At 43.4% G+C, this 288,358-nt stretch overlaps 1 gene segment (V, D, J or C); it reads right to left on the bottom strand.

Annotated features, from left to right (window-relative positions):
- Positions 1-92,035: 92,035 nt before the first annotated feature.
- On the bottom strand, positions 92,036-269,941 carry LOC140483457 (Ig heavy chain C region, membrane-bound form-like). The segment is given in 6 exon segments: positions 92,036-92,044; positions 93,630-93,757; positions 96,927-97,256; positions 97,765-98,001; positions 99,930-100,058; positions 269,860-269,941. Coding segments are annotated over 6 exon segments (915 nt in total).
- Between the last annotated feature and the right edge of the window lie 18,417 nt (positions 269,942-288,358).

The following is a 288,358-nucleotide window of genomic DNA, read 5'->3' as shown; positions in this document are numbered from 1 at the left end:
AAGATGCGAGCTATAAAGGAAAACTACAGCTGCTTATGATGGAAGTGACAGCAATAGAAGGATTCAAATTCACACATGCGCAATGTAAGAGCAGCCTGTCTCCTTAATCTCTGGGCCACTTCAGCCCATGGCAAAGGCGCTCACATGTGACCACATCAAGATTACATATGGTGCACCTTGGGGATAAGAAATTCCCTGAGCGGAATTGAATCCACACCATTATGTTTCTGCTTTCAGCTGAATAATCATATCAGCAAAATCAAAGGGATTGACCTCGTCCTTGGAAGGAATACCTTGTCCTTGATTTATTCAGAGTCGGAACTGTCTCAGAATGAACCAGCAAACATGAAATTCCCGTCACATTCGCACGCACATTTAGTCTTGACGTATAATTTCTTCATACAGTTTCTCTCTCACGTGAAGAAGTATATACGGAGAGAGAAGTGAAGGTGATGTTTTAGCTCGATGGTCTTTCTCATATGGCTGAACCTGAAGTGGATACAATTCCTGGAAATGCAGTGTTGTTCGTTTCATTTTATTAATTTTGCTGCAACTTCACGCTGTTCATTGCAATGATTGGAAGTGAATTGGATTTGTTTGATTGGAACGTTAAATGTTGCATTCAATTTTGTTCCGAATTTATTTCAACTTTAAGAAAATACTGATGAGAAAAACAGAAGGTTAAACTACAAAACAAGATGCCAGTTATTTGGCAGATTTCAGTGAGTATCAAATGAACCCAACATCATGGCGATTGTCCTCCCACCTTTAAGCCATGGGATGAAAGCAGGAAATCGATCTCTAAGAGACGGGTCACTTCCTATTCATTATGGAATAGCTTTCCTTGACAATATACAAATTCGGCTCAGTTCCATTTATAATGCTTCATGTGGAATATTAATACAAATCTTTCAAAACTCTGAGGTTTTTTTTTGCTTAATCTTACTCAGCTGCAGACATTTCCGATATTTCTTTGCATCTGAAGTCGTCCAAATTAGATATTGTTTCCTCCCACATTCTACCCCCTACACCCCACTTTTACACTTTTACCTGGACACAGGCTGTCTCTCTCCTGGTGAAACTCACTACTTCTGTGTCTCTCAATGTGCCTTTCGAAGTATTTTGGAAACCGATTCTCTGAGTGACGGAATTCTGCTCCCATCATTTCTTTGTCCTACATCGATGGTTTTGAAAGCCTGACGTTCAGAAATATACGAACTTGAAAGAGTGAATTTGCCACCTATTTACTCTCTCCAAACCTCAAATACTCTGGAAAACTTCCATTCGGTTTTCCTTGGTTCAGTGTCAAATTTTCCAACACACAAAAAAATAAAATCCCATCCCCACTAAACGCTGTCAGCATCGTCTCTAGTGTCTTAGCAGCCCAGTAAACGCTGGCAGTGTCCTCTCTGATAGAATCACCGATTCCCTCCAATGCAAAAGTACAATTCAGCCAATCGAGTCTGTAGGAACACTCTGAACTGCATCTCAAACAGACCTAGCTCCCGTCTCTATCACTGCAGGCCTCTGGCTTGTGATTTCAAATAAACCTGCTGGAATAAAACCTGGCATCGTGTGACTGCTACTGACCTTATCACTGCGTTACCCATGGCTAACTCACTAAACTTACTGAATTCACTCTCTGGACACATCAGCGCAACTTAACATTGCCAATCCACTTAACCTATAGACTTAACAGCAGTTCGAACCACTGAGCAAATGTACCATCACATTGAACACTATCTTTATCATTTACGCACTGGTAACTCAACCGAATGAAAGCAAGCTGCGCCTACCAACCGGAACTCAATGCACTCAAACGCAGTTCTGCGCTGTAAAACCTCAGTATTTCTGCTGGAAATGTTTCTGCACTCAGATCTGAATGGGATTACTCTGTTTTCTTCCTCAGATTCCTGCTTTAAGTAAACACATCAGTCAGGAACAACTCTATATAATGGTTTTCATTTCAACACAAACACAATCTGCAGTTTGCAGAAGTTATGTGTTTGCACTTTCACTGACATTCTCTCTCCCCAGGAACTGCAGTCCTTCCCCAGCTTATTCAGACAGCACTGTCTTTCCTGTGACATATCCAATCGAGAATGGAAGGCCAAGCATGAATAACCTTCACTGGGGAACAGAGCCACAGGTTTAAAACCTTTAAGATGCCCCCAGAGGAGAATTGAGCCCTGTGACAGGAGGGGGCACTAAACATGATACTGTGGAGGCGGACAACATCGAAGGAAGTCCTTAAGCCTGTTGTGGCCGCACTTGTCCAACACAATTGCCTAACGACCTGAATCAAGTTTTCCATTGTTTAGCCCATAGTCTTATATGTTTTGGCATCGCAAATTAACATTTCAATTTTTTTCAGGGTGGAAGGGTTTACACCTCTCTGACCCTTTCCACAAATCTACTCTAAACTTTCTGCCTTTTCCTGAAATCTCTTGGCCCCAGTGTTCGATCCCTCCATCAATAACAAAAGCTTCTTTCAGTCTAGCCTATTCATATCCCTCATTATTTTGTCCATCTCAGTCATGTCTTCTCCAATCTCCACTGCTCGGCGACAAACAACCCCAGTCTGTCCCATCTCTCCATATAACTGAAACTCTTCAGCCCAGACAATATCCCATTGAAACTCTCCTGCAACATTCCCAGTGCGATCACATCATTGCTATACTGTGAATTGCATTTCCACACAGTAATCCAGCTAGAGCCGAATTAACCATTTTTTTCTATTCTGTTAGAGTATGAGGGCGTCGCTGGCTCGGCAGGTTTGATTGCGATCCCTAAACGCATAGCGGGAAGTTGAGACTCAACCGTATTGCAGTAAGTCTGGAGTCACATCGAGGCCTGACTAGGTAAGAATAGCAGGTTCCTTCCTTAAAGGACGTCAGTGAACCCGATAGTTTTGTTTTTTCAACAATTTACCATGGATTTATAGGTGTTATTAGATTCGTAATTCCAGATATTCATTGAATCTCAATTCTAACACCTGCATGGTTGGAGTCAAACCCGGGTCCCTGGTTCATTTGCTTGGTGTCTGAATTAACAGTCCAGTGGTAATAGCGCTCGGCCATTGCAGAAAACCCGTGAAACTAATCTTTCCCAATGAAGTCGCTTTTGCTCGATATTGTCCTGTGTCATTTTTCTGAGCTTGACCCCCAATAATCGCAAGTCCATATCAGTAAAAGCAGCTACCTGAGGATTGGCCTCCCAACAGCAGTAACCAAGTGGAGGGTCCCGATGGTGGGGTTGGTGTACGTTCACCCAGCATCAGTGATCGCAGCAGCACAGAGTGAACAGTATCAATGTGAGAGTCAGTGTTAGATTCTGCAGTGCCTTATGAAATAGGAAATGACTCCACAACCACATGATGAAAGAGCAGCGCTACCAAAACTAGTGCTCAGTTAAATCTGATAGACTCTAACCTGATGTTGTGTGATTTTTAACTCTGTATGCCATAGTCCAACACCGGTATCTCTAAATTAATGAAATGGGGGTGTGGGACCGAAAGTTCAGTTAGAGATCGAAGGAGGGATATAAAACTCTGAGAACGGGTGGATTTGAATTCTGACATGAAACACAGAGATGTGAGCGAGCAGAAGTTTAAGAGAAAAGGTCATCACCTTGGAGAATATTACCATGTTAAAACAACTGATTGCTTTGTGTTTCACAAAACTGGGGCAGATAGAGCAATTACTGCCGTGACTCAGATTCGAGCGGAGGCTGCTGCGGCCACAATGCAGAATACTAACCACTATACGGTCACGGCATTCCACAGACGAGCACACGAACTGCGTGCAATAAGTACAGTATCAGAGGAAATGTTAGGCAGCGCAACAAATGCACAATATCAGTGCAAAGCGAACAGTGGCAGATAGTTGCTGACCGTTAATATCGGTTCCCCCAGTGGCTGTGGTGATTCCACCATTAATATGCTGAATACTGAGGTAAATAGATTTCTCCAAAACATCAAAAATTCCGGGGACAGTGCAGGTGTTGTTGAAATGTATGCTTCAAGAGTAATGCAGTTTAACATCAGCTATTTCACCAGCTTCTCTCCCACACCCCCCCCCCCACCCCGCCCCAGGCAGTAACCACTGCTGCCACATAGTCCCAATTCCCAGCCACAGAATCAGAGGAACTGAGTGACGCAGTCTCGAAGATCCAACTGGAAGTCAGGATGGGAATGAGGTCGCAGAGATACTCGAGGGCTCCAGTGTCACAACTGTAGAATGCACGGTATTTCTATGACGGTTTAGATGTGCAAGCAATTCCGAGTTTGGGAGTGCTCCTGGTCAAAGGCGGGGCAGAAGGGAAATTTTTTTCCCCTTTACTGCAATCTACCGAGCATCTTGCTGAGACAGCTGAGTGCCACAACTGGAGCGTGGGCGTCTGGTTTGAAGTTTGAACTTGCTTCACTATCACCAACTTGCCTGCAATGAATTGCTTTTACCATTTTCATTTCCAATTGTTTGATATCTCCCTGCAGTCTGCGGCTTTCTTCCTCATGGTTAATTGCATGACTAACTGTTGTATGATCTGCACACTGCTAAATCACGGCCACTACAAGTAAATCAGAATCATTGATCGATATGAGAAAACAGTGGAACTCACTGCAGGCATGCCTCGTAGGTTTGCAGGCGACACCAGAATTGTAGACAGTGGGGAAGATTATCTAAGTTTCAAAAGTATCTTATTCTAATGAAGCGTTGGACTGAAAAATGTAACACGGAGTTCAATCTGGATAAATGGAAGGTATTGCATTTTGGTACAACAATAAGAGTAGGGCTTTGCATAGTGATCGAGAACACGAAGCTAGGGATGCAGGTACATAATTCTTTGTAGTTTGCATCACCTACAGACAACATGGTTCAAAGGCATTTAACATACTTCCCTTCATTGCTCAGTCCTTTGTGTATAATAGTTGGGACGTTATGTTGAAGCTTTGCAGGACATTGATGAGGCCTCTTCTGGAATATTATGTCCAGTTCTGGCCGCCCAGTTGTAGGACTGATATTATTCAGCTGGAGCAGGTTCAGAAAAGGATGCACGCATGTTGCTGTGTGAGGAAGTTTTGAGTTATAATGAAAGGCTGGATAGATTGAGATTATTTTCAGATTCGAGATTGGGGTGCTGGAAAACCACAACAGGTAAGGCAGTATCCGAGGAGCAGCAGAATATCTTTTTTGCACAAGTGTCCTTCATCAGGCTCTTGCCCGAAACGTCGATTCTCCTGCTCCTCAAATGTTGCCTGACCAGCTGTACTTTCCCAGCACAACACTCCCGACTCTGAACTCTCATCTGCAGTTCTCACTGTCTCCTAGTTGAGTCTGTTTTCACTCGAGTTTAGGGGTTTGAGCGGCGACCTGACAGAAGTTCATGAATTATTGAGAGGCAAGTTAGAGTTAACGATAGCTGCCTTTTCCCAGGATGGGGATTTCAAGGCGAGAGGGCATATGTTTAAGATGAAAAGAGAGAGTTTTTTTTTAAATATCATGTGAGACTTTTTTTTAAGGAAGGTGTTTTACCTGTGCAATTAACTTGCTGAGGAAGTGATGGATGAGGGTATTTTTGCAACTTTTAATGGACAATTGATTCCAAACATGAATGGGAAAGTGGGATTTTTAAAATAAGTTTATTCATGCCTAGTATATCAGTTACTTCCCAGAGGACATTTAAGAGTCAACCACGGTATTATCCATCTGGAGTCTCCTGTGGGACAGAGCAGGTGAATATGACAGTTTTCTTCCCGAACTGGCATGAATGAATCAGATGGGATTTTCCACGCAACTAATTCAGGTCATCACGAGACTCTTCAGTCCCAGGTGCATATTGAATTCAAACTCAACTATCTGTATTGCTAGGACCTGAACCCCAAAATATTACCGTTTTTTTTTGGATTAGCAACTCGATATTAAAGCTACAAGGGCATTATAAACACTTAACGGGTACAGGAGGAGGCAGATGTGACTAGATTAGTTTGGCAGTATGTTCAGCATGGATTGGTTGGACTGACGGACCTGTTTTCATGCTGTATGACTCTATGATTGACGCTATGGAACAAAAAGCTGGTTGGGATTAATAGCAGCATTGACAGCATAATCGAACACCTGATGGGATATGTAATCCTGCTGGAGTGTCCGGAGGTTGTTTTGATCAGTGACCCCTTCCCACACACGGGACTGGTGAACGGTCTCCAGCCAGTGTTACTAATAAAATGAGTTTCCATTTCTGTGGTTAATTGAATCCCTTCCAGCAGTTCCCACATTGCCCTGCTTTCTCTGTGGTATCATCGTCTTTTTTTCTACCCAGGGTGAACGATCCTTTCAAATTGTGTCCACACACATACAAATCCCGTTTTCCATGTTGTGAATGTGTTTTCATTGTTTCTCACTCACCCACAGAGTGTGAGTATGACAGGTCAGGTCAACATTTATTATCCGCCCCTCGTTCGTTGCCGTCTGGCTGCATCACACAGCCGGGTGCGATCGGGTGTCATCTGTGGGCAGTCTGCACATTCTGTGTGTGTTTGTGTTTTTATTTCTTCCTCTGACTTAAGATGTGCCAGTTACAGGGATTAACAATGGTAACTGTAGGCTTATGGGACAGGGAATACCGTGGGGTCTGGTGTGATGCGCTTCGGATGGATGTGTGGACTGGATGGGCCGACTAGACTGCTTCCCACATAGTGGGGATTCTTGGATTAAGAATCAGCTAATGTTTTATTCTAGTTCTGGAGTCTCTCGTAGGCAGGACTGGGTGAAGATGGTAGAATCCCCTGCATAAAGGACATGGATGAATGAGATTGCAGGAAATTAAAGTCGTGATCTCTGTTCCTGAGGTCAGGCTTGCATTTCAGGTTTTATTCGTCGAGCTTAAACATCACCCTTTCCGTGTTCCAACCCCCAAGGATGACTAGTTTAAAATATCACCCCAACACCACCCTCTCCAGGTTCAAATCTTGACTGTGTGGAAGAAACTGATACTGAGCTGATGCGAGCAAATGTAGCTGCCACCACCAGTGTCAGAAATACAGATCCAAATAGCAAAATCATCTTTTAAACTCACCACTGCAAAGTTCACAGCTTAACACGCTCCAATTGTGCCACTCAGCTGTCTTAGAAAGATGCACCGGAAATCGCTATAGTAGTATAAACGGGGAAAACCATTCCCTTGAGCAGGACCACACTCAACCGAGGAATTTCTTGCGCCTCTATACCATCGTAGAAGGACAGCACGCTCACCTATTGCATCACTGGAGCCAGAGAGTAACTCTGCGCACTCATTCCCATCCCCATTTCCGGTTGGATCTGGGTGGCTGTGCCGATGTTAAGCTAAAATGCTATTGAAGCATAAATTTCAACAATATCCTGTACTGTCCCCGAGTCTTTGATGTTTTGTCGAAATCGATCAATCTCAGATTTCGACATTCTCATTCAAGGGATCTCCACAGCCTCTGAGGCCATCGAACTTAAAGAATCCGCTCATTCTCAGTTCCCACATATCTGTCACTGTTCGCTGAGTACTGATATTGTACATTTGCTGTTCTTCCGAACATTTCCTCTGCTAGTACACTTATTGCTGCTTGCAAGTATCCTGTTCTGTGGTTACTGTGATCTCAGTTGTCGGTATTTTGCATTGTGACCATAGCAACCTCGATTTGAAACCAAATCACGGCACTAAGTGTTCTTTTCGTTGTCCTGTTTGTGACACATGCTAAGAAATTAATTGTTTTACCTTCAAATTCTGCTGTCTCACATCTCTGCGTTTCATATATCAGGATTCAAACACTCCTGTTGTCGGAGATTTCTCTCCTTCCCACGATCATTAACCCTCCTTTCCGTCCCTCCCCCCATTTCTCTGAGGAAATGCACAATCTTTCACTCTCTTTCACATTCATACTGTTCTGTCTGTGCTGCTGCTGCGGTCACTGTTGCTGGGCGAACGTGCCCCAATACCACCATCAGGACCTTCAAACAAATCTATCCATTTGGATACCGCAGTTGTGAAATCAATCCCCATGTAGCAGCTTTTACTGACAATGGCCAGAGACAACTGGAGCGTCAGACTCATGGAAAATACCCAGGGCAGTTTTGGTGAAAAGACATTTTATTGGAAAAGATCAGCTTTTATGGCTTTCTGCGTTGGTCTTGTGATAATTTCATAGGACTGATAATCCAGAGACCCAGTTAATAGTCTTGGTACTCGGGCTTGAGTCCCTCCATGCCAGATTGTAAAATTTGGATTCAGCAAATATCTGCAATGAAGAATCTAATGACTACTCTCGATCCATTGACAATTGTTTACTGATGTCATTTCAGGATGGAATCTGCTATCCTTACTTGGTCTGGCCTGCATGTGACTTCAGACTGATAGCAATACGGTTCAGTCTCAACTGCCATCTGGGCAATTCGGAATGGGTAATAAATTCTGCTTAACTAGAATCGCCCTCATACTAATACAGAAATTTTAAAACAAATGCTCATTAGGTTCAAGTAAGAGTTTTGTGTGCAGTTTTGCAAGTCACATTATATTAGGGATGTCATCACACTGACAACATGCAGGAGATACTTACCAGGATGTTGGTTGGGATGAAGAGTTTCAGTTGTGAAGAAAGGCAGGACAGAGTGGACTGTTTGTCGCATTGCAAAGGAGATGTAGATAAGTCATGAATGAGTTAAGGTATGGATAGATTTGACTGAACGAGTTTCCCATTGATGGAGGGATCGATCAGCAGGGGCCAGAGATTTAAGGAGAAAGGCAAAAAGGTTTGAGAAGATGTGCAAAAAACTTTATCAGCCAGTGGGTGGTTGGAATTTAGAATACACTGCCTGCATTGTTCAGAGCGGTAAAAACCCTTATAACCTGAATAAATATTTAGATGTGAGCATGTGATGCCAAGACATATAAGGCTGTTGGATAAGCATTGAGAAATGCGATTAAGTTCATTAGGCAGTTGTTTTTGACAAGTGTGGCCACAATTGACTGAAGGTCCTTTTTTAACACTCATGTCCTCGGTAGTATAATGGGGAGTTTCCCCGCCTGTCACCGGGCTCAATTCTCCGCTGGGGACAGTGTAAATGTTTTAAAACTGTCACTCATTCCCAAGTTCGGGCATTGATACCTGTCCTTCCATTCTCGATGGGGCATGTCACAGGAAGGACAGTGCTGCCTGAGTCAGTGTGGGGAAGGGCGACAGCTCTCAGGGAGGCAGAGTGTCAGTGAACATGCAACACGTGACTTCATCAAACTGGACATTGTATCTGTGTTGGAATGAAAAGCATTTGACAGATTTGTACTGGATTGAAGTGTTTACTGGAAGCAGGAAGGTGAGGAAGAAACAGCGAAAAAGCATTCCAATATGATTGCAGAAACATTTCCCTCAGCACGAATGAAATTGTAATGGACAGAGTAGTGTTTCGATACATTGAATTTAGGTTGATTTGCTCTGATGAGGCTGTGTTACCAGGGTATAAAGCCATTTAAAAATGATATAGCAATTGCTCACTGTGATGGAACATTGTGTTAGTAATTCGCACTGCTGTTCGGTCGGAGGGTTAGGTTGATTGGCCAAGTTAAATTGCACTCTCATGTGCAGGCAGTGAATTAAGTAAGTTAGGTGAATTAGCCATGAGTAACGCGTGGACAATGTCAGAAGTCACAGGATGACAGGTTATCGTCCAACAGGTTTATTTAAAATCATAAGCGGGAGGGCTCACTCTTCCTCAGGTAAAAGATATGGGAATAGGGAGGGGAGCTTGGTCTGGGTGAGATGACCTTCAGAGAGTGGACACCGCCTCGATTGACTGAAATGCTAAATTCTACACTGTAGGATTCTGTGATTCTATCGGGGAGGATAATGACGGTGTTTACTGGGGTGTAAAGCCATTAGACACGATGCTGATGGGGTGTAGTGAGGATGAGATTTTATTCACTTGTCTTCTTGGAAAATTGAGAACAGTTATCCCTGAATCATGAAAGACTTAATTGGGGTTTTTCCGGTTATGAAATGTGTGGACAGAGTAAATGCGTGGAAAATTCCCTCTTTCGAATGAGTAAACTTCTAGATGTCAGGTATTCAAATCCTTTGAATAAAACCTTTGAAGGACAAAGAAATGATGAGAACAGAATCGCTGTCACTCCGAGAATCTGTTTTCAAAATATTTGAAAAGGCACATTTGGTGACATACAAGGAATAAATTTCACAAGGAGAGAGACAGCGTGTGGCGAGGTAATGGAGTAGGGTTGGGTGTAGTCGGTCGGAAGTTGCGGGGAAACAATGTCTAATTTGGTTGACTTTAAATGTAAAGACATTTCGTGAAGATGTGCAGCTGAATAAGATTCGATTCCAAAACTCTAAGTTTAGAAAGATTTGGCATTATATTCCACTTAAAGCATAGTAAATGGAACTGAGAGGATTTTTTTTATTGCGATGGGGAGATATTACATAATGAATAGGAAGTGACCAGTTGCTTGGAGATTGACTTCATGCTTTAGTCACATGCGTTAAAGATGTGAGGACAATCGCCATGATGTTTGGTCCATTTAATACTCTGTGAAATCTGCCAATGCAACGAGCAACAAAACTGCACTTTAACCCTCTGCATTTTTAAGAAGTATTCTCATTAAGCTGAAACAAAGTTGGACCAAATTTGAATACAACTTTAATCTTCTAATGAGATAAATCTAATTGACTTGCGATATTACAATGAACATTGTCAGGTTACAGCAAAATTAAAATGAAACGGACAAACAGCGTTTCTTGCGGTTCAATCCAAGTCTGGTTCAGCCATATCAGAAAGGCCATTGAGCCAGAACATCGTCTTTATCTCCCTCTCCATGGATGCTTCTTCACGTGAGAGAGAAAGTGACTGAAGAAATCATGAGTCAAATGAAGGTGAGAATATGACGGAAAAGTCTTGTTCTCTGTTTGATTCTGACACAGTTCTGACTCAGAATGTATCAATGACAGCAATTCATTCTGACCAGCATGGATATTTATTGGTATTTGCTGTCATTTTAATTCTGGTGAATGCAGAAACACATTGGCATGGATTCGATTCGTCTCTGGAAATTTCTCATCCATTACTTTCACCACATGTAACATGATGAGGTCACATGTCACCGCTCTACAAAATGTGCTGAGGAGACCGAGCGATTATGGTGGTGGGTTATTATACTGTTGTGCTCCACATTCACGGAGTCGACTCACACTCTGGTTGCTAACTTCACAAACCGCTCCAGCAGTTTTTCCTTGCAACTCACACTCTGGTATACACTGGGTCGAGAATCTTGTTCTTGCCCTTCACTGCACGAGAGATTGACGAGCAATCGACACCACATTAAAGTCAAATTGAAGAGCGAGAGCAGTCATTCTATTCAATTGTACATTAATTTGTAGTAATAAGAAAGAATGCATTTTTCTTTTTGCCCCACATTCCATCTTGTCTTTCTGTGAAGTTACATCGAAAGAAAGAGAAACACATAACAGGAGATCGGGAGCACAAGTTTATCCAGTGGGGTTGTTCATGAGTATTTTAACCAAACACTTCACACAATGATTTGAATTCAAGTATTTCAAACAGTCATTCGGAATCGGAACCGCAGAAAGCTTCTCCAATGAAACGAACCTTTCATTCTTCCACAAATTTCTGCTGTATGTGAATCATACAACGATCCATCATCCAGCGTGATCACTGACTTGCCAACTGTATAACGTCTACCAACTTTCTTCAGTAATCACAGCTTCTGTACAGAGCCACCTGTGCTGTGCCCAGTGTCATTTGTTGCACCCAGGCCACAACACATTACTTGATCCGAATTTATGAGCCTTGCTCCTGATCTATCTGATCTGTTTAATAAACGTTTCCTATCACTTCAGCCCATCCCCTCACAATTCTGAACTTATGAATAAAATAAGGCGTTGGACCAAACGTTAAACAAAGTGGAAGTATGCCACTCAGCCCACCGAGTCTGCCCCACCATTCAACAAACTCATGGTTGATCTGATAATCTTCAATTCGATTCTGCTTACTTACCTCGACAAAATTTCATCATCTTTCTGATTAACTATCTGGCACAGTTTGAAAATACCCAACAACTCAACCTCAGCAGTGGGTGCCACAAAAATGCCACAGACCTTTTGGCCCCTGAGCAAAGAATTTACTCATCATTTCTGAATTAAATAGGCAATATCTAATTCTGTGTTCATGCCGATTGGTGCTCTCTTCACAGCATAGGGCAAGCCACCTGCCTGTATCTACACTGTCAAGATCCAGTGAATATTGAACGTTTATAAATGTTATTATATGATTATAGAGCTCCCCTCTACCTCCTTTGTTTCAAGGAGAATAATCCCAGCCTAACCAATCATTCCACGAAGCTCCATTTTATACAGAGTTAGCAACATTTTTATAAATCTCTGCTGGCACTTACAGTGTCCTTACAAAGTTATAAGACGGGTCGAGAAAATTTGGCGAAGAAGCGGGTTTGAATTTCAGGCGTAGATGGGAATTGGAACTTGAAATCAGAAAGCGATTGAAATCGGATTGATCCACAGAAGGACCAAATGCAGCAATGATAACTCTGAAAAATGAGAATCTAATTATATTCGATTGCCATTCAATGGCTTCATTGTAACTGAATTCCTCCGTGTAATCGTCCTGGGAGTAAGTATTTAGGAGAAATGGAACCTGGCCGCCCATATAAAGAAGTTGACTACAATAACATGTCAGTTGGTCGACGTTGTTTGATCATTACTCAATTCTTGTCTCCGTGAAGCCTACGTTGTCCGAAATGCACAAATTACATTTTTAACACAACTCTCTCCATTTGCCGAGGTGGATGCAGCTTCATTACCACTGAAGGAACTGGACACCCTCCACGACAATGCAGTCACTTAACTGCACATTCTTCAACACCTGAATATTTATTCCCTTAATTGCTAAGGCACAATTGCAACAGAGTGCACCACAAAAAAAGATTCACTGGAGTACATCGTCCAGGTTTTGTTGACAGAACCTTCAATGTTCAAAAGCTTTACCGACTATAATACAAGGTTGAAGATGCACTAAAACGTCACCGTTTGCAAATTACCCCTCCAAGGAACATATCCGCATGACCTGGAGAGGAATCAGTGGTAAATTCATTTACTGATGAAGCAGTCTTGATGGTCAAAGAGTTATACTTCAGCCCTCCGCCTTTTATCATAGAATTTTTAAAAAATTGACTATTGCATTGACCAGACTTGTGCACATTCCTTTGCTTGTTTCCGAAACTGGCGCTTGCTAAAGATCGAGTATCATCCTCAGCCTGTGGTCAACAATAGAAAATATCCAAAAACTCTCTCGAACAACTGATCTCCTATCCAACAATCTTCAGAGATCTGTGAATGTCCACTCCAAGATCTCTTTGTTCCTGTACACCACTCAGAATCCCCACTGTTATTGTTTCAACTCCCCAAATTCATTACCATTTATTTGTCTGGATTCAGTTCATTCACCATTTTTCCTTTCTACCTGATTGCTACATCCCTGCGGTCCCTGGAATTATTAATCATAGTCAACTATTCCACCAATTGTTGTATCTCCTGTAAACTTCTAAACCATGACTCCTACAAATAAATTTGAATTATCGATCTACATCAGGAAACAGTGGTACTCCACTGGAAACAGGCATCCAAACATGGTTCATTTTTGGATGGGATGAATACTTGAAATAACAGCAAAATCGGGCCCTTGCTGTCATTTGTAAACCTCATGGTGACTCTGCAGGTTGGTCTCCTGACTGATTCCTTCTCACGTGTGGTATTGGAGAATGACCTGCCCAAGTTGTGACTGAGCAATTGACTTTACACTTCAGCAGGTAATTGAATCCCTTCCTTCCTTGCGGCGTGGGTATCCTTGTGTCTGTTTAGTTTGGATAAGTAGTTGAATTTGAGTCCAGGCTGAGACGACTCCCAATTAGAACATAGAACATAGAACATAGAACAATACAGCACAGAACAGGCCCTTCGGCCCACGACGTTGTGCCGAACTTCTATCCTAGATTAAGCACCCATCCATGTACCTATCCAAATGCCGCTTAAAGGTCGCCAATGAATCTGACTCTACCACTCCCTCGGGCAGCGCATTCCATGCCCCCACCACTCGCTGGGTAAAGAACCCACCCCTGACATCACCCCTATACCTTCCACCCTTCACCTTAAATTTATGTCCCCTTGTAACACTCTGTTGTACCCGGGGAAAAAGTTTCAGACTGTCTACTCTATCTATTCCGCTGATCATCTTATAAACCTCTATCAAGTCACCCCTCATCCTTCGCCGTTCCAACGAGAAAAGGCCGAGAACTCTCAACCTATCCTCGTACGACCTACTCTCCATTCCAGGCAACATCCTGGTAAATCTTTTCTGCACCCTCTCCAAAGCTTCCACATCTTTCCTAAAGTGAGGCGACCAGAACTGCACACAGTACTCCAAATGTGGCCTAACCAAAGTCCTGTACAGCTGCAACATCACCTCACGACTCTTGAATTCAATCCCTCTGCTAATGAACGATAATACTCCATAGGCCTTCTTACAAACTCTATCCACCTGAGTGGCAACCTTCAAAGATCTATGTACATAGACCCCAAGATCCCTCTGTTCCTCCACCTGACCAAGAACCCTACCATTAACCCTGTATTCCGCATTCTTATTTGTTCTTCCAAAATGGACAACCTCACACTTGGCAGGGTTGAACTCCATCTGCCACTCCTCAGCCCAGCTCTGCATCCTATCTAAGTCCCTCTGCAGCCGACAACAGCCCTCCTCACTGTCCACAACTCCACCTATCTTTGTCATCCCCGTCATCCATGTATCTTTTTTATCCTTCCTTATTCTTCCACGGAGTGTGGCCATCATAGTCTTAACAGCACTTGTTGTTCATCCTTAACTCTCCTTGACCTGAGTTACAGGGAATTTATGGGTGAACCGTACTATTGTGCGGCTGGAATCATATAATGTGTGGTCTCGTAAAGGACGGTAAATTTCCCTTTTGAAGGTAAATGAAGGAATGGGTTTTCAGCAAATTAAAACGTTTTTGCACTCTTCATCTGAGCGGGTTTATATTCCAGGTTTTATTCATCGAATCTAATTACCAGCAGCTGCCATGCTCCATTCTCCAAGGGTTGCTGGCCCAAGTATCGCCATTACATTTGCAGATGACACGAAGATTGGTGAAGTAGCAGAAAGCAGAGGGGACTGTCAAAGAATGAAGGAGAATATAGATAGACAGGAGAGTTGAGCGGAGAATTGCCAGACGGAGTTGAATCCAGGCAAATGTGAGGTAATGCATTTTGGGAAGTCTAATTCTCGAGCCAAGTATACTGTAAACGGAACAGCCTTGGGTAAAGTTAATGAGCAGAGCGATCTGGGAGTTCAGATCCTTTGTACCCTGAATGTAGCTGCACAGGTGGACCGATGGACAAGAAGGCATATGGCATGATTGCGTTCACCGGACGGGGCATTAAGTATAAGAGCTGGCATGCTAAAATTGTGCAGGATTTTGGTTCAACCGCATTTAGAATGCTGTGTACTGTTCTGGTCGCCAAATTGCCAAAACGATGTGCACGTTTATGAAAAAGTGCAGAGAAAGTTTATGAGGATGTTGCCTGGTATGGAAGGTGCTAGCTCTGAAGAGAGGTTGAGTAGGTAACGTTTGTTTTCATTAAAGAAAACGAGATTGAAGGGGACCTGACTGACGTCTACAACAGAGATAAGATTTTTCCAAGGTGAGGGATTCAATAATGAGATGTCACGCGTTCAAGGCGAGAGGAGAAAAATTTAAGAGAGTCCGACAGTGGAATCATTTTACACAGAGGGTGGTAGGTACTTGGATAGTGTTGCCAGCAGAGGTAGTCGAGACATGCACGGTAGATTCATTTCAGGTGCGTCTGGACAGATGCATGAGTAGATGGGGTGCAGAAGGATACAGTTGGTTTGGAATTTGTTGATAGGTTTAGACAGTGGATCAGCTCAGGCTTCGACGTCCAAAGGGTCTGTTCTTCGCCTGTAAATTTTCTGTGTTCTCTGTTCTTCTGTGTTCACTACACCATCAACTTCATGATACATTGCTACATCTCAGAGAATGACATTGTCAATTCCATTTAACGCAGAGGGAATTGGAATATGACATGCGGCTGTGTTGGAATGAAAGTGATGTACGCTGGATTGGAATGTTTACTGGGAGCAAAAGGCTGATTTGACGACGATGTGATCAAAAACAGCTCTTACTGTCAAAGTAACAAAACAGCGCATTGTTAAGGAAAATTTCAGAGAATGCTTTCAATGAATCGACCTCTCGCTGAAGGCTCCAGCACGCTTCAGCTGAGCCAATCTGCAGTGCGGGTTAATGCTGCTGTTGTAGCTTAATAATCTAATAAACGGAGACAAATATGCCCTTCCTACCCGCCATTAACCAGGAACACTCCCAGCTTTGGCATTTCATGCACCTCTGTGCCATCATATAAGAACCACGTCCTAACTTTCAAACCAATCATTCCATTACGATACCGTGGTTGAGAGATCATTTCTAATGTAGCAGCTTTTACAACATGGACCATAGATCATTGGAACATCAATCTCAGGAAAAGTACACAGGGTAGCAGTGAGGAAAAGAAAAATTATTTGAAAGTACCTCTTTCTGTGGGCTTCTACATTATTTATTTCACTTGCTCATTTGGCTCTATCTCGTGTATTGTGTGCACTTCTGCAATCCCCATGATAGCACGGATATGATAGCACTGGAAATGATGCAGGGCAGATTTACAAGGATGTTGTCTGGGTAGAAGAGTTTCAATTATGAAGAGAAATTGGATAGTCTGGAGGTGTTTTTCTTACAGCAGGAGAAATTGAGAGGAGACATGATTGAGATGTACAAAATAATCAGGAATATGGATGGTGTAGACTAAAATAAACGTTTCCCTTTGATGAGGAGATCGATCAACGGGGGAGCGGAGGGTGGCATAGACTTAAGGATCGAAGAGGAATGATTTGAGTGAATACGCAGACAAATGATTTGAAACAGCGGTTGGTTGAAATGTGGAACTCAGTGCGTGCAAATGTTGGAAAGGCAGAAATCCTCATAACTTTCAGAAGTTTTCAGATGTGAATTTTGTGATGCCAAGACAGACGAGGCTATCGGCCAAGTGATTTTAAAAAGTGTTTGGATAGTTTAGCGAAAGTTAATTTCCAGTAATACCAAATAGGCTTCTTTTTGCATTAACTTCCTGGATAGTACCATCGCCTGTAGGACATATGCTTGCATATAGGGAGGGCTCAGTGGGTAGAACTGAACCTTTCCGCTCCAGAAACCCGCCTTCGATTACAGACTTGTGTGACTGACATGTGTGGAATTTGCACACTCATGCTCTCTGTCTCCCTTGTGAGTTTCCTCTGGCTGCTCCGATTCCTTCCCACAATGCAAAGGTGGGAAATCTAAATGAACTGTAAGTGTTGTAAATCAGAGACAAAAGTCAGAATTGCAGCTCGGGGAAAACAGAATGACCATTTCGGGTCAACAGACTCTTCATCTGAACTGTTTTTAATTTACAATGTTAACTCTGATTTCTCTCCTGCTGCCTGACTCGCTGAGCTTTTGGAACAATTTCTATTTTTATAGGTAGATCATAAACGTGGATTTAGAAAGGTAGAGTGGGGGACTGTGAATCTCTTGCACGGCCCAGTATAGACTCAACTGGCCAAATGGTTTCTTTATGCACTGTGTCTAATTCCATTAACTCTGTATCTATAAGTCTTTGTGCTTTTGTTAGCCTTTGGTTTTCACATCTCCCGTCATGTGAATTGCAGAACAGGACAGTCGACGTTTCAGGCATAAGCCACCACCAAACCGTTACCACCTGACACCTGGAAGATGAACGCCTCATATTCTACCTTGGGACCATGCAACCACACGGGATAAATGTGGATTTCAATTGCTTCATCATTTACCGTCCCCCACATTTTCACAGTCTGAAGAATCTAACTCAGCACCACCCTCCGGACCCATACATCCCTCCCCCTTTAACATATCTCCTCCTCCCCTGCCTTGATCCACCATGCGCTTTCCCAGCTACCTTGCACCCAACTCCAACCCCCTCCCATTTATCTCCCAGCCCTCACCCACAAGACTCATTCCTGATGAAAGACTTATGCCAGAAACGTTGATTCATCCGCTCCTCAGATGCTCCTGACCTGCTGCAGTTTTCCAGCACGACACTATCACCATGTCTGCAATGGAGAGTAGGTCGTACGAGGATAGGTTGAGAGTTCTCGGCCTTTTCTCGTTGGAACGGCGAAGGATGAGGGGTGACTTCATAGAGGTTTAAGCGGCATTTGGATAGGTACATGGATGGGTGCTTAATCTAGGTTAGAATTTCGGCACAACATCGTGGGCCGAAGGGCCTGTTGTGTGCTGTATTGTTCTATGTTCTATGTTCTATGTCGAAGAAAGACTATCTCAGCTCAGGCTCGTTATCTGAGAGTGGAGAAGGCTGAGTGAGGAAGTGATTAAGGTGCACATTAAAGGGATAGATATGTGTGATAGGAATAAACTTCTTATGGGAAGAGTTAACAACCAGGGATCTCCATCAAACGCAAGTGACAGGATGATCAGAGGAGATATAGGAAGAACGTGTTCACTCTGAGAGTGTTGTTTATTTGGAATTCACTGTTTGGACGTGTGGTAAACCTATGCGACAGGAGTATTTAGGCGAATATTTGAGAAGTTAGAGCACACATATATAAGGATCAGGTACTAGAAAGTGGGGTGAAGTTAAACAGATGTCTGATGAAAGAACTGAATACCGTAAAGAAAATACAAAGCATGAAAGCATGGGAAAGTTAAAGACATGGAAACTACTGGCGATCTGTCACAAGGGGTCTGCGGAATGCTACATTCGTCAAAAGGTCACTGGGGCAGGATGGGGTCAGTGTGGCACGATAGGATAAAAATAGTGGAATGCTCCAACACCAATTAGCAGAGTCAGACCGGGCTGAAATGTTAAAATGGCAGGCTGAGATAAAAACAATTAGTAAAGTATGCCTCGTCTACCCAATATCACCATGGCAATTTGGGGCAAGTCGTGACAGTACAGTACATACTAAGGACATAACTTTAAATAATTAATTGATAGTGCCGTCAGCCTGCTTGAGACGCTTGTAGATGGAACGATATGACATTAAATATCTAATCAGTAATTAGTAGAGTCACCTTGGGACAGGAAAACATTGTGATAGTTGGGTTAGCTAAATATCTAATCATGACAGGTTTTTCTAAGATGGAAGTTCATTGTAGCATAGGTGGCAGTAGAATACCTAATGGTGACAGTAGAATAATATTAAGTAGAATTATGAAAAACCATAGTGGCAGAAGTAGAACGATAATGGGAATGAGCACTATTGGTTTATTGTATAGCTGGAGTGAGGTAATTTTGACTACCACAGTTGGGCATTCTGATAAGCTAAAAAATCATGATTAGAGGAAAGGTAAGAAGTGATGGAGTTTAATTCAGATACATGCGAGATGCTGCACTTGGGAAAGCAAATCTTAGCAGGACTTATACACTTAATGGTAAAGTAAGAGGGAGTGTTGCTGAACAAAGAGACCTTGGAGTGCAGGTTCATAGCTCCTTGAAAGTGGAGTCGATAGAGACAAAGGCGTTTTGTATGCTTTCCTTTTTTGGTCAGAGTGTTGAGTACAGGAGTTGGGAGGTCATGTTGCGGCTGTACAGGACATTGGTTAGGCCACTATTGGAATATTGCGTGCAATTCTGGTCTCCTTCCTACCGGAAAGATGTGAAACTTGAATGGGTTCAGAAAGATTTACAAGAATGTTTCCAGGGTTGGAGGATTTGAGCTATAGGAAGAGGCTGAACAGGCTGGTTCTGTTTTCCTTGGACCGTCGATGGTTGAGGGGTGACCTTATAGGGATTTACAAAATTATGAGGAGCATGGACATTTTATATAGACAAAGTATTTTCCCTGGGTAGGGGCGTTCAGAACTAGAGGGCATAGGTTTAGTTTGAGAGGGGAAAGATAAAGAGACCGTAGGGCAACTTTTTCACACAGAGGGTAGTACGTGAATGGAATGAGTTGCCAGATGATGTGGTGGAGGCTGGTACAACTGTAACATTTTCAAGGCATGTGAATAGGAAGGGTTTGGAGGAATATGGGGCAGTTACTGGCAGTTGGACGAGATTGGGTTGGGATATCTGGTCGGCATGGACAAGTTGGACAGCAGGTTCTGTTTCCATGCTGCATATCTCAATGACTCTAAGACTTTATGCCATGAAACTTAATTTTCGGTGGATTCAAGAATTTGTTTTCTGAATGTCACGGTTTTTTTTGCAAATACAAGATCTACTCCTTGAAAAACTCTCCGCATCTCCTGGTGATTGTTGACGTTTTCTCCACGACAACTGCAACTTTGGGTGCAGTAACATTGTGGCGAGTGCAGCTTTATGGCGCAATGAAAAGTGTGTTAGATTTCTACAAATTTGGCAACTTTGCTATTCAAAGTTTGTGAGTTTGAACCGCACCAGAATTGGAGTTTAGTTCAGTTTTCAGCTGCATCATTGATTGTTGTGCTGACTCATCGCCAATTCCTGTCGTCTGGAGTTCTCGTCCCTGCTACTGACCAGAGGTTCCTTACCTTCTTGGTTGTGATTTTTTACGGAATCATGATTAGACCAGAATCAGATGCTCACCCACAAAACCTGCAAGGTTCATGCCGACACCCACTGTCTCAAAACACATTTCCCTCCCAAATTTGCACAGAAATGTTCGATTGTTTAAATATCATTATCCCGTTGTGTGACAGGTTGTTGTGGGTGAGCTGTGGAAAGACATTGACGTGTTTGGTCAGTCATGATGATATCAAAGGGCGGGTAGTACAGGTGTTTGGAATAGCTTCCTCCTGTTCATCTCTTTCTGTGCTGTTTCTTACAGAGGATTTTCAAAATTAACATGATGAAGGAAATGTGAATCTACACTATGGAATATCAAAGTCCTCCCCTTTGCCCCACTGCTCTCACATGCAGAACAGACAGCTCCTATTGCTGCTTTAGATCAGACAGTGAACGATTCTCTCTGGTGCTCTGTCAGACTGCATGCTCCCTCACACAGGTTTCCAACTCAGTACATGGAGCAAGCAAACGTGTGGATATTGGGATTCAGGGACAGGTTTTCAATCTGCTTGGCTGCAGTTCTGGTCACATGAATTTCTGACATGCCGAGACTTTCTGTGCATTCTACCTACTTTACGATTTAAACTGGAATGGAATTTTGGTTGCAACAGAATCGGATCAAATCCCACTCACATACTTGACTGTTGTTCTTATAGTCATTTGTTCTCTAAGTGTGCTGAAGTAACACAGTGAGGGATCAATTACTATTGCCAGACATACATAAGGGGTTAGGTATGAAATGCTGAAGTTGTGAGATCAGAGCAGTTTTTATTGACATACCATTCACTGTTCGAATATCAGTCTTAGGAATTAGACAGAGAGCGATTTTGAACGAAATTTGAGCAGGGAAGTTTACCGCATGATGTAACACCAAATTGTGTGGTTACTTTGCTGTTTACCTCATTTGTGTGTTTTGCCTCTTTGGGGATTTTGAAATCATCCCCTCTATACAAAAGTTCCGTGCTTTTGCAACATTATCCAAAAGATGCAGTACAATAACACCCAACGCTGCTTGCACAGATATTGACCCCTGGAAACAGCACTGTGCACTCTCCTCGAGACTGGAAAATGATTTGCCACATTCCCATTCTTATGGCTCTTTTCATGACATCGGCTTCTCTTCTTCACGCAATCCGATTCAGCAGATCTTGTCACTGAGTCATTTCTTTGTATGTGTTCAGATCATGTGAGAAGAATATCACATTCCATAACCCAGAAGTCAGACCATACTCAGGGAACCATACTCTGCTCTTGATCATTTCATGAACAACAGGGAGAAATATCTATGCTCTTCAAAATTTACTAACCTGTTATTCAGAAGCAAGATAAACAGTTCCAGGTTTCTGCTTTTGTTGTCACACGGAAATTGTAAATGCTGGAACCAGTTGAGACTGTCCGCTCTGCCACATCCATTTTCTCCCCAGGAAATGTTAACTTGATGGTCTAAATTGGATTCTTCTAAAAAGAAGAATATTTTTATCCATTGATTTCTGGTTTATGGGCCACTGGGCTCCCGCTGGGCCTCTGTATATCGCACTGACGACAGCAGTTTCCAGCCATCTTCAGCTTTTTTTGTAGCAAGTACCTTCGAGGATGACATCAAAAGATGTTCGCTGTGACTGTGTGATACGCTACCAATGGAAACAGCTCTATCAATGGAGGCAGCTCAGTCCGCTGGGATGGGATAATTTCTGCAGTGTGTTCTGCGGATCAAATACAGTGCACTTTATCATTCAGATCATACAGAGTGAAAGTGCTCGAAAAGGCCAATTGGTCACTCGTACCTATGTCAGCTCGGGAGTTACAAAATATGGGTTAAAGAGGAAACTGGGGATTTGATCAGGTTTCAAGTGTTTACGTGAGGCAGGAAGCTGAAAAAGATACACTGTGAAGAGATTGGGATCTGACTACAGGAGCAGCAAATAAGTTGTACAGCGCAGAGGAGAGCTTTGAAATATTGAATTCTGATTGATGGGCCGATCATGCTTTCACTTGGCCACGCTGATGCAGAATATAATATGTCAATGTCTCTTGGAATTGTGATGTCACAGGCAAATATCACCGTTACACTGCAGGAAATTCCTTTTTCCAATGTGACGACAGTCTGCATGTAAAATAGCTTAAATATTTAATCCTTTCTCATAAACATTTCCATTCCATCTCATTGTGTTGTATTGTCTTCTTTCCACTTTACCTGTTATTGTGCCTGCACTGAAGTTGGTTTGCTCCTTCTGGGTGTCGTTTAAAATCTGGGTGATATGATGCATTTGTACTGAACCACCTTCTGATAGAATTTTCCACTTCACTTCAGACCACCTGAACTTCGGTATCTGATACCACTCCCGTTGTCTGGGGGTTAAGCGCTCCTCTCAAATCCAGACTTCCTCACCCAAAATAAACGCCAAACTCAATCACACTGTGATCACTGCAATCAGGGACATCTTCACTCCGAGGTCATTGAGTATTCCTAGGAGAAAGTTAGGACTGCAGATGCTGGAGATCAGAGTCAGGACTGTGTTGCTGGAAAAGCACAGCAGGTCAGTCAGCATCCGAGGAGCAGGAGAATCCACGTTTCTGGTATAGCCCTTCAACAGGAATAAGGCTTGTGAGTTGGGACTGAGAGATAAATGGTAGGGGTGCGGGGTTGGGCGGAGATAGTTGGGAAAGCGGTAGTTGGATGAAGGTGAGGGAGAAGATGATAGTTCAGAAGGAGCAGTGATGGAATGGGTCCAGAGGGCGGTGCCAAGTTTGAGGCTTGGGACTTGGGGCAAGGGAAATGAGGAATCTGTTCAAATCCACACTTATCCCGTGAGGTGGCAGAGTCCCAAGGCGGAATATATGGCGTTCGTCCTCCAGGTATTGGGTGGTTATCGTTTGGTGCTGAAGGAGGCCCAGGAACTGCACGTCTTTAACGGAGTGGGAGGGGGGATTGAAGTGTTCAGTTACGGGATGGTGAAGTTGGTGGGTGCGGTGTTCCAAAGATGTTCTCTGAAATGATCTGCAAGAAGGTGTCCTGTCTCCCTGATGTAGAGAAGACCACACTGGGTTCAACGGATGCAATAGATTAGGCTGGAGTTTACCTCGAATTATGGTGGAAACACAGCAAAATAAGTTGCAATTTCCTCGATCAGCATTGACCTCATTGATTGGCTGATCAGATTGTGAATGGTAGTTTTATTTGAGGACAATTTGAAGTGAATCAATGATGGTGATTATCTTTGTTTTCTGTTCACCTTGTGACTGTTACTGTTATTGCTCCTGACGTGAACACCACAGCTCGGCAGAGTGTAAAATCTCAGCTGTGCATCAGGCCAGTGTTACAAGCATTTGTATCGCTGGCTACGGATCAGATGGTTGGAGGTTCGAAATTTACTTGGCGCAAGTGCATTGTGGAGATTCACAACACATCCAAGCTAATTTCTTTGGTTACACTGAGGTGGATAATATTTGGAATTTTCATCTCTACAAACGAAAATTCTTTCACTCTCTTCGATCAGTTAAACATTACCAAGAATAATCAGAGTTGCAAATCACACAGCACCAGGTTGCATCAAACAGGCGTATTTGGAAGCAACAGCTTCGTCATCAGATGGTTGACAACTGTTGGGACTCTCATCTGACTTTGCATGATTTCCAGATTTGTCCACATCAGTCCAACACGAACACCTCCAAGTCATGGGTACCCTCGACACCACGAACGATCGGTTAAAGTCCAGATTATCTTCCAAAAGATCACGCATGTTGACACATACATCAAGTTTCTGCAGAAGGACCCCCACCTGATGAAGGAGTGGCTCTCTGGAAGCTAGTGTTTCCAAATAAACCTGCTGGACTATGGCCTGATGTTGTGTAATTTTTAACTTTGTCTACCCAACTCAAACACTGGCACTTCCATATCACTTCCATGTCTCAGCGCTGTCAGAGAAAACAATCCTGAAATAGCAACGCACATTGTTCATAGGTACGTTTCATTTTCAGAAACCAACCCACCCAATCGCTGCAGCTCCTGTGTATGAAAAGCACAGAAAAGAAATAGCTGAGACCCAGTTTTTACAATATTTTGAAACTCTTTGGGAAGTGAAATCAGAGGAGAATGAAGGATGAACTGTCCGAATGTGCAGAGAGAAGGAACACATTTTTCACTTCTTTCAAGGGCTAGGGTATTGACTGATCTAAGGCATTAAACAGATTCCTGGTAGAGCTGTTCTCTCTGCCTCAGGAACAAGAAGTCCTGATTTCCTGAACGGTAATGAAACTCAGGCCACTCAGTGAAAGCGCCGAATACTAACCACTAGACCACCAGGGATGAGAGCAGAAACAGTTGCACAGTTTCTTCATAACACAGTTTTTGGAATTATGTCACTGTAGATATGTTTCCCCTCAAAAATGATTGAATTATCGAGTGTTTACAGCACAGAAATGGGTCCCATCATCTCATTTCCCAGCACTTGGTCTGTACCCTTGTAAACTCTGACGCTTCACGTGTTCATCTCAATGCTACTAGCCCTGGAACGTTTTAATCTTTTAAGACACAATAAATGGGATTGAGGTTTGAGATGGGAAAAATGTGTTCACACCCAGTCGGGGAACTGAACCCCATTTTTACGCACAGATTGAAGCATGCAGACACATTTCCACAAGAGTGAAACATGCCGAGGGACAGAACAAGCAGAAAAGTAAGATGTCACCCTCTTGGATGATATTATCCCATTTCAGACTCAACACCAGTGTCTGGTTACAGAAAAGAAAGGAACCATTCAGCCCGTCACGTCCCAGTGTTCCTTGCCCATTGCTTCCACATTACTCTGTAGTTTATATTGCCTCACCTCGTTCTTGCTGCAAAACTGGATTGTTGCTCACGCCCGCTATTCCCTCTCCTGCCGAATGGTTTTCCTCAATTTCTTGGACTGAAATGGGTTATTTCAAACACTTTTCTAGTTTACAAGGCCAGTGTTATCACCACTGAGCCAGCACATTGCCAGCTCAGAGGTAAGGTCTTATACATTAGAAACTTCAATGCAACAGATGATTGTTTACCCTCAGTGTTGTAAGCCAAACAACAAGACTGGAATAGAGCCAAGGGCATCATGCACAGAAGGATGAGAGAATAGAATGATGAATCTCATGGTGTCCATGGTGGTGTTAACAGAAATCTTCCCTGGTAGTATATTGATGAGGATTCAATGTTTTCACTGTCATGGCTTATTAAATGTTAACGTTTACAGTAAATCATTATGAAATACTGCCTGGTCCTTTGAAGCAGAATGATGTTGTGCAGAAATCAGAATCGCGTCCCTGTATGTTACAGCTCCGCATCAGCAATGTCAGCTGCAATTGCCTGACGTTCAATCATTTTAAATCAAGAACGGAGTGGGCGTCAGGAAAATGGAAGGGGCCTGCTGGTTTGTGAGAGTTAACTACATGCCTAGTGGAGCCAGGTTCAATGTCGATACTGAATATCAGTTTTCCTGTTTCCCTTGGTATACAGATCACTCCGGATCAATTACCCATATTATCTGCCATTTGTTCATTCTTTGTTCATTTCACTTCGGTTCAGTGTTCTGGGGGGACACGCATTTTTAATTTGGCACATTTTACACAGGTCGGTTTTGCAGCTTCATATTAAGGCCAACAATTTTAGGAACAGAAAGACACCATTCAGTCCATCAAGTCTGATCCGCTATTGAATGGTTTCATGTCTGGTCTGATAACCTTGAACTGCACTTTCTTTCATTTCCCCATAACGCTTGATGTCTTTGCTGTTTGAAGATTACACCTGATACCTTTCCTCAACAGCCTTCTGCTACAAGAAATTCCACAGATCTAGAACTGTCTGAGAGAATAACTGCTTCCTCATTTCTGTGTTAATTGTGAGATCCACATTTTAAAACGAAGTTAAAAAGTATACAACACCAGGTCACAGTCCAACAGGTTTAATTGGAAGCATTAGTTTTTGGAGAGCTGCTCCTTCATCAGGTGTTTGTGGAGTACACAGTTGTAAGATACAGAACTTATAGCAAAAGTTTACAGTGTGATGTAACTGAAATTATACATGGAAAAATATCTTGATTGTTTGTTAAGTCTTCTATCTGTTAGAATGGCCATGTTAGCTTTACTTCTTTCTACTGTAAATTGCAAAACTTTCTTTGAAATTTACATTCTCAGGTGAACTTTAACAAATAGTGTCAGACTAACATATTTTGAAGATGTTAGTCCCTGTGTGCTGTGTGCGTGCCATAACGTTTAGACTGATGCTAATCTCGGCATAATGGTTAGCACTGCTGCCTCACAGCGCCAGAGACCCAGGTTCAATTCCCGCCTCAGGCGACTGACTGTGTGGAGTTTGAGCATCTGTATGGGTTGACTCTGGATGCTCCAGTTTCCTCCCACAGTCCAAAAATGTGCAAGTTAGGTGAAGTGGCCATGTTAAATTGTCCGTAGTGTTCGGTGTAGGAGAATGGGTCTGGGTGGGTTGCATTTCGGCGGGTTGGTGTGGACTTGTTTGGCCGAAGGGCCTGTTTCCACTCTGTCAGTAATCTAATCTAAAAAAAACCACACTGCAGGCAAGGATGCTTTGAGGCATGGAACATTTGTGAAACCGAGCAGAGGCTACAGCAACAGATGAATGGAACTGCACATCAATCACAGACAGGTGTGTCCCTTGCCAGCTGGAGAGCACTTCATTGTCCAGGACATTCGACCTCGGACCTTCCGGTGACAATACTCCAAGGCAGACTTCGGAACAGGCAGCACCGAAAAGTGCCCAAGCAGAAGCTGGTACCTAAGTTCGATACAAATGGGGATGGCCTCAACTGGGACCTTGGGTTCATGTCACAGTACAGGTGATCCCATTGCCCTAGCTACACACAGAGACCCTCCTACACACACACACACACACACACACACACACACACATACGCATATATACGTTTGTGGGGTGAATTTGTACTTGCAAAGTTGCATTGTACCTTGTTCAAAAACTGCATGAATCCATGTAAGTCTCAGTTAACTCATTTTTAAAAAAAATAGAATCATTCAAAACATTATGGAAAAGACAGCAGCACACGGGATCTGACACCAATTGTCTAAAGTTCACCTGAGAATATAACTATAAAATAAAAGGTTTTGCGCTTTACATATGAAAGAAGTGAAGCTAACATGGTCATTCTAACAGATGGGAGACTTAGCAAACAATCAAGGTATTTTTCAATTTACAATTTCCCTGTAAAATTGTGCTATAAATTCCGTGTCTTACAACTGTGTACTCCACAAACACCTGATGAAAGAGCAGTGGTCCAAAAGCTAATACTTCCAATTAAACCTGTTGGATTATAACCTGGTGTGTAATTTTCAAATTTGCACACCCCAGTCCAAAATCGTCATCTCCAAGTCATTCGATACGAGGCGCTTTGGTCACAGAACCAAACTTTCTGCATCCCACTTATTAAACCCTTGAAAAAACCTATATATTTCAATAATTAACATTTTTGTTGTACTGAGTCTAAGCAGGCAAAGGCAACTGATTTCAGCATTTCTTCCCATTTGATTTCATCTCCAATATGAAATTCTCACTGACTCTGACAGAACTGCTATCTTTGCTGTTTTGTAATGTCAGGAATTCAGATTCAATTTAAGATTTTCGTAAGGAACAAGAAATCTTTTTCCCTGACTGGAAATCAACATTGGGAAATAGCGGTGAGATAGCTAAATTTAAATGCTTTCTTCTTCAGCTTCCTTCTTCTTCTATTAAATGGTTTAGATTCCAATACAGACAAAAGGTGCAGGTTGCAGAAGGCACGTGTTTGTACATTCACTGACACTCTGTCTCGCTGGGAGCTGCAGACCTTCCCCAAGCTGATTCAGACAGCAGTGTCCTTCCTGTGACATGTCTCATGGAGAATGGAAGGACAGGCATTAATAACCCACAGTTGGGAACGGAGCGACAGTTTAAAAATGTTTACACTGCTCCAGCGAGGAATCGAGCTCCTATCTCCCGCATAACATGCGACGACACGAACCACTATACTAACGAGGACAACCGTTTCAAAGGAGACCCTTCAGCCCGTTGTGGCTTCATTTCTCAAGAACAACTGCTGAACAACCAGAATCGATTAGCCCATAGCCTTATAGGTAGTGGCAGAACATATTCACATTTGAATATTTCTTCAGGTTATAAGGGTTCCTACCTCTCTGACCCTTAAGAATAGTGTTTTTGAAATTCCAACACCCGCCGGCTTATAACACTATTGCACACATCTACTTAAACCTTTCTTTCTTTCTCGTTAAATTTCTGGCCCCATGTGATCGATCTCTCAATCGATGGGAAACGCTTCTTTCAGTCTACCTTATCCCTTATTTTGTACATCTAAACCATGCCTTCTCACAAACTCCTCTGCATGGTGACAAACAACCCTGTCTCTCTTCATGTCGGAAACTCTTCAACCCAGACACTATCCGAGTGAATCTATCCTGCACCTTTCCCAGTGCAATCACATCCCTGGAGAAATGTGAATTGCAGACAATAGTTTAGGTAGAGCCGAATGACCCCTTCAAAATTCTGCAGTATTTATTGCCTTGTGGTCTGGAGTCTCATGGAGGCCAGACCAGATAAGGACTGCAGTTTACTTCCCTCAAAGACGTCAGTAAAACAGGTCGGTTTTTCAGACAACGGATTTAGCATGTTTTAATTCTAAGTATTTATTGCATTCACATTCTATCATCGTGGTGGTGGGGTTGGGATCGACCCCTTCTCCCCAGACTATCACTGAGTTTTCTATATTAACAATCCTGCAATAAGACCACTAGGCTATCGCAGAATGCTGGTGAAGTGGAACATTTCTAATAGTCTCTTTTCCTCTATGCCCTTTTATTGAGCCTCACGCTCCAATAATCTCTGGTCTATGTCAGTAAAAGCTTCTAAAAGAGGATTGATCTCACTGCCACGATATCCAAACGGATCAAAAGATTTGATGGTGCCAATGAAGGGATTGGGATAAGGTCACCCAGCAACAGTGAGTGCAATGGCACAGACTGGACGGTATTAAAGCGTACGTTAGATTGTGCTGTGCCTGAGTCAAATGGAACGAGGGACGGAAAAGTGAGTGAGGGAGAGTGGAAGGGAGAGACATCTTCAAGATCTTTTGGGTTTAAATCCTGATACATGAAACGCAGAAATGTCAGAGAACGAAATTCGATGGAAAACAAATCATCACTTCGGAGAATATTAGCAGGTAAAAACAATTAATTTCTTACCGTGTTTAAAGAAAGTCAAACGTTGAGAGAACTGCCCGCCATGATGTGGATTCGAGGCGAGGTCGCTGCAATCATAACGCAGAATACGAACTACTAAACGGTTACAGAACTCCACAGACCACGCTTGCAAACTGCAACCAGTATTGCAGCAGAGAATAGCAGTGAGAATGTCCAATATCAGGACTTAGCGACAGGCATGTGGAAACGCAGAATGGGCTGAATCTTTAACTTTTACGTCCTCAGAGACTGAAGATTCCATGACTGAGAGTATTGGAGAATAGGATAAATGAAACTCTCCAAAAACATGGGACAGTGCAGGATATTGTTCAAATGTATCCTTCAATAGCCTGATAGTTGAACGTCGGCTACTTCATCACTTTGCCCACACAAGGCAGTACCAACTGCTGCAGGCAATCACACATAATTCCAGTTCCAGACCTGGAATCAGAGAAACTGTGTGAAGCAACCACCAAGATCTAATTGGAAAATGGGATGGAATAACAGGAGAGAGACGCGTGTGTTTCCGAGGTTGAGACTGCTCCTGGTCAAAAGCAGGGCGGAAGGGAAGGGAATTATATTATAGCCATAAGCAGTACGTGTTGCTGAGACAGCCAACTGGCGTATCCAAAGCGTGTTGAGCCTTTACCTTTGGGGTGTCAATGTTCGAAATTTCATTTTCCTGTTTTGATCAGTGTTTTTGACATTGGCAGTAGCAGCTGCTTTTGCTCGCATCAGCTCAGAATCAGTTTCTTGTTCCCAGTAAATGCTGGAACCGGGAGAAGGTGGTGTTGTGGACTCAGACACGGAACTGGTAATGTTAAAGTTTGACGAATAAAACCTGGAATGAAATCCTGACATCAGGAACAGGTAACATGCCTTTAATTTCCTGCAATCCCATTCATGCATGTCCCCTATGCAGTGGATTCTAACATCTTTACCTGATCCTGCCTACTTCTGTCTCCAGGACAGGACCATCATAGCTGACCCTTAATTCGAGAATGGCAACCGTGTCGGGAAGCAGGCCATTCAGCCCTTCTAGTCGACACCATCCCTCCGAAGAATATCCTATCAGACCCACACTCCATACCTATTCCATTCCCCTTCTTTTCCCATGGCTGATCTCAGTAAACCGCACACCTTTAGTCTGTGGGAGGAAACTCACACAAAAAGTGCGAATGTGCAAACTGCACACAGTCACACGAGACCGGGATCGAATCCATGTCTCTCGTGCAGTGAGGCATCAGCGAACCAGGATGAACAACAAATGCTGTCCTGACCAGCGACATCCACACCCTGTGGTGTATCAGGAAGAAAAAAAACACATTCACAACATGGACAACGGAATTGGCATCTGCGTGGACATGATTTGAACGCATCGTTCACCCTGGGTAGATACAAGGACACAGATATCACAGAGAAACCAGGGCAATGCGGGATTCAATTACCAGCTGAAGTGTAACTCATTTACTCAGTCAACTTGGGGACAGAGGATTAAACAGTCCCTTGCGTGGGAAGTGCTCAATGAGCAAAAGAACCTCCAGAGTAACCAACAAGATTATATATCCCAGAAGGAGATCAATTAAACTGTCACTGCTGCTGTTAATCCCAACCAACTGCCAGTTCCATAGCGTCAAAGTCATAGACTCAAACTGTATGAAAACAGGCATTTCACTCCAACCAGCTCATGCTCAACATAATGCCAAACTAAGCGAGCTGCATCTGACAGCTCCTGTAACTGTTGAGGGTTAATAGTGCCATTGTGATATTATTACTGCATTGTTAATATGAAAGTCCAGATATAACTCTGTGGATTTGGGTTCAAGTCCTGCCATGGCAGATGCTGGAATTTTATTTCAATAAATACCTAGACTTGAAGAGTCTAATGATGATGTTGAATCAGTTGTTGTAGATCTGATCCACTAATGCCTGAAAGGGAAGGAAACTGCCATACTTATCTGGTCTGGCTGGCATATGACTTCAGATCCAAAATATCATGGTTGATTCTGAACTTTCCCCTGGGCAATAAATAATGGACTAGGCATGATGAATAGCTTTTTTAATCCCACTGAAACTTTCCAATTTATTTATTGATCCAAATATCCGGTAAATATTGTAAATGTACTTTCTTTCATCACTTACTCAGGAAGTGAATTGCACACATGATCCATCCTCTGTTAAAAAAAATTCTCTCTTGTCATATTTTAAATCTCCCTCTTTTCACCTCAAACATTTGCCTTCTCTTCTTGTAGTTCCTCCTCCTTGGTGAAAAGACAGTTACAGTTATGTCTATTCGAACTCTCAATAATTTATAAATTTCTATCAGGTAGCCGATCAACGTCCAGTGCTCGATTGAAAATATTCTCAGCCTATCCAGCCTTTCGTTATAACTCAAACATTCCTCACTAGCAATACGCTGGTATATCTCTTCTAAACCTACTCCAGCTGAATAATTTCTTTGCTATTACTGGGCGACAAGAACTCGACGCAGTATTCCAGAAGAGGCCTCAGCCAAACTCCTATTCAATTTCAACATAACGTACCAACTCCTATGCTCAAGGCACTGCGCAACAAAGGCAAGATGACAACTTTTTTTAACCATTCTATCTATATTTGGAGCAAACTAAAAAGAATTATGTACCTGCATCCCTGGCCTCCATGTTCCACAACACTACGCAATGTCCAATCACGAATTGTATAAGCCCTACTCATATTTGATGTAGCAAAATGCAATACCCTCCATTTATCCAGATTGAACTCCATGTGACATTTTTCAGCACAAAGGCACATTGGATTAAGATCCTTCTGAAATCTTGGATCACATTCTTTACCGTCTCCAAGTCTCTTGTCCTCTGAAAGCTTATGAACCATGGCTTCTATGAGTTGCATTGTTTTCTCATATAGGTCCATGAGTTAAACTTATTTGTCATGGCCATCGTTTAGCGGTTTGCTAATCATGTAACAATTAGTCATGTAGCTAACCATGAGGAAGAAAGCCATAGACTGCAGGGAGATTGGAAACAAATAGTAAGAAAACGTGCTGAAAGGAATTGAATCCAATGAAGTGGGTGATAATGAATTTGGGGAGGAACAATGATAAAAGTTTGAATACTGACTGGTTTACAGTAATAAAAGAGAAATTGGACTAGGCATTCACGAATGTTTGAAGGTGATTGGACAAGGGATCAAGTGATCTCGAGGCGCTGGAGATACTTTCTGTTCTTCACCGCAGGTGGGAAGATAGAGCAGGGAAATAATGTGGAACTTTAGCAAATGCCTGTTCAGAGAAGAGTCAGATGACCGGCCACTAGTCTGTTCATTGCGTTAATCATTTTTTTCGGAAGAATGATAAAATAGAAGAAGGAGGGCGGAAATAGACCATTTGGCCCACCAACTCTGAATCAGCACTCAATCAGATCTTCGCTGATAATGCTGCACATCAGACTGGCACGTTCCTTGGAGCGGAAGTTTCAGATGGAGGTCATTCGATGCATAAGTCCGTAAGACAATAGAACAGAAATTAAACAATTCAGCGCAATGTGTCTGCTCTGCCATTAAATCATGGCAGATATCTTTCCAAACTCAATTCTCCTGCTTTCACCCCGTAAACATTGATCCTCTTGACAACCACGCTGCTACATATCTCAGTCTTACATACAATCAAAGACCTGGCTTTCACAGCCTTATCTAGCAATGAATTCCATACATTCACCACTCTCTGTCTGAATAAGTGTATCTTATGACTGCTCTCAAATGTCTTCCCTTTTCTCAAAGGCTTTGACTTGAGGTTGTTTTCTCTACTAAAAATGGAAACACCTTCCCAGCATCCACTCTGTCCAGACCATGCATGATTCTATAAGTATCATTTAGATTTCATCTTATCCTTCTAAACCTTGTCTAATATAGACCAAGGGTCGTCAAACGTTCCTCATGTGTCAAGCTTTTCATTCCTGGGAATCACCTCTGAACACACCCCAGGACCAGTGCATCCTTCCTGAAATTTGAGCACCAAACATACGCACAGTAATCGAGATGTGGTCTGACCAGACCCTTATAGATTCACGGAAGTGCATCCCTGCTTTTATATTCAAGTTTTCCAAAAATAAATGTCATCATTGCAATTGTCTTCCTAACTACAGATTCGACCTGCAAGTTCATCTTGAGAGAATCCTGGACAAAACTCTCAAGTATCTTTGCACTACAGACATGTGAAATTTCGCCCCATTTCGACAATAGTCCGCATATTTATTCTTCCTACAAAATTGCATCAACTCACACTTTTCCACACGATGCTCCATCTGCCATTGTTTCCTGACGCTCCCTACATGTCCATATCCTTCTGCAACATCCCCGCCTCTTCAATGCTACCTGTCCTTCTGCATTTGCATTGTCTGCAAGTGGACACACATTGCCCTTGGGTACTTTATCTCCTTTAATAATGGAGAAAATGAAAGGTTGTGCTCCCAACACAGCCTTGAGGAACGCCACATGTCACCAGCTGCCATCCTGAGAAGGATCCTTTTGCTCCCAAACACTGGTTTCTGTCCTGCGAGCGCACCTTGCCTCTGACACCATGGGCCCTTATCATATTCAGTAGCCTCCTGTGCGACAAATATCAAAGGCCTTCATGAAGTCCAGGCACATAATATCCATTTGCTCTCCTTAGTCTACCTTCCTCGTTACTTCCTCAAAGAGGAATTCTTGCAGATTTGTAAAGCATTGTAAGATTTGTAAAGATTTGTAAACCATACTGATTTTACCTTATTTTGACATACACTTATAAGTATTCAGAAATTTCTTCCAACGCAATGGATTCCAGGACTTTATCCGCAACCAAGATTCGGCTGATTGGTTTGCAATTTGCCAGCTATTGTGTTGTTTCGTTTTTAAATTGGGTATCACAATTGTGATTTTTCAGTCCTGTAGTACCGTTCCTGATTCTATCGATTCTTGAAAGTTCTCTACCGTAGAACTCTGGAGGGTACTCCATCTGATCCAGATGATTTATCCACTTTCAGGCCATTCAATGTTCTGCTATTCTTTGTATATTTGGGTATAACTCATGTCTTCCACCGTGAAGACTGGCACAAAATAATTTTTCAGTTGTCTCATTATTTCCTTGTTCCATGCTACTATCTGTCAAGTGTATTTTCCAGTGGCCCATTGTCCACTTCTACCTCTTTTTTGCATTTATATCAATAAAGAAACAACTGCAGTCTTCCTTTATATTAGTAGTTACTTTAGATTTAATCTTCTCCCTCCTCATTGGTTTTATTGTTGCCCTTTGTGGGTCTTTGTGAGCTTCCAAATCTTCTGATTACCCACTGCCCTTCGCCACATTATATATTTTCTCTTTTGCTTTTATGCTATCGATGACTTCCTCAGTCAGCCATGGTTGCCTCATCCTCCCTGCACCATGCCTCATTTTCCACAGGATGTGTCTCTGATGTGTCTGCCAAATTACGCTCGGACACTTCTGCCATTACATTTCCACTTTCCTGCATTCTTGCTAGGCTCCTCTCCTCACCAATTTCATCCAGCTCCTCCCTCATGCCTCTGTAATTGTCTGTATTCAACTTTAAAACCGTTACCTCTGATTGTATATTCTCCCTCTCAAATTACAGGTTAAATATAATCATGTTATCATCACCGCCTCCTAAGGGTTCCTTCATTTTCAACTCCCTTGTCACGTCTGCTTCATTGCACAACTCTAAATCCAGTATTGCCTGCTCCACCACAAGCTGCTCCAAAAATCCATCTCGTCGACATTTCACAATTGAATTGAATTTAATTTATTGTCACGTGTTCTGAGGCACAGTGAAAAGCTTTGTCTTGTGATCAATACAAGCAGATCGCAGTGTTAAGTAGCATCGATGTATTAATAACATGTAAACATATAATAGGTTGGCCTTTGTGATTGTCGGGGCCTAGTTCACCACTCACTGTGTCTCCGACCTTGAATGGTACAGATGCCATACCAGGTCGTGATACATCCAGATAGCTTGCTCTCAATGGCGCACCTATAAATGTTGGCAAATGTATTCACAGTGGTGCTTCAAGTGATCATCATTTCTAAAAAAAATTTCCACGACCTCTCGCAAGATGTAATCATCACACATATATCCCTCTCCTGTCGCTGTCCAACAACCACAGGGACCATTCCCTAGCGGAAACCTTGTCACTCCCAACACCTCCCACAATCGCCCCACGGAGTCTTCCAACTGCATCGCGGCTTTTGTGACACATAAATACATAAAACCTAAAAACCCGAGCAGGAGTAGGGTGTCAGGTCCTTCAAGCCTGCTACGCCGTTCAATGACATCATTGCTGATCTTTCTAAAGACTCGAAACCGCTTACTCGCCCTCTCACTCTATCCCTTATTTCATTTATTGTTCAAAAGAAGTATCGCACTTAGCTATAAAAACTTTTATTTAACTAGCGTCAACTTCTTCACTGGGCAAGGTTTTCCATATATTAACATCTGTCTGGGTGAAGAAGGTCCTTCTGAACTCAGTCCGAAATCTGCTCCCTCTAATCCTGAGGCTATGCCCGCCTCTCTGAATTTCACCCGCAAGTGGAAGCATCCTTTCTAATTCTACCTAATCTATTCCGTTCAAAATAAGATTCCCTGCTCATTCTTTTAAATTCCAAAGAAAGTAATTCCTAATCTACGGAGGAATTATAGGTGAACCCCCTCAACTCTGGAATCAATCTAGTAAACGTTCTCTCCACCACCAACCCCCACCCCGCCCAGTGCCAGTATATCTGTTCTCAAGTAAGGGGATCAAAAGTGCATGCAATACAATAAGGATAGCCTCACCAGCACCTTTTACAACTGCAACGTAACATCTCTGCTTGAACCTTCATGAACCTACGTCGCACCTGTCCAATTTGAATTGAGAAGCCCCGCTATTTCTTCCTTGATTATAGACTCAAGCATCTTCCCCACTGCAGACATTAAGCTAACTTATCAATAATTCCCAATCTTTTATCCACCTCCATTTTTAAACAGTGGTGTCACACTAACTGTTTTCCAGTCTGCTGCGACTGCCACGCAGTCTAGTGACTTTGAAAATTGCCACGAGTGCACTTGCTGTTTCTCCTGCCATCTCCTTTCATACCCCGAGATTCATTCCCTCACGGCCAGGAGACTTGTCCATCCTCAGCTCCATTAGATTTCTTAAGACTACCTCTTCTGTAATAATGTTTGTTTCCAGGTTCTAACCTGCATTTGTCTCTTTGCCACTTACTGGCATGTTATTAGTATCCTCCACTGTGATGACTGACACAAAATACCTGTTCAATGCCTCGGTCATTTCATCACATCGGATAACTAAATGTCCCTTCTCATCCTCGAAACGACCAACCTTTACTTTAGCCACTCTTTTTTTCGTTTTATATTTTTACAGAAACTTTGTATTCTGTACTAATTTGTTTTTCCCCTCATGTTTATCTTTAAAGTTTTCTCAATATTCCAGTTTCATGCTGTTCTTGGCCACTTGGTATGCCTTCTCTTTCACTTTGATAGCCTCCCTTATTTCCTAAGACACACAGGGCAGATTATCCCTTTTCTTACAGACCTTCCTTTTCAGTTGAATATACTTTTGATGAGCACTTCTACAAAAACATCGTTTTTGGAAGTCCTCCACTGCTCGATATCTGTCCCACCATATAACCTTTGCTTCCAGTCTACTTTAGCCAGGTGCACTCTCGTTCAATTGTTGTGCCCCCCTGAACATGCAGAGGACCCTGGTATTGGATCTTCGTTTCACACTCCCCATCTGAATTCTAAGTTCTGCCATACTGCCATACTCATTCCAAGAGGATCCTGAACTATGAGATCATTAAATATTCTTGTTCCTTTACACATTACCAGATCGAGGGTTGCTTTCTCCCGCGACGGTTCCATTGCATATTTTTCAACAAACTATCACGGTTAGTCTCAACGAACTCCTCCTCAAAGGTAGTGTGACTGAGCTGGTTTGACCTACCGACATGTCGATTAATATCCCTAAAAATAAAAGCGCACCACTTTTACAGGCATTGCTTATTTATTTGTTTATTGCATTCACCAGTGTGATGTTATTATTTGTTGGCCTATAGACTGAACTTATCAGTAACTTTTTCTTCTTAGAATTTCTACTTCCCACGCAAATTAATTCAAACCCATTCTCCGTAGAACATACATTGTCTCTCTACACTGCCCTGATGTCGGCCTTGAATAACAGAGAGACGCCACATTCTTTAAACTGCTGTCTGACCTTCTAAATAGTTTCGTACTCCTGGATATTTTACTCACATTCGTGGACATCCTTCAACCGTATCTGTCTAATGGCTTTTAAATCATTTTCATTCGTGTTGATTTGTGCCATTAACTCTTCAACCATGTTATAAATGTGACTTGCATTCAGGTGAAGTGTTTTTTTTTTGTTAGGTTTCTTGTCCTCATGATTTCTCTAATAATATCACCTTTTGGTTCTTGCCTTTCCTCACCTGTCCATTGAGGTCTTCCATCCTTTGATTCCATTGGCTCAAACAGACCTTCCAGTCGAAGCAACACATGAACTGCACTTCACAAAATCCTCTCTCCTACAATCATTGCTCGCAATGTGGCTTCCACTATCTTTGGAAACGAAGTTTGGACTGGGTGACTCCCCTGAAGAACATCCAAGGTCTGTCTTCAAGAAGTGTTCCAGCGAATCTCAGGGCATGCTGGAAGAACACTACCTCAGTTTCTATATGGGAGTCTGCAGCCCTCCAGACCACATATCAATTTCAAGTTCTTTAGGGCCTGAACTCTCCCATGTCCTATTCCCCTATCCCACATGCCAGGCCTTGTTGTCACATAGCCTGCCATAACATATCACATATGGTTCGCTACTAGCAGACTCCATTTGCAACTATTCACCCGGCTAGCCAGATCGTCATCCACTCCTTTGTCCAACTGTTCTTCTCTCTTTTGGATACTATTCCGACCCCTGTGGTTTATTGCTTATCCTCCCCCCAACCCCCACTATATCTTCTGCAGATAGACCAACATTTTCCAAGCGATCGTCAGTTCTGAGGAATGGTCACTGGACTCGAAATATTAACTCTGATTTCTTTTTTCTGATGCTACTAGACCTGCTGATTTTTTCCAGCATTATCTGGTTTTGCTCTCGTTAGAGTCGGATACTGTGAATGTTCGAGGAAGAATGGCTGAGCCTGGCCTGGTTGAAGCCTGATACTCCGCTTGTGCAATGATTCCCTGCACAGAAGACAGGACTGTGTTCCTGTTCAAAGGTTCTCTTGTGAATACCTCCCATTACAAGGTGAGCCTTTGGCATCAACTACTTGGTCAATGAAGAAAGTAGTCATTTCTGCCACAGTTCAATCCTGGATGTGATGAACAGCAGAGGGAAAAACATCCCTCATGTCAGATGTGAACGGATTGGAGTCCACGCAGGAGGTGTCATCAAGTGACTGGTCTTTTTTTCAGATAGAATACACTCAAACGCTTTCTCAGTGTAACAATATTCCATTGGGTATCAAAGCTAAATGGTCTCTTGGCGCAAAGGCTGAAAATAGCGTTTTCCAGTTAAAATACGTGGATGTGTTCCCTCCAGTGTGACAGTACAGTTGTGTATTAGTGTAAATAGGATAACTGGATGAATCACTTTACACATTCAGCTGGCGAACAGTCCTTTTGAGGGAAGACATCTGTATAGAATGCAGGAAGATGCACTGAGAGGTTCTTGGTCAGTTTCATATAGGGGCTGAAACAATACTGGAGGTTTTGAGAGTCTCAGTCGTGGACAAATCCCTAGCTCAGAGTCCAGTTGTATCGCACGTTGCTCTGTGAGACAAATGAGCAATTTAAGGGGTTCTAACCAATGTTTCACATTCCTCTTTGGTCACAGGGGAGTTGGTCGTGGCCTGCAGGACTACTAATGGGCTTTCCACTTTTTAACAAGGTAGATAGAAACAAACCAGCGAAATACACCCAAGTGAGTCTAACAGGAGTGGTCGGGAAACGTTTGGGGAAACTCCTGAAGGAGAGAATTCATTGCAACTTGTCCAGGCAAGGTTTGATTAAGGAGTCAGCACTATTTTGTCAACGGAGGTGATGCTCAACAGATCTTTTGCCGCAGACAAAATAAGTGCCATTGTATGTTCTTAGGTGGTGGGTTTGGGTTCCTGTCTAAATATTATTGAAAATGGAATTGAAGGCAGACATATTGTGGCCAAGTAAATGATTTGACGAAGTAATCAGAGGGGGGTGAAAATGATGTCATGTATATGGGTTTCACTGAGATCCCACATGGGAGACTGATAACAGGGTAAAAAACATAAGCAATCCATGATCACGTGGTGTCAGAGAAATTCAGCTCAATGGGTCAGAGACCAGAAACGATTAAACAAATTGACATCGCGGAAAAGACATTGACTCGGCTGACACAGAACTGATTCTCCGCACAGATGGTCAGAAAATTGTCCCACAAACAGAGGGTGCAGGCAGGTTTCATAGGGGTACAACACAAAGGTGATAATTGTAAAGCAGTAACAGGACAGTGGTGAAAATTGAAAAGTGATTAAAACAAGAATAAACTGAATGGAGTTTAAACAAGCAGCTGGCAGTAACAATTCAATTGTAATTGACACTGGAGATGCCAGCCATCTCCTTGAATAGGTGAGAATGTCGTCTCAAGGATTCTTAACGGTATTTCCTGTCTGCACGAGTATGTGCAAATGTTCCTTCTCCTGGCATTCAGTTCTGTCCATTGTCCTCCTGGGAGTAAAGTCTTCCGGGATCTCTCAGTCTGCCTCTGTGTTTGTGTGCCATCGGGTTATATGGGAAATGAGCCTGTGCTTAGTGTATTAGGACTGAAGTGATGATCGAGGCTAGGAGCTTACTGTGAAGGCTGTTTGAGAAGTGTCTTATCTGGGCTGGGAGCAGCTTAGATTATCTGGATTCTATATTCGCCTGTTTGGCCAAGGCTGAGGCATTGTGGGTCTGTTCTATGTGTGTTAGCAGGCATGATTTCTGTGTTACACAGACATGCTTCAGTTTTTCTTATGTGTTTATGCTGTGTGTGTATAGTGTAGCAGATCTTCTCCCACAGTTCTCCCTTTTTTTGTTACGAGCATTTTGAAAAAGGGCAATGTAGCCCGGACCAGGGAGGCTATCAGGTAGTGGAAGTTCGGTGTCAGACAGGCAGTAGTCAGTGTCTGAATCTGCCCAAACGTTATTTGTGTCTGGGAGGGGATCTCGCTCCTGTGAACTTGTACAAGCTAGTTTATGAGGAGAGCACGGGTCAAAATGCCGTACAAAACCGGCAGCAGCACATACAGAGGCCCATGACCAGAATAATGATACCCACAACCACAATACGAGATATTAGTTCCTCCAGCAGTTCAGTGCCCCGTGAGCTAAGCCAGGAGATTGCCCAGGTCCACAAGTCCAAGTGGCGCTCCGATTCATTTGGGACAGCAGCAGCCTGTAGAAAGTGGTGTGTCAGGTCCGTTGTATTTTCGCTGGGGTCAGGGATGGAGGTACAGCAGTCTGTGCCAATGAAGGTGCAAGTGCCCCAGTTTTTGCCAGCCAGTTATGCAGGGCCATTCTGTTTTATAGGGCAACAGTGTGAATGGGGACAGCCTCTGCATTCAGCTGGGCAAGCACTTCAGCTGTGGCATGTTATCTACTCTAGCGTGGTGGCCAGCTGATGTGCCTCTATGTCGACGTGGAGAGTTTCGTAAGTGGACACAAAAACGGGGGTGGGGCGTGTTTTCTGTGGGGAATAAACTTCTGGAAGGAAGACGACTGGGAGTGGTAAAGGAGTGGTACCATTCACCACGTGCCAACCCATGACAATGCCAGCCGGGGTATGCCTTGTGGCCGCAGACAAAATAAGTGTCATTGTGTGTTCTTAGGTGGTGGGTTTGGGTTCCTGCCCAAATATTATTGAAATTGGAATTGCGGGCAGACATGTTGTGGCCAAGTAAATCTAGGATGCGACACTCTGCTACAGACCAGAATGCTGCAGGGGCCAAGAGCAGTGAGTTAGTGCACCACCTCCACCCAACCACACATGTGGATGGCTGGCTTCTCGTTAGCCAGATGGTTCCTCTGCGTGTCCCCCGTGCGGTGGTGTCAGTGATGGTCAAGGTTTGATGTTCATATGAGAGGTTCTGGGCTACATATTACCATCCTGTGAATTTGTCGAGCTGGTATCCTGCGGATTTCCAGCAGTCTGAGTTATTATGCACATGGCTGGCCCGTCTGGTTAGCAGACTAAGCATTGTGCCCCCGTGGACCTGTCCAGTTTCAGCCACAATTCCCTGCGGTGTTAAAAGGGACTGTGCCGTGGGGAATACGCCAGTGGGAACGTTCAGGTACACGGGCACAGACCCAGCAGCGGGTCTGGTTTACCCTCTGGGCATACCTGTCGGTCATGTCAAGGAAAATGTTCACCCACAGCTCAAGGTGGATTAAGTGCCCTGTGTTACCCCTGTTACTGATCAGTAGAGAAGTGCAGGTCAGACCAAGATTGATGATCTCGACGGCTGCAGGGAGCAGCTGGATCTCTCTGTGGTGTCTGGAGCTGTATCCTGTTCTGCTTGGTTGTCCTTCTGTGGAGGCGGAGCCCTCTTCACCGGGTCACATTCTGGTCTCCCTTGGACCGTGACACCGGTCATTGTCGTGAGACAGACCAAGAGTGGTCCTTTCCATCTAGTGTAAAGAAAATCTTTCGGCAGGGACTGTCACGTTACATAGTGCCCAGTTTAAACAGGTGAAGTGGTTCCTGCAGTGGTGTGGACACCGCAGCTTTCCATTTGTTTGTTTTTTTTTGTTTTACACCACACTATCGCCTAACTTCTGTCGTGCTTATTTTTTCCCCAGCACCCATGTTGTGTGTGTACAAGTTTCAGACACAGTGAAGGACACAAGATGCACGAATCTTTATCCAGTTTCCACCAGCAGGAAGAAAAGAAACACCCAAGTGGCCAGTATACCGCAGCATTTAACAAATCATGCTTTAAAGTGAACCTTCTACTAAGGGCTTGAGCGTAATCCAAGAAAGTTTCCTGTGTTAAGAGCAGCACTGTGTCATTGGTTACTTTTGTGGGTCCGGCTGCTTTGGGAATGGGTCGTTCCATTAGCACTTCAAAGGGTGTGATTTCCATCGTTAGGTTTCCCTGTCCTCTTACTGTGTAAAACACCAGTGGCCGGCCATCTGGCCAAGCCAGTCCTGTGTCCTGAGTGATTTTGGGGACGGTGGTTTTGAGGGTGCCGTTCATTCTCTCCACCATTCCTGATGACTGGGGGGTGGTACGGAATGTGGTATCTCCAGCGTATCCCGAGGGTGGAACAGTCAGCAGTAATGAACTTTGCGGTGAAATGGGCCCCATCCTCTGTATGTTTCTATGCGCCATGGGATATACAACTCTTGTAATAACGTCCTGCAGGATACATTTTAGCACTGTTTTGGTATTTATTTTTGTTGATGGGGAATGACTCTAACCCATTTTGAAAACATGTCGACAAAAATTAGGCCATGTTTGTATTCCTCTTTCTGAGGCATATGGGCAAGGTCAGTTAGAAGGTGGGTGAATGGACCGTCAAGAACTGGTAGGTAATCATGTTTGGCCATTGGCTTCCCTGCATTTTACTGTAGACAGCTGAGGCACTGTGATAGGAGGGCTTGGGCAGCTGCAGCGAATCCGGCTGCATACCAGAAATGACTGGCAGCATCTTGCCTGTGTGTCCGATTCCGTGTGCCGCCAGGGCCAGTAAGTGCAGGTGGGCTTTCAGGTAGATGATGCAGCCATCGAGGTGGGTAAGAACCTGTAAGGAAGGTGATTGTACAGCACCATTGTGGGCCCATGCGGCCCTCTCTTCTGGTGTGGCGGCTTGCTGAGCTGCTCGGACTGCATTGAGAGGGTCAGGGGACTCTGGAGGTTTCACCACCCTGGGGGTCTGCAGGGTAGTACGGATTCCCAGGTTGCTGCATCAGCAGAGGCATTTGCTAAGGTGACGGGGTCACTGGCAGAGTTGTGGGTGTCAGATATTATAATAGCGACAGCGGCGGTTAGCAGGAATGCTTCTCGGAAGTTGGCAATGTGTGCAGCATGTTTGATTCGTCTCCCTGCTGAGCTGATAAACCCCCCTGTTTCCATATTATGCCAAAGTCCTGAACGACTCCAAAGGCATATGTGGTGTCTGTGTAGATATTGGCTGTGCAACCCTGTGCCAGGTTGCAGGCTCTGGTGAGAGCAAAGAGCTCTGCTGCCTATGTGGATACCCCGTCTGGTAATGCAGCTCATTTGAGAGTGCTGAAGGGTGTGCAGATGGCATGTCCTGCTAATGTATATTGGTCTGATGGCCAGATGGAAGAGCTGCTGATGAAACGAATCTGGTCAGGGTTTTCTCAGACCGGTCAGGACACCTGCTCGACCAGGCGAAAGTGAGGATTGCAGATGCTGGAGATTCGTGTCAAGATGAGAGTAGTGCTTGAAAAGCACAGCAGGTTAGAAAGCATCCTTGAAGAAGGAAATTCAATGTTTCTGACAGGACCACCTTTTTAGGAATGCAGAACCAAGTCCAAGCAGTTGTGTTGTCTGCAGAATCATGTTAGGTGTGCGGAATTAGTGTGGTTGGGTTCAAGGCTTGGGCACGGTGTAGGGAAATGCTTGCCGAGATCATAAAGTGACATCATGACCAGTTCTCTGAGTTGCAGTAAAATGTTGGATTGCTGCTGAAATAAGCAGCACGGAGAGCGACAGTAGGACCAAAACAGTACACGAGTGATCTAGCACAATGAGGGTGGCCTTATCCACTGTTAATGTGGCTACTGCCACAGTGCACAAACGTGCTGGCTTTCCGCTCATAGCAGGTAGTAACTAAACATTATAAAATGCAGCAGGGTGACGGAAATCCCCATGAAGCTGTGTGAAAATGTCAGATGCAAAGCCTTCTGACTTGGTTACATAGTGGTAGAAGGGATGTGAGTAGTCTGGGACTCCCAGAGCAGTAGTGGAGATTAGTTGTTTCTTCAGTTCAGTGAACGCCCGTTGCATTTCGGGTGTCTACTTTACTCTGGCTGGCTGTTCAGGGGAAGTTGCCTCCCACAGAGTTGCATCAATATCACAATGGACAGGCCCAAGAAACACTTGCAGCTGCCTGTTTGTGACAGTCAGGGGAAGCAGGGTGATGACAGCTAATTGCTCCATGGACAGTGATCTGAGGCCATAGGAAAGGTCGCACCCCAGATATTAGACATTTTGCTGACAAAGCTGCAATTTCTGGATGGACACCCTATACCCATCCTGTGCCAGACTGCAGAGCAAGGCCACCGGAAACTGCTTGCATGCAGTAGCAGAAGTGGAAGCCAATAGCAGGCTATCCGCATACTGGAGGAAGGTGCTGTGGCATGGTAGGTAAAGGGTGGACAGGGTGAGGTATGCTGCAGCAGCATAAACTGAATACCCTTGAGAAAGCCGGCCCATTTTGACAGCCGCCATATGTATAAGCATAAAGTTTCAGGGGTTAACGTAATGGAGAATAAGGCTGAACAAAGGTCGATTACAAGAATATCAGGTGGAGGAGGCGGGGATACTGATCAGGATAGCATTTGTGTCCGGGACTACTGGGAAGCAGAGAACAACAATGGCATTGACAGCCCTAAGGTCTTGCACAAAGTGCCATTTTCATGGTCTTCCAAGCTTCAGGATAGGTAAGAAGGGAGTGTTGCATGGACTGGTTGTGGGCACGAGGATTCCCTGTTGCAAAAGTGATTCAATAACTGGTTTGATTCCCAATACTGCTGCGGGTGATACTATTGATGGCATTGGTATTGATGGCAGGATTGCTCCCTGTCTGAGTGCAACTCTGTATGATTGGGCGGACAATAGCTGGCCTGCATGGGTCTATTGTTGTGCCCACAGTGATGATGGGAGACCAGCTAATAAGAGTGGGCTGTCATAGGAGGAGGCAGCGCCTGGGCCTGGTTTTGTAAAAGTCACTTGTAGTAATACGGGAGCACAGCACACACAAAACTCGCCCTGTCCAAGCAGTGAAAGCTCTTCAGGGGTCTGTGTCTTGTCCAAAGGGTATAAAATGTTGGTTGTACAACATGTCGTATCATGGTAGGGAGATCTTTGGGGAGCCACATGTTCTTAATTATAAAGGAATTGTATGGGGCTGCCGTTGGGTTTTTGCAGGCCAGTGCAGCCTGCTCTGCGCTGAGTTGCACTTCTGCTGCAACACCTTGTGCTCTGGCAAAGTACCTGCCAGTGATCGTTAGTAGGAAAGAGAAATCTAGATGTGAGTCCGTGAGTGGAGGATATGTTGATGCTGGTTCCCGTGGGGGTGGGGGGGGGGGGTGGGGGCAGAAGCTGGACAATCAAATTGACAGACAAAACGGCCTGTCAACAGCACCCACCAGAGAATGGGTGGAGGATGAAGGGGAAGTTGATATCCGGGTGCAGAGAGGGTCAGGAAGGGCGAGGGTGGGTTCTGGCGTGCACAACCAAAAGCATGAGTCATGTACGAATCTCACAACTAACAGCACGGCAATTCCAGACTACTCTTTCAAACATCCTGGAGCCTTCGTGCACTGCCACTTCCCAGAATGTGCTGAAAAGTGGGAAAGAAAGAACACAATAAGAATGGACCATAAAAAGTGAATTTCACTAATCACATTCGTGATTAAATTACGTTTTCCTTCCGACGTCTCCAGGAAAGAAATGACGGAAATGGGAGAAATTTAAGAACATATGGTATCGCAATTCATTGGAATTATTTTCCCATTTGCCAGAAAACCAAGTAACGACGAGTCGAGTCACCGCAGGACTTTGTTTCACAACAGCGATGAAACAACAGTCTCTCTTCGGTTCCAGTGAAAATTCAACTTACATGCAACGAAACAGCAGCAGTAGAGATGCTTCAGCCCGTGATTGATCGTGTGGGAGGCGAACACCTCATGACAGCACGGACACTGACCCCTTTGAGTAAGGCTGCGCTCTCCCACACTGCAGTTAACTCTCCAACAAGCAGACCTGCAGACCTGCTTTGACCGTGGCACTTTAACACGCTGCAGCGGATGCGATGAAATTGCAGCAGTGGGATTCAAACTTACGCTGCCTGCCAAAACGGGACCAGAATCCTGCGGCTTAGGCTGCTTGGCCACGCTATAGAGCCCTGGTCTTGTCTGAATAGTAAAGGGTGATGTGTCAAATCCGCAGGACATCCTGCAGGATTTTCAGGCAGCGCCATCCTCCCTGTGACATGTACATGTTGGATAATATTCTGTTGTGTAGATGTGTCCCAGCTATGGTAATATCACCATGGTCTATCTCCCTACATTCTGTTGGTCTAACTGTGATTCCACTCAGAATTACAAACGTGCCACAAACCACCTTAGCTGTACTGGGGGTCCGCAGAGATAAATGTGTTTCTCTTTTGGTATCATTCTCTTTCCTTCTCCCTGTAACTCTGCGCACTTTCACTTTCAACATAAACATTGAATTAGTTTTTAAATAACTCGATTGAAACTGCGTCTTTGTCAATGTCAGGCAGTGGTTTACAGACCCTAACCACTCCCTATGTGAAACCATTCCTCCTCATGTACATTTTTCTTCTTTTACTCATGACTTTAAAACTCTGCCGAATCGTTCTCGATCCTTTCAGGCGTGGGGAGCATTCTCCCTTCCTTATTTCCTCTGTCTAACCCACTCATGTCTTGGAAAGGTTTTACAAGGCCAGCTGTCGGCCTTCTGTTCTCCAAGGAAAACTGTCCCAACTTTCCAAATGACCTTTATTGTTGACATTCCACAGATACCACACCATTCCCATCAACCTGTTCAGCGCTGTTGCCAATCATTTCACGTCCCCATTTCCTCAAGTTTCAAACCCAGAACTGTGCAAACATTGAGATGGTGGATTTATTCATAGAGGAATTGTGTGGGTCAGCATCCTGCAACACTTGTTTCAGTTTCACCACATGTCGTACTGTGCCATGCCCACGACCATGATACTTATTAGCCCAGAACTCAACGTTATTTGAAGGGATGCAACTTCATAATTTACACCTTTTTTTTATCAAACAGTTGTTAGGGAGATCGGGCAAAGTGAAATCAAACAACCAAGGCGCGATGGCGACAAGTAAGACATTATCACATGCCAGTATTACCTCAAGCTACTCAGTGAAGATCATGCATGCAGACGAGTGACATTCTTACGTTTCCAACACCAAGCCATCTGAAAGTCGCTCAGATCCAACATGACACTTTGCTCTCGGGTTTCTAAGCACCAAAGAGTTTCAAGAAAATCGCCTTCTCATTCTTTCTCCTTGTTGACGGGACAGTGCTGATTATCCTTCCGCTTGGACTCCACCAGCAGAGTATTCAGCCATTTGTCTCCACCTGAAAGCAGTGTGAGGGGAGGCAAGCGTTGATATGCTCCGAAACTCGCTCTCATCGGCGCACAGTTCCATCAAGTGCTGGAAATTAGCAAGTTTGATTGGGAACTTCCTCCAAATATCATTTATCTGAGAGAGCAATAAAGATGTTGAGCTGTTGGGAAAGACAGAAATGTAGTCCGGATTCCCTACCATCAGGTAAATTCATGTGAGGGCATTTTTTGTGTAGTCTGTTTGCTTTTCAGAATCCATCTTCACACAGCAAACCTGCAGAAAGGCTTTTGTAGCAGTAACATCGGCTTCTTTGCTGCAATCGACAGCAGTTAACAGCTGAGTCCCAAATGCCCCAGATGAAGAAAATGCGAATGAAACCCTCAGTCACTGAGAGTCACCGCCACAGCCCTGAGCTGCGGGGCTGCAGACAGTCTAACGCGGAAGGGAGGGTTAAAATTAGACATTGCTTCACCATCAGCCAGAGACAGGACGAGGGACAGCATCAACGTGTGGCATCACTCACGCGCCGACAGAAGCTGTTCAGTGTATTGAGTGCACGGTGGCTCTCTGTCGCTGTATATCTCTGTGGTTATACATAATTGGCGATCTATTTCCTAATAATGCAGAAATGTGTCTGTGTCATAATGCTGTCTCCAACAAATTGATCGAATTGTAATTCACAGCTTTTCATTTCACGGGGAGGACACTGCTGTGTGAAACAGCGTGGGGAGTAACTGCAGGGCGTCATGAGCATAGAGAACTCTACAACTGATATGTGTCACCATCACCAGTTTATTCCCAGCTCTGGCAAATGATTTAGCGAGTCAGATCAGAGCCACCGACAGAGAACAGGGAAAGAGCTTCCAGACCTTCATAATTGTGTTTCCCCAGCGGTGTAAATTTGCCAGGTGTTTCACTAGAGACATTTATTTCAGATACATTGAGTGAAAGGAAGTGGAAAGTGAAACAATATGAAATATATTAAATGGACCTGTTTTATAGAGAAACACTGGCGGGGGCAATACACACACTGAAACGTGGAATTGTCAACGAACAGAGGATGTTTTCAATCCCTTAATTTCCGGGTTATGAGCCCAATAGGCTCCCACTGGGCCACTCTGTTAGCGCTGACCACATCAGTTTCCCACAGTTTTCAGCTTATCGTCTGGCGTGTGGCATGTACCTCAGAGGATGATATTGAAAGGTCTTCACTTTTATTGTGTGGTACTCTGTTGTGCAGATGTGTCCCGGCTGTGTCAATGTAACCTGTGAGCAACTTCCCACACTCTGTTGGTTTATCTGTGATTTCACTTAAAATCACAAAATATCTCACAGTGCAAAGTGAGGCCATGCAGTCCTCCTTCGCTGTGCTGGCACCAAACAATAAGGAAATGTCCGTGTGTTCGATTTATTGACTTCATTTGATTTATTGATTGTCACAATGTACCTGAGTACAGTGAAGACCTTTTTTTGAGATTGGTAAAGGAAGATCATACTGATCAAGGGCATGCAGATCACAGCATGATACAAACAAGATTTTGGACAGATTAAGGCTTTCAGGTTACTCCGCAAAGGATGTGTGCTCGGCAAGAGTCACATAAACAGGATCAGCATCATTTGAAGTTAGTAAATCCAATTCTCAGTCGAGTAACCGCCTACAAGAAGCAGATACTGTGTGTCTTAAAGCTTCAGTATCTTGATCTGACCTGGATCTCACCGAAATCTTACCTTTTGAGTCAAAAATAGAACCAAATACAAAACTCCAGGGCTGAAGTGTGACTTCTCGCACGGACATCACCCTCCCGAGGCGATATTTCACCCAAGACCAACAAGCCAGAAGCGCACCTTTAGCGTGATCTATAAATCAGGCGATTCTCTTTGTTTTAAAAAAAAGGCTTTTTCTATTGTTTCAGAGTGAAGGCAGCACTGAGTTTTAATAACAGTTCCTTGACAGTCTGACTTCCGGATCCCCGGAAGCTGTGCTCGCCACGTCCCCCGCGAGCAGGCTCCCACCATGGGAGCTGGACGAACTCATTTTCTATTGGCAATCAGTGTCATGGGAGAGCAATGTGAGTCTGGTCTTCAGCTCCATATCAAACACGTGTTTGTGGAGTATGGGAGGGGGAAAGAGGGAGTGGGTTATGGATGTTCTGGAAAGCTGAACAAAAGGGAGATCGCTAATGCACAGGAACTCATATTCTTTCGGGAACATTGTGCAAATAACGCCACCTCAGACAGATAGAAAACTGCAGGACTGCAGGGAAAGAGAGAATCTCTCCCAGTCATCGGGAACTGTGTCTGTGTCCTTCTCGAAATCAGAGCGAGGGCTCTGCTCCCTGAATCAGCATGGGATGTTTCTGCAGCGAGTTCTGTCGCTCAGGCACACCGCACCTGATGTGTATAAGATTAACCCCAGCTCAGAGAGTAGATTTCACAGCTCACATCATCCCAGAGTGACAGGGAGCAGAAGACAGCATTTCAAACCATCATCGTAATACCCCTGGGAAGAAAAGGAATGTGGGAGGGCAGACAGTCTGGACAAATGCATGTTTCCAGCATTTACAATCTTGATCTGTGTGACAACAAAAGCAGGAACCAGGAAATGTTTATGTCGCTTCTTAAAACAGGCGGGAACATTTTGCAGAGCATAGATACATCTACCTGCTGTTAGTCAAATAATGAACTTCAGACTACAGTCCACAGAGTATGGTCAGCCCTCTGGGCTATGCGCTCAGCACGGTCCAACTGTGATGCTTTGCTCACAGGATTTGAACACAAACAAAGGAATGACTCAGTGACAAAATCTGTTGAAACGGATTCTGTGAGTAATTGAAAGCAATGGAATGAAAATCCCCATGAGAGCGAGATGTAACATTATCTGTGAAGGGATTGTTTTCCAGACTGGAGGAGAGTGCGCAGTGCTGTTTAATATCTGGATATCTGGATTAATATCTGGATAGAGAGTTTGAAACATTGTCGAATGTTATTGTAGTGAGCCCTGTCGCTGAGACACACCGTACATTTTGAAGAATAGTGCAAACGCACGGACCTTTTGTGCAGAGGGGACAACTTCAAAATCGTTACTGAGGCAAAATGCACAAATGAGCGAAACAACAAACCAACCACAGAAACTGGTTTTACGTGACGGGGTAAACCCCCTCTGCTAATGTAAACCAGCAAAGCAGAAAGGATTAACCCTTGCTGTCTTCTGTGAAAATTCAAGAGGAAAAGAGTTCTCAAAAATCACGATTTAAAGATAAAAATAACATTTTCTTGACATTTAAAACAGAACAAGCAACATATAATTACTTGCAACTCCTTTCTCTAAACCGGTATTTAACTTTTTGCACTACAATACCTTCCTGAAACCCGATTCCATTAACATTTACAAACAAATTCAAACTTAAAACCAGCCAGTGGTCAGTCTTCTCTTTGTATCTTCCTCTGTAGAGTTTTTCTCCCGGTCGGTGTTGATGCTTTTTCTCTATGCAATCTATTTCTCCAGATAGGCACCTCTTGGAGACTTTACTAACATCCTCCATCTGTTGGTCTTTTAGCTGCTTTATTTGCTGTTCTTTGCCGCTCTGGGTAACTGTTCAAAATGTCCGATATTTGTCCCACAAAACGATGGACCGTTTCATTGGTTTTAACATTATTAAAATGCCAAATTCTAACTTGATTGGGGCATAATTTAAACTGATTGGCCGAATTCGAATTTGTTTTTTTTGTATCCATGTAACACAGCTCTTAGTTGTTTCGACCAAATGTTATGTTGTTACCTTGTTCTGGTCTGCTTGTGCTAGCCAGACATTTCAGTACCACTAAAGGTACATTACTCCCACAACGTCATAACACTGGCATTTGCCAAGAATGTCTATTTCACTCAACATCGCTCTCTGTCAATCTCATGTGCCGGAGATTTGAACAATCTCTGGTATATGTAAATCAAAACTGCCCTATTCGCATAACCTCAGATTGAATACGCCCTGATGTATGCCTTACAATATTAATTGATTCCTCACTGTGTTACTTCAGCACAGGTTCAGAAGAAATAAAAATGAGAACAGCAGTCACCTATGTGACTGCGATTTGACCCAATGTTGCTGCAGCCAATCGATTCAGCTGTAAATGAAATAGCCCGCATCTTTCCTGTACCGGTAATGAGATTGCATAGCATAGTGGTTAGTTTTCATGAGTTGATTTGGACCCAGCATCATTTCTGAGGACGAAATTTACTGGAAATTTACATGATGAAATACACGGGGGTTGGGAGTGGAAGACAGTTAGGAAGGATAGAACATAGAACATAGAACATAGAACAATACAGCACAGAACAGGCCCTTCGGCCCACGATGTTGTGCCGAACTTCTAACCTAGATTAAGCTCCCATCCATGTACCTATCCAAATGCCGCTTAAAGGTCGCCAATGATTCTGACTCTACCACTCCCACGGGCTTCGCATTCCATGCCCCCACCACTCTCTGGGGAAAGAACCCACCCCTGACATCTCCCCTATACCTTCCACCCTTCACCTTAAATTTATGTCCCTTTGTAACACTCTGTTGTACCCGGGGAAAAAGTTTCTGACTGTCGACTCTATCTATTCCTCAGATCATCTTATAAACCTCTATCAAGTCACCCCTCATCCTTCTCCGTTCCAACGAGAAAAGGCCGAGAACTCTCAACCCATCCTCGTACGACCTAGTCCATTCCAGGCAACATCCTGGTAAATCTTCTCTGCACCCTCTCCAAAGCTTCCACATCTTTCCTAAAGTGAGGCCACCAGAACTGCACGCAGTACTCCAACTGTTACCTAACCAAAGTCCTGTACAGCTGCAACATCACTTCACGACTCTTGAATTCAATCCCTCTGCTAATGAACGATAATACTCCATAGGCCTTCTTACAAACTCTATCCACCTGAGTGGCAACCTTCAAAGATCTATGTACATAGACCCCAAGATCCCTCTGTTCCTCCACCTGACTAAGAACCCTACCATTAACCCTGTATTCCGCATTCTTATTTGTTCTTCCAAGATGGACAACCTCACACTTGGCAGGGTTGCACTCCATCTGCCACTCCTCAGCCCAGCTCTGCATCATATCTAAGGCCCTTTGCAAACGACAAATGCCCTCCTCACTGTCCACAACTCCACCTATCTTCGTATCATCTGCAAATTTACTGACCCACCCTTCGACTCCCTCATCTAAGTCATTAATAAAAATTACAAACAGCGGAGGACCCAGAACTGAACCCTGCGGAACTCCACTAGTAACTGGGCTCCAGGCTGAATATTTACATTCTACCACCACTCTGCCTTCGACCGGTTAGCCAGTTTTCTATCCAATTGGCCAAATTTCCCTCTATCCTATGCCTCCTGACATTCCGCATAAGCCTACCATGGGGAACCTTATCAAATGCCTTACTAAAATCCATGTACACTACATCCACTGCTCTACCTTCATCCACATGCTTGGTCACCTCCTCGAAGAATTCAATAAGACTTGTAAGGCAAGACCTACCCTTCACAAATCCGTGCTGGCTGTCCCTAATCAAGCAGTGTCTTTCCAGATACTCGTAAATCCTATCCCTCAGTACCCTTTCCATTACTTTGCCTACTACAGAAGTAAGACTAACTGGCCTGTAATTCCCGGGGTTATCCTTATTCACTTTTTTGAACAGGGGCACAACATCGACTACTCTTCAGGCCCCTGGTACCACCCCCGTTGCCAGTGAAGACGAGAAGATCATTGCCAACGGTACTGCAATTTCCTCTCTTGCTTCCCACATAATCCTAGGATATATCCCGTCAGGCCTGGGGGACTTGTCTATCCTCAAGTTGTTCAAAATGTCCAACACATCTTCCTTCCTGACAGGTATCTCTTCTAGCTTAACAGTCCGTTTCACACTCTCCTCTTCAACAATACGGTCCCTCTCGTTCGTAAATACTGAAGAGAAGTACTTGTTCAAGACCTCTCCTATCTCTTCCGACTCAATACACAGTGTCCCACTCTTGTCCTTGATCGGACCTACCCTCGTTCTCGTCATTCTCAGGTTTCTCACATACGCATAAAATGCCTTGGGGTTATCCTTGATCCTATCCACCAAGGATTTTTCATGCCCTCTCTTAGCTCTCCTAATCCCTTTCTTCAGGTCCCTTCTGGCTATCCTGTATCCCTCCACTGCTCTGTCTGAACCCTGTTTCCTCTACCTTGTGTAAGCCTCCTTCTTCCTCTTTACTAGACATTCAACCTCCCTCGTCAACCAAGGCTCCCTCACACGACCATTTCTTTCCTGCCTGATAGGTACATACATATCAAGGACACGTCGTATCTGCTCCTTGAAAAAGTTCCACATTTTCACCACGAAGATAGGTGGAGTTGTGGACAGTGAGGAGGGCTGTTGTCGGCTGCAGAGGGACTTAGATATGATGCAGAGCTGGGCTGAGGAGTGGCAGATGGAGTTCAACCCTGCCAAGTGTGAGGTTGTCCATTTTGGAAGAACAAATAAGAATGCGGAATACAGGGTTAATGGTAGGGTTCTTGGTCAGGTGGAGGAACAGAGGGATCTTGGGGTCTATGTACATAGATCTTTGAAGGTTGCCACTCAGGTGGATAGAGTTTGTAAGAAGGCCTATGGAGTATTATCGTTCATTAGCAGAGGGTTTGAATTCAAGAGTCGTGAAGTGATGTTGCAGCTGTACAGGACATTGGTTAGGCCACAGTTGGAGTACTGTGTGCAGTTTTGGTCGCCTCACTTTAGGAAAGATGTGGAAGCTTTGGAGAGGGTTCAGAGAAGATTTACCAGGATGTTGCCTGGAATGGAGAGTAGGTCGTACGAGGATAGGTTGAGAGTTCTCGGCCTTTTCTCGTTGGAACGGAGAAGGATGAGGGGTGACTTGATAGAGGTTTATAAGATGATCAGAGGAATAGATAGAGTAGACAGTCAGAAACGTTTTCTCCGGGTGCAACACAGTGTTACAAGGGGACATAAATTTAAGGTGAAGGGTGGAAGGTACAGGGGAGATGTCAGGGGTGGGTTCTTTACCCAGAGAGTGGTGGGGGCATGGAATGCGCTGCCCGTGGGAGTGGTAGAGTCAGAATCATTGGCGACCTTTAAGCGGCATTTGGATAGGTACATGGATGGGTGCTTAATCTAGGTTAGAAGTTCGGCACAACATCGTGGGCCGAAGGGCCTGTTCTGTGCTGTATTGTTCTATGTTCTATGTTCTATCCTTCCCTGACAGCCGATGGTCCCAACATATGCTCCTCAAATCCTGTCTTACAGCATCGTAATTTCCCTTCCCCCAGTTGTAAAATCTACCTTGTTGTGCGCACCTATCTCTCTCCATAACCAAGGTGAAAGTCACAGAATTGTGGTCACCATTACCAAAATGTTCATCCACTACCAAGCCCACCACTTGTCCCGGTTCGTTACCGAGTACCAAATCCAATATGGCCTCCCCTCTGGTTGGACACTCTACATACTGCGTTAGAAAAGCTTCCTGGACACACTGCACAAACACCGCCCCATCCAATCTACTTGATCTAAAGAGCTTCCAATCAATATTTTGGAAGTTGCAGTCGCCCATGACTATGACGCTGTGGCTTCTGCACCTTTCCGAAATCTGTTTCCCAATCTGTTTCTCCACATCTCTGCTGCTATTGGGGGGCCTATAATAAACACCCAACAAGGTGACTGCAGCTTTCCTATTTCTGACTTCAGCCCATACTACCTCCAGAGGCAGATCCCCCTCAAACTTCCTTTCTGCAGCCGTTATACCATTTCTAATTAGCAATGCCACCCCCCTCCTTTTTTACCACCCTCCCTAATCTTACTGAAACATCTGTAACCAGGAAACTCCATCAGCCATTCCTGTCCCTCATCTATCCATGTTTCCGTGATGGCCACAACATCGTAGTCCCAGGTACCGATCCACGCCTTAAGTTCACCCACCTTATTTCTGATACTCCTTGCTGTGAAGTATACGCACTTGAGCCCATCTCTGTGTCCGCAAGTAGTCCCTGTCAGTGCTACCTTCTCCACAGCCTCCCTACAATCTTGGGCATCCTGACACAGCTAGCTTACTTGCTGGACTACAAGTCCGGATCCCATCCCCCTGCCAAATTAGTTTAAACCCCCCCCCCCCCCCCCGAAGTGTGCTAGCAAACCTACCCCCCAGGATATTGGTGCCCTTCTGGTTCAGGTGCAACCCGTCCTGTTTATACAGGTCCCACCTTCCCCAGAATGCAGTCCAATTGTCCAAATATCTGAAGCCCTCCCTCCTACACCATCCTGGCAGCCACGTGTTCAACTGCACTCTCTCCCTATTCTTTGCCTCACTGTCACGTGGCACCGGCAACAACCCAGAGATTACGACTCTGTCTGTCCTAGCTTTTAGCTTCCAGCCTAACTCCTTGAGCTCTTGAATGACCTCCCCACCCCTCTTCCTACCTATGTCGTTGGTGCCAATGTGTACCACGACTTCTGGCTGCACACCCTCCCCCTTAAGGATTCTGAAGACACGGTCCGAGACGTCTCGGACCCGAGCACCCGGGAGGCAACAAACCATCCGAGAGTCTCGCCCATGTCCACAGAACCGCCTGTCCGTTCCTCTAACTAGAGAGTCCCCTATAACTAGCGCTCTCCTCCTCTCCCCCTTTCCCTTCTGAGTCTCAGAGCCACAGACCCCTTCACTGCAGCTTACACCTGCAAGGCTGTCCCCACCGACAGTTTCCAATGCTGTATAGTTATTTTTTAGGGGAACGACCACAGGGGAACCCTGCACTGCCTGCTTCTTCCCCTTCCCACCTCTAACTGTTACCCAGCTACCTCTGTTCTCCGGCGTAACTATGTCCCTGTAGCTTCTATCAATCACCCTCTCAGCCTCTCGAATAATCCTCAGTTCATCCAGCTCCAGTTCCAGTTCCCTAACTCGTTCGGTGAGGATCAGGATCTGACTGCATTTCCTGCAGACGAAGTGGGCAGGAGTATCGGTGGTCACCCCTACCTCAAACATCCTGCAGGAGGAACATTCCACCGCCTGCGCTGCCATGACTGTACACTTTGTCCCAAAAACAAGAACACTGAGTCAATAACACCGAGTCACTTACCTGGGGTCTGGAACACACCCACTCAAATACTAATCACTTACCTTCCCGCCCAGCTATGCGCTCCAACCTCACTTCCGCTGCCCGCTACAGGTAAGTAATTTTGAAACAATCTGTCTTACCTTAGCTGTAGTCTCCCGGGTTCGCTTTTCCTCGGCCGCTGCTCCCACTCAAATGACCGTTGGTGATTAAAGGGTGAGAATTTATACTCACGGTTCTCCTTCCCGGCTGCCCCTCTGTTTGCCGTCACTTCCTCTGCTGCTCCCGCTCTTTTTGTGAAGAGAGAGAGAAAAAAACACCACTGCCCGCTACAGGTAAGTAATTTTGAAACAAACTGTCTTACCTTAGCTGTAGTCTCCCGGGTTCGCTTTTCCTCGGCCGCTGCTCCCACTCAAATGATCGTTCAATCACAAAGACTCAGTCCGCTGGCTAACTGGTTTATGGTATAGAGTGAGATTAACAACGTGGGATTAATTGTCACACTGTCTCAGGTTGCCATAAGGATCATCATCTCCTCCGTTCACGTGATCTGTAATACAATGGTGATTCCAGTGAGTAGGAATGGATTTGTCGATGTCAAGCATCATTATCATTGCCATCTATTGCCTTGAACATTTGGTCACAAAGACCAGGAACGGGGACTGAGTCCTTTTAATATTCACTGATCTCCGTCCAAAAAATCCAGAGACAAGAATCAACCTTATTCCTGTTTGAACATCTGTTCCGCACAGCAGCAAAACGACTTGTCGTGACTTTACCAGATTCACTGACAACATGCAATCTACCCAAAGAGATAAATCTAATTCCTTTTGAACGGTTTAATGAGCTGTGTGAGTTTTTGCAGAAAACAGGATTATATGAAACGATTTTAACAGCCTTTCCAATAATGTAATCCAGTATAGTGTCAGAGATTTGAAAAAGGTCATCAAGCTAAAATATCACCTCTGTTTCTTGATCCACAGATGGATAATCACTTGGGGAATGCGTGTAGTTTTACGGTTAATAATTGACAACTTTCCTAAAGACAGAACGATCCCACAAATCAGAAACTGGAGTTTTAGTGTCGATGCTGCTTTATTCGACATTATTCTTCAACTATGGTTCAGTCTGATGCTGCAATAATTACTGTGTAACGTCAGTAAAAGCAGCTTTAGAAAAGGATTGGAAATACAAGTGCGGCATTTTTACATGCTGTTAAGTACCAAGCTCTGATCAATTGCTCCACTGGAGCCGCCGGCAACAAGCCTACAACGTGCCCTACTGGTACGTTTGGGATCTTCGAACCACCTGCTCTACTTTTGCGGTGGTTCTGAAATTAAGCTAAGGCAGAGGAGGAGGAACTGATATGGACCTTTGACTATTCAAGCATCAGGTTCAGGAAATAGGGCACAGAAAAATGTTGTGCAAAACAGACTTGTTTGAAAAAGGGTTTTCCGTGGGTCGCTGCGTTGTTTACAGACAATGTTATATTACCGCTGTCACAGGGCTTCTCATTCGGTCGGCTTCAATTTGGCACAAAGTTCGATTTAACGGCACTTCACTAACTTCCTTCTGCAAGTTCCTACACACAACATGAAACACACTCTACATCCAAGGCCTTGTTGCACAGTTTTCATGAATATTGAAGATATAAAAATGTCATGCAAGAGTAAATTGAATTTCAGTTTTAATTGTAAAGTGATAAGAATCCCGAAAAAGACGCAGAATGCCCAAAGTTCATGCTTATTACCGTGGTCAGAACTCTAGCAAGGCAAAGGGGAAATCTGTCCCTGAATCCCCAATATCTACACGGCCGTTTGCTCCATGTGACTAGTTGGAAACCTGTGTGAAGAAGCATGCAGTCTGATAGAGCGCCTGGGAGAATTCTCCACGGTCTGATCTAAAGCTGCAACAGGAGCTGTGTATTCCTGCTGTGAGAGCAGTGGGATAAGGAGGAGGACCTTGGTATTCCTTAGTGTGGATTCACATTGTCCTCATCATGTGATTGCTTAAATCATATGGACTTCCAGAAATCTTTTGATAAAGTCCCTCATAGGAGGTTAGTGAGCAAAATTAGGACGCATGGTATTGGGGGCAAAGTACTAACTTGGATTGAAGGTTGGTTGGCTGATAGGAAACAAAGACGAGTGATAAACCACTTTTGGAATGGCAGGCAGTGACCAGTGGGCTACCACAGGGATTAGTAATGGGACCGCAGCTTTTACAATATATGTTAATGATTTAGAAGATGGTATTAGTAACAACATTAGCAAATTTGCTAATGAGACTAAGCTGGGTGGCAGGGTGAAATGTGAGGAGGATGTTAAGCGATTACAGGGTGACCTGGACAAGTTCGGTGAGTTGTCAGATACATGACAGATGCAGTTTAATATGGATAAATGTATGGTTATCCACTTTGGTGGCAAGAACAGGAAGGCAGATTACTACCTAAATGGAATCAAATTAGGTAAAGGGGCAGTACAGAGATCTGGGTGTTCTTCTACACCAGTCAATGAAGGCAAGCAGGCAGGTACAGCAGGTAGTGAAGGGGGCTAATAGCATGCTGGCCTTCATAACAAGAAGAATTGAGTATAGAAGCAAAGAGGTTCTTCTGCAGCTGTACAGAGCCCTGGTGAGACCACTCCTGGAGTACTGTGTGCAGTTCTGGTCTCCAAATTTCAGGAAAGACATTCTGGCTATTGATGGAGTGCAGCGTATGTTCAAGAGGACAATTCTTGGAATGAAGGATTACCTTACACTGAAAGACTGGAGCGACTGGGCTTTTATACCCTTGAGTTTAGAAGACTGAGAGGGGATCTGATTGAGTCATATAAGATTATTAAAGAATTGGACACTCTGGAGGCATGAAACATGTTTCTGCTGATGGGTGAGTGCCGAATTAGAGGGCACAGCTTAAAAATACGGGGTAGACCATTTAGGACAGAGATGGGGATAAACTTCTTCACCCAGAGATTGGTAGCTGTTTGGAATGCCCAGACGGCAGTGAAGGCCCAATCTCTGGATTCATTGAAGAAAGAGTTGGATAGAGTTCTCAAGGATTGTGGAATCAAGGGTTATGGAGATAGGCAGGAACAGGATACTGATTAAGGATGATCAGCCATGATCATAATGAAGGGTGGTGCAGGCTCGAAGGGCAGAATGGCCTACTCCTGCTCCTATTATCTATTGTCTAAAACCCTCTGTCAGGAACGGCACAGACAGAGAGGAAGAGGAGGGGGCAATTTCACCCGCCAGAGCTCCCCCACCATTTGACATCATTACGGTTGACAGAACACGTCAATGTATTTTCCCATCCCACCCACGTCAACATGTCGTCTAAAGGGAAAAAGACACTGAATAAATCGAAACACTCAGTGCAACTGTAGGAGATAAATGTGTTTAGAGACTGTAGGCATCTGCTTTGGGTTTTGTGAATGCGCAGCTGATTCCTGGCAGATCATTCTTAAAATGATATGATTTTCTCAAAACTCACCACTAAAAAAGTGAGGAAACTTCTCTGGTCAGTAGCAGGAATGAGAACTCCAGACGATGGGAACAGATGATGAATCAACAGGACAATCATTGATTCAGCTGAAGTCTGAACTAAACTCCGATTCTGGTGGGACTCACCCCACAAACTTTGAATCGCAATCTTAACAATGCAGTAGAGGTCCAACACTTCTTTCATTGCGCCACAGAGCTGCGCTAGCCTCCATGATACTGCATTCAAAGTTACGATTTTCAAGTATTTCAATAAATATCTGTTTATCCTCGCCCCACTTTCCAGTACCTGCTCCTTATCTGTGCATGCTCTAGCTCCTCAAACGTTCGGCTAAATACTCCTGAAGTGTTTCTATGACTCTTAGCTTGACCACACGTTCAAACAGTGAGTTCAAGACAAACTCTCAGGATGCAATTATTCTTCCTAAATCTCCCCTGAACATCCTCTCTCTAGCGTTTCATCTATACCCCTGGTTATTTACCCTTCCCATAAGAAGTTTCTTCCTGTCACACATATCTAGCCCATTCCTGTGCACGTTAATCAATTCCTTTCTCAGCTTTCTCCGCTCTCAGATAAAGAGCCCCAGTCGAACTCATCTATCTTTGAATGGCGAGACTGTAGTGCTTTAAAAGCACAGAATGTTATGCAGCAACCGAGGAGCAGGAGAATCGAGGTGTAGGTCATAATCCCTTCATCTGGAATGAGACTTTTGAGTCGGGGTTGAGGGAGGTGAAAGGAGTAGGTGGTTAGGTAGCTAGGGAAGTGATAGGTGGATGAGGGTGACGGAGAATGTGATCGTTCAGATGGACGGATTAATCGACGGATCCAGAGAGCAGTGCCTAGTTGGAGGCTTGGTACTGGGATAATGTGGGGGGTGGGGGGTGAGTGGGGGGTGGGGTGGGGGTGGTGAAACGAGGAAACTGTTGAAATACACATTTATCCCGTGTGGTTGCAGGATCCTAAGGTGAAATATGAGACGTTCTTCCTTCAGGCATCGGCTGATAATGCAATGGCGGTGGCTTGTGCCCATAACATCGATTCTCCTGCTCCTCAGATACTGTTTGACGTGCTGTGCTTTTCCAGCTCTACACTCTCGACTCTGAGCCCAGCATCCGCACATTTCACTTTCGTTATCTTCGCAGGGGGAATGGTCGAACTCGGGTAGCACCTTGGTAAATCTCCTCTGACCACGCTCCCGTGCAAACACATGCTTCCTGAAGGCTGGCCATCAGAACAGAACAACATTATCCAAAGAAAATCAGAAATACCTGAACCAAACCAGCATCTGGGGAGAGATTTTCGAGCCAAATGATCCGCCTTTGGAACTAATGGTATGTATAGGTGGAGCAGGAGCGTGACAGAAGGTGCACAGGGTCTAAAATGATTGAACTCGAAGTTGGTACTGAAGATTGCAGGGGTCTCTCAGTAGGAAATGATGTGCCACTCTTCCAACTCGCGCTGTGTTACGTGGGAGCACTGCAGCAGACCAAACTGAAGTGGAGGCATGGGAACACAGTGGGACGTTGCAGTGACAGAAACTTGAAAGCTCAGGGTTTTTTCATGCTTGTAAACAGAACGTAGGTGTACTCATGTTCGACACCCGCTCTGTTTTGCTGTACCCAGTCTAGATGAGATCACGTTGTGAGCAGGAAATGCAGTTTGCTAAATTGAGTGATGGGCAGATAAATCACAGGAACCTTAAACAGTGAGGAGAGACATCATAAACAAGCAGCATTACACCTTCTGGGATTTCGTGGAATTGCACCATATGGGGAAGTGCTGAGGGTCAAGGAGGATTGGACGATGGTATTCAGAGAGAATTGTCCTGCATAGTACAACTATTCAGCGGTATGGGCAAGTGGGGAATGGGCAGTAGAATGTATATCTTCCTGAGCTACTTGCTAGAAGTAAACACCCCACTACGGAGAAAATGTATCTAATGATTTTCATTCCAACAACGACACTAGTTACAGCTTGCAGAAGTCACGTGTTTGCACTGTCAAAGTCACTCTGTCTCCCTGATTCAGACAGCACACTTCTTCCTGCGACATGTCCCTTCGAGAATAGAAGGACAGGTATTAATAACCCATACTTGGAACGGAGTATCTGTATTGCAAAATAATAATCGCTTAATTGCCCTTATTCCTTTTTAAATTACTTGACCCATAGCCTTGTATGTCTTGGCATCACAAATTCACATCTGAATACTTCGGAAAGTAATGTAGATTTTTGCCTCTTCGATCCTTGCATACACTGTGTTCCAGATTTCAACCACCCAATGTTTGAAAACGTTTTTCCACCGATTCACTCTAACCTTTCCGCCTCTGACCTTAACTCCATGGCCTCCCGTGATCGACATCTCCATCAAAGTGAAACATGTATTTCAGTCTATGCTATCCATATCCATCAGTACGTTTTTCATCTTTATCATGCCCCCTCAATCTCCTCTGTGCTAAGAAAAACAACTCCAGTTTGTCCAATCTCTCTTCTACAGTCCAGACAATATCCTGGTAAATCTCCCCTGCATCGTTTCCAGTTCTGTCACATCCCTACTTTAATGTGAATCGCATAACTACACGCAATTGTCTCGCTAGAGCCGAATGAACAAGTGAAATAAATGACGCAGTAGTCCACAGAAACTGGCACTTTTTGAATAAAGTTTCTTTTCCTCAATGCTGCCCTGTGCCTTTTTCCTGAGCCTGATGTTTCAATAATCGCTGGTCCATGTCAGTAAAAGCTGCGACATGAGGATTGATCTCACAATCGTGGTATCGAAATGGATCAACTGGTTTGAAGGTCCCGATGGTGAGACTTGGGCACGGTCACCCAGCAACAATGAGCACAGCAACACAGACTGAAGGAGGTCAATGTGAAAGTGATTGTAAGTGAAATGGCAGGGGGGATCTTAAAGGAGGTGAGTGATTGCGGGAGGGAAGGAATTCTCCGAGAATGGGTGAGTCTGAATACTGATATATGACTCGCAGAGATGTGTGAGAGAGAGGGGTTTGATGGGAAAAAAATCATAATCTCTGAGAATGCTTTCATGTAAAATCAACTAATGCCTTTCTGTCCTTCTTCAGCATGAGTCACAAGGAGTAAAATGCAGTGACTCGGATTCGAACGAGCTTACTGTGGCCACAATGCAGAATATTTTAACAATCAAACCATCACTGGGTCATGCAGAGACACACGTTTAAAAACAGCAATAATTACAGTAACAGAGGATATGTTAGGAAGAGTAGCAGATGTATAACAGGAATATTAGACGAGTAATAGCAGACATGTGGGAATTCAGAATTAGCTGAATCTTTAAATTCGATATCCCCAGACGCTGTGGTGGTTCCATCGAGTAGTGTAAGTTGAAGACTGAGTTTGATAGATTTTTAGAAACAAAAAGGTTCAGGGGATAGTGTGGGATATTGTGAAATGTATGTTCCAATAACAATGAGTTTTAAAACGGTTGCTTCACCAACTTCCCAACACAAGGAAGTACCCATTGCTGCAGTCAGTCACATAACCCGAGATCCGAGAACTGGAATCAGACAAACTTCGTGGCGCAGCCGCAAATACCAAACCGGAAGTGGGGGTGGAAATGAGCACGTGAAACTATTCTGTGGCACTCGTGACATGATTGGTAAAGGCCCAGGCATAGAGTAATAGAGTTATAGAGATGTATGGCACGGAAACAGACTTTTCAGTCCAACCCGTTCATGCCGACCAGATATCCCAAATCAATCTAGTTACACCTGCCAGCAACTGGCCCATATCCCTCCAAACCCATGCTATACATATAACCAACCAAATGCATTTGAAATATTGCAGTTGTACCAGCCTCCACCACTTCCTCTGGCAGCTTATTCCATACCCGCACCACCGTCTGTATGCAAAAGTTACCCCTTAGTTCTCTTTTATATCTTTCCCTTCTCAAACTAAATCTATGCCCTCTAGTTCTGGACTCCCCGACCCTCGGGAAAACACTTTGTCTATTTATCCATGCACGTGAAATGCTGCGGCTGGGAGTGCTTCTGGTCAAATGCGAGATGGAAGCGCATATTGGTCTCAATTTATTATGTTGTTAAGATTCAGCAGCAGCATGAACCCGCACTGAGGATTGGCTCAGATGAAGTGTGCTGGAGCCTTAAGAGAGAGGTCAATGTATTGAAAGCATTCTAAGAGACTTTCCTCATCAAAGCGGTATTTTGTTACTTTGTCAGTAAGAACTGCCTTTGCTCACATCGTCTCCACATCAGTCTCTTGCTCCAGTAAACACTCCAATCCAGCGTACATTGCTTCCATTCCAACACAGAAATGCGTCCTATTCTCTCTCCATTTGGGATAATCTGATTTGACAATGTCATTGTTTGAATGGAGAAATGCAGCAGGGAGTTGTTAGTGCAGCGGTGATCTATTGGGCTAGTAATCTTTGGAGACTGGAACGTGGCAGCTGCTGTTATTTAAATTCGATGAATAAAATCTGGAACATACACGCAATCTCAGGAACAGAGACAATAACTTTCTATTGCTGCAAACTCATTTATTCATGTCCCTTCGAAAGGGAAATCTGCCGACCATAACGAGTCCTGTTAACATGTGACTCCAAACCAACAACAATGTAGTACACCCATGAATGCTCTCTGACTCAGTTCAAGGTGAATTAGAATGAACAACGACAAATGTTCTTCAGACCAATGATAGCCATTCCGTGGGAGAATAAGGAAAAATAAAAATACATGGAGAACAGGCGAAATGGGAATCGTGTCTGTGTGGACTCGAATTCAACTGATTGTCAAACTAAATAGACACAAGGATACCCGCAACTCCAAGAAGTCAGGGCCGTTGGGTGACTGCAGGAAGGGATTCAATTATCCTCTGAGGTGTAAACTCACTTGTTCAGTCACAATGCGCACAGGTCATTCACCACTCCCATATGTGAGAAGTGATCCCTAAGACGACCAACTGACAGAGTCAACAGTAAGTTTACAAATGACTGTTATTGCAGCTGTTAATCCCAACCAGCAATGAACCCTGTTTGGATGCGTGTTTCCAGTGGAATTCCACTGTTTTCTGATGTAGACCAATGATTCAGACTTAGTAGTAGAAGCCACAATTCAGAAGTTTGCTGATGCAACAATTGGTCGTGTAGTTGACTATGACGAAGAATGTCAGAGACTTCAGGGATGTATCAATCAGATCGAAAGGAAAAATGGCGAATAGAATTGAATCCAGATCAATGAGTGTTAAAGAAATTGGGGAGAAGAAAAAATAACAGTGACTTTTCTGTGTGGTGTAGACAGACAAAGGGATCTTGGAGTGGACATTAATGATAGCTGAAGATCAATGGACAGGGGAATTCATTGGACGGACGTACGGACTGTAGATGCTGGAGATCAGAGTCAAGATTAGAGTGGTGCTGAAGAAGCACAGACAGTAGGACAGTGCCAAGCTGGAGGGTTGGAACTAGCGTAAGGTGGGGGGGGGGGAACACAAGGAAACTGGTGAAATCCACATGGATGCCATGGGGTAGAAGTGTCATGAGGCAGAAGATGAGGGTTTTTTCCTCCAGGCATCGTGTGGTGAGGGAGTGGCGGTGGAGGCGGCCCAGGACCTGCATGTCCTCTGGAGAGTGGCGGGGGTGGGGGAGTTGAAGTGCTCAGTCACGGGGCATTGGGGTTGATTGTTGCTGGTGTCCTGGAGATGTGCTCTAAAGCGCGCTGCGAGAAAGTGTCCGGTGGCCCCACTAGAGAGGAGACTGCATCGGGAGCAATGGATGCAATAAATGACATGTGTGGAAGTGCAGTGAAGCGTTGATGGATGTGAACGACTTCTTTGGGGCATTGGGCGGAAGTGGGGTGTTGTTGGTGCAGGTTATACAATTCCTGTGGTGGCAGAGGAAAGTGCCGGGAGGGGAGGTTGGGTAATTGGAGGGCGTGGACTTGACTAGATATTCGTGGAGGGAAGTTCTTTGTGGAAAATGGATAGGAGTGGGAGGCAAAATATCCCTGTCGATCAGTGTTACTGATATTTTTTACAAACCCATTGTCACCCACAGATGTGTGAATTACATCTTCTCCTACCCCACCTCATGCACAAATGCTATCCTCTGCCTTAGCTAGATCTGCTCCCAGAGGACGAGTTCCACCATAGAACACGCCAGAAGGCCTCCATCTTTAAACACCCGAACTTACTCTCCCATGTGTTTAAAGATGCCCTCTAACGCATCTCATCCATGTCGCGCATCTCCATCCATGAACCCCACATCTCCAAACACAACAAAAACGGAACAAGGACAGAGGAATGTCCTCACATTGCATTCCACCAACCTCTACATAAATGATATCATCTGCTGACATTTTCGCCACCTCTAAATTGACCCCACCATCAGGGATATATTTCCCTCCCCAAACCTATCCGATTTCCTCAAACACCTTTCACTCCGTGACTACCTCTTCAAGTTCAAGCCCTGCAATGACCCCTATTCGCTCCCAGCACCTTTCTCTGCCACCGCAGGAATTGCAAAACTTGCAAACACATCTTCCCCCTCACCTCTCACCAAGGCTCCAATGGAGGCATTCCACATGCATCAAAGGTTCACCTGCACTTCCACGCATGTCATTTGCTGTGTCTGCTGCTCCAGATGTGGTCGCCTCTAAATTAGGGACACCAGATGTCTTCTGACAGAACACTTCAGAGAACACTTCCAGGACACCTACAAGAATCACCTCCACTGACCCATGGCCAAATAATTCAACTCCCCCTCCCACTCTGCCGAGGACATGCAGGCCCTGGGCTACCTCAATCGCCACTCCCTCACCACCCGACGCCTGGAGGAAGAACGCCTCATCTTCTTTCTCAATGTGGACTTCATCAGTTTCCTCATTCCTACTCCTCTATCTTACTACAGTTCTAAACTTTCAGTTTGGCACCATCCTCCGGACCTGTCCGACCTCTGTATTTTCATTCCCAACATTCCCTCCACCCTCCTCCCTGACACATTGCCTTCACCCACTCCTCCATCCACCTACTGCACTCTCAGATATCTTCTCCTCAGATCCACCTCCTCCCATTTATCATTCCACCCCATCGGCTCCCAGTCTCATTCATGCTGATGGGTATTTGCCCGAAATGTTGATTTTTCCTCAGATACTGCCGGACCTGCTGTGCTTCTCCAACACTGCTTTCATCTTGAGGGGGATCAGTTGATTGAGAGGGTTTTTGGATATGTGCTGTTATTGACCGCAGGCTGTGGATGATAGTAGAACTTTAGCAACCACCTGTTTAGGGAATAGCTAAAAGACTGAGAACAAGTCTGGTCTCTATTAATCAACATGTTTTAAATGTGAAGATAAAAGATGTAGGGCTGAAGTATGCAACTTTGCCCATCAAGTCTGCTTCACCACTCAATGAGTTTATCACTGATTCATTTCCAATTAACCTACTATGGGCCTTGGAAGGTAACTTGCAAATGGTGGCGTTTCGTTGCATCTTCTCAGCTTGTCCTTATAGTTAGTACAGCTGTTGAACTTTGAAGGTTCTGTTAAAAATCCCGGATGATTTACTCTAGTGCATCGTGTAGTTGGTGCACTCTGCTGCAATTGTGCCTTAGCAGTGAAGGAAATAAATATTCTGGTATTGCAGAGGGTACTCCACCTAATCCACCTAAGCTACAGACTTAGCAGCAATGCGAACCACTGAGCAAATGTACCATCACATTGAACACTATCTGTATCATGTGTTATGGCTTTACACATTGGTAACTCCACCTAGTGAAAGCAAGCCGCGCCCACCAACCCGAATTCAATGCATCCAAGCGCGGTTCTATGCTGTACAACATCATTGTACACAAAGCTGCTGGAAATGTTTCTGCACTCAGATCTGAATGGGTTTACTTTGTTTTCTTCCTCAGATTCCTGCTTGAAATAAACACATCGGTCAGGAATAACGCTATATAATGGGTTTCATTGCAACGCAAACACAAAGTGCAGTTTGCAGAAGTTACGTGTTTGCACTTTCACTTACTCTCTCTCCAGGAGCTGCAGTCCTTCCCCAGCTGATTCAGACAGCACTGTCCTTCCTGTGACATATCCAAACGAGAATGGAAGGCCAGGCATTAATAACCTCAGTGGGGAACAGAGCGACAGATTTAAAACATTTACCATGCCCTCAGCGGAGAATTGAGCCCTGTGACAGGAGGGGACACTAACCACGATACTGTGGAGGAGGACAACATCGAAGGAAGCCCTTCAGCCTGTTGTGGCCGCACTTGTCCAACGCAACTGCTTAACAACCTGAAACAAGTTTTCCATCGTTTAGCCCATAGTCTGATATGTTTTGGCATTACAAATTCACATCTCAATTTTTTTTCAGATTAGAACAATTCCCGCCTCTCTGACCCTTTCCGCAAATCTACTCAAACCTTTTTGCCTTTTTCTGAAATCTCTTGGCCCCAGTGTTCGATCTCTCCATCAATAAGAAACGCTTCTTTCAGTCTATCCTAACCATATCCCTCATTATTTTGTACATCTCAGTCATGTCTACTCCAATCTCCTCTGCTCGGTTACAAACTACCCCAGTCTGTCCAATCTCTCCTCATAACTGAAACTCTTCAGCCCAGACAATATCCCAGTGAATCTCTACTGCAACGTTCCCAGTGCGATCACATCCATGCTGTACTGTGAATTGCAGAACTGCACACAGTAATCCAGCAAGAGCCGAATGAACGTTTTTTTCCTATTCTGTTACAGTATGAAGGCGTTGCTGGTACGGCAGCATTTGTTGCTATCCCTAATTGCACAGCAGGCAGCTGAGACTCAACCATACTGTAGTGAGTCTGGAGTCACATGGAGGCCCGAGCAGGTAAGAATGGCAGTTCCATTCCTTAAAGGACGTCAAATGGTTTTGTTTATTTCAACAATTTCAACAATGTTCTCATGCTTACTTTGTTCCTACAGATTGAAGCTTTTATTTATCTAGATCAACAGAATCCATCCAAATAAAACCCGAAAGAACTGTGAATGTTGTAAAACAGAAAGAAAAACAGAGTTGCTGGAAAAGCCGTTGCTTTAAAATATCCAAATACCTTCAGTGAAATGTTTCCCCTTCATCAGCCCGGTCCTGAACGCCTTACCTCCCAGTGAACTCTCTGATCTATACTGCAAGGAAAAATCCCTTCTCCCCGACATTCTCTGCCTCTTCCCATATCTGTGCTCTGCTTTCTTGCAAACTAGTTATGTAAATTTGACAAAAGAAATCACCAAACCATGCAGTCATCTTTCTGCAGTGTGAACATTTTTAAAAATGCAGCTGAATAAGAGATGCAATACTGAATCCAGATTTTTCAGCCATTCCAGCAGCTGGCACACACTTGTAGATGGAGGAAAATGCTGATTTCAGTGACTAAACGTGTCTGTTCAGTTGCAAGCCTGGTAAACGTGATAGCCTAAACTACGATGGAGATGGAAAGCCATGCCTTCCAAATCGAAAGTGGTCATGAAAAAGTATGTTTGATGCAATATGTGACCATGATTTTGCTTCATTCAGAGTACAAGAAAATGAAAGTAAATTGCTGGTGGACTGACAGTTACAGTAAGATAACGCACAGACTCCTCATGAAAACAGCACACAGTAATGCAGAGAATACCATTCCCGACCATAGCAATCACATACTGACTCTCCATTATCGACATTATTCTTCGGGTCGGAGAGTTTATTTTTACAAAACAGACAGTTTTAGGAGAGGACATCAAGGAAGCTTGAATTCAAAATTACTTGCAAATTTGAGTTACTTATCCCTGATCATTTTAGTCTCGAAAAAGGAATATATTCAAGAAATACGTATCCCATCACTCTCTGACCCTTATCACCGGCTATAATGTTCATCAAACATATGAAAGGGGTTGAAGAATAAAATCAGTATTGATTGCAGTATCCGTCTGGATTGTGAGCAGTTTAACAAAAGCAGCTGAACTCAAGCTGCACGACTGAATCCAGAGTCTTCAGCCATTCAAGCAGCTGGCACTCAATAGTAGCTGGAGGCAAATGCTAACTTAAGGATTTAATTTATCTTGTCTGTCCAGTTACAGGCATCGTAAAGTTGACAATCCAGACTGCATGGGATATGTAAAATATAATTCTCCAAGATTGTTTGCAATAACTGGAAAATTTGTTTGAAATTTTGTGTAATTCGTACTTCATTTGATATTATATTTTCCAAGGCAAACGCTGGAGAAGAAGCAGTTCATGTGAAGTTATGTAGATATTTCCTTCTTCATCCAAGAATCATGTCGCAGGCCCTAGTTACTACAGTCAGCTTAACCCCCAAAAGATGTATTACATCCAGAAGTTTGAAGATAGTGTTCTTTCTTACAGGAGACTTTTGCAGTCATCATTTTATGAATTCTGGTGAAGACCTGCTGGTTGAACTGAGAGCTGGAGTCAAACGTGATGGTTGGCAGTGCGAAGGGTGGCATGATACTGACAGTAGGTAGGACAGAAGTTGCTGCCTCGTCACAAGCCATTATTGAAATGACATGATCCCAGGAGCTAACAGCAACAACAGAATGAAGACAGAGCAGTTACCTGTCCTTTGCTGCCAGTAGTGGTGGATATTGCTGAACCTGTACTCAAGAGATTTGCAGGCCACGGCCCACTGGGGGAGTTGAGGAGCTCTCCTATTCACTACACAGACAGACACGAGTGGCTCTCAATTGGTGACTTTATTTGCCCCCCCACGGACAGGGTAATATAATGGGGCAGAAGGTAGTTGAGCTTAGCTCCTGAACTTCCCTCCGCTTGGCCTGACTCATGAGAATCTTGACAAATGCCAGTTGACATGGAAAATGCAGCCCTGCATGTGAAGATAGTACCTAAGGTCTTCATTGGAGATATTGGAAAATTGGCTGCCTAGTTTCCATTTGCTGGAGCTTTTTAGTTGAGATATTTTGAGACGCTGCAACAAGTATAAAGTTTTGAAGAAATTAATTTGTTGCATCGTATCTCCCTTTCTTTGCTTTCACATTCCAGCCTCATTAGCTTGTCATTAGCTTGTATTGCCAACAGGCAATGAGGGTTTTGAGCAAATAAATCTTGAACCAGTTTTATAAAACTAGCTGTCAATCGCTTGAAATATTTACTCAATTCTTCAGGTTAATAATGATGATTTTGTTGGATGTAGATGTACGCTTAGAATGACTGCGTAGGATTTTTCTGACTATTTGCAGATCACCTGCAGTCAAACGTACAAGGTAGATGAAAAACTGTGCACTCCAAAATCTATCATGAAAAAAGTAAGTTTGAAAACCATATGAGAGTACACAAAATAGAAAGTAAATCACTTTCTCTGGACTTTTCAGGAAACATCACACAGCAGCGCAGGCAAGAGCATTTGCATTACTGTCTCTCTGTTACCTGCATGAGAATTAGTGATTCAGAATTTTGTTTCAAAAATATTGTACCAGGAGAGAACATCGAAGACACTTCTTTGTAAGTTTGCTTGCATTTTGTTATTGAAGTTTCTAAACTCTGAATATGAATACATTCAAGAACTTGATATCCCATTTCTGTCTCTAATCGTTATCAACAGCAACAAAGGCTTTGAAGAACAAATTCACCATTTATTGCTCAACATCACACAATACCAGGTTATAGTCCAACAGGTTTAATTGGAAGCACGCTAGCTTTCGCAGTTTCGGTCCTTCATCAGGCGATAGTGGAGGGCTCAATCCTAACACACAGAATTTCTAGCAAAAATTTGCAATGTGATGTAACTGAATCATAAACATTTATTGCAGTCACCCATCTGGAGTGTGGCCAGTTTCACTCAAACAGCTGAATGCAAGCTGCAGTCCTGTATCCCGAATCTTCAGTCTTTCAAACAGCTGGCACAAAATTGTGGGATGGAGACAAATGCTCATTTAACTAACTTCATTTATCTTTTATCATCAATTGCAGGCATAGTAATTATAACAATCCAAACTGCAATGGAAATGAAACCGATAGTTGTCAGGAACAACTGAAGAAACTAAAGTGTCAGTTTGATCCAAAGTGCAATTTAACTCCTGAATAATATTGTATTTGGAATGAAGGCTATCGCTGGAGAACTAGCAATTCTTGTGAGGTTATGTAGGTATTTCCTTCTACATGCATGCAAGAACAATGTCAAATACGCTATTCCAGGCCACAGTTAGCACATTGTGGAAACTGCTGGGCTCTGCCTCCCAAGTGTGTATTTTTCCGAGAAGTTAGATTGTGATTTTTTTTAAAACAAGTCCTTTGGAGTAATAATTTTGTGAATTGTGGTGGAGTCCTGCTGCTTGGACTGAGAGCTGGAGCCAGCGTTGCTGTGGTGGATGGCACCACCAAGGGCAGCATGCTGCTGATGTTGCCTGACCAAGAAGATATTGCTGGGACACTATCCCAAGAATGAAATGGCCCAATCTAAAGAGCTGATGGTGAAATCGGAATGATAGCAGAGTGGCAAACCTTTCTGTGCCACCATTAATGTTTGCAATTGCTGAGCCAATACCCATTGATGAGGAAAAGTCAATCCTGTATTAGAACCAGTATCCAAAGCTCTTCACTGGAGAAATTGGACAGTTATTTGCCCTTCTATAATTGCCCTAAGCTCTTTATTTGAGACTTTTCTAGACTATGCAATGCATGTAAAGTATTGAAGGAACAGGTTTGTCATATCCTTCATTTCCATGTTCCAGCCTGACTGTCAGTGGCTTGAGATCCTGATCTCCTATTCAAGTTTCAAAAAATGTTTTTTTTCTGAACGTAAATGTTTGCTTAAATTGACTTAATGGCACTTGATGACCATTTGCAGCTCCGAAAACACCACCTGCTGAAAGTTCAAGGGAACTGGTGATTCTGGTTCTCCAGAAACTAAGAAGGTCATTGAAAAATAAGCTGAATACAATGTGTGACTGTCTACTAACAGCTAGCAGATCTGGCAGCATCTGTGGAGTGAAAATAGAGTGAATGTTTTTAGTTGATTGACTCCTGTTCAGAACTTCAGAGCTCTCTGAAGAAGGGTCACTTGACTCAACGTGAACTCTGCTTTCTGTCCACAGATGCTGCAAAATATGTTGAGTTTCTCCAGCAACTTCTGTATTTCTTTCAGATTGTCAACTTCCACAGTTTGTTCTTTTACATTAAAGAAATTATTGACTGGCATGTAATCTTTGCTGTATCGTAAGTCTTGTAAAAAGACATTTTAGGTGGAAGCTTGCAGTTAATGCTGCAGACCTAATGCAGGGACTGAAACCTGGAGGCTTTGGCGTATGCCAAGGATGGTATGTTGCCAGCAGTGACTAATGAAGAGATTCTTCATTGATAAAGGGCTTTTGCTCAAAACGTCGATTTTCCTGCTCCTCAGATACTGCCTGACCTGATGTGCTTTTCCAGCACCACTCTAATCTAAAATGAAGAGGGTTACTCATCAGTTGACGGTGCTGCTTAATTTCAAGAGCTGCTACTCCAGTAAGAGGGAGGACAGAACAGCACATTTCTGAGCACTACTATTCATACTGATCATCACTGAGCCTGCAAAGCTGGGCACAATCAGGGAAATGAGGGAGGCAGGCTTGAGAGCTCATGGAGCGTGAAGATGTCAAAGAGAACTGGTCTATATCAGCATGGCTTAGCAATGGGAAGGTGGCAAACTCCCTCCCTGACACTTTCTGAATCCTACCAACTCCCAGTTAAAAGCCAGTGAATAATTGAGCATGCATTAAACACAAAGTCTTTCAATAATCATTTCTAGCCCTTCAATGTTCAGGCCTTCAGTTGTTCACTTCCAAGCACTGGACTGTTCAATGAGGCTAAACATATTGAAAACACATTGACTACCTAACTCTCTGCTTCCCAATACTAAGACATCAGCTGCCTCCCCTCACCCCATCTCTTCAAAAAGAACTGACCATGGTGTCCTGCAAACCTCCGCAAAAGTTGAAAAAAAGCCAACATATATTGCAGTCATAGCTTTTGAAAGTGGACTTTTTTAACGGAATGTAATGTGAAAAGGAATTTCTGGAGAGCACGAATTTCTGTAAGATTTCTGGAAGAACTTCCTCTTGACAACATCTCTCGGTGCTATTGCAAACACCACCATTCCAGACCACAGTCCCTCCCAATATTTGCATTATTCCTGGTGATTAGAGTGATTCCTCTTTATTAAAAAAAATGCTGTATCAGCTCAATAGAGCCTTTTGATCTTCAGGGTTTACTTTCAAATGTTTGCGAGTCATTTATAGGTGTAAGCCCTTTGTTTAATGTGTGCTTCAAGATGGTTTGTGGCTGGAGACATTTTGACAGACGAGATTGTCAGGAGGATGGGAATCAAAGTTTGCCAGACATAAGGAAGCAAGTTTTATTTGATCTGATTTTGATGTGGTTTAATTATGCTTCATTTGGAATACAACAATGTGAAAAGGGAATGTTGGAGAACCATTGATTCCTTCAAAATGTTTTGTGCAATGCGACAGATGCTAGTTCAGACAACAGCAGCTACATTAAATAGGCTGCTAGACTGCCTCCCGAGTAATATAATATTTGAGACAGAATTGTCTTAAACAGTAGTACCACCATCCTAAATGCTGAGATAGAAAATTGCTTGCTGATCAATACTGAGGTTCTATTTCTGGACATTGGAGCCATAGTGAAAATACTGCAGAAATGGGTTCCTCTCCTTCACCCCACCTCATCGCCTCGCTTTATTTCTCTTTCCTGCTCGTCCTCACTCCCCCAAACCTCCCCTATTCTACACTCCCTCCAAAATCATTGCCATGGTCTCCAGAGTTTGGTGACATTTGGTGAAATATGGCTACATATTTGAAGAAATATGGCTACGGATTGGGACCAGCTCCTGGTCTCCTCACCTTGGTCTATTGAATGCTTCGCACTTTTAATAACTTAAGTTAGCCAGAGGCCATGTGTATCCACGGAGTCAGGCACTTTCCCTAGTAATAGTTATTTGTTTGAATCAAGCTTTCATGGTGAATTCAATACAGGCAGCATCACATTCATACCATTTCACTGATATCATCAATTCATAGAAATCTAAATCCTGAGGTCATTGCACTGCTCTGGGTCAGAGACCTGCAATTATTCCTGGGTTTATTATGGTCAAATCTTTCAGTAAACTCCGAATGGATGAAGGAGCAGGAAAGGAAAAGGAATAAAATGCTCTTTTCAACAAAACAGCCATGACTGACTAATATGACATGGACATTCTGTAAATTTGAATAAGGAATAATTACAATATTCAGATTCTGAATCAAACATTGAGTTACTAATTGTGCTTCTAAGGGTTTAATTAGCAATAGTGTATAAAGAGCTCGAGTTTCTTTTTCCGAGTTAAGCAAGTTAAACTTAGATCATTGCATTTGGGATGTTTTCCCTCCGAACCAGTGCAGGCAAGTCTTTATTTGACCTCTTTACTCCCCACCCACCAGCTCCTGCCCTCACAGCCAAAACTCTCGATGTTGATAAGAAGTGCCAAATATTAACTTTGTGATCATGCACATATTTAAAATGATTTAACTGTTACTTTATGACTAGTTGCAGCTGTGAAAGTGTTGACACCTCACACTGTGAATTAGGTGGAAACCTAAGTTTGTCAGAAACTAAACGAAACAAATTGGCAAATAAGTTTGGTCTGATGTCAGATTAAGTCTGCTATATTAGGGGTCCACTAATTTGAAAGGGAAGTGCTGGCAGTTGTTGGAAGATTATGTCAGGATTGCCTCACGAAGGCATCCCATGGCAGGGTGGTGAACAGTAACAGAGATGAGAACAATCACAGAAAACAACTGCTTGACTGTTTCAGAAATGCTTGGCTTATTTTAAGCGACCAATCTTGAATCAGCATAAAACATCCAACGTTTTTCAATGGTCGGTTGAATGTTGCTTGTCTTTCAGTATGAAGGTCTTGCATAGCCCTGAAATGGCTTTAAACAAGGGTGACATACTGAATAAATCGTTTTCTCTTCTTTTACTCTGTACTGTCTCTTCCACACCCCAATCCCAGCATTCCCTCATTGTGGTGTACTGCAGACATCCTGTGGAAGTTAAAAGAGGCCCATACCAACATGACCAAGATGGTTCATGATGCATCTTGAAAACAAATTAAGTCCCACCAACATTTTCCAGATCATAGGACAGCATTGTCAATACACTCCAGGGGGATGGGCAGTGATGGCATCAATAACTAGTAACATTAGCAAGATTACAAGACTGGTATTGAAGGTATACTGCTCTGTCATTACACCCTCATTAACTTCACCATTACAAGGCTAAAATCTGGAGCATTGGAATCTTCACTGCTCACCTGGTAATTGCAACAATAGTCAAGAAGCTCAATATGATCAAAGAGAGAGCAGTTTGATTGACTGGCAAAAGAACGAAAGTACCTAGTTGCCTCTCGCTTCACCATCACTGAGCTGCGATGTTGGGCTACCTAGCACTTACACTCTCCGGAATGAACTACAACAACTCATTAGACTTACACTGAAAGGACCTTTAAAGCCTATAATCACAATTTCAAAAGAGAACAACGATCAGCTAAAGGTCTGTTACAGCTGATTCTGAATTTACATGGATATCTCTGTTCTTTTATTATCACTATGGCAAATAATGCGATTTATTAAAATTGCAAAGTCATTGACTAAATTAAGAAAACTAGTCCAACAGGCTTGGAATATTGAATCTCAAGTCTGCGATTATTATTATTTTGTTGTTAAATTGCATCGGACTTAATTCTGGATAAGTTTACTAATGTTAAATGACTTAATTTGTGTTCTTTGATGAATTGCAGTTCTGGAAACATTGTCAGTGGAAAATGGGAATACAGGTTCTCCTGGATCAAGTGAAGAAATTGCAAAGTAAGTTTTGTTGCAGGCACGACTAAGTTAGTCATTATATCAGAATATGACAAACCATTAGGAAATAACTGTTGAGCTGGTAGTTTGTGCAATGTTATACAATGATCAATGGTAACAACTTGGAGTCAATGATTTGATCAGCTCTCAAAGAGGAACTTGCCTATGTTCACTCCAAGTCCTTTTACTATGTGATACTGCAAAACCTCTCCTTATGAAAATTGTAGATTCCTTTTGAAGACCTCAGTTGAAGCTGCCTCCATCACTACACTATTAGGCAGAACATTCCAGTTTAAAAAAAAAAGTTTTCCTTGTAACCGTTGTTTTCTCTTTCTTTTTGCTGATCATCTTAAATCAGTGTCCTTTTCTTCTCAAGCCTTTTTCAAATTATAATCCGCACAGTATGGAAATATGCCACTTGGCCCAACAAATCCACACCAACTCTCCAAAGAGTAACCAATCCAAATGCATTCTCCTACCCTTTTACTCTACTCTATCCAAATCCCTCATGATTTGAACACTTTTAAAATGAATTATTCAACTTTGTTTTCCATAAAGAACAGTCCGAGCTTCTTCAAACTATCCACATAGTTCTCTAGTTGCTCATTTCTGGTACCATTTTTGCATTCCTTTTGTGCACCTTCTTAAATCCCTTCCTGAAGCGTGCTGCATAAATACTAGACATGAGGGAAAAGCAGGACTGTTTATAACCATTTGTCATACGTTCCTTATTTTTCATGCCACGGTCCAATTTATAATGTTCAGAATCCTATTGATATCTTCAATCTGCACTGCCAACTTCATAATTTGTGTGCATACACACAATATATATATATATAATGCATTAAATATTAGACTGGGATCATTTAAGGAAGCATTGATCATTGTATCGAAAGATTTCAGCTTGTGTATGAAATGAACAAGGAACAATCCAGAATAGTTCTGAGTTGGAGAAGGGCTGAGTTCAATGGGGAAAGAGGGCATTTGAGCAAGGACATTTGAGCACAAATCTGGGCAACGTTCAGCTTCAGCTGTACAGTACAGCTTAACATTTCCACAAGCAGGAAATGGTGGTAAAAACAAAACTCTAATTCCCTGCATGATGTTGCAAAGGATATGGATTATTGTTAACCCGAGTGAGAACCGTGCTAAATATAGATTAGGGAGGGAGGTAAAAAAAAGGTGGGGGGGGGGGTGCGTTGCTAATTAGAAATGGTATAACGGCTGCAGAAAGGCAGTTCGAGTGGGATCTGCCTTTGGAGGTAGTATAGGCTGAAGTCAGAAATAGGAAAGGAGCAGTCACCTTGTTGGGTGTTTACTATAGGCCCCCCAATAGCCGCAGAGATGTGGAGAAACAGATTGGGAAACAGATTTTGGAAAGGTGCAGAAGCCACAGGGTCGTAGTCATGGGCGATTTCAACTTCCCAAATATTGATTGGAAGCTCTATAGATCAAGTAGATTGGACAGGGCGGTGTTTGTGCAGTGTATCCAGGAATCCTTTCTAACACAGTATGTAGATTGTCCGACCAGAGGGGAGGCCATATTGGATTTGGTACTTGGTAACGAACCGGGACAAGTGATGGGCTTGTTAGTGGGTGAGCATTTTGGTGATGGTGACCACAATTCTGTTACTTTCACCTTGGTTATGGAGAGAGATAGGTGCGTGCAACAGGGTAGGTTTTACAATTGGGGGAAGGGTAACTACGATACTGCAAGACAGGATCTGAGGAGCATAAGTTGGGAGCATAGGCTGTCAGGGAAGGATGTCGTTGAAATGTGGAACTTTTTAAAGGAACAGATAAGACGTGTCCTTGATATGTATGTACCTATCAGGCAGGAAAGAAATGGTCGTGTGAGGGAACCTTGGTTGATGAGGGAGGTTGCATGTGTTGTAAAGAGGAAGAAGGAGGCTTACATAAGGTTGAGGAAAGAAGTTTCAGACAGAGCGTTGGACAGGATAGCCAGGAGGGAGCTGAAGAAAGGGATTAGGAGAGCTAAGAGAGGGCATGAAAAATCTTTGGCGGGTACGATCAAGGATAACCCCAAGGCCTTTTATGCGTATGGGAGAAACATTAGAATGACGAGAACAAGGGTAGGTCCGATCAAGGACAGTAGTGGGAGACTGTGTATTGAGTCGGAAGAGATAGGAGAGGTCTTGAATGAGTACTTTTCTTCAGTATTTACAAATGAGAGGGACCGTAATGTTGAAGAGGAGAGTATGAAACAGTCTGGTAAGGTAGAGGAGATACTTGTTAGGAAGGAAGATGAGTTGGGCGTTTTGAAAAAACTTAAGGATAGACAAGTCCCCCGGGCCTGACCGGATATATCCTAGGATTATGTGGGAAGCAAGAGAGGAAATTGCAGAGCCGTTGGCAATTATCTTTTCGTCTTCACTGTCAACGGGGGTGGAACCAGGGGACTGGAGAGTGGCGAATGTTGTGCCCCTGTTCAAAAAAGGAATAGGGATAACCCCGGGAATTACAGGCCAGTTAGTCTTACTTCGGTGGTAGGCAAAGTAATGGAAAGGGTACTGAGGGATCAGATTTATGAGTATCTGGAAAGACACTGCTTGATTAGGGACAGCCAGCACGGATTTGTGAAGGGTAGGTCTTGCCTTACAAGTCTTATTGAATTTTTTTAAGGAGGTGACCAAGCATGTGGATGTGGATAGAGCAGTGGATGTAGTGTACATGGATTTTAGTAAGGTATTTGATCAGGTTCTCCATGGTAGGCTTATGTGGAAAGTCAGGAGGCATGGGATAGTGGGAAATTTGGCCAGTTGGATAGAGAACTGGCTAACCAGTCGAAATCACAGAGTGGTGGTAGATGGGAAATATTCAGCATGGAGCATACTTGCAAGTGGAGTTACGCAGGGATCAGTTCTGGGTCGTCTGCTGTTTGTAATGTTTATTAATGACTTGGAAGAGGGAGTTGAAGGGTGGGTCAGTAAATTAGCAGACGATACGAAGACTGATGGAGTTGTGGATAGTGAGGAGGGCTGTTGTCAGCTGCAAAAGGACTTAGATATGATGCAGAGCTGGGCTGAGGAGTGGCAGATGGAGTTCAACCCTGTCAAGTGTGAGGTTGTCCATTTTGGAAGGACAAATAAGAATGTGGAATACAGGGTTAACGGTAGGGTTCTTAGTAAGGTGGAGGAGCAGAGGGATCTTGGGGTCTATGTTCATAGCTCTTTGAAAGTTGCCACTCAGATGGATAGGAGAAAGTGAGGACTGCAGATGCTGGAGATCAGAGCTGAAAATGCATTGCTGGCAAAGCGCAGCAGGTCAGGCAGCATCCAAGGAACAGGAGAATTGACGTTTCGGGCATAAGCCCTTCTTCAGGAATCCTGAAGAAGGATTTATGCCTGAAACGTCGATTCTCCTGTTCCTTGGATGCTGCCTGACCTGCTGCGCTTTTCCAGCAATACATTTTCAACTCAGGTGGATAGAGCTTGTAAGAAGGCATATGGTGTATTTGCGTTCATTTGCAGAGGGATTGAATTCAAGAGTCGTGTGGTGATGTTGCAGCTGTACTGGACCTTGGTAAGGCCACATTTGGAGTACTGTGTGCAGTTCTGGTCGCCTCACTTTAGGAAAGATGTCGAAGCTTTGGAGAGGGTGCAGAGAAGATTTACCAGGATGTTGCCTGGAATGGAGAATAGGTCGTATGAGGATAGGTTGAGAGTGCTCGGCCTTTTCTCATTGGAACAGCGAAGGATGAGGTGAAAGCCTGAAGTTGACAATATAAGTTCATGAGAAAAGAAAATGGTAGTCAAAAAGTAAGTTTGATCAAATGTATGACCATGTTATGCTTCAGCATGTGTTCAGTCTCTTTCTGAACCTGTGCCAACCTTTAAAGGTTAGGTCTATAGGATGTTGCTTGAATGGAATAGCATTTCCTCAAACAATCTTTTGTAGTGAGATTAGTAATTCCCAGGTTCTTCTTACATATCTCCCCATGTGATTATACCAACTCTTTCTGGTCATTTCGATTTTCATCTGGAAGGTAACTCAGCAGTTTATCCCAGTTTTCCAGAACTTCCTCATTGTTCAATTTAATTTGAGAATTGTCCAATTCACAATAATCTGAAATTGTTTCGTCACTCTGTGTTGTAACCAGTAACACATTCTCTTTTGTTTTCCTATCAAAATAGCTTTTGAACAAAACACATCTCATCAAGCCACAGAATGGTCACAGAATAGGTGAGCAGTAAGCCATTCAGCCCCTTAAGCATGCCTTGCTGTTCAAAACGATTTTGGCTGATTATCTAACTCAGTACCCTGCTTCATCATTCTTTCTATCAGCTTTGATCCCTTTAGCAAGGAAAAAAAATCTATTAAGTTTTGGACTCAATCAATTTCTATGACAGTGAATTCTAAAGAGTCACCACTGTCAGGGTGAAGAAATGTTTCCTCATCTCAGTCCAACATGCCCACGCCAGTATCCTTAGACCGTGAGCTCTGGTTCTGGACTCCCCAGCCGTGGAGAACATCCTTCCTGGTTATCTAATTCTGGACATAAACACTGACTTGTTCTGCATCTTGTCATCTTAGCCTGTGTCAATATGGGGAGTGTTGTTCTCAGTATTGCCACACTTTGACAGTGCAAGTTAATCTCTTGCTGATAGCAGGCTGGAAGCAAGGTAACCATTTGTTGCTAAAAAAATATATAGGACTGAGTGCTCACTGCCCATATTCAAAAGGGAAGAATGACCCATTGAGGAGAGATATTAGAGGACTTTTTGTACCTGTAACGGTGGACACTGATAGAAATTACTGACTCCCGTAGAACACACAGGGAATCAGCAAAGTTGACCCAAATTGCTGGTTCCTAATTACACATGTTGCACTTTCCAAATGACAACAGCCCATTGGTTGAAGCGGTTTTCCTTTTTTTTTGAAATTAAAATGTTCAGCGATGTATGACACACCTCTGGAGCAGTTGGATCAGGAATTTAAGCCTACTAAGTCTAACCTAGGAACTAAAGCCTTCTGATCTAGGGGTAGGGAGACGATCATTCTACCATAAGAGGCCTGTTTTGCATCTCATATAGAATTGATGCGATTTCCCTTAATTATTTCATTAATCCCTGGGGATGTAAATAATAAGCCACTCGTCAGAATGCTGTGTGCTGCTCAGATATCACTGAGTAGTATGCTGATCTTTGAGTCGGAGAGGTCGAGATCTACCATCGGGCTTAGAATAGACTAATTGGTACTGCCACAGCAGTGCAGTCCTGAGATAGTCCTGCACGTCAGATGTATATGATGCATTAAACCAAAGCCACTCTGCCCTCTAAAGGGACCCTTATTATTTTGAATTAAAGTGAGGAGATTATACCTGATGTCCCGGCCAGTGATGATCTGGTCATCATCTCCTTCCTGCTTTTCAAATTCGATATCACATTTCTGACATGTGACTACATGATCAAAAGAACTTCAGTTGTTGTATACAACATCTCTGATTGAAAATTGACTTTGTCAGAACCTGCATGTCTTATTACTCAACTTGGTTGTTCATGTTGCACTCTCTGCTGTAAGAAAACACTCCTTTCCAACTTCCATCAAATGAGAATGAGACAGAGATCAGTGCTGTAATATTTCACTTTGTACTAACATCTGGATCACATTAAAATACCATTCAATGCAAATATAAAATAAATTGAACCACTTTTAAAGGATTAATGCAAATGATATTTTTCACCAAAGGAGTGTATTGAAATATTTCAATACTTCATATTGTGTCAAGTACCAGCAAATAGTGGAGTCTGTTCCAATCTATTTTATCTTGTCTAAAGAATAGGCTGAGGAAAAGAACAGTGCATGAGGAGAGCAGTACAGTGTGGATTAGTGATTAACCGCAGAAGAATTATTCTCCAGATTAGAATAGATATGTAGTGGAATATACTAAAATGATAGAATAAGAGAAGCTAAAATGGGATATTGTCAGCTGAATGTTTTATAAGCTTGTTAAAATTGGGTCAGTCAGGATCTTATTGAATGGTGAAGCAGGCTCGAAGGCCAAGTGACCTATTCTCATTTATTGATCATACTGCGAGACACTTTTGCTAGTTATTCGAGGGGAGGTATTAAACGCACATTTTAAACTGTTATATGGGCACATGCTGATATTTCCGTCTATGATTCCCTGCGTTTGATAGCATGTAGTTGACAGTGGCCCCAGGGGTTCTGCACTTGTTTCAGAGATCTGGAAAGAGATGTTCAGGATACTCTGAGATTGCATTAAGATGTTATATAAATGCGCAACTTTTCTACTTGCCTTCCTGCTAGGCTAGAGGGGGTTTTGCTCTTCATCAAACCTGTGCATCATTTGACTTCAATCTGCTTTTCTTTGTTGCCTTATTGTATGGAGTTTATTCTATTAAGACAATAGCCTGGGTTTTGCCCAAAGTTTAAGAGGTTTTTACTCACATTAGTGTGTTTCTGTATCCCATAAGGTAGATTCATTGCAGCCAGTAATGGAAAATTTAGCAGATCAAATATAATGTTGTTAATTGTTATTAGGTCAATTAACAGAGATTACTATGTGCTGTTCTATGAGCCCCAGGATTTAAAAACCTTTTCAGTGGAGCCACTGCTGATTTACCCAACACGCTATACTTTTGAACTCACTGATACCGAAACCTCTATAATCTGGGACATTGATGAAATACACAGTGACTGTAACCGCAATTTATCAGAAAAACTAGGGAACAGCAAGAGATTGGGGCTGAAGCTCAGAACACAGAGGCACTGTAAACCCAAGCACCCATTGACACAGCTTCTCAAGATGAGTTATTATGTGGTTCTGCACTATTTGGTTCTGATCTGTGATCGGAAGCAATGCTTCTCTGTCAAACCTATGTGGTTTGTGGATAAAAATATTGTCTGCTTGAAGGCAACTACAAAGCTCTCTTGTGATAATGTGACACAGAATTAAGTGAAATTTGGAGTATCTCCTTTTGGGGCTTCTTGCATCCTTTCAAGTGGCAGCTGAATTTGGTGATCAGGTATCCATTACGATCGAATTGGATGAAATCTTGTTAGTGTTTCATTTATTTATATTTCCCTATCTCTGAGGTTTGTCCCATTTCTTTATTCAAGAGCCAATGTATGTGAAATCTCTTTAGTGCTGTCCATAGGAGAGCCGTGCTCCTGCCACTGTGCAACTGCATATTGATATCTGCCTTTAAAAACAATCTGAATCAATGGTCACATACTGTTGTCGGAACTGAGCTGGGCCCATAACAGAATGAGCAACTCTTCAACTGCTGCAAACCAACGTGAGCTAGATTTTCCAACTGTCATTATCACAAGGGTGCTTTTGGTGCCATATTCACTATTCAGAATAACAATTAGTTTTTCTGCTCGTGCAGAATTTCTCTCTATTACTTTAAATAATAGTGCGCTGTGTATAGTTTGTTTCTATTTATTTCTGTTCCTCAATTGCTTTGAAATTGCTGCTGTATAGGATCAAAGGCAAAGTAATGTCTCCACAAGGACATTGTTGCTGGGTTTCCTCTGAGACCAGTGCAGAACTTTACCAGTTCATTGTAGGCCTGTTAAGTTTCATCTCTGCTAGCTGATACAACATGGAAATTTGAGTATTGATGAAAATACAGTATTTTTTAATTTAAGTCTTTAGTATTTTACTTATCAGGACACTCTCAAGAATACCAATGGAAAGGGAGAAAGCATTTAATCTGTCTGGGTAATGTGTGCTGAGTGGTAAAGTCATGGATAATGGACCAGGTGATGGGTTGGCAGTTAAGTGCCAATGCTTGTTGTGATTCGACTAAATTGGTGATGGCCATTCTCTGATTCATTTGGCAGGGCAATACCTTGACCACTCAGGCAACCTGTCAATTGAGAACTTAACATAGTTTAGCTGTTAACTGTCCATCACCATCTGACCAGTCCATTTCCATTGGGGACATCTCGATCTATCATTGTGCACTTTCCAAAGCATCAGAACTCTTTTCTTGTCCAGTGTAAAATGTTGTTTCCCTCAATCTCAAGATCCTTGCAGCTATCCTGATGTATGCAAGACAAAAAAAAGAGCATGTCCTATTTTATAGCAATATCCAATTTCTGTATTTGCAAACAACCATTTGAATACGGGAACCTTTTGTTAATGGAGTATCCAGCATCCAGCTGATATGATTAAAATAGAATCTAGGTTTCGAATTTGAAATGATTTACGCCCTGACAAGCCCACTTTGTTCATGCGGATCCTCTTTGAACATTGTATCAGTCTGGCTGTTGAAAAATAGCTTTGGAAAGTTGTTTATTTCTGTTAACTTCTATTTAATGAATTGCTGAAACGGTGGAAAATGTATTCTATTGCATTTACGAAACTAAGTTATCTTGTGATATCAGGATGTATGCACAGTGCAAATGAAAATCACATTTAATGCTGGCCTGGACAAGACTGGTAACCTTAAACTGATGCTTATAGAGAAAGGACTGAGATCAGTCAGAATCATTGGTGACCTTTAAGCGGCTATTGGATAGGTACATGGATAGGTGCTTCAGCTAGGACAAATGTTCGGCACAATATCGTGGGCCAAAGGGCCTGTTCTGTGCTGTATTGTTCCATGTTCTATCTTAACTGGCTCATTATCATCTAACGTATTGAGTTTAAACTTGTGTCTATCTCAAAATTCTTCAAGGCCTTGATCCACGCTGTCTCTTGTACCCTTCATATACACACTCTGTTCTTTTGTTCTCTGATTGCTTTATATCTTTTTGTCCATGGGTATGGTCAAGTCCCCTGAATTAGATGTACTTTATTGATAAACTTCCTTAGATGCCCTCTGGTACTCATTCTCACTTTGAAAGCTTGCTTAAAAGACGGTTTCATGTTTCTGGTCATTTGTCCTAACTCTTCTGATACATGCCAACAACCTTCTACTGTTTGGCATTCGGTGCATCCTTTTCCAGTTTGGAATTTCGAACTCGAATCCTGAATATAGGGTTAAAGGCAGGAATCTTGGCCGTGTGCAGGAACAGAGGGATCTGGGTGTGCAAGTAATTAGATCCCTCAAAGTTGCCAACCAAGTGGATAGGGTTGTTAAGAAAGCATATGATGTTTAGGTTTTCATTTACAGGGGAATCGAGTTTTAGAGCAGCGAGGTTTTGCTACAGCTCTACAAGTCCCTGGTGAGACCACACCAGGAATATTGTGTCCAGTTCTGGTCGCCCTGCTATAAGAAATATATAGACGCTTTGGAGAGGGTGCAAAGAAGGTTTACCAGGATGTTGCCTGGACTGGAGGGCTTGCCTTATGAAGAAAGGTTGAATAAGCTCAGACTTTTCTCTCTGAAGAGAAGGAGGAAGAGAGGAGACCTGATTGAGGTATATAAAGAAAGAAAGGAATAGATAAAGTCAATAGCTAGAGAATTTTCCCCAGGGCATGATTGACTGGTAATAGGGGGTCATAGTTTTAAGATGTTAGGAGAAAGGTATAGAGGAGACGTTAGAGCTAGGTTCTTTACACAGAGAGTTGTGAATGCATGGAATGCATTGCCAGAGGTATTGGTGGAAGCAGAGTCATTAGGGACATTTAAGTGACTGCTGGACATGCAAATGCTTAGCAGTGAGTTGACAGGTGTATAGGTTGTTATTATATTTTACATTAGGATTAAACCTCGGCACACTGTCGTGGGCCAAAGGGCCTGTTCTGTGCTTCATTTTTCTATGTTTGATGTTAAAGCATCTCATAAATGTGAGTATTAATATCCACTTTGGCAGATTTAATTGATTCTAATTGGAATGTATCTGCCAAACCTTTAGCAAAACTGAATCAGCAAACTGCTTCAAATTGTGCACATATCCATCATATAACATTGCTGTTCATCATTAACTTTTCAAATGCACTGCTCCATTCCAAATAGCGGACCAACCGTTCCCAATCATAGAAATTTGTTTCTGATGGATGGAAGTGGTTGTTTCTGTACTTCTGCCACTTTTATTGAACTCATCTCAAGTTGCACTTTAGAATTTGACAGTCAGGCCAAGACTGTTTGTGTTAAGCTTTATCAATGCTGACCAGTTTGCCAGCTCTTCATGTTCTTGAATATTGGAATGGGACTGGGTTCTGTCAGCCCCAGGGACAGGCAGCAAGGTCATTAGGTGGATAATAGGGTGGATGATGATAAGGAAAGGAAGGAGTTTCAGTGGCTCTCATATTTCCACCTCTGTAGTATTTTCCCGATCCCAAATTCGGGAACGGATGGCCACTTAGGTGGTCAATATAGAGTCTGTTCCCGCTAATGCTGGCAGTTTATTAGCAGTAGGTGGGTCCCCAATGTGTGGGAGACCTCCTCCTGCATCCTAGAGACAGCCTGCAGGATGTCCCTCCTAATGAAGTACCTTATGACTCACAACAGGGTATCCCATCTGCATACTGGAACAGTCCCCTGTTCATGGTGGCGATCATTACGGGAACTGGAAATCAGTGTAAGTGAGTGAAAGAAGCCGTGAGGGCTAGAGTGTTCACAACATTCCCAGGACCAGGTTGTCAGGTCCTACTGAGACCATTAATAAGTAATTAAGATCCCCCAATTGGAGCATGGACACTGTGTTACTCCTACTCCTAGTAAGAGTGCTGTGATTGCTGCTGTTTCAGTGCTATCAAGCAAATAGTGAAGTGTGGCCATGTGATAAAAGCATTTAATACTTGAGACTTTTTTGTGAGAAATTTTATAATTCTTCTAGATGTTCTTAATACACGTTTTGTTTCATACAGTGGTAATTTTCTACATAGGATTACAGAGGAAAACAGACAATTTGGCACAATCAGTCCATGCCAGTGCTTATGTTCCACTCAAGGTTTTTCACATCATTCCTCATCTAAATCGCCCATTGTAATTCTCTATTCCCATCCCTTCCAAGTGCTCACCTAGTTTCCTTGAAATACATCGAAACTATTGATTTCAACTATTCTGACTGGTCACATATTCCCCATTCTCATCATTCTTTCATTGAAGAGGTTTCTTCTGAATTCCCTTTTGGATTTCTTGAGATACCGTCTTATATTGACAGCCTCTAGTTATGTTCTATCCCAAAGTGAAATGTTTTTTTCTGTACCTTCTCCTTTCAAAACCTTTCATCATTTTAGAACTGTCAGCCTTCTTTTCAAGAGAGAAGTGAACAGCACAACAATTATTCCTTGATATGCACAGCCAGAAACTTGTGTAGCATTTTTATAAATCTTCTCTTCACTCTCTCTCATACATTCTATAATATGTCAACTCGAAATGCAGACAATACTCTTAATTATAGTCAACCAAATTTTTATAGGGACCCTACTTTCAAATCTATCCATTTCGAGATAAAGCTTAGAGCTTTGTTTGCATTTTTATGGCCTTTGGTTCCTGTGGTGAAATTGTTGATGACTGATGTAATTGTCTGAGATCCCTTTGTTTGTCTCCCTCACTTAGACGTGCATCTTTGAATAAATGACCTGCACATTATTCCTACTAAGATGTAACACCTTACGTTTATCTGTGTGGATCTTCATTTGCTAATTATTTGAACATACAGTAAATTAATTAATGATCTCTTGCAACTTCTTGTAGTCCTCAGAATTGGCTACATTTCAACATTCCTTTCCAATTTGGTGACATTGAATTGCTAATTTGTTTGTCGTAATTAGATACAATATTTAATTTGCAGTTTTACTTTATTTTGTTTTGAATTTTTACAGAGGTGCAGTAATCCACACGTTAACTATAATAACTAAATGTAGAATGACAGATAGATGAAAATTATTACAAACACAGGACTAATTAATAGACTCTATTAACTGCAACGTCAGAACAGGGAATTATTTTTTACATGAATGATATGGTGAGATTATCCGTAGTGCAATAACTTTTTCTCAATTTTTGCTTTGCAATTTATTTCCCCAGGTCTTTCTGTGCTACTGGTATGAAATTGAAAAGGCACTGTCCTCCATTTTAAACTAAATAATAATAAAAAAAAGCATTTATATAAAATGTAACATGATTTATGAAGCCATCCCTCTAGGCTTATACATATTCACAGCCATGTAGAGTTATACAGGGAGAGGCTGAATAGGCTGGAGCTGATTTCTCTGGAGCGTTGGAGGCTCAGGTGTGACTTTATAAAGGTTTATAAAATCATCAGAGGCATGGATATGGTGAATAGACAAGGTCTTTTCCCTGAGGTGGGTGGTGTCTCATCTAAACCTTTACTCCTGAGTATAGGTTTAGAGTGAGAGGGGAAAAATTTGAAAGTACCTCAGGAATAACTTTTGCAGAGTATGGTGTGTATGGAATGAACTGCTAGAGGAAGCGGTGGAGGCTGGTGCAATTTCAATATTTAAAAGGCATCTGAGTGTGTATACGAATAGGAAGGGTTTAGAGTGATATGGGCCAAGTACTGGCAAATGGAACTAGACTAGTTTAGGATATCTGGTCAGCATGGGCAAGTGAGACTGAAAGATCTGTTTCCAAGTTGTACATCTCTATGACTCTATGATTTACCCTTTTGCTCTTAATATACTAGTCGAATCTCTTTGGATTATCTTTAACATTATCTCCCAAGGCTACCTCATTTTCCTTTCTTGCCCTCCTCATTTCCCTCTTTAGAATGTCCCTGCACCTCTTGTACTCTTCGAGATTCACTTGATCTCATTTATCTATATCTCATATATGATTCATTGTTAATCTGAACCAGAGCCTCAATATCTTTATTCCTCCAGTGTTCCCCCCTCTTACCAGCCTTATCTTCATACTAACAGGAACGTCACGCCTCCGAACTCTCGTTATCTCACTTCTGAAAGCCTTACTCTTGCCGGCCGTCCCTTGAGCTGCAAACAATCTACTCCAATTAACCCTTGAAAGTTTTTGTCTCATACTATCAAAATTTGCCCGAGTCCAATTAAGAACTTTAACACATGTAATGCCAATCCTGTCCATAGATATTGTACAACTAATCGAATTATGACCCCGGCCCCAAAAAGCTCCCCCACTAACAATTCAGTCACTTGCCCTGCCTTATATCACGAGTAGGTCAGGTTTGCTACTTCTGTGATAGTTACATCTGCATATTAATGAAGAAAATTGACATTAGCACTTACTAAATTCCTTACCATCCAAGCTCTTAAGACCATGGCTGTCCCACTTTATGTTTGGAAGTTTAAAATTTTCTTTTATTACAATCCTATTGTTCTTATGTATAAACAAGATCTCTCCAAATATTTGTTACTCAATTTCACTCTGACTACTGTGGGGACTATTACAATTGCATCAAAGTAATCATGCCATTCTTATTTATGAGTTCCATCCACATAGCTTCACTGGACCTTGTGTTAGAACAGCAGTAATGTTTCACCACAAGAAAAATGGACTTCAATCTCCTTCTGGCTCTTCCTACTTCTGCCATACCTTTGATGGTGGGAGGGGCTTTCAACATAAATTATCCAATTTACTGGTGATGGTTAGGAGCTGAAAATAAAGATACTATGGGTGACTTGGGTGATGGGAAATAAAAGGTTACATTGTGTGGAAGGAAATTTCTGGATATAAACAAGAATTTTAAAAAACGAACTCCATTTTGTCTGCCCAGGTCTTGCCTACACCGCTGTACCTCCAGAGGACTTTCCTTTTATTTTGATGAGTTCAAGTTAATCTTACCCACTGTTTTGTACTTGTCAACCATTTGTTAACGGGGATTTGCCGTTTCAAAATATAGGTTGCCTTATTGTGTACTTTCTCAGAGTTCAGTGTTTGGAGTCCTTGTTGTTTCACCCTGTGCTTTGGTCTATAATGCAAAATTACAGAACAATATTAATAGCAATTTAAGGTAAAATGTTAGGATACTGGAAGAACAGCATCAAGTTTGACACAGGGGTTGTGGGACAGGACATGGAAAGCAGCAGGGTTTCCAAAACTTCGGGTATCTGCCTTCCCTGATCGAAATCAACCTGTGATTTATAATTTTTGAGGATTGCTATTCATCAATATCAGTGTGTCAGGTAGTCAGGTAGATCTCAGTCTCAGGGAGGTGTGACGTGCTTCTTTGTTTAGTGATGAGCTCAGGGGAACATACAATAGTAAAGGTGTAAACCCAAAGGGGCACAGGAGCAGAGGATCCTCCGTGTGTATGTGCACAAATCAGGGAATGTACCATGACACATGGACAGAAGAGCAAATAATCCCGACTTCATCAATAACGCTGTAGAGAACAAACACAAAGCAATTATGTTCAACTGAAATAAAACAGTCTCTTGTCTCACCTGTAATATTGCATCTAGTTTCAGGTGCCACGTTTTTGAAAAAAATTCGAAGTTATGAGATTGGGTGCGTGACTGATTCACAACACTATTCCCGGGATGATTTACCTCACCGACTCTGAGAAATTGAGAATGTTCTCCTCTGCTGATAGTTTCCAGACTCAGTGAACAGTTGCTATGATTGGTTCTCAATTCCGTCTTGTGTCACACAGATCTCAATGGCTGAATGTTTCAAGTACTCATGAGCTCTGCCTTGCCGGATCAACATCGACCTCTGATTTATTATTTGTGAGGGTTGCTGTTCAGTAATATCCCTGAATCAGATAGATCTCAGTCTCATTCCCTGGGATTCAACAGGTGTGGTGTGTCAAATAGATCCCAGGAATTGTGCTCCATGAGATTTATGTATGAGAAAAACTCCAGTTCTGAGAATCCGCCCTTGGATTGTGCACGTGTTGTGTCTGAATATCTGACTGAACGGTGACATTTTTGGCTGATGAACTTTTCATTGGGCACTTTAGGTGGCGATTTATGCATTACTGACCCAGGCTGTCTTCGCATTGGGAGTACTTTTAGTTTAGACAGTGTAGAGTAAATTTTCAAACTCCTTTGCATGCCTTTTATAGTCTTCTGGTGGAGCAAAGCTCCTAATTTGTATCATTAGGTGACACGAGGCCGTGACCCTTTGTGCAGAAGAGGAAATGTTCTCTCATCATTCTGCCTCTGGAGTGTTCCATCAGGCATATCGAGTGATAGATGTATTTACATTAGTGGGCTGCATGGTAGCGCAGCATTAAACTAAATGACTGGATGAAACACAGCCAAACAGAACAATTGAAAGTATTTGGCTGGGAAAGGAGTAGGATGTGGGAAAATGTATTATTACTGACTGGGCCTTGAAGAGAGAATTAAGCAATCTCAAGGTTAGTACATATTCATTCGAGATTTATTAACCATTTCAGAAAGCATTTGTATCCAAAAAGTTGATGTAAAAGCTAACATAAATGAATATAATGGCTGGATGCAACATTGAGATGAGAACACATGCACTGTGAGGTGGGAAGTTTCTGTACATCAGTAACAGTCACAAGAAAGGGAATACAAAGGCTCATCAGAAAGGGGAGGCAACCATTCTGAGTAAGGAACTAATAAAAGCAAAACAAATGGGCTTCAAACAACTGGGAAGCTACAAGTTCTTCCAACCACAACCATCTCAAAGATATCAAAGTAAAAATGAAAATCCATCAATAATTGTCTCAGTTACACGCTGAAAAACTGAAGTAATCTCACTGTTAGAGTCAGCAACAGGACAGATTGTAGATTGGTAATTCAGAGACCTTGATAAGCAGATCAGGAAAATCAAGGGGGTCCACAATTCATTCACTTAAGCTGGAAAAGAGAGATAAAGCAATGACGCAGTTATTTATGATCAGGGACTTTCAGATTTAATGTTTATTCAATGGCACACTTAGAATTTCACAAAACATTTTGGGCTGCTTGGCGTGAGAAAGATGTCATTATCCTCACCTTCACCAGAGTGATGGCAGCGCTGTAGAAAATACTCAGGAAGAACAAGGTGATGAACGTGGAAGCAGTTGTCCAGATGTTGCTGTTATCATCGTCATAGTCTTCAATCCAAGTGCGATCTATTGAATCTATGAATATAAAGCAAGAGAACGCATTTAGATTGTTTATTGATCCAGATCGATCTATATGCATCCAAGTAATGTAATTAGAGACCATTACATCTTCATAAAACAGTCAGGTATTTCTCAAGTGTGACTCTTATCAGTATCTATTAGTGCATTATTGAATCTCAGCAAGAAATTACAAATACTACCTGCACATGTTCGTTCTTCATTGTCCATATCAGAACGTTTTAAATTATTTTTATTTTAATCTAATATTTAAGGATATTATTATTTGAGGAATGCTTATTATGAATGATTATTTTAATTATATCATTATATTTTAAATATAGGCTGTGACAGCACTTTAGTTGAAAATTGTGGTCATCACTGAATAAAAGTTCAAATGTGATTCTCAGCTTTATGTATTGATGACCAATTGCTTGGCAAATCGTGAATATAAGTGACATCACAGTCAGGACATTGCTTCATATTTTTGTTTGTAGGATCTGTAAATTTAGGAATAAGTTTTTGTACATGTGTCCCATAATTTATTTGATCTACTGCTTGGTGTGTTTGGTTTTCCTTTAATGTTTGTGTATGTGGTTATGAGAGTCTCTTACTTCACTCTTGCCCATGTTCGAGTCTGTGCATGAATAAACATATTCCTGTTCCTTTACTGCTGGTGAGCTCATGTGTTTGTGCAGCTAAATTTTGGTCTTTTCACATTATGTAAGCATCATCATGCTAATATGCCACTTCGTTGCTCCCTATGCTTATCTTGTAATGTCTTTGTGAGTGTTCACTTTTCATTAGTGCTATCTAAAATGTGTGCCTATGTGTCTGTTTCAGATCCTACCTAAACTAGGTTATTTTCATGTTTATGCTTAATAAATGTTAGCATGCAATGTTATGTTTTGATGGATGTTTATATTTATATGATGATGTCTGCTTGTGTGGCAATCTTTCCTAAACCATCTCCTGATAAGTTTGTTTGTGTTATTGTTTGTGGATGCTTGCTGACGCTGGTACCCATTATCCTTATTTAATAAACGTCCCTCTATTTGTTGATCTATGCACTTGTGTGTCTGCATGTGAGACTCTGAATTTGTGTGTATGTGTGACATTGTATACATGCTGACCAATGTCGTTTAAAAAAACTAATTAAGCTACTTCTGTTATCGTATGTCTGTGATTCTGAAAATGGGAAAATAATGATATTAATGTTTATCTCTGTGCACTTACGTGCCTGTGTGAGTTGACATATGGGAGGACATTTTTCGGAATTTGTACCTGTGTGTTCATGCGTGCATGTCTGTATGCATTGTGCTGGATGAATATATATGTATTCATGCCCATTTGTGTGTTACCGTGTGTCTATGTTTCTCATGGTTATGTGTGAGTATCCCTGTTCATTTTAGATTAGATTAGATTACTTACAGTGTGGAAACAGGCCCTTCGGCCCAACAAGTCCACACCGCGCCGCCGATGCGTACCCACCCATACCCCTACATCTACATCTACCCCTTACCTAACACTATGGGCAATTTAGCTTGGCCAATTCACCTAACCTGCACATCTTTGGACTGTGGGAGGAAACCGGAGCACCCGGAGGAAACCCACGCAGACACGGGGAGAACGTGCAAACTCCACACAGTCAGTCGCCTGAGGCGGGAATTGAACCCGGGTCTCCGGCGCTGTGAGGCAGCAGTGCTAACCACTGTGCCACCGTGCCGCCCACAAATGATTTTCATTTGTGCAAATGATTTTCATTCGGTGTATGTGAGTTTTTGTATGAGCATAGGTGAGTGTTCAAGTACCACTTGCATGTGTGGCTCTGTGCGAGTATGCGTGTGTGACATCTTATCTATATGCACATTTGAGTGTGCACATAAATATGTGTCTTTAGGTGAGAGCCAGTATATATGTCATTACGTGTATATTTGTGATCATCTCTTTGTATCTGTTCTTATATCAGACTGTAATTTTTATTATTCTAAATTATTGTTCTAATTTTAATGGATTGCCCATAATTAGATTTGACCTTTTTGTTGTAGGAAACATTTCCCATCATCGTGGAGAGATAAGCGTTTTATGAGCAACTCTTCTGTTGCAGTGATAGAATTTCTGTCTCTGAGAGAAAAGGCATGAGTTCAAATCTCCACTGCCCCAGAGATAACATTTCTGAATATGTTTATTAGAAAATGTCTACTTGTGTTCTGTATGTGAAAGAAAATGATATCAGGTATTCGAATAACAGAATTGATCTGATGTGCTCCAGAAAACTGAGACAAAACTATGGAATTCAAACCGGGACGATGCAAACGCCAGTTTTGGATTATGGGAATCAATGTTAATCATTTGTTAACAGAGCCAAGCGTGTCCAACATGCTTCAAAGGTATTATTTTGCATGGAAATGTTAAATCTTTGGACAGTAAGCAAGAAGCTGACAGTTCCTGTTCGTAACTGGGTTACATTAAAGAGGACATCTACCATGAAAACTCTGCACAGGGAGCAAGAGGACAGACCATTCATCGTTCCCCTCCCCTCTCCTCTACGACAACTTATCTGTCGATTCTCTTTGGTGTGAAAGTGAAGATACATTCTGTCAACTCATATGGTTGCAAAAGATCCCTGGCAGCTACCCAGAAAGAAAGGTTACATTCAAACTCCTGTGCACTCTTTACGATTGGTATGTTCCAATCAAATTTAATTTTAAATTGTCTTAAATTTACATTTCCAATTGGTGCAATGTGGCAGTTTAAAACTGACATGAATTTTGTAAGAATGTCCAATCGGGAGAATCAAGAACACCAAGTTCAAAACTCGTGCTCTTCCCTTGATATAAAATGGACATTGTCAGATTTTGTCACAGAGGGATTTAGGATGGAAAAGGTACTTGGCGGAATCCTGCAATGAGTGATCTTTACTCTGTCTCTGACCCAGAGTGTATCTGAGCTGGGAACATTAACTGCACAAGGCACTCGTCCTAGACCTGTGAATAATCGACTTTAACTACACAGATGCAATGTAAGTCAGAGTGGGAAACAACCAATTCAGTATTTGACTCACAACTGGAGGAAAATAAAACTTTATTACTTTTGTTGAGTTATTAAATGCAACTTTGAGATTTTTATTGACATGAATTAACAGTGTCCATCAATGCAAGTGAAATGTTTACAAAACTCGGTTTACCGCTGGATTTATCGACTGTTCTGTTGATGATCTTCAATGGAATCGCGTCATGTCCCACCACACAGCAGTAAGAAGCACCGCTGGCCCACTCCTCTGCTGTAATGGATAACAGGCTGTACATGAAGAAGGAGATGGTGTCACTCTCCGCCATCACCTCGGTGTTCTTGTAGTTACTGGGCTTCACCGGCTTGTCATTGTTTGTCCACTTGACGAAGATCTCTCGGGGGGAGAAACCTCTCCCTAAACAGGTGAGGGAGAGAAAACTCTGAGCGGAGATTTCTTCTGTTGGTGGCAGGAGGACCGACACTGATGGCTCCTGCGAATTAATCACTGCAGAATATTTGAGTCAAATATAAATCAACCAAAAAAATACAGAACCAATCTCACAATTTCACTAAATATTAAAATACGCCATTTTTAATTTGGGATTTATTCACTTCCGTTTTCTAAAGGAGCAGAATGGGACACATTCTGTTCAGTTAAAAAAATGTAAAGTTTAATATGAAAGTTGTCTCCGTGTTTCCAGCCCACAACAAGGGCATTCTGTCCAATTGTCATTGCTGATGGTGACATCACAACCCAGGTTTCTTCACACCTTATCTGGCTTAATCAGAATACAATATCCTTTGGTCCATCTTCTTAATCAGCTACTTAGCTGTCCTGCCATTAATGCTCCCAACGATGTTTGTTCATTACCAATCAAAGCCTGTCATTGATGTAACTGGATCTGGATTACACATGGGATCCTTTGTGCTTTAATCTCACCGCTCATCCTTGTGGATGGAGTATCTCAGCGGAGTCGGTAGATTCTGATGGTACACCACACATTCAAAAGTACAGCCACTCAGCCAGGCTTCAGTAGAAATGTCTAATTTGCTGATCACGCTGTTGGGATTCTGTCCAGGCTGGTCAGCAATCTCTGATTTCAGACGCTTCTTTTCTTGTGTCCAGGTAACATTGACTCCAGAAGGAAGATTGGACACAACGCAGGTTAACGTCACTGTCGCCTCCAGTGAGACCTGTTCTCCTGGCGGTGGGAGGATTTTAACGGTATTGGCGTGGCACTCGGCATCTTCTATGAAACAAAAATCAAAGTCAATGAAAACTTCCTCTTTATGATACAAACACCCAATCTTGAGATTACTTCTTCACAGGGTGAGGACACCACTTTCGAAATGGCAACTCCAACTATTGCTGAAACAATGCTTACTATTGTTGATGTATTTTGATTTGTGAAAGCATTTGTGATTACCTATGACAAATTCTGTGTAATTATTCCTGGAGAACACTGACTTTGTAACAATTGAAACCTGTGAAAAAGTAAAATCATCGAAGATACCATCATATAACCCACGGAATTACCTTTCTTTCAGAGTTTGTCTCTCACTTAACATCATCTATTAATACTTGTGACAAGAGTAATCTGATTATAATGAGTTCATTTCCATATAGATAACCCATAGGTGCAAATGCTACTGGTCACGCTGACTGCCAAATCACATCCCAAATTTTGGACAAATTATAATAAATAATAATTATTCTCTTTGCAGAGTTCTAAAGTGTTGCAGGAGTGGTGAACAACGATGGAAATTCTGTTCATTATATTTAAAGTGATTGAAAATCCTTTGTGTTATTGGTGTGATATCTTTCTCTAATTTATGCCATTGTTCCTCGTGGGCTGAGTTTGGAGTAGATCTGAAAACAAGACACTGAGTACAGAATTGGATATTGAGAAGGACACCCATCTCCTTAAGTCTTTCTCTCCATTCAGTTAGTTCATAACTGGTCTGTACTTTCACTTTATTTACCAAGCTGCATTTTTAAAATTTCTTCATAGAACAGGGAAGAAAAAAAACCAAGCAAAAGCATCTTAAACTAATCTACAAATGCGATGGAAATGTGCACTAGTTTTATAGACATCCACGACCCCCTGTGTAAACATCGACACCCCATACCAGGCTAAATCAGCCTGTCTCGAGTTCCTCGTTAATTCATCCCAGCATTCTTACTAGAATTGATTCTCCTGCCACAACCATTAATTACAGAGAGCATCTTAAAGAAGCTCAGTGAGATCACGTTTAGCCCAGTTAATCAAATGTGATACCCACTTGGTCTGTGGTCTGATCCCATAAATGAAGTTAAAGAGCTCAGTACCAGATAAAAATCGATGTCACACAATGTCCAAGGCCAACATTCCGGAGCAGGGAGTAAAGCACTGAATGCATTTTCACTTATTTTCAAGTAAGGGTCACTGCATATTTTAACCACGTGATTTTGAGACCACAACATCATAAGATAGAGGATCAGAATAAGGCTGTTCAACCAATCCAGAGTTTAGATCAGAATGATGCTGTAAAAGCACAGGTCAGGCAGCATTCGATGAGCAGGAAAATCAACATTTCGGGTTAAAGCCGTTCTACTGTCTTCCTCCCAACCTAAACAAGAGCCGATCTATCTCTGGCTTGAATACACACAATGGCCTGGCCTCCACAGCCCTCTGCAGCAACAAGTTCCACAGATTCGTCGCCTGCTGGCTGAAGAAATTCCTCCCAATCTCAGTTCTAAATGGTGCCACTTTGACCCTGAGAGTGTGGCCTTGGGTCCTAGCCTCGCCTATCATTAAAAACATCTATTCCACATGCACTCGACCTCAGTCTCTCAGTATTTTCTATGTTTCAACCAGATATCTATCCAATATCCCCCCTCCACCCCCAAACCTATCCTTGAAGCGGCTACGAGGCAAGGAATCAGCACTCTGAATGCCTCTCCCAGCATGGTCAGATAACGAACTATTTATCAAACCTCACTGTCTATATATCTATCTATCTTCAACATGTTGAATTATGAGCAATGCTAATGTAACACTCAAACTGAAATGAGATACGTGGCATGTTGAGAAATGAGAAGCTGTACTGTGCTGTTTACTACGCATGATAAATTAGTGTGTTTGATTCACATCAGAGATTAGAATGATTTCCAGGTCCCTTAGTATGTGTCTCTTACCCTGGAGTGCGGTGACGTTTTTACTTCGAATGTTCCCTCCATGAGTGACCTGGCAGGTATAGACCGCGCTGTTGAACCATTCACCATAAGGGACCAGCAGCCGACTCGTCACCGAGAAGTTCCCGTTTGCTTCACACACGGGAGACGTGAAGAAGCCAGAATCCAAGTATTGGCCATTTTCCAATCAAGTCAAGGAGATTGACTTCGGATGGAAATCGATGATTGAACAGACGATGGTTGCTGCTTGCGATTTCTTCACTGGAAGTCACAGTTAGGAGAAGGGTTGGTTGAAGAATATCTGGACCTTTAGGAAACACATGGCATAAATTATCTGACCAATTTCATAACAAATACAATCAGTTCTCATATATCAAGGTTTCTTGTGCTGAATGGATACAAGAATCCTCATTGTGCAGAGTGCTGGAGAAGCTGGGATCCACACAGAAAGATCAGCAGGACAATGTGAAAGGCTAAAATTAGAGGACACAGCAAGAGAGTCAAGGAGGCATAGAAACTATAGGCCGGTTAAATCAGAAGGGAGATAGCAATGTTGTATGGTATTTGTTTTAATGACAGAGTCTGATGAACAAGGCAGATGAATTACTGGCATAATTGAGGAAATGGTGCGGTTGCTATCACGGAGACATATTGAGAGCGGGGCAGGAGTGGCTATTCAATATTCCAGGATTTAGTGCTGTCAGGTGAGACGGGGAATGATGGAAAAGGATGGGGGTGGGGGTGTGCGGTATAGAATGTTGCTTTTGTCGCAATTCTGACAAGGGTATATTGGGCTATTGAGAAATGAAATCATGGATACCTCCTCGAGCGATGGCAAGTGGACAGTACTTCAAAACCAAAATACAGCAAACATAACTACTGGGAGAGCACGATAGACCTTACTATAGGTCCTAAAGACCAAGTGCAGATACATGGGAAAATTTCAGAAGAAAGAAAATTAAATAGGGGAATTAGAAAAGTGGTTTTTAACTTCCTCAGCATAGACTTGGATATTCATTTTTGACAAAAGTTTAGAGGGAGCAGAATTCTGAAAATGCCCCCAGGAGAATATTTTAACAAAGTATGTGTTTAATACAGAGAATTTTAATCTAGACATTTCAAGAGAGGGGTGAACCTGGACTTAACTTTAGGGAATGAAGTCAACCCAATGGGTAAAACATCAATGGTGGAGCACTTTGCAGACAGTGATCGCTGGATTCCAGATTGTTTTGGAAAGGGATAGAAATTGGCCCAAAGTTCTGAAGGGGGGAAGGACAATTTTAATAAGATCAGGTGATGATTTGACCAGAGTGGACTGGAAGCTGGCACTTAGTGGGTGGCACGGTGGCACAGTGGTTAGCACTGCTGCCTCACAGCGCCTGAGACCCGGGTTCAATTCCCGCCTGTGTGGAGTTTGCACGTTCTCCCCGTGTCTGCGTGGGTTTCCTCCGGGTGCTCCGGTTTCCTCCCACAGTCCAAAGATGTGCAGGCCAGGTGAATTGGCCATGCTAAATTGCCCATAGTGTTAGGTAAGGGGTAAATGTAGATGTAGGGGTATGGGTGGGTTACGCTTCGGCGGGGCGGTGTGGACTTGTTGGGCCGAAGGGCCTGTTTCCACACTGTAAGTAATCTAATCTAATCTAATCTAAATCAGAGCCGTGTGACACATTTAAGAAAGAAATAAGAAAAGCGCAAGAAGGATATTTTAGAGGAAGCCACTGCATGGGACCAAGAATGGAGCGGGCTCTGGATGCCAAAGGGCATGGAGGGGGAGATAATGAGAAACTAAGGAGGCTTCTGGTCTGTACTGAAATCTGAAAACAATAGAAACTCGTATAAAGTACAGAACGTGCAAGGGGGAGTTTGAAAGAAAGAGGAATTAGAAGAGCAAATGGGACCATGAGAAACTAAAGAGGCTTCTGGTCTGTACTGAAATCTGAAAACAATAAAAACTAGAATAAAGTGCAGAACGTGCAAGGGGGAGTTTGAAAGAAAGAGGAATTAGAAGAGCAAATGGGACCATGAGAAAATAATAACAGTCAAAATAGAGGAAAATATTTTTAAAAGTTACAGGCTCATTCATAAAAGAATAATTTGGGAAACAGTAATGCCCAATAAGTGTTATTATTGGAGTGGAGACAGAGGATTAGGTTGCGGTCGAAATGAATGTTTTGTGTAAGTGTTCACTAGTAAGAGTGACAATGTGGGGACAGAAATCATAGAAAAGTGTTGTGATGTACTTTCAGAAATTAGGACACATGATGTGATGTCCTGTGTTGTCTTGCTGGTTGAAAAGTGGTTATATTTCCAGGGCAGATGAAATGTATACCAAGCTGTTGAGCGATGCAAAGGATGAAATGGTTGGGTCACTGACAGTAATTTAGAATTCCTGTCTGTCCACAGCAGTTGTGCCAAGTGAGTGTAGATCAGCCAATGTTGCACTGTTATGCAGGACAAAAGAAGGGATAAACAATGAAGCCACTAGCTAGTCTCAGTGGTAGGGTAACGATTGAACAGTGGAATTAGTCTTCATTTGGAAGATCAGTCAACAATTTTCAGCACGGTTTTACTGAGAGGAAGTCATGTCTAACAATTTGATGGTAGTTTTCAGACAGATAACTCGATGTCCAGATGATAGCAATAATCAGAGCCAATGGGATCCGAGTTTATTTGACACATTGGATTCAGAACTGGCTGAGTTGTGGGAGCAGGGGATAATGGTCATCATGGTGGTCTGTAGGGATTGGTGTTGATTTCCTTGCTGTTTCTCTTATATACAAATGATTGAGACTCAAATTTCGGAGGGTTAACCAGTTAAATTCACAGATGAAAGAAAAATTGTCATATTGGTAAGTCATGAGTATAATTGCTTTAGAATGCAGGAGGATATACAAGGGTTGGTTATATGTGAAGAGAAGTTGCAAATGGAAATTATTCTGGATAAATGAAAGGTGATGTAATTCAGTAGAAGAAACTGCAAGGTATTAGGTTTTGAATGGTGGAATCCTGGAAAGGACTGAGGATCTTTGGTGCACGTACCCACCGATCCCCTATAGTACTGTGTCATCTGGATAAAGACGCTGAGAAGGTGGGGAGGATATTTGCTTTTATTAGCCGAGACACTGACAATGAAGAGTAGGGAGATGATACTGGAACTTAATAAAACACTGGTTACGCCATACCGAAGCGTTGTATGCATGTTATTGAAGGAATGTGATTACACTGAAGGCAGTATTGATGAAATTTGCCAGAATCTTGCCTGGGTTGGACGGTTTTAGTGATGAAACTAGATTAGATATACAGGGGTTTTCCTTGGAGCAGAGGAGAATTAGGGAGAAGATGATTGTGATATCTATGCCCAAATTAATTCCAGACATGGTCAACTGGATGACACCTTTCCCTTTGATGGAGAGATCAATGCCTCAGGGGCACAGGGTGAAGGTGAGGCCAGGAGGTTTAGAGTGGATCTCAGGGGAAAACAAAATCAAATAGATGGTGGTGTGAGTCTGGATCTCAGTGCCTATAAGTCATGTAGAGACTGAGCCCCTCATAATAAGTACGAAGTAATTAGATGCATCCTTGCAAAGGCAAGGCAAGGCAATGGATCAAGTGCTGGCACATGAGATTGGAGTAGTTAGGTGGCTGTTATTGATATGTGTGGATTGGATGGACCAAAGGGCCTTTCTCCCGTGCTGTATAAGATGATTCAGTGAAAACGGTTATAAATAATGCCTTATTCATGTTAATCCCAGATGTTCTGTTTATCTCAGTTCCCACAGCACTTACGTGGACATGGCATTTCTTTGATGTTGTGTGACCTGCTGTGTTGAACCTCACAGTAGATTTTGCTGGGACAATCTACCGCTGACTCGGGCAGTGTTAATTGGCTCCTCAGGGTGTAGATTCCCTTCTTGTTTCTCATTGATGGGTAAGTCTTCAATCCAGCTGAAAATGTTTTGCTGGAAAAGCGCAGCAGGTCAGGCAGCATCCAAGGAACAATAGAATCAAAGTTTCGGGCATAAGCCCTTCTTCAGGAATGAGGAAAGTGTGTCCAGCAGGCTAAGATAAAAGGTAGGGAGGAGGGACTTGGGGGAGGGGCGTTGGGAATGCAATAGGTGGAGGCAGGTCAAGGTAAGGGTGATAGGCCGGAGTGGGGTGGGGGTGGAGTCTTCAATCCAGTTGTGATTAGCTCCCCACCTTTCTTCCAGGTTACCTTGGTGACGTCAGGGGAATAGACCATCGCCAAAAAACCAAAGATCACAGAACCGGTATTGTGCTTCTGACAGGTGGAGACCAGGCCATAAAGCGTGGGGGGAGACGGTGTCTCTACAATAGAATGGCAAATTGTTTTCACTGAACGAACAGAGCTATTTCTTAATCATATAATGGGAATGAAGCTTACCTCATTTTTAGCAAGGCAATCACACATTATATTTCTTTATTCCAGGGAAGTATAGTGTTAAATTAATGGAATATAATGGTTGGGATGTTTCAATTGGAAATTGTCAGAGATTTAAAGCTTACTTTCATGAGCAATTAATTCCAGCCTCATTGTGTAACGTTAAATACTCAGAGAAATGTCTTTCAGAAATGGTATCTCCCTTTGTTATGATGAGTCGAATCATTAAATCTGGGATAGTTTTTGCTTGTTAATCAAAGGTGTTAAAGAGTTTTAGCCAAAGGGCGGCCTGTGGATTTAACTCACTAGATGCACCATGACCTAAGTAAGTTGTGGAACAGCTCGAGGGGCTGAGTGCCCCCCTCTTGCTCCAACCTTCCTATCATTCATTAAGCTAGCACTGGCGGTGAATACATTTTATTAAAACATTTCAACAAATTAACTGTTTCACACATGATTTAAAAAAAAAACTTCTGTTGATTATTTGGAACGGGATCATTGACATCCTCTATTTGAGTGATCAAAATAACTTCCACCCAATTACAGCAGCCACTGCACTCTGGAGTGTGTTGTTACTTCATAATAGTTTCTTGAGAGACAACACCTTGAGATCAGGGCGGTCAAATTCAATGATTTCTGATATTTAATATCCCTGAACATCCGCAATTTGTTCAAATGCATCTTTTCTCTGAAGGACGTGTTTCATCGAACAGAACGTTTTTCAATGAAACAACAAACTTTAAATGCTAAAAAACCAAAATAAGGACAGAAATTTCTGAAGAAACTCAGCAGGTATGGCAGCCCTGTGGAGAGAAAGCAAGGCTAGCCTTTCACATCCAGAGACCCCCCTCTTCAGCAAATCATTTTCAGGCTTTTGGCACAAGAGCTCACACCTGTTCAGTTAGACAGTGATTACATTTGCTTGACTCCTGTTGGAAAAAGGATTCTTAGCAGAGGTACTGGATGGTCTAAGATAGCATATGAAGACCAACTGAAAAGCTATCGCCATCTGCTGCAAGTGTTGGATTCAGCGGAACCCCCACCGTACTGAACAATCAAATTCAGCTACAGCACTGGTTTAATATAAAGTAAAACAGCCTAAGCATAATCTCATCAAATATGCTTCGAAAATGATTCATTCTGGGTTAATTATAAATGATATTGTTAGAACAGCAAGTCAAAAGCTGGGATTTCTTTGAGCACTTACTACATTAACCCCATCTAGCGATGCCCAAAAGCTTGTGAACAAATATTGATCTGGAAAAAGCTGCTAACCACCAAAATTCTGTTTAATACCCAGGAGACACAAGTCAGGACAGCGACTGAATAGATTTCACTGGCCTCTGTGAGTGGAATTCCAACACACACCCAAACATCTCAATCTGCTTTCTTACATTGAAGTAACCTGATAAGAGATGGTGTTACATACCTCTCTAACAGGTTGTAAGTGAACACAGGCCACCTGGCACAGAATCAGGGACCCTACTAAAACATCTCAACAGACCTGAACACAATGAGCTCGACACTATCACGGATAACACAGCCCACCTGTTTGACAGTACATAAACCATGTTAGTGATTAACACCTTCCAACAACCAGGGATTGTTCCAGAATGTTTGTACAATGAAGGTAAAATTTCAACATTTATCCAAGAACACTTTGACAGCAGCTCCGAATTGTTCAAACTCTATGGGAACTACAGAGGAATAAAACTAGGAATTGCATTGCCATCAATCACTGTCACTGGATTTCACCCTAGAACTCCCTTCCTCTTTCCCCCGTGAATGTTGGTGCACCAGATGTTTTACTTAGTTTTAAAAGGATTAAAATGTTTTGAAGTGTAATATGACTGTTGCCAGTGACATTAAAAGCTGATGATAAGTTTTCAAATAATAAGATGCAAAAAAATTCTGATTCCGCAATGTGCCACTAAACATGTCCTGCACAACTGAGGCACAAAGAAAATATGCAGCATATTTCCCTCTGCCTCACTCAATCAAATATCTATTGTTGCCAACAATCAATTTCAAAACTCTTGGTATCTGCCTTTTGCTCCTGAAATGTTCATTCTGATTGGAACAACTTAGTCAGAGCTCTCAGTTCTGAGGCACCTAATCGATTATTGTATTTCTGGCAGATAAAAGTGGTTTTGAATCGCGAGATGAAATTAAACTGTCTGAGAGTCAGGTATCTGAACTAGACAATTTACAAATGGTCAGGACCGTTAACAAGTTAGTCGGAGATAGCACTGAAACAAACTGCACAACAGATTTAATCCTAGCAGATACGTTGCTCAATTCCTCACGTCAAGTATATTCACTGTAATTGAACATTCATCATAGGAACTAACCAGAGGATTAATGTGAACAAGAATGTGTTCACAATGAACATAAATAACCACTGAGTTAATAAACTTAATAAGTCATTGTACTTAACAAAATTATTGAGGTCGGAAATATCGCCAATTAAAGCACAGATCCGGAGGCAATGGATTATTCTCTAAATTATTTTTAAATATTCTTAAAACATTTCTTGAACTGTGGAGATTTTGCATTTACTGCATAAAGTCAATACTGCATTCCATGTGAAAAGCATTTCTGTTGAAGAAACTAGGGCAAGTTTATTTTCTTGTTAACTGCTTTTAATGTACAAAAATGTTTAAAAAGGTATGAATTGAAAACTTGCTTCTGTCTGGAGTTGCCCACTTTAACGGATGTCTACGTAAATGTGGGCACTTCTGCCTCACAGATCCAGGTACCCAGGCTTGGTTCCAGCCTCGGGTGACTGTGTGGAGTTCACACATTCTCCCCTGTGTCTGTGTGGATTTCCTCCCACAATCCAAAGATGTGCATGTCAAGTGAACTGGCCATGCTATATTGTCCATAGTGTTAGGTGTATTAGTCAGGGGTAAATATAGGGTAGAGCAATGGGTCTGAGTGGGTTATTCTTCACAGGGTCGGTGTGGACTTGTTGGGCAAAATGGCTCGATACATACTGCAGGAAATCTAATCTAAATGATTGTCACACTTAACTAATGTGATCAGATTCTTTCCCATTGCTACATTGCAATAAATCGGCGAAATATATTAATTAAAATAAATATTACTCTAATTTCAGTGTTTGACTAAACAATGTGCTCTGTTATCCTCTAGTTCATGTCTTCTGCAAATTTGTGAACTCTGCATCCGTCCGAACACATCGATGTAAAATGAATTCTCTGCGTTTGCAGCAAGTACTCCCATAGTTTTAAGAGTAGAGTTCCTACAGTATGGAAACAGGCCATTTGGCCCAAAAATTCCACACTGACCCTCTGAACAGTAAGTAGCCCATCCAGACCCATTCCACCTAACTTACATTTACCGCTGAATAATGTACTCTAAACTAGACATCCCTGGACACTATGGCTGTGCTAAATTGCAAAATCACCTGACCTGCACATCTTTGGATTATGAGATTAAACCGGAGGACCAGGAAGAAACCCATGCAGACAAAGGGAGAATGTGCAAATTCCACGCAGACAGTCACCCGCATGTGGAATCGAACCTCGGACCCGGTCACTGTGAGGCAGCAGTGCCAACCACTGAGCCACCATGATGCCCTGTGAGTTCATGAGTGGATTATTTTAATTAATTCTAAATTTGGCCTTGGTCACATAATTCACTATGGCAGTTGTTTCTGAAAGAATGACTCTTCAGTTGATATTTTGTTGCAAAATGTAACTATTTATTTAAAATGGACAAATTGCGAAAACCTAAAGCAGTGTGCAGATTAAATAATTCAATTAATGTTTTATTTCTTTCCTGCGAATCCAGTTTAATCGGGGACATAATAATTAATTAACTCAAGTTCCTTATTGAAAACGATCACAAAAATGAAACTGATCTGTTCCTCATCAAATCGAGCAGAATTTCCAAATGGTCTTTGACAATGATCTTTTCCAGCCAGAGAAATTATATGCAGTGTACAGCAGAATTTAAAGGTGTTTCTTGATGAATGATAATACAGTCATGGCGTTTTTGCTCAAGAGCAAGAACGATTAGAATATTATACTTTTGAAATTCTATTTATATTTCTCTATGACTTGTAAACTGTTTAAAGACAGACCTTGTAAATGAACTAGATAGTTGAATTCTGAATGTGGATTGTAAAGCATGGATTAGATTAATCCTTAATTATTACTTCTAAGTAAAGATTGCACCCGAAGGTATCTGTTTTCCCTTCATTTCGAAAATCTTTGTGATTTGCATTTTACTTCATAAAGTAGGCTTTATAAAATTTCAACTCGCATGCTGATTGCATTGAATGAGGAACCTGCAGCGGTTCACTGTCACCAACCATGTTGACAGTGCACAAACAATGTAGAAACCAGAAACTGCTTCCCAAATATAACAAATTTAATGCTACCGAAGCACAGTACCTTCTCAACAGAGCAAAGATCACCAAATCATAACACGATGTGTTTGCAGCAGAACGAGCTCTGCAAGCATTTTCAGCAGAACCAAGAACATGATGTAACTTCACAAAAACAAATCCAAATTGAAGTCTAACAAAACTGCTCAGAATAAAGCAAACTAATGATTAAATTGAATAGAAATAACAAGTCACAACCACAGCCTTCTGTGTGAGGGGACGTAACACTAAAAAGCTGTAACATTTCCGGCAACAGTTCAACTTATTTCCAATCTGTAAAACCTTCCTGATCATGACAATCTTGTGCAGCGTAGAGTAGAACGGTTGAAGGCATATATTGATTAATCACTTCAAGATCAAAACAAAATTACTTGAATGGACAAATATTACCACATTAAAATTTTAAGTTAGTGTCAATTACGCAATCTGATCAATTCTGCAGTTTCAGATCTTAGTCCCAAACTTTATTTTGAATAAGGCTACTCAAAACAAAATTCAGTTACATTATAATTAGAACAGAGATTTTTTTAAAAAGTCAATGCATTAAAAACTCGTTTTATTTCCATTTCTCACGCTTCCGGGTTTCTACCTTAAGTTGGTTTTCAGAAAGTTACAAAAGGATGTAATTTCTTTCAATCAAGCAGAGACAAAATGTCATATGAGTTTAACAAATGCAGACTGATTCACGAAAAACAAAGAACTTCACAAATATTGGTAATGAAAAGTAATCCAGAGAGACGATCTCCTTACCAGAAATAAAACACCAGTTACAGAAAGCATGTAAACGCAGATCAATTCTATAAACTGAATAAGAATCTAATCAACTCAATTCAACAGAATCAAGAAAAATAAAATCAGAATCCAATTAACTCAAAACAACAGATTTAAATGAAACATAATCAGAATCCAACCAAGTCAATTCAACAGAATCAAATAAAACAATTTCAAAAGCCAATCAACGCAATTCAACAAAACCAAGTAAAAACAAAGTCAGAATCCAAACAATTCAGTTCAAACCGAATCAACTAAAACAAAGTCAAAATCCAATCAACGCAGTTCAACCGAGTCAAGTAAAACAAACTCAGAATCTAATCAACAGAATGAAATATAGCACCGCAAGAAAATTTTATGACAGTTTCTAACCTGCTTGTCATCAACAAAATTAACAAAATAAATGTGAAAATATAATTATGGTAAGAGCATTATGAATACGGGAATATATTCAAGAAATGAATAATGCTATTTTAGCATATTTTAATCATGGTTGGTAATATTTCGAACATCGTTGAATTCTTAGCATAATTGCGCTAGTGAATTCTGATCATTTTTGATAAATTTTTATCTTGTTTTATACTTCACAGAGTAACACGTGAGCTGATTCTCAAAATCCCCAACTGGTGTATCAATAATTATCACCACTTTTACAAATTAAATAGTGATACTAGCATAAGACCCCATAGAACTAATACTGCACTGCAAGTTAAGACGGTTTGTTGATAACAAAAGTCACAGTCAGGGTGTCACTGGCATTAAACATTATTTTTACCTGACTGATTAAGAGACATTAGGTGTTTCAAGTAACCCAGCTACAGAGAATGCCCATCTGATAAAAAGAAAATACACCGAGCAACTGACTCCATCATCACCATGTTAACTATTTGCTGGGCCTTAACTGAAGTCTATAATCAGTCTGAACAAAAATCAATCCGAACCAAACCAAACTCAGCACAGAATCTGAGTTTCATTTAATTCAGAAATTAGTCACATGAATAGAAAGTTTTTAAAAAAGTCATAAAGAAAGTTCAAGGGTCTTACCCTGAAGTCACAGTCACCATGGTCCCTTGGCCCCAGTAGCCAAGATCGTCACAGTGTTATGTTCTCTGGACTGGGTCACACAATAACTAGCTCTGTATAAAACAAATCAATAATCTACCATTATTTTAAATTTTCAGAAATACAGGCAAAATAAAGTCACGATAAATCTTCAGCACATAATTGCGCTAGTGAATTCTGATCATTCTTGATAATTTTTTATATTGTTTTATACTTCACAGACTAACACGTGAGCTGATTCTCAAAATTCCCAACTGGTGTATCAATAATTATCACCACTTTTACAAATTAAATAGTGATACTAGCATAAGACCCCACAGAACTAAAACTGCACTGCAAGTTAAGACGGTTTGTAGAACTAATCACTGACCACTTTCAAACAATGGAGGCTTATAGCTTTATGTATTGCTCCTAATTGCAGTGTCACTCCAGTTATATTACTGTGAGACACATTGTGTCAAATACTATGACAGACTGTAAACTGAAAAATGCAGATAATTCCATCACTTCCTGAAAAGCAGTGATTCAGACTCCTCTAAAAATGATTCAGTGCATTATTTCAGGTTTTAATATTCATTGTATTTTGAAAGCTTGGAATACTTTTACAGGTTTGGTCTGCATTTAACTTGACAATCAATACGAAGAAGGTAGAAAAAAATTATACATTTGTACAAACTAGCTCCATGAATTGCATTTAAATTGCATCTCACATTATTTCTCGCCACTGCCACGGTAGAAATCACCAACTTGAGATAAATCGTCGTCAGTGGTTTTTGTATGAGGATGTCGCTATGCACAACATTGTGACCCCCTTGCACAGCAATAGATGGCGGTGTCTTCGAACTTCAGGCTCCCCATGTCCAACGAGAAAATGTTGTTTGAAGTGTCTTTGGACGCAGTAAATCGCCCCTTAATCGCTGGTGCATCGTTATTGCTGGATAGACTATTGTACCAAAGGAGCCACTCCAGACCCTATCCCAGAACCTGTCGGACCCAGTACATGCTGTAGCTGCCAAGATCGAACCCGCTGGTTTTATTGGTCAGTTTCAGGCTGCCTGCGGGATGGCCAATCTCTGCCTCTGGCTGAGTTGAAACAACCTCCGACTGGACAAATTTAAAAAGAAAACAAATAAACCTTGATCATTAATGTCTTCCTGCGGTAGACTAACAAAGAGGGACTTGAACGGAAAACACTGACATGAATAGATAGTCAGTAACAAATTGAGAAAAAGTGTAGACACAATCATCCTGATAACTTGTGGGAAACGGCTCTGTCAAGATCTTTCTAAACAAAGCCGACCCAGGAGTGTTGAATTACCGTCCAGTGACCAGGATTTATATAGCCATCAGAAGGGGCAGGCTTACAGCTTCTGCCTGTTGGTTTCCTGCTGGAGGCTGAGACCGGATCCTGGTATCAGCTTGCACAGCCCGAACACATGGGATCATGTCTTTACATGAGATTACGCTTAAACATGGACATAAACAGATCTTGGGATATTTGTTTTGCTGAATAGATTCTTTGGAAGTGTTTTTTTAAAATGGTGGAAGTAAAATTGAGTCGTTTCAGGTCTGTTTCACATGATAGTTGCAAGTATTTTGTTTAAAAAAAACAATTTCAATTGGAAGATAGCTCCCTTTATTTCTGCATTCATTCACAAGCGGATAAAACTAAATTCAAAGTTCAAACATATTACTAGCTAGTAAAACAATTGAGTTTTTTTCCCCGGACACTGCAAGTCTCTGTCCCACTACAAAATAACATGAAATTCATACTAAACATTTAAAAATTCAATTTAGGCAACTGAATAGAGAGCGTGTTCAAAGTGATTATATTTAGAATATTCATTTAGAAGTTAACTCCCTTTAATTCTACATTCAACCACAAGGCAGATAAAGCTAAAAGAACTTCAATAATATTATTAGCCAACAAAATTAGTGACTTTATTTTGCTTCTCTCAAAGTCTCTCTCACATTACAAAATGACATATCATTTCTAATCTGCGTTACTAAATTCAGTTTAGGAAACCTAATATGGAACACGTCTGAAGTGATTATGTTTAGAATGTCGGTGTATGTCACTAAACGGTTTGGACCCGGAGATTAGAAGCACCTCCTTACGTTGCAGAATGTCTCTCCTTGCATCTATTTTTTTCAAATTGCTCCGACCCTAAAATGCATAGTAAAGGAAAGCTGTGTGCCTGAGAAACAAAATGTGAGTTGTCAGTGATACATAACAAATAGGTAAACTTTTGAAAGAGCATGAACTAGAACAGGACAGTCCATAAGCTTTTTGCAAAATCCTCAACAGCTAAACCATTGCAGGTAACTATCTGGGTACATCAGGAATGTTTGGTTAAATTAGACAGTATTACAATAATCATTACCACAAATATAAGTCATAAACAGTACATTGTTCTGCTCACTGATAGCTCTGACAGGAGCAGTTAACTCATAAAAATCAGCAAAAATTCGCTGTTCCACTACACCAGTGTTCACCATGTATAAAGGGTCCACTCATTTTTAATGAGATACATGAATCAGAGAATAGTGCAACAAGTGATGTGAGTTTGAACCAATTCAAGTTTGTTAACTTAGTTTGAGATGATAGCAAATGTTACTGCAATGTGAGATTGTGGATCCATTAACTTCATATTCAGGAGCTTTAAAGATACTCAATAAACAGGCTGAACTAACCAGAACGTCATTGCATTCAATGTCCTGTTTTCTAATAATCATACAGTGAATGCTGTATTCAGTGACTTTCCTTTTTAAACAAGAAATGCCAAGTGAAATGTGTCCATTGTGAGTAAATGGGAAAATATAGTTTGTTTGGTAGGATTTTACTTTAGTTGATTCATTTTCCCTTGAATCGGCCGGATATAATAGTTGGCAGCAATTAAGCTGACTACAGAAAAGTTCCTTGAGTTCCCAGTTTCATTTACTGGAAGCAGGTGAAGTTTCTGCAGTGGATCAAAGATATTTTGTCTCACTGTTGACCAGTTGGTGGAAAGCCAACTGCAAACCATAACGACTGCCTCTGCAGAAACAAATCTACTCAGCAACAATGCTGGAGAAAACTTTATTTTTCCGTTGTGTAACTTGGAGAACTAGCCCTTCCTCTCATTGAAGGAAATATTTGCAGGGTCTCAGACACAACCTAAACATCAACAGTTCATTCGAGGATCACTACAGCACTGTTTAATATTGAAAAAAATAGATAAATAGTCATAGAGTCATGTAGTGATACAGCATGGTTACAGACACTTCGGTCCAACCAGTCCATGCCAGTCATAATCTCAAACTAAACTAAACACCTGTGCGTACTTGGCCCATATCCTTCCAAATATTTGATATAAAATTACTTATCCAAATGTCTTCTATAGGTTGTAAGTATCCACTAACAAATCATCCCACACACAAACCATTCTCTGTGTAAAAAGTTGTCTCTGGTATCTTTTTAAAAACATTTCTCCTCTCATTGTAAAAACATGTTCCTTATTGTTGAAATCCCCCACCATAGGGAAAATACACCAGTGTCTTAGTCAAAAATTGAAAACAATCTCAGCTCCAAACATTTACAAAATATCACTATGGATCTTCCTTGAGTCCAAAAAAAATATTGTCTCCTTTGATCAATGATTTCTAAAATTTACTCGTATATCTGTTGTGAAGGACGTTTTCAAATAACTTCTGAAGTGCAACTTTGTTAAAAATAGGGATTTTTAGTCATAGTTTCTGAAATAATCAAGAAAATAATTAACTGTTAGAACAAGCTCTTTCAAAGGGAGAGGATTTGCAATGTTTGAAACCATACAGTGCAGTGTTTTATTTGAATCCAATGTCGGTCAGAGTGAGATGCAGACAAGGTGATCTCTCCATGTATTGATTCCGTTAATCAGACAAATCGACATACCTGTCTGTACAAAACTGTATTATTTGTTTAGTTGAACAAAATTTCGGAAATAGATCAAACAGAATGTATTCGGCTGGGAAGGTGATGGATACAGAAGACAGAATCAAAAACGGGGAACATTAAATCTGAAGAGAGAGTAACAAGTAGTACAAGATCAAAGACACGAAAAGGTGCATGTCGATGTGTTCCAGACGTTAGTGAATCGAATGAGCTTGTTGGATGGTCGAGAGACTCGTCCAATGACGTCCTGGAATCAGACTGAATTAGAGATCGCAAAGTCGATTTGCAAATGTCACTTCAATGTGATCACTTCACACTCTCTGTCCTGATATAGGCCACACTGGCAGATGTTTCCGCCAGATTGCGTCCCCTGGGTTTATTTTCTGATCAGAAGTGAGATGTGTGGCTTGCTGCTGGCACATAGAAACAGGAGGTTGAGCGCCAGCTGAGAATGATACATCAGGCGGTACTTTTCGTATTATCAGCACAAACAGTCTTCCTACCTCTGAGGGTGAACACACACTGACAGCATCAAGACCAAACGGACAGATTGCTGTTGGTATCAACAGTGTATTCAATTCCATTACCATTTTCCAGAGTCACAAGATTATTACAGCTAGAGTAAATTATCTGTCAGAGAGATAAGAAGAGATATTTTTGGGTGAAAGGAGCTAAATGACAATATGTAGTTTCGCACATATACCTATGTTTAAAAGTAGAAAGCTTGAGGGAAGTTAATAAATAAATCTAAGAGACAGCATTCATTAAAAGTTGGAATTGTAAGGTTTAAGCAGTAAAATTCAGTATGGCTTTGGTGGAAGTGATATCATATCGGAAGTGGTTGATTCTGTTTTCCGGAGAGGCAATGAGATTTGTCATCGTGTGTAAAAAATGGATGTCATGAGCTTCTTAACTTCAATCAGGTTTTTCTCCAGATCTTGCATCTTCAATATGGTAAGGTTTCATGGGATCTGGTGCAGTTTGGCACATGCATTGAAGGTTTATTTGTTGGCAGAAGGTAATGGTCGAAGGTAGTCATTGTAAAGACATTTTGTCTCCAATGGCTTACTATACGACTTGAGGCTGGATACTTTGCTATTTGCAGCGTATATGAACGATCTAGTCAAGAATGTTGCAATTTTTATCACTTAGTTCAAAGATAAGGTGAAAACCGTTTGGTTATTTAATTAATGAAGAGGAAAGCCAGCGTTACATCGATGACCTTGCCTGTCGGAGAGAAGAATTGAAACCAGAACATTATCTCCTAAAGTCTGTGAACGAAAGCATTTTCGAGACTAACAATTTAAGCAAATATACGATGCATTGTTGGAATCTAGAAAACACAAAGGATAAGCGATCTTCTATTGTGCATATCCATATCATGGAGTGGGGAGTGGGGTTATAGTCTGGAGATATTGTGGCTAGACCATTAATTCAGGAAACTGGGGTCTCATCCCACAGTACTGCCATATCAAGTCGTGAACTAAAGTTGATAATTACACAACTCATTGGAGGAATAAGCTGCACAGATATTCCGTTGCTCTGCCTTGGAGAGCACAACACGTCAGCTCAAAAGTTAAGGCTGACGCATTACCAGCAATCTTCAGCCAGAAGTGCCAATTGTATGATCCATCTTGGCATCTTCGAGTGATCACCAATATTACAGATACCTGTCAGCAGGGAATTCGCTTCTCTCCACGTGATATCAAGACACTGTTGGGCGAGGGACACTGGTTACTGTAAATGCTATGGAGCCTGACAAAATTCTGCCAATAATACTGATAACTTGTGCTAGCCAAGCACTCCCGGAACGGCTACAACACCGCCACGGACAATGTGGAAAATAGGCCAGGCATGTCCTGTGCACAGAAAATAAGTCAAACCATCCTGGCAAATTACTGCCCCATCAGTCCATGCTCAATCATGAGTTAGGTATAGGAAGGTGCAATCAACAGTGCTATTAAGCAGCACTAGTTCAGCAATAACCTGCTCGGTGACAGAAAATGTGGGTTACGCAAGGCCTACACAGTTCATGACTGAACTACGGACTTGATTTAAACATGAACAAAGAACTGAATTCCAGAAATGAGGGGAGAGTGACAGCCCTTCACATTAAGGTCACATTCGACAGAGTGTGATATTATGGAGTCGTAGCAAAACTGGATTCAATGGGTATCAAGCAACAACCTCCCTGTTGCCTGCAGTCATACCTCACACATCGGAAGATGGCTCTGCTTGTTAGAGGGCAGTCGTCTCAGCCAAAGCAAATCTCCCTTGGAGTTCCTAAAGAAAGTGTCCTTGGCCCAATCATGTTCAGCTGTTCAGCAATTATCTTCCCTCCACCAGAAGGTCAGAAGTGAAACCTGCGTTGATCGAGCACTTTTTTGTGACTGCTCAGTTCACATTCAAATGCACCAAAATCGGGACAATATCCAGACTTGAGCTGACGAGTGGCACATCGCATTCACACCACAAAACCGCGAGACAATGACCATTGACAATAAGAGACGATCTAACCAAAACACCTTGACATTCAATAGTGTTGCCGTCACTGAATCCCTCACCATCTACATCCTAGGTTATATTGTTCACAAGAAATTTAGCTGGACACTCCATACATATACAATGGTTGTAAGAACAGGCCAGAGGCTAGGAACAATGCAGTGAGTAACTCATCCTCCTGACTCGCAAAGCCAATTGACTGTCTAAGAGACAGAAGTCAGAAGGGTAATAGCACAGCTCATCCCTTGACTGGCTAGGAGAACCTTCAAATTCACTCAAGAAGCTAGGCACTGTTCAGGACAAAGCATCTCACTTGATCAGCAGCACATCCACAAGCGTCCATTGTCTCCAAATCTGATGCTTAGTACCTGCCATATGCACTATCTAAAATACTACACTGCAGTAACTTAGCCTTAGTAACTTCCTTAGACAGTACCTTCCTACTCCCACTTGCATCGCAATGGACAAGTGCAGCAGATACATGGGAACAGCACACTGTAAGCTCCTCTCCAAACCACTCAGCATCCCAACATGGAAATATATCATCAATCCTTTACTGTAGCTGGGTCAAAATCTGGAATTCCCTTCCTTAGCGTAGTTTGGAACATGTTATTTCATTCAGGCAGCTTACTGCCATCTTCTGAAGGACACCTACAGACAACAAAAAGCAACCACCATGTTCCATGAGTCAATAAAAAATAAAATCATTGAAGCAAACATGATTGTTTGATAAGGTGGTTGAGGAGGCATTATGAGTATGTAATAAGCAATCGAAAGGTTTGGAGTAAAGTTCCAGAATCAATCTCTACCATGGTAGCTTCAATTAATGAAAGAGTATGAAATGAAAATGCTTGAGTAATGAACGATAATCACAGACCAACCAAAGGTTTGAAGCATGTTACATGGTTTAATATTGTCCTTCAGAGGAGGATGTCTGACCTTCCTACCTGGCCTGCCCTACCCATTCAACAATAAGGTGATGGTCCTTTCCTGTGCCGAACCTCACTAAGAAACCAAACAGGAGAAAGTGAGGATTGCAGGTGCTGGAGATCAGAGTTGAGAGTGTAGTGCTGGAAAGGCACAGCTGGTCAGGCAGCATCCGAGGAACAGGAAAATCAACGTTTCAGGCATAACCCCTTCATCAGGTATCTTAATGAAGGCCTTATGTCTGAAACGTCAATTCTCCTGCTCCTCGGATACTGCCTGACCTGCTGTACTTTTCCAGCACTACAGTGTCGACTGAGAAGCCAATTAGTTGTAATAATGCTTCTTAAGAAAGATCAACCATAATTAGCCGGTCAAGATGGCAGGCCTTCAAAAAGGTTGCTGATGACCACCTTCTTGGGATATGTGACTAACTTCTTCAAAATTGAATGAAGAATTCAAAAAAATGCAAATTACGATGATTTAGGCTCTTCAGACAGAGTCCGATACAGATTTTAGATTGATGATTAGATGCAAAGTCTCCTGTGATGTTGCTGTGAACAGCAAGAGCGTTCTTGCCAGTATTGCACTCCAATATTTGTTCATGATGTAAAGTGTCAGATTTATTCCATTTCTGTTTGTGACCGCTTTCTGTGCATTCCCAACATTAGGATCACAGTGGTGATATCACAAGACTAGTATTCCCGAACTCCAGTTTGTTGCTGAATGGATGGGGTTTGGAATACCACCGTTTGCCCAGGGTGAAATCTGAATTTTAAAAAGTCTTGGAATCGGAAAGAACGCCAAATGGTGACCATGTAGCACGAGTCAATGGAAAAATACAAAAACAGCTGGTTCACGAATGACAAGGCATCTGTGACCTTTACATGGTCTGGCTGACATGAGATTCCAGACCCACTGGGAAGTAATTAACTGTATTCTGAAGTGGCTTCAGCAAGCAATACAATGGGCATTTGGGGTTAGGAACTCATTGCTGACCCTTGCCAGAAAGTCATCCGTGTCACGAAACCTTGCAACAACTATATCAATTAAGTGTAATTGTTGCGGCAGTTCCTGATGGCATTTCATGAATTTCACGTGAATATTCTAAAACGAACTTTGAGTGATGTTGCACCGTCCAAGTACAATGTAAATCAGTGGGACATTCAGAGTAGATACAGTTCAACATTGAAGTGTAATTGCAGAGTTTTCAGAACTGAATTTTTAACCAAAATAAAAGTTTTAAATTGTGTTTATCTTCCATAAATAAATTTAATCTGTTGCAATTCGTCTTCATAAATTTGCATTCACTTCTACAAATGGTCAACATTCTTAAAATATACTTGTTTCGATTTGAAACTTACCAATAAATCACTTTGTTCATCTGGCTTTGCTGTCATCATCACTTCCTTGAAGCCAATTAAGCATTTATGTAAATAAACACAGAAATAGAACTCTCAGAATAGATTACAGAACCACAAAACCCTAATTTATATTTCCCCACAAGCACAGCACACGAATTGTGCAAAAAATGCAAATAATTCAATGGATTCCAATACTAATTGATGTTAGGACTTTTTAATACATAAGTTGTATGGTTGTTGAATTACAAAGGTATTAGTTGTCATGTTTAGTCAAAAATCTATAAGTCAGAGATACATTGGCACAGCTAATATTTCTGTCTCTCTTTTTCTCACTTCCCCTCCTGCCTTCTCCCCTTTTTTCTTTATATCTGATGCCTTGTTTTGCCTCTCCACAATCGGACAATGTTTTCCTTAATAACATGAAGTCAACATCTCACCAACATATCCTCTCAGCCAAATTTATCCATTTCTTTAGAGACATTTGAGTCAAGATTTTCTCAAAAATCTGTCTGAGTATTGAGTGATCTGGAAATGCTTGATAGGAATGAGGCTGCAAGACTTGACTGTGATAGTGTTTTCATTGTATCTCAGCAGTATTGTTCTTGGCTGAGGAATGTTAAATGGCTCAGTGCAATGCATATTTAGTCTATAATTAACCTTTACTGCACACCTCATGGAATGTTTAATATTGTAGAGGTCGATTTATTCTGTTTCGACTCTGTGTTGTACCTACTCTGGGAGGGTTTTTTCAGGCAATCCTGGATGCAGTTCTACTCTGTGTCTCAACCAAAATATATTTGACATGATTGCATTAGACAGCACTATATAGAGGGAGATTTACCCAGTACATTACATGAACTGTACAATCATGGAAAACATTTGATGTAGCCGTGTAAAGGAGCTTGAACTCCTACCCACTATCTTTCTGATTTTGAAATGCTTGATACCAGAACTAAAAGGGAACCACACTATGCATTGAAACTTTGTTATACAAGTAGATTATCAACTACAGGCACAGGCATGCACACACACATATGCAAATCATCTATGAGCAACCCTTGCTGTGTTTAATGGCTGAGTGCTGAGAGAGCTTTAATATGCAATATGTGTGTATTCCATGCAACACATACCGACAGTATGTTTGATATGGTAGTTTAAATGTTGTTTTGATCTGTCTTTAACCTTTTCTGTGACAGTCGTCGCTGTGTTTGACAAATATTCAACAGAACTGGAGGACTCTATGACTATAAATGCAGTCACTGCATTAAAGGCAGAATGCAATGCCATCAAACAGGGAGAAAGATGATCCCGGTCTTTTTTCATGATGAGGAGAGATTGAAGCAGCTGGGCTTCAAACATGAAATGGAGGCTAATTTAAATGAAGCCTATATAATTCTGAAAAGAGTAACTTAGAGCAAAGTTCAATGATAGGGAACCAGAAGCAGCCCGTTCAGCCAATGGAGTTTGGTCTTCCAAACAATTTCATCATGGCTGTACTGATAATCCTCACCTCCACTTTTCAGCGTTTTAACTGTAAGCATTGATTCAATTACCAAATCAAAACCTGTCCATTTCAGCCTTTAAAATGCTGAATGACCCAATCTCGACAGTCTTCTGTGGAATCGAATTCCACAGATTCACTGTTTTCTGGGAGACAAAATTTTCTTCTGCCTGAAATTTGTGACCTCTAATTCAGAGATTCTACTCCCTGGTCCGAAATTCTCCCACAAGGGGAAACAACATTTCTGCATTAACATCATCAAGTTTCCTGAAAATAATAGATGTTTGAGAACGTCACCACTGAATCTTCTATGTTCCAATGAGTATAGGACCAAACTACTCTATCTCTACTCTCAAGACAGTCCCTCCATCCTCAGGATCAGTCGACTAAACCTCGTGTGAATTGTCTCACATTCCACTGTACCTTTTCTTTGATATGAGTCCAAATAACAATTCACAGTATTCCAGCTGTGGTAAGAGTAGAGTTTTTTGTTTTCAGTTTTAACAAACATTGTAGTCAAACAAATATCCAGCACAGAAACAGAACCTTCGGTCCAACTGCACTGACCAGATCTCCCAATCTGACTAAGTACCATTTGCCAAACATTTGGACTATCTTCCTCCACATGTTACCTGTTCATACACCCATCCAGGTGCCTTTTAAATGCAGTAATTGAACCCGTCTCCACCTCTGGCAGCTTTATCCATACATATACGTGAAAAGGTTACCCCTCAGGGTCTTTTCAAACGTTTCTCCTCTCACCTTAATCCGCTTTCCTCTAGTTTTGGACTCTCCCACTCGAGGAAAAAGGCCTTGGCTATTCACCATATCAATGTCCCGCATGATATTATAGGTCTTGTTCAGGTCATTCCTTTCCTCTCACTGCAGGGAAAAGAATAGCTCCAGCCTATTCAGCCTCACCTTATAACTTAAACACTCCAGTTCCAGCATCATTCTTGGAAATCTTTTCTACGTCCCCTCAAGTTTCACAAAATCCTTCATAGAAATGGTCAGCCACGTTTGTCTGTAATAATTCTAAACGTGGCCTCATAAATGTTCTGTACAGCTGAGACATGACATCTCGTCTCCTCCACTTAATGTTATGACCAATGAAGGAAAGCATGCCAAACGCTTTCTTCTCCATCTTGTAAAGCTGCAACTCCACTTTCAAGGAATAATGCATCTGCACCCTTTGGTTTCTTTGCTCAGCAACACTCCCGAAGGCCCAGCCATTAATTGTATAAGTCCTGCCCTGGTTTGCCTTACAAAAACGCAACACCTACATTTATTTAATGAAGCATGGGTTCATGAAAGGCAGGTCATGTTTAACTGCTTTATTGGAATTCTTTGAAGTTATAACGAGCGTGGTGGACAATTGGAGACTGGTGGACGTGGTGTATCTGGAATTCCAAAAGGCATTCAGCAAGGTGCTGCACAAAAGGCTGCTGCATAAAATAAAGATGCATAGTGTTACGGGCATTGCATTAGCATGGACAGAAGATTGGTTAACTAACAGAACACAAAAATTGGGGATACATGGGTGTTTTTCTGGTTGACAGTAAATGGCTAGTGATGTTTCTCAGGGATCAGTGTTGAGACTGCAATTTGTTACAATTCAGGTAGATTGCTTCGAGTTAGAGACTAAGTGTAGTGTGTTGTAGTTCGCAGAATACATTTAAATGAGTGAAGGAGCAAAGTGTGCAGAAGGATATAGACAGGTTAAGGGAGTGGGCAAGGGTCTGGCAGATGCAGTACAATGTTAGTAAACGTGAGGTCATCCATTTTGGTAGGAATAATAACAAAGTGGACTACTTTTAAATGGTGAAAAATTACAGAATGCAGCTGTGCAGGGGGACCTGGGTGTTCTTGTGCATGAAACATAAAAGTATGCTTTGCAAGTATAGTAGCTAATTAGGAAGACAAATGGAATAGTGTCCTTCATTGGCAGTGGATAGAGTTTAAAATTAGGACTTTCTGCTGCAGCTGTATAGGGCGCCGGTGTGACCACGCCTGGAGGACTGTGTACACTTTTCATCACCTTACAGGAGATGGCAATGTGGTGGGGTTTGCTGAGGAGGTTGACTACGTTGATTCTGGAAATGAGGAAGCTGGTTTATGAGGAGAGATTGAGCAGACTGGGATTATACTCATTGGAATTTAGAGGAATGGGGGAGGGGGATTGTAAAATTATAAATGGGATAGATAAGACAGAAGCAGGGAGGCTGTTTCCACTGATGGGTGAAATAAGAACCTCAAAATAAGGGCAACAGATTTAGGACTGAGTCAGGGATGAACACCTTCACCCAAAGGGTTGTGAATCTGTGGAATTCCCTGCCCAGTGAAGCAGCTGAAGCGAAACTGTTTCATGTTTTAAAGGTGAAGTTAGATTTTTGAACAGTTAAGGAATGAACTGTTATAGTGAGCGGGTGGGTAAGTGGAGTCTCAGTCCTTGAAAGATGATCCATGATGTTATTGAAATGCAGAGCAGACTCATGGCGTCAGGTGGCCTACTCCTGATCGGATTTCTTATGTTCGGATGTTGTTATGTTCTCACAGGCCTCCAATCCAAAACGTAATCCTCTCTGACTACTAAATAAAAACTGAAAGAACTGTGGATGCTGTGTATCAGAAACGAAACCAGAAACTGCTGGAAATGTTCAGAAGGTCTGGCAACATATATGGAGAGAAAGGCTCACCAATTTATGGTTCCCTGGCTTTTCCATAAAACTTTCTTCAATAATGCTGCCATATTAGTCACTCTCCAGTCTTCTGGCATCCTCATCTCTGATTATCAACTATACAAATATCTCAGCAAGGGGTCCAGGAATCTCTTGCCTAGATTCCCACAAAGTTATGGGAAATACCTAATAAGGTCTCCAGGATTTATTTCCATTTTTCTACTTGAAGACCTCCAACACCTCCTCTTCTGTAAGATGAACTCATTTTAAGATCACATTATTTATTTCCCACGTTTCTTAGCTTCCATGCTCCTGCTTACTGTAAATATGGATACAAAATATTTGCTTAGTGTCTCAGCCATCTCCTGTGGTTCCATGCATGGAAAGCCATGTTGATCTTTCAGGGCTGTGTTCTCTCCTTAGTTATTCTTTTAACCTTAAAATAATTTTAGAATCTTTTCGGATTCTCCTTAATTCTATTTGCCAAAGCAATTTCATGTCCCCTTTTCTCCCTCATGATTTCCAGTTTAAGTGTACTCCGACTGCCCTTATACCCTTCTTAGGATTCAATCAATCCCAGCTGTCTCTATCTGATGAATGCCCACTTCGTTGTCTGGACAGGAGTTGCAATAACCCTCATCATTGAGCTTTTCCCATGCCTTGTGCTTCACACAGAAACATACCATCACTGAACTCTCATTGTCTCATTCTTAAACGCCTCTCACTTGTCAACCGTCCCTTTACCTGTGAATAGCCTCCCACAACCAACTTCTCAAAGTCTAATACCATCAAAACAAGCCACACTCCAATTTGAAACATTAATTTTTAAATCAGTTCTTTCCTTTCTCCTATCCATTATCATTAAACCAATAGAATTATGATCACTTTCCCTGAAGCGTGACCCTATGGACACCTCAGTCACTTGCCCTGCCTTGGTTCCCAACAGAAGGTCAAGAATTGCGAACTGTCTAGTAGGTGCATCCACATATTGAATAACAAAGTTTTCTTGCACACACTTGACCAATTTCTCCACATTCCAAAATCTTAACACTCTGTTTTGAAAGTTAAAATTCCCTGCCATCATCCTTTTTTTCTTACAGATAGCAGATAGCTCCTTTCATATTCCCTTGTGAATTTCCGACTGACTATTAGGAGGCCCAGTTTACAATCCCAGCAAGGTGATCACCATTTTCTCATTTTTAAGTTTTATCCATATAACTTCACTGCGCAGTCTCCAAGAAATACAAGAATTCAACCTCCCACAATCCGCTGCCTTACAGTCTGTTTCAGCACGATGGGTGAGATCCCACATGAACATATCACGTAAGAATTACTGTGGGGAAAGACATGGAAGTGAAGGAACTCAGTGAAATATATCCATGCAGTGATGCTTTGGACCTAGGCCACATTACAGAAGAGGAATTGCTGAAGGTCTTAAAATACATAACAGTACATAAAAATCCAAGACATGTGTAAGTGTATCCCAAGCTATAGTGGGAAGATGGGAAAAATATTGCCGGGCCAATATTTTTCCAAATTGGATTGGAACTTTTAAATGTTTTTTTTCTGTACAGTCGCTGCCGAATCTGCTGAGCTTTATCAGCTACTTCTGTTTTTGTTACTGATTTACAGCATCTGCAGAATGTTGGCATGCTATTTGTATGCAGAACAGGTGCTGCAGAACTGGAAGCTGGTTAATACTGTGACTTTTTTTTAAAAAATAGTTACAAAGAAAGTCCAGGGAACTACGTGAGTCTGATGTCAGGATGGGGTAAATGTTTGGATGAGATTCTGTGAAAGAGAATATACATGCATTTGGAAAAGCAACGACTGATCTTGTGTACTGTGAGTATGTTTGTGCGAAATTATGTCTCACAAACTTGAGTGAATTTTTCAAGAAGTGATGAAAAAGATAGATGAAAGTAAGGCAGCATACATTGCCTATATGGACCTTAATGAGGCCCAAAAAGCTGTCACATGGTTGCCTCGTTAATTCGTTTATATCACAAGGGATCAGGGAGAGCCATCCAATTAGATACAATATTGGCTTGACAGTCGGAGAGAGAGAGGTGTGTTGGAGAGGTGTGTTGTGAACAACGGAATGCCACAAAGACAAGTGCTGGGTCCACTGTTGTTTGTTTTTATTTATCTTAAAAATATGGTTGAGAATACAGGAAGCACGGATGGTAAGTTTGTAGACGATGCCAAATTAGCTGTTATAATGAACAGTGAAGAAGTTCACTTAAAAGGCAAATGAGATATTGATCAATTGCGCCGGTGGACTGAGGATTGGCAAATGGAGCTTCATACAGATATACATGAGGAGTTAAGTTTGTTAGTCACTTTAGGGCAGGATTTACACAGTTAACAATAGGAGGCTGGGGAGTGTTATCATACAGAGAGACCCAGGGGTGCAGGTCGATAGTTCCTTCAAAGTGGAGTCGCAGGTAAACTCTTTTGTATTGGAGGTTGAGGGTTATAAAATCATAACTGCCATGGATAGGATAAATACAATTTATTTTTTCTCCAGTGCAGGTGAGTCCAAAACCACACAGGATAGTATTAAGGTAAGAGGGGAGAGATTCAAAACAGATCGAAAAGGCAGCTACTTCTCACAGATTGTGGCATGTGCATGTAACGAACTGCCAAAGGTAGTGGTACGGGCCAGTACGATTACAACATGTAAAAGACAATTGGATCGAACATGAAGTGGAAATGTTTGGAGTTAAAACAACTGGAAAGGATATCAACCACCTTAAGAAATCAAGACCTATAAGTAGAGAGGAGGGACATCCCACCCGCAATTCGGTAGAGAATGCCACTCATGATGTTACCTACGTATGGTGATGAAACGTCTGAAAATAAACCTTCAAGCTTGGTGAGCTAACTTACATGCAGGTAAGTATAATTAATTCAGTTTAGGAAACCTGCTGTGCATGGCCGAGTTGGGCCAAAGGCTTTGACTCCATATTGCATGGCTGAAAGTATCTATGACTTTATAACGACCCTTTCATCAACAGGTCTTCAATGCACTCAATTCATTTCCATGTCTAAATTCCTCTGTAAATACTTCCAATGATCTCGCTGTCCGAACTTTCTTGAATACAATATTTATCACATTGATATAGTGCAGTACACCACATCAGCAGCAGGAGCAGAATTGTATTTGATCGCAATCTGTAACGTTTTACTTGGGGTTTATCCCTCAGTCCACCATTAACATCAAGCTAATCTATGGTTCTGTGATGCGTGCCTGTGAAAATGCCAGGGTAAGAACCATGCACACCTGAATCTGATGACAGCCCATTAACGCTATCACACTTGGCTGGTTAAATTCGAAATAACAGGATTGGCATGTGTTGAAGAGGGAGAAATTCTCCTAAGACTAACAAATTAGATCAAAGCTCTGAAATCCTGCTACGTTCTGTCAGAAATGTCGCTGACTACTAAACGACTCAATGGAGGAGATGGCTCCACAAATATCCCCATCATAAATACTAGAACAGTCCTGTACATCGGTGTAAAAGACAAGAATGTAGTATCTGAGCCATCCTCAGCTGGAAGTGATGAGTGAATGATTCATCCTCACCCTCGTCATGATACCCACAGATGCCGCTCTGCAACAAATTCGATTCGTTGCACGTAATATGAAGAAATAGTTAAACACAGTCGGTACGACAAAAGCAATGGACCCTGACACCTTTCCTGTAAAAGGACTGAAGACTTCTGCTGCACATCAGAGCGTTTGAGTGGGAAGCTGTTTAATTCATTGCTCAACTCTACATCACCCTGAAAATTTAGAAAGTTACTCAATTGTGTGCTGTCCCCTAAGAGGAAAATAATTACAATCTGAACAATTATCACCCCCGGGTCACTTCGCGGTAGTCACATTGGTGGGAGTTCTTTTTAACAGAGCTGTGAAACAGCACAGAAATAAACTGCTGATTGTGCTTTCCGATAGGACACCTTATGAAGATGGTAGTGTTGTGTAAATGTCACTGTACTCCTAATCCTGACCACGCAATTGGTTATAGTTAACAATTAATAAAATATCAATATATAAAATCTGATGTCAGATATAGTGACCTTGAAACCAATGCCGACTGTAAGCAGCAATTTGTTTCCCCAATTTATTTTCAGAAGGTTGATCTCCTGTGCTTTCCACGTCTCGCCTAAATGTGACTGCAGACACTCAGGCAAGTGAGAAACTCTCAATGGTCTCTGAATCAGCGAAGCAAGATACTCTATTGTATCCAAATGCACCGTCTGAAAGGTTAAAACAGTTAGAAAACCCGGCACCCGGTACTTGAAAAAGGAACAGAAAACTCAGTTCAGACGATCCTGCAGAGGCCTCCTTCCTAACATCTGAGAGCTTATGCCAGCATTTACTGAGCTTTCCAACAGACTGCACAGAAACATCGGGAAAGGAGCAGGGCATTCAAAGCATTGAGCCTCCTCCATTATAATTCATGTCAGAACGTCTCCTAAGTATACTTTCCCGCTACAATGCACATATCCCTGAATGTGACTAACCTTGGGAAAATATAATATGGGAACACCAGCATTCCTTTGGCACAATGACATTTCTACCCAATCCAACAAATTGAGGCCTGATTCTTTATCCCCACACCGGACTCCTTCTCTCTCCCTCTCCCTTCAGTGTTTAGAAAACCTTATTTAAATTCAGTGCCTTGACTTCCATAACCTTATTTAGTGCAGAATTCTCCAGGTTCACCAGTCTCTGAGTGCAGACATTTACTCTCATCTCAATGCAGAGTGACCTGCCAGTACCTAATACTGTGACATCTTGTTTTGGACATCCCAGCCAGGGGAACTATCATCCCTGATTTCAATCTGTCTCACCCTGACAGAGTTTTATATGTTTCCTTGAAATCTCCACTCATTATACTAAACCTCCTAGAATACAGCTCCAGTTGACCCAAACCTTGCTCCCACAGCAAGCCTGTCCTCCCAGAGATCGGTCTGCTTATCTTTGTTCCATTCCTTCATTGATAGATTTGTCGTCAATTAGGTCAGGAGAACACAACTACACAGAATACTGCACAATGTTTGAGATGGAGTCTCACCAAGACCCTGTACAGTTGCAGCAAGACACCCTTGCTCCCGTATTCAAACCCCATTGAAAAGTAGGTCAACACACCATTTATCTTCCTAACTTCTTTTTGTTTCTGCAATATTGTTTTTTGTGACAGGAATACAAGCAGATCCAAATCCTTTTAAATGTTACATCTCTCCAATTGTTAGGTCTGTGTACACTGCTCAGTGTTCCAAGGGTCATTCTCAACATTAACTTCTGGCTTCCGAACTCACTGTGAATGGACCTTGGAGGTCTGCACAGAAGGAAACAAAGAATACAAAAAGCACAATTTCCTTTATACATCAACATTTTTTAACTAATCCCTTTTCACATGGTAGGCTGTTCCCACCTAAGCGCACAACATCACATCGACGCACATTGCTTTCCATCTGCCACATATTTGCCCATTCACTCCACATGTCTCAATCATCTTGGAGATTTTTTACATCCGGGTCATCCACTCATAATCCTACATAGTTCAGTGTCATGAGCAGATTGTGAAATGTTGCATTTGATTTTCTTAACCAAACGTTTGAGATGAATTGGGAATAGCTGGGACCCAAGCATGGATTCCTGCACCATTCTCCTGACTGAATACTTTCAATTCAATACAGATTGCTTTATTCGTGTTCACTGTTTCGTGTCAGCTCTCCTATTCTAAAACTATGTCCATATTTCAGCGCCAATCTCATAACATTTGACTTTGCGCACTAGGTAGGAATATTTATCAAAAAATTTCCGAAAAGTCCAAATGCATTGCATCAATTTCTTCTCGATAAGCAGCGAACAGTTAGTTTCTCAAAAATGATTCCCATTTCATGCTGATTTGTCTACATGTTGACCATTACATAAGAATATAAGCACGAGGAGCAGGGATAGGCCGTCTCGCCCTTCCATCTTGCTCTGCATTCAGTATTTCATGACTGATCTTTTCATGGCCTCAGCTCCACATACCCGCCCTCTCACCACAATCCTGAATTTCTTTACTGTTCAAAACATTATCTATCAGAGCTGCAACTAATTCAATGACAAGACGCAACTACTTCACTAGGCAGGGAATTCCACATATTCACAGCATTCTTGATCAAGAAATTCTACGCAATTCAGTCCACAATCAGCTGCTCCTACCCCCCAAATTTTTCAGGTATGCCCTCTTGTCATAATTTCACCTGCCAGTGGAGACATCTCTTTATTTCTAACTTATCTATTCCTTCAAAGTTGTACATCTTTCTATAAGATTCCTCTTAATCTTCTAAATTCCAATGAACATAATCCCACTCTTCTCAGTCTCTCCTCATAAGCGAAATCCCTAAACTCCGGAATCAAGCTAGTGAATCTCCTCTGCTGCACTTCCAGTGCCAGCATTTCTTTCTCAAGTAAGGAGAACAAAATTTCACACTGTAATTATGATATGTCCTCATCAGCCCCCTGTGCAGCTGCAAATGAATTCCCTGCTTTTTGAACTTGATCTCTTTGGTAATGTGGGACAAAATTCCATTTGCCCGCTCAATTACCTGTTTTTGCCTGCAGACAAACTTTCTGATGTTCATGCACAAGAAACACAGGTTCCTCTGCATAGCAGCATGTTGCATTTTAACACATTCAAATAATGATCCTTTTTGCTGTTATTCCCAACAACATGCATGACTTCAAATTATTAATATTGTATTCCATCTACAAGACCCTTGCCACTCAATTAAATGTCTATGTCCTTTTGCAAAGTTTTACAGTCCTCTGCACACTTTCCCTCCCACTCATCTTAGTGTCATTCACAAACTTTGACACACTATACGTGGTCCTCGACTCCCAATCACCTGTGTAATGTGGGAAATATAACCCACTCACTTCAATAATTTCAGTCCGATACAAGATCTGAAGCTGCAGCATCGTTTATTACATGCTTGCAAGCGCGGTGTCTATAAGATAGGCACACTACATTTCGCAAGTCCACAAATTCTATACAATTCATTCCTCTTTCTCTCCTCCCATTGCGCCTCTCCTGTTTACATGTCCCACGACTCTAAACCCGGCTGTTTATCTCTTGCCTCAACCAGCCTTGTGCATAACAAAGTACAAGTTTTGCTTGGCCATGTCACCACATCCCGCTGTGGTCCATTGTTATATATCCTTCTTCACTGCAATCTGTTTCCTTGCTTTCTAAAGCAACATTTCCTTCCATTCTTTGCCCGTAATGAGCCTTATGACCTCTTGATTGTGGTCTTTTTTCGTTTTTACAGAAGCGGGAAACAGATGCTTGTAACCGTTTGTACAAGCATATCTCGCTTACCCTACACTCCCTCCCCTCAGAGCACCTTATCTATTTGTCTGTAACATCTACCATTATTTGCAGGCATATTTTATTCGTGTATGCACATTTTAGCGAATGCAAAAGCAATTATATATTTCCTTCACAACGTTTTCATTCTTGTTAACTTCGCTCTTGGCTGAAACAATTGTACACAGGTGTGAATTCATTTATCTTACATAAGCAATGATGATTGCAGAATTAACACTGCTTTACCTATAAACCACAAGTTCTCCCTTTTTCTTTAATTATCATTTGTTATCTTCTGCATTTTTCTTATATGTCACTTCCAAATTGACGAGCATCTTTCCCGAAATTTCATTTATTTTGGAAATCTCCCCGTCGTCACTTATTCCTTCCTTGTATAACAGGTCGAGCCCTTCTTTCCAATTGCTCTTTGGGGTCATTTGCTTCATTAGAGCTGTATCAATCAGTCTTTGGGTGAGCCCTCGTATACAGGGTATCATGCAACAGCCAATGGCGACCAACACACCGGCTACTACTTTCAGGGAAGTAAGGATGAGAACCATCATCCCCCTTTTCCGCCAATATCGTATCAAGGGCCTTTCTGTTTTCTCAGGATAGCTGGTCATGTAGTTTCATGGTAAGTTGGTGTCCATGGATGCGGATCGTTAGCTGTCTTCCTGTTTATCTTATGTCGTGTTTTGTGCAGTCCTTGCATGGGATTTGTACACTACATTGGTTTTGCTCATGCTGGGTATCGGGTCCTTTGTCCTGGTGAGTTGTTGTCTGAGAGTGGCTATTGGTTTATATGCTGTTATGAGTCCTAGTAGTTGCAGTAGTCTGGCTATCAGTTCAGAAAAATTTTGATGCATGGTAGTGTGGCTAGTCCTTTGGCTTGTGGCATGTCCTCATTCCATTGTCTTTGCCTTAGGCATCTGTAGATGAAATTGCGGGGATATCCGTTTTTGGCAAACACATTGTATAGGTGTTCTTCTTCCTCTTTTTGCAGTTCTAGTGTACTGCAGTGTGTTGTGGCTCTTTGGAACAGTATCGTGATCCAACTTCTTTTGTGTGTGTTGGGGTAGCTGCTTTCGTAGTTTAGGACGTGGTCTGTGTGTGTGGCTTTCCTGTATACTTTTGTGATGAATTCTCCGTTTGGTGTTCTCTGTACCATCACGTCGAGGAATGGGGGTTGGTTGTGCTTTTCTTCCTCTCTAGTGAATCGGATTCCTGTGAGTGTGGCATGAATGATCCGGAGTGTGTTCTCTATGTCTGTGTTTTTAATGATTACAAATGTATCATCTACATATCTGACCCAGAGTTTGGGTTGAATTTGCAGTCAGACTATTTGTTCTAACGTTTGCATTACCGCTACTACTTTGAGTCCAGAGATGGGTGAGCCCATGGGTGTGCCGTTGATTTGTTCATATATTTGGTTGTTGAATGTGAAGTGTGTTGTGAGGCACAGGTCCAGTAGTTTGAGTATGCAGTCTTTGTTGATAGGTTCCCCTTATTCTGTATGTCCAGCAGGTTGGCTAGAATTTCTCTGGCTAGGGTTTTGTCGATAGAGGTGAACAGTGCCATTACATCGAATGAGACCATATTTTCTTTCTTGTCTATGTGTATATTTCTGATGATGTCCAAGAATTGCTGTGTTGACTGTAGAGAGTGTCTGGATCCACTGATCAGGTGTTTCAGTTTCTGCTGTAGTTCTTTAGCCAGTTTGTGTGATGATGTCCCTGGTAGTGATACTATGGGTCTGAGTGGGATGTCTGGTTTGTGCACTTTTGATAGTCCATATAATCTGGGGGTGTTGTTGCTTTCAGGTTTCATTGTCTGTAGGTCAAACCTGGTTATCTGTCCGTTTTTTTTTGTAGGTTCCTCAGTGTGTTGTTTATCCTATTCGTGAGCTGTGGGGTGGGTTCATACTCCCTCTTTTGGTAGGTGTTGGTATCTGCAAGTAGTTTTTGCGCTCTTTGGATGTACTCTGCTTTGTCCAGGATGACCGTCATTCTGCACACCGGATCATCAACGCCACACTCACAGGAATCCGATTCACTAGAGAGGAAGAAAAGGACAACTAACTCCATTCCTAGACGTGATGGTACAGAGAACACCGAATGGAGAATTCACCACAAAGGTATAGAGGAAAGCCACACACACAGACCAAGTCCTAAATACCAAAGCAACCACCCCAACGCACACAAAAGAAGTTGCATCAAGACATTGTTCGAAAGTGCCACAACACACTGCAGTACACCAGAACTGCAAAAAGAGGAAAAAGAACACCTATGCAATGTATTCATCAAAAACGGAAAGCCCCGCATCAACAGATGCCTAAGGGAGAAGACAACGGACTGAGGACATGTCACAACCCAAAGGACTAGCCACACTACCATACATCAAGAGCATTTCCGAACTGACAGCCAGACTACTGCGACCACTAGGACTCATAACAGCACACAAACCAACAGCCACTCTCAGAAAACAACTCACCAGGATGAAGGACCCGATACCCAGCATGAGCAAAATATCCCATGCAAGGACTGCACAAAACACTACATAAGACAAACAGGAAGACAGCTAACGATCCGGATCCATGAACACCAACTAGCCACGAAACGACACGACCAGTTATCCTTAGTAGACACACTCAAATGGCAAGCAACATGAGTTTGACTGGGACAACACTACTATTATAGATCAAGCCAAACAGAGAACAGCCAGGGAATTCCTAGAGGCATGACATTCATCCACACATGCAATCAATAAGCAGATCGACCTGTACCCAATATACCAGCCACTGCAGCAGACAGCTCGAATGGACAAGCGGAAGCGGCAGATACAAATCACTATAAATGCCAGAGGAAACGTCACAGAAGCGCTTCACAGGAGGCTCCCAAGCACTGAGGATGTCACCTAGACAGGAGACGAAACGTCTGCAACACAAATTCCCAGCTCGGCGGGCAGAACCACAACAACAATCACCCGAGCTACAAGTCTTCTCCCAAACTTTGAAAATCCTACTTGTCGCATCAAGCTGTTCTGATATTCCTTTATCTGCATCTCTTGTATAATTCATAAATCGCTGTTGATTATAGAAAATGTATTTTATCCAATCTACATTTTTCATAATTGTTACCCACCAAAAGAGAGCTGACTCAAAGCCTGCTGCAATCTGGTTCCGAGCTTTGAACTCGTCACGTACACACGAGGGACTCCTATCGAATCGAGATAAAGTCGAAAGAAGTGCCGAACAGTGATCGCTTACTCCGTCCGTTTTTCCTTACTATATTTTTCTTGTCAAATGCCAAGGTAAATGGAATTGCCAATGCAAATATCCCACAAATCTGGAGGTAAAGTGCGTCTTAGTATTTTGCCTTCTCAGAACCAAAAAAAGATCTGCTCGGGGAAACTTTACTGCTGAGTAGTTCCCTCCCTTGTCCATTTTGGTAACATTCTTCATTTCTGTACATACTTTCAGCTCCCTCAAATCTCTAGACCAATTTGTACCTCGTCTATGCACACATGACGTGTGCTTCCTGAATGTGGCTAAACACATCTTTTATGTCTTTCTTCTCCAAGGGTGGGAACATCAGAGATAGGGAGCTGGAGTTCCTATCATTCCATGCAGTCTTATCCCAAGACATGGCTACCAGACATTTCATTCCCTTGCTGTCTCACTTCCACCTGATTGGGAAGGGGACCACCTAGGCCACTGGCCAACCAGAGGCACTTCCATAGCAATTGCTCTTATCCAGACTTTTTATAGTATACTTCACCCATTCAATCCAGGCGTTTGTATTCCCATGTACTGTTTCTCTTTCGATGGTCTGTTTCAAGTCCTTCACCTCTATAATTTTTACCACTTTCGGGTCATCAGGAGTGGTGAAAGGTTAAATCTTATTATCCAGTAGTTCTACCCTTTTTTCCTTTCCTTCGCTAATTCGAAAACATCAGCCCGAAAAATCATTCCCGTTTGTTTTCATTTCTATCCCAAATGTTTCATTTAATTATATCTGATAGGTGCTCCCCATCCCCCAACCCCACGAATTGCTTCGTGCCATGTGGTTTTCTTTATCGTGATGTATATTGGGTTACATTCTTTATCGGGACAATCAAAAGCTGGTCAGAAGGGGGCCCGGTGTACTGTGAAGAGACCATTATACCAAGTAACATCCCCAAAGCCATCCCCGTAGGATTTAAGATGTATCTCTGAGCTGCGGCACTGTCTTTGTTTTTCTAAATCCCGACAATGTACTAAGCTGCATTCATCAGAGTCTATTACTTGTGGGTTATCAGACCCAGGGACAGTTAATAACACATATGAAAATGATGTTTGACAAATTCCCAACACTAAGAAAACCAGTATTATAACTCTAAGCATCCCCAGGATTCTAAAAATCGCGCTGAAGCTCCAAAAAACTTAATATACAATCCTACAGAAATAATTCGACGCTCGCGTTGCCACTTTTTACTCAGTTACTCAAAGTCTCTTTCACCTGAGTTTCAGCGGTTCTTGCGTTGAGTCGGCTGTCCAGACGTCTTCCTCAAATGTAGATTCCCTTGGCCCTTTGATCAGAGTGTATTGAGTCCAGCCTTTTTCTGCCATTCTTTTCGCTGTTTCCGTGGTCAAGAGAGCCTGGGACGGCCCTTCCCAGTCCGGTTGCAATTTAATCTCTGTCCATGATTTTACTAAGACCCAATCTTTCGAGCGAATCGGATGAACAGCGAATTCAAGGGGTGGAGTCTGTGCCAATAAACCCTGTTTCCTGAGGAAAGACAAAGAAGAGGACAAGCCCAGTATATACTTCTTTAAGAATAAATCTTTAGTTTCTGGGTTTAGCAGTGGCAGAGGATATGCCTCCACCCATCCGGATAAATGATCAACTATTACAAACATATACCTCAGTCTTCGCACTCAGGGTAATTCAGTATAATCTACTTGTATACTCTTGAAGGGTATCAATCCCTGGTTTCTTTCTCCTGGGACTTGTTTCCTTCACACTTTCTTGCTTACTTTTTTTGACATGTTATGTATCCCTCACATATCTGTTTTGTTATCGTATATATCCCTATGCATGCATCATTCTCGTTTGTTTTCATTTCTATCCCAAATGTTTCATTTAATTTTACCTGATAGGTGACCCCCCCCGCCCCCCTCTTCCCACCCACCCCGAATTGCTTCGTGCCACTTGGTTTTCTTTATCGTTAGGTATATTGGGATACATTCTTTATCGGGACAATCAAAAGCTGGTCAGAAGGGGGCCCAGTGTACTGTGAAGAGAACATTATACCAAGTACCAACCCCCAAGGCCATCCCCATAGGTCTTAAGATGTATCTCTGAGCTGCGATACTGTCTTTGTCTATCTATATCCCCACAATTTACTCAGCTGCATGCAGCAGTGTCTATTACTTGTGGATTATCAGACCCACGGACCGTTAACAACACGTATGAAAATGATATCTGACAAAATCTCAATACTAAGAAAGCCAGTATCATAACTCTAAGCATCACTAGCATTAAATCACATATTGCTTGCACTCCCCAGTGGCTCCCCTAATGTAAGTTTCCGACTCTCCTCTACCAATAAGGCTGTTGCTGCCACTGCCTGCACACACTCCGGCCAGTAATGAAGCTTTCCATTCTTTAATCAACAATGAATTAATGCAGTCATGTTTTGGATTAACCATGATTCAATATGACAGGCCACTGAGAATGTGTGAAGGAATCCAGCCAATTCATATTCATGCAGGCTAACACAATCGATTTATTATAAATACTAATTATTAACTATATATATACATATCTAAATAAAATAATCATTATCTGTAATTCATGGTGAAAACGCAACAAATGACGAAAACAATTTTCAAACTGTAATTGCGCAGTTCTGTTTGTTTACCAGTCACTTGTGACTTCTCATTCTGTTTCTGTAATTGTTTTGCTCGAGCACATTCATTTTTAAGAACCTCAACAGATTTCATAGCACCATTTGCAGTTAATTCAATCCCGAATCTGTTGACACTATCTTGTCATGAGCGCAACAACTGATTCTTCGTGCCTCTCATCACAAAACTGGCGCCATAATCCAATTGACTCTTTCATTCCAGCTGCCTTGGGCTTAAAATTTAAGGATGACTTTGCTGCCCCTATATTCCCTTTGTAAGGTCCCAAATTAAATTTATCAAGGGTTCCTGGTAGGTCCTGGGGGCAGGAACCCCTGACACCCCTATTCATCATCGAAATTCATAAACAATATCGTCCTCTCTTCCCTTTTCAAATTCGGACACTCCCGGTTAAAGTCACCTGTCTTTCCACAGTAATTCATCCCGCCTATGGGGATTTCCACCTCGATCCGTGTCCCTATCAACCAAACCCTTTAACATCTCCTCCCTTTATTTTCAACATGCTGCCCGCCACCATTCCCGTTTCCTTCTCCTTTTAGTTTTGTCCTTTTCTTTATTACCTCATCAACCGTGGATATCATTATTTTTGCCTTTTGTTTCTGCTTCTCATGTTACATTGCCAGATGTTTGTTTAGACCATGAATTTTCTTAAAGGAATATTGCAATATTTCTTGCTACCTATAATTTCAAATACCAATTCATCAATTTATGCTTGTCTAACTTTAAAGCCTGTTCCTAATTATATATTTTGGAACCTTATTTATAAAAATATATTTATATATTTTAAGTTTATTTATTCAGTATTTAATGTTGAAAATATAAAAGCATACATTTCCCACCTTTGAAATCCACTGTAATTACCCAGTTTTAGTCCCTTAGTTTAAATCCAAAATTAGTTTTCTTAAATATTCTGAGCAGTCACTGCTCAATTACAATTCTATAGGTCGTGAAATAAACGGAGCATTCTTAGAAGGATTCGTCTATTGACGTTTTAAAAAAAAACTTCTAATGCAAGAATAATGGCCAGATCCAAGGTCACCGATATAACCTTAGGATTTTTTTTAAATTACAATCTAATTTTGAACTGAATCTTCAACTGTCCTCCATAAATCACTTTCATGTAACGATAAAAGAGATTAGTTAGCAACTGATAGTAAGGCAGCCATGACCTGTAGAAAGAACAGGAGTTAACATTTTATTTCATAATCACTGTAAAATCCTTAACATTAAAAAATAGTCATGTGAATTTTCCATAACAGAAATCAGTTTCAAAACAGTCCAGGATCTCAAGTTCTAGGGAACAAAGCACACTCAACCACCAGCAAACAAATGTGCATTCAAACGAAGTTACAAAGGGTTAAACCTTCCACCATCTGTAAAGTTCTTTTCTCTCTCGCTCTGTCTCTCTCTCTCACACACACACACACATGCACACACACACTGTCTCCCACAGACACTTTCTGAGCTTCCCGCAACAACTCCTCTACAGGCTTCTCAGTTCACCCCGCTATCTTTTCAGTATCTTTCTGGAGTCCCAATACTGATCCCTGAGACAAACCACTGGTTACTGATCACCAATCAGAAAAGCACTCATTTATTCTTATTCGTTGCTTCCTGCTAGTTAATAGGTTCTCTATCCATGTTAATACATTGCCCGCAAAGCCATGCATTTTTTTCTCATGCAGCAGCGTATTTTGCGCTATTGTATCGAATGTCTTTTGGAGATCTTAATACTGCACATCTACTGGGCCCCCGTAGTGGTAATGTCTCCATTATAATTCCAGTACATTCGGAAAGCATGAGCTGCCTTTCATGAACCGAAGCTGTATCTGCCTAATGGGGCAATTTCTATCCAGATGTTTTGTTATTTCTTCCTTGATAATAGATTGAAGTATTTTTCCCACCACAGCAGCGAGTCTAGCCAACGTGTGATTCCCATCCTTTGTCGACCACCTTTTTTTTTAAAATTGTGGCATCACATTTGCAGTTTTCCAATCTACTGAGACTGCACCAGAATGTCTAAACAATACACTCACAGAAGCATATACTCTGCACTATCAGGAATACAGCATCATCTGTATTCGTCCCATTTCCCAAGACGACGCCCATAGCCGGCAATGTTATGATACGGTTTTAAAGTTACCAACAACAACTCCTCTCTCAGGAAGTGCACTCCAGACATCCACACCGTTTGGGTGACAAACAATCCTCAAAGCCTAACTAAACATCAAAACCTTCACTTGAAAGCTGTGCTCCCTTGTTCTTGGCGCTTTGACGAAAATGAACAGCTGCTGTCAATCTACCCTGTCCATGTCCTTCGTCATGTTATCCTTCTGAACTACGTCTCTCTCAGCCTTCTTCGCTCCAAAGTAGACAATTAGAACTTATCCAGCGTCTATCCAGAGGTGAGATGCGATATCACAGGGAACATTCTGGGAAATATCGTCTGCACCCCCGCCAGTGCATTCACATCCTTCCTGGAACGTGGGTCCCAGAACCGTACACATTACTCCATCTTGGCCTCACTGAAGTCCGGTTTAACTGCTATAATCTATGCATCGATACATACAGGCTGCATTTACGGTCCCCTATGCTTTATCAACGTGTGTATTACCCTGGCCAGTCACATTCAGGGATCTGTGAAGAAGCACCTTCTCAGCTTTCCTAGTGTGCTGCCACTCGTTGGGTACGCCCCTGTCTGGTTCCTTCTTCCAAAGTGCATCAACTCATATTTATCATGGTTCCATTCTATCCGCCACTGATCGGTCCATCTGACCATTCCATTTATATCATCCTGCAACATAAGAAATTCCTCTTCACTGACAACTTCACGGCTAATCTTTATGTCTAACACAAACGTACCTATCATAAACGTCCCATCCACTCCCAACCATCACCACATCCACAACTATATTGCTTATTCATACCATAACTAATAAGTAACACGGCAGTCATCCTTGTGATACACCACCAGATACTGGTTTTCAGGCGACGCACATCGCTTTCCACCACCACTCTCTTCTGCCACGAAGACAATTGAAATGTAACTTGCCAAGAAATCATTGATGCCATGAGTTTTTAATATCTTTATTAGTTTCCTAAGTGGGGTTTTGTTAAATGCCTGAAAAAGTATATAAATGACTTCCTGGAAAAAAAGTTTTATCAAATTCGTTTGGAATGAAATTCCTCTCATGATTTCATGCTGACTAACCCTGATCAAACATTGGCTTTCTATGTGAAGATAATTTTTCTCTTTCCCTATTTTCCCCAATAGGTTCCATAGCACTGATCAGATAATCACTGATCTGTAGTTTTCCCGTCTATCTCCCAAACCCTTCCTGGAAAGGGTGTCCTCTGATTCTCTAGAACCTCCCCTGTGACCAGATTCTACTTTAACATTTGGATCAGGGCATTTGTCCCACGTCTCCAACCGCAGCCTGTGATACAACTCATCCAGATCTGGATAATGACAGGTAAATTAAACAGTTCCTTTTGATCTATTTTCATGGAGGAAGCCTAGAATATCTCCCAGAAGTACCAAGTGATCTTTGCATTTTTGTAACTCATACTAAAATCATTCAGGGTATGTGCGTGTGTGTGTGAGAGAGAACTGAGTGTGTGTGCGCGCATGAAAGAGAGGAGGATTGTGTATGTGTGCAGATTGAAGAGGGACAGTGTGCGTGCGTGTGAGAGTGTGAGTTTGTCCAGGTTAAGACACAAACTTACACAGTAGATTCCTTCCCCCACACATACTCACTCGGTGTTTACAGAGCTTCCCCTCTCTGCCGTCTCTGCTTCATTTGTTGTTCATGTTACAGACTCAGATGCTGTAACTGAAGTCCCCATGCTACATCCAGAGTTGGGTGATGAAATCCTCCAGTCTCCCTGAATGACTGAGGCAGCTCAGAGGACAACATCCAGCAAACCAACCCCAGCACCTCCACGAACATATCAATAACAGGAGACACTCCGACGCCTCTCAGCGACAAGCTAGATGACTGTTCCTTTACAATAATATTCAAAGAACTTTGACATGTTCATAACTGCATGATCAGTTGAGAGGGAAAAACGCAGGCGTTCAATTAACCGACGCAGATTAAGTTTCAAAGACGGGAATAAAAGCTGCTGGAAACCCACCGTCCAACATGGTACACTCTGGAAGGTGAACAAGATCCTGACATACACCATTTCATTGTTTCCGTACATCACAATGCCAGTACTCGATACATTAGCCCGACAAAACCAAGGGCAAAATAAGGTACAGGAAAAACAATTAATCAATTAATTGTTAACATGTTGTGAAAATACGAATAACGACACAGAGGTGTTGGAGTAACTGGAGAAATGAGACAATGGTGGGTCCAATCACAAGAATTCGAACATTGAATAAAGACATTGCCAGATCAGTTGAAATGGTTCATAACATCATATTCCAAACCTGCCTCACAAAACCAGCCCAGATGCCATGAACTGGGACAAGGTAGCAACCAGAATGGAGAGCTGTGCAGACCATGCTCTTGGACTACTCCATAAAATGGACTATCGCTGCACAGCACGGGGAGCAGTGCAAACTTTTGCTAGTACGTTGCTATTACACTTGCACTAGAGGAAGTCTTTGCATCCATTGCACCTGTATAACACAAGTGACGATGTGTGCTTTTCTGTGTGTGTTTGTTTGTGCGTCTGTGTCTGTTTGCCATCGTATATTTGTCTCTGTGTATGTGTTGGTGGCAAAAGATGCGAAAATCGTTATTTGAGAAAGAACACTCATGGAGAAAATTGGTTTAAATGTGAACACCTGGCAGGTGTTGGGCTAATCAACAGAGAGAGACCAATGAATTTTTCACGCACAGAGGTGACAGTGTGCTTGAGAATATTAAATTAAAAGCATTGCCAGATCCAGCAACGATATAAGTCATTAGGAACAGGAATGTCGGGATTTTAGTGTGAATTCAGATGTGAGCCATGGAATATCGACTCGGATTTGCTAATGCAAGTTTGAAGCTGGGAGTGTCAGCAGTTGATTATTGACATTCAGAATTTATTTGATAGTTCAAGCTTCAAATAGCTGATGGGATCAGCCAGTGAAGTAAATTCTAGAGGAGCTAGTAGTTACCATTTGGAATGATCAGGGTACGCTCTTCGGAATCAGCTCATGGCCAAAAGGATCACCATAGCTGTGACTCATCTGTTTCAGCGTCAGATATTGACTAGGGATGGAATGGAGTCAGAGGAATGAACTTGAGTGTGTACAAGAACAGAAGACAGTGACCTCCATCTCCAATATTTTAGTAACAAGGGCAGTAATACAATAAATTGTGGTTCACAGCTGAAACTGAGTCGGTCAACCCACAAGGCACAGTGCCGGACTTTAACAAGGAGAGGAAGAATTATCAAATTCTTTGCAGTTATTTGTCGTGGTTTGCAGCTTGAATATTTGGAGAGTAGAGTAAATTAAGAGAAAACTAATACAGTCACACATGGTTAATGCAAATTATAATGGTCAGTGAATCTTACCAGAGACACCAACAAAAGCCAGGATAGGATAATAAAAACATTGAATAATGAAAATTGCATATACAATCCACAATGGTCGTGGCTGCCTATAAAGTGTAGAAAGATACCAAACATAATAGGATAAACTCCAGTCCATTATTGGAACAGTCCACACTAATGTTCTCAGATTCTGATCCATTGTTAGATCATTCTAATCTCGTTTTTACACATTCTGATCCATTCTTGTAATATTGCAGTCTAAAATTCTAAGATTCTGATCTCTCTGGAGCTGCCGATCTCTGTTAGCGCGGTCAGTGGTGTTCCCGCTCAGAATATCGGATAACACACTGAACAAAGCACATTTAACATTGAAAGATGAAAACCTTACACAGGGATAATTAGAATCCATGGAGACGAACATTAATCTCAGTTACCAAACAAATCGGATCAGTCAAACTCTTCTTTATTTTCCAATAACATGAAACATTTAATTGCTCTGGGTGGAATGGATAAGGTGTGCTGAAGAATGCACCATAAATCTTTCAGTCTTTTTAGTCTTTTCTCCTTGTATGTGGGAGTATTGACAGAGCACTTCAGAATTATGAATGTCGTTCCATGTTTGTAAAATAATAGACCAGCTGCATAAAATGACTGATGGGGAAATGTCTAGAGACCTAATAGCGGGTTAACAGTATTAAGTTTTCACTGACTTGGCTTAATGCTGCTCCTTATTTTAATGCCGTGTTATCAATTATTTTATAACCTTGAGTCATAATTCAGAACATTGAGACTGCTGCTCAGGAACAAAGAGAAATTATTCTGTCCCCATGTGACTGTTACAGAGGGACAGGAGGAGGCCATTCATTCTGCACTAGTCTATTGCCATTTGAAACGGTGGACAGCTGGAATATTGGCACAATGTGCAAAGGGAATCATTCAAAATATTGGGGAGTGTTACTGCAGCTGTAATGGGGTGTTAATGAGAGGGCGCCTGAAGTACATCGTGTTGTTTGTGTTTCTGTAACTGAGAAAGAGAGGGACCTCCATCAGATACTGTTTAGCAGCTGCTCATCATCCACGAGTTGATGTGTCACATAATATCTTAGGTCTGTTTCACAATGCCAGGAGTAGGACATTTAGCATCTCCAATCTGGTACAGACACACAGAAGGAAGCCATATTTCCTCTTGAGTCTGGTACAGAGGGACAGCAGAAGGCTATTGGGTTTCTCAAGCCTCTTACACGTTCAGCTTCTCAATCTGTTCGACTAAAATGCAACAGGTCAGTTTGTTTGATCACTTACTGAGAAACAACCCATAAATCCATCGTTCAAATTTTGAGAACGTTTTACAGAAGCAGGAGAAAGCTTGTAAGTCAATAGAAGATGTAAGCAATGTGAAGAGGTCATTCAGTCCCTCAGTTCCATTCCACATGGGCAGGAGGAGCACACAGTTACTGGAGTCTGTCACTCAGGAGCAGCAGGAGGAGAGCAAACAGCTATTGGAGCCTGTCACGCAGGACCAGGAGGAAGACACGCAGCTATTGGATGCTGTTACTCAGGGGCAGCAGGGGAGCACACAATTATTGGAGCCTATTACTCAGGACCAGGAGCAGAACATCTATTTTAACAAATCTGGGAGATAGGAACAGGAAGCAGTCATTCAAATGCTCTAGACTGTGATACAGGAATATGCAGAGAACAGTGGCCCCCCAGAATCCTGTTCCCCAGGAACAGAAGGTGGTGACTCCCTACCCACCAGGACGGGACATTGGGAGAAAAAGGGAAATTTATTTGTTACAAGTATGAAATATTTGAATAAATTGCATGAGCAGGCCATTCAATCCTGCTCCGCCATTCAATAAGGTCACGCTGATCTGATTCTGACTCCTAATTCTATTTTATAGAGGTTCTCTTCTCTGCAACCCTACTCCAGTTTTTGGTCAAGCTGTATACATGGATGCTGTAACTACAGTCACCAGTCTACATTGTTAGGACAAGGGGCAAGCACTTCTGCAAATTAAACCAAACACACATAAAAGCTCATCTCTCCTCATAATCTATTAAAGTATGAGTCTCACAGAACTACCCCAAATGTCATTTAAAGAAGATAATAACAATGTTATATATTAACTCCAAAAGCAAACATTAAACAAAAGCTCTTTGCAATTCCGAACCTCCATTGTCTTCACAATTTATCTACCTCTTACTCTGTAACAATAGGCTGATCTGATAACGTCCTAAGTAAATTTACAGCAACTCAATTTTCAAAACCAGCCATCGATGTCGATACTCCTCTGGGATCTCCCTAGGTCGTCTTCAGTCTTCTGCTGCACAGATTTTCAGATGAAAGCATACAGGAAAATTTTAGAGAGTGTGTTTTGAATAGTGGTCGTTCGATAGCGGAAGGTAGTCTTTTTCTGGCTAACTGCTCAAAATGCCTGCATTTTTATATCGCAAACACTGGATCGTCTCTTTGGTTCAATACTGTCAAAACATTAAAATCAAGTTCGACTGGGTTTCAACAGTTTAGTGGATTCCACATTTACAGAGCACTATCAGCAAAGAGTGTCTAAGACAGGCACTCAGTGGATAGGCAATGAAAAAGTTGCACAGATGAGTCTCAAAGCTGCTGAAATCTCACCTTCTAACATGAATCGAGAAGGCAAAGAAAACACACTCATTTTTTTTTCATTTTAAATTGTCCCTCAGTTTCTTAAATGTGGAAGCTAATGCTGTATGACGAGCAACGCTGAAAGCCAGCGAACGATGCAGAACAGGTCTTCACTTTGGAAGTGAATGTTTGTTCAATTACAAATCAATCGGAGGGCTTGGAAAATGGAGAGATGAAGGGAGGCTGGGAGACAATGCCATGGAAGGGTGAGTTCACTGGGTTCAGAGTGCTGAAATTAAGACATTTAGGTAGCATTTGTCAGGATTTCCAGTAATGATGGATTCATGTAATATTGGTATGATCTCAGGCAGAGTCATAGAGATATAGATATATACAGAATGGAAACAAACCATGATTCCAACTCGTCCAAGCCGCTGAGATATCCTAAATTATTTTATTTCTATTTGCCACCGTTTAGCTCATATCATGCTAAACTTTTTTTTTATTCATATACACATCCTTTTAAATGTCATAATTGTAGCCGGATCCACCACATCCTCTGGCAGCTCCTTCTACACATGCACAATGCAAAGTGCGAAAACCCTGCACTTTGGTATATTTTTAAATCTTTCCCCTCTCACCTTATATCTATACTCTTTTTTGGGGGAGAACACATTGGCTGTTCATCCTATCTATGCTCCTCACTTTCGATGGAAAATACTCCCGACCCATTCAACCTGTCCCTCTTGTGAGTAGATGAAATGAGTTTTTTGCACATTCTGTAAATTGCAATATTTTGTAATGCTTAAACGTTGCATGAGAAATATTTGAAATGCCCTGAAAAAAGGCTCAATAATGGCACTAATATCTCAGGAACAACATTGCTCAAAATTGGATCACACTGCTCTGTACCTCCAAAGGTATTACTGGGAAACAAAAACAACCATGCAATGGTAGAAATTCGCATCAGTTGGTGTCTTCCCATAGAAATAACAAGAACAACTGTCACTCATGCAGAGGTGCGTGGAGGCCACCAAAGGTTAGTATTGTATTAATCTAATCACAACAATGACAGACACAGAGATGGAGAAAGGAGGTTGGAGAATTTGGTTCTAATTTCAATCGAGTTACTTCAAAAACAACTTTGCGCAGACATTCAGACTTAAGTACACACAAACATGGATATTTGCACTATTATACATAACACATGCTCACAAAGTTATATGCACAGACAGGGACACTTACATGCAAACACATAAGCACCACTCCAACACCCCCACCACCCCAGGCATACAAAGTGTATTTAAGGCTGTGTTACATAAGCTTGTACTGACAGGTGGCTGAATCGATTTGGCACAGTTGGCTGCGTGGCTGGTTGACCAATCAGACTAACACCAACAACATGGGTTCCAATCCTATCACCATTTGTAGTTTCCATGAAGAACGCTCCTTTGCATCTTCTTCCCGCGCCTGAGGTCTGGTTGCCCTCAGGTTAAATCAGCACCAGTAGCTTTTCATTGTGGGCTGGTAAGTCTAAGGCGACACAACAAATTATAGGGGATCAATGGTCAGTTGGAGAATTGGGTTGAGAAACAGCTCAGTCCAGATTTAAAAAAGAAACATGGATTTCTTGATGAGCCTATGTCAGCTCCAGTTTCTTATTCTCACCCGATCTTATGATGTATGGAATTTTCTTAAAATTCAGTGGTGGCTGAATTTGATAAGTATTTGAGTGAAGACAGTTAATGTGAATGAGCTCTGGTTTGAGGGGCTGATTGGTCTATATCTGTTCCTAACTGTTGTGTCTGAAAAAGAGTGGTGATTAGTTTGAGGGGAACATGCTTTGAGAATAAGGTATTCCCATTTCAGACTGAGATACTCATGTTCCTTTCTCTTTAGGCTGTGTGGTATGTGGTGTTGTCATTCCCAATGTGCAGTGCGGTCGGGTTTTCTGAAAACATTCAAGGTTAGGCTCCATATATTTATTGAAACAGACAGCAAAGTGATATCCAGCTACAATCACGTCAACAATAAGCATTCTAAATGATGCAACACGATCGTGGGGGCGAATGGCCAACTAGTGTTCATAACCCATGTATTGTGCTCTCAATCCACATGTGCTATTACAGAGGTAAAGGATGATCTCTTTCAGTCAGTAAGCATTGTTATATTCAGACAGGAGGAGGCTATTCTGCCCTTCTAATGATTTACACAGGAATACATTGAAATCATTCAGTCCTTTAAGTACATTAAAGCGAATATGAAGTTTCTTACCAACATTTCTAGCCTGCTGACCAGCAATATGGCATCCCCGGTTAACTATCAGGGAATACAAATTGGGGATAAATGTTTATTTTCAGATTGTGAACATGTAACTTGGTGGACTGTCTCAGGGATCAGTGTGAGAATATGAACTTTTTACAATCTCTACCAATGATTTTGTTGAGGGGACTGATTGGATTAGAACTCAATTAGTTCATTCACCAAGACAGCCATTTAACTGGATATTGAAACACTGCAATGGGATACGGACAGGGGAGGTTAGTGAGCAAAACATTGGCAGGAACGTTATAAAGTGGTTAATGGAAGTTAGTGCTGTGACATTAGGATTAAACTACATTAAACTACTTAAATAGAGAGAAAATCGCAGAACTCCGTGGTACAGTGGGATTTGCACATCCCAGTTTATGAATCACATAAAGTTAATCAGTCGATTCATCAAGTGATTAGGCAAGTATATAAAATGATGCTGTTTCATCCAAAGGCTACTGGTTATAATTATTGAGATATTTTAGTGCATCTCTAAATGGCAATGCTGAGAATACATCTGATATATTGTGTGTAGTTAGGTACTGCTAATCCGATAGAAAAATATGCAATTGTTTTACATGCTTTTTAAGAAGATGTTTCACTGTACTCATTCCTAAAATGAAGGCTTGATGGAGTCATAGATACATTCAGCAAGGAAATACTCCCTTCAGTTCAGCTCATGTGCATCAACCAGTTATTTCAATCAGATGTAGTTCCGTTTGCCAGCATTAGCCTCATAACTCTCGAAACCTTTCTCATTTATACTCCCATCCAGATGCCTCTTAAATGTTGTAATTGTACCCAGCTCGACACTTACTCTTCAGCTCATTTTATACGTGACCAACCTCTGTGTGAAAGTCATTCTTCTCTCACCTAAAATGTCGGACCAATGGTTTGGACTCCCCCGGTCTCAGAAAATAAACTTGACCTTTTATCTCATCCATGTCCATCGTGGTCTCGACAAAGCTGCAGCACCTCAGGCCGGAAAATGAGAAATGCTCATACTGAACCTTAAAGGAACGTGAAAACGGTGTATTGTGGTGTAGCTGCTGGATGAGAAAATAAAACAAATGTTTCAGTTTTAGAAAATATTATATTTATTTTATCACGGGTAATATGAAGACATGCATTTACTGCGAAAAGAATTATGCAGGCACATATGATAATATATTCAAATTTTAAATTATACATGGCTCCTAAATGGACTCCATGAATGGGTCATACAATCAGGGGAATATGCAACGAGACCGTACATGGTCCAGGTTGGTGTTCGGTTGACATCATTGTATGTTTCAGCTCAGAGAGGAAGAAAATATAACCTGTCAGAGAAACAAAAGCCAATGCTCTCTCTCTTTCCGTGTTTTCTTTGCCGCAGCATATGAGAGCTGAAAACACATCAGACATCTTTAACACTCATGGAGGATTCCCGTTGAGGATTCACAGGAATCTCTCACCGCCTGCACCAAACAGAATTCAGCCAAATCCAACTGCAGTGCGAGCAGCTTCTGTGAACAGAATAACTTAAGAGGCAGAATAACATTTGAGACATTTTCCGTGGGTCATGAAATGAACTTTCACTTGGACAAAGCGTTTCTGAACTAATATTCTGCAGAGCTTTTATTTCTGTTTGCCTTCAGACGTTTGTGTATGAGTCTTTGTGTGCACGTTTCGCTGTCTCAGATTTAGAGCGAGGTAAATATTGATGTGCATTTTGTCAATGTCCAAACTGTGTTATTTATCTTTCCAGCGCTGCTCAAGTTACTTTGCTTTGGTTTTAGATAAGTTATTTTTACAAATTTACGCAATCTGCCTGACTAATTCCTAACTCTGAACCTGGCCGAGTTTGAGACAATAACCTTTTGCCAAATCTTGCGCTTGTTTACATTTGGAAATTATTGCGACCTGTGGAGGAGTGTGATTAGAAAACGATACAATGACCTGTTAACTTCGTTAGGAAGCGGAATAAGGAAGATTCTCAAAAGGCCGTTTGACTGGAAACTCTTACCCACAAGTCTTTGGTGCCTGCGTGTTTTCATTTATTCAAAGCTGTGTGTTAGCTAAGTATTTGATGCAAAAGTGACTCAAGGATAATGAACTAAAAGTAGGAAAGTGGTGCTAAGACCACAATCTTATCAGCTACGATCTTGGTGCCTGGTGGAGAAGGCACTCCTGTTCCTCAGTCTTATGTCGCCCCAATCCATTCAGCCCCTCAAACCTACTAGACAGCATCAGTGGGGGAACCAGTTGATTTTGATGTCTGATGCACAGAAACAGAGGAGAACATTCAGCCCCTGTAGGCTGTCAAACGTCCTTTGGTGTGGATTGGAAACCTTTGTTGGGAAAAAAGGGGGTGCTATAGTAAAACAGCTCCCTCTCCTCTCCTTACAGATTTTCTCCGCCTCCATTTATTAGACATGCCCTCGACCCAGACTCACAGTGAATACAGTCCCCATACTGCACTTAGCTATTGCTAATAAACTCCTCGGGACTCTCTGACTGTGACATTCCTTCACAGGACTGCGTGGAAAATCAAAACGTTGAAACATATAATAACAGAATCAGAGAACATATGAAGCAGGATTAGGTCATTCAGCCCCTATAGCCTGCATTTCCCTTCAATAACGTCATGGTGAATCTGGTCTAGGCCGGAACCCCTGGAGTGCCTGACATATTAAACATCCATCAATTCCTGTCTTCCAAATATCTCAATGATCTATCTCCCCTCCCTCTCTAGAATAGAGAAGTCCCAATAGTCATTACTCTCTTGAGAAGGAAACACTCCTCACAGATACACCGTGATATACTGTCATGAACAAATGATATGAACATAAACGTGACAGACCCTGCTATAGAGGCAGGATTTAACTGATGATGATATGAAGGAACCCGAAGAAAATTGAAGTTAAAGTGAATCAGGAATAATGTCTCCGCTGTTTGGAGTGATTCAGCGCAGAAAGGAGATCGTTGTGGTCCGAGGACATCAACCATATTGTCCTGGGACATCTCTGCAGGTGATCCACAGAGTGGTTTCCTTGGCACAAACATCTTCAACTGCTTCATCAATATCACTCCCACATTAGAGGATCTGAAGTGTGAATGTTCACTAATGATTTCACAATAGAACAATGTTTGCTCCCCCCAACCCCCCCCCCCCCCCCCCCACCCACCCCCCTCCCACCCCCACCAGTTGAGGAAGCAGTCTGCATCCGTATGCAGCAAGCCTTCAAAAACATTTAGGTTTGTGTTGTTAAAGTATCGCTAACATGCGTGTAACAGTGCAGCCTGACACTGCTAATTACCAAGTTAAAGGTAAAAGCTCATTTAGCACTTCAAGCTTGATTAATAGGAATATAAAAAAATCATTCAACTCATCAATACTATAAGGTAAAAAGATGGATAACACATGAACTCCACCTTGCCTATTACACAGGAAGCGAATGAGTCTAGTCAACATATTGAGCTGTTAAACAGGAACAAGGGGACACCTCGTCAGGTCCGTTAGCTTCTTCCATATCCCAGCAATGCCTTACATCGTAAGCTCATTGTTTCGACTTCTCAGAAGTGCCGGGTTCTTTGGGTCCAGGATGCTCTAAATCGATGGATGTAGAATTGGCAGGGCAACAGGAGACAGAAAGTAATTGTGGAAGGGAGTTTCTCAAAATCGAAATCAGTGACTAATAGTGTCCCAAAGGGATCCGTGCTGGGACCACTTTTATTTATGATACGCATAAATGACGTGGAGGAAGGTATAGGTTGTATCACTATCAAGTTTGCAGATGACACTAAGATTGGCAGATTAGTGGGTGGTGAAGGGGACCGACAGATAATACAGAAGTACATAGACAGATTTGTGAGTTGGGCAGAGAAATGGCAGATGGAGTTTATTCCGGGCAAATGCGAGGTGATGCATTTAGGAAGATCAAATTTTAAAGTGAACTACACAGTAAGTGGAAATGTCCTGGGTAATATTGATGTACAGAGAGATGTGCATTTTCAGGTGCATTGTTCGCTGAAGTTGGCAATGCAAGATAATAGAGTGGTCAAGAAGGCATACGGAAAACTTTCCTTCATTGGGCTGGGTATTGCTTACGACAGCGGTACGATGGCTCGGTGGTTAGCACGGCTGCCTCACAGCACCAGGGTACCAGGTTCAATTCCAACCTCTGGCTGCTGTCTGTGTGCTGTTTGCACATTCTCCCCATATTTCGTGGCTTTCCTCTGGGTGCTGCGGGTTCCTCCCACAGTTCGAAGATGTGCAGGTCAGGTGAATTCACTATGCTAAATTGCCCATAGTGTTAGGTGCATTAGTCATAGGGAAATGGGTCTGGGTAGGATACTCTTCAGAGGGTCAGTGTGGACTGGTTGGGCTGAAATACCTGTTTCCACTCTGTCTGGAGTCTAATCTAAAGAGTTTGCAGGTCATGTTACACTTGTATAAGACTGGTTAAACCAGCTTTGGAATACTGCACCAAATTCTCCCCGCCAAATTACCAAAATCATGTGGATGTTTTGGAGAGGATGCAAAGGTTTTTGAAGAGAATGTTGCCTGGCATGGAGGGTGCTAGCTACGAAGAGAGGTTGAGTAGGTTATAATTCTTTTCATTTGAAAGATGGAGGTTGAGGGGGACCTGGTGGTGGTCATTAGCATCTTGAGAGATATACGCAGGGTGGATTGCACAAGACTTTTTCCCTAGAGTGGGGGAACCAATTACTAGGGATCACGAGTTCAAAGTGAACAGGAAAAATGTTTAGGGGGGTTCATGCGTGGAAGAGAACAGACTCTTAGAACATAGACGACAGGTTTAGACAGATAATCTGGATCAGCGCAGGCTTGGAAGCCGATGGGCCTGTTCCAGTGCTGGAATGTACTTTGTTCTTGTTCTTTCATCAAGAGTCATCCATTCAGAACCCTTAAGCCTCTTGTACAGAAACAGGAGGATAATATCCACATCCCAACATGGCAAACCAATGAAGCAGAGACTGCACGGATGAACTGCTCTATGTTTTCCCTCCTGGCTCATTGCTCATGGTAAACAATTGATATCTTAACGTGGTACGTTGAGAATGAAGAAGGAAGACAAATTATTGGGAAGACGTCTCTGATAAGGCAGATCAGTATTCCCTATGGATGTCAGAAACTGTTTGGAATGGTTTTTATTATCAGGTGTAATGGACTGTAGCTGCTGACACATTTGTAAACAATTTCACGTTCAGTGTGGGGTCACACCAACTGCACATTCGGGCTTTGAGAGTTCATTCAGAGCCTGAAGCTCCCTCGTCAAAAAAGGGGAGCTACACAGGGGTTTATAAACTACCAACAAACACCTATCATGGGAAAAATGCAATTTCTCATGCTACAAATGTCTTTCAATGGAAATAATGTATTTTAGTTGATAATCTTCACGTTTCAACGCAGTCACCCCTTATTCTCACACCGTGCTACAAATTAAGCATCTACTTCATTCACACTCTCCTCATGGTACCATCATCCCTGAGATTATTTTGATAATGCTCCTTTGCACTGTCTCTGTGACAAGGAGATCATTGCTTATAAGGGAGAGCAAGCCTGTCCACAATAGCGCTAATACTGTCTCAATAACACTCTACAACTGCCTTTATTGCTATACATGCTGCTTGTACTGAAGGACAGCATTTCATCTACTGTCCAGATTGATATATTCCCCGCCTGAATTATGTTCATAACTTATAACCAAGGACATACAGGTCCTTTTTCCAAAAACCCTTCCCGACCTCTCACCTTCTACTAAATACAACATGAAAATGAATATATGTGTTGTCCACATTCAAATCAAGACTCTATGTTACAAATAGCGGTGCTCCGAGCACTGATACATGTGATAAACAATGAGAAGTGGCATTCTGTCCAAAGGAGGACCCTTGTCTCTGCATTCTCTCCACCATCCAATTTTCAATCCGCATAGGAAATCCTACCCCCCTTACCCAAGGAATATAACTTTTTTTTCTCACCTTTGTGCTACCGTGTCAATCTTCTTCTGAAAATTCAAATATACCATTCCCACTGGTTTTCACTCGTCCATGTCACAATCAACAATTTCCATAAAGTCCAGTACGTTTATCAAATATAGTGTTCCTGTCCTGAATCTAGGTTGACGCTGCTAAATCATGTCATTATTCCCAAGTTCTAGTTATGATTAGTTACAAAAACGCTAATAGATACCTCACAACTGGCATGAAGTTATCCACAAGTACGTTTTCAGTTTTCATTCTCCATCCTGTTGTAAACATGCGTGGTGACAATAGCTATATTCCAGTCTGCCGAATCCTTTACATAATCTAACCAGCTTTGTACTCCTCCAACCACGACAGAAGGAGGCCATTGACCTTGACCAGGTTAGAAAAGAGTTATCCAGCAAGGTCAATTCTCCAACCCTTTTTCTGTAACCCTCCAAAGTCATCACTCATCTGCTCCAGGAATCTTAACAACCTTCAATACAATTAGTCTTTTCCAATACTTCAACTTTCCAAATTCTAAATTTCTTGGAGTTCCTCTTTTTCAACAGTCACACTGTTCATTAATGTGTCGAAATGATTTTATGTTGCTTCTTCCGTTTCGACACAACCCATATCAACTCACCTTACAGAGATGACCTCTGTCCCTTCGTGAATGCGTGAAAGCATGGGACTCTGGAAAAATGGATACGTCACCCACTCCTACCTGGAAAGTTGCTGAAGCAAAATATTTGATGGGCATTTTGAGTACACTAAGCTCCCTAATGTGAGACTACAGGTTAAACTGAATGAGGTTACACAGCTCTGTGACTTCCTCATTGTTGAAATAAACTGGCTTCACACTTTGCAGCTGGGAAAGGTTTATAGTTTAGGAAATAATTGTGGAAATCTCAGAAAGGATAGTGCAGGGTCATGCTCCTCCCTGTGCAGGCGCTGCAGACATTGATACACTCTAAAAAGTTCCTCATACCCTGTCCAGAGTGGGGAAACAAGACCCTCAGGTCTCCCTGAATGGAAGCAGCAGGTGACAACACAAATCCCAGAAAGCCATCCAAAGAACGGGCATTGACTTTTCAAAGACAGGAACAAGTCAAAACCCTGAGTACATGGCACGCCGACTCAGTGTTAAAAATGCCGATCTCCCCTTAGTTTCTATTTCTTGCTGATAAATTGTTATATTTCTGTGCAGTCCCAGTGACCCATGGAATTGGCTTACAATATAAATGCAGAATTTCTTTACCTCATTCACGATAATAGCAACAAGACTAAAAATCCAGGGACCCACGTAATAACCCAAACCCGGACTTCAGTCCTGCCACAACAGTTGGTGGAATTTGAACTCAATCGCATTTTTGGAATAAAGAATCGAATGAAGTATTGCTGGTTGCCAAAACTAAAAACACCTGGCTCACTCGTGCCCTTCAGGGAAGGAAACTTGCTCTCTTCACGTGGTTTGGCCGACTTGTGGTACCTAACGCCCAGCAATAGTAGACTCTCAAACGCCCTGTGAAATGGCCAAGCCACCCATTCAGTTATAAAACTACAAGGTCTCAAAGAAGTGAAACCAGACAGACTGAAGCATTGGAGCCAACAGCATGTCGAAGTGCACTGATTCAAAAAGGCAGATCTGCAACAACTTCTCAGGAGTAACAAGAAAATGGAAATAAATGCCTGCCCAGCCAACAACACCCTTATCCCATTAGTATACCCAGAAAAGACAGATAGAGGGTACAGAAATTACTTGAAACCGGGACTCGAATATATCCTTGCATGTGCATGATACGGAAGAATGTTGGAAAAGGTGAAAAATAAATGAAAATAATCTCACATTTTATTTCCATCCCAGATGATTATCAAAATCCTTTTTTTAAATTTTTCTATTTTTCTGTTTTTCCATATATTCATCTCACTCCACCAACACGAATTGCACTATTTCACATCTGCTTTCAGATCTGACTCAAAATGTTCACTCTGTTTTTTTTTCGACAGAGGCTGCAAAACCTGCTCCGATTCCTGAGCAATCTGTTTCTCTTTGGTTCAGATATCCAGTGCCTTTCGTTGTTTGATTTAACCTTTACTTTTATTATTTCATGGGACATTTGCCCAATGAGTCCACATTGACCCCCTGAAGAGCATTGCACCCAGACCCACCTCATATTCTACTGTACATTTCCCATGGCTAAACCCAACCTACCCTATTCTTGCATCTCCCATAGCTAACAAACCTAGCTACAAACCATGGGTAATTGAGCATGGTCAATCCACTAAAAGTGTTTGGACAGTGGGAGGAATCTGGAGCACCTGGAGAAACACTTGCAGACCGGGGGAGAATGTGAAAACCTGATAGAAACTGTCCTGAGGGTGGAAGCAGCTGTGTCCCTGGTATGGTGAGATAGCCGTATTCACCACTGAGGCACCATTCCGCCCTCCCACTCACCAACCCCCAAACTGATACACTGTGCTAAGGCAGACTGGGGAAAATGTAAAGCTTAATTATAAACAGAAATCAATGGCAAATAACAGCAGATGAGTCAGGGTCTGGAGGGGTAAATGGGGGAGCATGTTGGGTCTGATAAGATCCTGCTCTGAAAACCGGATATTGGACTCAAAGTTTTAATTGAGTTTCTCTCTGCTCAGAACCTCCTAAAGTTTCCAGTACTTTCAACTTGCTTTTTCTTTTAGTCTATCTCTGAAAGGTAAATAGTGCTGTGAAGAAGGCATATGGCGTACTGGGCTTTATTGGTAGAGGAATTGATTTCCGGAGTCCTGAGGTCATGTTGCAGTTGTATAAGACTCTGGTGCGGCCTTATCTGGAGTACTGTGTACAGTTTTGGTCGCCATAGTATCGGAAGGATGTGGAGGCACTGGAACAGGTGCAGAGGAAGTTTACCAGGATGTTGCCTGGCATGGTAGGAAGATCGTATGAGGAAAGGCTGAGGCACTTGGGGCTGTTCTCATTGGAGAAAAGAAGGTTTAGGGGAGATTTGATAGAGGTGTACAAGATGATTAGGGGTTTAGATAGGGTTGACAGTGAGAACCTTTTTTCCGCGTATGGAGTCAGCTGTTACTAGGGGACACAGCTTTAAATTAAGGGGAGGTTGGTATAGGACAGATGTTAGGGGTAGATTCTTTACTCAGCGGGTTGTGAGTTCATGGAATGCCCTGCCAGTATCAGTGGTGGACTCTCCCTCTTTATGGTCATTCAAGCGGGCATTGGCTAAGCATATGGAGGTTATTGGGCTAGTGTAGGTTAGGTAGGCTTCGGTCGGCGCTACATCGAGTGCCGAAGGGCCTGTACTGCACTGTATTTTTCTATGTTCTATGTTCTATGATATTTGTCTGATCTGAAAGGGTAGAGTGAAGCTGCCATTTTTGTTAATTTTCACGTATTTGGTAATGGCATTTGAATGAAAAATTTAAAACTTTGTACCTGACAGTTCCGTAAATACCCATGACGTATTGCATTGCCATAATGTGTTATGAAATGTTGAACTCAGTGGCACTGACATCACACGATCAATCCTCTGAAAGTAACTGATTGCAGTAACGATCCCAATTGCTATCAATGTCTTATCATGCTCCTGATGTCATTGGCGTTCATAATACACATCCAGCAAGGTCTTACCTGAGATGGAGGTCTGCTAACATAAAATACACTTCTTAAAATGATATTTTCATCCAGATGTTTTGGAAGACAGTAGCAAGAGCAGAGTCTATTCATCATCTCCAATAGTTCTGGAAAAGGGGACAGACAGCTGCAGACTTGAATCTCTTCAGACCAAGTAGCGCAGATCCACTAACAGCTGTTTGTAGTGGCATTCCAAGACGTTTACCAAATGGTAGTGAAGGAAAACCTAATTAGTCCCGAGTCAGGATGACATGTAAATTGGAAGATAACTTGCAGAGATTGTTTGCTTTGTTCCTAATATCAGTGCAGAATGTTCTCTCGTTCTCATTAATCACAGTTTTGGTCAAGGCCCGTGATTCCACCCTCAGTCAGGTAATGCTTCGATTGAAATGGAATTAACTCGGATCTCACCTCAAAATACATTGGAAGATCAGTTGAAAGAATAAAAATCAAAAGTCAAGCAGTTTGATAGAAAAAAATGTCTTCACAATATTCAAAATAAAATTGATGTGTCGACTTCTTATTCTGTCAGATGTTTGTCCTATTGCTGATGAGGTTGATTGAACATAGAACATAGAAAAGTACAGCACAGAACAGGCCCTTTGGCCCACGGTGTTGTGCCGAGTTTTACTCCCGATGTAAAAGATAATAACTTAACCTACGCATCCCTCAACTCACTGCTGTCCATGTGCCTGTCAAGCAGTCGCTTAAATATCCCTGATGACTTTGCTTCCACTACCAACGCTGGAAACGCATTCCATGCATTGACAACTCTCTGCGTAAAGAACCTACCTCTGATCTCTCCTCTATCCCTTTTCCCTAATACCTTAAAAATATGACACCCCGTTCCCATTAATCCTGCCCTGGGGAAAAGTCTTTGTCTATTGGCTTTATCTATTCCTCTCATTATCTTGGATACCTTAATCAGGTCTCCTCTCTTCCTCCTTCTCTCCAGACAAGAAAGTCATAGCAAGCCGTTCAGTTCAGGCAGCATCCTGGTAAACCTTATTTGCACCCTCTCCAAAGCCTCTGTATCTTTCCTATAGTAAGGCGAGAGAACTGGACACAATATTCCAAGCGTGGCCTCACCAGGGACTTATCGAGCTGTAGCAAAACCTCGCCCCTCTTAAACTTGATCCCTCTGCTATTGCACGCCAAAACACCATATGCTGTCTTTGCAACTCTATCCACTTGGGTAGTATCTTTGAGGGATCTATGTACTTGCATACCCAGATCCTTCTGTTCCTCCGCACTACCAAGAATCCTGTCTTTAATCATATATTCAGCATTCAAGTTCGACTGCCCAAAATGCATCACTTCACATTTATCCAGGTTGAACTCCCTCTTCCACTTTTCAGCCCAACTCTGCAGGCTGCAATAGCTCTCGATACTATCGACGACACCTCCAATTTTTGTTTCATCTGCCAATTTACTAACCCCCCCTTCAACCTCCTTGTCCAAATCAATTATAAAAACTACGAAGAGAAGAGGCCCAAGAACAGAGCCCTGCGGGACCCTACTCAACACTGACCTCCAGGCAGAACACGTTTCATCTACAATTATTCTCTGCCTTCTAGAGGCAACCAATTCTGAATCTAGACAGGTAAATCTCCCTGTATCCCATAGTTCCTGACTTTATGAATGAGTCTATCATGGGGAACCTTATCAAATGTCTTCCTGATGTCCATATACACCACATCCACTGCTCGACCTTCGTCCACCTGTCTTGTCACCTCCTAGAATAACTCAATAAGATTTGTGAGGCATAACGTGCCCCTCACAAAGCCGTGCTGACTGCCTTCAATCACTCTTGTGCTTTGCCAAATAGTCATAGATCCTATCCCTCACAATTATTTCCAAAGCTTTGCTGACCACAATGGCTAGTCATTGTGACGGAAGAACACGAAGAAGCTCCACGCTGTACTAATCGTGAACAAAAACCATCCTGCTCACGATGCATCAGACAGTGGAAAGCACAGTGGAAAGCATACCATCGTCCGTTGCTATTGAACATTGACCATTCCAAACTCACCAAACACTGATGACGAGTAACAGCACAGAAATAAGCAGCTTCCAGCATCTTGTTACACCGCAAAACGAGAAAGAGATAATCAAGGAAAGTGGAAGAAACAGGGGGAAGTGGTGTTACATACAGGACGAGAAGAGTGAATAAAAATGGTCAGTGGAAAAATATAGAGCATAAGAGGGGGAAATCCAAACGAATTAGGAGTGTAAGGAAAGATTAGGATGGGGAGAAGGAGGTGTGACAGAAGGTACATCAGTGGCAGGCAAAAGCATGAGGTTGGAAAAGTGATATCGATGGACAATCAAGCATAACTGTTCAGGAAAATTGGGACCTGGTTTCCCTCGAAAATAAAGAAAATAATGCACCTATTTTTGACACTAGATTCCTCTTCATATATTCTGAAACACCAGAGCTGCGCCGAACTGCGCTCAGTAAGTAGCGAGATTACAAATGGAGTATCGACACTTATTAAACCGAGCACAGCCCAACATTTCTGAAATCATTCAGGTTAATTTGCATGCTCAGTGCAAGAGTCATCCAACAACAGCACCAATATTGTTCGAACTGTTTCACACCATTATTGTAAGGACACCAATAACAGCAACAGACTTCCCTTCAATATTATATGGACTTCTCGCTGTAAGGTTGCTATTTCTCTGAAGAATAATACATTCTTTCTCATATATTCGCATTTACAAAGAGTCAGTTTTCCTGTGTTTTGCTGCAGACTGTTCATCACAGCATAGCAGCTTGTATAACACTCCATGTACCACTAGTATTACTTACTCCCAGTTAAACTGGTACATGAAATGTACTGCTGGCACTCTCTCCCAACAGCCACTTCAATGCAAAAACACCACCTGGACTAGAACTTGACAAGGACAATTCATGCTGGTCTCGCTCCACTAAAATTCCAAATGAATTGAAAAGACAATCCTTTTTTCTAATAATTATTGAACAATGTAGTCATTTTATTGGTCAGATAAGCGTGTTGCTGTCTTTGAAGTCCTGTGATCTATTTGCATGCAACCATTTTGTACATATAGCTAAAGAAAAAAGCTCAGGCCACAGATACTACAAAATAATGTAGCATTTAAGCGGAAAATGCTGGGGTGTGGTCGGCTATCGATCTTCAGTTAATTAGGCGTAATGCAGTTTGTTGTTTCCTGGCTGTGGTAGATGTATCGGCCTGAAGGGTTTGTTTGTATGTTGCATGACTATATCACTTCAAATGTTGAAAACAGAAAATACAGTCTCACAATTTTCTTAGCTTCTGAGCATCACGTGGTGAGGACTGCAATCACCAAGGTCACTCAGCACACCGACATGAAGCGAAATCATTGTCCCTTGGTCATCAAATTGTTCAGAACCCCGGTTCTCTCTTAGTAACACATCTGTTAATGTCCCTGCACCACAAGAATCCCTCGGGTTTATCACCATATTCTGAATAGAAATTAGACATCGACAACAGAATGCTGGCTATTGCAAATGAAACTCACCTCACAAGAACAACTGAAAGGAACCTACAGTATTATAAACAACGATTCAATCCAATGTGATATCTTATGTAGTTTCAAGGGAGGCTTCACTTTGTCCTATGCTTCTGACCTTTCACTAAAACCATGAAACCTTCCTGAGTGTTTTTCCAGTGCTGTTTAAAAGTCACATATGGAACGTTGTGAGAAATAATCTGAAAGGAAACGTCTTAATTTCCATGAGAATTGTCTAATTATTTTTCAATATCTAAAGACGGAAGAAATGTAGAAACTCGGATCATTAATAAGTGATGGAAACAGCCCCGTCATGCGATAAGATTGTGGACGATCCGATTGTTGCCTCAATCCCATGTCCCTCCTTTGCCCTTACAATGTTAGTGCATCATTCTTAGCCAAGAATATACCTGCCTCTGCATTAGGAATATTCCATGCCTGATCCTTCATCGCTCTCTGGGATGAGAGTTCCACAAAGACATAACTCTTTGAGACGATTAAAGCAATGAACATCTTCTCGGTTGAGATATTCGTCAGGTTCACAGTTCATCCACTCATGGGTAATCTCTCACAAAAGCTGAACTATTGTTTCAGTGTTCAACTTGAAAAGACTACTCGGAATATTCTGGGGTAATTAAGATCACACGTTGTTCACCTAACTTTCAGCAGATCCAGGCCAATCGGGTCAAGATTTCGTCCTGAGATAAACACTCCTCGTATGAGGCAGTTGACTGAATCTTCTCTGGACTGATTTTCATGTCATTATGGCCATAGCTCTTTCAATGTGGTCTTACAACTACCTTGTAAAACGGTTGAAAATCTTCACCACTTTTGAATGTAATCTCTTTACAAAGTTTCAACATTTATCTTACATCCCTAAAAACTTGATGTACACATCAGGTTCTTATTTTGTAATCCAGATGACTGATTCCTCTGCGTCACTCCAATCTGTCCACTGTAATAATATATTGCGTTTCCCTTCAACCTGCAGAAATTTTGCTCAAGACGCATTTTTACTACTCTGCTCCATACATCAACATTTGTCTGCTCAGTTGACCCAGCGAAATTTCTTTGTAGACTCATGTCCTCTTCATATCTTCTTCCTCAAACAGTTTGTAATATTTGTATTTTCCATAAAAACAGACATAATATTCGGTCAAAAAATGCTCCGTGGCCAAATTCCAATGGATTTACGTATGAAAAGTTTTTGCTCCATATCTAAACGATAAATCTGCGATAATGCTAAATGTTTTGCACTTCCATCACTCAGTTCCCACAACTCAACAGGCCAGATGGTGTGGAATGTGTGTGGGTAGAATTTAGGAACCGCACAGGTGAAACACCATTGTAGGAGATATGTACAGGCCTACAAATAGTAGTCAGGATCTGGGGCGCAAGATAGACAAGGAGATCGTAAAGATGTGTAGGAAAGACAAAGTTACAATGATTGGGGGAATTCAATATGCAACTGGACTGGAAAAATCATGTTGGTAGTGGTTTGCAAGAAAAGGAATTGGTGGAATGTCCACGTGATAGTTTGAGCAGCGCTTTGCGCAGCCAACGAGGGTACAGGCAATACTCGATTTACAGTTGTGCATTAGGCAGATTTGATTAGACCTCTTTATATGAAGGAAGCTTTAGGATGCAGTGATCATAATGTGATTGAATTCACTCTTCAGTTTCAGAGGGAGAAGGTAAAATTATACTGAACAGGATAAAAGCTGAATCAAAGCAACTACAAAGGCATGAGAGACGTGCTGGGAAGAATTGACTGGGAGAGGGGAGGAGCAGGAAAGACAGCGGAATAGTAATGACAGGTGTTTCTGGGAGTAATTCAGGAGTCGAAGCAGAGATTTTTCCCGAGGTAAAAGAAGCGTTTTACAGGGAGGATGAGGCAAACATGGAGGACAGGGATGTCAGGGATAGCGTGAAAGCAAAAGAGAAATCAGATAACATGGCAAATGTCAGTGGGAAACCAGAGGATTGAGAAGCTTACAAAGAACAACAGAGGTCAACCAAAAAGTAAATAAGGAGGGAGAAGATTAAATATGAGGGCAAGCAATGCTGTGATATTAAGGAAGACTAAGTGTTTCTTCAGATATAAGTAGGGCAACGGAGAGGCAGAATTTTATATTGGGAAACGGCAAATGATACTAGAGAGATAGTAGTGGGGAACAAAAAATGGCTGAGAAGCTGAATAAATTTTTTCGTGTAAGATTTCACGGTGCAAGACACGAATGGTATCCATAAAGTTCAAGAGAGTAAGGGGTCTGAAACTATTAGAAGCAGTTGCTTAAAAACTAAATGGATAAACGGATAGAGATTGAGGAAGCTGATGTCCTGAAAGTTTTGACAAACATTAATATTGATAAGTCGCCAGGGACGGTCCTGATGACTGGAGGTAGGCAAAATGTAATTCGTCTCTTCAAGAAAGGAAGTAGGGAAATCCCCAGCAATTACATACCAGTCAGTTTCATGTCTGGGGTATGCAAGGTGTTATAAAAACCTCTGTGGGATAGTATTTATGACCATCTGCAAGAGCATGGCTTGATTAAACGCAGTCAGCACGGCGTTGTGAGGGGCAGGTCATGCCTCACAAAACATCTTGTGTTCTTTGAGGACGTTACTGCACAAGTTGATGAGGATCGAGTGTGGATGTGGTGTATAAGGACTTCAGCAAAGCATTTGATAAGGTTCCCCATGGCAGGCTCGTTCAGAAGATCAGGAGGAATGGGATACAGGGAAATTGAGCTGTCGGGATACAGAATTGGCTGGTTGACAGAAGACAGCGAGTGGTAGTGGAAGGAAACTATTCCTCCTGGAAGTCAGTGGTGAGTGGTGTTCCACAGGACTCTTTGTAATTTTTTTTAATGACTTGGATGAGGAGATTGAAGGATGGATTAGCAAGTTTGTAGATGGCACAAAGGTTGGAGGTGTCGTTTACAGTATAGAGGACTGTTGTAAGCTGCAGCGTGACATTGACAGGATGCAGGCTGGCAGATGGAGTTCAACCTGGATAAATGCGAAGTAATGCATTTTGTAAGGTCGAATTTGAAAGTTGAGTACAGGATTAAAGACAGGATTCTTGGCAGTGTGGAGGAACAGTGGGATCTTCTTGTGCAGGTACATAGATAATTGCCAGCCAAGTGGACAGGGTTGTTAAGAAATTATATGGTGTTTTGGCTTTCATTAACATGGGAATTGAGTTTAAGAGCCATGAGACTTTGTTGCAGCCCTATAAGGCTTTGGTTAGACTGTACTTGGAATACTGTGTCCAGTTCTGGTCGCCCTATTATAGGAAATACATGTATGCTTTGGAGAGAGTTCAAAGGATGTTTACCAGGATGTAGGCTGGAATGGAGGGATTATCTTACGAAGAGAGGTTGACTAGGCTCGGACTTTTTACATTGGAAAACAGATGGGACATAGGGGATCTAATTGAGGTGTACAAGACAATGAGAGGCATAGATAGAGTTGATAATCAGAGACTTTTTCCCAGGGCAGAAATTGTTCACACGAGGAGTCATAGTTTTAAGCTGTTTGGCGGAAAGAATAGAGGGGAGGTCAGAGGTGGTTTTTTTACGCAGAGAGTTGTGAGAGCATGGAATGCGTTGCCAGCAGCAGTTGTGGAAGCGAGGTCATTGGGGATATATCAGAGACTGCTGGACATGCATGTGGTCACAGAAACGTAAGGGTTCGTACATTAGGTTTATCTTACATGAGGAACAATGGACGGCATAACATCATGGGCTGAAGGGCCTGTTCTTTGCTGTACTGTTCTATATTCTATAAATACAGAAACAACATTTTTTCAGCAAAGATGCAATTATTGTTTAGTTGAATAATCGCAGTTGATTTGATTAAATTCCCTATAGTGTGGAAACAGTCCCTTCGGCCCAACACACCGATCCTCCGAAGAGCAACCCGCCCAGACACAAATTCCCTCTGACAAATGCAGCTATCACTATGGGAAATTTAGCATGGTCAATTCAAAGAACGTATGCATCTTTAGCCTGTTGGAGGAAACCAGAGCACCCAGATGAGCCCACGCAGACACAGAGAGAATGTGGAAACTCCACACAGAAAGTCGCCCGAGGCGGGAATTGAACCCCGGTCCCTGTCACTGTGAGGCAGCAGTGCTAACTACGGAGCCACCGTGCCACCCCTTAGATCATATCTTATTATCGCCCAATTCATAAACATGGCAAACAGCTGATTATTGTTCGGGTCAGTAAACTCATTACTTTGCAATCATGACCTACATTAAGACTGGATTCCAGAAGTGCTGAATTCGGGTAGACTGGACCTCACATCTGCCTGTGGCACTCAGTGAGACACTTGTCTGCTTCTGAATCTGTCCAGAGGTTTTTTAACCTGGTTCAGTGCAGTCATTCAAACATTCCTTTACAACTAATCATTTGGAGTCCATCTTGGGTAGGGTGAGCTCAGCCAAGAGGCTATCCCCTGTCTGTGTCGGTAGTTTCACCAGTCTCCATGTCAGTACTATTGGCGGTCTCAGTGTCGGTGCTATCATTGATTTCAGTGAAGGTGCTATCGCTGGTCTCATTATAGGTATTATCACCAGTCTCAGTGTTGATACAATCGCTGGTCTCAATGTCGGTCCAATTACCGATCTCAGTTCAAGTATTGTCACCAGTCTCAGTTTTGGTGCTATTGCTGCTCTCAGTGTTTGAACTATCACTGGTTTCAGTTTCAGAAATATTGCCCGTCTTTATGGAGGTACTTTCGCCAATCTAATTGTAGATGTTATTGCCAGTCTCTGCGTAGGTATCTCCACCAGACTCAATGTAGGTGCTATCACCATTCTCAGTGTCCTTACTGTCAACAATCTCAGTTTCGGTACTATCACTACTCTGAGTGAAACTACAATCATCGGTTTCATTGTAACTACTATCAAAGGACTCAATGTAGGTAATATTGACAGTCTCAGTGTACTTACTATCACCAGTGTCAGTGTAGCTACTATCGGTGGTTTAAGTGTCGGTACTATTGCTGTTCTGAATGTCGGTTACATCGCGGGTCTCAGTGTCATTACTATTGATTGTTTCAGTGTATGTACTTTCGCTAGTCTCAGTGTTGATACTATCACCGGTCTCTGTGCAGGTACTATCACTGGTCTCAGTGTTGGTACTAACATCCTTCTAAAATACGTTCTGTCACTAGTTTCAGAATAGGTTTTATCACCAGTGTCATCGTTGGTACAATCACTGGTGTCCATGTCAGTACTAATGCCAGTCTCAGTGCCAGAACTATTGTCTGTCTCAATGTACGTGCTATTGTCTGTCTCAGTGTTGTTACTATCGCCAGTCTGAGTATATGTACAATTGCCAGTCTCATTGTCAGCACCAGTTGCGGTCTCCATACATGTACAGTCTCAGTTTAGGTACTATTAACGGTCTCAGAGTAGGTATTATCACCAGTCTCGGTGTTGGTACTAATGCGAGTTTCAGTGTAGGTACTATTGCCAGTCTCTGTGTTAGTACTATTGCCGAACTCAGTGTCGGTACTACCACTGGTCACAGTGCAGGTGCTATCACCAGTTGCAGAGTAAGTACATCATGGTCTCCGCATCAGTAGTATTGCTGGGCTCAGTGCAGTACTATCACCGGTCACAGTGTGGATGCTATCATCAGTCTCAGTGCAGGCACTATCACTGGTCTCAGTGCAGGTTCTTCACCAATCTCAGTGTCGGTAGTAGGGCTGGAGTCAGTGTCAGTGCTATCACCATTCTCATTGTAGGTACTGTCGACAGTCTCAGTGTCGGTGCTATCACCGGTCTCAGTGTTGGTACTATCACCAGTCTCTATACAGGCACTACTACCAGTCTCAATGTAGGTACCATCACCAATCTCAGTGTAGGTGCTAACATCGGTCTAAGAATAGGTCCTCTCACTGGTCTCAGAATAGGTACTACCAGCGTTATCCTTGTAGGTTCTATCACTGCTGTCCATGTCAGTACTATTTCCAGTCTCAGTTTCAGAACTATCGCCGTACTCAATGTACGTACTATCACGTGTCTCAGCGTTGGTACTAACGCCAGTGTCAGTATATGTATTATCACCGGTCTCAGTGCAGGTTCTTCGCCGGTCTCAGTGGAGGTACTATCATTGTTCTCAGTATCGGTGCTATCACCAATCTCTGTGTTGGTACTATCACCAGTCTCAGTGTCAGTACAAATGCTGTTCAAATTCGCTAAAAATTACAGCCCAGGAACCAAGTCTTACGGATTCATCTCCAGTCAGAGCCTGGCCAGGGAGCAGATGTGTGGACATGGAGTGTCAGAATCACACTGCATAAGTTACTTATGGTTACTTTGGGAAAGTGTGAATGTAGTAGGGTTATTGTAATGGGTGACTTTAACTTTCTCAATTTTGATTGGAACCTCCTTCGAGCACATGGTATGAAGGAGTTGTTTTTGTAAGGTGTGTTCAGGAGGGTCTCCTAACTCAGTACGTTGACAGGCCAACGAGGGGAGAGGCTACTTTGGATTTGGTGCTCGGCAATGAGCCGGGGCACGTCTCAGATCTTGCAGTGGGAGAGCATTTTCATGATAGTGACCACAACTTCCGCACATTCTACACAGCTATGGAGAAGAGAGAAGCAGGCACAATGGAAGGATATTTAATTGGGGAAAAGGAAATTATGATGCTGTCAGACGTGAGTTGGGAAGCATGGTCTGGGAGCAATTGTTCCATGGAAAGGGCACGAGAGACATGTGGAGACTGTTTAAGCAACAGTTCTTGCGAATGATGCATAAATGTGTTCATCTGAGACAGGCAAGAAAGGGTAAGATAAAGGAACCTTGAATGATGAGAGCGGAGCGTCTCGTCAATAGAAAGAAGGCAGCTTACACAAGGTGGAGGAAGCAAGGTTCTTGTTCAGCTCAACAGGATCTCAGGCAGGTGAGGAATGAATTCAAGAATAGTCTCAGGAGAGCCAGGAGGGGGCACGAAAAAGGCTTAGCAGGAAGAATTATGAAGAATCCAAATACAGATACACGTATGTGAGGAATAAGAGAATGATCAAAGAACGAGTCTGAGGAGGTAGAGGAAGGCCTAAATGAGTTTTCTACTTCTGTCTTTACTAAAGAAAAGCACCTTATAGAGAATGAAACCATTGAGGAGCAGGTAAGCATGCTGGAACGGATAGAGATTGATGAAGTCGATGTGCTGAAAAGTACGACAAACATTAAGACTGACAAGTCGCCAGGGTCAGACCAGATTTGTCCTCAGCTGCTTTGGGTAGCGAGATAGATGATTGCTTCTACGCTTGCAAAGATCTTTGCATCTTCGCTCTCCACCGGAGTCGTACCTGAGGACTGGAGGGAGGCAAAATGTATTTCCTCTCTTCAAGAAAGGAAATAGGGAAATCCCCAGCAATTACATACCAGTCATTCTAACGTCTGTCATCTGCAAGGTGTTAGAAAGGATTCTGAGGGATAGTATTTATGACTATCTGGAAGATCATGGCTTGATTAAATGCAGTCAGCACTGCTTTGTGAGAGGCAGGTCATGCCTCACAAATCTTCTTGAGTTCTTTGAGGATGTTACTACACAAGTTGATGAGGTACGAGTGGTGTATGTGGACTTCAGCAAGGCACTTGATAAGGTTCCCCATGGTAGGCCCATTCAGAATGTCAAGAGGAATGGGATACAGCGAAATTGACCTGCCTGGATACAGAATTGGCTGGTCGACAGAAGACAGCGAATGGTAGTGGAAGGAAGGTATACTGTCTGGAAGTCAGTGGTGTGTGGTGTTCCACAGGGCTCTGTTCTTGGGACACTACTCTTTGTAATTTTTATTAATGGCTTGGATGAGGAGATTGAAGGATGAGTTAGCAAGTTTGCAGACGACACAATGGTTGGAGGTGTCATTGGCAGTATAGAGGACTGTTGTTGGCTGCAGCGTGACATTGACAGGATGTAGAGACGAACTGAGAATCTGCAGATGGAGTTCAACCTGGATAAATGCGAAGTGATGCATTTTGGAAGGTCGACCTTGAATGTTGAGTACAGAATTAAAGACAGGATTCTTGGCAGTTGGAGGAACAGCGGGATCTTGGTGTGCAGGTACATAGATCCCTTGAAATTGCCACCCAACTGGAAAGGGTTGTGAAGAAAGCATATGGTGTTTTCACTTTCATTAATAGGGGGATTGAGTTTAAGAGCCATGAGAACTTGTTGCAGGTCTATAAAACTTTGGTTAGACCGCACTTGGAATACTGTGTCCAGTTCTGGTCGCCCTATTATAGGAAAGTTGTGGATGCATTGGATGCTGCCTGGAATGGAGGGACTATCTTACGAAGAGAGTTTGACTAAGCTCGGATGTTTTCATTGGAAAAAAGAAGGAAGAGAGTGGACCTAACTGAAGTGCACAAGATCATGAGAGGCATAGATAGAGTTGATCGTCAGAGACTTTTTTCCCAGGGAAAAAATTGTAATAGTCATAGATTTAAGCTGTTGGGCAGAAAGTATCGAGGGGATGTCAGAGGCGGGTTCTTTACGCAGAGATATGTGAGAGCATGGAATGCATTGCCAGCAGCAGTTGTGGAAGCAACGTCATTGGGGATATTTAAGATACTGCTTAACATGCATAGGGTCACAGAATTTTGAGGGTTCGTACATTAGTTTCCTTATATGAGAATCAATGGTCGGCACAACATCGTGATCTGAAGGGCCTATTCTGTGCTATACTGTTCTATGTTCTATAACATTTGGTTTGCTCCCAAGAATCCATACATCTGCACGCTGGAACAGACACTGGATGAAAACGTGAAGAATTTGACCGTTTCCAGCAGCATCTTGCATCTTACTATGAACCCTCTGAAAATGTATCCAGTACGTATATTTTCACATTCACCTGTATCAAAATATTTCTGGGTGCTCAGATATTAATACATGGGTCACACAACAGAACGTATCTGAAGAAACCAATAGAAAACGGCTAGCAAAGTATCTCTTTAAAGTCTGATCTTGGCAAATTTTATCCAGTGTAGGTCACCACACACACACATCGCACTGGCACTCAGTTGAATGTAATAATGCGCACCAATCACAAAGAGCAGAGATCCCAAAACTGGTCCCTGTGAAACACCACTGATCACCGAGCTCCAGCCTGAGTACTTTCCATCTACTACCACTCTCTGTCGTCTATGGACCAGCCAGTTCTGTATTCAGACAGCCAGATTTCGCTGTTATCCAAAACGTGTTACTTTCTGAAAGAGCCTACCATTGGGAAGTTAATCAAACGCCTTGCTAAATTTTTTGTTCACCACATGTTCTGGTCTGCCTTCGTCAACGTATTTTGTCACAAACTCAAGGAATTCATTAATGTGTCTGAAGCATGACCTGCCCTTCACAAATCCATGCTGACTAATCTAATCAAACTATGATTTTCCAGGTCATCAAAACTTCTGTCCCTCTGAATCCTCTCCAGTATTTTGCCCACCACTTTCATAAGACTGACTGCTCTGTAATTCCCAAGCTTATCCCTATTCATTTTCCTGAACAAGAAAACAACACCCTCCACCCTCCAATCACATGGCAGTACTGTAGTGGACAGTGACGACACAAAGATCATGGCCAAAGATACAGCAATCTCTTCACTCGAATCTTGGATCCAACTAGGGCATAGCCCACATGGCTCAGCGGATTTATCTATGCTTATTTCTGTACCTCAATCAGTCTGTATTTCACCCCAACCTGTCGACTCCCTGTCTAACCACCTGGCTGACTGCTTTCCATTTCAATGTTACGTACGGTGCTGCCTTCCTGAGCTGGTACTGTATCGAATAACCTGTGAATCATGGAATCGAAAAAAATGGGCAGGCGCCAGTGCCTTCCTAATGAAAGCATGATGCCAAAAGCTTTGACTCTCCTTCTCCTCGGATGCTTCCTGAAATGCTGTGTTTTACCAGCGCCACACTTTTCTACACTCATCTCCAGCAGCTGCAGTTGTCAATTTCTACATTTTTGAGGACTGTCCACTTTGCACACTGAGTAGGGAATTAAAGTGCAGAAAAGCATTGTATGTGAAGCTGGCTGCTCAGATCTGGAATGCTACATTTGATGACACATTATTTTTTTTAAAAAATACAATACAAAAAGTATTCATTCCGTCCCAGAGATAAAGTTTTAATGGTTTGGGTAGACTGATAACAGTAAATGACTGAAGAACTCCGAGGGACAGAACATTTAATGTGTTATATTCCAGGCTGGATGTCCTTTATCTTAATGTTGTCAGCATTTTCGGACAGGCAGATGTGATAATGGAATGAATTGACATGTGGAGGTGCGGCATTTTTGCCATCACAGAGACGTGGTTGAGGGGGGTCAGGGATGGCAACTCGATATTCAGTGGTACAGGTACTATGGGCAGGACAGTACAGAGTTTTAAAAAGGACATTATTTGGATTATTAATTAATTAGTCAGTTCCTGCAGTCGGGACAATATCTGGAAGGATCTTCAAATGTGGTTTGATGGGATCAAAACGAGGTCAGATACATTCATGGGGTTAAATTATAGACTCTCAGAAAAAAGAAAGTACAGGAGCAGATATGTAAATAATTGACTGAGGCGTGTAAATACAATAATCAGATCATTATATTCAGTCATTTCAATTCCCAAAAGCTATTGGGGCAGTGATAAGTTTTTAAGAGGGGGACAGATGTCCTGAATGTTTTGTAGAGAGATACTTATATTAACATGTAGAAGATACAACAAGAGGCCGTGGGCGGCACGGTGCTACAACGGTTCGCACTACTATCGCACAGCGCGAAAAACCCGCCTTCAATTCCCGCCTCAGGCAACTGTCTGGGTGGAGTTTGCATATTCTCGCTGTATCTGCGCCGGTTTCCTCCCCCATTCCAAAAATGTGCAGATTAGGTGAATTGGCCATGCTAAATCTCCCGTAGTGTTAACTGTAGGGGAATGGTTCTGGGGAGGTTACTCTTTGTAGGATTGGTGTGGACTTGTTGGGCACGTTGTGGGGAAATGAAGAAAGTCAGATGTTCCAGGCAAGATTTGGAGACCTTTTTAGAACCAGCGATTATGACATCATCAATTTTAAGTTTGTTCAGTAAAGTACAAAAATAAAGGTTTTAGGATCAGGGACGCAGATTTTAAAACACACATACAGGATCCCTCCTTAGATAAAATCTGTAGCAGGACAGCATGGGCTGGGGAGGGGGAGGGAGAGGGTGTGCGGGGAAAGGTCACATGCTGAAAATGAAATTGATGAGAGTGTCAACCCAACATGTTACACGGAAGGTAAAATTTACGAAAATAAGCCCAGAGAAACTTGGATGTCTACAAATATTCCAAACAAGTAGAAAAATGAAAGAGAAACTTAAAGCAGCTATTTAGTTAACAGGTCAATGGAGGGACTAAAATAGCACAAAAACTGAAGGTTTTAACTTAAGAAGGTAAGAAGACCAAAAAGGGGGTATGACGAAACATTATCAGGCAAGTTTAACATGATTCCAACGATATTCTATTCGTTTGCTATGAGGGTAAAAACAATGACTGCAGTTGCTGGAAACCACATTCTGGATTAGTGGTGCTGGAAAAGCACAGCAGTTCAGGCAGTGTACGAGGCGCAGTAAAATCGATGTTTCGGGCAAAACCCCTTCATCAGGAATACAGATAGAGTGCCTGTAGGGTGGAGAGATAAATGAGAAGAGGGTGGGGTGGGGAGAAAGTAGCGTAGAGTACAATAGGTGAGTGGAGGTGGGGATGAAAGTGAACAATCAGGGAAGAGGGTGGAATGGATAGGTGGAAAAGAAGATAGGCAGGTAGGACAAGTCACGGGGACAGTGCTGAGCTGGAAGTTTGGAACTAGGGTGTGGTGAGGGAAGGGGAAATGAGGAAACTGTTGAAGTCCACATTGATGCCCTGGGATTGCAGTGTTCCGAGGCGGAAAATGAGACGTTCTTCCTCCAGGCGTTGGGTGGTGAGGGAGCGGCGGTGTAGGAGTCCCAGGACTTCCAAGTCCTCGGCAGAGTGGGAGGGGTAGTTGAAATATTGGGCCACAGGGCGGTGTGGTTGATTGGTGTGTGTGTCCCAGAGATGTTCCCTAAAGCGCTCCTCTAGGAGGCGTCCAGTGTAGAAGAGACCGCATCTGGAGCAACGGATACAATACATGACATTTGTGAATATGCAGGTAAAACATTGATGGATGTGGAAGGCTCCTTTTGGGCCTTGGATGGAGATGAGAGAGGTGCTTTGGTCGCAGGTTTTGCAATTCCTGTGGTGGCAGGGGAAGGTGCCAGTACGGGCGGGTGGGTTGTAGGGGGCGTGCACCGGACCAGGTAGTCATGGAGAGAACGGTCTTTGCTGAAGGTGGAAAGGGGTGGGGAGGGAAACTGGTGTTGGGAACCATTTGGAGGTGGCAGAAATGTCGGCGGATGATTTGCTACCTTTGCTCCCTTTGCTACCTTCCCCACCCTCCTCCCTGACATATCACTTCATCCCCACCCTACTCACCTATTGTACACTATGTTACTTTGTCCCCACCCCCACCCTCCTGTCATTTATCTCTCCACCCTTCAGGCACGCCACCTGTATTTCTGATTAAGAGGTTTTGCGCGAAACATCGACTTTACTGCTCCTCGAATGCTGCCTGAACTGCTGTGCTTTTCCAGTACCATTAATCCAGAATCACTTGTTAAGCTGAAGAGTATGATAATGGAAAATATGGGGAGTAACAGTGACTGAGGAAGCAACCCGTGAACGGTGACACAGAATATATTATTCACGCACTTCATATAAGTATTCAGGCTAGAGAAGCAGTTACTGGATCCAGGAAGAGTGACCGTATGATCCTTGAGCAGATTGATAGAGAAGGTGAGGAAGAATTGGAAGTTTATGCATCCTAGAGAATGGGCAAATCCCATCATTGGATGAGCTGCATCTTGTCTGGAATGAAAGATGAGGAGGAAGTCATAGACTCTGAAATTTTTAAAATTTTGTTTTTGCCTCTGACCACAGAGGAGTTGTGAAATGACAAGATAGCATCGAATGTAGGTTCACCTTTTACAGAGTGCTAGAGATAAGACATGGGATTGAGGACCACCAAGCATTGCATCAGTGGGAAGGAAACAATTCAGAGCATCATAGAATCCCGACAGCTTGTGAACAGGCCCATTGGCCCTCCAAGTCCACACCGACATTCCAAAGCATATCCCACCCACACCCATTACCCATTATTGATATTTAAACCAACCTACACATGCGTGTACACTTTGGGCAATTTAACAAGGCCTATTCACCTAATCTGCACATCTTTGCATTTTGGGACTCAAATCGGAGCACCCCGAGGAAACCCACGCGCACACAGGGAGAAGTGCAAACTCTACACAGACCGTCATCCAAGGCTGGCATCGAACCAGAGTCCCCGGTGCTGTTTGACCACAGTAGTAACCACTGAGCCAACATGTTGGAAAAAATTTCTGAAGCCTGTGGGGTGTGGCTCATCAAATATCTTCAAGGTTGAGAGAGACTTTTTTAAAACAAGTATTAAGGGGAAAATGTAGGACAGTTGAATGGAGGGTAACCAGATTAACACAAACTAATTGAAATGAAAACCATACTCAGTGAACTTATGTGCATACTGTTGCTCCTATGTCTAATGGTAATCTTTTATCCCAATAGCCCTGTATTCACTGCAACATCAAACTCTCTTCGTTCTGGAGTGAGATGTATTTCACAATGGAATCGACGGATGCAAGTAATTTATACGTGAAGTACTAAGACAGAAAGGACAAGCAGACAGCTATATCAAAGTAGATTGGTTGTTTGGGTGAAAGTTTGTCTCGGCACAGTCACCTCTGCCCGAATGAAGACATCAGCAAGATACCCTCCAAGGCAGAACAATGATCTGCACTGAAGCACATGTGGTCTTTGGTGTGATGGCAGGACGTGTTTAAGGCCGACTGCCAACCTAGTCTGAAAACGTCTGAGCTGGAAGGGTAAGCAGACTCAGGCCTGGCTAGTACTTAGCTGGGAGACCGCCTGGGAATTCCAGGTGTAGTAGGCTTGAGGCCCAAACACTACATCACTATCGCATCCATAACCAAAACTATATGTGGAGGACTTATATAGACACAAAGTTGCAAAATTTCATAATAAGCAGTAAGACATTGGTTTGAGAGGTTTCGGCCGCTGAACAAAAAGCACAGGTAAGTTCACAACTAAGTTAAAAGGTAAAGTTATTTTAAATTTCCTCTTTATCTTACAGCAGTTAAGACTGATGTTAGGACAGTCACATGCTCCACCTGCCTGACATGGGCACTCAGAGAGGCTTCCATCGTCACTGAAACTGCACGTGTGTGGGACGTTCACCCAGTTGCAACTCCTGGGAGACCATCTCAGGGAACTGTAGTTGGAACTGAATGCATTCAGGATCATCCGCGTTGCTCAGATAAACGTTTTAGTGAGGTGGTTACTTTTAAGGTGCAGGCAGAGCGTGAATGGATGACCAGCAGGAAAGGTAAAGATTGTGGGTTCCCCTGCGTCTATTCCTCTCGAAAACTGGTATACCATTTTGGATACTGTTCGGAAGTTGACCGTTGAGGGAAAAGCAGCAGTAGTCAGGTTGCTGGCACTACAACTGGCTATGGGGCACAGCAGGAAAGGGTAGAGGGGCCTCAGTGATAGGAGACTCGATAAATGGGTAGGGTGGAGGCAGACAGGATATTCTGTGGTCGCAAACGGGAATCCAGGATGGTGTGCTTCCTCCCAGGTTTCTTGGTTCAGGATATCTCAGAACGACTACAGATATTTCCCAAGGGGAATTGGGAGAGGGGGGGGGGGTGCAGACTGAAACTGTGCATATTGTCACAAATGACGTATGTAAAAACAGGGATGAGGTCCAGCAGTGTGATTATAGACAGCTCGGGAAAAGTGAAAACAAAGACATTGTTGGTTATAAGGTCTGGATTACTTCCAGTGTCACTTGCTAGTTAGGGTAAGAACATAAGCCTATGGCACATGAATGTGTGGCTAAAGAATTGGTGCAAGAAGTAAAGATTTAGATTTTTAGGTTGTTGGGATTTTTCTGGGCAGAGGTGATCTCTTCAAGAGGGATGGTTTGCACCTGAACTGGGCGGGGGGGGGGGGGGAAACAATATTCTGGCAGGCTGGTTTGCTAGTGCAACAAGGAAGGGTTTAAACAAGGTCGGTAGAGGGTGGAATCCTCAAGAGCAGGGAGGCAAGTGCGAGGCTGGAAGGAGATATCATAATCAGAGACAGTAATGTGAAGAGACACGTCAGACTGGAACACGATGGAGAGAAAGGAATGTGTGTTGGATAAATTGCATTTACTTCAATGCAAAAGGGCTGACAGGTACTGCCAATGAACTCAGGGTGTGGATAGGTAAGTGGGACTAGGACATTATAGCCATTACAGAAATATGGCTAAGGGAGGGACAGGATTGACAGTTTAATGTACTAGGCAGAAATGAGTACTGCAGATGTTGGAGATTACCGTCAAGATTACAGTGGTGCGGGAAAAGCACAACAGGTCAAGCAGCATCCATTGAGCAAGAAAACTGATGTTTCAGCCAAATAAACTTTTGTCAGGAATGAGGTCAATGGGGTGAATGGGACCAATGGGGCCTCAATCCTGATGAAGGACATTTTTCCCCAAAACGTCAATTTTCCTGCTCCTCAGATGCTGCCTGACCTGCTGTGCTTTTACAGCACCACTGGAATCTTCTGCTGAATGTACCAGGGTACAGATGTTTTTTTTGGTGGAACAGAGGTGGCAAAAAGAGGAGAGAATTGTATTTCTAATTAAGGGGAGGATCACAGCAGTAATTAGAGATAAATATACTGAAGAATCATCCAGTGAGGCTTTGTTGGTGGAGCTAAGAAATAAGGAGGGAGTGGTGACATTATTGGGTTTGTACTCTTGGCCTCTAATAGTCAATGGCCTGTCCGTGTGGAGTTTGCACATTCTCCCTGTGTCAGCGTGGGATTCGTCCGGATACTCCAGTTTCCTCCCACAATTCAAAGATGTGCAGTTCAGGTGAGTTGGCCATGCTAAGTTGCCCACAGTGTTAGGTGCGTTAGTCGGGGTAAATATAGGGTCGGGTATGAATCTGGGTCGGTTTCTCTTTGGAGGGACGGTGTGGACTTGTTGGGCCGAGGGGCCAGTTTCCACACTGTAGATAATCTTATATAAGAGGAACAAATATGCTGGGAAATTGAGGAGATTTTCAGAACCAATAGGGTTGCCATTATATTAGCTTTCTTACAATATGGAAACTGGCCCTTCGGTCAAACAAGACCACACTGACTCTCTGAAGAGTAACCCACATAGACCCTTTCCCCTACTTGCTATTTACCTCTGACGCATGCACCTAAGACTATGGGCAACTTAGTTTGGCCAATTCACCTAACCTGCACACTTTGTACCCCGGGATAAACCGACGTAGACCCGGGGAGAATATGCAAGCTCCACGCAGACAGTCGCCCGAGGCTGGAATCGAACCAGGGAGGTCCAATGCTGTCCAACAGGTGCTCTTAATTTTCTTAACCTAAACTGCGACTGCAAGAGGGTTAAGTGATTTGATGGGGTTGAATATGTTAATTGCATCAGGAACGTATGCTCAAATAGTATGTGGAGGCCACGATGTGGAAAGGGGCAAAACTCGAATTATGGGAAATAGCGGAGTACAGATGATTGAGGTGCCAGTGGGGGACCACTTGTGTGACAAGTGACCATTTTTCCCCACAACGTCAATTTTCCTGTTCCTCAGATGCTGTTAATTTTAAATAGTTTTGGCGATGGACAAAACCAGTCAACAGGGGCAAGTTCTAAATTGAGGCAAGGTGAATTTTGATGGAATTCGACAGGGGATGATTGGAGTCAATTATTTCGAGGGATAGGAACCTTCGGCAATTGGGAGACCTTTAAAAGTGGGATAGTGAGAGTTCCTGTGAGGGTGAAGGGCAAGGTGGCAGGAATATTGTACTCTGGATGAGAAGGGATATTGAGGCTTTGACCAGAAAATGAATGAGGCGTGGCTCAGCTACTGGCAGCTGGGATCAATGCAATTCCTGGAGATACAGAGGTGATACAGTAGTTTGCTAAAGAAGGAAATCAAGAGAGCGAAAAGCGGTACGAAACAGACTTGGCTGAGAAGGTTAGAGTGAATCCAAATACGTTCTTTAAGTATATTAAAGGAAAATAATAACGTGAGAGGGGATAGGACTCCTCAAGGACATGTATGTGTGAAACTGTAGAATGTGGGTGAGGTTCTCAATGAATACTTCTACTCTGCATTTACCGTGGAGAATGACTTGGGAAAGTTAGTGATCATACATCCGGAGAGTCCATATCACAGTCGAAGAGGTTTTGACCTATTAGAAATTGGATAATACTCCTGGTCCTTATCAGATATGTCCAAGATCATTGCAATAAGGCTGGTGAAATATCTGTGGGGCGGGGGGGGGGGGGGGGAGGTGGTATTTGATATTTTTCCATCATTATTAACCACAGCTACAGTCCTGGAAGACTGTAGAGTATCGAATGTTGTGTCTTTAGTAAGCTTAACATCTGTAGTGGGTAACTTACATGAGTATATTCTAAGCGATAAGAAAGACAGGGTTTAATAAGGACTAGTTATTCATGACTTTTTTAATGGAAGGTAATCCTGACAAATTTGTCAGAGTTCTTTAATGAAGTGACGATGAATGTTAACGAGGGCAAAGTGGAAGTTGTTGAGAAGTATGGTGCTGGAAAAGCCTTGCAGGTCAGGCAGCGTCTGTATAGCAGGAGAATTGACATTTCGGACGTTCCTGATGAAGGGCCAATGCCCGAAAAATTGATTTTCCTTCTCCTCGAATGCTGCCTGACCTGCTGTGCTTTTCCAGTGCGAAATATTCTGACTCTGATCTCGAACATCTGCAGTCCTCACTTTCTCCTTGGATGGTATACATAGCTCACATGGATTTCAGTGTGGACTTTGGTAGGTTTCCACATAGTAGCCTGCACTGGAAGACTAGAATGCATGGAATCCCGCAGACCAGACAAAGTAGATACACAATTCGCTTGATGGTAGGAAGCAGAGGGTAATAGCAGAAAGATGGTGTCCGACTGCAGTCCTGTGACGATTGGAGTGCCTCAAAGGTCAGGGTTGGGACCGTTACTGTTTGTTATCAACGATTTGGAGGAGAATGCACAGGAATTTTTAGAGCATTTGTAGATGACACTAAAATAGGTGGTATTGTGGACAATGAGGAAGGTTATCAGAAATTGCAGCTGGACCTTGATCAGCGAAGGAAGTGGGCTGAGAAATAGCAAATGGCATATACTATAGATAAGTGTGAGATCTTGCATTTTGCAAAATCAAATCAAGGTAGGGTTTTTATAGGGAATAACAGAGCCTTAAGTGTGAACTGGAACACAGTGTGCAGGTGCACTGTTCTCTGAAAGTAGAATCACAGGTCGACAGGGCTTTCGACACACTGACCGTTATCAGTAAGGGTATAGAATATAGAAGTTGGGAAGTTCTGTTGTAATTGTACAGAATGTTGGCGACTCTGCACTTGAATTATTGTGTTCAGTTGTGGTGAACTTGTTGTGGGAATGGTGTAATTAAACTGGAAATAGTGCAGAAGAAATTCAGATTAGATTAGAATCTCTACAGTGTTGAAAATTACCATTTGGTCCAGCAAGTTCACACCAATCCTTCGAAGAGTAAGCCACCCATACACTTACCCCTACCTTATTACCCTACAGTTACCCCTGACTAATGCACATAACTTTACATAAATTCAGCATGAGCACTTCACCCGACCTGCACATTTTTGGATTGTGGGAAGAAACCACAACACCCGAAGGAAACCCACGCAGACACGGGGAGAATGTGCAAAACGTACACAAACTCTCGCCCAAGGCGAGAATCCAACCCGCTGTGAGGCAGCAGTGCTAATCACCGAGCCCATACCGCTGGGATATTCCGAGGACTCAAGGGTCTGAGGTACAGGGAGAGGGTGGACAAAGTACAAGTGGAGTTCCGCAGGGATCAGTTCTGGGCCCTCTGCTGTTTGTAATTTTTATTAATGACTTAGATGAGGGAGTCGAAGGGTGGGTCAGTAAATTTGCAGATGATACAAAGATAGGTGGAGTTGTGGACAGTGAGGAGGGCTGTTGTCGGCTGCAGAGGGACTTAGATATGATGCAGAGCTGGGCTGAGGAGTGGCAGATGGAGTTCAACCCTGCCAAGTGTGAAGTTGTCCATTTTGGAAGAACAAATAAGAATGCGGAATACAGGGTTAATGGTAGGGTTCTTGGTCAGGTGGAGGAACAGAGGGATCTTGGGGTCTATGTACATAGATCTTTGAAGGTTGCCACTCAGGTGGATAGAGTTTGTAAGAAGGCCTATGGAGTATTATCGTTCATTAGCAGAGGGATTGAATTCAAGAGTCGTGAGGTGATGTTGCAGCTGTACAGGACTTTGGTTAGGCCACATTTGGAGTACTGTGTGCAGTTCTGGTCGCCTCACTTTAGGAAAGATGTGGAAGCTTTGGAGAGGGTGCAGAGAAGATTTACCAGGATGTTGCCTGGAATGGAGAGTAGGTCATACGAGGATAGGTTGAGAGTTCTCGGCCTTTTCTCGTTGGAACGGCGAAGGATGAGGGGTGACTTGATAGAGGTTTATAAGATGATCAGAGGAATAGATAGAGTAGACAGTCAGAAACTTTTTCCACGGGTACAACAGAGTGTTACAAGGGGACATAAATTTAAGGTGAAGGGTGGAAGGTATAGGGGAGATGTCAGGGGTGGGTTCTTCACCCAGAGAGTGGTGGGGGCATGGAATGCGCTGCCCGTGGGAGTGGTAGAGTCAGATTCATTGGCGACCTTTAAGCGGCATTTGGATAGGTACATGGATGGGTGCTTAATCTAGGATAGAAGTTCGGCACAACATCGTGGGCCGAAGGGCCTGTTCTGTGCTGTATTGTTCTATGTTCTATAAGTAGGGTTTTTGTTTATTTCCAGCATAGGAGACTGACGGAGGGTGTTCTGGAAGTGTAAAGGTGACGAGAGGCATGGATCGGGTAAACATGCACTGTCTTTTTTCCCCGGGGTAATCGAGGACACCCAGAGACTCTAGTTTCCCTGCCATACATCAAAGACATTTCGGAGATGACGACCAAAATACGCCCGCCCCTTATGCTGCCAACACACTGAAACAGCTCCTGATGAATTTAAAGGACCTCGTATCCACAAACAGCAGAACTAGCGTAATGCTCAAAATATCTTGTAAGGACTTCAAAAAAATGTCATTGGAAAAACGGGCATTGAACTAGCCACCAGGATATTTGATCACCAACTCGTCACAAAACCAAATGACCAACTATCACCGGTTTCCATACACACAGATGAAGAAGGACACCAGTTCGCTGGGGTAATACATCCATCCTGGGATAGTTGAAACAAACACAGGCACGGAAACGCCTGGAGACCTGGAATTCAAACCAGATGTCCATCAATAAACACATCAATTTGGACCCCATTTACCAACCTCAGAAGCAGTAACAGAAGTGATATCACCCACCCCAACAGACCAAGACATACGAAAGCAAGTGAGACAGAACTCCAGCACTTCATTGACGCTCACTGATGATGTTATTGGCATGGTGGCGAAATGCCTGCGAACAAATCTACTAGCTCAATGAACAAAATTACAATCTAATCCGCAACCTAAGCTATAAATCACCCCTAACGTCTCTGACAGGAAAGGCTCCAGGGGATGGAGAATGAGAGTTATGAAGAAAGGGAAGGGTGCAGATTCTGGACAACGTTACAGATAGAGAGAGAATTTCAAGGGCTCAAAGAGGGTGCACAGATAGGAAGAAATGTAGGTTCTAGAAGAGGGTGCAGAGATAAGGAGAAATGTATATGCTGCTGTAGAGTAGACAGAAAGTGGATGTGGGTGTACATGTTAGAGAATGTTAGCGCTATAGAGAGAGGAGTAGGGGATGGAAAAAATTACAGATGGAAGGAGGAATGGAACAGCTGGTGGAGTTTGCAGTGATATGGAGAGGTATAAGGGATGCAGGAAGTTAGAGATAAGGAGGAGTGCAATAGCTGTTGAATGTTACAGAGATAAGAGGATTAGAATAGCTGCCAGACGTTACAGAGACAGGAGACTTGTAGGGGATGGAGAGAGTTAGAAATTAGGAGGGCTGCAAGAACTGGTGGAGATTACAGAGATAGGGTGGGATGCAAGAGCTTCAGCAGATTATGGAAATTGGAACGGGGACACGGGCCAGGGAAGATTTGAAAAAGATCAGAATGAACATTGGATGAGTTTACATGGATAAGAAGGTTTTAGTAGAGAGAGGAGCTTACAGAGAATAAACAGTCGCATACATGTAGGAGCGGGTAACAGAGATAGGCTGAGGTGTAGGTGTTGGAGGACCATAAACTTGTAGGAAGGGAAGCGCTGGCAAATGTTACAGGTATAGGGAGGAGTGCATGTGCTGAGCAATGTTACAGTGATAGGGAGGGATATAGGTGCTGAAGAATGTTACAGGATAGGAAGAGGAGCAGGTGCTGAATAATTTTACAGTGATAGGCAGGGATCGAGATGCTGAATAATGTTACAGAGATAGGGAGGGGCGTAAGTGCTGAATAATGTTCCAGAGATAGGGAGGAGCAAAACTGCTGAATAATGCTACAGGGATAATGAGTGGTCTAAATGCTGGAGAATTTTATAGGGGAGGGAGGGCTGTTGATGCTGGAGAAGGTTACATATCAGGGAGGGTGTAGTTGCTGGAGAATTTACAGAGGTAGAGTGTGAGTGTAGGTGCTGAAGAATGTTACAGTGATAAAGATTGGGTGCAGGTGCTGGAAAATGTTACAGCGATAGAAAGGGGTGTCGGTGTTGGAGAAAGTTGCAGGGATAGTGAGAAGGTGTGGCTACTGGAGAATGCTACAAGAAAAGGGAATATATCGGTGCTGGGGAAAGTTACAGGGATAGGAACTGTATAGATGCTGGAGAATGCTCCAGGTATAGGGCGGTGTGCAGATGCATGAGAATGTTATAGGGATAGCGCTTGGGTGCAGGTGCTGGAGAATATTATCGTGATAAGGAGTGGGTGTAGATGCTGGGCACTGTAACAGATATCGGGAGGGGTGTAAGTGCTGGATAATGGAACAAAGATAGGGGTGCAGGTGTCAGAGAACGATACAAGGATATGGAGGGTTGAAGGGTTTTGAGAAGGTTACAGGGATATGGAGGGTTGAAATTCACGGAGAAGGCGATGGAGATAGGGAGAGTGGAAGGGGCTGGGGAAGGATACAGGGATAATGAGGGTTGAAGGAGCAGGAGAAGGTTACAGGATGCAGAGAGTAAAGGAGCTGGAAAGGATGCAGACGCATGGAGGTTTGAAGGGGCTGGAGACAGTTACAAGGGTAGGGAATTTTGAAGGGGTCGGAGACGTGTACACTGATATGGAGGACTGAAGCGGCTGGAGAAGGTAATAGAGATAGGGATGCTTGAAGAGGCTGGAGGAGATTAGGAGCGGAGTAGCAGCTGGAATGGTTCACTGAGACAGGGATGTGACGTGGAAGTGGTGATGACTGGATTTTAGAGATATTTCGATGTTGGAGGAATTAACAGAACTGGCAGTATAGAAATGTGGAGGACATAATCCTTGATTTACGGCATGGAGGATGTTACAGAGACAGGAAAGCAAGCCTGAAGATGTTATAGAAATAGGAATGCAAGGCTGTAGATTATAACCAGACAGGAAGGCGAGGCTGGAAATGCTAAACAGATACGAAAGCAAGTCTGGAAATCATACAGACAATGGAAAGCAAGTCCAGATATGTTGCAAAGAAAGGAAAGCAAGGCTGCAGATGTTACAGAGACAGGAAAGCAAGGCTGGAGGTGTTGCAGAGATATACCAAAAAGGCTGCAGATGTAATACGGTGTAAAAACGCAACCCCGGAGATATTACACAGATAGGAAAACAGGTCTGGAGATCGTATAGAGACAGGAAAGCAAGGCTGGAGGTATTATGGAAAAAGAAAGCAAGGCTGGAGACGACGCAATGACAGGAAAGCTCGAGGTGTTACTGAGATACGAGAGCAAGGCTGTAAATGTCACAGGAAATGCTAAGCAGGATTTGTTACAGAGATAGGAAAGCAAGGCTTGAGGTGTCAAACATATAGTACAGCAGGGCCGGAGATGTTAGACACTGGACAGCATGGCTGGATATGTTATTGAGGTAGGAAAGCAAGTTCAGAGATAGTACATAAGTGTGAAGTCGAGGCAGGGGATATTACAGAGATAGGCAAGCCTGGCGATGAACATAGACAAGAAAGCAACGCTGGAGACGTTACACAGAGAAAGAAAGAAAAGCCGAACATATCACAGGGTTCCAAACGCAAGGCTGGAGAGATAGGAAATCAAGCTTGGAAATATTACAGAGATAGGAAAGCAAGACTAGAGATATTAAAGAGATAGGGAATGGAGGCTTGAGGTCTCGGTTGTAGAAACAATGACTGCACAGGCTGGAAACCAGATTCGGGATTAGTGGTGCTGGAAAAGCACAGCTGTTCAGGCAGCATCCGAGGAGCAATAAAATCGACGTTTCGGGCAAAAGCCCTTCATCAGGAATACCGGCAGAGTGCCTGAAGGGTGGAGAGATAAATGAGAGGAGGTTGGGGTTGGGGAGAAAGAAACATATAGTGCAATTGGTGAGTGGGGGAGGAGAATAAGGTGAAAGGTCAGGGAGGAGGGTGTAGTGGGTAGGTGGAAAAGAAGATAAGCAGGTAGGACAAGTCATGGACACAGTGCTGAGCTGGAAGTTTGCAACTGGGGTGAGGTGGGGGAAGGGGAAATGAGGAAACTGTTGAAGTCCACATTGATGACATGGGGTTGAAGTGTTCTGAGGCGGAAGGTGAGGCGTTCTTCCTCCAGGCATCGGGTGGTGAGGGAGCGGCGGCGAAGGACGCCAAGGACCTCCATGTCCTCTGCAGAGTGGGAAGGGGAGTTGAAATGTTGGGCCACAGGATGGTGGGGTTGATTGGTTCGGGTGTGCCAAACATGTTCCCTAAAGCGCATTTCTAGGAGGCGTCCAGTCTCCCCAATGTTGAGGAGATCGCATCGGGAGCAACGGATACAATAAATGATATTGGTGGTAGGTATTGCAGGTAAAACTTTGATGAGTGTGGAAGGCTCCTTTAGGACCTTGGATGGAGGTGATGGAGGAGGTGTGGGCGCAGGTTTTGCAATTCCTGCGGTGGCAGGGGAAGCTGCCAGGACGTGAGGGTGGGTTGTGGGGGCGCGTGGACCTGACCAGGTAGTCACGAAGGGAACGATCTTTGCCGAAGGTAGAAAGGGTTGTGGAGGGAAATATATCACTGGTGTTGGGATCCGTTTGGAGGTGGCGGAAATGTCGGTGGATGATTTGACTTATGCGAAGGTTCACTCAGTTAGGAAAACAAGTCTGGATATATTATTGCGATAAGAAAGCAAGACTGGAGATGTTTCAGAGATTACAATACAAGGCTGGAGAGTGTATAGAGGTAGGAATGCAAGGCTGACGTTGATGCAGAGATAGGTTGTAAAGCTCGAGATATTAAACATATAGGGAAACAGGCCTCGAGATCTTATAGAGATAGGAAAACAAGACTGAAGATGTTATAACGATAGGAAGTCAAGGCTGGATATGTTACAAAGACAGAAAATCAAGGCGGGAGATGTTACAGAGTTGGGAAAGCAAAGATGGAGATGTTACAGAGAAAGAAAGCATGTCTCAGTGACAGGAAGGCAAGGCTGGAAATGATACAGACACTGAAACGCAAGACTGGAGATGTTACAGGGATAGCAAAGCACAGCTGAAGTTGTTACAGAGATAGGAAAGGAAGGGTGGAGGTGTTAACAGAGATATGAAAGCAAGGATGGAGATGTTTTAGAGTTAGAAAGGCAAGCCTGGCGATGACCAGGAGACAGTAAAGCATTGTTGCAGATGTTAAAAACAGAGGAAATAATGGCTGGACATGTCACCGAGAGAGGAAATCAAGTTTGGATATATTAAAGGGATAGGAAAGCAAGACCAGAAACATCACAGAGCTATGAAAGCAAGGCTGAAAATGGTGCAGAGATAGGAAAGCAAGCCTTGAGATAACAAACACATAGGAAAGCGAGCTGGAAGTGTTATAGAGATACCAAATTAAGGCTAGATATGAAATAGAGCTAGGAAAGAAAGATTGGAGATGTTGCAGAGATAGCAAAAAGAGGCTGGAGATGTTACAACGTAAGAAGGAAACCCTGATTATGAACAGTAATAGGAAAGCCATGGTGGAGATGTTACAGATATAGGAAAGGAATTTCCCAAACATTTCCCAAAGACAGGAACACAAGGCTGTAGATGTCATAGAGCTAGGAAAACAACACTGGAGATATTACAGAGACAGGAATGCAAGGCTGGAGAGCTTACTGAGATAACCAAACATGGCTGGAGATTTCATAGAGACATGAAAGAAAGGCTGGAGATTTTACAGTGATAGGAATGCAAGGCTGGAGATGTAACAGAGATAGTAAAGCAAGGCGTGAGATGTCATACATAGGAAATCATGTCTGGAGATGTTATAGAGCGAGCAAAGCAGGGCTCGATATGTTAAAGAGATCGGAAAGGAAGGCTGTCGGTGTTGTGGAGATTGGAAAGCAAGACTGGAGATGTAAAAGAGATAGTAAAGTAAAACTGGACTTACTATAGGTATAGGTCTGCAAGGCTGGAGATATTAAAGAGATGGGGCAAAAGGTTGCTGATCTCACAAAATTCGCAAAACAACTCTGGAGATGTTACAGAGATAACCAAACAAGGCTTGGAGATGGTATAGTGCTCGGATAGCAAAGACTGAGCGGTTACAAAGATAGGACAGTAAGGCTGGAGATGTCAAATATATAACAAAACAGGTCTGGAGTCCTTATACAGTTTGGAAAGCAAGGCTGGAGATGATGCAGAGATACGGAAGATATTAATTAGAACGCAAAGCTAGACTGGAGATGGCACACAGTTAGTAAAATAAGTCTGGAGACATAATTGAGATAAGAAAGCCAGACTGCAGATCTTACAGAGATAATAAAGCAGGGCTAGAGTTGAAACACTGATAAAAGAAAAACAAGGCTGGAGAAGTTACAGATATAGGAAAGCAAAGCTTGAGCTGTCATACAGATAGGAAAGCAAGGCTGGAAAAGTTTTAGAGAATGGAAAACAAGGTCAGATATATTACAGAGATAGGAATGCGAGGCTGGAGATGTTACAGAGATAAGAAGGCAAGCCTGGCGACAAACAGAGATAGGAAAGCAATGTTGAGGATGGTCGTCAGAGATGAATGTAAGGCTGGAGATGTTACAGAGATAGGAAAGCAAAGTTTGAGGTGTCAAGCACAAAGGAAAGAAAGTTAGACATATTGTAGATATTCCAATTCAAGGCTGGATATGTTGTGGACATAGCAAATCATGGCTGGAGATGGCACACAGTGAGGAAACCAAATCTGTAAATGGTGAACAAATTAGAAAACTAAGGCAAGAAGGTTACAGAGACAGGAAATCAAGGTTGGAGATGTTACACAGAAAGGAGAGCAAAGCTTGGAGATTTTATAGTAATAAAAAGCAAGACTAGAAATGTTATAGAGATGAAAGCAAGTCTGAAGATATTAATTGGAAAGCAAAGCAAGACTGGAGATGTTACGGAGGTAACAAAACAGGGCTAGAGATGTTATAGAGGTAGGAATGCAAGGTCAGGGATGTTACTGAGACAGGAAAGCGAGGCTGGAGAAGTTACAGAGTTATGAAAGCAAGCCTGTCGATGTACAGAGATAGGAAAGCAATGCTTGAGATGTTACAGAGACAGGAAAGCAAGGCTTCAGATGTCAAACAGATAGGAAAGCAAGTTGGAGATGTCATAGATATACCAAATTAAGGCTGGAAATGTTATAGAGATAGCAAAGCAAGACTGGAGCTAATAATGAGATAGGAAGCAAGGCTAAAATTTACACACAGTGAGGAAAACAAGTCTGAATATATTATTGAGATAAGGAAGCAAGGCTGAAGATGTTATAGAGATAGGAAAACAAAGACTGAGAGGGAATAGAGATAGGAAAGCAAGGGTCGAGATTTAACAGAGATAACAAAACAAAGCTGGAGCTGGTATTGAGAAAGGAGAGAAAAGCTGGAAATGTTACAGAGACAGGAAAGTTAGGCAGGAGATGTTACAAAATAGGAAAGTACAGCTTGAGATGTCAAACATACATGACAGCAAGTCTGGAGATGAGGCTTTATATCTTATAGAGGTAGGAGAGCAAGGTCAGAAGTGTTACAGATATTTGAAATCGAGGCGGGAGATGTTACAGGGGAAGGCAAGCCGACGATGAATAGAGATAGTAAAGCAACGTTGGAGATGTTACACACAGAGGAAAGAAAAGCCGAAAATGTCACAGAAACAGGAACACAAGGCCAGAGATGTTAGTCAGATAGGAAAGCAAGGTGGGAGATAGTACAGACATAGGAAATCAACTCTGGAGATATTGCAGAGATCGGTAAGCAAGGCTGGAAATGTTCAAGAGAAAGGAAAGCAAGATTCGAGATATTAAAGTGATAGGGAAGCAAGGCTTGAGGTCTCACACAGCTGGTAAACACGTCTGGCTGTATTATTGAGATAACAAAGCAAGACTCGAGATGTTATATAGACAGGAAAGCAAAGACTGAGAGTTTACAGACAGAAGAAAGCAAGGTTGGAGATGCTACAGAGATAAAAAAAAAACAAGGTTGGAGTTCTTATAGAGGTAGGCAGGCAGGGCTGCAGATGTTACAGAGTTAGGTTGTGTAGCCCGAAACAGATAGGAAAGCAAGGCTGGAGATATTAGATAGGAAAGCAAGGCTAGGGATGGCATTCAGTTAGGAAACCAAGCTTGGAGATATAATTGAGGTAAGAAAGCCATACTGGAGATGTTAGAGAGAAAGGAAAGCAAAGACTGAGAGGTTACAGCGATAGCAAAGCAAGAGTGGAGATGTTCTAAACGTTGGAACAAAATCCCGGAGAAATAAAACATATTCGAAACAGGTCTGGAGATCTTATGACGAATGGAAAACAATTCAGAAGATGTTATTGCGATAGGACCTAAAGGCTGGATGTGTTACAATGACAGGAAAGCAAGGCAGAAGATGTTACAGAGTTGGGAAAGCAAAGATGGAGATGTTACAGAGAAAGAAAGCATGTCTGGCGATGTTGAAATGACAGGAAGGCAAAGCTGGAAGTGATATAGACACTGGCATGCAAGGCTGGAGTTGTTTCAGGGATATGAAAGCACAGCTGAAGTTGTTGCACAGATTGGAATGCAAGGGTGGAGGTGTTACAGAGATAGGAAAGCAACTTTGAAGTTGTTGCAGTAAAAAAGAAAGCCAACTGGAGATGTTACAGAGATAGGAATGCAAGGTTGGAGATGTTTTAGAGTTACGAAGGCAAGCCTGGCGATGAACAGAGGTAGGAAAGCGTTGCTGTCGATGTTACAAGGAGAGGAGAGAAAGACCAGACATGTCACAGATACAGGAAAGCAAGGCTGGAGATATTAAAGAGATCGGAAAGTATGGTCGGAAATGTTACAGAAGTATGAAAGCAAGGATGAAGATGTTACAGAGATAGGAAAGCAAGGCTGGAGATAGTAAAGAGATAGGAAAGCAAGCCGGGAGGTGACCTAATCTCACGAAAAAAGAGGGGAGATAGTACTGTGAGAAAAAAAAACAAGACTGGAGATGTTCTAGAGGTATGAAAGCAAAGAATGTGAGAATACAGCACTTGGAAAGCAATGCTGGAGATGTTACAGAGATAGGAGAACAGGGCTGGAGATGTTATACAGAGATAGGGAATCAAGGCTGGAAAGTTTACTGAGATATATAAGCAAGGTGGAGATTTTCAAGAGAAAGGAAAGCAAGACTAGATAGGGAAGGGAGGCCTGAGGTCTCACACAGTCAGGAAAAAACATCTCTGGATATATTATTGAGAAAAGAAAGCAAGACTGGAGATGTTACAGAGATAACAACACAAGGCTGTATGAGTCATAGAGGTCGAAATGCAAGGCTGACGTTGATACAGAGATAGGTTGCAAAGCTCGAGATATTAAATATATAGGGAAACAGGCCTGGAGATTCATAGAGATAGGAAAACAAGGCTGAAGATGTTATACCAATAGGAAATCAGGGCTGGATATGTTACAAAGGCGGGAAATCAAGGAGGGAGATGTTACAGAGTTGGGAAAGCAAAGATGGAGCTGTTACAGAGAAAAAAAAGCATGTCTGCCGCTGTTTCAGTGACAGGAAGGCAAGGCTGTAAATGATGCAGACACATGAACGCAAGGCTGGAGATGTTACAGGAATAGGAAAGCACAGCTGGAGTTGTTACGGAGATAGGAAAGGAAGGAGGAGTTGTTATCAGAGATACAAAGCAAGGCTGGAGATGTTTTAGAGTTAGGAAGGCAAGCCTGGCGATTCACATGAGATGGGAAGGCATTGCTGCAGATGTTACAGGCAGAGGAAAGAATGGCCGGAAATTTCACGGAGACAGGAAAGCAAGGCTGGAGATATTAAAAGCGATATGAAAGCAATCCCGGATATATTTCAGAGATATGAAAGTATTCTGGAAATGTTAAAGAGATAACAAAACAAGGTTAAAGAAGATATGGACATAGGAAAGCAAGGCTGGAGATATTAGAGCGATAGGAAAGCACAGCTTGAGATGTCAAACAGACAGGAAAGGAAGGCTGGAGATTTTATAGAGATAGCAAAGCAAGGCTAGATAAGTTATAGAGATAGAAAAACAAGGTCAGAGATATTATAAATATAAGAAAGCGAGTCTGGAGATGACAAAGACATAGGAAAGCTAACTGGACATGTTATAGAGATACCAAATCAAGGCTGGATATGAAATAGAGATAGGAAAGAAAGGTCGGAGATATTGCAGAGATAGCAAGGAGAGGCTGTAAATGTTACAAAGGAAGAAGGAAAGCCTGATTATGTACAGGATAGGAAAAGCCCGTGGAGATGTTACAAAGATAGGAAAGAAATGTCAGACATGCCACAAAGACAGGAACACAAGGCTGGAGATGTTAGAGACATAGGAACGCAGGACTGTAGATTTCATAGAGCTTGGAAAGCAACACTGGAGATGTTACAGAGACAGAAATGCAAGGCTGGAAATTTTACTGAGATAACAAAACATGGCTGGAGATTTTATAGAGACAGGAAATAAAGGCTGGAGATGTAATAGAGATAGGAAAGCAAAGCTGGAGATTTTGAAAAGAAAGGAAAGCAAGGCTGGCAATGTTACGAAAATGAAAGAGCAAGGCTGGAGATGTCATCGAGGTAGGAAAGCAAGGCCGGATATATTACACAGATACGAAGCCATGGCTGGAGATGTTACAAAGTTGCGAAAGCAAGGCTGGAGATATTAAAGAGATAGGAATTCAAATCAGAACATGATACACAGTTAGAAAAACAAGGCTGGAGATGTTACAGAGATAGGAAAGAAAGGCTGGATATGTTAGCGAGATAGGAATGCGAGGCCGGAGGTATTACAGTGATATGAAAGCAAGGCTGGAGATGTGACAGAGATAGGAACGCAAAACTGGAGATGTTGCACATTGTTGAAAACCAAGGCTGGAGATGTTATGAAAATATGAAAACAAGACTGGAGGTATTAATCAGATAAGAAAGCAAGGCTAGAAATGCGACAGAAACAGGAAAGCAAGGCTGAAGATGTTCCAGAGATTGGAAATCAAGGCTGGGTATTTTACTGAGGGAATAACGGCTGGAGAAGTTACAGAGGTAGGAAAGCAAGACAGAAGATGTCATTGGGATAGGATAGCAAGGCTAGAGATATTATAGCGTTAGGAAAGCAAGACTGGAGATGTTACAGAGATGGGAAAGAAAGGCTGGAAATGTTGTACAGATAGCAAAGCAAAGCCGATGATTTTGCACAGATAGAAAGACAAGTCTTGAGATGAAATATTGACAGGAAAGCAAGTCTGGAGATGTTACAAAGATAGACAATCAAGACTGGAATTTATACAGGGATATCAAGGCTCTGGATGTTTTACGGACAGGAAAACAAGGCTAGAGATTCTACAGAAATAGGAGGGCAAGGCTAAAGATGTCACAGAGAAAGGAATAGAAGGCTGATGGTGGTATTGATAAGAATCTAATGCTAGAGATGTTGCAGAGACAGCTAAACATAGCTGGAGATGTTATAGAAATAGGAAAGCAAAGCTAGAATTGTCAAAGAGATAGGGACATAAGACTGGAAATATTAAACAGGTAGGAAACTAAGGCTGGTGATGTTATAGAGATAGCAAAGCGAGGCTGGATATGTTATAGAGATCGGAAAGAAATTTTGGAGATGTTACTTAAGAAAAAACTGAAGATTTTTCAGAACTAAGAAACAAGGCTGCATATGTTACAAAGAGTAAAGCAAGATTGGAGAGGTTAGGCATGATTGAAAATCAAGGCGGTAGATGTTACAATGGTAGGAAATGGTAGGAGATGATACACAGATGGCAAATCAAGGCTGGAGATGTTTCAAAGAGAGGAAAACAAAGCTGGAGATGTTACGGAGATAGTTACACAATGCTTGAGATGTTATAGAGATTGGAAAGCAAAGCTGGAAAGTTTGCAGTGACAGAAACGCAAGAGTGCAGCTATTATAGAGATAGGAATGCAAGGCTAGAGATATTGCAGAGATAAGTAACCAAGGCTGGAGATGTAATGGAGATTGGAAATCAAGGTTGGAGATATTAAACTCATTGGAATGTAAGGCTGGAGATAGTACACAATGAGGAAAACAAGTCTGTGGAAAGGAAAAAAGGCTGGAGATGTTACAGAGATAGGTCCGCAAGGTTAGAGATGTTATCGAGATTGGAAAGCAAAGCTGGAGATGTTTCACATGATTAAAAAGCAAGGCTTCATGTTATAGAGACAGGAAGTGAAATATGGAGGTGTTGCAGGGATGGGAAAGCCAGTCTGTAGATGTTGCACAGATTACAAAGCAAGGCTGAAGATGTTACACATAGATAAGCATCGTTGGACATGTAATAGAGATAGGAACGGAAGGATGGAGAGGTTCCAGAAACAAGAAACGAAGATTGGAGATGTTATAGAGATAGAAAAACAAGGTTGAAAATGTTCCAGGTTTGGGAAAACAGGGCTGGCCTTGGTACACAGGTAGAAAATAAAGGTTGTTGATGTTAACACACATGGTAAGTTGCAGGGGAGTGAGCGTGAAGGTGGTGGACAATGTTGAGATGAGGGTGATGGTGGGGGAGTATGTGGAGAGTGAGTGTGATCGTGGGCGGTGTATTGGGAGTGAGCGTGATGATGGGGGAATGTGTAGGGAGTAAGATTGATGGTGGAGGACTCTGTGGGGATGAGAGGCTCGGCATGTTATAGAGACAGGAAAGCAATGCTGGAGATGTTAGACCTATGGAAAGTCAAGGCTCGAAATATTACAGTGACAGGAAAGCAAGGCTGGACGTTTTGCAGAGACAGGAAAGCAAGGCGAGAGATGTTACAGAGATAGGAAAGCAAGGCTAGCGATGTTAAAGAGAAAGAAAAGAAAGGCTGGAGATATTATAGAGATAAGAATGCAGGGTTGGATATGACATAGAGAAAGGAAAGCAAGGCCAGCAATGCTACAGTGATATGAAAGCAAGGCTGGAGTAGTGTTAGAGGGAGGAAAGCAAAACTGGAGATGTTGTAAATGATTGAAAAGCAAGGCTGGAGATTTCATAGAGAGAGAAAAGCAAACATTCATATGTTAAACAGAGGGGAAAACAAGGCTAGATATATGCCAGAGACAGGAAAGCAAGGCAGGTGATTTTACAGAGATTGGAAATCAAGTTTGGAGACGTTGCCGAGATAGGAAAGCAATGCTGAAGATGTTACACAGATAGGAAAACAAGTCTGGAAATTGTACAGATACAGTATAGAAAGGTTGGAGATGTTGCAGCGATAGGAAAGCAACGCTCGAGAAGTTACTCAGATGAGATATCAAGGCTAGAGATGTTACAGAAACAGGAAACAAGGCTGGAGATGTTAGACGGATAGGAAATTAAGACTATCAGAGAATTAAGAAAAGACAGAGATAGTACAGCAGGGGTACAGACGTTGCAAAGAAAGGAAAGGAAGGCTGGAGAACTTTAGAGATAGGCTGTAGTTGACATAGAGAATGGAAGGCATGGTCAGACATATTAGTGAGATATGAAAGCAAGGCGGGAGCTCTGACAGAGGTAAGAAAGCAAAAGTGGAGCGGTGACACATAATTGAAAAGCAAGGCTGGAAATGCCACAGAGATAGGAAAGTAAGGCTGGAGGTGTTACAGAGATTGGATAACAAGTCTGGAGATGTTCCATAGATAGGAAAGCAAGGCCGAAGATGTTACGCAGAAAGAAAAGCGATGCTGGAGATGTTATACAGAGAGAAAAGCAAGGCTGGAGGTGTTACTTAGATAGGAAATCCAGTCTGGAGATGTTATAGAGAGAGGAAAGCAGGAATGGATTGTTATTGTGATAGGAAACCAAGGCTGGAGATGTTACAGAGATAGGAATCCAAGATTGGATATGTTACAGAGATAGCAAAACAACACTGTAGATGTTATAAATAGGAAAACAATGCAGGAGATGTTTTTGCGTTAGGAAAACAAGGCTAGAGATGATAGAGAGATCGGACAGCAAAGGCCAAAAAGTTATAGGAATGGGATATCAAGGCTAGACATGATACAGAGACAGGAAAGCAAAGCTGAAGACAGTAGACTGATAGGAAATCAAGACTCGAAATGTTACAGCATCAATAAAGCAACGCTGTCGTGTAACAGAGAAAGTAATAAGTCTGGAGATGTTATAGGGATAGAAATGCAAGGCTGGAGGTGACATAGAGATAGTAAAGCAAGAGCGGAGATATTACAGAAATATGAAAGCAAAACTGGAGGTGATACGCATGATTGAAAAGCAAGGTTGGAGATATTATAGAGATATGAAAGCAAGGCTGGAGATGTGAAACAGACAGGAAAGTAAGGATAGAAAGGTAACGGAGACAGGAACGCAAGGCAGGACATGTTACAGAGATTGGAAAGCAAGCCCGGAGACATTGCAGAGACAGGAAAGCAAGCTGAATATGTGGAAACAGATGGAAAACCAATGCTGAGGATGTTATAGAGAGAGGTAAACAAGGGTGAAGGTATTATAGAGAAAAGGCAGCTTGTATGGAGATGTTGTAGAGATAGGAAAGCAAGGCTCGATGTGCTATACAGGTAGGAAAGCAACACTGGGGATATTACACAGATAGGAAACAAGTCTGGAGATTTTATGGAGATAGGAAAGCAAGGATGGAGTTGTTATCACGATAGGAAAGCAAAGCTGGAAAGGTGATAGAGATAGGAAAGCAAGATTGCATATGTTACAGAAGTCGGAAAACAAGACTGTAGCTGGTATAGACACAGGAAAACAATGCAGATGATATTTTTACGATAGGAACGCAAGTGGAGAGATGTTAGAGAGATAGGAAAGCAAGGCGAGAGAATTAACAGAAAACCGATATAAAGGCTGGAGATGTTAAAGAGACAGGAAAGCAATGCTCGACATGTTAGATTGACAGGAAATCAAGGCTCAAAATGTTACAGAGACAGTAAAACAAGGATGGAGACGTTACGGAGAAAGAAAGAATTATAGAGATGGTATAGAAATAGGAATGCAAGGATGGAAATGACATAGAGAAGTTAAAGCAAGACCGGAGTAATTACAAAGATATGAAAGCAATGCTGGAGATGTGGCAGTGATACGAAAGCAAAACAGGAGGTTTTACACATATTTGAAAGCATGTCTGGAGATGTTATAGTGATAGGAAAGCAAAGGTGGAGGTGGGAAACAGGCATGGAAGCAAGGATAGAAATTGAACAGAAACAGGAAAGCAAGGCAGGACGTGTTACAGAGATTGGAAAGCAAGTCTGAAGACATAAGACAGAGATTAGAAAACAAGGCTGAAAATGTTACGCAGATAGGAAAGCAAGGCTGTAAATTTTACAGAGACAGCACAGCAAGACTGACGATGATACAGAGGTAGGGAAACAAGGCTGACGATCTTACAGAGGTGGGACGATAAGACTGAAGATGTTACAGGGGTCGGAAAGCAATATTGCATTAGTTACAGAGATAGGAAAGCAAGGTTGGAAGTTCTACAGAGATATGAATGTAAAGATGGCAATGATGCATAGAAAGGAACGCAAGGCAGAAGATGTTACACGGATCGGAACACAAGGCTGGAAATGTTACAGAGGTAAGGAACCAAGGCTGGCGGTGTTACAGAGATGGGAGGATAAGGCTGAAGATGTTACACGGATAGGAAACCAATGTTGCATTAGTTACATAGATATGAAAGCAAGGTTGGAGGTCCTCCAGAGACCTCCAGAATGTAAAGCTGGAGATGTTTCATAGTTAGGAAAGCAAGGCTGAAGTTGTTACACAAATGGGAATTCCATGCTGGAGGTGTTAAACAGTCTCACTAAATCAATGCTGGAGATTATAGAGAGTGCAAACAAAGGCTGGAGGTGCTAGAGAGATAGGACAGTAAGTCTGGAGATGTTACAGTGGTAGGAAACAAGGCTGAGCATGTTCTACAGATAGGAAAGCAAAGCTGGAGATATTATACACATAGGAAAACAAGTTTGGAGATGTTACAGACATGGGTAAGCAAGGCTGTAGATGTAACACGGATAGGAAACCAAGGTTGGAGGTATTATAGAGATAGGAAAGTAGGCTAGGAATGTTACAAAGACTGGAAAGCAAACCTGGAGGCGTTACAGAGATTGAATAACACGTCTAGAGAAGTTGCATGGATAGGAAAACAAGGCTGAAGAAGTTGCACAGATCGGAAAGCAATGCAGGAGAATTTAAACAGCTCGGAAAGAAAGACTGGAGGTGGCAGAGAGATAGGAAACGAAGGCTGGTGATTCCACAGATACAGAGAAGCAAGGCTGGATACGTTACAGAGATATTAAAAACAAGCTTGTAGATGTCATATAGATAAGAAAAACATGCTGGAGATCTTTCTGCGATGGGAAAACAAGACGTGATATGTTACAGAGTTAGGGAAGCAAGGCTCTAGTTGTAAGACTGATAGGAAAGCAAGGTACGAAATGTTTAGAGAGAGGAAAGCAAAGTTGGAGATGTTATATAGATAGGAATGCAAGAATGGCGATGACATGGAGAAGATAAAGCAAGACTGGAGAAATTGCAGAGACATGATATCAATGCTGGAGATGTGGCAGAGATATGAAACAAAAACTGGAAGTGTTACACATGTTTGAAAAGCATGGCTGGAGATATTATAGAGATAGGAAAGCAAAGTTGGAGATGTGAAACAGACATTGAAGCAAGGATAGACATTTAACAGAAACAGGAAAACAAGGCAGGACGTGTTACAGAGATTGGAAAACAAGTCTGAGACATTGCAGAGATGAGAAAACAAGGCTGAAGATGTTACAGAGATAGAAAAGCAAGGCTGTAAATTTTACAGAGACAGCATGGCAAGGCTGGTGATGTTACAGAGGTAGGGAACCAAGGCTGACGACCTTAGGGAGATGGAAGGATAAGGCTGGAGATGTTAAAGGGGTCGGAAAGCATTGTAGCAGATGATACTTAGATAAGAAAGCAAGGTTGGAGGTCATACAGAGATATGAATGTAAAGCTGGGAATGTTGCATAGATAGGAAAGCAAGGCTGAAGATCTTGCACAGAATGGAAAAGCCATGCTGGAGATGTTAAATACACAGTAAAGTAATGTTGGAGATGATAGAGAGTGCAAACAAAGGCTGAGCATGTTCTACAGATAGAAAAGCATAGCTGGAGATATTTTGCACATCGGACAACAAGTCTGGAGATGTTATAGACACAGATAAGCAAGGCTGCAGATGTTAAAGCGACAGGACAGTAAGGCTGGAGATATTACAGAGATAGGAAAGCTGAGCTGGAGATAACACAGGGGTAGAAAAAATGATTTTTACAAACACGAAAGCAAGGCTGGAGATGTTACACTGACAGGAAAGGAAGGCTCGCCAGGTAGCAGAGACAGAAAAGCAAGGTTGGAGGTGTTACAGAGATAGGAAAGAAGGCTAGGAAAGTTACAAAGACTGGAAAGCAAGGCCGGAGGCGTTACAGAGATTGGATAATACGTCTAGAGATTTTGCAGAGATAGGAGAGCAAGGCTGAAGATGTTGTACAGACAGGAAAGCCATGTAGGAGAATTTCCACAGCTAGGAAAGCAAGGATGGACTAAGTACAGAGATAGGAAATCAAGACTGGAGATGTTACAGAGACAGGAAAGCAAGGCTGAATATGTTACAGAGATAGAAAAACAGGCCTGGAGATGTTATAGAGGTAAGAAATAAATGCTGAAGACCTTTTTGCTTTGGGAAAAAAATGCGAGATATGTTACAGAGTGAGGAAAGCAGATAGAGTTGCTCCACTGATAGGAAAGCAAGGCTCGGCATGTGCAGAGACAGGGAAGCAAGGCTGGAGATGGCCTAAAGATAGGAATGTATGTCTGTAGATAATACCGATATAAGAAGAAAGGCCGGGGTTATTAAACCAATATGATAACAATGCTGAAGATGTGACAGAGATAGGAAAGCCAAACTGGAGCTGTGCACCTGACTGATAAAGAACTGGAGATTATATTGAAATAGCAAAGCAAGGCTAGATATGTTGAACGGGTAAGAAAACAAAGCTAGAAATGTGGCCAAGACAGGAAAGCAAGGCAGGAAGTGTCACAGATATTGAAAAACAGGGAAGAAAGACGAAATATGTAATACAGATAGGTAAGCAAGATTAGAAGTTTTACGGAGACGATGCAGCAAGGCTGGAGACATTACAGAGATTGGAAAGGAAAGCTGGCAATCTTACAGGTATGGGAAGACAAGGCTGGAGATGTTACAGAAGTAGTAGAGCAAAACTGGATAAGTTATAGAGAGAGGAAAGCAAGTCTGCAGATATTAGAGAGATGGGAATGCACGTCTGGAGAATTTACAGCGATAGGAAACCAAGACTGGAGATGTTAAATAGATAGGAAAGCAAGGCTGGAGTTCTTACAGATATAGGAAAACAAGACTAGGGATGTTTCAGAGATGGGAAAACAAGGCTGGAGATGTTATACAGATAGGAAAGACATGCTGGAGATGTTAAACAGCTCGGAAAGCAATGCAGGGTATGTTATAGAGAGAGAAAAGCAAGACAGAAGGTGTCACAGAGATAGGAAAACAAGACTAGGGATGTTTCAGAGATGGAAAAGGAAGGCTGGAGATGTTATACAGATAGGAAAACAAGTCTGGTGATGTTACAGAGATAGGAAAGCAACACCAGAGATGCTAGAGAGTTGGGAAAGCAAGACCGGAGATGAGGAACACAACGCCAGAGATGTCACAGAGATAGGAAAGCCATGTTGGAGATGATAAACAACTCGAAAAACAGTGCTGGAGATTTCATGGAGAGACAGATTCAAGGATGGCGGTTTTACCAAGAAAGGAAACAATTTGGAGATGTTACAGAGATAAGAAAGGAAAGCTGGAGGCGTAACAGGCGCAAGTCTGGAGATGTTGCATAAGCAGGAAAGCAAGGCTGAAGATGTTGCACACATAGGAAAGCCATGCTGGACATGTTAAACAACTAGGAAAGTAATGCTGGAGATGAGACAGAGATAGGAAAGCAAAAGTGGAGATGTCACACACGATTGAAAAACAAGGCTGGATTTGTTATACAGGTAGGAAAGCAAGGCTGGATATATTAAACAGACAGGGAAGAATGATAGAAATGTGACAGAGACAGGAAAGCAAGGCCAAACGTGTCACAGAGATTGGAAAGCATCTGGAGACACTACAGAGATAGGAAAGCAAAGCTGAAGATGTTATGCAGAAAAGACAGCCATGCCAGAGAATGTAAACAGATAGGAAAACAAGGCTGAGGTGGTACAGAGATAGGAAAGCAAGGCTGGTGATTTTACAGAGTCAGGGAAGCATACTGGATATGTTACAGAGATAGGAAAATACGCCTGGAGATGTTATAGAGCTAAGAAGGACATGCTGGGGTACGTTTTGCGATGGGAAAACAAGGCGAAACATGTCACAGAGTTAACAGAGCAAGTCTCGAGAACTTAGAAACAGGATGTCAAGGATAGAGATGTTATCGAGATAGCAAAGCAAAGCTGGAGTTGTTAGACTGATCGGAAAACAAGGCACGAAACGTTTAGAGACAGGAAAGCAAAGTTGGAGATGACATAGAGATAGGGATGCAAGCATGGAGGTGACATGGAGAAGATAAAGCAAGACAAGATAAATTACACAGATACAGAAACAATGCTGGAGATGTGGCAGAGATAGGAAAGCAAAACAGGAGGTTTTACACATGTTTGAAAAGCATGGCTGTCGATGTTACAGAGATAGGAAAGCAAAATTGGAGATGTGAAACAGACAGAGAAGCAAGATAGAAATTTAACAGTAACAGGAAAACAATGCAAACAAGGCTGAAGATGTTACAGAGATAGGAAAGCAAGGCTGAAAGTTTTACAGAGACAGCATGGCAAGGCTGTAAATGTTACAGAGGTAGGGAACTAAGGTTGACGACCTTAGAAAGATGGGAGGATAAGGCTGGAGATGTCACTGGGGTAGCAAAGCAATGTAGCAGATGATACAGATATAGGAAAGCAAGGTTGGAGGTCGTACAGAGATATGAATTTAAAGCTGGGAATGATGCATAGGTCGGAAAGCAAGGCTGAAGATGTTGAAAAGAATGGAAAAGCCATGCTGGAGTTGTTAAACAGCCAGTAAAGTAATGCTGGAGATGATAGAGAGTGCAAACAAAGGCTGGAGATGTTACTGAGATAGGAAACAAGGCTGAACATGTTCTACAGACAGGAAAGCAAAGATGGAGGTATTATACACATCGGAAAACAAGTCTGGAGATGCTACAGACATAGGCAAGCAAGGCTGCAGATGTTGTACCGACAGGAATGCAAGGCTGGAGATGTTACACTGACAAGAAAGAAAGGCTCGAAATGTTGCAGAGACAGGAAAGCAAGGCTGGAGGTGTTACAGAGATAGGAAAGTAGGCTAGTAATGTTACGAAGACTGGAAAGCCTTGCTGGAGGCATTACAGAGATTGGATAACAAGTCGGGAGAATTTGCAGAGATAGGAAAGCAAGGCTGAAAATGTTGCACAGATAGGAAAGCCATGTCGGAGAATATACACAGCTAGGAAAGCAAGGCTGGAGTGGTTCACAGAGAAGAAAGCAAGGCTGTATATGTTACAGAGATAGAAAAACACGCCTGGAGATGTTATAGAGATAAGAAAGAAATGCTGGAGACCTTTTTGCTATGGGAAAAAAAGGCGAGGTATGTTACGGAGTGAGGAAACAAGGCTGGAGTTTTTCGACTGGTAGGAAAGCAAGGCTTGACATGTTCAGAGACAGGGAAGCAAGGCTGGAGATCGCATCGAGATGGGAATGTAAGTCTCGAGTTAGTACAGATATAGAAAGATAGGCCGAGGATACTACTGCGTTATGATAACAATGATGAAGTTGTGACAGAGATAGGAAAGCCAAACTGGAGGTGTGCACCTGACTGAAAAAAGGATGGAGATTATACTGAAATAGCAAAGCAAGGCTGGATATGTTGAACGGGTAAGAAAACAACTCTAGATATGTGACCAAGACAGGAACGCAAGGCAAGAAATGTCACAGTGAATGGAAAGCAAGTTGGAGACGTTGCAGAGAAAGGGATAAAAGGCGAAATATGTTATACAGATAGGAAGGCATGGTTAGAAATTTTACCGAGACACTATAGCAAGACAGGAGACATTACAGAGAATGGAAAGGAAGGCTAGCAATCTTATAGATATCAGAAGACAAGGCTGGAGATGTTACAGAAGTATTCAAGAAAAGCTGGATACGTTATAGAGATAGGAAAGCAAGGCTGAAGATGTTAGAGAGATGGGAATGCAGGGCTGGAGAAGTCACAGCGATAGCAAAGCAAGACTGGAGATGTTGTACAGATAGGAAAGGAAGGCTGGAGGTCTTACAGATATAGGAAAGTGAAGCTGGAGATGTAGCATAGATAGGCAAGCAAGGCAGAAGATGCTACACTGGGAGGAAAGACATGCTGGAGATGTTAATCAGCTCGGAAAGCAATGTAGGATATGTTATAGAGAGAGGAAAGCAAGGGAGGAGGTGTTCCAGAGATAGAAAAACAAGACTAGGGATGTTTCAGAGATGGGCATGCAATGCTGGGGATGTTATACAGATAGGAAAACAAGTCTCCTTATGTTACAGAGATAGTAAAGCAACGCTAGAGCTGTTAGATTGGAATCCAAGGCTGGAGATGTTAGAGAATGTGGAACACAAGGCTGGAGATATAGCAGAGAAAGGAAAGGAACACTTGAGGCATTACAGAGATTGGAAAGCAAGGCTGAAAATGTTGCACGCATATCAAAGCCACGTTGGACATGTTAAACAACGAGAGACGCAAGGCTAGAGATCAGAAAGAAAAACTGGAGAATTTGCACATTTTTGAAAAGCAAGGCTTTAGGAAAACAAGACTGGTGATATTAAACACAGAGGGAAGCAAGGATATAAATGTTGCAGAGATAGGAATGCAAGGCTACAGAAATTGGAAAGCCATGCTGGTAAACAACTGGGAAAGCGAAGCTGGAGATGTTATGGAGAAACGTTTGCAAGGCTACTGGTGGCAGAGATAGGGAGCACATTTGGAGATGTTACAGAGTTAGGAAATGAACGCTGGAAATGTTACAGAGATTGGATAGCACGTTTGGAGGTGTTGCATAGAGAGTAAACCAAGGTTGAAGATTTTATTTAGATATGAAAGCGATGCTGGACATGTTAAAAAAATAGCAAAGTAATGTTGGAAATGTGACAGAGATAGGAAAGCAAAACTGGAGATGTTACACATGATTGACAAGAAAGCTGGATATACAGACAAGAGAAAGCAAGGCTGGAGGTATAAAACAAACAGGGAAGCATGGATGGAAACTTGATTGAGACAGCAAAGCAAGGCAGGAGGTGATACAGAGATATGAGAGCAAGGCTGGAGAAGTTACAGGAATAGGAAGGCAATACTGGAGGTGTTACACAGATAGAAAAGACATGTTGGAGATTTTAAGTAACTTGGAAAGCAACGCTGGATAGGGTACAGAGAGAGGGAAAAACGGCTGGATATGTTATAGAGATAGGAAAACGAAGGCTAGAGATGTTACAGAGATTGGCAAAGTAAGGCTGGAGTTGTAATACAGATAAGAAAGCAACTCCAGAGATGTTATAGAAATAGGAAAGCAAGGCTGGAGTTGTTGCAGAGTTAGGAACATAAGGCTAGAGATGTGACAAAGATAGGAATGCAAGGCTGAGGATGTTACACAGATAGGAAGGTCATGCTGGAGATGATAAGGAAAGACGAATGCAACCCTGGAGGCATCAAATACATAGGAAGCAAATTTGGAGACGTTACAGTAATAAGAAAGAAACGCTGGAGATAATATACAGAAAGGAAAGCAAACCAGGCGATATTACAATAGATAGGAAAAGAAGTCTAGAGATGAAATAGAGATAGGAAAGCAAGGCTGCAGAAATTATAGCGATAGGAAAGCAAGGTTGGAGATGTTGCCGAGATAGGAAAGCAAGACTAGGGATGTTACAGAGGTGGGAAAGCAAGGCCAGAGATGTTATAGAGATAGAAAAGCCATGCTGGAGATGATAAAGCACTGGGAAAGCAATGCTGCTGATTTTATCGAGAGACGGATGCAACGCTGGAAGTTTTACAAAGATTGGATAGCAAGTCTGGTAACAATGCAGAGATTGGACAGGAAGGCTGATGATGTTACACAGATAGGAAAGTAAGTCCGGAAATTTTACAGAGAGAGAATAGCAAGGCTGGAGATTGTAAAGAGGTAGGAAAGCAAGGCAGACGATCTTACAGAGATGGAAGGATACAGTGTTAGTAGAGCAATGTTGCAGACGTTATGGAGATAGCAAAGCAATGGCAAAGATAGGAAAGCAAATTCGAAAATTTGACAGAGATAGACAAGCAAGGATTGGGTTGTTACAAGGATAGGAAACCAAGGTTGAACATGTTGCGCAGATAGGAGAGCCAAACCGGAGATACTTCACAAGTAGAAAAAAAAAAGTTTGGAGGTGTTCTAGACATAGGCAAACAAGGCTGGAGATGTTATAGCGAAAAAAAATCAGGGCTGGAGATTTTTCCGAGCTATGATATCAAGGCTAAAGATATTATAGAGACAGGAAAGCAGGGATGGAAGTGTTACACTGTCAGGAAAGCAAGGCTCGAAATGCTGCAGATACTGCAAAGCGAGGCTGGAGGTGTTAGAGGAATAGGAACGTCAAGCTATGAATGTTACAGAGACAGGAATGTAGTCTAGGAATGTTACAAAGACTGGAAAGCAAGGCTGGATGTGTTCCAGAGATAGGAAAACAAGGGTAGGGATGTTGCAGAGTTAGGATAGCACGGTTGGATATGTTCCAGAGATGGAAAAAAATAGTGGAGATGTTATAGAGTTAAGAAAGGAATGATGGAGACCCTTGCGGGATGGGAAAACAAGGCCTGAGGTGGTGCACAGTTAGGAAGACAAGTCTCGAGAAGTTACAAAGATAAGATATCAAGGTTGGAGATGATACAGAGAGAGGAAAGCAAGGCTGAAGATGGGAGACTAATCGGAAATCAAGGCTCGAAATGTTCAGAGACAGTAAAACAAGTGTGGAGATGTTCTAGAGATAGGAATGCAAGGCTGGAGAGAACACAGAGATAGGAAAGCAAAGCCAGAGATATTACAGAGATATGAAAGCAATGCTGGAGATGAGACAGAGATAGGAAAGCCAAACTGGAGGTGTTACACATGATTGAAAAGCAGGGCTGGAGATGTTATCGAAATAGGGAAGCAAGGCTGGAGATATTGAACAGGAAGGAAAACAAGGCTAGAAATCTGACCAAGACAGGAATGCAAGGCAGGAGGTATCACAGAGATTGGTAAACAAGTGTGGACACATTGCAGAGAGAGAAAGGAAATGCTAAAGATGTTATACATTGGAAAGCAAGGTTTGAAATTTTGCAAAGATGGTATAGCAAGGCAGAAGACGTTACAGAGATAGGAAAGCAAGGCTGCTGATCTTACAGAGATGGGAGAGCGTGCCTGGAACTGTTACAGAGATAGTGAGACAAGGCTGCAGACGTTATGGAGATAAGAAAATAATGGTGGAGATGTTACAGAGATTGGCAAGCCAGGCTGGATATGTTACAGAGGTCGAAAACTAAGTCTGGAAATGTTATAGAGATAAGAAGGAAATGCCGGAGACCGTTTTGTGATGGGAAAAATTAAGGTACGAGATGTTCCAGAGTTAAGAAAGCAAGGCTTGAGACGTTACAAACATAGGATATCAAGGCTGGAGATGTTGCAGAAAAAGGAAAGCAAGGCTGGAGATGGTAATCTGATAGGAAAGTAAGGCTCAAAATGTTCAGAGACAGGAAATCAAGGCTGGGGATGGTCTACAGATAAGAAAGCAAGGCCGGAGATATTACAGAAGTATGAAACAATGCTGGAGATGTGATAGCGATATGAAAGCCAAACCAGAGGTGTTGTACATGACTGAAAAGCAAGGCTGGAGATGTTATAGAAATCGGAAAGGGAGGCTGGAGTTTTTTAAACAGGGCGGAAATGTGACCAAGACAGGAAATTAAGGCAGCTGGTGTCACAGAGATTGTAAAGCAAGTTTCGAGACGTTTCAGAGACAGCGAAGAAAGGCTAAGGATGTTATATAGATAGAAGAACAAAGTTTGAAATTTTACAGAGACGGTATAGCAAGGCTTGCGACGTTACAGAGATAGTCAAGCGCGACTGGTGAGGTTATTGAGATCGGAAAACAGGTCTAGATATTTTAGAGAGATAGGAAAGCAAGGCTGGAGAAGTTACTGGGATAGCACAGCAAGACTGGAGACGTTTTCGAAATAGGAAAGCAAGGCTGGACGTCTTACAGAGATAAGAAAGTAAAGATGGAGATGTTGCATAGAGAGGAAAGCAAGGCTGAAGATGTTACACAGGTGGAAAAGCCATGCTAGAGATGTTAAATAGCCTGGGATGCAATGGTGGAGATGGTATAGAGAGTGGAAAACAAGGCTGGATGTGTTACAGAGATAGGAAAACCAAGGCTACAGATGTTACAGAGATGGGAAAGCAAGTCCAGAGATGTTATACAGATAGGAAAACAAGTCTGGGGATGTTATAGAGATAGGAAAACAACGCCAGAGATGTTAAAGAGATAGGAAAACAAGGCTGGAGATGTTACAGAGTTAGGCACACAAGGTTGGAGATGTCACAGAGCAAGGAAAGCCATGCTGGAGATGACTGATGAAGGGCTTTTGCCCAAAACGTCGATTCTCCTGCTCCTCGAATGCTGCCTGATCCGCTGTGCTTTTCCAATACTACTCTGATCTCAACTCTGGCTTCCAGCATTTTCAGTCCTTACTTTTAGTTCGATAGTAAAAAAGTCTGGGGATGTTACAGAGATAGGAAAACAATGCCAAAAATGCAATAGAGATAGGAAAGCAAGGCCAGAGATATTACAGAGGAAGGAACTTAAGGGTGCAGATGTGACAAAGATGGGAAAGCAAGGCTGCGGATGTTACACAGGTAGGAAAGCCATGCTGGAGATGATAAACATTTGGGAAAGCAATGCTGAAGAGATTTTGGAGAGACGTATGCAAGCCTGGAGGTCTCGAAGAGATGGAACCAATTTTGGACATGTTACAGATAGTGGAAAGCAAAGCTGGAGATGATGTACAGATACGAAAGCAAAGTCGGCGATACTTCACAGATAGGAAAAGAAGTCTGGAGATGAGCTAGAGATAGGAAAGTAAGGCTGCAGAAGTCATAGCGATATTAAAGCAATGCTGGAGATGTTTCAGAGATAGGAAAGCAAGACTAGGGATGTTACAGAGATGGGAAATCAAGGCTGGAGATGTTACACAGAGGAGAAAACAAGTCTGGGGATGTTCCAGAGGTAGGAATGCAACGACAGAGATGTTATGGAGATAGGAGAGCAAGGCCAGAGATATTACAGCGTTAGGAACACAAGACTGGTGATGTCACAAAGATCGGAAAGCCATGATGGAGATGATAAGCAACTGGGAAAGCAATGCAGGAGATATTATGTGGAGACGGATGCAATGCTGGAAGTGTCAGAGATAGGAAGCAAGTTTGGAGATGTTACGGAGATAGGAAAGGAACGCTCGAAGTGTTAAAGCGATTGGATAGCAAGTCTGGAGATGTTGCATAGAGAGGAAAGCAAGTCTGAAGGTATTACACAGGCAGGAAAACAAGGCTGGAGGTTTTACAGAGACAGCAAACCAAGGCTAGGGATGTTACAGAGATAGGAAAACAAGGCTGTAGATGTTATGGAGATAATGGTGGACATGTGTGAGACACGAAAAAGTAAGGCTGGATATGTTACAGAGAGAAGAAAGCAAGGCTGGAGTTGTTAAATTGATAGGAAAGCAAGGCAGGCTGGAAATGTTCAGGAAAGCAAGGTTGGGGATGTTATAGAGATAGGAATGCAAGGCTGGAGATGACACAGCGATATAAAAAGCAAAGCCAGAAATGTTACAGAGGTATGAAATTAATGTTTGAGATGTAACAGAGATAGGAAAGCCAAACTAGAGATGTCACACATATTGAAAAACAATACTGGAGATGTTATGGTGTGAGGAAAGCAAGACAGGAAGTGTCATAGTGATAGGAAGTAGGTTTGGAGATGTGATAGAGGTTGTAAAGCAACGTCGCTGATGATATACAGACGGGAAAGTAAAGCCGGTGATATTACACAGATAGGAAAAGCAGTCTGTAGCTGAAATATAGAAAGGAAAACAAGGCTGCAGAAGTTATAGCGAAAGGAAAGCAAGGCTGAAGATGGTACAGAGATAGGAAAGCAAGGCTGGAGATAATACAGATGTAGGATATCCAGGCTAGAGATGTTATGGAGAAAGAAAAGCAAGGCTGGAGATGTTACACTGACAGGAAAACAAGACTCAAAGTGCTACAGAGACAGGAAAACAAGGCTGGAGGTGTTACAGAGATAGGAAAGCAAGGCTAGAGATGTCACAGTAATCGGAAAGCAAACCTGGAGATGTTAAAGCAATAGGAAATCAAAGCGGGAGATGTTACAGAGAAAGGGAAGGAAAACTGTTGGTGTTAAAGAGATAGGAATGCATGACTGGAGATGTTATACGGATAGGAAAGCAAAACTCGAAATGTTACAGAGACAGGAAAGCAAGGCAGGAGGTGGTACAGAGATTGGATAGCAAGTTTGGAGATTTTACATAGAGAGGAAAGCAAGGCTGAATATATTACCCAGCTAGCAAAGCCATGCTGGAAATCCTAAACAGCTAGGGAAGCAATGCTGGAGATGTGACAGAGATAGGAAAGCAAAACTGAACATGATGCCCATAATTAAAAATCAAGGTTGGATATTTTATGGAGATAGGAAAGCAAGGCAGGAGGTGTTACAGTGATTGGAAAGCAAGCCTGGTGACATTGCAAAGATAGGAAAGCAAGGCTGAAGATGTTACACAGATAGGAAAGCAAGTCTGGAAATCTTGCAGAGACAGGAGAGCAAGGCTGGAGATGTTACAGAGATAGGAAAACAATGGTGGAGATGATACAGAGATAGCAAAGCAAGGCTGGAGATGTTACAGATATAGAAAATTAAGCCCTGGAGAAGTTATGAAGATAAGAAGGAAATTCTGGAGACCTTTTTGCGGTGGGAACACAAGGCTGGGGATGTCACAGAGATAGGAAAACCACGCTGGAGTCGATAAACAAATAGGAAAGCATTGCTGGAGATGTTATGGAGAGACGTATGCAAGGCTGGAAGTGTCAGTGATGAAGTAAGTTTGGAGGTGTTGCATAGAGAAGAAACACGGGCTGGAGGTATTACACAGATAGGAAAGCAAGGCTGAAAATCATACAGAGATGGGAGAGCAAGGCTGGAAATGTTACAAAGGTAATAAAGCAAGGCTGGAAATCTTCAGACATAGGAAAGCAAGGACGCAATATTAAAGAGATAGAAATGCAAGGCAGGAGATAATACAGACATGGAAAAGCAAGGCCAGGGATATGACACAGATAAGTTACGGAGATGGGAAAGGAGCGCTGGAAGTGTTTCAGAGATTGGATAGCAAGGTTGGAGGTGTTGCACAGAGTGGAAATCAGGGCTGAAGATATCACACAAAAAGGAAAATGCTGCAGATGTGACAGAGATAGGAAAGCCAAACTGGAGGTGTTACACATGATTGAAAAGCAATACTGGAGATGATATGGAGAGAGGAAAGCAAGACAGTAAGTGTCACAGAGATACGAAGCAAGTTTGGAGATGTAACAGAGGTAGAAATACAACGCTGTAGATGATATACGGATAGGAAAGCAAAGCCAGTGATATTACACAGATAGGAAAAAAGTCTGGAGCTGAAATAGAAAAAGGAAGAAAAGGCTGCAGAAGTTATAGCGATAGGAAAGCAAGGCTGAAGATGCTAACGAGATAGGAAACGCATGCTGGAAATGCTAATCAATTAGGAAAGCAATGTTGGAGATTGGACAGAGATAGGACAGCAAAATTAAAAATTGCACATGATTGAAAACCAAGGTTGGATATTTAAATGAGATAGGAAAGCAAAGCTGGAGATGTTGAACAGGCAGGGAAGCAAGGATAAGAATGTGGCAGAGACAGGAAAGGAAGGCAGGAGGTGTTAAAGACAACGGAAAGCAAGTCTGGAAATCTTACAGAGATGCAGAGCAAGGATGCAGATGTTATAGAGTTAGGAAAGAAAGTCCGGCGAACTTACAGAGAGTGGAGAACAAGGCTGGAGATGTTACAGAAATAGGAAAACAGGCTGCAGACGTTGTGGAGATACGAAAGCAATGGTGGAGGTGATACAGAGATAGGAAGGCAAGGCTGGAGACTTCACAGATATAGAAACAAAAAGCCCTTGAGATGTTGTAAAGGTAAGAAAGAAATGCTGGAGACTATTTTGCGGTGGAGAAACAAGGCGAGAGATGTTAAAGGGTTAGGAAAGTACAGCTCGAGAAGTTACACATTAGGCTATCAAGGTTAGAGATGTTACAGAGACTGGGAAGCAAGGCTGGAGATGTCATAGAGATAGGAATGCAAGGCTGGAGATGATAGACAGATAGGAAAGCAAGGCCAGGGATATTACAGAGATATGAAAACAATGTTGAAAGTGTGACAGGAAAGGAAGCCAAACTGGAGGTGTTACATATGATTGAAAAGCCAGGATGGCAATTTTATAGTGAGAGAAAAGCAAGACACGAGGTGTCACAGAGATAAGAAAGCAAGCTTGGAGATGTTGCAGACATAGGAAAGTACGGCTGAAGATAAAACAGAGGTAGGATATCCAGGCTAAAGATGTTATAGAGACAGGAAAGCAAGGCTGGAGATGTTACAGAAATTACAAATCAAAGGCTGATGGTGTTAAAGAGATAGTAATGCAAGGCTAGAGATGTTACACTGATAGGAAAGCAAGACTCGAAATGTTGCAGAGAGAAGAAAGCAAGGCTGGAGATGTTACAGAGAAAGGAACACATGGTCGGAGATGTTGCAGAGGAAGAAAGGGAAGACAGATGGTCTTACAGAAATAGAAAAGTAAAGCTACAAATGTTACTGAGATCGGACAGCAAGACTAGCAATATTACAGAAAGCAAGGCTGGACGTGTTACCGATATTGGATAGAAAATGTTGAGAAGTTGCATAGACAGGAAAGCAAGATTGAAGAAGTTGCACAGATAGGAAAGCCATGCTGGAGATTTCAAACAAGTAGCAAAACAATGCTATTGGTGTTATAGAGAGAGCAAAGGAAGGCTGGATGTTTTTGCAGAGATAGGAAAACAAGGCTAGGGATGCTACAAAGATGGAAAGCCAGGTTGAATATGTTACAGAGATACCCAAGCACGCCCTGAGATGTTGTATAGACGTGAAAGAAATGCTGGAGAACTTTTTGGGTTGGGAAAACAAGGCTCAAGTATTTGGAAAGATAGGATATCAAGGCTAGAGATGTTACAGAGACATGAAAGCAAGGCTGGACATGTGAGAATGACAGGAACACACGTCTCAAAATGTTCTGAGACTGGAAAGCAACGCTGGAGATGGCATAGAGATAGGAATGTTGGAGATAATACAGAGATAGGAAAACAGGGGCGGTGATATCACGCCAATATGAAAGAAATGTGGAAAATGTGACAGTGATAGGAAAGCCAAACTGGAGGTGTTACACATGATTGAGAAGCAAGGCTGGAGTAGTTATAAAAATAGGAAAGCAAGGCTGGAGGTACTGAACAGGTATGAAAGCAAGGCTACAAATGTGAACAAGACAGTGAAGGATGTCAGGAGGTGTCACAGAGATTGGAAAGCAAATCTGGAGACGTTGTGGACATGGAGGAAAGGCTAAAAATGGTATACAGATAGGAAGGGTAAGTGTGAAATTTTGCGCAGATGGTACAGCAAGGCAGATCTAGGAAAGCAAGGCTGGCAATCTTATAGAGATCGGAAGACAAGGCTGTTGATGTTACAGAGATAGGAAAGCAAGGCTGGAGATGTTGCATAGATTCGAAAGAAAAGCTGAAGATTTTACACAGATAGGAGAGACATACCGGATCTGTTAAACAGCTTGGAAAGCAATGCTGGAGATGTTATAGAGAGAGGAAAGAAAGGCTGGGAAAGGAACACAAGGCTACGGATATTGCAGAGATGGGAAAGCAAGGCCGGAGATGTTATATATTTTGGAAAACAAGTCTGGATATGATACAGGAAAGCAACGCCAAAAACTTTGTAGCGATATAAAAGTAAGGCTGGAGATGTTACAGATTTATGAACACAAGGCTGGAAATGTTACAGAGATAGGAAAGACATGCTGGAGCCGATAAACAACTGGAAAAGCAATGTTGGAGATGTTATGGAGAGACGGTTCAAGGCTGGAGGTGTTACGGAGAAAGTATGCAAATTTGGAGATGTAACACAGATAGGAAAGGAACGCTGGAGGTGTTACGGAGATTGGATAGCAAATCTGGATATGTTATATAGACAGAAATACAAGACTGAAGATGTTCCACACATAGGAAAGCCCTAGCAGAGAGACGAAAACACGGCTGCATATGATACAGAGAAAGGAAAGCAAGACTGGAGATGTTGAAGACAAAGGAAAGGAAGGCTGAACACGTTGCACAGAACAGAAAACCGGGCTTGAGATTTTAAACAGCAGGGAAAGCAATCCTGGAGATGTGACAGTGATAGGCAAGCAAAGCAGTAGATGTTACACACGTTTGAAAAGCAAGGCTGGATATGTCATAGAGATAGGAAAGCAAGGCTGAAGTTATCATGCAGTCAGGGCAGCAAGGAGAGAAATGTGACAGAGACTGGAAACCAAAGCTGGCGGTGAAACATAGAAAGGAAAGGAATTGTGAAGATGTCGGAGAGATAGGAAAGCAAAACTGGAGATGTTATACATGATTGAAAAGCAAAGCTTGATATGTTATAGAGATTGGAAAGTAATGCTGGAGATATTAAACAGACATGGAATCAATGATAGAAATGTGACAGAGACAAGAAATCAAGGCAGGGCATGTAACAGAGATTGGAAATCAAGAGGAAAGCAAGGCTGGAGTTGTTAGACAGATAGGAAATCAAATCTGTAAATTTTACAGAAGCAACATAGCAAGACTGGAGATGTGACAGAGGTAGGAAAGCAAGGTCAGCGAACTTACAGATATGGGAAAACAAGTCTGAAGATTTTACAGAAATACGAAAGCAAGGCTGCATTCGTAATGGAGATAGGAAAGCAATGGTGGAGATGTTACAGAGACTGGAAAGCAAATTCGAAGATTTTACAGAGATAGGAAAGCAAGGTTTGAGTTGTTACAGGAATAGAAAAGCAAGACTGAACATGTTATACAACAGGAAAGCAAAGCCAGATGAATTATATAGATATAGAAACAAGTCTGGAGATGTTTTAGACATAGGCAAGCAATGCAGGAGATGTTATAGTGATAGGAAATCAAGGCTGACGATGTTACCGAGAAATGATATTAACACTAAAGATATTATAGAGACAGGAAAGCAAGGTTGGAGGAGTCAGAGAAATGGGAACATAAAGCTGGAAATGATATAGAGATCGGACAGCAACGCTAGGAATATTACAAAGACAGGAAAGCAAGACTGGAGGTGTTACAGAGATTGGATAGCTAGTCTAGAGAAATTGCCTAGGTAGGAAAGCAAGGCGGATGATGTTGCACAGATGGAAAAACTATGCTGGAGATTTGAAATAGCTAGGAAATCAAAGATGGAGATGTTACAGAGAGAGGAAAGCAAAGCTGGGGACGTTACACTGATAGGAAAGCAAGGCTCGAAATGCTGCAAAGACAGGAAAGCAAGGATGGAGGTGTTACAGAGGTAGGAAAGCAAGGATGGAGGTGTTACAGAGGTAGGAAAACAAGGCTAGAGATGATACAGGGACAGAAAATCAAGACTGGAAATGTAATAGAGATATGAAAGCAATGCTGGAGACCTTTGTGAACTGGGAAAACAAGGCGAGAGATGTTGCAGAATGAGGAAAGCAAGACTCGAGAAGTTACAAAGATAGGATATCGAGGCTAGAGATGTTACAGACACCGGAAAGCACGCCTGATTATGTTAGACTGGTAAAAACGCAAGTTTTGAAACGTTCTGAGACGGGAAAGCAAGGCTGGAGATTGTATAGAGACAGAAACAAGGCAGGAGATATTGTAGAGATATGAATGCAATGCTGAAGGTGCGACAGAGATTGCAAAATCAAACTGGAGTTGTTACACATGATTGGAAAGTAGGGCTGGAGATGTTACAGATTTAGAAAAGCAAGGCTCGATACGTTATAGAGATAGAAAAGCAAGACTGGAGAAGTTATAGAGATGGGAAAGCAAGGTTGCAGGTTTTAGCAGGTAGGAAAGCAACACTGGCTGGAGATATTAAACAGAGAGGCAAGCATGGATAGAAATGTGGCAGAGAAAGGAAAACAAAGCGGGTGTGTTACAGAGATTGGAAACCAAGTCTGGAGAAATTTCAGAGATAGGAAAACAAGGCTGAAGATGTTGCACAAATAGAAAAGCAAGACTGGAAACTTTACAGAGACAGCAGACCAAGTTTGGAGATGGTATAGAGGTAGGAAAGCAAGGCCTGCGATCTTAAAGAGATGGTAAGACAAGGTTGGAGATGCTACAGATAGTAAAGAAAGGCTGCAGTCGTCATGGTGATCGGAAGGCAATGGTGGAGATATTACAGAGATAGGAGATCAGGGCTGGGGATGATGCAGTGATAGAAAAATAACCCTGGAGATGTTATAAAGATAAGAAAGAAGTGATGGAGACGTTTTAGCGATGGAAAAACAAGGCGGGATTTGTTACAGAGTAAGGAAAGCAAGGCTTGAGAAATTGCGAAGATGGGATATCACAGCTAGAGATGTTACAAAGGTAGGAAAGCAAGGCTGGTGTTACTACAGAGATGGAAAAGCAATGCGGGGGATGTGACAGAGTTCAGAAAGCCAAACTGGAGATGCTACACATGACTGAAAAGCAAGGCTGGAGATGTTATAGAGAGAGAAAACCAAGGCTGGAGGTGTCACAGAGATAGCAAGCAAGTTTGGAAATGTTACAGTGAGAGGAAGGCAACAGTGGATTTGAAGAGCTTTTGCCCGAAACGTCGATTTCCCTACTCCTCGGATGCTGCCTGACCTGCTGTGCTTTTCAAGTCCCACTCCAAACTCGACTCTGACTTCCAGCATCTTCACTTCTCACGTTTGCCACTGGAGATGATATACAGATATGAAAGCACAGCCGGCGATATTAGACAGACAGGAAAAGATGTCTGGAGATGAAAAAGAGATAGGAATACAAGGCTGCAGATGTTGTAGCGACAGGAAAGTAAGGCTGGAGAGGTTACAGAGATAGGAAAGCAAAGCTGGAGATAATATAAAGGTAAGATATCCATCGTAGAAATGATATAGTGACAGAAAGCAAGGCTGAAGACATTACACTGATACGAAAGCAAGGCTGGAAACTTTACAGAGATAGGAAAGCAAGGCTGAAGACGTTACACTGAGAGGAAAGCAAAGCTCGAAATGTTACAGAGACGGGAAAGCAAGGCTGGAGATTTTATAGAGACAGGAAAACAAGGCCGGAGATATTATAGAGATATGAATGCAATGCTGAAGATGTGACAGAGATAGCAAAACCAAACTGGAGTTGTTACACATGATTGGAAAGCAGGGCTGGAGATGTTCCAGATTTAGAAAAGCAAAGCTGGATACGTTATAGAGATAGAAAAGCAAGACTGGAGAAGTTATAGAGATGGGAAAGCAAGGTTGCAGGTGTTACAAAGATAGGAAAACAAGGCTAGGGATGTTACAGAGATGGGAAAGCAAGGCCTGAGATGGTATACAAATAGGAAAACAAGTCTGGAGATGTTACAGATAGGAAAGCAATGCCACAGGTGTATAGAGATAGGAAAGCAAGGCTGGAGATGTTACTCAGTAAGGAACATAAGGCTGGAGCTGTTACAGAGATATGAAAGCCAGGCTGAGGACGTTACACAGATAGGAATGGCATGCTGGAGATGATAAACAGCTGTGAAAGCAATGCTGGAGATGTTACAGAGACAGGAAAACAAGGCGAGGGATGTTACAGAAATAGGAAAGCAAGGCTGAAGAAGTTATAGAGAAAGGAAAGGAACGCTGATGGTGTTAAAGAGATAGTAATGCAATGCTGTAGATGTTACACTGATAGAAAAACAATCCTCGAAATGTCTCAGAGACAGGTAAGCAAGGCTGGAGGTGTTACAGAGAAAGGAAAGGAAGGCCGCCGAGGTTTCAGAGAAAGGAACCAAATGCTCAAGATGTTGCGGAGATAGAAAAGCAAGTATGGAAATGTTAGAGATAGGAAAGAAAGGCTGGAGGTCATACAGAGATAGGAAGGAAAAGCTGGAAATGTTACACAGATAGGAAAGCAACACTGGCTGGAGATATTAAACAGACAGGCAAGCAATGATAGAAATGTGGCAGAGAAATGGAAATAAGGCAGGAAGTGTTACAGAGATAGGAAAGCAAGTATGGAGAAATTGCAGAGATAGGAAAGCAAAGCTGCAGTGATTATGGTGATCGGAATGCAATGGTGGAGATATTACAGAGATAGGAAATCAGGGCTGGAGATGATACAGTGATAGAAAAATAACCCTGGAGATGTTATAAAGATAAGAAAGAACTGATGGAGACCTTTTAGTGATGGAAAAACAAGGCGGGATTTGAATGCAAGGATGGAAATGTGACAGAGATAGGAAAGCTCAACTGGAGGTATTACACGTGATTGAAAAGCAAGGCTGGAGATTTTATAGATAGAGGAAACCAAGACTGGAGGTGTTACAGAGATTGGATAACAAGTCTGGACAGGTTGTATAGATAGGAAATCAAAGCTCAAGATGTTACACAGATAGGAAAACCATGCTGGAAATATTAATCACAAGGAACGCAATGCTGGAGAACTGACAGAGATAGGAAAGCAAAACTGGAGATGTTACACATGACTGAAAAGCAACGCCGGATACGTTATAGAGATAGGAAGGCAAGGCTGGAGATATTAAACAGACAGGAAAGAAAGAATTGAAATGTGTCAGAGACATGAAAAAAAGGCAGGAGGTGTTCCAGAGATTGGAAAGCGTGTGTGGAGACATTGCAGAGATAGGAAAGCAAGGCTGAAGATGTTACACAGAAAAGAAAACAAGAGTGGAAATTTTACAGAGACAGCATAGCAAGACTGGAGATGATATAAATGTAGGAAAGCAAAGGCCGACGATCTTAAAGAGATGGGAGAACAAGGCTGGATATGTTACAGAGATAGCAAAGCACGTCTGCAGACGTTTTGGAGACCGGAGGGCAATAGTGGTGATATTGCAGAGATGGGAAAGCGAGCTTGAGATGATACAGAGATAGTAAAACAAGCCTGGAGATGTTATAAAGAAAAGAAAGAAGTGCTGGAGACCATTTTGCGATGGAGAAATAAGGCAGGATTTGTTACAGCGTAAGGAAAGCAAGGCTAGAGAAGTTACAAAGATGGGATATCCAAAACTAGAGATGTTACTGAGATAAAGAGCTGAAAAATGTGTTGCAGGAAAAGCGCAGCAGGTCAGGCAGCATCAAAGGAGCAGGAGAATCGATGTTTTGGGCATTAGCCCTTCTTCAGGAATAAGGAGGGTGTGCCAAGCAGGCTAAGATAAAAGGTAGGGAGGAGGGACTTGGGGGAGGGGCGTTGGGAATGCAATAGGTGGAGGGAGGTTAAGGTGAAGGTGATACATCGGAGAGGGGTTGGAGGCGGAGAAGTCGGGAAGAAGACTGCAGGTCAAGAAGGCGGTGCAGAGTCCGAGGGTTGGGACTGAGAAAAGTTGAGGTGAGGGGAAATGAGGAAGCTGGAGAAATCTGCATTCATCCCTTGTGGTTGGAGGGTTCCTAGGCGGAAGATGAGGTGCACTTTCTCCAGGCGTCGTGTTGCCATGGTCTGGCGATGGAAGAGGCCAAGGACCTGCATGTCCTTGGCGGACTGGGAGGGGGGGTTAAAGTGTTCAGCCACGGGGCAGTTGGGTTGGTTGGCGCGGGTGTCCCAGAGGTGTTCTCTGAAATGTTCAGCAAGTATGCGGCCTGTCTCCCCAATGTATAGGAGGCCACATCGGGTGTGTTACAGACATAGGAAAGCAAAGCTGACGATAGTATAGAGATGTGAAAGCAATGCTGGAGATTTGACAGAGTGAGCAAAGCCAAACTTAAGATCTTACACATGATTGAAAAGCAATGCTGGAGATGTCATACAGAGAGAAACCCAAGGCTGGAGGTGTCACAGAGATAGCAAGCAAGTTTGGAGTTGTTACAGAGATAGGAAAGCAACATTAGAGATGAAGAGCTTTTGTCCGAAACGTTGATTTTCCTACTCCTCGAATGCTACCTGAGCTGCTGTGCTTTTCAAGCACCACTCCAAACTCGACTCTGACATCTGGCATCTGCACTTCTCACTTTTGTCTTTGGAGATGATATACAGACATGAAAGCAAAACCGGCGATGTTACACAGATAGGAAAAGATGTCAGGAGATGAAATGCAGAGAGGAATACAAGGCTGTAGAAGTTATAGCGCTAGGAAACCAAGGCTGGAAATAATACAGAAGTCCAATATCCAGGCTAGAGATTTTATAGAGACATAAAAGCAAGGCTGGAGATGTTAAACTGGTAGGAAAGCAAGGCTCGAAATGTTACAGAGACAGGAAAGCAAGGCTGGAGGTGTCACAGCGATAGCAAAGCAAGACAAGAAATGTTACAGAAATAGGAAAGCAAAGCTGGAGATGTTACAGAGAAATGAAAAGAACACAGATGGTGTTAAAGACATAGGAATGCAAGGCTGCAGGTGTTACAGCGAAAGGAAAGCAAGGCTGGAGATGTTGTGCAGAAAGTAAAGGAAGCATGAAGATGTTGCAGAGATAGGAAAGCAAGGCTGGAGATCTTACAGAGATAGGAAAGTACGGCTGGAAAAGTTGTATGGATCGGACGAGGAATATAACAGAGACAGGAATGCAGGACTGGAGATGTGACATAGATTGGATTGAAAGTGTAGAGAATTTGTATCGATAGGAAAGCAAGGCTGAAGATTTTGCACAGATTGGAAAGCCATGCTGGAGATTATAAACAATTAGGAAAACAATGCTGGAGATGTTACAAAGAAAGGAAAGCAAGGAGTTGTTACAGCGAGAGGTAAACAATCCCAGGGATGCTGCAGATATAGAAAAGCAAGCCTAGGGATGTTATAGAGATCTGAAAGAAATACTGTCGACCTTTTTGCGACGGGAAATGAAGGCGAGAGATGTGGCAGAATTAGTAAAGCGAGGCTCGAGAAGCTAGAAACGGAGGATATCAAGGCTCGGTGTGTTACAGAGACAGGAAAGTAAGGCTGCAAATGGTATAAAGATAGGAATGCAAGGCTGGAGGTAATACAGAGGTGAGAAAGCAAGGCCGGAGATATTACAGGGATATTACAGCAATGCTGAAGATGTAACAGAAGTAAGAAAGCCAAACTGGAGTTGTTAAACATGATTGAAAACCAAGGCTGGAGATGTTATAGAAATACGAAAGCAAGGCTGAAGATGTTAAGCTGGAAGGAAAGCAAGGCTAAAAGTGTGTCAAAGACAGGAAAGCACGGGAAAAGGTGTCACAGAGATAGGAAAGCAAGTCTGCAGACGTTGCATGGATAGGAAAGAAAGGCGAAAGATGTTATACAGATAGGAAGGCAAGGTTTGGAAATTTAAAGAGACGGTATAACGAGGCTGGAGATGTTACAGAGTTAGGAAAGGAAGTCCGGCGATCTTACAGAGATGCAATAACAAGTCTGGAGATGTTATACAGATAGTAAAGCAAGCCTGCAGACGTGATGAATATAGAAATGCAATGGTTAAGATGCTACAGAGATGGGAAAGCAAATTCGGAGATTTTACAGAGATAGGAAAGGAATTCTGGATTTATACAGAGACAGGAAAGCAAGGCTGGAGACGTTACATGGAAAGGAAAGCAAGAGTGGAGATGTGTTAGATATTGGAAAGCAAGGCTGAAGATCTTAAACAGAAAGGAAAATAAAGCTGGAGATGTTGCATAGATAGAGAAGCAAGGCTGAAGATGTTACACAGATAGGAAAGATATGTTAGACATGTTAAACAGCTGGAAAGCAATGCTGTAGATGATATAGAGAGAGGAAAGCAAGGCTGGTGGTGTTACAGAGATAGGAAAACAAGGCCAGTGATGTTACAGAGATGGGGAAGCAAGGCTGGAGATGTCACATAGATAGGAACACAAGGCTGGAGATGATAAACAACTAAGAACGCAATGCTGGATATGCTATGGATAAACATATGCAACGCTGGAGGTGTCACAGAGATGGGAAGCAAGTTTGGAGATGTTACAGAGATAGGAAAGCAACGCTGGAGATGATATATGCTGATAGTACACAGATAGGAAAAGAAGTCTGCAGATGAAATACGGATAGCAAAGCAAGGTTGCGGATGTTATAAGTATAGGAAAGCAAGGCTGGAGATATTGCAGAGATAGGAAAGTAGTGCTTGAGGTAATACAGAGGTAGAATACCAAGCCTTGTGATGTTATAGTTACAGAAACGCAAGGCTGGAGCTGTTACACTGATAGGAAAGCAAGTCTTTAAATGTTTCAGAGACAGGAAAGCAAAGCTGGAGGTGTTACAGCGAAAGGAAAGGAAGGCTGAAGATGTTGCAGAGATAGGCATTGAAGACTGAATGCCTTACAGAGGTAGGGACGTAAAGCTACAAACGTTACAGAAAACGGACTGCAAGACCAAGAATATTACTGAGACAGGAAAGCAAAGCTGGAGTTGTTACAGAGATTGTATAGCAATTCTAGAGAACTTGCATATATATAAAACAAGGCTAAAAATGTTGCACAGGTTGGACAGCCCATCTGGAGATATTAAACAACTCGGAAATCAATGCTGGAGATGTTACAGAGAGAGGAAAGCAAGGCTAGATGTGTAACTGAGATGGGAAAATAAGGTTAAGGTAGTTACAGACACACGAACGCAAGCCTGAAAATGTTCCAGCGATAGATAAACAAGCTTGGAGATGTTTTAGAGATAGGAAACACATGCTGGAGATCTATTTGCGAGGAGAAATCAAGGCGAGAGATGTTGCAGAATTAGGACAGTAAGGCTTGAGAGATTACAAAGATAGGATATCAAAGGCAGAGATGTTACAGAGACAGGAAAACAAGACTGGAGATGTTAGACTGATAGGAAAGCTTGGCTCGAAATGTTCAAAGACAGGAAATCAAGGGTGCAGATGGTAAAGAGATAAGAATGCAAAACTGGGGATTACCTAGGGCAGAGATGTGAAGGTAATGCTGGAGATGTGACAGAGACAGAAAAAAACAAACTGGATGTGTTACGCATGATCGGAAAGCAAGGCTGGAGATGTTATAGAAATTGGAAAGCAAGGCTGGAGATATTCAACAGGTAGGAAAGCAAGGTCAGAAATGTGACCAAGACAGGTAAGGAAGGTCGGGTGTGTCACAGAGATTGGAAAGCAAGTCTGGAGAAGTTGCAGAGACAGGGCAGAAATGCTAAAGATATTATACAGACAGGAAGGCAAGGTTTGAAATTTTATGGAGACGGTAGAGCAAGGCAGGAGATGATACAGAGTTAGGAAAGCAAGCCCGGGGATCTTACAGAGACGTAATAACAAGGCTGGAGATGTTGTACAGTTACTAAAGCAAGCCTGCAGACGTAACGAAGATAGGAAGGCAATGGTTGAGATGTTACAGTGATAGGAAATCAAATACGGAGAATTTGCAGTGATAGGAAAGGAAGTGTGGATTTATAGAGGGACAGGAAAGCAAGGCTGGAGAACTTATATGGAAAGGAAAGCAAAAGTGGAGATGTTTTAGGTACAGCAAAGCAAGGCTGAAGATCTTAAAGAGATAGGAATAAAGCTGGAGAAGTTGCTTCGATAGAGAAGCAAGCTGTGAATTTGTGTTGCAGATGTTTCGTCCCCTGTCTAGGTGACATCCTCAATGCTTGGGAGCCTCCTGTTTTAGCGCTTCTCTGAGGTTTCCTCTGGCATTTATAGTGATTTGTGTCTGCCGCTTCCGGTTGTCATTTCCAGCTGTCCGCAGCAGTGATCAGTATATTAGGTCCAGGTCGATGTGCTTATTGATTGAATCTGTGGATGAGTGCCATGCCTCTAGGAATTCTATGGCTTTTTCTCTGTTTGGCTTGTTCTATAATAGTAGTGTTGTTCCAGTCGAACTCATGATGCTTGTCATCTGAGTGTGTGGCTACTAAGGATAGCTGGTCGTGTTGTTTCGTGGCTATTTGGTGTTCATGGATGCGGATCATTAGCTGTCTTCCTGTTTGTCCTACGTAGTGTTTTGTGCAGTCCTTCTATGGGATTTTGTAGACTACAATGTTTTTTGCTCATGCTGGGTATCGGGTCCTTCGTCCTGGTGAGTTGTTGTCTGAGAGTGGCTGTTGGTTTGTGTGCTGTTATGAGTCCTAGTGGTCGCAGTAGTCTGGCTGTCAGTTCAGAAATGTTTTTGATGAATTGTAGTGTGGCTAGTCCTTTGGGTTGTGGCATGTCCTCATTCCGTTGTCTTTCACTTAGGCATCTGTTGATGAAATTGCGAGGGTATCCGTTTTTGGCGAATACACTGTTCCGGTGTTCTTTTCCTCTTTTTGCAGTTCTGGTGTACTGCAATGTGGCACAAATCTTATTGAGTTCTTTGAGGATGTTACGAGACAAGTTGATGTGGGTTGAGCGGTGGATGTGGTGTATATGGACTTCAGCAAGGCATTTGATAAGGTTCCCCGTGGTAGGCTCGTCCAGACGATCAGGAGGAATGGGGTACAGGGACATTTAGCTGTCTGGATAAAACGTTGGCTGGTCGATAGAAGACAGCGAGTGGTAGTGGAAGGAAAGTATTACTGCCTGGATGTCAGTGGTGAGTAGTGTTCTGCAGGGCTCTGTTCTTGGTCCTCTACTCTATGTAATTTTTTTAATGACTTGGATGAGGAGATTGAAGCATGGGTTAGCAGGTTTGCAGTCAACACAAAGATTGGATGTGTCATTGACAGTATCGAGGTCTGTTGTAGGCTGCAGCGTGACATTGACAGGATGCAGAGATGGGCTGAGAGGTGGCAGATGGAGTTCAAACTGGATGAACGCGAAGTGATGCATTTTGGAAGGTCGAATTTGAAAGCTGATTACAGGATTAAAGGCAGGATTCTTGGCAGTGTGGAGTAACAGCAGGATCTTTGTGTGCAGGTACATGGAGCTCTTAAAATTGCCACCCAAGTGGACAGGGTTGTTAAGAAATCATATAGTGTTTTGGCTTTCATTAATGGGGGATTATGTTTAAGACCCGTGAGATCTTGTTGCAGCTCCATAGACCGCACTTGGAATACTGTGTCCAGTTCTAGTCGTCCTATTATAGGAAAGATGTGGATGCTTTGGAGAGGGTTCAGAGGAGGTTTACCAGGATGCTGTCTGGAATGGAGGGATTTTCTTACGAAGAGAGGTTGACTGAGCTCGGATATTTTTTCACTGGAAAAAAAGAAGGAAGAGAGGCGACGTAATTGAGGTGTAAAGATAATGAGAGGCATAGATAGACTTGATAGCCAGAGACTTTTACCCAGGGCAGGGATTGTTAACACAACGGGTCATAGTTTTAAGCTGTTTGACGGAAAGTACAGAGGGGATGTCAGAGGCGGGTTCTTTACGCAGAGAGTTGTGAAAGCATGGATTGCGTTGCCAGCAGCAGTTGTGGAAGCGAAGTCATTGGGTTATTTAAGATACTGCTGGATATGCATATGGTCACAGAAATTTGTGGGTTCATAAATTAGGTTTACCTTACATGAGGATCAATGGTCGACACAACATCGTGGGTTGAAGGCCCTGTTCTGTACTGTACTGTTCTATGTTCTTTCAGAAAAGAAGTCTACAGATGCAATACAGATAGCAAAGCAAGCTGCGGAAGTTATCGTGATAGGAAAGCAAGTCTGGAGATATTGTAGAGATATGAAAGCAGGGCTGGAGATAATACAGATGTAGAATACCAAGGCTAGTGATGTCATAGAGACAGAAACGCAAGGCTGGAGAAATTACACTGATAGGAAAGCAAGGCTCAAAATGTTACAGAGGCAGGAAAGCAAGGCGAGAGATGTTACAGCAATAGGAAACTAAGGCTGGAGATTTTGCAGAGATAGGAAAGCAGGGCTGGAGATAAAACAGGCAGAGTACTAAGGCTAGTGATGTGATAGTGACAGAAACGCAAGGCTGGAGATATTACAGTGAAAGGAAAGGAAGGCTGAAGATGTTGCAGAGCTAGGAATTGAAGGCTGAATGTCTTACAGAGATAGGGAAGTAAAGCTAAAAAACGTTACAGTTATCGGACTGAAGACGAGGAATATTACTCAGCCAGAAAAGCAAGGCTGGAGGTGTTACAGAGATTGCATAGCAAGTATAGAGAACTTGCATATCTCTAAGGCAAGGCGAAAAATGTTGCACAGATTGGACAGCCCATCTGGAGATATTACACAACTCTGAAAACAATGCTGGAGATGTTACAGAGACACGAAAGCAAGCCTGAATATGTTATAGAGATAGAGAAACAAGCTTGGAGAGGTTTTAGAGATAGGAAAAAAATGCTGGAGACATTTTTCCAGTTAGCAATCAAGGCGAGAGATGTTGCAGAATTAGGAAAGCAAGGCTTGAGAGATTACCAAGATAGGATATCAAGGCGAGAGATGTTACAGAGACAGAGAAACATGACTGGAGTTGTTAGACTGATAGGAGAGCATGGCTCGAAATGTTCAAAAATAGGAAAGCAAGGCTGCAATGGTAAAGGGATAGGAAAGCAAGACTGGGGATGACATTGGGACAGGAAAGCATACAGCAGAAATATGAAAGCTTTTCTGGAGATATGAACGCTTTTCTGGAGATATGACCGGGACGGGAAAACCAACATGACTGGAAAGCAAGGCTGGAGATGTGATAGAAATTGGAAAGCAAGGCTTGAGACATTGAACAGGTAGGAAAACAAGGTTAGAAATGTGACCAAAACAGGTAAGGAAGGCAGGAGGTGTCACAGAGATTGCAAAGCAAGTCTGGAGAAGTTGCAGTGACAGGGAAGAAATTCTAAAGTTAATATGCAGATAGGAAGGTAAGGTTTGACGTTTTAAGGAGACGGTATAGCAAGGCGGGAGATGTTACAGAGATAGGAAAGCAAGACTGGAGATGTTCCAGAGATAGTAAAGCAAGGCTGAAGAAGTTATAGAGATAGGAAAGCAGTCTGGAGATTATAGAGAGACAGGAAAGCAAGAATGTAGAGGGTACATGGAAAGCAAAGCAAATTGGAGGCGTTATACAGATAGGAAAGCAAAGCAGGAGGTGTTACAGAGTTTGGAAAGCAAGTCTGGAGACTTAGCAACGATAAGAAAGCAAGGCTGAAAATGTTACGCAGATAGCAAAGCACTTCTGGAAATTTTACAGAGACAGCATAGCAAGGTTGGAGATGTCACAGACATAGGAAAACAAGGCCTGCGATCTTACAGAGATGGGAGAACAAAGGCTGGAGATGCTACAAAGATAGTAATGCAAGGCTACAGACGTTATGGAGATAGGAAAGCAATGATGGAGATGTTACAGAGATAGCAATGCAAATTCAGAGATTTTACAAGGTTAGGTAAACAAGGCTGGAAATGTAACGGCGAGAGGAAAACAAGGCTAAACATTTTATAGAGATAGGAAAGCAATGCCAGGGACATTATACGGATCGGAAAACAAGGCTGGACACTTTCCAGAGATAGGAAAGCAAGTCTGACAATTATAGAGAGACACGAAAGCAAGGCTGGAGAGATTCCATGAAATGGAAAACATGACTGGAGACGTTGTAGAGATAGGAAAGCAAGATTGGATGCCTTACAGAGATAAGAAAATAAAGCTGGAGGTCTTGCATAGACAGAGAATCGAGGCTGAAGATGGTCCACAGATAGGAAAGACATGCTGGAGATGTGAAACAGCTTGGAAAACAATGCTGGAGATGTTATAGATAGAGGAAAGCAAGGCTGGAGGTGTTACAGAGATATGAAAACACGGCTAGGGATGTTACAGAGATGGGTAAGCAAGCCTGGAGATTTTATACAGATCGTAAAACATTGCAGAGATAGGAAAGCAACGCCAGATATGTTATAGTGATGGGAAAGCAAGCCTGGATATATTTCATAGTTAAGAGCACAAGGCTGGAGATGTTACAGAGATAGGAAAGCAAGGCTGAGGATGTTACACAGATAGGAAAGTCATGTTGGTGATGATAAACAGCTGGAAAAGCAATGCAGGAGATGTTATGGAGGGACGTATGCAAGGCTGGAGGTGCCACAGAGATAGGAAGCAAATTTGGACATGTTATCGAGATAGGAATGCAATGTTGGAGATGATATACAGATAGGAAAGCAAAGTCAGCGATATTGCACCGATCGGAAAAGAAGTCTGGAGATCAAATAGAGGTATAAAAGCAAAGCTGAAGAAGGTATGGCGAAAGGAAAGCAAGGATGGAGATGCTACAGAGAGAGGAAAACAAGGCTGGAGATAATACAGAGGTAGAATATCAATGCTAGAGATGTTAGAGAGACAGAAAAACAAGGCTGAAGATATAACTCTGGTCGGAATGCCAGGCTCGAAATGTTGCACACGATTGAAAAGCAAGGATGTATGTGTTACAGAGATCGAAAACAAGGTTAGAGATGTTACAGAAATAGTAATGCAAGGTTCGAGATGTTACGCTGATTGTAAAGTGAGGCTCGTATTGTTGCAGAAAGGAAAGCAAGGCTGGAGGTGTTCCAGGGAAAGGAAAGGAAATTTGAAGACGTTGCAGAGGATGGAAAGCAAGCTTAGAGGTTTACAGAGACAGGCGAGTAAAGCTGGAAATGTTACCGAAATCGGACAGCAAGACTAGGAATATTACAGAGACAGGAAAGCAAGGCTGAAGGACTTACACAGATAGTAAAGCCATTCCATTCTGGACATGTAAAAGAGCTAGAAAAGCAATGCTGGTGATGTGACAGAGATGGGAAAGAAAACTGCAGACGTTACACATGATTGTAAAGCAAGTCTGGATACGTTATAAAGATAGGAAAGCAAGGCTGGATGTATTAAACAGACAAAGAAGCAAGGATAGAAATGTGACAGAGATAGGAAAGCAAGGTAGGTGATGTTACAGAGTTTGGAAAGCAAGACTGGAGACAATGCAGACAAAGGAAAGCAAGGCTGAACATGTTACACAGACAGGAAAACAAGTCTGGAACTTTTACAGGGATAACACAGCAAGGCGGGAGGTGATTCAGAGTTTGGAAAGCAAGGCTACAGACGTTATCGAGATTGTAAAGCAATGGTGGAGATGTTATAGAGATATGAAAGCAAATTCGGATATTTTACAGAGATAGAAAAGCAAGGCTGAAGATGTTACAGGGATAGTAAAGCAAGGCTGAATATATTGGACAGATAGGAGAGCAATGCCAGAGAGATTATACAGATAGGAAAACAAGTCTGTAGATTTTATAGATATAGGCAAGTAAGTCTGAAGGTAATATAGCGATAGGAAATCAAGTCTGCAGATGTTTCAGAGATATGATGTAAAGGCTAAACGGACAGGAACGCAAGTTTCGAAATGTTGCAGAGACAGGAAAGCTAGGCTGGAGTTGTTACAGAGCTTGGATAGCAAGTATAGAGAAGTTGCATAGAGAGGAAAGCAAGGCTGAAGACGTTCCAAAGATATAAAGGCCATGGGGACGATTTTAAACAGCGAGGAAAGCAATGATGGAGATGTTATAGAGAGAGGAAAGCAAGGCTGGAGGTGATACAGAGATAGGAAAGCGAGTCTGGATATGTTACAGAGAAAGAAAAATAAGCCTGTAGATGTTCTAGAGATAAGAAAGAAATATTGAAGAATCTTTTGCGATTGGAAATCAAGGGGACATCTGTTACAGAATAAGGAAAGCAAGGCTGGAGATGTTAGACTGATAGGAAAGCAAGGCTCGAAATGTTCAGGGGCAGGGGAGCAAGGCGGTACAGACATAGGACTGCAAGGCTGGTGATGAAACAGAGATAGGAAAGCAAGGCCGGAGATATTGCAGAGTTATGAATGCAATGCTGGAGACGTGACAGAGATAGGAAAGCCAAACTAGAGGTATTACACATGATTGAAAAGGAAGGCTGGAGATGTTATAGAAATAGGAAAGCAAGGCTGGAGATATTGAACAGGTAGGAGAGCAAGGCTTGAAACGTGACCAAGTCAGGAAATTAAAGGCAGGAGGTGTCACGGAGTTTGAAAAACATGTCTGGGTACGTTGCAGAGACAATGAAGAAAGGCTAAAGAAGTTATACAGATAGGGAGGCAAGGTTTGAAATTTTACGGAGATGGTATACGCAAGGCTGGCAAGCTTACAGAGATCGGAAGACAAGGCTGGAGATGCTACACAGATAGGAAAACAAATCTGGAGATGTTAGAGAGATAGGAAAGCAACACCAGAGATGTTATAGAGAGATGAAAGCAAGGCTAGTTAGCAACACAAGGCTGGAGATGTTTCAGACGTAGGAAAGCAAGTCTGGCGACGACACACAGATAGGAACGCCATGCTGGAGATGATAAACAGCTGGGAAAGCGATGCTGGAGATGTTATGGAGAGACGTATGCAAGGCTGGAGGAGTCTCCGCGATTGGATACTAGTCTAGAGATGTCACAGAGACAGGAAAGCAAGGCTGCTAGTGTTTCAGAGATTGGAAAGCAAGTCTGGAGATGTTGCACAGGTCGGAAAGCCATGCTGGACATGGTAAACAGCTAGGAATGAAATGCTGGAGATGTGACAGAGATAGGAGAGCAAGGCTGGAGATATTAAACAGACAGGGAATCAAAATAGAAATTTAACAGAGGAGTCCCGGGGAATCTGTCACCATTTATGAGGCGGGGGGGGGCGTCCAGGTAATGTGTCGGTATTTACAAGGGTGTCCCGGGGAGTGTATCAGTATTTACAGTGTGGTTCTGAGGAGTGTATTGGTATTTGAAGGGGTGTCCTGAAAAGTGTGTCTGTATTTGCTGGGGCTTCCTGGCGATTGTGTCTGTATTTCCAGGTGCGTCCAGGGTTCGCGTCGACATTTACAGGGGTGTCCCCCACGGAGTATGTCAGTATTTAGAGCGGGGTTCCGTGGAGTCCATCAGTATTCACAGGAGGAGTCCTGGGGAGTTTGTCAGTATTTACAGATCTGTCCAGGGGACTGTGCCAGTATTCAAAGTATTATGAAATCGCCACGGTCTGGAAACAGCCCCTTCGGAATGGTTTGTGATTTACAGAAGGGTTTCAGGATGTGTGTCGGTATTTAAAAGAGGGTTCCCAGGGAGTGTGTCAGCATGTACAGGGTGGTCCCGGGGAGTGGGTCGGTATTTACAGAGGAAGAGTCCCAGTGAAGGAGTACGTACTTGCAGGGGGGTCCTGCAGAGAATATCAATACTCAAAGGTATGTCCTGGGAAGTTTGTCAGTATTTGCAGGCCTGTCGAGGGGACTGTACCCGTATTCATAGAATGAGATTACTTGTAGTGTGGAAACAGGCTTTTCGGCCGAACAAGTCCACACCGACACTCTGAAGATTAACCCGCCCAGACACTTTCCCTGCCCTCTCATCCTACATTTACCCCGACTAATGTATGTAACACTATTGAGCACGATGGACAAATTAGCATGGCCAATTCACATCTTTGGGCTGTGGGAGGAAACCAGAACACCCGGAGGAAACCCAGGCAGACACGTGAGAATGTGACCTCCACACAGACAGTTGCCCGAGGCTGATATCAAACCCGGTTCCCTGGTGCTGTGAGGCAGCAATGTTGATCACTAAGCCACAGTGTCTATCCATTGGAGTGTCCCGGGGAGTGCGTCAGTATTAAGTGTTGGGCTCCCTGTGTTCTGGTTGGTATTTCCAAGGAGGTCCCGGGAAATGGCCAGCATCTACAGGTGTGTACCTGGGTGTGAGTCAGAATTTAGACTGGAGGTCCAGGTGAGTGTTATGGTATTTACAGCTGGGGTCCTGGGGAGTGTGTCGGTACTTACAGAACAATCCCGGGCAGTCTGTGAGTATTTACAGAGTTGGGTCCAAAGGAGAGTGTCAGTATTTCTGCAGGGGTCCTGGGGAATCTGTCGATTCTGACAGAACAGTCCTGAGGAATCAGTTAGTATTTACAGAGGTGATTCTAGGAGATTCTGCCGTTATTTACAGGGTTGTGCCGTGGAGAGTATTGGTATTTACAGGGGTGAGGGATCCCGCGGAGTGTGTCATTATTTACAGAGATGGGTCGAGGGGAGTATGCCTGTATTTAACGGGGATTCTACGGAGTGTATCAGTATTCACTGTGGGGAGGGTCCCAGGGAGTTTGTCAGTATTTACAGGGGTGTCCAGAGGACTGAGACAGTGTTCATGGTGGATGGTGTCCCAGGGCTATGTCAGTATTTATTTGGAGTGTCCTGAGGAGTGTGTCGGTATTTACCTGGTGATTTTGGGGCGGGTGTCAATATTTGCACAGGTATCACGGTGTGAGTGTCGGGATTTACAGTGGGCTCTGGGGAGTATGACGTTGTTAACAGTGGAGAACCGGAGTGTGTGTCAGTATGTGCAGGGCGAGTCCTGGAGAGTGGGTCGGTATTTACAGGGGCATCCCATTAGGTTTGTTGTTGCCTACCAAGTGGAGATAATCCCAGTGATTGTGTGGCTATCGACAGTGGGGAATCATGGGAAGTGCATCATTATTCATAGGGCTTCCTGGGAGTGTGTCGATATTTACGAAAGTTCACGGGGTCTGTCTCAGTATTTACCAGGGGTTATGTGATAGTGTGTCCGCACTCAAAGTACTGTCCTGGGTGTCTTTCAGAATTTATAGCGGTGGGTCCAAGTTGAGTGTACCCGTATTTACACGGATATGCAATGCAGAGAATTAATATTCATCGTGTGGGGTCATCGCTCAGGTTGTGTATTTTTACTTGCTAGACTTTCCCTGTCAGTTGTTCAGTATTTTCTGTGATGGGTCCAGGGGAGTGTATCGACTTATTTGATAAGCAACCGGATAGAGTGTGTTTGTAGCCGGGGGGTGCAGCAATCTTTGTTGGTATTTACGGGGAGGGGGATTGTGGGTGAGTGCCAATATTTACAGTGGTGTCCTGTGGAGAGTATCAGTATTCACAGGAGTGGGTGTTCTCGGGTAGTTCTTCAGTATTTACACAGGGTCCTAGAAACTATGTCAGTGTTCACGGGGTGGGTGTCCCAGGGAGAGTGCCAGTTTTTAGAGGGTTGGTGCGGGCTTTGAGTCATAATTGGTGTGGTTCCCGAGGAGCAGTTTGGTATTTACCTGGGATACCGGGGTGTTTGTTGGTATTTACAAGTGGATCCTGGGGAAATGTCAGTATTTACTTGGCGTATCCCGTGGGACATGTCCGTATATACGGGGGTGGGGTGGGAGTGGCGGGTAGAGTGTAGGTATTTATTGGGGGGGGGTCACGACTGCTTGTCAGTATTTACAGCGTTGTCCTGGTATGTCTGTTGGTATTTACAGAGAAGTCCTGGGGAGTGTGTCATCATTAGAGGATGGTTCTGTGGAATGTGTTGGTATTTACAGTGGTTTCCTGATAAGTGTGTAGGTATTTACAGAGCGTCCTGGGAGAGTGTTGGTATTTATATGAGGGTCCTGGAGCATGTAAATGTCTTCACAGGGAATGTGTCAGTATTGTCTGTTTTGGGAAGTCTATTGGTATTTACAGGGGTGGGTCCTGGGGAATGTTTTGGCGTTTAGAGGGGCTCCCATGGAGTGTGTTAGTATTTACAGGGTCTTGGCATGTATATCAGTATTTCTAGAGGGGTCCCGAGCGGTGTGAAAGTGTTTGCAAGGAGGTCCTGGGCGTGTGTCGTTACTTAAAGGAGATTTCGGGGAGTCTGTCTGTATTAACAGCTGAGTTCCAGGGAGTGTGTCTATATTTACAAGGATGCCCTGAAGACTATGCCAGTATTGACAGGGAGTTTCGGGGAGTGTGTCAGTATTTACACGAGGGTACCGGGCTTTGTGTCAGAATTTACAGGAATGTCCCTCGGATTGTGTCTGTGTTTACAGGGGTCCCGGTCAGTGTGTCAGTATTGACAGGCGTGTTCTGGGGAGCGTCTTGTTCCTTACAGGGGAGGTCATTGACAACATATCATTACGAACAGAGTTCGTCCCGTGGAGTGTGTCAGTTATAGAAGTGTTCCCGAGGACTGTGTCAGTTTTTAGTGGGAGGGGCTCCCGCAGAGATTGTCGGTGTTTACAGCGAGGGTCCCAGGGTGAGTGTCAGTATTTACAAGGGATTACTGGGAGTTGATCTGTATTTACATAGGTGTGCCGGGGAGTGTTCATCTTGAAAAGGGGGTTTATGTGGAGTGTGTCATTATTTACAGGTTGGTTCCCAGGGTTTGTGTGGGTATTTATAAGAGGGTGCCGGGGAGTGTGTAGTATTTACGGGGGTCCCAGATAATGGGTTGGTATTTACAGGGGTTTACTGTGGATTGTTTAAGTGTTTTCAGCAAGAACCGCCGAGTGCTTCGGTATGAACAAGGAGTTCTTCGGGAGTGTGTCAGTATGTACTTGGTCTGTTCCCGGGAGTATGTTGGTGCTTACAGTTCTGTTATGTGGAATCTGTCAGTATTTTCAGTGCAGTGTCCTGGAGAGTGTGTTGGTGTTCACAGAGGCTCACATGGTGTGTGTTAGTATTTACAGGGATGTCTTGGGGTGTGTGTCAACATTCGAAGAAGGGTTCCAGGGAATTTGTCAGAGTTTACAGGGGGCTCCTGTGGCGTTTGTCGGTATTTGTAGAGGATGTTCGGGGGTGTGTATCAGTATTAACAATGGAGTCCCCGGGTGTCTGTCAGTATTTACGAAGTGAGTCGCAGGGATCATGTCGGCATTAACGGGGTCCCAGGGAGTGTGTCAGTGTTTAACGGAGTTGGTCCTGGGAATCGTGTGTTGGTCTTTACAGGGGGGAGTCACGGGCAGTGCATCATTATTCACAAGGGGTCCCCTGGGAGTTTCTCGGTATTTACTGGGGGTCCTGGGGAGTGTTTTAGTATTTTTGGGGTGTTCCGTGGACTGATTATGGACAATGTTTGTGAAGGTTTGTAGCTCAGGTTGAGGTTTATTGTGTAGGTTTCCTTGCTGAGCTGTAGGTTTAAGTTTGTTAGTTTTTGTTTGAGAGTGTTCGTGGATTTATGTGCTACTAGGATTCCGAGAGGTCTTTATTAGTCTGGCTGTCATTTCTGAAACTTCTTTGATGTTGGTAAGGTGGTTAGGGGTTCTGGCTGTGTTTGGTCTGCTTTTCTCTACATAGATGACACCTTTGTCATCACAAAAATAAAACAAGATAGAAGAGACATTTAACATCATCAACAACACCCTCACAGGTATAAAGTTCACCAAGGAGGAAGAAACCGACAACAAATTCGCATTCCTGGACGTCACAGTTGAAAGAACGGACAAGGGAGATCTACAAACCTGCGTATAGAGAAAACCGACAAACACTGACCAAAACTTAACTGCACCAGCAACCATGCCAACACACACAAACTAAGCTGTATCAGAACACTATTCAAATGAGCCACCTCACACTGCAGCACAGACGAACTTCAGAAAACAGGAGAACCACCTATACAACGTATTCAAGAAGAACGGATACTCAAAAAAAATACAGTCCACAGATTCCTCAAGAACAAACCATGACAAGCAGACCAAACTCTAACTCTAACACAGACAGAAACTCTAACGACCTTACCATACATCAAAGAAGTTTCAGAAATGACAGTCAGACTACTAAGTCCCCTCGGAATCGTAGCAGCACACAAACCCACCAACATGCTCAAACAAAGACTAACAAACATAAAAGACCCAATACAACCCATGGACAAAACCAACGTCGTCGACAAAATTCCATGAAAAGACTGCCACAAACACTATGTAGGGTAAACAGGAAAAAGTTAGCTACCAGGATACATGAACACCAGCTAGCCACCAAAAGACACCACCGTCTCTCCCTCGTTGCCCTATACACGGAGGAAAGAAAACACCATTTCGACTGGGACAGGCTAAGCAAAGACATGCCAGAGAATTCCTAGAGGCTTGGCACTCCAACCACAACGCCATAAACAAACACATAGATCAAGATACCATCTATCAACCCCTCAGAAAACGAACAGAAAATGACATCACCATAAACCAGATGAACCCCATCCAGGAACTTTGTCGGTATTTTCAGAGGGGTCCATGCGATTGTGTTGGTATTTTCAGGAGGTCTATGCGAGGCTGTCCTGGTGAGTGTCAGTGTTTGCAGGGTGTGTCCCACAGAGTATGTTGGTGTTTACAGGGTGTTCATGGAATGTTTGTTGGTATTTCTATGGGCGGGTCCAGGGTCCTGTGTCGATATTTATTTGGGATGCGCCGTGGAATTTGTTGGTATTCACAGGGAGCACCTTGTGCAGTGTCAATATTCACATAGGGGTCATAAGAAGTGTATCATTATTTACAGAGGGGGTCCCAGGGTATAGGTCAGGTATTACAAGGCGTTCCCGGGGACTATGCTAGATTTACTGGGGAGTCCCAGGAATCGGGTCAATATTTACGGGAGGCTCCCGGGAAGGATGTCTTTATTTACAGGGAGGCGATCCCTGGAGTGTGTCAGTATTCACAGGGGAGTCCTGGGAAGCGTGTTGGTGTTTTGATGAGACGTGAAAGGGAGTGTGTCAGGTTTGGCATGTTGACTCCCAAGGAGTGGATCCGCATTTACAATGGTGTCCCGGGCAAGTCTCGGTATATGCATTGTGGTACCGTGGCGTGTTTCAGTATTGGCAGCTGGGTCCCGGGTATTTACAGTGAGGTACTAGGGAATGTGACAGTAGTTACAGAATGGTCGCTAGGTGTTTGTCCGTGTTTACAGGGTTGTTCCGAGGTGTGCATCAGTATTGACGTGGTGGTCTCGAGAATTTTTTCAGTATTTACAAACCATCCCACGGAGTGTGTATCAGTATTTATAGGCTAGACCTGAGGAATGTGTTAGTATTTACATGGGGGTCCTGGGGAGTTTTCAGTACATACGGGGGGTGGGGGTTCCCAGGCAGTGTGTCAGTATTTACCGGGGTCTCCTGGGATTGTGTCAGTATTTACAGGGATGTTTCATGGAGTGGGTCGGTATTTATAGCATGTTCCCAGAGAGTATGTCAGTATGTAGAGGAGGTGTTCTGGGAGTGTGTCGATAATTTCAAAGTGGGGGTCAAGAGCAGAATATCGGTATTAACAGGAGGGGTTCTGGGGAGGGTGTTATTATTTATAGCGAGGAAATTCGGGAGTGTGTTGGTATTTCCTGGGGGGTTGTCATGAGCAGAATATCAGTATTGACAAATGGGTTCCCAGGGCGTTCATCAGTACTTACAGGGTGGGTCCAGGGAGTGTGTCAATATTTATAAGTGTTTCCTGGGGAGTGTGTCAGTATGCATGGGTGTGCCCCAGGGAATGTGTCGGAATTTTCACAGGGGAGTTCTGTAGAATGTGTCAGTATTTTGAAAGCAGAGGTCACAGGCTTAATGCCGGTAGTAAAGAGGGGGTTCTGGGGAATGTGTTATTATTTGCAGAGGGGTAACCCGGTAGTCTGTTGGTATTTCCAGTGGGGTGTCACGGCAGAACGTCGGTATTGACAGCGGAGTCCTAATGCGTTTTTCAGTATTTACAGGGCTGTCCCGGTGAGTGCATCGTTATTATTGGGTGGGGTTTGGGCTCCTCAGGACTGCATCAGTGTGTTGAAATGCTGGGGCACTGAAAAAAATGGGTATTAACAAGGGATTTCCAGTGAGTGTGTCGTTGTTTACAAGGGGCACCCGAGAGTGTGTTGGTATTTCCGGGGGAAGAGTGTCACTAGAAAAACGTGTTGACAGAGGCTGTCCACGGGTGTGTGCCAGTGTTTGCAGTGGTGGGGTCAGTATTCAGTGGTATTCAGTGGTGGGTGTGTCGTTATTTATAGTTGCTTCCCGTGTAGTGTGTCGGGCTTCAAGATGGTGGTTCTGGGGATTGTGCTGGTATTCACAAGATGTCCCATGGAGTGTGTCAGTATTGACAGGGAGGATCCCTTGCAGTGTGTCAGTATTCGCAGGGGGTCCCAGGGATTGTTCCAGTGTTTACAGGGGATCTGGAAAGTGTTTTTCTGTTTAACGGGTGTTCTGGGAGGCTGTCAGTATTTACAGTAATTTCCGGAAAGTTTGTCTGTATTTACCGGGGGCTTCTGGGATTGCGTTGGTGTTTACAGGGGTTGTCCTGAGATGGGTATCGATATTGACAGGGGTGTTCTGGGGAGTGTGTTAGTAATTACAATGGTTTTCAGAGGACTGTGTCAGTATTCATGAGTGGGCCCTAGGGAGCGTGTCAATATTGACAGGGGGCTCCCGAGCAGTATGTCGGTATTGAAAGTGGGCTCCTGTGGAGTGTGTCCATATTAACAAGGTGGTCCTGGAGATGTGTCTTTATTTATAGGCCGGTCCCGTGGAGTGTGTCATTATTTCCAGATTAGCCCCATCGTGTGTGTTGGTAGTTATAAGAAGGTTCCAGGGAATTGTGCCATTATTTTCAAAAGTGTGCCGGGCATGGTGTCATTATTTACAGGGTTGGTCCTGGGGAGTGGTTTGGTATTTACAACAGTGACCCAGGTGTGTTTCGGTATGTACAGGGAGTACTGGGGACAGTGTCAGCATTTACGCGGGTGGGGTGGGGGGTGTCCCTTGGAGCATTTCAGTCTTTACTGGAGCGTTCCTGTAGTGTGTATCGGTATTTACAAGAGTGCCCGTATTCTCAAGGTTTCCCATGGAGTGTGTCAGTATATTCACAAGGCGGATCCTGGAAAGGCTGTCGGTATGTACAGGGGGGATCCAGGTTATGTGTCAGTATTCATAGAGGGTGCCCAGGGAGTGTGTTGATATTTACCAGGTGCACCGGGGATGGTGTCATTATTGGTAAGGATGCCCGAGATTGTGTTGGTGTTTGCAAGATGCTCTTGAGGAAGGTGTCATTATTTACAATGGTGTGCCGACGTGGATGTCATTACTTGCAAGGGTCCCTCGGGTAGGGTGTCATTATTTACAAGGGTGCCCCGGGGAGCTTGTCATTCTTTACAGAGGATTCCCACTATCATTATTTAGAAGTGTGCCCCAGGGCGTTTGTCTGTATTTACAGGCATCTACCTGAGAGTGTGTCCACATTTGAGGGTGGCCCTGAGTGTGTCAGAATTTAGAGGGTACTGCTGAGGAATTTGGCAGTAATGTCAGTAAATACTGGGTGGGGGGGGGGGATTCCCAGGTATTGTGTCAGTATTTACAGGGGCTTCCAGGGAGTGTGCAGGTACTGTAAAGGGGTCCCGTTGAGTATATGTGTGTGCGGGGCAGTTGTCCAGGAAGAGTGTCGGTATTTATTTACAACATGGGCGAGGAGAGTGTGTCAGTATCGACAGGGATTTCGCGGGGATTGTGTCAGTATTTACAGGGAGTACCTGGTAAGTGTGTTGGTATTCATAAGGTGTTTATTGGGGAGTGTGTTGGTACTTGCAGGAAGTGTTCTGTCGAATGTGTTCGTATTTATGCAGTGCCACAGATGTGTGTCAGTATTTGTACTGATTCCGGGGAATTTGTTGGTACTTACAGAGGGTGTTCCGGGGCCTATGTAGTAATTGCAGGGTATTTCGGGGAGTGTCTCAATGTTTGCTTGGGTTCCATGGAATGTGTTGGTGTTTACAATGTTCCCGGGGATTGTGTCGGCTTACAGGGGAAGTCCCAAGAGGTGGGTTGGCTTTTACAGAGTATCCCACAGAGTGTTTAAGTATTTGCACGGATTCTGGGGAGCTTGTCGGTATTTTCTAGGTGGTTACGGATTGTGTGTCAATATTTACAGGGTCATCACAGTGAATATCACCGTATTCACACTGAAGGTCCCAAGGATGTTTTGATATTTACATGATGATACTGGGAGTGTCAGTATTTACAGGGGCTCCCAAAGAGTGAGTTGGTATTTGCAGGGTGGTCCCAAGGAGTGTGTCCGTATTTGCAAGGTAGTCCAGGAGAGCATGTCAGTATTTACAAGATGGTCCCACGGTGTGTATCAGCATTTACAGGGCTGTCCTGTCGAGTGTGTAAGTGTTTAGAGGAGGGTTCCATGGAACTGCATCTCATTTACAAGGGTGCGCCGGGTGGGTGCCATTATTTCCAGGATGTTCCTGGGGTGGTTTGTTATTTACAAGAGTGTCGCAGGTGTGTATTAGTATTTGCAAGGGTGTACCAGGAAATGTGTCAGCATTTTCAGGGTGTCCTGGGGAATTTGACAGTATTTACAGGGGCTTTCACGAGATGTGTCAGTATTTACATGGGGATCACAGGGTTGTGCGTCGGTATTTACAAAGGTGCCATGGGGAGGGTGTCATTATTTACAGGGGATTCCCAGGGTCTGTGTCAATTTTTAAACGAATATCCCGTGGTGTTTCTCTGTATTTACAGGGGGTCCTGCAGAGAATGTCCGTATTAAAGTGGGGTATTGGGTTGTGTGTCAGTATTGACAGAATGTCGTTGGGAAGTTTTTCAGGAAATATAGGTGAGGGGGAATGTGTTGATATTTACTGGATGATCCTGGGAAGCATGTCGGTACTAATCAGGTGTTTACTGGGGAGTGTGTTGGTATTAACAGAGTGGTCACGGGGAATTTGTCATCATTTACAGGAGGGGTCTCTGGGATTGTGTCAGTATTCACAGGTTAGTCCCGTGGAATGTGTAAGTATTTACAGGGGGGGTCCAGTGGAATGTGTCAGTATTTGTGGAGCAGTTCTAGAAAGTGTGTTGTTATTAACAGGCAGTTTACCGGGGAGTGTGCTGGTATATACACGAAGTTTACCGGGGATTGTCAGTATTTATGGGGGGATACCGTGGAGTGTGTCAGTACTTACTGGGTTGCCCCAGCGAGTGGTTTGTTAATTACAAGTGTGTCCTGGAGTGTGTATCCATATTAACAGGACGGTGCTCGTGAATGTGTCATTATTTGCAATGGGGTCTTGTGACGTGTGTCGGTATTTACAGGCGGGTCCGGGGGACTGTGTCTGTATTTACAGGGGCTTCCCAGCGATCCTGTCACTATTTACACGTGCGTCCGGGTCAACGTGTCAGGTTTTACAGGTGGATGCATCGCATTTTATTTGCTTTTTGCAGGGGCGTCCTGAAGAGGGTTTTGCAATTTACTGGGGGTTCCAGGGAGTGTGTCGGTATTTATAGCAGCGTCCCAGTGGTTGTGTTAGAATGTGCTGGGGTGCATTAGGGAGTATGTGCATATTGACATGAAAGTCCTGGGGAGTGTGTCAGTATTTTCATAGTCAGTAGAGCTTGTGTCTGGAAAAGACTAGATGAACTGAAGCTGTTTCCACTTGCATTTGGATCTCAACCATGTTGGGGTGTGCAGATTTCAAAAATGTGAATGTCTGAGAGAACAGCAGGGAAGATACAGCTCCCTAAACTGGGAATATCGACGAGAATAGGTGGGATGAAAAAGTTCCCTAATCTGCGAATTTCAGTGTGATCAGCTGGGATTGCGTAGTTCTCTAAACTTGGAATATCAGTGTGAACAACGGGATGATACAGTTCCCTAAACTGGGAATCTGAGTGTAAACAGCCGGGATGATCCAACTCTCTAAATTGGAAATCTCGGTGTGAACAGTCGGAATGATTTTACTCTCTGAACTGGGAATCTCGGTGTGATCAGTCGGAATGGTTCTACTCTCTAAACTGTTAATCCCTATGTGAACAGTTGGAATGGTTCTACTCTCTCAACTGGGATTTTCAGCGTGAAAAGGTGGGAAAGTCCATCGTGGGCAGCACGATGGCACAGTGGTTAGCACTGCTGCCTCACAGCGCCAGAGACCTGGGTTCATTTCCCGCCTCAGGTGACTGACTGTGTGGAGTTTGCCCGTTCTCCCCGTGTCTGCGTGGGTTTCCTCTGGGTGCTCCAGTTTCCTCCCACAGTCCAAAGATGTGCAGGTCAGGTGAATTGGCCATGCTAAATTGCCCGTCGTGTTAGGTAAGGGGTAAATATAGGGGTATGGGTGGGTTGTGCTTCGGCGGGTCGGTGTGGTCTTGTTGGGCCGAAGGGCCTGTTTCCACACTAAGTAATCTAATCTAATCTCTCTAAATTGGGAATATCAGTGTGAACAACCATGAAGTTCCAGCTCTTTAAAATTGGAAACTTAGCGTGGACAGTGGAATGATCTAGCTCCTTAAAGTTGAAATCTCGGCGTGAACAGGTGGGATGGTCAGGCTCCCTGAACTGGGAATCTCAGTGTGATCAGTCATGATAGTCTTGGTCTCGAAATTAGGAATCTCATTGTTTGCACTCGGATTGTCCAGTTCCCTAAACTGAGAATCTCAGTGTGAACAACCGCGATGACCTGTTCTCTAAACTTGGAATCTCGTTGCGAACAGCTGGATGATCCAGCTCCATAAACTGGGAATTTCAATGTGAACACCCGAGATGGTCCCGCTCACTAAACTGAGAATTTCCTTCTGAGCAACTGGGATAGTCCAGTTCCCTCAACTGGAAATCTCACTGTGAACAGCCGGGATTGTCCAGCTCTCAACTAGGCTTCTGAGTGTGAACAGCCGGGATGATCCAACTCACTAAACTGGAAATCTCGGCGTTAACAGCCGGGATGACTGTGCTCACTAAATTGGGATTCTCAGTGTGAACAGCTGGAATTTTCCACCTCTCTAAACTGGGATGCTCATTGTGAAAAGGGGGATGATCAAGCTCCCTAAACATGGATTCTCAGTGTGAACAGCCTTGATGATCGAGCACTCTAAATTGGGAATCTCCGTGGGAACAGCAGGAAAGGTTCTACTCACTAAACTGGGATTCTCAGTGTGAACAGCTGGAATTGTCCAGCTGTCTAAAGTGGGTTTCTCAGTGTGAACAGCGGGATGGTTTGGCTCTCTAAACTGGAAATCTCAATGTGAACAACCATGATGGTCTACCTCCCTAAACCAGAAATCTCAGTGTGAATAGCCATGATAGTCCAGCTCCCTAAACTGGGAATCTCAGTGTTAATGGCCAGCATGGTCCCGTTCCCTAAAGCAGGAATCTCGTTGTGAGCAGCCAGTTTGGTCTATCTCCCTAAATTGGGAAATTTGTTGTGAACAATGGGATTATCCAGCTCCCTGAACTGGGAATCTCAGTGTGAACAGACAGGTGCTCGTACTCTCTAAAATCTCGTTGTATGCAGCTGGGATGGTCCAGCTCTCTCAACTGGGGATCAGTGTGAATTGCCAGGATCTCTGAAAACTCGACAGAGGCATGAATAGTGGGACAAATGGATTGTGGGTGAGGGCTTATAGTGAAATGTGCTTATATAGAAGAACGCTGGAATTGTTGCAAGCAGGTGGCAACTGATGGAGGCAGGTGGCAGGGAAGGTGGAGTTGATGGATTGAACAAAATTTTGAAGGAGGGGCATGTTGGAGGGATGAGGCTGATAAATTGCCCACAGAAACCAGGGATGTGTAGGTTAGTTGCATTAGTCGGGGTAAAATGAAGAGTGATAGGGAAGGGGTATGGGTCTGGATGGGTTGCTCTTTGGAGGATCGGTGTGGACTAGTTAGGCAGAAAGGCAGGTTTCCACAATGTAGGGATTCAATAAAAAGTGAGGAGTTGTGCTCTCAACACTGAGCCTTGCAGAACACCACATGTCACCGGCTGCCAGACTGAGAAAAACTCTTTTATCCCCACCCTCTGTTTTCTGCCAAACAGCCAAAATTTTCTCCATACCTCTGACACCATGGGCTCTTACTCAGTAGCTTCCTGTGTGACATCTCGTGAAAGACCTTCTTAAAGCCCAGGCAGATAACATCCATTCCCTCTCCTCAGTCTTACCTGTTCGTTTCTTCCTCAAATAACTCTAGCAGATTGGTCAGGCATGAACTTCCCTTGATGAAACTATGTCGACTTTGCCATGTTTTACCATGCAATTCCAAGTATTCAGAAATCTCATTCTGCACAGTAGATGCCAGGATTTTACCCGCAACTGAAATTAGGGTAATTGTTGTGTAATTTTCTGTCTTTTGCCTTACTCCCATTTTAAACGGGGACATCGTTTTGGTGATTTTCCAGTCCTCTCGGACCTTCCTGATTCTACTAATTCCTGAAAGATTGCCAAAAACGCCACGAGTGTCACTTCAGGTGTCTCCCATAGAACCCTGGGGTGTAGTCCAGCTGGTCCAGGGGTTTATTCAACCTCGGGCCATTCCGTTATTCTTGCATCTTCTCCTTCGTGATGACCACCATACTCAGTTCTGTCTCCTCACTCTATTGCCCAACAACTAGACCAACAACTAGGAATGTATGGCTGCATGAAATGCAGTTACTGTCAAGGAAAGTTACCCAGTTCTCATCCAAGATCAGACTGCCTATCAGGGCTGCTCCCTTGCTACATGAGCATGCATTTCCCTGCCTCCAAGCATGCCCACAGCATGTTTTACCTTGCCCTGTCAGCGCCTCGTGATGGCAGTTGGCACAGACACACATCCAGGCTACTGGCTGTACTGTGTCATTGTCCTCAGTCAGGGAATGTGCACCTGTTATATATCACTGTTCCATGTCATTCTGACCCTTATAGCACATGGCAAGAGTGATCGTACCAAAAACACTGCGTCTGCAACAACGACTCTGATACATCTGAAAGTCTCAGGGGAGCAGACTGCAGGGAAATGCATGGGGCACCTTCAGCCGGTGGCTGGGGTTTCTAACTTGGTTTTGAATGGATTGTTCTTTCATTGATCATTTTGAATGATTTATAGACTCATACAGTCAGAGATGTACAGCACGGAAACAGACTCTTTTGTCTATATCCCTCCAAACCACTCCTATTCATATACCCAAATAGATACATTTTAAATGTTGCAATCGTACTTGCCTCCACCACGTCCTCTGGCAGCTCATTCATACACGTACCAGCCTCTGTCTGAAAACGTTGTCCCTCAGGTCTGTTTTATATCTTCCCTCTCTCACACTAAACTGATGCTCTTTAGTTCTCGACTCGCCCAACCCAGGGAAGAGAATTTTTCTGTTAATCCTATCCACGCCCTTTAAGATTTTATGAACCTCAACAAGGTCACCCCTCAGCTCCTGACACACCAGGGAGTACAACCCTTACCTATTCAACCTCTCCCTATAGCTCAAATCCTCCTACCCTGGCAACATCATTGTAATTTTTTTCTGAGCCCTTTCAATTTTCATGACATCATTCCGATTGGAAGGAGACCAGAATTGCACGCAACATTCTAAAATTGGCCGAACCAATATCCTGTACATCCGCAACATCAGCCCCAACTGCTATACTCAATGTTCTGACCAATAATGGAAAGCATACCAAGCATCTTCTTCATTATGCTGTCTACCCGTGACTCCAGTTTCAAGGAGCTATGAACCTACCGTCCAAGGTCAGTTTGTTCAGCATTACTCTGAAGGTGCTTACAAATAAGTGTATACATTGTGCTAAGAGTTGCTTTCCCAAAAATGCAGAACCTCGCATTTATCTAAGTTATACTCCATATGCCAGTTTTCAGGCCATAGACACATCTGATTAAGTTCCTGTTGTAATCTGAGGTACCCTTCTTCGCTGTCCACTACACCTCCGATTTTGGTGTCATCTGCAAACTTACTAACTGTACCTCTTATGCTCACATCCGAATCATTTCTATAAATGACGAAAAGTAGTGGGCCCAGCACTGATCCTGGTGGCGCTCCACTGGTCACAGGCCTCCAGTCTGAAAAACAACCTTCCACAACCACCTATGTCTTCTTCCTTTGAACCAGTTCTGTATCCAGGTGGCGAGTTCTCACTGTTTTGGGGTGGTCTAAACTGGGTAAACAGTCGAACCTGTTCGAACAACTTACTGAAGTTCATATCGAAGACGACCACTGCTGTGCCCTCATCAATCCTCTTTGTTACTTCATTTAAAAAAACTCTACCAAGTTTATGAGACATGGTTTCCCACGCACAAAGCCGTTTAACTATTCCAAATCAGTCCTTGCCTTTCCGGATACATTTACATCCTGTCTTTCAGGAATCCTTGACAAGTTTCTCAATCTTCATTTACAGTCAAATATTTTAGTCTGTTTATCCGATCTTGGTCAGTTCTCCCCTCATGCCGTGTAATTGGCTTTGTTTTGATTTTGGATTGTTGCATGTGTTTAGAACGATCACACTCAAACTTTATATTGTCTTGAAATTCCTTGTTATCACGATTTTACCACAGGTTCTCTTTTCCGTCTGGCGTTACTCATTCACCTAGTTGTAGTACACAATGCATGATCTAAGATAAGTGCATCCCGCGCCAGTTGCACCACTTGTTATTCTAAGAAACACTGACAAAAACATAATACAAATTTATCTGCAAAAGCATTGTTGCTCATGTGATGCCCACACACTATGTGAAGTTGAAGATCTCAACAATTATCAGTCCACAGACACTGTCAGAACTGCTGAATTCCTACAGATTTTTTTCCATTTGTCCTTCCAGATTACTGTCCTCACATCGAAACTCTATTAGGAGGCTTACAAAATGCTCGCTGCTCACTCTACCTTCCATTAATTCTGATTCAACGCCAACATTTTGATGTTCATATCTTTACTATCTCTTTTGTCACTCGACTAAGTACAGATATTTCTCTTACTTTCCCATTCTGTCTGTCTGACCCAACGTTGTTGTCTCTGAGTTATTGATATCCATTATTGACCACCCGGTTACCTTATCTCTCTGATGGTGATATCAATCATTTCTCTCGCTGTGTCATTCGTAGATTTTATTGAAAATGCCTTACACATTCAAATAAAGAAACTTCTTTTTTTAAAGCGACGATATATTGTCATGGATTTAATTGCCGTTTTACTATTGCATTGAAAACGTGCCCTTTCTGTTGTCTTTAACCACATCACTATACAGTCGCGATGCATCAACCTGTCTTTTTTTATAGAATTCCTTCAATGCAGAAAGAGGCTATTCGGACCATCAAGTATGCACCGACTCTCCCACCCATCCAATACCAGTAACCCATCCACCGCCAATCTACCTAACAAATATATACTTGGACACTGCCGGGTATGTTAACACAGCGAATCCACCTAATGTGCACGTCTTCAGACTGTTGTCGGAAACCCGAAAACCCGCCAGACTCCCATGCGGCCACTGAGATACCTTACAACTCCACACAGACAGTTGGCCGAGGCTAGATTTGACGCCATTCCCTGGCGCTGAGCGGCAGCAGTGCTATCAATTGAACAACCAGTTGTAGACTACCCCTGTTTTAGTTGAAATACCTGTCTATGACCCCGATTATACAATTGACGAGGTGACTGGTCACAGCAAGTTTCCCGTGGAGCCCATTACAGTGGAAGAGTACTGCGATCAGTGCCCCATGAACTGGAACCACATATCCCCCACACGCCAATTTGTCAGAGCCTGGAATCTTCCTCTGGTTTTAAACACGAACCACAGTATCACAGCTCAGTTATTCCTGACTGAGATGCTTCAGATGTTTTTACTGTCTGCATCTCTTTCTCTTATACTGACTCTGGTAGTTCCTGTTTAATCAAAATTTTCCACTTTAGAGAGGAGCGCAGGGCGATGATCAGGCCCGTTAACACTCCCTTATATCTCTAATCTGATACAGTCTGTCCAACCAGACAAATACAAATGACAGTAAATGCGTTACCTCTGAACTCGCCCCTCGTCTCTGAATGCATCAAACCCCTCTCAGAATCCCCTCTAACAACATCCCCAACATATACATTAGGCTGTAATTCCCAGGAAGCCTTTCTTAAATAATGGCTCAATATTAGCCACCCTTCAATCTTCGCGTACTTCATACATGACGATGATGCATTTCTCCTCTAGGTGCCCATCATCCCCTCCCGAGACTTAAAGAAAGCATCCAAACTTAACAACGATCCCTTTCCCTTTCTGTGTAATCTCCAACTCATACAAACTTTGTTTTCTGCATATCACCTCCTGCTCATCCAACTCCAGGTCCTGGAAGTATTAAAACACATTAAGGTAGATAAATCCCTGGAACCCCATCAAGTGGATTTCAGGATTTAAGGTCTGCAAACTACAGACCGGTGAGCCTAATGCCCATGGTGAGGATTGTGTTGGAAGGGATGCTGGGGGACAGGATCCACAAGCATTTGGAAAGACAAAGACTCGTTTGGTACAGTCAGCAGGGCTTTGTGCATGGGAAATAATGCCTCTGTAAATCGTGTCAATTTTTTGAAGGAATGAGCAAGAAGGTAGATGGAGGCAGAGTGGCAAATGCAGTTCGCATGGTCTTTAACAGAATCTATCACTAGGTTTGTTTTTGAAAAATGTTAACTCTCATGGAAATCATGAAGGGATAGCAACTGGATAAAAAAGGCCTGACGGCAGAATACAGACAGTAGTAGTAGAGGTTTGTTTTTTGTTCATCCTATCATCTCATTCGCACTTTTTCTCTTTGGAACAGCCTCTGGACCCATCCTCACTCTGTTCCAGTAGCAATGGCCTGTGAACTTATTCAAACTTTATTCCTGTAACAATGGCCTGTGAACCGATCCTCGCTCTGTTTCCCGAACAACAGCCCATGAAGCCATCTTCACTCTGTTTACCGAGCAAAAGCCTATGAACTCATCCTCAAAATGTTCTCATTGCAACAGACCTGGAACCCATTCCTGTTATCTTTGTGGAGCAACAGCTTGTGACTCCATCTGCACTTTGCTTTGCTAGTATCGGCCTTTCGACCATCCTGATACTGTTGTCCGAGCAACGAACTGTCAACACATTCCCACTCTGTTTACCTAGCTTCAGCCTGTGACCCCATACCCACACTATTCCGCTAGCAACAGCCTGTGACACCATCCCCACTCTGTTTCCGTAGCAATTGCCTGCGGCCACGTGCCCGTTGTGTTCTACTAACAATGGCCTGCGACCACATTAACATTCTATTTCACGAGCAATGGTCTGTGAATACATTCCCACTCTCTTCTCCTCGCAACTGTCAGTGAATTTTCATTGCAGTATTGTCTCGTGAACATATCCCCACTCTGTTCCACTAGGAACAGGCTGTATCCCCGTACACCATTGAATTTTCGTAGCCATGGCCTCTGAACCCATCCTTCCTTGGTTCCCCAACCAACGGGCTATGAACCCATCCGCATATTATTCATGAACAGCAGCCTGTACCGCGAAATACTGCCCGTAACCTCTTATCCACTCTGTTGCCTGCGAAACGTCGTGTGAATTCATCCCAACTCTGTTCTCCCAGCAAAGGCCTGTGACCCCATCCTTTCTCGGTTCCCTGAGCAACGACCTTTGAAACCTTCCCGACACTATTCTCCTAAAAAAAACAGCCCGTGACCCCACTCCTGCTCCGTTATTCTCGGAATGACCTCTTCCCGTATCAACAGAATGTGAACCCTTCCCAACTCTGTTCTCCAGGCAATATCCTGTTAGGATATCGCTACTCTGTTCCCCTGGCAATAGCCTTTAACCCCATTCACACTTATTTTCTCGAGCAACGGCTGTGAACCTATCCCAATGCTGTTCTCCGAACTGCATGCTGTACACCCAGCTTTGCTCTGTACCTCTGCAAAAATGTGAACTCATCACCGCGCTGGTCTCCTAGTAATGGCCTGTGAACCTATCCCCACTGTATTCCCCGAGCACCAGCCTGTGAACACATCCCCAGACTGTTCTGCTCGGAATTGCCTGTCACTGCATCTCTGCTCTGTTCTCCTAGCAACAGCCTATACTCCCATCCCACTCCATTTCCCCAGGAAAGGGCTGTGAATACATCCTCAACCTGTTCCCTAGTAATGGCCTGTGATTCCATCCCAGCTCTGTTGTTCGAGCAACAGCTTATGAGCCCATCTCCACATTGCCCCCCTAAAAACAGCCGGTGACCTCAGCTCCACACGGTTCCACTAACATGAGCCTGTGAAACCATCTGCATCTCTGTTCTCCTTATGCCTGTGATCCCATCCCCTCTCTGTTCCCTTAGAAAGTGCCTGTGAACCCATCCCTACAATGTTAACGATACAACGGCTTGTGATTCCATCCCCATTCTGTTCTCCCAACGACAGTCTGTGAACCGATCGTTCTATGTTCACCGTGCAACTGCCTGGCTCCATTCACACACTGTTCCCGAAGAACCCAAAGTGATCCCATCCAAATTCATCTCCCCAGTAACTACGTATGACATTATCTCCACTCAGTTCTCCAAGCAACTGCCTGTGAACACATCCACAATATGTTACCCTAGCAAATACATTGAACAGTATCTCTGCTCTGTTCTCCGGCCAATGGCCCATTCTGTTCCCGAGACATGGCCTGTGAACGCATGCCCACTCTGCTCCTGCAGCAATGCCCTGTTAACCCACACATACTCTGTTCCCCGAACAACAACCTGTGAACCCATCCCCTCTCTGTTCACGAGCAACGGCCTGTACCCCCATCGCCACTCCTTAGCAACAATCTGAAATCCCATCCTCTTTCTTTTTATCACGCAATGCCCTTGTGATCCCATCATCATACTGACCAACACGCAGGGTATTGTGAACCCATGTCCTCTCTGTCTTTCTCGCAACAGCCTGTAACTCCATGCTCACTCTATTCCCCTCTCAATGGCCTCACAACCCATCTGCACAATGTTCTGTCAGCAACAGTCCCTGAACACATTCCCAAACTTTTCCCATAGCACTAGGCTGTGAACCGATACCCACGCTATTCCCCTGTCAACAGCCTGTGAACTGATCTCCAATCTTTTCTCCAATCAACAGCCTGTGGACCCATCCCCTCTCTGTTCTCCCGTCAACAGCCTGTGAACTCATCCAATCAGACGGCCCAGCAGCAATCTTTGAACCCATCCCCACTCTCTTCATCGAGCAAGAGCCTGTGAATTTATTGCCACACTCCTCCAATAAAAGTAGTCTCTGTACCCCTGCCCTCTATGTGCCCCGAGCAACGGCTTGTCAAACTATATCTACTCATCTCCGCGAGTAACGTTCGTTTAACCCATTCCCACTCTGTTCTCAGGTCACCGTCGTGTGAACCCATCACAACTCTGTTTTCCTCCGAACTGCCTGTGAACCCAGACACCCATTGTTCCACTCACAACTGCCTGTGAGGCCTTTCCCAATCTGTTCCTTGAGGAAATGCCTAAGGTCCCATCCCACTCCATTCACCTGGCAACAGCCTGTGAAACCATTCCCAATCTGATCCTCTCATAACAGCTTGTGGCCCCCATTCCTGCAGTGTTCTGCGAGCAGCAGCCTTTTAAACCATCTCCACTCTCTTCCCCTCGCAACGCTGTGAAACTAACGTCGTATTTCTCCGTTCGCAACACGATTGAACCCATGCCTTATGTGAGTCCCGACCAACTGTCTGTGAAACCATTTGCACTCTGTTCCCCTACAAGCAGCCTGTGAAGCCATCGCCACTCCATTCAACCAAGAACAGTTTGTGGGCCCATCTCCACTCCTTTCCTCTAACAATGGCCTGTGAAACCATTCCCACTCCGTTCTCCCAACAATAGCCTGTGATCCCATGTGCTCTGTTTTCCACAGCAACTGCCCTTGATCCCATCCCCTCTCTTTTCCCCGAGCAACTGCCTGTGAAATCTTCCCCGCTCTGCTCCCCTCACAATGGCCTGACTCAATCCCCACACTGTTAACCAAGCAACAGGCTACGAATCCATTCATACTCTGTTGCCCAAGCAACTCAACGTGAACCTGTCCCCGCTTTGTTATCCAAGCGGCTGCCTTTAACCTCATCCCCTCTCCTTTCCCGAGCAACTGCCTGCGAACCCGTTCATACTGTGTTCTCCTTCTCATGGCTGATAAACACATCCTCACTCTGTTCTCCCTGCAGCGGCCTGTGAACCCATACGCCCAACTGTTCTCATAGCACAGAACTGTGAAACCATCCTGGTGACTGTATTCCTAGCAGGAACCTGTGGTCACAACCCCACTCTGACGCCCCAGCAACGACCCTATGCTCACTCTATTTTCCCACGAATGGCCTGTGAACCTATATAAAAGCAAATTACTGCGGATTCTGCAATCTGAAACCAAAGGAGAAAATGCTGGAAATTCTCAGCAGGTCAGGCAGCATCTGTAAGGAGAGAAATGAGCTGACGTTTCGAATCTAACTGACCCTTTGACAAAGCTTTGACAAAGGGTCGGGTAGACTTGAACTGTCAGCTCTTTTCTCTCCTTAAAGATGCTGCCAGACCTGATGAGATTTTCCAGCGTTTTCTCTTTTGGCCTGTGAACCCATATGCCCGACTGTTCTCAGAGCAAAGGACTGTGAAACTATCACACTGACTGTTCTTCTGGCAAGAAACTGCTATCCCAGCCCCATTCTGACGCCCGAGAATCGACCTGTGAATCAATCCCCACTCTGTTTCCCAAGCATCGGCCCGTGAAACCATCCCCACACTGTTCTCTTAGCAATTGCCTGTGTCCCTATCCATTTGCTTTCCCCTTGCAACAGCCTGTGATCCCATTCATCTCCTTTCTACTAGCAACTACCTGCAAATCCTTGTAACAGCCTGTATATCCATTTCATTCTCGCATCAACGACCTGTGACTTTATTAGCATTCTATTTTCCCACAACTGGTCTGTGCACCCATACGCCCGACTGTTCTCAGAGCAAAGGACTGTGAAACCATCACGCTGACTGCTCTTCTAGCAAATATCTGCGATTCCAGCCCCATTCTGATGCCGCAGAATCGACCTGTGACTCTATCCCCACTCTGTTACCCAAGCAATGACCTTTGACTCAAACCACACACTGATCCCAAGCTTCAGTATGTGAAACCATCACCACACTGTTCTAGCAACTGCCTGTGACCTCATCCATTTGCTTTCCCCTAGCCACAGCCTGTGAACACATCCCCACTATGTTTCCCTAGAAACTGCCTGTGATCCAATCCTCTCTCTGTTTCTCTCACAACCATATTAACCCTTCTACACACTGTTTTGCCAGCAATTGGCTGTGAATCAATCCCCACTCTGTTCCCCTCACAATCACCTGTGATTCAATCCCCATTCCATCCCCTCTGTATTACTTAAGGATGACATTTCACCCCTTCCACATTCTGTTCAACCAGCAACACTCTGAACACATTCCCAAGCCTTTCTCTGAGCAATAGCCTGTGAATCTACCCCCACGCTGTTGCCTTAGCAACAGCTTGTGTCCCCCTGCACATGCTGATCTCTGAGTAATAACCAGTGGCCCCATCCCAACTCTGCTGCCCAGCAATTGTCTGTGAACTCATCTGCAAGCTCTTCCAGGACTAACAGTCTCTCAAATTATCGCCAATCTCCTGCGCTAGCAACAGCTTTTTGAACCCATGAACTCTTTGTGCCCCTGGCAACGGCCTGTGAAACTATCCCTACAATTGTCCGTTAGCTACGGTTCAGCCTGCGCTCCTCTCTCCAATTATCAATCCCCACTCCATTCACCTAGAAATTCAATGTGAACCCGCCCCACTTTGTTCCCCTAGCAACTGCATGTGAACCGTTCCCCAATCGTTTTTCCTTGCAACTGCCTGCTACCCATTCTCCTCCTTTCTCCGAGCAACTTCCTGTGAACCTGTCCACACTGTGTTCTCCTTGTAACATCCTGTAAACCTGTTCCCACTATGCTCTCCCAGCAACGACCCATCCTCACTCCGTTGTCCTAGCAAACAAACTGTGAACCCATACGCCTGACCGTTCTCCTATCAACTGACTGAGATACAATTCCCCCGTCTTTTCTCCCAGCAACAGCCTGTGATCACATCAACACTCTGTTCTCTTAGCAATGGTCTTGAAACTATCCCCACTCTGTTCTATTTTTAACTGCCTGTGATTCCATTCCATCTCCATTCCCCTAGCAACTGACTGTGAACCCGTCCACACTGTGTTCTCCTTGTAACAGCCCGTAAACCCATCTCCATTCCGTTCTCCCATCAACGACCTGTTACCCATTACCACTCTATTTTCTGACGAATGGCCCGTGCACCCATATGCCCGATTATTCTTGTGGCAACAGACTGCTAAACCATGCCCCGGCTGTTCTCATCGCAAGAGGCTGCTAGCATATCCCCACTCTGTCCCCCTTGCAAAGGCCTGTGAACCCAATCACACTGTGTTCTCCTGCTAACTGCCTGTGACCCCATCTCTGCTATGTTATCCGATTAACTACCTGTGAGCCTATTCCTTCTCATTTCCGATAGCAAAAGCTGTTGACACTTCCCCACTCTGTTCCCCTCGCAACTGTCTGTTGCCCCATCCGCTCTCCTTTACCTTAAAAATTGCAAGTGAACATAACCACACTTTGCTTCAATACCAATGATCTGTGAACCCATTCCACTAAGATTCCCTAGCAACTGCCTATGTTTCCATCCCCACTCTATTCTCCCAGCAACGGTCTGTAAACCCATCCCTAGTAAGTTCCCCGATCGATAGCTTGTGGAACCATTCCCTCTCTTTTCGCTTGGCAAAAGCCTGTATACACTGAATTATTCTGGTTATTGCTTGTAAACCCATAACCAATCTGCACCACAAGCAACAACAACCTGTGAAACTATCCACTCTGTTTTCTCATTTCAACGACCTGTGACCCGTTTCCTACTCTGTTTCCCGAGCTGCGGCCTTTGACCCCATCCCCACTATGTTCTCTTAGCAAGTGTCTAAGACCAATCCCCTCTGTTCACCGATAGCATCACCTTATGAGTCCGTCCCGAATATATTCTCCTCACAATGGCCTGAGAGCCCATCCCTCCAACTGTTAGCCGAGCAACTGCCTGTAACCACATCCCCGTTCTGTTCCTCCGACAGCAAACTGCGATACTATCCCCACTCGATTTCACTATCAACGGCCTGGGACCCTATCCCCACATTCCTGAAGAAGGGCTCATGCCCGAAACGTCGATTCTCCTGCTCCTTGGATGCTGCCTGACCTGCTGCGCTTTGCCAGCAAAACATTTTCAGTTGTGTTCCACTAACAATGACCTGTGAACCCTTCCTACACAAAGCCTTTAGCAACAGTCTGTGAACTCACCCCCACTATCCTCCCCTAGCACCAGCCTATGGCTTCAATCCGACACTGTTCTCCGATCAACTCTGTTGCCCCAACGCCACTCTGTTTGCCATCAACCACCTGTGGCCCCATCCCCATTTGTTCTTCTAGGAACTGCCTGTGCCCCCATCCCCACTCTGTTATGCTAACAATGGCCAATAAACCTGGCCACAGTCTGATTTCCGAGCAATGGCCTGTGACTCAATTTGCATTCTGTTTCCCGAGCAACAGTCTTGTAACCTATCCCCACACTCTTGTCCTAGTAACTGGCTGTGATCCCATGTGATTGTGTTCTCTAGCAACTGCCTGCGACTCCATTCCCTCCGTTTTCTCCTAGCAACAACCTTTGAAACGATCCACATTGAGTTCTGCTTGTCACAGTCTGTAAACCCATTCCGTCTGTTTTCCTTGAGCAACGCTCTGTTCACCCATCCGCAATCCATTCTCCAAGTAAAGGCCTGTAAACTCATCCTCTCCCTTTTCCACAACCAACCGCCTTTGAATCCCTCCTGTATGTTCCCCGAGCAACTGCCTGTGAATCCTTCCCGTATCTTCCCCGAGCAAGTACCTGTGAACCTGATCCTCACTCTGTTCCCAAGGCAACACCCTGTGAACTCAATCTCACTCTGTTATCATAACAATGCCCTGTGAACCCAACCCCACGGTGTCTCCTAGCGAGAACCCATGAAACTATATGCATTCAGCTCCCCCAGCAACAGCCTTTGGCCCCATCCAAACTCGGCTATGCTCGCAACAACGTTTGGCCCCATCCCCACAATCCTCTCCTAGCATCTGTCTATGAACCAATTCCCTCTAATGTCCCCACACCAACTGTCTGTGAACCTTTCCGCACCGTGTTTCCCTTTTCACGGCATATAAACCCACCCTCTTCTGCTCTTCCAGCAATGGCCTATGGCCCCATCACCGTTCCGTTCTCCACCAGCAAAAGCCCGTGGCTTAAGCACCACTCTGTTATCAGAGCAACAGTGTGGTAGCCTATCCCCACAAATTTCTCCTCGCTAATGCCTGTGAACCCATCCCTACTCTGTTGTCCTCGCTACTGCCTGTGAACCGATTCCTCGAGAATTCTCCTAGCAACGGTCTTTCACTCCATCCCCATTCTGTTTACCTCAAAATACGTGTGGATACATGCCGATTCTGTTCCACAGCAACTGTTTGTGAAACAATCCGGGGACTGTTCTCCGAGCAACTGCCAATAATTCCAACACACCTCTTTTCCTCGAGCAACTGCCTGTGAACCAATCCTCAGTCTGTTATCCCAGCAACAGTATGCGTCCCCATTCCCGCTCTGTTCCTGAGCAGAGACCTGTGGGCCCATCCCACTTAGATCGCTTAGCAACAGCCTGTGACCCGATCCACACTTTGTACCCTCGCAATTGCTCTGCACCCATCCCCACTCTCTTCCCCTCCCAAAAGCCTGTGGCTCCAACGTCACTCTGTTATCCTAGCAACAGTCTTTAGCAACGTCCACATTCTGTCCTCCTAGCAACTGCCTGTGGAGTCATCCCCAATTTGTTCCTCTAGCAATGGCCTATGAAACGATGCACACGATTTCCATCTCACAACTGCCAATAACACCAACCCCTATCTTTACCCCTAGCAACTGCCTGTGAACCCTTCGACACTGCGTTCCCTTGCAATGGCTTTTAAACGCATCCTTACACTGCTTTCCCAGCAACTGCCTGTGACCCCATACCCACTCTCTTGCCGAGCAAATGCCTGTGACACCATTCACATTTGGTTGTCCAGCAAGGTTCTGTGTCTCAATCCCGGCTTTATTTCCCGAGCAAAACCTGGTAGACTACCTCCACACTGTTCTCCTCGCAACTGCCAGTGAACCCATTCCCACTCTCTTAGCTACTAAATGCTTGTGGTTCCAATGCCATTCGGTTCTCGTTACAACAGTCTGTAGCCACGTCCCCACTCTGTCGTCCAAGCAACTACCTGTGGCCTCATCTCCACTCTGTTCTCCTAGCAACGATCTGTGAACCCATCCACAATGTATTCCCATAGCAACAACCGAGAAACTATCCCCACACTGATCCCCTAGCAACAACCTATGGCCCAATCCCCACTCTATTCCAGCAATGGCCTGGGAAACAATGCAGACTCTTTCCTTCTTGCAACTTCCAATAACACCATCACCGATCTTTTTTTTTTCCCGAGCAGCTGTCTATGAACCATCATAATGTGATCCCTTATAATGTCCTGTAAACGCATCTTCACTTTCCTCTCACAGCAGCTGCCTGTGACTTCATCCCCACTCTGTTCACCGAGCAAATCCCTGTGGCACCAGCCACACTCTGTTCTCCCAGCAACAGCCTGTGACTCAATCCCCAATCTGTTTCTCGTGCAAAAAATGGGAGACTATCTCTACACTATTCTCCTAGCAAATGTCTCATAACCCATCCCCACTCTGTTGTCCTAGGTACTGCCTGTGAACCCATTTCTCCGAGAATCCTCAGAGCAACGACCTACGATGCAACCCTCACTATGTTCTCCGAGCAACAGCCTGTGAGCCCTGCCGACTCTGTTCCCGAACAACTGCTGGTGAAACAATCCAGCCTCTGTTCTTCTAACAACTGTCAGTAACAGCATGCCCGTTATTTTCACCTATCACCTCCCTGTGAACAAATCCTCACTCTGTACTCCCAGCGACAGACTGTGAAACCATCTCCGCTCTGTTCCCTAGCAAAGACCTGTGAACCCATCCCAATCAGATCAATTAGAAACAACCTGTGAACCGATCCAACGCTCTTCGCCCAGCAACTGCCTGTGAAACAATCCAGTCTCTTTTCTCCTGCAACTGCAACTAACCCCATCCCCTCTGATTTTCCCTATCAGCTGCCTGTGTAGACATGCACACTGTGTTCCCTTGTTATGGACTGTAAACCCAATCTCACTCTGTTATCCCAGCGCCTGCCTGCGATCCTATCCCCTGCTCTGTTCCCTACCAAATATCTGTGAAATCACCCTACTCAGATCCCTTCGCAACAGCCTGTGAACACATCCTCACTCTCTTCCCCGGGTAACTGCCTGTGACCCCATCTACTCTCTGTGACGCAATTCACAATCTGTTTCCGTAGAAACGACCTTTCACCCCACACCCGCTGTTTTCCCCGAGCAAGGCTCTTAGACCCAATCCCTGCTGTTTTCCAGTAGCAACAGCCAATGAATCCATCCCCACTCCGTTTCCCTGTGAACTCAACCCCCGAACTGTAACCTGAACAACTGCCTGTAACCCAATCCTTGCTCTGTTCCTCTGACAATGAACTGCGATCCCATCTCCTCACTATTTCCCAAACATCCCCACACTATTGTCATAGCAAAGGGCTGAGATACCCCAACCCACACCCTCAGCTGTACCCCAGCAATAGCCTGTGAACCCATCCTCATTCTTCTCTTGGAAACGGCCTGTAACCGCATCCACGCTCTACTCCCCGAGCAACGACCTGTGACTCAATCACACTGTTTCCCTAGAAGTGACCTGAGACCCCATCCCCATTCTGCTCCTCTCATAACAGCCCATGAACTAATTTTCAATCTGTTCATCTAGCAAAGATCTATGAACCCATCATCAATCTGTTCTCTTAACAACAGCCCATAACTGGATCTTCACCCTGTTCCCCTAATAATGGCCTCTGATCCCATTCCAACCCTGTTCAACGAGCAACAGCCTGTGAACCCATTCTGACTCGGTTCCCCAAGTAACAGACTGTCACGCTATCCCCACTCTGTTGTAGTCGTGACTGCCTGCGAACCATTCACACCCTGTTTGCCGAGCAACGGTTTGTGATCCCACTCACAGTGTCCTCCGAGCAATGATCTGTAAACCCATCCCCACTCCTCTCCCCGAGCAATAGCCTGTGACCCGATCCCCATTGTTATCTGACAGCAACCGCCTGTGAATCTTTTCCTCACAATGGCTTATGAACCCGTCACACGTTTGTTATCCTACCAATGGCTTGGGAAGGCGGCCCCACTCCGTTTCCTAGGAACCGCCTATAACTCCATCCCTACCCTGTTCACGTGACAATGACCTAAGACTCAACCCCGGTTTGTTTCCCTAGCAACTGCCTGTGACCCCATCCCCATTCTGCTCCCGCAGCAACAGCCTGTGAACCCATTTCCACTCTGTTCCACTAACAACGGCCTGGAAACCATCACCACTCTGTTCCCTCAGCGAATGCCTGAGACCCCATCCATGCAGTGTTCTACGAACTGCTTGTGACCCCATTCCCGCTGTTTTCCGATCGCAACTGCCTGGGACCCCATGCCACTGTATTTTATTAGCGAATACAGATGACCTTATCCTCCCTCTGTTCCCCTCGCAATAGCCCATGAATTCATCCCGAACGTGAGCCCCGAGAAATATCTTCTTTAGTTATGCCAAATCTATTCACTTTAAAGCTTCATTTGAACTTGTCATTTCCTTTTCCCCTAACAACTGCCTTTGGCCCAATCCCCATTCTGTTCTCCAAGCAATGATCTGTGGCTCAATCTTCACTCTGTTTCCCGAGCAACAGCCTGGTAGCCTATTCCCACACTCTTCTCCAAGCAACTGGCTGTAACCTATTCTCCCGAGTGTTCTCCACGCAACGGGCTGTGAACTCATCCCCACTTTGTTCACGCACAATTGCCTGTGACCTAATCCCCTCTCTTTTCAACCAGCAACTGCCCGTGCACACATCCCCACTGTTTTCTCCCAATAAAGGCCTTTAAACCTACCCCCTCTCTTTTCCCCTAGCAACTGCATGTGTCCCAATCGCCGCTCTGTTCATTGGCAACAACCTGTGAGCCCATCCCCACTCTGTTCGTCTAGCTACGACCTGTGACTCAATATCCATTCTGTTCTCCTAGCAAATGCCTGTGGACCCAGGCCCAGTCTGTTCCCGCGCAACAGCCTGCAAAACCATCGCCACTGTGTTCTCCTAGCACCTGCCTGACACCCCATCCCCTAATTGTTCTCATAGTAATGGCCTGTGACCGCATCCTCACTCTGCTTTATCAGCAACAGTCTCTGAACACAATCCCAGCTTTTCTCCATGCAACGGCCTGTGAACCCAACACCACTCTAATCCACTAAAAAGTGCCTGTGAACTCAACCCTCCTCTGTTCTCCGAGCAACGGCCGAAAATCCTTTCCTCGCTCTGTTCTTCAGCAATGGTGTCTAACCACATCTGTAATCGATTCTCTTTGCAATTCTTTCTGAACACATTCTCAAGAATTTCTCCTCACAACAGGCTGTGACCCCGTCCCTAGTCCAATCTCCTCGAAATGACCTGTTAACTCTCTGTTCCCCTGGCAGCAGTTTGTCACTCGACCGCTACTCTGTGACACGACTCCTACCCTTAGGACCAGCCTGTGAAACCATTCCCTACCTGTTCCCTAGAAACTGCCTGTGACCCCATCCCCTTAGTTTTTATTCTGATAGCAAATGCTTGTGAAATCTTCCCCACTGTTTCCCCATGCAACGTTCTGTGAACGTATCCCCGATCTCCTGGCAACAACCTGTGATCTCATCCTCATTCTGTTACCCGAACAACGACCTGTGAACCCAACCAAACTCTGTTCTCGCAACTTCCTGGGACACAATCTCCGTTCAGTCCTCTCTAGAACTGCATGTTTCCCATTCCCAAATCTGTTCCCCTAGCAATGTTCTGTGAAACTATCAACACTCTGCCCCCCCCCCACAGAAACATCCTGTCGCCCCATTACCACTATGTTCCCCTCTCAATCGACTGTGACCCCAGTTACATTCTATTTCCCGAGCAACAGCATGTGGCTCGAACCAAAGTATGGTCTCCGCCCAGCTCCCTGTAGCCATATCACCACACTGTTCTCCTAGCAATGACCTGTAAACCCATCCATGCTGTGTTCTCCTCGCAACGGTTTGCGCAACTATACCCATTCTGCTCCCCGACCAACAAGCAGTATCTCGATCTCTAATCTCTTCTCCTTGTAACGGCCTGTGAAATAATACAAACTATTTTCTCCTCGCAACTGCCAGCAATACCATCCCCTCTCTTTTCTCCCACCAACTGTCTGCGAACCCATTCACACTGTCTTTCCCTTTTAACGATCTGTAAACTTACCCTCGCTCTGTTCTTCTAACAATGGGCATGGACCTCATCCCTGTTCTGGACACTAGCAAAGACGTGTTAAACGATCCCACTCAGATCCTTTGGCGACAGCTTGTGAACACATCCACACACTCTAAATGGCCATAGACTATGACTCATAACCATCTCTGTCGTCCTAGCAACTGCATGTTGCCCCATCGCCCCTTTATTTTCATAGCAACGACATGTGGCACCATTCCCAATTCTGTTCGCCTAGTAATGGCCTGTGAACTTGTTTGGGGAGAAAGTGAGGATGGCAGATGCTTGAGATCAGAGCTGAAAATGTGTTGCTGGAAAAGCGCAGCAGGTCAAGCAGCATTCAAAGAACAGGACAATCGACGTTTCGGGCATAAGCACTTCTTCAGAAATGAGGAAAATGTGTCCAGCAGGTTAGGATAAAAGGTAGGGAGGAGGGACTTGGGGGAGGGGCGTTGCAAATGCGATAGGTGGAAGGAGGTCAAGGTGAGGGTGATAGGCCGGAGTGGGCTGGGGGCGGAGAGGTCAGGAAGAAGATTGCAGGTTAGGAAGGTGGTGCTGATTCCGAGGGATTTGACTGACACTAGGTGGGGGGAGAGGAAATGAGGAAACTGGAGAAATCTGAGTTCATCCGTTGTGGTTGGAGGGTTCCTAGGCGGAAGATGAGACGCTCTTCCTCCAGCCGTCGTGTTGCTATGGTCTGGCGATGGAAGAGTCCAAGGACATGCATGTCCTTGGTAGAGTGGAAGGGGGAGTTGAAGTGTTGAGGCACGGGGTGGTTGGGTTGGTTGGTCCGGGTGTCCCAGAGGTGTTCTCTGAAACGTTCCACAAGTAGGCGGCCTGTGTCCCCAATGTAGAGGAGGTCACATCGGGTGCAGCAGATGCAATAAATGATGTGTGTGGAGGAGCAGGTGAATTTGTGGTGGATATGGAAGTATACATTGAGGCCTTTGAGGGAAATAAGGAGGGAGGTGTGGGCATAAGTTTTGCATTTCTTGCGGTTGCAGGGGATGGTGCCGGGTGTGGATGTTGGGTTGGTGGTGGGTGTGGACCTGACGAGGGAGTCAAGGAGGGAGTGGTCTTTTCAGAACGCTGATAGGGAAGGGGTGGGAAATATATCCCTGGTGGTGGGGTCCATTTGGACGCGGCGGAAATGACGGCGGATGATACGCTGTATATGGATTTTGGTGGGGTGGGAGGTGAGGACCAGTGGGGTTCTGTCCTGGTGGCGTTTGGAGGGGCGGGGCTCAAGGGCGGAGGAGCGGGAAGTGGAGGAGATGCAGTGGAGGGCATCATCGACCACCTCTGGGGGGGAAATTGCGGTCTTTGAAGAAGGGGGCCATCTGGGTTGTACGGTATTAGAACTGGTCCTCCTGGGAGCATATGCGGTGGAGACAAAGGAATTGGGAATATGGGATGGCGATTTTACAGGTCGCAGGATGGGAGGAGGTGTAGTCGAGGTAGCTGTGAGAGTCGGTTGGTTTATAGTAAATGTCCGTGTCGATTTGGCCGCCCGAGATAGAAATAGAAAGATCTAGGAAGGGGAGGGAGGAGTCTGAGACGGTCCAGGTGAATTTGAGGGTGGGGTGGAAGGTATTGGTAAACTGGATGAACTGTTCAACCTCCTCATGGGAGCACGAGGCAGCGCTGATGCAGTCACCCAAGATTCTCGCCCACCCTCTGACGACCCCTTCTCCTGCATACAACACATCCCATCCACCTGGACACCCCGTGCTGGCCTCTTACCCGCCCTCGACCTATTCATAGCAAACTGCCACTGCGACATAACCGCCTCAACTTCTCTACCCCTCTCACCCACTCCAACCTCTCATCCTCAGAACGTGCAGCCCTCCACTCCCTCTGTTCCAACCCCAACCTCACTATCAAACCGGCAGACAAGGGAGGCGCAGTAGTAATTTGGCGCACTGACATTTATACTGCTGAGGCGAAACGCCAGCTCGTGGACACCTCCTCCTACTGCCCCCTTGACCATGGCCCCACCTCCAACCACAAAACCATCATCTCCGAGACTATCCATAACCTCATCACCTCAGGGGATCTCCCATCCTCTGCCGCCAACCTCATAGTCCCACAACCCGGCACAGCCCGTTTTTCCCTCCGGCACAAAATCCACAAACCTGACTGCCCCAGCCAACCCATTGTCTCAGCCTGCTCCTGCCCCACCGAACTCATCAGTGCATTCCACGACACGGTCCTGTCCCCCTTAGTCCAAGAACTCTCCACCTACATTCGGGACACCACCCACGTCCTCCATCTCCTCCATGATTTTTGTTTCACCGGTCCCCAACGCCTTATCTTCACCATGGACATCCAGTCCCTGTACACCTCCATCCCCCATCACAAAGGACTCAAAGCCGTCTGCTTCTTCCTTTCCCGCCGTACCAACCAGGACCCTTACACTGACACCCTTCTTCGACTGACTGAAATGGTCCTCACCCTGAACAAATTCTCTTTCCAATCCTCCCACTTCCTCCAAACCAAAGGAGTAGCCATGGACACCTGCATGGGCCCCAGCTATGCCTGCTTCTTCTTAGGATATGTGGAACAGTCCATCTTTCACAGCTGCACCACCCCCCACCTTTTCCTCCACTACATTGATGACTGTATCGGCGCTGCCTCTTGCTCCCACGAGGAGGTTGAACAGTTCATCCACTTTACCAACACCTTCCACCCCGACCTCAAATTCACCTGGACTGTCTCAGACTCCTCCCTCCCCTTCCTAGACCTTTCCATTTCTATCTCGGTCGACTGAATCAACATGGACATTTACTATAAACCGACAGACTCCCACAGCTACGTCGACTACACCTCCTCCCAACCTGCCCCCTGTAAAAACGCCATCCCATATTCCCAATTCCTTTGTCTCCTCCGCATCTGCTCCCAGGAGGACCAGCTCCAATACCGTACAACCCAGATGTCCTCCTGCTTCATAGACCACAATTTCCCCCCAGATGTGGTCGACGAGGCCCTCCACCGCATCTGCTTCACTTCCCGCTCCTCCGCAAATGAGCCCTGCCCCTCCAACCGCCACCAGGACAGAACCGCCCTGGTCCTCACCTACCACCCCACAAACTCCATATACGTCGTATCATCTGCCGTCATTTCCGCCACCTCCAAACGGACCCCACCACCAGGGAAGTATTTCCCACCCCTCCCCTATCAGCATTCCAAAAAGACCACTCCCTCCGTGACTCCCTTGTCAGGTCCACAACCCCCACCAACCCAACCTCCACTCCCAGCACCTTCCCCTGCAACTGCAAGAAATGCAAAACTTGCGCCCACACTTTCCCCCTTACTTCCCTCCAAGGCCGCAAGAGATGCTTCCATATCCGCCACAAAATCACCTGCACCTCCACACACATCATGTATTGCATCCGCTGCTCCCGATGTGGCCTCCTCAATATTGGGTTGTCAGGCCGCCTACTTGTGGAATGTTTCAGAAATCACTTCTGGGACACCCAGACCAACCAACCCCTGGCTCAAAACTTCAACTCCCCCTCCCACTCCACTAAGGACATGTAGGTTCTTGGACTCCTCCATCGCCAGGCCATAGCGACACGACGGTTGTTGGAAGAGCGCCTCATCCTCCGCCTAGGAACTCTCCAACCACAAGGGATGAACTCAGATTTCGCCAGTTTCCTCATTTCTCCTCCTTGTCTCAGTCAAATCTCTCGAACTCAGCAACGCCTTCCTAACCTGCAATCTTCTTCCTGACCTCTCTGCCCCCAGCCCACTCTGGCCTATCACCCTCACCTTGACCTCCTTCACCTATCGCATTTCCAACGTCGCTCCCCCAAATCACTCTTCCCTACCTTTTATCCTAACCTGCTGGACACACTTTCCTCATTCCTGAAGAAGGGCTTATGCCCGAAACGTCGATTCTCCTGTTCCTTGGATGCTGTCTGACCTGCTGCGCTTTTCCAGCAACACATTTTCAGCTGTGAACTTGTTTACCCTGTGTTCTCCTAGCAAAGGTCTGTGACTCAAACCACAGCCTACTAGCCTATCCCCACACTGTTCTCTGAGCAACTGCCTGTGAACCCATTCCAGAGAGTTTCTCCTCACAACAACCTTTGACCCCATTTGCCTTTGGTTCACCAGCAACTGTCTATAACTCCATTCTCGTGCTGTTCCCAAACAATGGTATCTAACTACATTTGTAATATTTTTCCTGAAAACAGATTGTGACACAATCCCCTCCTTGTTCCCTGATCAACAGCTTGTGGCCCCATCACCGCACTTTTCCTGTATGAACAGCCTGTAAACCCATGCACACTCTGTTACTCGAGGCACGGTCTGTGTCCCCATCCACAGTCTGTTCTCTTTGCAACGGCCGGTAGTCCCATCCGCACTCTGTTCTGTAAGCAAACAGCCTGCGAACCCATTCCCACTCTGTTCTCGTAGCCGAAGCCTGTGTCCACATACACGCAGTGCTCTCCCAGCAACTGCCTGTGAACCCCATCACCAGCCGTTTCCCCTACCTATAACCTGCAAACACATCCCCAATCTGTTCGTCTAGATATGGCCTGTTTACCCATCTGCTCTCTGCTCCCACAGCAACTGCCTTTGAAGCCGTTCACACTCTATTTTTCTGGTAACGGTCTTTGATCCAGGCCTCACCATGTTCAGCTCTGATCTCCAGCATCTGCAGTCCTCACTTTCCCCACAATGTTCTCCCACCACAACCTTATACCCCATCCATGCACTGTTCCCCTCGCAACGGCATGTGACCCCATCCCCGTTACGTTCTCCAAGCAACTACCTGTGACCCCATACCCGTTGTCTTTCCTAGCAACAGCCTGTGAGCACATTTCCACTCTGTTCTCACGGCCAGTGTGTGTGATTCCATACACGTTCTGTTCTCAAGCATCTGCCAGTGAACTCATTTCCAAATATCTCCTCTATCGACGGCCTGTGAACGCGTTCCCACTCTGTTCCCCCAGCAGCAGTCTGTGGCACATCCCTACTCCTTTACCCCAGCAGCAGCCTAAGGCACTATCCCCACTCTATTCCCCCAGCAGCATCCTGTGGCCCCCATCTCCACTCTGTTCTAGCAATGACCTTTCGAAACATTCCCCGTTCTGTTCTTGTACCAACTTCATGTGACTCCATCCCGTTGTTTTCCGAAAGCAACGGCCTGTGAACCCATATTCCCGACGTTTCTTCCCTCGCAACGGTCTGTGACTCAATCCCCACTCTGTTGCCCTAGCAATTGCCTGAGAATCCACCTCTATTGTGCTCTCTTAGTAACTGCCTGTGAGCCCATCCGCTGTCTGTCCCCTAGCAACAGCGTGCGAACCCATCCCCAAATTAAGCCCCGAGAAATACCCAGTGTCCGATTTCCATTCTGTTCTCCGAGCAGCTGCATGTGACCAGGTCCCTCCCATTTTCCCCTCGCAACGTACTGTGAACCCATGCACACTATGTTCCCCTTGTAACAATCTGCAAACACATCCTCACTCTATTCTCCCAGCAATGGCCTGTGAACTCATCCCAACTCTGCTCTCCTAATAACTGAGAATGATTTCCATCCCGGATCTGTTCCCTAGCAACTGTCAGTGATCCCATCCACGCTCTGTTCCCTAGCAACGGACTGCAAATTCATCCCCATGCTGTTGTCCTTGCGATGGACTTTGATCCCATCTCTCTATCGGTTCTCTGCGCTGCTGTGAGTAACTGATCACCCCTCTTTTCCCCAAGCAACTAGCTGTGAACCCACCCACACTGTGTTTCCCGAGTAACGGCCTGTGAACCTACCCCCATTCCGATTTCAGAGCAACAGGCTGGAACTTCATTCTCAATCTGTTTCCCTTGCAATGGCTTCTGAAACTCATTTCCACTCTGCTCTACCAGAAACGAGGTGTGATCCCATCTGCACTATGTTGTCCAAGGAATGGTCTGTGAACACATCTTACTCAGATCCCTTAGCAACACCCAGTGAACCCATCCCCACTCTGGTCCAGTAGCAACAGCCTGCGGTTTCAACCCTACTCTGTTATCCTAGAAACTGCTTGTGAACCGATCGCCGGTGTATTCCCCTAATAACTGCCTGTAATCCCATCCCCGCTCTGTTCCTTAGTAATGGGCTGCAAATCCATCCCCACTCTGTTATCCTAGCAATGGCCTTTGATCCCATCTCTCCAAGTGTTCTCTGAGCAACTGCCTGTAACCCAATCACCCCTGTTTTCCCCAAGCCACTACCTGTGAAGCTATTCACACTGTGTTCCCCTAGTAACAACCTGTGAACCTATCGCCACTCCGATCTCCATGCAACAGGCGGAACTTCATTTTCAGTCTGTTCCCCATGCAAAGGCTTCTGCAACCCATCACCACTCTGCTCCACCAGCAACGAGGTGAGGCCCCATCTGCACTCTGTTGTCTGAAGAATGGCCTCTGAAGCCATGCCCCCGACTCTTATCCAAACAATGACCTGTAACCCAATCCACGCGCTGGTGTTGACGAACGGCCTATGAACCCATCACCCCGACTGTTCTCCGAGCAATGGCATGTGATCCCCTTCCCTCCTCTTTTCGCCACGTAACGGCTTGTGAACCTATCACCAGTCATTCCCCTAGAAACAAACTGTGGCCATTCCTTTCTCTTTTCCCCGAGCTACTGCCTGTGAACCCATCCACACTGTGTTCCCCTACCAGCAGCCTGTGAAATTTTCAACACACTCTTCACCCACCAATGGCCAATGAATTCATCCATATTGTGTTCCAGTCGCAACAACCCAGTAACCCATTCCTCACTCTGTTCTCCGAGCAATAAACTGTGAACTCATCCCACTCTGTTTCCCTATCAATTGCCTGTAAGCACATCCCCAATCTATTCTTCCATCAATGACTGGCAATCCCATCCACATTTTGTTGTCCTAGCAGCAGCCTATGATCCCATCCCCCCACGGTTCTCCTCGCAATGTCACGTGAACCTGGCCCCACACTGTCTGACAAGCAACAGACTGGAATTCCATCCCTGCTTTGTTCCCCGAGCAACTGTCTGTTAATCCATTCCCGCGTTTAGTGATTACAAAAGCCTGTGAACTCTTGCCTCGCCTCTTCCCATGCAACGGCGTATGCACCTATTCCAATATGATACCTGAGCAATTGCCTGTGCACCCATTCAACTCAAATGCCCTAGTAACGGCCTATGACTGCCATCCCCACTCTGTTTCCCTTTGGAACAGATTGTGACCACCATCCCCACTCTGTTCTGCAAGCAACGACCTGTGATTCTATCTCCACTCTGTTTACCTAGAAACGACCTGCAACTCCATCCCCAATCTGTTATCCTAGCAACTTCCTGTTAGACCATTCCCATTGTTTTCCACTAGCAACAACCTGTGAACTCTTCCTCAATATCTTCCAATTGCAACGGCCTGTCAACCCATCCTTACTCAGTTCTCAGAATTGCCTTTGAACCCATCGCCACTCTTTTGCCCAGGGAGTGTCTTATGAACCCATAAACCAGACTATTCTTGTATTTACAGCATGTGAATGGATCCTCAATGAGTTCTCCAAGGAATGGTCAGTGAACCCATGCATCTGACTGTTCTATTAAAAACAGCCTGTGAAACTCATCCGTACATTTTTTCCTAGGAAGGAACTGTCAATCGTACACGGCTCTGTTCGGTCATCAACGGCACACAAAGACATCCCCTCTATGTTGTCCTAGAAATGGCCTGTGAACCCATGCCTCCGGCTTTTCTCCGAGCAGCAACCAGTGATCCCAGCCCCACTGTGTTCTGCACTAAATGACATGTGACTCAATCCCCACTCTGTTTCTCTCGCAACGGAATGTAAACACATCCCCAGTCTATTCTCAGACCAATGGCATGTGACATGGTCCCTGTTCTGCTCTTCCAGCAACGACCTCTGAGCCCATTCTCACTTTGTCCCCCGAGCAATGATCTGTGAAACTATTCACACTCTGTTCCACTAGGAGCAAACTTTGTCTCTATCTCGGCTGTGTTCCCCTAGAAATTGTCTGTGAACCCAACACGACAGAAGTAAACCGAAGAGCAAGATACTTCGGACACAGGGAGATTGGGACGTTGAAGCAGTGCAAGATGAGAGTGAATGAAGGAGAACATAAAAGGGTCTGTAACGACAAGGCAAAAAACAAGGACAGATTGAGTTAAACCCAACTCCTGAACAAAGGCCCAGGTCCCAGCCCCTTCCCTGAGGGCCAGGACTTTAGGTTTAGTCTGTGTCTCTCCAGTTCAGCTTCTTCAACACAATGATAAACAACAATATCATTGACTCTGCTGCTTGGCACATTTTAACAAATATTTTTATTGTTTACAAATTGAAGTGATGGATACAATCAGTGGGATGGTACCTTTTCTCACAGGGGGCTAAATTGTGAGAAACATTGAAGTGTTTCCCTGTAGCCCTCACTGTAGGCCAAGAATTAGAATCCCTACAGAATTCGAAACAGGCATTTTCACCAAACAAGTTTATAATGAACTTCGAAGAGTAACCCACCGAGACACATATCCCTATTATTCTACATAATGTTGGACAAACTAGCTCTACACTCAGTTAGTTACCATTGCGACAGGCTGCTTCATTGCTGAAACTGAATTGTAATGAGAAAATCTCGGATGGGTTGATCAATTAGAGAATTTGACTGATTGACGAATTTGAGAACAGGGACATTTCAGCGCATTCTTCAGCTGCTGCCTGAACTTAGTCTGGGTCACGGCATAAATCGCAGTGTTTGTGCAGCAACTGAGGAGCTGCAGCATGAAACCCAATTCCAACACAAAGTCATCTAGATACATTACCCCATACCCAATATTATGCATCCGGACCCATATAGAATACACCATGAACGTTGACCATAACAGGATGAAATTAGCCGAGATCACAAACAGTAAAGTGATGGATTTTTTTCGGCTTCTCATTTCTGTGTCAGACTGAGCGTCCCCATTGGTGTGAGTGCGGAGTCTCCTGCGGGCTCTGCTGGTCACTACAATGTGTCTGACGGTGAAAACATTGAACAGCAAAATCAGGAGGAATGGGAGAGTCGGGGTTAGAATGTGGTGGAGGAACTCGATTATGACCCAGACACTGGAGAAACGAACAGTGGTTGTGACGTAACAAAACCAGGTATTTTGCCACGGCCAATATTGAGTTGTGTATGCAAAATACCAGAAAATGTTCTTTAAGCAGCACAGCACAGTCACTGCTCCAAGAACCACAGCAGCAGTTTTCTCACTGCAATATTTACTTTTCAGCTTCTGGCAACAAATGGCCACAAACCGATCAAACGTGAAAAAGACAGTGAACCAGACAGAACAGTCAGTGGCTGCATAAAGCAGGATGGCGTGGATATTACACACGGGGATGTCCGACAGGAAATAAAATTGCTCCTTATAAACAATGGGAATGTGCCTCAGTATCAGGTCGAGGATAATGACAAGTAGATCCGCCGCTGCCATGGCCCCCAGGTAACGTCTGACACATGGAGATAATCCACAATCTTTATAAACCAGGACGTAGATCGTCACTATGTTGACTGTGAGGAAGGAAAAGAAGCACATTATACATCAGCCTGGAGGCAAAGTGGCCAGTGTGATTGGAAACCCAGTAAGATTTTTCAAATCTGTCATTACATTCAGAGAATGATTAAAATAATTGGAGCTGGAATAACTCATAGGAAGTTCTAAATTACTGACAAAAATGTGACATAAATCAAAAGAAATCCTCCCTCCCCCAACAAACAGAGACACATCCATAAGAACTAATGGTTTCTAGAACATTCCCACACCGTCGATCACTCGAGAGCACGCAAAGGTCACTTCTTTCCAGTTACTAATACGGTGGGTGAAAATATTGTTGTTCTGAAGAATTCTCTCCCACTTCCTTGAAGACAAACGTTGGAACTTTCTGTCTTTTAGTTTAATTGTGGTCGATGCTGTGTCGTTAAGAAATGTAAACGCAGGGAAAACGTATTCACCCCATTAAATGCCTGATGGGACTTCAGAACAGTGTCTCATTCACCCTGGAATGGGGTCGATTCCCTCAGGATCTTCTCTTTTGTACATTTCACTAACGTCCGGCCATTCACAGCTAATATTAGGGATAGAATATTGCAGGGAATGTTGGGTATAGAATGTCAGGTGCAGAATTTTCCAGAGAATGTAAGTTATCGAAAGTTGAGTGCAGAATGTTCCAGGAAACATCAGTTTGCAATGTCAGGTGCTGAATGTTCAGATGAATGTGAGTCATAGAATGTCGGGTACAGAATCTTCCAGGGAATGCCATTTATAGAATGTTGGGTACAGAATATTCTGGGGAATGTCATATGTAGATTGTTGAGTATGGAAAGTTCTGCGGAATGTTAATTATAGAATGTTGGGTACAGGATGTTCTGGGAATGCCAGTTATCGAATGTTGGACACAGAACTTCCGGGGAATGTCAGTAATAGAATGACGAGTACAGAATGTTCTGCGGAGTCTTACACAATTACACGAGCATCATTCCACACCTGTCCCTCCCCTACACTGATGACTGTATCGGCGCCACCTCGTGCTGTGGCGAGGAATTTGAACAGTTCATCAAGTTCCTCCCCAAACTCATGCTTACCTTGACCCTCTCGGCCACCTACCTCCACTCTATGGACGATCTTGAACTCCTCCCTCCCCTTCCCAGACATTCTTTGGCACATTGTTCCCCTTTCTTGACCATCTTGGACACTCCCCTCCCCTTACTGGACCGCCTTGTCAGCACCCTCCACTTACTGGGACATATTGGCCACCTCCCTCCACTTCCTGGACCATCTCGGTCACCTCCCTCCTATTCCTGAACCATGTTGAACAGGTTCCTAACCTTCCTGGAGAATTTCAGACACCTGCCTCCCCTTCCTGGTCTTCTGCACCTCCATCTTCATTTCTCGTAACCAACTAACCACGGACATCTCCAACAACCTCACAGACTCTAACAGCTACCTCAAATACACTTCCTGACAGCCCGCCTCTTGTAAAAAAAAGCTATCCTTTATTCCCAATTCTCCGCCTCCGGCGCACATGCTCCCAGGAGGACTAATTCCGCCTTGGAAAATCCCAGATTGCCTGCTTCTTCTAAGATCTTAATTTCCTTCCCACGTGGTCAATGATTCCCTCCAGAGCATCTTCTACACTTCCTGTATCTCTGCTGTTGAAACCCAACCTTCCCAACACAACGATTATAGGGAACCCTCGTCCACACCGTCCACCCCACAAACCTCTGCATACATCACATTATCCTTCGCTACTTCCACCAGCTACAAGCAGACGACACCACCTAGGATTAATTCCCTCCCTACTCCTATCAGAGTTCCTGTGAGACCATTCCCTCCGTGAGTCCTTCCACGTCCTCCACCAGCACACCCTCCATTTTGGCACCTTCGCCTTCCAGTCCAATAAGTGCAAAACATGCACCCTCAACTCCCAACTCACTTGTGTCCAAGGATCTAGATGACGCTTCTACATGAGATTTATATGTATCTGTACCGCCACAAACATCATCTGCTGCGTCCATTTCACTAGATGTGAACTCCTCAACGTCGAGGAGACTGGACACCAACTTGTGGATCGTTTGAGAGACGATCTCTGAGATCCTGGCACGAACCAATCCCACTCCACACCCCACTCCATCAAGACCATGCCAAACTCTAACCACCCAATGCCTGGAGGAACAATGCATCATCTTGTGCATAGGTAGCCTGCACTCACATGGAATTAATGTGGATTTCACCAGTTTACTCATTTCCCCTGCCTCCACATTATCCTAATCCCAAGCCTCCAACTTGGCACTTCCCTGTTGACCTGTCCATTACCTTTCCCATCAATCCACTCCACCCTTCTCTCTGAACTGTCAGCTCCACTTTATCTTCAGCTAACGTTCACAATTTCCGATACCTTCACTTCAGCCCCATCCCCTCCCACTTAACTCTCAGCCACCAGGCCCACAAGCCTCTTTCCTCATGAAGGGCCGATGGTCGACAAAACGCCTTAATTTCGTTGGTCCTCGGATGCTGCCTGACTGGCTGTGCTATTCCCAGCACGACACTCCAGGTCAGGAAGCAGTCCGATGCTGTCATATGCACAGCCTCAGTCCTGATGTGCATTTTTTAAAAGATTAAATTAAATTAGCTTCCCTACAGCCAAAGTGACATCACCGTCCTTAGTTATATCCTGCCCTGCCAGCAGGGCAAACGCACCAATTTGGGGCATGCTTGGATACTGTCAGTAAAGGGGTTTACCCTGCAATTACACAACATTAATTCCAGAACCCGGGAAACCTCACAATCATTTTTTTCAAAGTTGGTCCAGAAATCACCTGAAGATGGACATCTACTGCACCCAACCAATCGATGATAATGCAGTTCCCCTTGATATTGAAAACAGATCAGAGGAAGCACTGAGGATGTCAAGGCCATAGAATGTACTCTGCGTGTGGGACTTCAATGTCCACGACTAAGAGTATCTCCACAGGCCCACCACTGACTGAGTAGGGAGAGGACTCAAATACCTGGAAGCCAGACTGTGTGAAATGATGAAGGAAACAGCAAGATGGAAGCATTCTCAGCATACTATTTGACACAGATGCCCTCTCTCCCACAGTATCTGTTGGAGCATCCAACACACAGACTGGATGGAGGGAAAATATTAGGCTCGTTATGTAGATACTGCCCACTGTATTAGATGGCACTACCTCCTGTGAGAAAGTGAGGACTGCAGATGCTGGAATATCAGAGCTTAAATGTGTGTTGCTGGAAAAGCTCAGCAGGTCAGGCAGCTTCAACGGAGCAGGCGAATCGACGTTTTGGGCATAAGCCCTTCTTCAGGAATGAGGAGGGTGTGCTAAGCAGTTTAAGATAAAAGGTAGTAAGGAGGGACTTGCGGAGGGGCGTTGAGTAACGAAACATCTATTCTCCTGCTCCTTTGACACTACCTCCTGTGAATTAGGATATATTTCTAAATGACTAAGCAAATTGAAACTGGAAATCCATGAGGCACTGTTATTCAGACACACACACACACACACACACACACACACACACACACACACACACACACACACACACACACACCAATAAACACACAGGTCTCTGGAGATATTCGGCCTGTCATGCCTGCCTTACCATTCAATAAGACCATGGCTGATCTGATCTAGACATTAACGTTATTTCCTCTTGGGAAACAAGGCGGGGCAAATGACTGTGTGGTTAGAGTGTGAGCACACTGGGGCGAGTAACAGTAATTCCTTCGGTTTGAAAATAGTTCTAAAAAATGATATACCTCGTCCACAAGTTAACGTTATAATTTGGGGCAAGGCCAATTGTGATGTTATTAGGCAAAAACGTTCAAACGATGACTTGGGTGAAGCTGTTCACAGGTAAAAAGACATCTGGCAAGTGGGCGTCTTTCCAAAGCGAGATATTGAGAGTTCAGGGACAGCATGTTCTGATTTTTGAGTGCGAGCAGCAGCTAAGGTAAGACTGTTTGTTTTAAAAGTACTTACCGGTAGCGGGCAGCGGTGTTTTTTTTTCCACTCTCTCTTCACAGAAAGAGCGGGAGCAGCAGGGGGAAGTGACGACGACCAGAGAGGCAGCCGAGACCCGGAAGCAGGTAGAGCGTAAGCTTACCTGGGTAGGTTTGTTTCCCCTTTAAAAGCGCGCAGCTGAAGAACCCGAGGCACTACGGAGGTAGTGCCTCCCACCCGCCCTCCTCCTCGAACCTAATAATAAGATCCGTTGTGGTAAGTAGGTAAGTGCTGAATTTTGCTTGTTGTATTCTTTAGACCCAGTTTTGTTTTAAAATAAAGGTTAGCTTTAGAGGGATGGCAGTGAAGGCAGTGCAATGTTCCTCCTGCAACATGTATGAGGTGAGGGATGCCACGGACGTCCCTGCTGATTACACTTGCAGGAAGTGCACCCATCTCCAGCTCCTCCAAGACCGTGTTAGGGAACTGGAGCTGGAGTTGGATGAACTTCGGATCATTCGGGAGGCAGAGGGGGTCATAGATCGGAGCTATAGGGAAGTAGTAACTCCAAAGATGTCAGATAGATGGGTGACAGTGAGGGGGACTGGGAGGAAGCAGCCAGTGCAGGGACCCCCTGCGGTCGTTCCCCTCAAGAACAAGTATACCGTTTTGGATACTTGTGGGGGGGACGACTTACCAGGGGTAATTGACGGGGCTCAGGCCTCTGGCACGGAGCCTGTCCCCGTTACTCAGAAGGGAAGGGTGGAGAAGAGCAGAGCAATAATAATTGGGGACTCGATAGTTCGGGGCACAGATAGGCGGTTTTGTGGGAACGAGAGAGACTCACGTTTGGTATGTTGCCTCCCAGGTGCAAGGGTACGTGATGTCTCTGATCGTGTTTTCCGGGTCCTTAAGGGGGAGGGGGAGCAGCCTGAAGTCGTGGTACATATTGGCACCAATGACATAGGTAGGAGGAGTGCTGAGGATGTTAGACAGGCTTTTAGGGAGCTAGGTTGGAAGCTCAGAGTTAGAACGAACAGAGTTGTTGTCTCTGGTCTGTTACCCGTGCCACGTGATAGAGAGTCGAGGAATAGGGAGAGAGAACAGTTAAATACGTGGCTACAGGGATGGTGCAGGAGGGAGGGATTTCGGTACTTGGATAACTGGGGTTCTTTCTGGGGAAGGTGGGACCTCTATAAACAGGATGGTCTGCACCTGAACCTGAGGGGCACCAGTATCCTTGGGGGGAGGTTTGCTAGTGCTCTTGGGGGGGGGGGGGGGTTAAACTAACTCTGCAGGGGCATGGGAACCCAGACTGTAGCTTTAGGGTGCAGGACCTGGAGTGTAGGGAGGTTAGGAATATGGCATCAATCTTAAAGGAGGGTGCCTGTAAACAGAAGAGTGGCTTGAAGTGTGTATACTTTAATGCCAGAAGTATACGAAATAAGGTAGGTGAACTTGCAGCGTGGGTTGGTACCTGGGACTTCGATGTTGTGGCTATTACGGAGACATGGCTAGATCAGGGACAGGATTGGCTGTTGCAGGTTCCAGGGTTTAAATGTTTTAGAAGGGTCAGAGGTGGGGGTAAAAGGGGGGGGTGTGGCTTTTCTTGTCAAAGGTAGTATTACAGCGGTGGAAAGGAAGATGGACGAAGATTTGCCATCTGAGGTAGTTTGGGTTGAGGTTAGGAATAGGAGAGGTGAGTTCACCCTGTTAGGAGTCTTTTACAGGCCTCCTAATAGTCCTAGAATTGTTGAAGAAAGGATTGTGAAGATGATTCAGGAGAAGAGTGACAGTAATACGGTGATTGTTATGGGAGACTTTAACTTTCCTGATATTGATTGGGAAAGCTATAGCTCAAGTTCGTTAGATGGGTCAGTGTTTGTGCAATGTGTGCAGGAGAGTTTCCTGACACAATATGTAGATAAGCCAACAAGAGGTGAGGCCATACTGGATTTGGTTCTGGGTAACGAACCAGGCCAGGTATTAGAACTAGGGGTAGGTGAGCACTTTGGGGACAGTGACCACAATTCGGTGATTTTTACTCTCGTGATGGAGAGGGTTAAGTGTGTACTCCAGGGAAAGAGTTATAGCTGGGGGCAGGGACATTATGATGCGTTGAGGCATGACTTAGGATGTGTGGATTGGAAAAGTAGATTCCAAGGCAAGAGCGTAATTGACATGTGGAACTTGTTCAAGGAGCAACTATTGAGTGTCCTTGATAAGTACGTACCTATCAGGCAGGGAGGAAAGGGTCGTGTGAGGGAGCCGTGGTTTAATAAGGAATTGGAATCCCTTGCGAAATGGAAGAGGGCGGCCTTTGTAAAGATGAGGCGTGAAGGTTCAATAGGGGCGATTGAGAGTTATAAGGTAGCCCGGAAGGACCTGAAGAGAGAGCTAAGAGCAGCAAGGAGGGGACATGAAAGGTCCTTAGTTGGTAGGATTAGGGAAAACCCTAAGGCTTTCTATAGGTATGTTAGGAATAAAAGAATGACTAGGGTAGGAATAGGTCCAATCAAGGATAGTAATGGGAAGTTGCGTGTGGAGGCTGAAGAGATTGGGGAGGCACTGAATGAATACTTTTCGTCAGTATTCACTCAGGAACAGGACATTGTTGTCGATATGAATACTGAGGCACTAATAAGTAGAATGGATGGCTTTGAGATATGTAGAGAAGAGGTGTTGGAAATTCTGGCAAGGGTGAAAATAGATAAGTCCCCTGGGCCTGATGGCATTTATCCTAGGATTCTCTGGGAAGCAAAGGAGGAGATTGCAGTGCCATTGGCCTTGATTTTTGTGTCCTCCTTGTCTACAGGAGTAGTGCCAGAGGACTGGAGGCTAGCAAACGTATTTCCCTTGTTCAAGAAGGGGAGTAGGGATAATCCTAGTAACTATAGGCCAGTGAGTCTCACTTCTGTTGTGGGCAAAGTCTTCGAGAGAATTGTAAGGGATAGGATTTATGAACATCTGGATAGGAATAATGTGATCAAGGATAGTCAGCATGGTTTTGTGAAGGGCAGGTCGTGCCTCACAAACCTTATTGAATTCTTTGAGAAGGTGACTAAGGAGGTAGATGAGGGGAAAGCGGTAGATGTGGTATATATGGATTTTAGTAAGGCGTTTGATAAGGTCCCCCATGGTAGGCTACTGCAGAAAATACAGAGATATGGCATTGAGGGTGAGTTGGAGGTGTGGATTAGGAATTGGCTGGCTGGAAGAAGACAGAGGGTAGTAGTTTATGGCAAAGGTTCATCTTGGAGTGCCGTCACTAGCGGTGTTCCGCAAGGATCTGTTTTGGGACCATTGCTGTTTGTCATTTTTATAAATGACCTGGAGGAAGGGTTAGAAGGTTGGGTGAGCAAGTTTGCGGATGATACGAAAGTCGGAGGAGTTGTAGACAGTGAGGAAGGATGTGGCAGGTTACAGTGGGATATGGAGAAGCTGCAGAGCTGGGCAGAAAGGTGGCAAATGGAGTTCAATGTAGCTAAGTGTGAGGTGATTCACTTTGGTAAGAGTAATAAAAAGATGGGGTACTGGGCTAATGGTCGGATACTTGGTAGTGTGGAAGAGCAGAGGGATCTTGGTGTCCATGTACACAGATCTCTGAAAGTTGCCACCCAGGTAAATAGTGCAGTGAAGAAGGCATATGGCGTACTGGCTTTTATTGGTAGAGGAATTGAGTTCCGGAGTCCTGAGGTCATGCTGCAGTTGTATAAGACTGATTCGGCCGCATCTGGAATATTGTGTGCAGTTTTGGTCGCCATACTATAGGAAGGATGTGGAGGCACTGGAACGGGTGCAGAGGAAGTTTACCAGGATGTTGCCTGGTATGGTAGGAAGATCCTATGAGGAAAGGCTGAGGCACTTGGGGTTGTTTTCATTGGAGAAAAGAAGGTTTAGGGGTGACTTGATAGAGGTGTACAAGATGATTAGGGGGTTAGATAGGGTTGACAGTGAGAACCTTTTTCCACGTATGGAGTCAGCTATTACAAGGGGGCATAGCTTTAAATTAAGGGGGGGGGGGGTAGATATAGGACTGATGTTAGGGGTAGGTTCTTCACTCAGCCAGTCGTAAGTTCATGGAATGCCCTGCCAGTAGCAGTAGTGGACTCTCCCTCTTTATGGGTATTTAAGCGGGCATTGGATAGGTATATGGAGGATAGTGGGTTAGTGTACGTTAGGTGGGCTTTGATCGGCGCAACATCGAGGGCCGAAGGGCCTGTACTGCGCTGTAATGTTCTATGTTCTATGTTCTATGTTCTATTAGTGTGAAGGATAATACTAGCACGAGTAGGGAACAGGACATGACAGAGGACATTGAGACACTGGTAAATTAAAAAGAAGTTATGTTTCAGGTATAGGCAGCTAGGATGAAGGGAATCCCTTGAGCATACAGGTTGTATGAGAACTCTTACTAGGGAAATCAGAAGGGCAAAAAGGGGACACGAGATCGCATTGCTGATAAGGTTCAGGAAAATGCAAAGAATTCCAAAAGCATGTCAAGGGCCAAGCAGAAAATTGGGAGATAATAGGGCAACTCAAAATCAAGCAGCCATCTATGTGTGGTTCCACAGGCGATGAATTAGGTTTATTAGGTTTATTGTCACATGTACTCACATGAGGACAGTCACAAGCTTACAAGTCGCCACATGTGATGTAATCTTCAGTACAAGGTTCCCTTCCCCCACAAGGTACAGAATCTTCGTACAAAGTAGAAAAACAAAGTTGTAATGTAAAACATTCCAGTAATTCCTGTAAAACTGGAAAAACACATAAACAGTTAACTGTTCAACAACACAGTCCAAAATTGCCTGGCCATGCTGAGCTCACAATCCTCACAAGGACGCGACCTCCTCCACTCCGCTACTTTACAGCCTGTTCCTTCTTGATGCGTGAGACCTGACAGAATTACATCACACCAGCATTTATTGTGGAGAAAGACTTGGAAGTGAGGGAACTCGGGAAATAAATCCATGCAGTTATCTTTTGAAATGAGGCCAAATTACGGAAGAGGAAGATCTAGATATATTCAAATACAAAACCGAAGATACAGACCCATGACCTGTTCAAGTGCATCCAAGGTCATTGTGGTAAAATGGGGAAGAAATCCCAGAATCGGTTGCTCAGATATTTATATCATTCCTTACAGTCCTGAGAAAGGGTCACTGGATCCAAAACATTTGTTCTGATTTCTCTACACAGATACTTCCAGACCTATTGTGCTTTCCCAGCATCTATTGGCTTTGTTACTGATTTATAGCATTTACAGGTCTTTCCCTTTTTTCTTTGCATCATTGACGGCCACGGGTGAGGTGCTGGAGGACTGGAAGTCAACTAATTTTGTAACATCATTTTGTTTCAAATGACTGCAAGAAAAATCCAAGGAGCTATCGACCGATGAGCCTGCTCTCAGGGATAGGTAAGTGTTTGTTCGAGATTCTGGGAGGCAGGGTTTCCATGCATTTGGAAAGGCAAGAAATTATTAGAGATACCCAACATGACTTTGTCTTTGAGAAAACGTGTTTCAAATAATGAGAATGCAGTTTTTGAAGAGTTGATCAAGAAGATTGACGAAGGTAAAGCTACATACGTGTCTACGTAAACCTAAGAGAGGTCTAACAAGATTCCATGTGATAGACGAGTTAACAAGGGTAGATCACAGGTGGTCGGGGAGCTCGCTAAGTCGGTACAAAATTGGCTTGACAATAGAAGGCAGAGGGTGCTGGGAGGTGTTTGTTGTTCCAATTGGAGGCCTGTCACCAGCGGTGTGCTTTAATGACCAGCTTCTGCTGCTTATTGTTTTTGTAAATGATTTGGATGAGAAAATCGGAAACATAGATAGTACATTTGTAGATGAAACACCCACGATTGCTGTTATACTGGGCAGTGAAGAACGTTATCTAGGCGAACAATTGGATCTTGATCTAATGAACCAGTGGACCAAGGAATGGCAGATGGAGTTTCGTGCAAATGAATGTGAGCTGTTGAATCTTCCGAGACAAACCAGGGAAGGATTTACACAGCTAACTGTAGGTCCCTTGGGAGTAATGTTGAACAGAGAGACCCAGGCGTGCAGACAGATAGTTCCATGATATTGGAGTTGCAGGTAGACAGGGCGATGAAGAAGGTGTTAGGGACGCTTAACTTCATCGATCAGAGCATTGAGTTTAGGAACTGAGACACCATGTTGTAGCTGTACAGCAGCATAGTAAGGATACAGTTGGAGTACGGAGTACAGTTCTTGTCACCCCGCTACAGGAAAGATGTAAGCTGGAAAGGGGACACAAATATTTGAAATGCTGTGGCGGAGACGGGAGGTTTGAGATATATGGAGAGGTTGGGATTTTGTTCCCTTTGTGTAGGAGGCTGGAGAGAGATCTTAAAGAAGTTTATAAAATCATGAGGGGACAGATAAAATCAAAAGCCAAGGTCATTTTTCAGGGTGGGTGCGTCGAAAACCAGAGAGGATAGCGTTCAGGCGGGAGGGAGGAGATTTGAAAAGGATCAAAACCGCAACTGTTTCTCATCGGCGGTGGTGTGAATATGTAGAGAGCTGTCAGAGGAAGTGGGATTAGGGAGTACAATTACAACAGTTAAAGGACAATTGGATGTGTATATGAATAGGAAAGGATTGCCAGTTAAGTGCCAAAAGAAAAAAAAAGTAGAACTAGTTCAGTTTGGGAAACCTGGTGAGCATGGGCAAGTTGGGCTGCAGGGTGTGTTTGCACAATGTGTGAATCTACGAAGCTATCACACTATAACTCCTCTTTCATTACTAATTCTTTACTACAATCAGTTCAACTCAAAGTCGAAAACCCTCTGTAAATGCTTTCAATGTTCTCGCTGTCCGAACTTCCTTAAGTCGAGAATTCCTGACATTGATGTGGTCAACGTTTGTGAGAATACTTGTAGCTCGGGTGCTCGTTGTTGTAGTTCTATTCTCCGAGCTGGGAATTTGTGTTGCAGACGTTTCGTCCCCGGTCTAGGTGACATCCTCAGTGCTTGGGAGCCTCCTGTGAAGTGCTTCTGTGATTTTTCCTCTGGCATTTGTAGTGGTTTGAATCTGCCGCTTCCAGTTGTCAGTTCCAGCTGTCCGCTGCATTGGTCGGTATATTGGGTCCAGGTCGATGTGCTTATTGATTTAATCTGTGGATGAGTGCCATGCCTCTCGGAATTCCCTGGCTATTCTCTGTTTGGCTTGTCCTGTAATAGCAGTGTTGTCCCAGTCGAATTCATATTGTTTGTCATCTGCATGTGTGGCTACTAAGGATAGCTGGTCGTGTCGTCTCGTGGCTAGTTGGTGTTCATGGATGTGAATCGTTAGCTGTCTTCCTGTTTGTCCTATGTAGTGTTTCGTTCAGTCCTTGCATGGGATTTTGTACACTATATTGGTTTTGCTCATGCTAGTTATCGGATCCTTCGTTCAGGTGAGTTGTTGTCTGAGAGTGGCTGTTGGTTTGTGTGCTGTTATGAGTCTTAGTGGTCGCAGTAGTCTGGCTGTCAGTTCGGAAATGCTCTTGATGTATGGTAGTGAAGCTACGCCTTTGGGTTGCGGCATGTCCTCGTTCTGTTGTCTTTCCCTTAGGCATATATTGATGAAATTGCGGGGGTATCTGTTTTTGGTGAATACATTGTATATGTGTTCTTCTTCATCATTTTGCAGTTCTGGTGTACTGCAGTGTGTTGTTGAATAGTGCCTTGATGCAACTTCTTTTCTGCGTGTTGGGGTGGTTGCTTTCGTAGTTCAGGACTTGGTCTGTGTGTGTGTCATTCCTCTATACCTTTGTGGTGAATTCTCCGTTAGGTGTTCACTTTCCCATCATGTCTCGGAATGGGAGTTGGTTGTCCTTTTCTTCCTTTATAGTAAATCGGATTCATGTGAGTGTGGCGTTGATGACACGGTATGTGTTCTCTATTTCTGTGTTTTTAATGATTACAAAGGTGTCATCCACATATCTGACCCAGAGTTTGGTTTGAATTTGCGGTAAGACAGGCGAGAGACGCTAAGATAAGCCAGGAAATGGGAAACCTGTGCCAACCACATAAGCACCACATACGAACAACTCCGGTTCCTGCATGAATGTCGAAAGAATCGAATTCTTCCACTATGTGTCAGGTACAAAGCACCAGTCAACAACCGACAATCCAGGGACACAGCCAGGCAGAACGGATTCAGGAAGATCCAGGTAATGATTACAGACGCTCACAACAGACTACACAAATACAGACAAGAAATTGCGCGCCAAAAATCGTTAGTTTCAAAGACCACCAATCAGGAATGGACCCGGACCATAGATCAGGCCTTCAACTTAGGACAGAACAGGACCACACACAGCAAAAAACGGCACTAAAAGAAAAAATGGCCAAACTAACACACAACAGAGAGGACACCACAACACACACCTGGGTTAGAAACCTCTCCCACAGACAGCTCACAGACACGTAAAGAACAATATTGGCCAAGGGACTCAACTACAACCACAGGGACGCCAAGACAGCAGACGTCCTAGCAGCATTACAATGCACACTCAGAAACAATGGACTGACAGAAGAGACACAACAAACAGTGAGACAAAGTATTGTACCTATGATTACAAGGAAAAGACAAACACATAACCTCAACACCAAGGAGAGGGAAGCACTAAAATCACTAAGAAACGATAAGAATATAAACATACGACCAGGAAAGGCAGAATGACGGTCATCCCGGACAAAGCAGAGTACATCCAAGAAGTGCAAGAACTACTTGCAGATATCAACACCTACCAAAAGATGGAGTTTGACCCCACCCCACAGCTCAGCAATAGGATAAACAACACACTGAGGAACCTACAAAAAACGGACAGATAACCAGGTTTGACCGACAGAGAATGAAACCTGAAAGCAACAACGCCCCCAGATTCTATGGACTACACAAAGTACACAAACCAGACATCCCACTCAGACCCATAGTATCACTACCAGGGACACCATCACACAAACTGGCTAAAGAACTACAGCAGAAACTAAAACACCTCACCAGCGGATCCAGACACTCTCTACAGTCAACATAGGAATTCTTAGACATCATCAGAAATCTACACATAGACAAGGGAGAAACTATGGTCTCATTCAATGTAACGGCACTGTTCACCTCTATCGATAAAACCCTAGCCAGAGAAACAATAGCCAACCTGCTGGACACACAGAACAGACAACAAGACAGGGAACCTATCAACAAAGACAGCATACTCAAACTACTGGACCTGTGCCTCACAACACACATCACATTCAGCAACCAAATATATGAACAGATCAACGGTATACTCAAGGGCTCACCCATCTCTGCACTCATAGCAGAAGCGGTAATGCAAAGATTAGAACAAACAGTCTTACCGCAAATACAACCCAAACTCTGTGTCAGATATGTGGATGACACCTTTGTAATCATTAAGAACACCGAAAGAGAGAACACACACCGGATCATCAATGCCACACTCACAGGAATCCGATTCACTCGAGAGGAAGAAAAGGACAATCAACTCCCATTCCGAGACATGATGGGATAGAGAACACCTAACGGAGAATTCACCACAAAGGTATACAGGAATACCACACACACAGACCAAGTCATGAACTACGAAACAACCACCCCAACACACAAAAACGAAGTTGCATCAAGGTACTATTCAAAAGGGCCACAACACACTGCAGTACAAGAGAACTGAAAAAAGAGGAAGAAGAACACATATACAATGTATTCACCAAAAACAGATACCCCCACAATTTCATCAATAGATGCCTAAGGGAAAGACAACAGAACGAGGACATGCCGCAACTCAAAGGACTAGCCACTACCATACATCAAGAGCATTTCCAAAATGACAGCCAGACTACTGCAACCACTAGGACTCATAACAGCACACAAACCAACAGCCACTCTCAGACAACAACTCACCTGAACGAAGGACCCGATAACCAGCATGAGCAAAACCAATGTAGTGTACAAAATCCCATGCAAGGACTGCACAAAGCACTACATAGGACAAACAGGAAGACAGCTAACGATCCGCATGCATGAACCCCAAATAGCCACGAAACGACACGACTAGCTAAGCTTAGTAGCCACACAGTCAGATGACAAGCAACATGAATTCGACTGGGACAACACTGCTATTATAGGACAAGCCAAACAGAGAATAGCCAGGGAATTCCGAGAGGCATGGCACTCATCCACAGGTTAAATCAATAAGCACATCGACCTGGACCCAATATACCGACCACTGCATCGGACAGCTGGAACTGACAACCGGAAGTGGCAGATTCAAACCACGACAAATGGCGGAGGAAAGATTCCAGAAGCGCTTCACAGGAGGCTCCCAAGCACTGAGGATGTCACCTAGACATTGGTGTGTTGCTGTAGACCATGGCATCAGAAGCAGCAGCAGAATTATATTCAACCACCATTTGTTTTTTTCCAGGTATTATTCCTCAATCGACCATTGTCATCAAGCTGATCTATAATTCAGGAATGAGTGTGGGTGAGCAGGTTTGTGTCAGATCCATAAGTATCTAAAACACACTTACTGCTTACATTCCAAGCAGCAGGACTAACATCGCAATTGGTCACAAGACAAAAAGACTAACATTCCTGCTACATCCTGTCATAAATACTGATGGACGGTTAAACAACTCACTGGAGGAGAGGGCTCCACAAATATCAACATCTTCAATCACATAACAGCTCTATATGTCAGTGGAAAAGACAAGGATGTATTATCTGCACCATCCTCAACCAGAAGTGATGAGCCAATGATCCAACTCACCCTTGCCATGATGCTTTCAGAATCACAGCTGCAGGTCTTCAACCAATTCGATTTGCTGCACGTGACATGAACAACCAGCTGAACACAGTAGAAACGGCAAAGGCAATGTGCCCTGACACCCTTCCTGCAAAAGTACTGACGACTTGTGGTGCACAACAAGCCGTGGCCCTAGGGAAGGTGTTTCATTCCAGTTCTATCTCTGACATCTCCCTGGAAGTTTGAAGAATTATACAACTATGTCCCATCCACTCAAAGGAGAATAATTGCAATCTGACCACGAACCATACCCTGAGTTCCATTGCAACAGTCAAATTGGTGGGAGCTGTTTCTGACAGAGTTGTCAAGCAGCATAGACGTAACCTGTTCAGTGTGGTTTCTGATAGGTTCCTACGTGGAGATGCTGCTGTTGTGGAAATGTCACTGCATTACTCATCCAGACCAGGTTAATGTTCTGGCAACTGATGGAAATTAAAAGCAATTAATAACATATTGAGATCTGAAATCTGGTGTCAGTAATATTGACCTCGATTCCAATGTTAACTATAAAAACCCAATTTAACTCCCCAATGTATTTTCTGGAAGCAAATTTCCAGTGCTTTCGTGGTCTGGCGTAAAAGTGACTCCAGATACACGGACTTGTGATAAACTTTTTTATGGTGTCTGAAACGGCCAAGAAAGACACTCAATTGCATCAAACTGCTCTGAGTTTTTAAAGGATAAAACGGGACGGAACACCGGGCACCAGCCTCAGTACTAGAGAAGGGAACGGAAAGCAAAGTCCTCTCGCCCCTGCAAAGAGATTCTTCCGAACATATGAAAGCTTGTGACAACTTTTGCAGAGCTTTCCCACAGACTGGGCAGAAACATCGGAGTGGAATAGCCATTTTTACACATTTAGCCTCCATCCATACTAGTTCATGGATGAACAACTCCCTAATGCACTACTCCCAAACAATGTGCAAAACTGTTAATGTGATTAACCATTGGGGGAAAAAAATAAAAGTTAACTTCAGCAGTCCCTTCGATCCTTCGTTTTGTTTCCCCATCCAAATAATAATGTCTGATCCTCCAACTTCACAACACAGTCGTGTGCGATCTCTATCCCTTCAGTGTCTGGAAAACCTTACTAATATTCAGTGCCATGATTTCCACGGCCTATGTGAGAGAGCATTCCCAAGGTTCACAAGTTCTCTGAGTGCAGTCATTTATTCTCACCTCAATGCGAAGTGGCCTGCCTGTACCTCATACCAATCAGGGGAGTTATCATCCCTGGTTCCATTCTGTCTCACCCTGTCAGTGTTTTATATATTCCACTGAGATCTCCACTAATTTTCCTAAACCCCATCGCATAATGGCACAGTCGACACAAACTCTACTAACACAGCAAACATGCGATCTCAGAGATCCCTCTGGTCACCCTGCACTGCACTCCACAAATGTCAGCTTTCTCCTTTATTCGGTGATGAGCCCAAAAGTGCATGCAGTACTGCACAATGCTCGAAATGAGATTTCACCACGGCTCTGTACAGCTGCAGTAAAACACACTTACTCCTGCACTCAAATCCCCGGAAATAACTTTCAACGCAATATTAATCTTCTAACTGCTTTCTGTTCCTGTAATATTACAATCAGTACCTCGTGTACAAGGAGATCCAGATGTTTTTCAATGTTACAGCTCCCCTATTGGTGGGTCTACGGACTCTGGTCAATGTCCCAATATCATTCAAGTATTGACATCTCACTTCAGAACTCACTGCCCTCTATGGACCTCGGAGGTCGGTGCAGAAGGAAGCAAATAAAGGAGAAAGTTCGATTATAACACAACAATATTTACAACCCAATTTTAAATGGCAAGTTGCCATTCTACACTTCCCATCAAAGTACCCAAATTAACATCCACGTACATTGCTTTCCATCTCCCGTTAATTTGCCCATTCACTCAATTTCTCTCAATCATCTTGGAGTGTTTTTTTAAATGGTCCTCACCTTCTCACAATCCGACATCGCTTAGTGCTGTCAGCTGGTTTGGGAATATTGCCCTTGATTCTGGCAACCCAGTGTCTGAGTTGTATTAGGAAAACGTTGGACCAAAGACGTAATCCCTGTGATACAACACAAAACCTTCACACAAAAAGAGTCCTATTAATCCTATTTTTATTGTTTATTGTCAACTTTTCCATTCTTAAAGAATGTTCATGTAATAGCTCCTTTCCCACAAGATTTGATAATGCACACTTGCCTTGGGACTTCAGCAAAAATCATTCTGAAAATCGAAGTGTACTGCATCCATTGTTTCTCCATAATGTTTCAGACACTCGGTGTTTCAATGATTTCCATTCCATAAATTGATGTTTACTTTGCCTTTACACATTACTTGCAATACTACCAGTTTAACCGAAACCGTATATTTACTAATTTCATATTATTTTCCTTTTCTCTCCAAGCTTAGTTTTCCTTGTCGTACTGGAAAGAATTTCTTTTTGACTTGTTTTCTTCTGTGAAGACACTACTGAAGTAGTTGTTTCATAGTCCTCGCATTTCCACGTTCTCCTTTCTCCATTCCCTGGATTCAGACTGTGAAGAAGCTGAACTTGTTTTCTCTGAACATTCACACTGACAGTTCACTTTTATAACTCTTGTTAATATGCACTTCAGAAGAGCGTCAATTCCTGTAATATAATTCGCAATGATTGATCATCCATACCATACAATCACAGAAGCATAGACTGTGTGCCGTTAGAAATACAGCACCATCTACATTATTCCCACATTCCTACACTACGCCTGTCACTGGAGAATGTTTTACACTTTAAGAGCACGTCCAAGTACGTTTTTGTTAGCAGTTGTGAGGTTCCCGTGACAACTCTGCTCCCAGGAAGTGTATTACAAACTTCTAAACCCTCGGGGTGAAAAACAATCCTTAATTCCTCTCCAAACCTCAAACCCTTCATTTTGAAAGTGTGCTTCCCAGTTCTTGGCTCTTTGACTAAAACGAACAGCTGCTGTCTGTCCACCCTATCGGTGTCCCTTTTATTCTTATCCATCTGAATTACATTCATTTCAGCCTTCTCTGTTCCAAAGTAAACACACTGTCTCCATAGCGGATATGCTGCATCCCAGGGATGAATCTCCTCTGTTGAATCTCCTCTGCACCCCGTCCAGTGCAGTTGCATCCTTCCTGTAAATTGACTCCCAGAACTGCACACAGTATTCCATGTTGGCCTAACCAATGTCCTGTATAACTCTTGCAATTCTTTGTCTTGATGAATGAGCGCAATGTCTGTTGTTCACAATGCCATCTTAAATAGCCTTTTTCCTGTCTAGCCACATTCAGGGATGTGTGGACAAGAATCCTCTGAGCTTCCCAGTGTGCTGCCATTCATTGAGTACTCCCCTGACTGGTTCCTTCTTCTAAAGTGAATCACCTCATATTTTTCAGGGTTACATTCCATCTGCCGTTGATCTGTCCATCTGACCATTCCATCTAAATCTTCCTCGAACAAAGGACCTTCTTCCTCACTGTCAAACATTCACTAAAGCATCATTTTCAACACCCCCTTCCATATTCACATCTGTGTCTACTACTGCACTGATCCCTGTGGTCTCCAGTTACACAAACACCCTCTGTTCTCTCCCACTAAACCAGGTTTGGATATCACTTGTGAAGTGACCTTTGATACCATGAGATGTTACTCTCTTTATCAGTTTCCCATGTGGGGCTTTGTCAAAGGACTTGCTGAGAAACCATATAAATGAGCTTCTTGAAAATTTCCAATAAATTACATTACGTATGACTTCTCTCTGATCAAGCCATGCTGACTATCCCTGATCAATCATTACCTTTCAAATGGAGATCAATGTTCTCCTTCCCTATTTTCTGAAAGAGTTTCTGGAAGGGTGAACTGATACTCTATCTGCACCACCCTTCCTGTAAAGTGAAATCACATTGGTCCTCTGGAGTCTCTCCTGTGACCAGATTCTAATTTATAAAATAGTCAGAGCCTCTCGTCTCTTTTCACCAACAGCAACCTGTGATAAAGATTCATCCGGATCATTTGTTCAATTTTATACAATCCAAAAGCATCAGTCCCCATTCACATTTTATATCAATCTGTTCAAGAGCTTCCCAGTCCACCTTCTCGAATTCTGCCACTGCTTCGTGCTTCTCCCAAGTGAAACAGATTAGAAACTCTCATGTAACAATCTATCAATATTCTCCAGTTTCACATACTAATTGTTCCCTTGATTTCTAATGAGCTCTACATGCTCCCTGGTAATATTATTTTGGTTGATGTCCTTGTGGAATATCCTGGGATTCTCCCCAGTCTTACCTGCTCACATAACTTCATGTCCCTGTCTTTGTGAATTTTCTGTCTGCTCAAGATTTTGGGCAACACGTGTGCATGGGTGACATGGATGCTCAATGGTTAACCCTGCTGTCTCACAGCGCCAGGGACCCAAATTCGATTCCAACCTTGTGTAACGTTCTGTGTGGAGTTTGCCCATTCTACGCATACCTGCGTACGTTTCCTTCCACAGTCCAAATGTGCAGGTCAGGTAAATTGGCCATGCTAAATTGCCTACAGCAATCGGCGCATTTGTCAAAGGGAAATGGGTCTAATTGAGTTACTCTTCCAAGGGTTGGCATGAAGTCGATGGGCCGAAGGTCCAACAAGTTTCCACATGATAGGCAATCTAATTTAATCTGCTTCTCAATCGTTGAATCTTGATCACTAGGTATATCTGGGAGATGTTCTGTACGTTCCTCGATGAAGACAGACACAACATAACTTTAGTTTCCCTGTAATTTCTCTGTTCTCTACAATAAATTATCCTCACACATTCACTGTTCCACATTTCATCTTGCTTTCATTTCCTTTTCAAATATTGATTGTACATTTCCGTCAGTCTTTACGTTTCTTGATAGTTTTGATTCATGATCTCTTTTTAACTTCCTTTTCTGTTATTTAGTACTCCTTTGTTTCAATTAATCTACAAAATATAGCTTTTTTTTCTGAGCTACTTTCCTTGATCTAATACAACTTTAAAATCTCTGTTCATCATGATTAAGTCACCTTTCCCTTATGGTATTTTCACCTTGGAGGCTATATGCATATTACATACCTTACAGTATTTCTATAAATAACAGACATTGCCTGTCTTCCATTAAATCTGATACACGTACTTTTCAAATTCACTGAAACCCCCTTGTTCCTCTTACAGTCATGCCTTGCCTGACTCTGGAACATACACATAAATGATGAAAATAAGTATCAGTTTGCATTACACGTCATGGGAAATTTAATAGATTAATATCACTATCCCTAAAGCTGCTTTATACGAAGGCGTTCAATTAATTCTTCTGATCACACAACATCAACTCGAAAACCACCTCATCTCCACTTCTGTGCTCAACATATTGCTTATGGAAACCGGCTCTTACACACTCATGAAGTGCATTTTTCACTTTGATTAACACAATTTAAATGCAACTAGAATATCTTCCACATTATGTGGGTGGCACGGTGGCTCAGTGGTTAGCACTGCTGCCTCACAGCGCCAGAGACCCGGGTTCAATTCCCGCCTCAGGCGACTGACTGTGTGGAGTTTGCACGTTCTCCCCATGTCTGCCTGGGTTTGCTCTGGTTTCCTCCCACAGTGCAAC

Source organism: Chiloscyllium punctatum, chromosome 12, assembly GCF_047496795.1.
Source record: "Chiloscyllium punctatum isolate Juve2018m chromosome 12, sChiPun1.3, whole genome shotgun sequence".
Taxonomy (NCBI): domain Eukaryota; kingdom Metazoa; phylum Chordata; class Chondrichthyes; order Orectolobiformes; family Hemiscylliidae; genus Chiloscyllium; species Chiloscyllium punctatum.
The sequence above is the reverse complement of the archived record's forward strand: the minus strand, read 5'-3'. Positions and strand labels throughout refer to the sequence as shown.